This window comes from Nyctereutes procyonoides, unplaced genomic scaffold (genome assembly GCF_905146905.1).
Source record: "Nyctereutes procyonoides isolate TBG_1078 unplaced genomic scaffold, NYPRO_anot_genome, whole genome shotgun sequence".
Lineage (NCBI taxonomy): Eukaryota > Metazoa > Chordata > Mammalia > Carnivora > Canidae > Nyctereutes > Nyctereutes procyonoides.
Window position 1 is genome coordinate 36,996,354 of NW_026575020.1, and position 235,840 is coordinate 37,232,193.

At 49.0% G+C, this 235,840-nt stretch overlaps 7 protein-coding genes, 1 long non-coding RNA gene, 1 other non-coding gene and 3 pseudogenes across 20 annotated transcripts; 5 read left to right on the forward strand and 7 right to left on the reverse strand.

Moving 5' to 3' along the window:
* The first annotated feature begins 673 nt into the window (after positions 1–673).
* On the forward strand, positions 674–23,542 carry DYNC2I2 (dynein 2 intermediate chain 2). Its single transcript, XM_055323981.1, has 9 exons — positions 674–859; positions 13,385–13,633; positions 19,925–20,034; positions 20,539–20,696; positions 21,290–21,399; positions 21,913–22,080; positions 22,305–22,537; positions 22,769–22,926; positions 23,178–23,542. The coding sequence occupies exons 1-9, from the start codon at positions 674–676 to the stop codon at positions 23,414–23,416; spliced, it is 1,611 nt and encodes a 536-aa protein (XP_055179956.1). The 3' UTR covers positions 23,417–23,542.
* On the reverse strand, positions 23,539–85,706 carry SPTAN1 (spectrin alpha, non-erythrocytic 1). Of its 4 annotated transcripts, XM_055323935.1 has the most exons (56): positions 85,593–85,706; positions 74,543–74,782; positions 73,121–73,246; positions 68,789–68,929; positions 68,309–68,455; positions 66,539–66,672; positions 66,224–66,368; positions 65,992–66,146; positions 65,216–65,351; positions 64,077–64,178; positions 62,856–62,993; positions 62,313–62,423; positions 61,348–61,425; positions 61,053–61,208; positions 60,610–60,814; positions 59,915–60,096; positions 59,332–59,575; positions 59,018–59,140; positions 58,231–58,448; positions 57,295–57,387; positions 56,616–56,750; positions 55,373–55,521; positions 54,258–54,317; positions 52,959–53,157; positions 51,685–51,789; positions 51,249–51,272; positions 50,478–50,513; positions 48,763–48,810; positions 47,708–47,799; positions 47,278–47,422; positions 46,992–47,173; positions 44,952–45,051; positions 44,580–44,777; positions 44,337–44,483; positions 42,919–43,022; positions 42,663–42,825; positions 40,512–40,643; positions 39,965–40,102; positions 38,897–39,001; positions 36,319–36,527; positions 35,385–35,505; positions 35,070–35,191; positions 34,566–34,698; positions 32,919–33,017; positions 31,245–31,404; positions 30,549–30,625; positions 29,759–29,968; positions 29,089–29,385; positions 28,574–28,686; positions 28,193–28,210; positions 25,696–25,750; positions 25,100–25,296; positions 24,906–24,959; positions 24,669–24,815; positions 24,435–24,582; positions 23,539–23,995 (listed from the first exon to the last, which is right to left on the reverse strand). In XM_055323935.1, the coding sequence occupies exons 2-56, from the start codon at positions 74,777–74,779 to the stop codon at positions 23,870–23,872; spliced, it is 7,419 nt and encodes a 2,472-aa protein (XP_055179910.1). In that variant the 5' UTR covers positions 74,780–74,782; positions 85,593–85,706; the 3' UTR covers positions 23,539–23,869. The 4 variants fall into 4 exon arrangements, with proteins under 4 accessions (XP_055179910.1, XP_055179941.1, XP_055179930.1 ...); XM_055323966.1 differs by lacking the exon at positions 54,258–54,317; XM_055323955.1 differs by lacking the exon at positions 48,763–48,810.
* A 7,964-nt stretch (positions 85,707–93,670) lies between these two features.
* Positions 93,671–129,217, reverse strand: GLE1 (GLE1 RNA export mediator). The gene is made up of 16 exons (XM_055334697.1): positions 129,060–129,217; positions 123,538–123,759; positions 119,095–119,205; positions 115,523–115,671; positions 115,225–115,285; positions 114,723–114,977; positions 107,156–107,387; positions 106,378–106,490; positions 106,144–106,213; positions 102,127–102,269; positions 101,843–102,033; positions 99,440–99,569; positions 97,757–97,861; positions 96,491–96,573; positions 95,741–95,804; positions 93,671–94,876 (listed from the first exon to the last, which is right to left on the reverse strand). Exons 1-16 carry the CDS (start codon positions 129,156–129,158, stop codon positions 94,808–94,810), a joined length of 2,097 nt encoding a protein of 698 aa, XP_055190672.1. The 5' UTR covers positions 129,159–129,217; the 3' UTR covers positions 93,671–94,807.
* On the forward strand, positions 100,208–100,286 carry LOC129518631 (U4 spliceosomal RNA; annotated as a pseudogene).
* Positions 104,245–106,122, forward strand: LOC129515691 (60S ribosomal protein L23a-like; annotated as a pseudogene).
* A 1,384-nt stretch (positions 129,218–130,601) lies between the features above and the next one.
* Positions 130,602–167,366, reverse strand: ODF2 (outer dense fiber of sperm tails 2). Of its 6 annotated transcripts, XM_055323399.1 has the most exons (22): positions 167,203–167,286; positions 165,869–166,103; positions 164,468–164,558; positions 163,433–163,549; positions 163,027–163,152; positions 155,854–156,024; positions 154,760–154,920; positions 153,816–153,945; positions 153,061–153,192; positions 147,917–147,988; positions 145,723–145,794; positions 145,483–145,599; positions 144,676–144,861; positions 144,092–144,201; positions 142,445–142,580; positions 137,588–137,698; positions 137,378–137,482; positions 136,075–136,233; positions 134,671–134,771; positions 132,514–132,676; positions 131,953–132,078; positions 130,602–131,511 (listed from the first exon to the last, which is right to left on the reverse strand). In XM_055323399.1, exons 2-22 carry the CDS (start codon positions 165,898–165,900, stop codon positions 131,323–131,325), a joined length of 2,607 nt encoding a protein of 868 aa, XP_055179374.1. In that variant the 5' UTR covers positions 165,901–166,103; positions 167,203–167,286; the 3' UTR covers positions 130,602–131,322. The 6 variants fall into 6 exon arrangements, with proteins under 6 accessions (XP_055179374.1, XP_055179365.1, XP_055179354.1 ...); XM_055323390.1 differs by lacking the exon at positions 165,869–166,103 and having other exon boundaries at positions 163,084–163,152; positions 167,203–167,366; XM_055323379.1 differs by lacking the exon at positions 165,869–166,103 and having other exon boundaries at positions 155,875–156,024; positions 167,203–167,366.
* Positions 151,842–151,961, reverse strand: LOC129518517 (U2 spliceosomal RNA; annotated as a pseudogene).
* A 4,945-nt stretch (positions 167,367–172,311) lies between the features above and the next one.
* On the forward strand, positions 172,312–173,089 carry LOC129513616 (midkine-like). Its single transcript, XM_055331798.1, has one exon. It carries the CDS (start codon positions 172,346–172,348, stop codon positions 172,772–172,774), a length of 429 nt encoding a protein of 142 aa, XP_055187773.1. The 5' UTR covers positions 172,312–172,345; the 3' UTR covers positions 172,775–173,089.
* Positions 173,090–181,770: 8,681 nt separating this feature from the next.
* Positions 181,771–199,223, reverse strand: CERCAM (cerebral endothelial cell adhesion molecule). 4 transcript variants are annotated; one of them, XM_055327620.1, is made up of 15 exons: positions 198,644–198,791; positions 192,798–193,721; positions 191,678–191,771; positions 191,271–191,381; positions 190,995–191,112; positions 190,302–190,436; positions 189,994–190,198; positions 188,000–188,119; positions 187,613–187,689; positions 187,402–187,508; positions 186,382–186,514; positions 183,634–183,761; positions 183,247–183,450; positions 182,595–182,847; positions 181,771–182,309 (listed from the first exon to the last, which is right to left on the reverse strand). In XM_055327620.1, exons 1-14 carry the CDS (start codon positions 198,657–198,659, stop codon positions 182,595–182,597), a joined length of 2,625 nt encoding a protein of 874 aa, XP_055183595.1. In that variant the 5' UTR covers positions 198,660–198,791; the 3' UTR covers positions 181,771–182,309. The 4 variants fall into 4 exon arrangements, 3 of the variants coding, with proteins under 3 accessions (XP_055183595.1, XP_055183586.1, XP_055183607.1); XM_055327611.1 differs by lacking the exon at positions 198,644–198,791 and adding an exon at positions 193,873–194,027; XM_055327632.1 differs by lacking the exons at positions 191,678–191,771; positions 198,644–198,791 and having other exon boundaries at positions 192,798–193,487.
* Positions 199,224–201,721: 2,498 nt separating this feature from the next.
* LOC129518554 (small nucleolar RNA U3) lies at positions 201,722–201,932 on the reverse strand. The gene has a single exon (XR_008666215.1). It is a non-coding gene; the product is annotated as a small nucleolar RNA U3 (small nucleolar RNA).
* Positions 201,933–213,797: 11,865 nt separating this feature from the next.
* On the reverse strand, positions 213,798–229,952 carry URM1 (ubiquitin related modifier 1). The gene is made up of 5 exons (XM_055333856.1): positions 229,898–229,952; positions 225,697–225,767; positions 216,557–216,638; positions 215,199–215,247; positions 213,798–214,869 (listed from the first exon to the last, which is right to left on the reverse strand). Exons 1-5 carry the CDS (start codon positions 229,930–229,932, stop codon positions 214,801–214,803), a joined length of 306 nt encoding a protein of 101 aa, XP_055189831.1. The 5' UTR covers positions 229,933–229,952; the 3' UTR covers positions 213,798–214,800.
* Positions 229,953–229,984: 32 nt separating this feature from the next.
* On the forward strand, positions 229,985–232,964 carry LOC129511842 (uncharacterized). The gene is made up of 2 exons (XR_008664923.1): positions 229,985–230,118; positions 230,607–232,964. It is a non-coding gene; the product is annotated as an uncharacterized LOC129511842 (long non-coding RNA).
* The last annotated feature ends 2,876 nt before the right edge of the window (positions 232,965–235,840 follow it).

A 235,840-nucleotide genomic window follows, 5' to 3' on the forward strand; every position in this document is an offset into this window, starting at 1 on the left:
TTTAATAAGTTCAATATATACATGTCTCTGGGCTCTGCCTGACACGCGATAGGCAATAGCTGGTAGTTATTTAGGCCTTTAGTTTCGATCTAACAAGCAGTTTTCTCCATTTGACTTCATTTGGGCCTTCCAATTATCCAACCAAACTCTACCTCCGCATATGGATATTTTAAGTCAGCATTCTATAGAGGCGGAGACTGAGAATCAGAGGGCGAGCCCTTGGACTAGAGGTGGCTGCAGCTGGGGCCGGCTCTCTAGAGAGCACCCAACTTCTCAGCGGGCTCTGCAACCCCCCAGACCCCACAACTCGTCAGCCCGCCGCGGTCCTAGCCTCGCGTCCTGGCAGTCTCTCCTCCTCGTCTCTGCGTCTGGTCGCTCATCGCCATCTTTGAGCCTGGCACGGGGCCGCACTTCCGCACTACGCTCCCCAAACCAGGGGTAGCCGCGCATGCCCAAGCATGCCCCTACTGGGATGAAGTATCCAAAACTGGCCATGCTTGTCTCATCCTGGCCAAGAATAATAATTTATCTCGTTCTCCAAAGTCTTGGAGGAGGTGATCTGACCAATTCAAAAATGGTGCGGAGAGCTTCACCTCCCCTTTCTTCCGCTCCGGAGGCGCAGGGACGAAGGTCACGTCGCAATGCGCAGGCGCGGTAGGGCGGAGCTATCTCCATGGCAACCCGCGGTCAGCCCAGGCAGCTTTACCCCGCGGGAAGCGCGGGAGCCGAGGCGCTGGCTACAGGCGGGGCTGCGAGCGCCGAGGGGCCCGGGCGGTCAGGGCCGCTGCAGGACGAGACCCTGGGCGTGGCGTCTGTGCCCTCGCAGTGGAGGGGCGTCCAGGGCATCCGCCGGGAGACGGTGAGGGCCCGGACCCGGCTCGGGGCGTCGCGGGCGGGAGGGCGAGGGTCCGCTCGCGGTCTCCGGGCGGCCAAGTGCTGGCGAGCCACCAGGTTATTTCTGTACTTTCACCCACAGAGGCTAACCCTTGCGGTATCCTCGTGCCAGTTGCCCCAGACTCTGAACAATCACAAAAGCAGTTTTTCTTCAAGACTTCTGAAGACCTCATGTTTCGAAGGATTTAGTGTGAACAGCAATGTTTAGGCATTTCCAACTGACTTTACTTAAGAAAAAGACCAGATTGCATTTCGAGGTCGAGATAATCCGGTTTTCTAGCAGCTTAATCAAAAGCACGCATGCCGGGGTGTTTTGAGGAGGTGAGGGGCAGAGCTCCTGGGCACAGGTCTTCTCCGGAGGGGTCTTCGTGCCGACTTTTTTTTTTAAGATTTTATTTATTCATGAGACACACGCAGAGGGAGAAGCAGGCTCCATGCAGGGAGCCCACCGTGGGACTCGATCCGGGCTCTCCAGGATCACACCCTGGGCTGAAGGCGCCGCTAAACCTCTGAGCCACCCAGGGATCCCCATTTTTTTTAGACTTTTTTTTTTTTTAAAGATTTTATTTATTTATTCACGAGAGACACAGAGAGAGAAAGAGAGAAGCAGAGACAGGCAGAGGGAGAAGCAGTTTGTGCAGACTTTGAGGGCCTCCTGTGTGCCAAGGGCTTTTTTGGCACTGGGACCCCCTTCCTGGAGCTGACATGGGGCCATTTGCAGGGTACAGCCAATAGGCAACTTATGTAATAAGTAAATTATGCTGTGTGCTCCCTAGGAGGTGAATAGTGCCATGGACAAAAGCAAAAGAAGGGTGAGGGATTGAAAGGCTGAATTGGAGAGTGAAGGGGTGGGTGAGCCTCACTGAGAAGGTGACATTTAAGGAGTGAGTTAGTCAACAAGATACCTAAGGTAGAGCGGCCAGGCAGGGCAAACTGCAAGTGCAAAGGCCCTGGGGTTGGAGCCGATCTTGCGTGTTTGAGAGGGCAGAGGGACTGGAGAAGAATGAAGAAAGGGGAAGTGGTCCCCACTGAGGTCAGAGAAGATAAACAGAGGCAGGTCAAGTAGGGCCTTGCAGATCATTGTAAGGATGTTGACTTTTCCTCAGTGAAAATGGGTGCATTGTAGGGTACGGCATATTTACCAGTAGAGAACTCTTAGCTTGCCACCTGAGTGGCCAAGGAGAGCTGAGATACTCACCAACACTTGTTAACTGTCCATGAAATCTTACTTGAAGACAGATTTCTTGCCTTGGGCCAACAGTCTGCATGCAGGATTTGATCTGGCTTCAGAGTATTCCCTACTTAACTGTGCTGCCTAGAAACGGTTCTAGTGCAAAGCCAAATGGGTATTTTAATAAAATCTGTCCATCCTTATCACAGGTAGATGTATACTTCACATTTACTGGCTTTTAAGAATACTTGAAATAGGGCAGCCCGGGTGGCTCAGCGGTTTAGTGCCGCCTTCGGCCCAGGGCCTGATCCTGGGGGCCTTGGATCGGGTCGCAAGTCGGGCTCTCTGCCTTTGTCTCTGCCTCTCTCGCTCTCTCGCTGTGTCTTTCATGAATAAGTGAATAAAATCTTAAAAAAAAAAAAAAAAAAAAAAGGATACTTGAAGTAGCTCGTTTGCTGAAGACCCAGATTCTAGAATACTTTAGGTTGGAAACCCTGATTCAGGCTAACTTTTTTTCTTAGAATGAAATGCAGGCAGGTTCATTTTCTTGTGACTATAGTTTTAGCCTGTAGAGTTCTAAGAAGGAATTCGAACTCTTGAGTTGTAAGAGCTTTTATCTGTGAGGGTTGTTTCCTTGGACTGGCATCTCCGGTCCTATTAGAGATTTTTGATTAAGTTGTAAGAATGTTGCAAGGGTTGGGAGAAGAAGGTAAATTACTTTTTTTCCAAATTAACTTTTATCTCTTTATAGAAGTTAATGTGTTCAAAATTTAGAAAAAAACCGGATATGCAGAATAAAGAAAAATCATCCCATTCCCCATTCAGTTTATACTTGTTCCAACTGTGTTGTCTGTTTTGCCCCATTAAAAAAACAAACAAACCTTCCATGTTAAAATTTTTTTTTGGTGGGGGAATGCCTGGATGGCTCAGTGGTTGAGCATCTGCCTTTGGCCCAGGGCATGATCCTGAGGTCCCGGGATCGAGTCCCACATCGGGCTCCCTGCATGGAGGAGCCTGCTTCTCTCTCAGCCTGTGTCTCTGCCCCCCCCCCCCGTCTTTCATGAATAAATAAAATATTTTAAAAATAATTTCATTTTATTTAGTCTCTTGATGGGTTGTTAGGCAATTTCAAATTTTTCTTTGTTTTTTTAAGATCATACTTATTTACTTTTTAAAAAGATTTTATTTATTTATTAATGAGAGACACAGAGAGAGGCAGAGACATAGGGAGAGGGAGAAAGGCACCCCAGAGAAAGGCACCTCAGGTACCCCAGAGAAAGCCCAGTGTCTGGGATCAGGATTCTGATCCTAGGAATCCCTGGGACCTGGGATCATGCCCGGAGCCAAAGGGAGACTAAACCACTGAGCCACCCAGGTGTCCCTCATACTTATTTATTTGAGAGAGCACGAACAGGGGAGAGGGGCAGAGAGAGAGAAGGAGCAGTAGACTCCCCACTGAGCAGGGAGCCAGATGAAGGGCTTGGTCTCACGACCCCTGGACCATGACCTGAGCCGAAGGCAGACAACTAACCGAGCCAGGCGACCCTCGAATTTTCCTTTTATCAATAAACCCCATGATGAATGTTTTAGCTAATTTTTATTGAAAACAACTCTGTAAGCTAATTTTAAAATACAGTTCCTTAATTTTCTTTTTTTTTTTAATTTTTTTTTTTAATTTATTTATGATAGTCACACACAGAGAGAGAGAGGCAGAGACATAGGCAGAGGGAGAAGCAGGCCCCATGCACCGGGAGCCTGACGTGGGATTCGATCCTGGGTCTCCAGGATCACGCCCTGGGCCAAAGGCAGGCGCCAAACCACTGTGCCACCCAGGGATCCCAGTTCCTTAATTTTCTTAAAAGTCTTTTTGGAAAAGTTGACCATTGGTCTCTGTGTGGCCCATGTAGTGGTGCAATATTCGAATGTGCTTCCATGTTTCAGTGATGGGTTTTTTCTATTTTAATTTTTTTTTGAAATATTTTAATTATTTAGTCTACAGAGAGAGGGTGAAGGGGAGAGGGAGAAGGAGAGAGAATCTCTAGCAGACTCCTCACTGATCATGGGGTTGTCCTCATGACCCCGAGATCAATGACCTGAGTGGAAACCAAGAATCAGACACACCTAACCAACTGAGCCATCCAGGCACTCCTTCTTTTAAAAATTTTTTAAAAAGATTTTATTTTTTAAGTAATCTCTACACCTGATGTGGGGCTCGAACTTACAAGCCAGTTACCCCTTTTCTTTCTTTCTTTTTCTTTCTTTCTTTCTTTCTTTCTTTCTTTCTTTCTTTCTTTCTTTCTTTCTTTCTTTCTTTCTTTCAAATTTTCCCCTTTTCTTTTTAAATATTAATCATCTTTGGCCTGACTTGACTTTTCTTGTCATATTCTAATCTGTTCACAGAGGGATAGTGTCCTGGACTTGGTTTGAGCCTGGAATGCACACAGTCTTTAGGGCTTTGGGCCAGTCAGGTGATCTCTTCTTCTGTAAAGTGGGTCCTTGTGAGAGTACTTGATGAGGGGTTAAATGAGATCATGGGTGAGAAAGCAGTTTGAAAGCCTGGGGTTGCTCAGGTGGATGGTATAGGAGTGTCAGGCACCAGTCCAGCTGCCTGAGATGTAGGGTATGTAATTATCTCCTTGTTCATCCCACTGTTTCTCAAACTTGGCTGACACTGGAATGTCCTGGAGACTCTTGAAAAATATGGATGTTTGGGTCCTACCTTCAGTGATTCTGGCTTAATTGGTATATGGTGTAACTTAGGAATCTGATTTTATTAAAAGATTCTCAGGTCATTTTAATGGGTAGCAAAATTTGAGACCGCCAATTAAATGCATCTTTCTTTCCAAGAGCATTACTTTTCTGAAGCCTGATTCTGATCCTAGGAAAATGTGGGTGTGTTTTTTTACTAAAAAAAATTGTGGTGAGGTGCTTGGCTGGCTCAGCTGGTAAAGCACATGACTCTTGATCTCAGGGTTGTGAGTTCGAGCTCCATGCTGGGCATAGAGATTACTTAAAAATAAGTAAAATTGTGATAAGGTTCATATAATAGAAATTTTACTATTTTATTTTTTTTAAATATTTTACTTATTTATTCATGAGAGAGAGAGAGAGAGGCAGAGACACAGGCAGAGGGAGAAGCAGGCTCCATTCAGGGAGCCTGATGTGGGACTTGATCCCTGGTCTCCAGGATCATGCCCTGGGCTGAAGTTGGCACTAAACCGCTGAGCCACCTGGGCTGCCCGAAATTTTACTGTCATCTATCTATCTATCTATTTAATTAATTCATCCATTAATGAAAGATAGACACAGGCAGAGGGAGAAGCAGGCACCATGCAGGGAGCCTGACATGGGACTCGATCTTGGGTCTCCAGGATCATGCTCTGGGCCAAAGGCAGGCGCTAAACCACTGAGCCACCCAGGCTGCCCAAATTTTACTATTTAAAAAAAAAGATTTTATTTATTGGGGAGAGAGAGCGTGTGCATGCATGCACTTGCACGCTTGAGAGCAGAGTCTGAGCAGGAGGAGGGGCAGAGGGAGAAGGAAGTTCCCCACTGAGCAGGGAGCCCAATGCAGGGCTGGATCCCAGGACCCTGGGATCACACCCTGAGCCAAAGGCAGACGCTTAACTCACTGAGCCACTCAGGTGCCCCAGAAATTTTACTGTTTTTACGTATACAATTGTCAAGTACATTCAATGTTCAATGATCACCACCTATCTAGTTCCAGAACTTTTCCATCCATGGAATGCATTTTGGACATTTAGATCTTGTCTTCCGTGGACTGTGAGCTCCCAGAGGGTAGGAGAGTGGGTCTTGTGTACTTTTGCACCTCCCAAAGGCACCTGGGAAATACTGGATTGAATAATTTTCCTGTGTGCTGTCTTGTAGGATACATCTCTCCTCTCCTGCTTTGAATTAAATTAGCTGCCTACCTGCGGGCTCTTCTTCCCAGATGGGCTACTGCTTTCTCATCTTGGTGGCTTCCATAGCGTATGTCACCCCCTGCTGGAGGGTGTTTGTTTTAACCTGGAGTCTGGCCTCTTATAGATTTTCAAGGAGAATTAAATCTGTGGCTCTCTACCTTTGAGTTTGCTAGAGTGTAGATTTTTTTTCCCCCAAGGAGCACGAGAAAAGAGTAAGAGGTTAAGATGACACCAAGATAGTCTGCAGTAATTGCAGCTCCAAGGTGGTCTAGCACATCGGCAGCTCCCAGCTTCTATGGAAATGTCTGCTCTTTCCCTCCTCACATGGCTGGCTCCTGGCTCCACATCAGCCTTTGAATAGCTGTTTTCTGCCCTGATATTCTCAAGAGGCAAGTTCACCTGGACAGGAGGTTGTGCCTTGATGTTGGTTCCAGGCTCAGTTATTCTACACTCACGGAGGCATCCTGGGACAGTTGTCCATACTGCACTACGAAACTCCCTCAGCTCAACTTTGCATTCCTGCCTCACCTTGTCTGCTCATTTGCCATGAATTGTGCCTCACACTCGGGTCCAGTTGAGGTGGTGCTCACATGTGGGCTTTATAGTGTGTGCATGGAGAGCTGCTGACCTAGGCCAGAATCTTCTCTGCTCCTGTCACACCCGCCTTCTCCTTGGGTGTGCAGGACCTGATGGGGAAGGAGGTGGAAGGAAGGAGGCCTTGGGGCTAACAGCAACCTGAAGAAAAGGGAGACTCTGGGGAGGACTAGTGGAAGTGGGCCTGCTGGAAGTGGCAAGGTGACAGCGACAAGCCATTCCCAACACAAGAACCCAGCAGCACCCCTGAGGTGGGCTTGACAGCATTCCTTAGCCTCTGGGGATGAGCCATGTACTACCCCACCCCAAGTGAAGCCCCAGCCCCCAGAGTAGTGGAGATAGAAAGGGGGGTAGATGTGAGCATGGTCTGTACTGGGTGAGGGTGAAGGGTGATGGATCTTGGGCTGTGGCCCTGGGAAGCATATAAACGGGTGAGGCCAACATGTGGGGGCTGAGTAACAGTACCCTCCCCCCCCCCCCCCCCCCCCCCCCCCCCGCCGCCGCCACAGCATCAGCATTACCTGGCGGCTTGTTAGCACAGCACTCTCAGCCCCACTCCAGGAGGCTTGTGTTTTAGCAGGCTTCCAGGTGATTTTGGGGCCTGCTCATTGAGAGTGCAGATCTAGAATGATCTTGAGGTCTTTTCCACTCTGGAGTCAGATGTGCTGGCTGAGGCTAGTTGGGAGGATGAAATGAGAAGTGGTGTGCTTCTGGTATTTGGTGGCGGTGGTTACTTCCCAGGGGAGTAGCAGGGGCCTCGACCTTCAAACATGTATTTTCTCTGTGGTGATGTATTTCCTCAATTAGAAGACACACCCCGATCCTCAGCCATTTTAACAGATCGTAAGAATTGATGTGTTTCATAAATGACTTGTTTATTTTATTTTATGTTATTTATTTTTTAAAAAGATTTATTTATTTATGATATATATATAGGGGGGGGGGCAGAGACACAGGAGGAGGGAGAAGCAGGCTCCATGCCGGGAGCCCGATGTGGGACTCGATCCCAGGACTCCAGGATCGCACCTTGGGCCAATGGCAGGCGCCAAACCGCTGAGCCACCCAGGGATCCCCATGACTTCTATATTTAATATAGTTTCTCCCCTGAAGAGCTACTATAAAATAGTTGGAATTTTTTTTTTTTAAGATTTCATTTATTTATTCATGAGAGAAACAGAGAGGCAGAGACACAGGCAGAGGGAGAAGCAGGCTCCCTGTAGGGAGCCCGATGTGGGACTTGATCCCAGGACCCTGGGATCATGATCTGAGCCAAAAACAGGCGCCCAGCCTCTAAGCTCTAAGGCATACCAGTTAGAATGTTTTATAATCAATATGTCCTAGAGTCGAGAATATGTATATGTTTTATCCTTTTTCTTGAGAGGGTGGGGGGAGGGGTAGAGGAAGAGAGAAAATCTTTTTTTTTTTTTTTTTTTTTTTGGAAGAGAGAAAATCTTAAGCAGCCTCCACATCCATCTTAGAACTCGCCGGGTGGGGTAGGGGGACAGCTTGATCTCACAACCCTGAGATCATGACCTCAGCCGAAATCAAGAGTCAGACACTTAATCAACTGAGCCACCCAGGCGCCCCATATCTATTTATCTCTACACCCTACGTGGGGCTCGAACTCATGACCTGGAAATCAGGAGTTGGCATGTTCTATTGACTGAACCAGCCAGGGTCCCCTAGATGTTTTTATTTTTATTTTTATTTTTTTTAAAGATTTAAATTTTTTTTATTTTTAATTTATTTATTTATGATAGTCACACAGAGAGAGAGAGAGAGGCAGAGACACAGGCAGAGGGAGAAGCAGGCTCCATGCACCGGGAGCCCGATATGGGATTCGATCCCGGGTCTCCAGGATCGCGCCCTGAGCCAAAAGCAGGCGCCAAACCGCTGCGCCACCCAGGGATCCCTAAAAGATTTTACTTATTCATTCATGAGTGACACTGAGAGAGGCAGAAACACAGGCAGAGGAAGAAGCAGGCTCCCTGGGGAGCCCGATGTGGGACTCAGTCCCAGGACCCTGGTATCATGACCTGAGCCAAAGGCAGATGCTCAACCGCTAAGCCACCCAGGTGTCCTGAATGTATGGTTTTTTTTTTCTTTTTTTTTTGAATGTATGTTTTTAATAAGAAAGTGACTGTTCTACTCATGACTTTGAAGTTGTCCTGCTCCAGTTGGTATCCCCTGGAAGGGTTTCTCTGGCTGGCCGGTTTCTGAATAACCAAGTTGCCAGTGGCACTGGTCAGTCTTTGACCTCAAAGGCAGAGCCCAGTGTTCTGTCGGTGGGTGGTGGCTGGTCTCTAGGCCCAGTGGGGCCATTTCCTCTGTCAATGATGAGTGTTCTGAAACTGATCAGCCAGTCCTAGATGCCAGCCAGAGACCCCCTATTTCAGAAGTGAGGCCTTGATGGGTGGTGGTCTGGGGGTCAGGGAGCCTTCCCGGAGGTCAGTGTTGGACTCTGGTGGCAGATGACAGCAGTCAGCCACACCAGGCACTTCTCTTCAGGAGGCAGGGGAGTCTCCTGGGCCTCTACATGGCAGTGCAGGTGGTCCTGAGGAATCAGGCTTTGGGGGCCCACTTCCTCTCAGCTCTGCTCTTGCCATCCCTGCCCTGAGGCCCCTCTCTGCTTGTCTCCTGGTCACACTGTGGCACTGGCTGAATGTTGGGGCCCAAGTTTCCAGGTTGCAGTTCCAAGCCTGTGCTGTCTAACTCGTAAAATCTTTGTCTCTGTTGTAAGGTTCCCAGAGAGACCTAGGTTAGGTCTCCTTCCCATCCAGTGGGCATGATGTTGGGGCATGTTTTTTGTGGCTTGGGTAGGAGTCCTGACATTCTAGGTGTCTTCAGACTCTCTTGGGGGCAGAAGAGCTGGGCTCCCACCCTGGGCTCTGCTCTCTGAGTCTCATTGCCTCCCTCTCTGAGGGGGGCTTCAGACTCCAAAGCATGGAGGAGCCTGGTCATCCTGGTTTGAGAATTGTTTCCCTGAGCCACGCCTCCCAGTGTGATTAAAGTCTGCCCCCCACCCCCCAATAAAGTCTGGCCGCAGTCCCTTTTTCCCTGCAGTACCTCTGCCTGGGAGATGTGAGAGGCAGGCTACAGCCCAGCATCCCTGACACTCTCCTTCCTGGCCTTGCCGAGGCCTAGGAAGCAAGGATTCCCCCTTGGCCACAGCTCCTTTTCTGACATCTCAGATGGGAGTGTTGGTCCAGTCACACACTGCCTGGAATGAGAGGTACCATTGTATACAGGGTGGCCTTGGGCAAGCCCTTACCTTCTGGAGGCCTTGGAGCTCCATCCCCAGATAGTCTGGGCTAGATCAGGGTCAGGCCAGATACTTGGGTCTTTTTTTTTTTTTAATATTTTATTTATTTATTCACGAGAGACACCGAGAGGCAGAGACACAGGCAGAGGGTAGGATAAAGAGGCTCCATGCAGAGAGCCCGATGTGGGACTCCCAGGAATCCTGGATCCTGCCCTGAGCCCAAGGCAGATGCTCAACCGCTGAGCCACCCAGGCGTCCCGAGATACTTGGATCTTGAACCATAGGAACCTGCTTCTGTGTCCCAGAACTAAAAGAGTAATGGTGGTTTCCTTCTAGTTCACAGAAAAAAAACATTGCTGGTGCAGTATCATTGATTTTGAGTTTTCATTTTCTACCTAATTTTCTCTAGTGTTTTGACATTTGTTACTTGCCTGAGTAAGCAAGCAGCAAAGAAGTATTAGTAGAGATAGCGGGGAACCTGAGTGGCTCAGTCGGTTGAGCATCTATCTGCCTTTGGCTTGGGTCATGATCCCAGGGTCCTGGGATTGAGCCCCGTGTGAGGCTCTCTGCTCAGCGGAGAGTCTGTTTCTCCCTCTCCTGTCTGCCCCACCCCACCCCCTTTGTGCTCTCTTACTCTCTGTAAAATAAATAAAATCTTAAAAAAAAAAATACTAGTAGAGATAGCTGGAGAGGTGACAGCTCGCTGTCTCTTGTGGACATTTTTGCTTTACATTAGGACACTGGGTAACATTCTTTTAGAAACGTTTTTTCCGAGTTCATCTGACATGATTAGTGGCCAGGACGTGGGGCTATTTGGGTGTGAACACTGTGACCCAGAGACAGTTTGGTGTTGAGGGGGGTCAGAGGACCTGGATCCAAGCCCTATTTATGTGTTTATGCCATGTGAACTTGGACAAGTTACTTCTGTGTCTCAGTTGTCATGCAAAATAGAATTTCCTTCATGGGTGATTGTGAGCATGAATAAGATAGGTGAGAACTCTGGGGATGGTGCCTGAGTGAGTGCTTAGTGACCAACCATCTTACCATTCTCGTGGCTTCTGGTACTTTGATTTTCACCCAGTCTCTTAGAATTTTGGCTCAGCCTGTATACTTTTTTTTTTTTAAGATAGATAGATAGATAGATAGATAGATAGATAGATAGATAGATTTATTTATTTATTTATTTATTTATTTATTTATTTATTTATTTATTTATTTATTTATGAGAGAGAAAGAGAGAGAGAGAGAGAGAGAGAGAGAGAGAGAGAGGCAGAGACACAGGCAGAGGGAGAAGCAGGCTCCATGCAGGGAGCCCGACGCAGGACTCGATCCTGGGTCTCCAGGACCACACCCCGGGCCAAAGGCAGGCGCCAAACCGCTGAACCACCCAGGGATCCCCTCAGTCTGTATACTTTCTGATCCCCATGCCCATCCATGAACTCCTCAATGTGCACACTCCACTGGTACTGCGGGGTTCCTCCAGTGCTGTGGCTTCAGGTCACGTCTCTGTTGGATGCTCTCCAGAGCCTCATGCCTTGTGACCAGTCTCGGGATCCTCGACGCCTCCACTGCTTTTATGTTCTCTTCTTCCAGAATCTGCCATCACATCCCACTGTGGTCACACCTGCCCTCCGCTCCTCACTCTGCCTGAGCCGCCCAAGAGGCATGGCCCTGCTTTCAGTCACTCTGTGGCTCACACCTAGAGGTGTGGCTCTCAGACACGTCCTGGCCTTGCCTTTGCTCACATGCCGCCCTCCTCACCCAGTGCGGCCGGGCACGCTGCCTGCTCCAGTTTGAGTGTGGGGCCTTTTCTACTGTAAGGTTTTGCTCTGGGCTCCCCACCCTCAGCCCCTGTCCCTGTCCTGCAGCTCTCCACTTGTCCTTCACACCTCAGTTCAAGTGCCACTTCCCCAGAGGCCTCACCAGCTGGTCCCTTCTCTCCCACACCTTCACTGCACTTAGCGCTGTAGGTAGTTGATGGGTTTTTCTTGTTTCCATATCCTAGGCCCCTGTGGAAGCTCCTTGGGCACAGGAATCTTGCATGTTTTTGCTTTCTGCTGTATCAATAGTACCCAGACAGTGCCTTGCAAGTGGATACTCAGTAAATAATTTGTGTGTGTGTGTGTGTGTGTGTGTGTAGCATAGTGGAGAAATATATATATAGTATATATTTATAACATATAGTGTATATAGTATATGTATATTTAAAACATATATATAGTATATATATGTAGTATGTATATATTTATAACATTAATAGTATATATATAACATATAGTATTATGGTTTTAATGAAATGAGCTTGTGCCAAATACCACACAAAGTGCAGGGGATATAAAGAGAGATCAGACCAGGTTCTGAAGCTGGAGCAGCTCAGTTTAATGGGAGGTAGATAAGCAAAGAGAATTTTGTGGAATGTGAAGGGGAGCGTGGGGACAGATGTTTCATGTTCTAGCAAGACCTGCTCTCATGTGGGTTCAGCTCCCTTCCTTCAGGCTTACTAGCGCTGGCCTAGTGCCCAGCACTGCCCAAGATGGGGGCACAAGGGTCTGGGCCTCATCATTGCCCTGTGTGTTCAGGTGCCTGGTGAGGGGCCACATGAGCAGAGCCACTTGTAAGACAGAGATGTGTGGTAGAGGGCCCCTGTTTGGTAAATGATGGGTCGTGTCCGTAAGAGAGAGGCTGATCTGTTGTCTGTCCCTGTGCCCGGCTAAACAGGGGCAAGGGATTGGAGGCAGATGGCCGGGTGGAGAAAAGAGGCAGCTGGGGAGAAGCCTGCCTTCTATCTATTAGCTCATTACAGACATACTCGCTTCTTTTTTTTTTAATTTTTTAAATTTATTTATGATAGAGAGAGAGAGAGATAGAGAGAGAGAGAGAGAGAGGCAGAGACACAGGCAGAGGGAGAAGCAGGCTCCATGCACCGGGAGCCCAACGTGGGATTCGATCCCGGGTCTCCAGGATCGCGCCCTGGGCCAAAGGCAGGCGCCAAACCACTGCGCCACCCAGGGATCCCGACATACTCGCTTCTTTTGATCATGGGGAGGGGGGGAATCTTGGACAGTGCCTGCCAAGGGAGGGAGATGCCATGGGGTAATTGTGCTGGTCGCCAGGTTTGAGGTGCTTCCATGTGCTGGTTGAGATGACCACTGCTGGCTCTAATGTTACCTGATTCTTATTATTGTCAGTATCTTCAAAAGGGTGCTCTTAAAAAAAAAAAAAAAAAAAAAAAAAAAAAGGGACACTTCTGCATCCTCTCCAAATAGTGACATAGTGTTACCAAAAGTCCTGAGTCAGGCTCTTACTGGGTCATGTTGGTTGACCCTGGACCACTCACTGTGACTCAGGGCGCATAGGAGGTCCTCTCCACCCACAGCACACAGATCGGGCTCATCCTTTGGAAGATGGGCCAATTACAAGAGGAAGGGGGCAGGCAGGGTGACCAGAGGCCCAGGGGCCTGAAGGTAAGTGGCCGCATGGGAGGCAAGTGGGAGGGCGGGTGAGGCTGGGTAGTAACTGCTGGGTTGTGATCTTCTGCAGAAAAGTTGTCAGACGGCGAGCATTGCCACCGCGGAGGCGGCTGCCCAGACCTGGAAGCATGTGGATGCCGAGGTGCAGACGGAGGCTCCTGTGCCGGTCGGTGTGCTGCCCGCATCCCAGTACGACGGCCCCCGGCTTGCAGCCTTTCTTCGGAGGGTGGAGGCCATGGTTATTCGAGAGCTGAACAAGAACTGGCAGAGCCACGCTTTTGACGGCTTCGAGGTGAATTGGACTGAGCAGCAGCCGACGGTAGGGAATCAGCCAGTGCAGCCTGGAATAGCCCCTCACCTCTGCTGCTGCTCAATCCTCAGCCCTGTGTTAAAGTCCTTTTTTTAACCGCCCAGATATTGATAATAGCAATAATAGTAACAGCGTTTACTGAGCTCTTATATTTTGCCAGGTGTATAGTTTTTTTTTGTTGTTGTTGTTGTTTTAAAGATTTTATTTATTTCTTTGAGAGAGAATGAGAGAGATCACAGAGGAAAAGTGAGAAGCAGACTCGCCACTAAGGGGAGGGCCTGATGTGGTGTTCATTCCCAGGACTTTGAGATCATGACCTGACCCAAAGGCAGACACTCAAACCACTGAGCCACCCAGATGCCCCAGCCAGGTGTATAGTTTTATAAGAGTAAGTCATTGAGGGGCACCTGGGTGGCTCAGTCGGTTAAGTGGCTGCCTTTGGCTCAGGTCATGATCCCAGGGTCCTGAGATCAAGCCCTGCATTGGGGTCTCTGCTCATTGGAGAGCCTATGGCTCCCCCAGGTTATGTGCATGCACTCTTTCTCTCTTGTTCTCTCTCTCTTTTTTTTTTTTTTTTAAGATTTTTATTTATTCATTCATGAGAGTGACAGAGAGAGAGAGGCAGAGACATAGGCAGAGGGAGAAGCAGGATCCACGCAGGAAGCCCCACGCGGAACTCGATCCCAGGACCCCGGGATCATGACCTGAGCTGAAGGCAGACGCTCAACTGCTGAGTCACCTGGGCATCCCCCACTCTCTCTGTTTTTTAAGATTTTATTTATTTACTTGACACAGAGAGATCGAGAGAGAGAGAGAGAGAGAGAGAGAAACACAGAGAAACACAAGCAGGGGGAGCTGCAGGCTCTCCGCTGAGCAGGGAGCCCAATGCAGGGCTCAATCCCAGGACCCTGGGGTCATGATCTGAGTCAAAGGCAGATGTTTAACTGACTGAGCCACCCAGGTGTCCCATCACTCTCTCTCTCTCTCTCTCTGTCTCAAATAAATAAATAAAATCTTAAAAAAAAAAAAAAAGGGTACGTCATCGAGGCTTCCCTGCTGTCAAGAAGTAGGTACATGGTTACATTGGTCCACAGCTGGGAGGTACTGGTAGGTACAGGTGGAAGACTGAGCTGAAGTGACTTTTCCAGGATCACACAGAGCTAGTGAGCAGTAGAGGCAAGATTTGAAACCAGGAAGTCTGTGGACTGAATTTTTTTTTTTTTTTTGGACCGAAGTTTCTCACCACTACTTGGCTGTGCCTCCCCATGCAGCGTACAGTGAGTGCTCTCTGTGTCATCTCATTCACTCCTCAGCCCTGGGATGATCTCTATTTTATGTCAGGCCCAGAGAGGCTTAGTGACTTGTCTGTGGTCACACAGCTATCATGGGGCAAGCTGGGATGTGAGCCCTGGTCGGTATCACTACTTTGCTCCAGTGACTTCAGCGTCTCCAAGGCTCCGTTCAGAGCTGTCACCCTGTCTACTCAGGTGTCCAGCCTCACCGACAGCCCAGGCTTTGAGATAAGGGAGCCTCTGAATGATTGGGGGGCTCTTGGCCCTGGCTTCTCAGCCCATGGGCCTCAGCCTCTCCTGTGGACAGGCTGCTTGCTCAGTGCTACATGCCTTTGACCAACCCCAGAGCCTTAGTGTTCTGGGCCAAACTTTTTTATACAATGCTTTCTTCCTCGGGAAACAGAGATGAGTAACTATGTATTCAGAGGTCATAAGCCCTGCTCTAGCCCCTCCTCCTCCTCTGCCTTCTTCCCACCAAGTCATAGGAAGGCATGGGAGAGTCGATTTGTTTGAGGGAAATCCTCAACATCATTCTGGAAAGCAGTTGCTGAGGTCACACCCCATTGGGCCATCCCTGAATCTTTGTAAAGCTGAGCACAGGAAGGGCTCAGTGACCAGGTAAGATCTCAGCACGTCCTTCATCCTTCGCTCCTTGCCCTCACTGATGCCCCACACCCCCCATTTTACAGTTGAATTTAGAGAGGTTAAGTTTCTGCTCTTTATTTGTAGCACTTCCCTCGTTTCTATGGATTAATTTGGTCCAAGACTGTATTACTTTCTCCCCCTTTACAAAATATCTGTTTTCTGACTACAGAAGCAACATGTGTTCATTATAACAAACCCAGGTGTTACAGAGACACAGAGCATATACTGTGTGGACAGAGGGAGGGAACACGGTGTTCCCAGGCCTCAGCTGTTTCCTGTAGTACACGCTACACTAACACAGCATCCCATCATTACTAGTGTTTGTCATTGAGAACATTTCTTTGTTTTTTTTTTAAGATTTTATTTATTCATGAGAGACACACAGAGAGAGGCAGAGATACAGGCAGGGGGAGAAGCAGGCCTCCCGTAGGGAGCCTGATGTGGGACTCCATCCCGGAACTCCAGGATCATGCCCTGAACCAGAGGCAAGGTACTCAACCGCTGAGCCACCCAGGCGTCCCAAGAACATTTCTTTTTTTAAGATTTTATTTATTATTTATTTGACAGGGAAAGAGAGAAAGAGAAGGGGTAGGGGGAGAGGGAGAAGCAGGCTCCCCATTGAGTAGGGAGCCCGACTTGGGGCTGATCACAAGCCATCATGACCTGAGCTGAAGGCAGACTCTTAACCATCTGAGCCACTCAGGTGCCCCAAGCACATTTTAAACAAAAAATGGAAAGCACTATACGTTTTCTTTATGAGTTTTCTTACTTGCCAGAGCTTTCCATGTTAGTTCCTGTGCAGTGGCTGTGCTGTGTCCCACCGCAGACATGCCATCCTTCATCTCAGTCCCCTGTGGGACTCAGCGAGGTATCCTGCAGAAACAGGCGGACTGGTGGGCCATAGGGCAGCACCCTCTGAGTGGCAGCATGGTAGCTGCCTCACAGCCGTGCGTCTGAGCGGGTTTTGGAATGCCAGGCAGACCAGAGCCTACAAGTTGGCTATTGTATTAACAACGTCAGCGAATCTTTCTCTCTCGTTGCTTCTTTTGCATCAGTGTTGTATTGATTTCCTCAAAGCAGGGTTATTATTTTGGCCGTTGGGGGTTTTTCTGTGTCTACTTCTGCTGTCACAGTGTTGGTCTTGTCATTTCATGACTGTCCTTGGCACCACTGCAGTGGCTGCGGAAGGGCCAGCATGCTGCTCTCATAGAGAAACCATGATTTCAGATTTCTCAAAACAATGTGACAACCTTGGAGGGACACTTAGAAATCGAAGATGAGGGAGTGATCACCCCAGGGGCTACCACCAGGACTTCTGACCTCCTGGCTCTGCTGGTTCCTTCCTCTTGTTTTGCACACGTGTGGACAGCCGTGTGTCATGGTGACTGATCTTGGGGTCTTTTCTGGTTGGAAGCAAAGCCCATTCTGTGTTGTCAGGTAGCTCCAGAGACTTCACACTTGTCTGTCTGTTTGTTTGTTTATTTATTTATTTATTTATTTATTTATTTTAAAGATTTTATTTTTATTTATTCATGAGAGATGCAGAGAGACACAGGCAGAGGGAGAAGCAGGCTCCGTGCAGGGAGCCCGACGTGGGACTCGATCCTGGGTCTCCAGGATCACACCCTGGGCTGCAGGCGGCGCTAAACTGCTGTGCCACCAGGGCTGCCCACGCTTGTCTTTTTAAAATACCGCCTCCTGTTTCATCCGCACACTTTATTTTTTTGAGCCAAGTTTATCAAGGTGTGTTCTCTATGCGGGTCAGCTCACCGTTAGTGCTGTTCTGAGTCTTGGCAAACACACGGCCACCGTGTTGAAGGTGCGGAGCGTCCCCATCTTCTACCTGCAGTCCCATCTTCAGATTTTCAGTTGTTCTGGTTGTTGCACTTATAAGTAGTGTTATGACAAGCACTTTATTGGAACCAGAACCCAGATCAGGAAACCAAAAGTAGGGGATCTCTGGGTGGCTCAGTGGTTTAGCACCTGCCTTCGGCCCAGGGCATGATCCCTGCTAAGGAGTCTCGGAATGGAGTCCCACGATTGAGTCCCACGTCGGGCTCCCCGCGTGGAGCATGCTCCTTCCTCTCTCTCTGCCTGTGTCTCTGCCCCTATCTCTCTCTGTCTCTCTCATGAATAAATAAATAAAATCTTTAAAAAAAAAAAAAAAAGGAAACCAAAAGTAGTGAGACCTCAGAGGTTTTCTTGAGTTCTTTCCACTTCCTACCCCACCATACAGCTTTTCTTTTCTTTCTCTTTTCCTTTCCTTTTTTTTTAAATTTTTATTTATTTATGATAGTCACACACACACACACACACACACACACACAGAGGCAGAGACACAGGCAGAGGGAAAAGCAGGCTCCATGCACCGGGAGCCTGACGTGGGATTCGATCCAGGGTCTCCAGGATCGTGCCCTGGGCCAAAGGCAGGCACTAAACCACTGCACCACCCAGGGTTCCCTCCTTTCCTTTTCTTTTAAGTTTTTTTAAGTAATCTCTACACTAGCATGGGGCTCAAACTCATGAGCCTGAAATCAAGAGTTGCATGCTCTGCTGTCTGAGCCAGCCAGGCGCCCCTGTACGGCTTGGTTTTAAATAACAGATTTATCGAGAGATCATTCACATCCCATATAATTCACCCATTTAAAGTGTACAGTTTGGGGTGCCTGGGTGGCTTGGTTAAGCATCTGCCTTTGGCTCGGACCATGATCTTGGGGTCCTGGGATTGAGCCCTGCATTGGGCTCCCTGCTCAGCAGGGAGTCTGCTTCTCTCTTTCCCTCTGCCCTGCCTCCTTCCGCATGTGCATGTGTGCTCCCTCTCTCTTTCTCTCATATATAAATTAAAAATCTTAAAAAAATAAAGTGTACAGTTCAATAAGTGTTTATGTTTCTAGAGTTGTACGACACTGGCACAATTTTAGAACATTTTCATTTACCCCCCAAAAGACAGCCCATATCCACTAGCAGTCACTTCTCATTTCCCTCCAAATCCCTGGGTGTCCCTCCTCTCTCTGTCTATAGATTGTCTAATGTGGATGTTTCACATAAATGGAGTTGTATACGAAGCAGTCTTGGTGACTGGCTTTTTCACTTGGCAGAATGTTTGGCGAGGCTGGTTGTGTCCTGGCTCTTTCCTTCATGTAGCTCAGTAGTCCTTCCCCCACTGAGAGATGCATCGCATTGGTCAGCTGGTGGACATTCTGGCTGGTAGGAATAACACTGTGAACATTTGTGTACAAGTTTCTGTGTGAACAGTGTTTTCAGTTCTCTTGGCTGTGTACATTGGAGCGGAATTGCCGGGTCATATTAGAGATCTGTATTTCAGCTTTTGAAGAAACACCAGATTGTTTTCCCACGGTGGTCGTGCCATTCTGTCTTCTTGCTAGCAGTGAGTGACAGTTCCCACCATACAGCGTTTTACACTTTTTAGGTTCTTTCTATTCGATACTTACTTTATATGGGGTCATGAGGTCAAGGAGCAGTCAGCTTTTCACACGGGTTTTGATCTGTGCTGCAAATCCTGTCCCAGAAACCTTGGGCTGACCGCTCATGGTGGCCAGCATTGCCAGCCTGCTCTGGGCTGTGAAAGAAGATGCTAGACCTTTGCGTATAAAGGCCTGTGGCACCGAGTATAGTCACTTTGTTGTGAAGCCATCACTACCATCCAGTTCCAGAAGCTAAAGCTTTTATTGTTGTTTTGAATGGCGCGGAGAGGCAGAGGGAGGGGGAGAATCTTAAGCAGGGGTCATCCTTGAGTGCAGACCCCAACATGGCGCTCAGTCTCATAACCCTGAGATCATGTCCAAAGCTGAAAACGAGCCAGACCCTTAACCCACCATGCCACCCACGTGCCTCAGAAGCCAAAGCTTTTGAAATGGTGGTCTGTAGAACAGGGTCTAACTCTGATCCACAACCTGGCATCTACCCTGGTTTATAAGATCCTTTCTTCTGGGTTTTTCGAAGTATCCTGTGAGGAGTGGTGTTCGTTTTTTATTGTTTTTTTTTTTTAAGTTTTTTTTAGTATTTTTTTTAAGATTGTATTTATTTATTCATGAGAGAGACACACACACACACACAGAGGGAGAGGCAGAGGGAGAAGCAGCCTCCATGCAGGGAGCCTGATGTGGGACCCCATCCCGGGTCTCCAGGACCACACCCTGGGCTGAAGGTGGCACTAAATTGCTGTGCCACTGGGGCTGCCCGAGGAATGGTGTTTGGATGAAGCCTCCACATTTCCCTCCAGGACTGGGCAGCAGACTTTGATGGCTGGGAGGTCCAAGCCTCTGTGTATTTTTTAGGTGCCTACAAGGTAACCTGTTGGTTGGCTCTGGGTTCAGGGTTGGGGATGGTCTGTCTCTTGCAGGTGACCTGTCTGCACACCCTGGGCTACCCTCCAGCCCAAGGGCAAGGTCTGCATGTGACCAGTGTCTCTTGGAACACCACGGGGTCTGTGGTGGCCTGTGCCTATGGCCGGTGAGTGGCAGCAGGGGAGGCTGCAGGGCAGTGGAAGGTCTGGAGACTGGTCTAAGCCTCTTTCCCTGTCTTTTTGGTGAAGGGTTGACCTGGAGCTTGGCCTTTCCTCAAGGCTGCCTGGGCACCAGGTTGGCTGGAAAGAGCCGAGGAGGGAGGGGCTTAGCACCCAGGAGTCCCGGTGCCCACCTGCCAGCACAGGGCAGTGAGCCCTGGGCCTGCCTCCTTTTCTGTATGAGCTCTTTCCTGATGTGCCAGGGCTCCCCAAGCCTGCCGTTGTGTAGACCCATCCTTGGTTCCCTGGAACCCTTTTCTTGAGGTCATAGCCTTGAAGTGCCACGGAGATTCCTGTGCCACTTCAGTACCTGGTACATTCTGGGTGTGGCAGGGACACAGAGGCTGATTTGTTTGGGGTGGGCTGGGGGAATGGTGGGTCAGGCGATAGGAGTAAGGGGGGGATGAGTCCTGGCCTCGAGGCAGAGCCAGCTCGGGCTCATTCCTATGCAGGTTGGATGATGGGGACTGGAGCACCCTGAAGTCCTTCGTGTGTGCCTGGAACCTGGACAGGCGAGGCCTGAACCCCCAGCAGCCATCGGCAGTGGTGGAGGTGCCCAGCGCCGTCATGTGCCTGGCCTTCCACCCCACGCAGCCGTCCCATGTTGCAGGTGAGCCTTGAGCCTGCCTCACTCTGCTTCCTTCTGTGTAGAGGGTGGCCAGAGGTGAGCTCTCCACTGCGCCCTGAGCTCCCAGGGACGGCTAGAGCGAGTCCGCGGGGGAGAGAGAGTGTGGAGAGAGTGTAGGTGGCCCTGATCCCTGGGCTCAGGTGAGGATGCTGAGCGGGCTGTGCCAGGTATGGCACTCGGAGGAGGAGCAGGAGGCGGGGAGGCTGCAGAACTGGCAGAGGGTTGTTGTGGAGTCTTGTTGGGGTGTGGGCTGTGTAAGGGTATAGCCCAGTCAGGACCAGAGGCAGGGTGACGTGGGCACCCTCGGGGAGCGTCAGTGGTGATTGGGGCCACACATGTTGGGAAGAGGGGGTTGTCTTGGAGGGAGGAGCTGGGTACCGGGCCGAGATCAGCCTGGCAGCAGGAGAGGCTTCCTGGGACGTGTGAGGCTTGCAGGGGGCTGGGGTGTGAGGCTGAGGCTGAGGGCCAAACCAACTTTCCTCAAGGTGGTTTTGGGGAAGTGGTTCCACATCTTGGCTCCGCAAGTGGGAAGAGAAGCCGGGGTGCAGGGTGTGAGTCAGCTCTTGGTCCCACAGGTGGGCTGTACAGTGGCGAGGTGCTGGTGTGGGACATGAGCCATCCTGAGGACCCGCTGCTCTGGCGAACGGGCCTGACAGACGACACACACACGGACCCCGTGTACCAGGTCAGAGCCGTGGGCTGCTGCTGGGGGGTTGGAGGAGGCCCCATCCCTTTCCCCCTGAGCTGTGATGTGCTGTCACAGGCCTGCTTCTCGAGGCCAAGTAGGAGCGAGGGCGCCCGCCTGGCACAGCTGCGGCCGAAGGTCACCGGGGAGTTGGCGGCTGGACAACTGCTTTCAGTATTCTCAGAGGCCCCAGGGCATGAGTCACATTCCGCCCCCTCTCTTGGCCCACCCCCAGGGCCCTGCGCCGCTCCGGCATGCCCCCCTCACCCCAAGCTGCCACAAGAGGCACCCTGCTGTCCTGGCCTGCCCGGGCTCAGGGAGGGACCTCTGCAGCCTGGGGACCGCCGCCTGCCCCGGAGTGTGAGGTGGCTCCAGGCCTACCCCAGAATCCTCCTTGTTTTCCTAGAAGGGGCAGGTGGGGCGGAGGGGCACCGTTGGGTCTGTTGGGAGGTGGGGGCAGGCTGGGAACAAGCAGCTTTTCCCCGACCTTGGACCTGCATCCTGTCACCCCAGGTGGTTTGGCTTCCGGAGCCCCGGCACAGCCACCGCTTCCAGGTGTTGAGCGCGGCCACGGACGGGAAGGTGCTGCTCTGGCAGGGGGTCGGGGCCGGCCAGCTGCAGCTCACGGACGGCTTTGCACTGGTGGTGCAGCAGCTCCCGAGGAACACCAAGCTGAGGAAGGTATGTGAGGCCCCAGCTACCGCCCCCAGAGGGCCTCGCCCCATGAGCAAGCCTCCGGTGGGAGGGGGCTGGAGGGGGCAGGCAGCTCCAGCACCGGTGCTACCGGTCAGTCGAGAACTTACTTCTTGACCTCCTTGGGCCATGGCGCCCATTCAAGTGATGGGCTCTTTGGGACTCTGGGCCTGGATTCCCTTGGCTCTGCCCTGCCGTCCATCTCTCCACAGCCTCCCCGGGGAGAGACCGAGGTGGGCGCCACAGCGGTGGCCTTCTCCAGCTTTGACCCCAGCCTTTTCGTTCTGGGCACGGAAGGCGGCTTCCCACTCAAGTGCTCCCTGGTGGCGGAAGAGGCCGCCCTCACGCAGAGGCCTAGCTCCGTGCCCCTGCGGGCGCCGGCACAACTGATCTTCTCTCCCCACGGGGGTCCCATCTACTCTGTGAGCTGTTCCCCCTTCCACAGGTAGAGGAGGCCACCGGGCACCAGGAGGGCGAGGGGGTCCCACAGAATTGCTGAAAGGGCCTGCAGTCTGTCTTGGGCCCAGCTTTTCCCCATTTGAGCTCTTGTGCCCAGAGGGCATTGGGCCCTCATTCCCTAAAGGGGTCCCTGGTTTGGGGGTCCAGGGAGGCCCAGTGGACCAAGACACCCAGCACTCACCCCCTTGCCTGGCTCTCTGCCTTGCATCCTGTCTAGGAACCTTTTCCTGAGCGCAGGGACGGACGGCCACATCCACCTGTACTCCATGTTGCAGGCCCAGCCCCTGGCATCCCTGCAGCTGTCCCACAAATACCTGTTTGCTGTGCGCTGGTCCCCAGTGCGCCCTTTGGTGTTTGCAGCTGCTTCTGGGGAAGGTAGGAAAGAGGATACCAGACTCTGATCCACTTAAGTGCCATGGGCCCTGCACATATCTGGAATTCTGAGCCGGGAGAGACGCACGGGGCCGGGAGGACTCCCTCGTCTAGGGAAGGGTTGCTGAACCAGGCACTAGCCTTACTTTGTGCTGTGGCCCATAGTTTCTCTTCCCAGGTGCACAGGGAACTTAGAAGAGGGGCAGAGGCTATTGGTTGGGGCCTCTTGGCCCATGAGTCTCTCTCATCTGCAGGTGATGTGCAGCTGTTTGATCTCCAAAAAAGCTCCCAGAAACCCACAGTTTCAATCAAGCAAACCCAGGATGAAAGCCCTGTCTACTGTCTGGAATTTAATCACCAGCAGACTCAGCTTCTGGCTGCTGGCGACGCCAAGGGCACAGTAAAGGTATGGCAGCTGAGCACCGAGTTCACAGAACAAGGACCCCGGGAGACCGAGGACTTGGAGCAGCTGGCAGCTGAGGTGGCCACCTAAGTGACAGCAGGGCTCCGTGGGTGGGGGTGTGGAATGCCCCCAAATATGGGGGCAGGTGGGGTGAGGCCACACCTGTGCTGAGCTGTGGATTTCTCGTAGAAGCTCAATGAAGACAACATGAACATATGGGGGAAGAGTCCTTTATTTGTCTTTTACGTGAAAACAAAATGGAGGGGGGAGAACAAGAAGGGAAATAGCCAGCTGTTTAGATTTCTCGAGTCGGAATGGGGCAGCTGGCTTCACAACAGGAATCTGGGTCCCCACAGCCACAGGGCAAGTGCCACTGGACCAGAAGTGGCTTAGTGAAGCACCATTTCTACTAAGTCTTATCCCAAGCTAAGCAGACATAAGCTTACAGTGGGAGGTGACACTGGAATACTTAAGCACAGAGAGGAGGTGACATGCAGCAAGGTGACAGCGGGGCAGGCAGCGCAGGCCAGGCTAGGAGCAGGATCAGTTCACAAAGAGCGAGCGGGTGAACTCCACGTAGTCGAAGGCAGTGGGGAGTTCGCGGCCCTTGCCATCCACGTAGGGCTTCATGTGGGAGACGCAGTAGTCGGCTTGTTCTCGAGTCAGGTTCTGGTAGGGAAGAGGCTGCGGTCAGCCCAGCCCCACTGCCCTGGGGTGTTGGGGGACATGGGGAACACCTGAGCTCAGAGGCTGCAGCTGGTTCTATGAGCTTGGATGGACAGGTCTGAGTTTCAGTAGTAAATAGGAATAAGATGCCCCCAACACAGAAGTCAAAAGGGAGGTGCAGTTAATTTAGATTCTGGTCTGGCCCTGGGGCAAACTCAGGTTTTACTAAAGATTTTATTCATGAGAGACAGAGAGAGAGAGGCAGAGGGAGAAGCAGGCTCCGTGGAGGGAGCCTGATGCGGGACTTGATCCTGGGACTCTAGGATCTCACCCTGGGCCAAAGGCAGGCGCTAAACCGCTGAGCCACCCGGGGATCCCAGGTTTTACTTTTCAAAGGAAACCTCCAGCCCCATCCCCAGGGCAGAGATGTGGAGCCCCAGACCTGATACAGCTCCTCCTTGGTCACGTAGGGCTTTCCCTCGGAGCTCAGGGCCCGGAAGGCGCTCTCAATCTCCTCACTGGATTTAACGTTCTCCGTTTCACGGCTGATCATGAAGGCCATGTACTCTTGCAGGGAGACGTGGCCATCCCTGGAGAGGGGCATGCGCAGTGAGCCAGGAGAATGCGGGAGGAGCTGGAGGCAGAGCCACTTCTACTACCCTCCCCTCTGGCTCACCTGTTTGGATCCACGGTGTCTAGGATTGCCTCGAACTCGGGGTCAGGCTCCCCTTCCTCCACCATGGGCAGGTCATAACCCAGGGAGCGCAGGCAGGACTTGAACTCCTGGTGGTTCAGCCGGCCTGACTTGTCCTTGTCGAAGTGTCTGCCACACAAATGGAGGGCTGCTCAGCAGGGGCCCCGGGGCTGAGCCTGCTGAGTCCCCTGCCTTTTGGCCTGGGGAGGCCATACTCACTTAAACATCATGCTGAATTCTTTGAGGGCCTCCTCCGTCACTCCTGTTGTGTTCCTAAAAGAACAGGCAGGAGTCAACAGGTGGCTCATTCTGTTCCATCCCAAGTAAGTGACTGCCAGACCCCGGGGGGATCCGGGGTCAGGCAGCTGAGACCACCTCCTCCATAGCCCGTGTTGCTCGAGTGGGGCAGGTACCTGGCCTGGATCTGCTGCTCCAGGTTGTGCTGCATGCGCATGCCCAGCTGGTCGAGCTGGTCCCACTGCTGGGCCAGGCCCACGGTGCTGTGCTCTGTATACTTGTTATCCAGGATCAGGGCCTCCTCCATGGCAGCCCCCAGGTCCTCAATCTTCTTGAGCTGACTTCTCATGGCTCGAATCTCCTGGTGCTTGCGCTACAGATGGGGAGGCAAGGATGTAGGAGACAGGGGCTCTTACCTCGGACAGCAGGCCCCAGAGCCTGTTTGAGAGGCCCTCCCGGCCTATGGGGCTGTGTGGGATGGCGTGAGGTCAAATCCAACAGCCTCCATCACAAACCAGGGGCAGACTGCCAGGAAAACTTACACTAAACCAAAGGATCCTCTGTTTGCAAGTAAGACTGGGTGGCAATTGTCTGAGACAAAAAACCTTCTTTAAGATGATGGGGTCCTGTGCTGCTTTATGCTAAGGAGAAAAGGATACCTACCCAGCCTACTTCCTGCCTATCCTTAAACCAGTTAAACCAGGCAGGCCTGCTGAGGATGCTAGGATGGAGGGCTTCAGCACACCCGGCAGAGAGCCATAGGGGCACTTACTTTGGTAGCCTCAAGCTGGGATTCCAGGGTCCCGGATTCTTCCACCATGCAGGACCTAAACACAAGAGGACAGTGAGGCAAGAGGGCCTCGTCATGAGCTCAAATTAACCATCCCCAGATAACCGTGACTTTTTATTTTTTAATTTACTAGGAAGCTATCTTTTCCGAAGTAGCCCTGGGAGCAAGGGAGGGCAGGTAGTATTTCTCCTGCTCCATAGACAGGACACTACTGCCCCAGGTGGTGTGCCACCTATCTGAAGGCCCAACTGGGGGGCCAGGGCCAAGTCCCACACAGCCTCTCCCGGGCTAGGATCCTTTCTCATGTGACTCCTTAGGCCCAAGCTACGCCCTGAAAGGTGCCTGAGGAACTGAGGTTCCTCCATGGGCCTGACAACATGCCCGCCTCCTGCAGCCACTGGGGAGAAAGCTGCTCTGTACAACTCTGCCACCTGGACACCTTAGGGAGGAGAGGCTGACAAATGCAGAGCCACCCCCCAGAAAATCCCTGGAGTCTCCTGCATGTTCCTGAGGAGGGAAGTCACATTCTAGGGTGGGACAGCCGTGGAGGAGACGCAGTCAGATGACCCCTCAGACAAAAAGCCGGGATGCTAAGAGATTATGACCAGATTTGGGTTTTGAAAGTGTTTCTACTGCCCAAAGGGAGGTGACTGCAGTTAGGCCCCAGTTTCAGGCTCCATGAGACAGTCAGGCCCAAAGCTCCCAGGGCCAAGTTCTGAAGAGCAGGGATGCCCCAGGGAGCCATCTTCCCAACGTTACAGTGTGACGCCACAGAAGGCCACCAGTGAACGAAGACAACAAACGAGTTGGGGTTACGTGCAGGGATGAGTCACACTGTGCGCATGTCTTGGGATTTTGGCCCAGCCTCCCCTGCACCCACATGGGCCCCTGCCTACCCCTGCAGCACCCTGCGAGCCAGGGCTAGCTATGAAATGTCCCCAAGTCAAAGTGCTCAAGCAAGGCAAGGCACCAGCTTCCTCCTACCCCAGCAGATCAGACTCACAGTCACGCCATGTCCCCCCGGGAAAAGCCACACCCCTAGGACCCGGGGGCAGGAGGCTGGGTGCTGGTGCAGTGGGAGGAGGACACACCCCTCCTTCCCAAGCGGCCGAGGGCGGTGGGTTAGTCAGAAAGCGGAGCCGCCTGGGGAAGTCAAGAGTGCATTGGTAAAACCACAGTGAGATAAGAGAGAAATAAGAGGAGAAAAACCTTCCAGACAGATCATCCCCAACTTCATACTGATAGACACGAATGACCCGACGATACGCTATGCTAGTCAAAGAAAAGAAACCAAATGAATACACCGAAGGCACGGGCAGGCAAGAGCAGACCGAGACAGACACGCGCCACAAGGCCCAAGCTGGCAGTGCACAGGCGGGGCAACCTGGCGCCCAGGCAGAGGGACCTGGTGGGGCTGGGCTGCCGGCCGCAGGGACGACAGGGGGCCTCGGGGCAGCTCACACTGGGACCAAGCAAGACGGGACGGGGCTAGGGAGGAGCCATGTGGGAAGGGGAGCATGGCACCCACGGAGACAAGACCAGATGGGCAGACACAGCCATGGGGCTGGGGAGGGGAGCGGAGGCCAGGTGGCTAATGAACTCAAGCTAGAAACTGCAACCCCCCTCAATCCCACCCCCTCTGCCTTCAGCACAGGTGGTGGCGGCAGCAGGCACCTGCTTCTCCCAGTACCGCACTCAAACACCCCAGCTACTGTCTGCAGAACCCCGGGAGCACTGGTCTAAGCCACTGGGGTCGCCCTTTCCCAACCATGGCTTTACATGGGCCTGGCAGAGGCCAAAGACTCTAGGAGAGGCCGCTCCCAGGACTGGACTGGGCCGCCCTGCTTCTCCTGGGCGCCTCCAAAGCCTCATCTCTCCATCACTCAAGACCCCAGGCAGTGCTGCCTTCTATTAGGGCAAATGATGCTCTTCCCCTTCCCCTGGGAACACTGGGGTGTGGGGCCCTGGGGGAAGGCTCGTGCACAGCTGGAGACTCACTGCACCAGCTGAATCTCCTCCTTCATGACCATGACCTCCTAGGAGCTAAGTATGGTCCCACTGGACACACGGGGGAAAGAGGCAGAAGAGAAGTCCAGAGAAATCCCAACGGCTGAACAAGCATGGGGATTCTCAGAGGCTTTGGACTCCAGCCCTGGCCCTCTGGCTTGGTCACAGTCCCTACCTGAGAAAACCCATTGAATCTGAATAGGCAGGTGGGAGTGGCTCCCCTCCCCAGACCATAGGCTGTCAAGGACTGTGTGCTGTGTGCTGTGGGGCAAGGCACGCACTCCTCATAGGGGGGGACAGGGACGGAGGTGGGGCAAGAGAAGGACAGGGGAGGTGTGCAGCCCGTCTGGGGCAGGAAGGCCCATCCTGGGATCCTCTGCAAGCCAGACCATAGGGGGGACCGAGGGCAGGGGACAAGCACACGAGACACCACCACACCACGAGCCCGGAGAAACAAGAAGACAATATTAACCCATCGAGGAGATATGTTCTGTGCAGATGGGATCCAAGCAGCCGCAAGACAAGGTGGTGTCCAGACAGCAGCAGTCAGGAGGTGGGGGACAGAGAGACACGAGAAAAAAGGAAAACAAAACAAAGAAATCAGTACCCACGCTGAATCCAACTCTGTTCCGTGTGTCACCGAGATGCTGAACACGGACCGCCGGCCATGCCCAGTCCCCACCCAATCCAGGACACCTAGCACCCTCCACCTTCGGGAAAAGTACTTTTGAGAACTATGCCCACCCTCCAGGGCAACCCAGACCAGGGTGCGCCCTAACCCTTCTTTCCCTCTTGCAAATGTGCCCGCCAGTTTCCTGCAGGGCGCCCCACCCCCTGGAGCCACAGCAGACACCTGGTTTCCTGTATCCACTGGTGGAAGGCGTTAGCGTGCTGGGCGAACTCCTGGCGTAGCTTGTCATTCTCCTCCTGTCGCCGCTGCTCCTTTTGCAGCTCCAGCTCCCGCTCCTAGGACCCAGAGGAGGCAAGGCTGTGTCACTAGGACCTGTCCTTCCCAGATGGACGTGGGAGGGGGACGGTCTACCGTCCGGATGATGGACCAGTGGCCCTATGATGTCAGTTTCTGGAAGCTAAGCGTGACCAGAAACCACCGCTTTGTGGGGCAGGGAGGACCGGGTGTTGATGTCAACCCAGAGGAGGAGCCTGAGAGACCCTCAGGGAGCTCAGAACCCTCTGTTTCCCAGCTGCTCACAACCGGCTCCCCGAGAACGCTGGTGAGAGGTGATAGGAAGTGAGTGATAGATAGTTCTGTGTAGGCTACCAGCCGGCACCCACTGTCACTTCTAGAAGAGACACTGGACCCCCTGCAGCCCTGTTGGCCCCGAGCTCCCAACGGACAGCCCCGGGCACCTTGATGATCTTCTGTAGGTTCCTCCACGTCTCCTCCAGCGCCTCCATGGTGAACCAGGTGTAGGGGTTAGAGGCCACACGGAAGCTCTTGATCTGGCGGTCCAGCTCAGCCAGCTGGCTGAAGTCGGCCTGGGCAGAGCTGAGGGATGAGCGGAAGGCGTCGTGGGCCTCACGCAGAGCTCTGATCTCCTCCAGGGAGTTGCAACGCACAGGATCGGTCAGATCCTCTTCAGCGTTTTCAAACCAGCTGTTGAAGGCCGATGCCTTTTTGGCGAAGGTCAGGAAGAGGTCTTCCACCTGAAAGCAGAGCAGCCTGAGTTAGGGCAGCCGCCAGTGCTGGAGGCCCGGGGGTGGGGGTGGACAAAGGATGGGAAAGGCAGGGGTAGTTTCTGGGGCATCTGGGTCAAGACAGGGTGCTCCCAATTCCACTTCTCAAAAGGCCTTTCTTCCCTCGCGACCCTTTCTTTCCCCTTGCTATAGATGAGCTCATCTGTCCTGGGTGCTTCGGAATGGCAGCCTCTCGGAGGAAAGGGGCCCTCTGCTGCTTGGTTCAGGCTGACCCCTGCCCCGTGCAGAACCTCCCTGCAGTTGGCCAGGGCGCACAGACAGGAGTTGGGTTTGCTGGCCCTGCACAGCGGGCTGGGTGAGCTCTTACAGGGCCCACCCTTACCTTGCGGAAGTGACTCTGTGCCTCCAGCAGCTTCTTCTTGCGGGTGGCCGAGTTGGCCAGAAGCTGGCTCCATCTCTTCATGAGAGAGGCGTGCCGGGCTTCAATGGCCTTTGACTGAATGTGCTTGGCGGCCAGCAGCTGATCTTTGAGGGCAGTGATGTTGGCAATGCCCTCCTGCTGGAAGGCTTGTAGACCAGCGTCAAAAGTTTCCTGGAACAAAGAGCAGTACACTCATCTGTAGGGTCTCCAGGGAAGGTAGAACTCACCCTTTCTGGGAGCCACAGCTTGATGGCACCAGAGTCTGTTCAGCCAGCTGCCGAAGCCAGACAGCCCAGAGTCCCTTCTCCTGACATCCTCCCGCCCCCTGCCCACCACAGACTGAGGTACGGGGCTCCCTACACATGCACACTCTCCCCACTGCCTCTCCCTAGAATGAGCTCCTGCCTCCCACCCCCTGACCACCTGCAGTTAGCCCTTCACGATCTAGCTTAGATGCATCTTCTCTGGAAAGACCTTCCCCATCAACCACTGCTTGCTGGAATCCAAGTCAGACAGCTCTGGGTGTTAAGTCCACAGCACATTCTGCTGCACTCCACCCTCTGAGCACCTATCAGGATGTAGCACTGGAAGGCTAAGCACAGGCTTAGTCTGGAAGCTGAGGACCAGAACTATCTTTCTCACTGCTGAGTCCTTAGGGCCTTTCTTAATGAAAGATGCCAACCACCGTTCATCTACCAGGAGGTGCTATTTGCATACATTGCAGTCAATCAACAAAGAGACCACAACTGACCTGTTTGGTGAGGAGAGTCTGCACGGAGGACAGGTCTCGGCCATAATCGTCTGTCTTCAGGCTGTTTTCCTTCTCACCTAGGAAACCATGCAGGGGAAGCAAATCAGCCTTCTTGACACAGTGACGTGAATTAAGAAGATAAAAATCGAGGCATGCTATCACCTGGTTGATGTTTACATCCCGGGATTCCTAAGAGTGGGCTCTGACCCTCCCCCCCCCAGCTGGCTCCTTCCTCCCTGCAGCCCAGGCCCCGCTTCCAGCTCATCCTAGACATGCTTCAACTACCACTTATGTAACCGCAATCACCAGGGTCACAGGGTGCTGAAATCAGAGTCCGGCTCCACTCCCCCTTGAGAGCTGGATTGTACCCTGGACCTGGGCTTTTGGGCAGCGGCACCACTGGGGGTCTGCTGCTGTGCCATTTTGTTTGTGCTATGATGCTTATTGCTTCTCCCAGGTATTAATGGTTTTTGTTTTGTTGACACTGGTGCTAGCCCAGTGCCGAGCACAATGGGGGCCCCTGTTCTCGGTCACGGGGACATGGCTTCTTGTTCTGATATGCCCGCATTAGATCCGTCTCTTCTCTGGAGAAGAAAACCAACTGCTTAGGAAACAGACGAGCTATGGCTGTGGAACAGTCTTCCTGGCCTGGGGAGGCAGAGAGACTGGGGCCAGGCCAGGTGGGGCAGCACTCACCGATCCAGGATTCCACTACATCAGCCTTCCAGTTGAACTGAAGGAAGGCCGAGTTCTCCTCAAGCTTGGCCTTCCTCTGGGCAGCAGCTTTCTCCAAGTCTGACACTTTGCCATTCAAGCCCTTCATCTTTGAAGAGATGTTCTCCTCGTGGTGATTGTTCTAGGCCACAAAGAGAAGGCACACTCTGGTCAGCCCGATCTCCTGCCATACTAGCTAATCCAAGGCCTGCCTGCCTGGGAAGGTTCTCCAGTGCTAAAAGGCGGGCCCTGCACCCCCCACCCGCTGCCAGGGGGGTGGAGAACAGGGAGTAAAAGCCTTGAAAGGATGAATGCCAACAATTTCACTGACGGGAATGGATCCTAAGGAAGTAACAAGGAACGAGCTGGAATATCATGATGTGCTCATTAATACGTCTGATTGCAAAAAAAAAAAAAAAAAAAAAAAGAAAACACATAGCTAAGACTTAATAAATAAAATGCTACGCAAACAATGGCTCCTACATGTAAGCAATAAAAACAGTTCAGAAAAAGTGGACCTGAAAATTCTTAAGCCCCAAACACTTGGATTTTGTCTCAACATAACTGTATTTGAAAATACACACGAGTCAGCTTAGAATTCAGAGAGAAACTCGAGGAAACAGACTGTTCCTGAAGGTAAAGCACTGAGCTCTCTGCTGGAAGGTGCAGAATATTCACAGACTGGTCACCGCACACGTGGAAAAGACAGAGACCGCGAGGCAGGGCTGTGTGTGCGTAGCGGTCATACACAGGCCTCATCTCTACCTGTATGAGGTCTGGACTGGAAATTAGCTTCATGTTATCTTAACTGCCCATAAGGGCAAGGGGAAAAGCTCTCTAGTGAACATGAACTGGAACATACCTGTTATGACCAACTCTCTGATCTTGAAGCCATGCTTATTAGAGCAAATCCTGTGACGAGAATCTTATCTACTAGTTATGTTTGCAACAGAAAATTATAGTGGTTAAAAGTTGCTTGTTCTGCGGTACTGAATATTTGTCACTGCACCTAAGTGATCAGCGGTGACTAACTTGGGGCCAAGGGCAGCACCATGTTTAGTCTGGAATGCCAACGTGCCAGTGACTTGACTTCATTGCTGGGGAGAAAGCCCCAAGACCCCTCCCCATCTGCTTTCTTGGTCAGGGGCCGTTTGAACAAAACGAACCTTGTGATATTGTGACATTCATTTCCAAAACATCCTGGACAGCAGCCAGGCTTTGTTGAGCAATGTTGCGGAACGGAATCTATCCTGTGTAGGGGTGGCTCTACATGCAGAGTAGGGAAGGTTAGGCATGAAAGCCTTACTAGGGATCAATCCTTCTGGTGGTATTTTAAATTTTTCCTGTATTTTCAACTACTGTTGAGAGCTTATACTACCTGAGGAAGAAACTAAAGACAACAGTTTTGTGGGGTTTCGCTGAAGAACAAGCTGGGATGCTTCCCTGCTTAAGGCAGAAAATTTAAGTGCTGCAAAGTAACCTTGTTGACTGGCGTTGGAAAGGGGGAGGCATCCAATTAATCACAATCTTTCTCTTCTTCAGAAATCTGGGAGTGGAACTGCTCCTGGTCTCCATGCAAATCTCTCTTGGGTGACTATTCCAGGAAGATGAATGCCAGCATGGGATGGGAGCACCCTACCAGCAGGCCAGGCTTACCTTCTTGATGAGGTCTTGTCCATTACTGCAGACGTCGTTCACACGATCCTTGTGCACAGTGAAGTCTGTCTCAAAAGCTTCATGTTTCTTCAGTAAGCCCTGGAGTGGAAGCAGAGAGGCCAGCAGCTGAGAGCCTGCATGTGCTGGCCAGTCAGGCAGCAGGGACAGAGGGCATTTAGGCTGTAAGGTGCCAGCCTTCAGACGCGCCCCAGTCTAGCCAGGGGCTATGACCATAGGGGCCAAAGTAGGTAAGTTATGACAAAGGTGGTAAAACCTGGATGCAGCAAGAGTAACTGACAGGGGCCTGAGCTTGAGAAGGGCCGTCCACCAGGAAGAAGTTCTGAAGGCGCTAAGCTCTCACTAATCAACCACTACAGTGCCCTGCTTCCCCTCTCTAGGAGACCATACAGAAAACACCAAGCAAGCTTAAGACAAAGCCTAACAGGTTTCCCCTGAGTACAGCTTCCAGGGGACCTTCCTAGTGGTCCTCTCCTCAGTACAGGAAGGCCCAGAAATGCTTCCATGTGGGCTTCCCAGGAAAGGGATCATGCAGAGGAGGGGAAATCTCTCCATCTAAGCCACATGAAGCACTTCAACCAGCCAAACAGGACACCCACTCCGAGAACATGGCTCAGAGGCTACCCAGACTCTTGGGAATGGAGACTCTGCCTCCACAGCTGTTGGCCTAGATTTGGGAATATTCGACCACAAGGTGTGGCTCTTCCCAGCAAAAGGGGAGGCTGTTCATCCAGCTGGTGGCCCCTGGCTGCTTGCAATCACTCCAACAGAATGCAGTGCGGACCATGTGGTGTGAATCTGAGGATAGGCCTCGAAGCTGCTGCTTCTGCCATTTTGAATGCTGCCTATGGAAGATGGGCAAGGCTGCTGGAGGCAGGAGGAGGGGAATAGAGTTGTGCTGTGACATCAGTGTGGTTCTCTTGGTCTGCTACTCTGCCTTGGCTCAGCAGGGCAAGTGGCCCTGCTCAAAAGCAGCACAGCCTCGAGGAACAAGACACCTGCTACCGGAAGGGTCGTCAAGTAACCACAACTACCCTGTGTACTTAGGGCACGAACTGAGGTGTGTCCCCCAAAATGACATCCTAACCCCTGCCACCTAACAAATGTGGAAGACGCAGATATAATCAACTTAAGATGTTCAGATGAGGTCACTGGGGTGGGATCTAATCCAGGATGATATGTATCTTTCTAAGAGGGAACTCTGGACACAGACTCGCCCAGAGAAAAAGTCGCAGGCAGACACACCCAGAGGGAAGAGCCGTGAAGAGCAGAGGCAGAGACCACAATGATGCCGCCACAAGCCAAGGAATGCCAGGGAGAAGCTGGATGAGTCAGGAATGAGCCTTCCCTAGAAGTTTCAGAGAGCGAGGCCCTGCCTGTACCTTGATTACAGACTTGCAGCCTCCAGAACCAAAGGGCAGTAATCCCTGTTGTGGTACCTCCCACCCCCTACCCCGAGTCGAGGGTGCATGGTGGCAGCAGCCCCTGGGCCCCAGGGCTGCCGGCTGCACCATGTTTGGCCAGAGGGGCACTGTCTCTAGTGTGAGATCTGGAAGACTGTGACCAACCAGGGAGACTGAGGCTGCCAGCCGGTAAACAAAGCAGCGGGGCTGTGCCAGTTTCTCTGACCTGGATAGCGGCAAGCGTGTCTCCATAATCCTCACTGGCTACCAGGGTCATCTTCTCATTAATCCAGGCTTCTTCTTCTTCCACATTGGCTACAAACTGCTGATACTCCAAGGACTCCTCTAGCCGCTGACCCCTAATTACAGGAGACAAGAAAAAAACCAAAAGACAATTAATATTGTCAAACTTTAATTCCGATAGCTAACAGTGCTTAAAAATACTCCTGACAAGTATGGAAGTGATTGGTTCCATTGAGACTTCTCTGTAATATGAAGCAGAGACAGTGTTGTTCACACATGAAATTCCAGAACCATCTTCTGGGTTCAGATCCACATAACCGGACCAGCCTAGCATGGGCCTGTCAGGGTGGCTTTGAAGCAAGCCAACTGTGGTCCCTGCACACCCAGAAAAAGGGCCCAGGAGGTGACAGGAGGGCCTGGAAGCTGAGCCTGGCCACTCGTGCTACATCCATAAGCAGGACAAGTGCTCCCTCCCCTGGCCAGTCACCGAGCTGCCGCCAGCTGCTTCAGCTCCTTCCAGTGCTCCACGAACTGGGCCAGACGCTGCTGAATCTCCTCCTTGCCAATGGTATTGTCATCAGAGAGCTTCTTCCCAGTGTCCAGGACACCCTGACAGGCAAGAAGGATTAGATTAACAGCTATCACCTGCTTCTAGATATGTCCAGGAAAAGGCCTCAGCACGGAACCCACAACGTCTTCTGGGTTTAGAACGAGGGGTCATAGACACTGCAACTCACTGGAATGAATGAGAGCAAAGGGTTTCTCTGCCCACTGCCCTCTCAGCTGGGAGAGACCCCCTCACCTGGATCGCTGGCTCATGGGCAGCCAGTTCCGCCTCCAGCCGCTTGTGTTTCTTCCTCAGGTTCTGAACTCCTGTAAGGTCTCGGCCATAGTCCTCTGAGCTCACCAGCAACTTTTTCTCCCTGGACAACACAGACAGACACCCTGCACCCCTGTGCTTTTGACTGGACAGGTTTGGTCAAGAGTTGCGATGTCTCCAGACCCCAAGACATCCTGCACCTACATCTACCAATCACTCCAAAAAAATCCTTGTCAGTCTTCTGGAAAAGAAAAGCCTTTATTTCCCAAATGAGGAGCATCCACGGATGTATCGAAGAACACCTACCGGTCAGGGTATGCTGAAAAACAAGGAGGCGCTAGTGGTGTTGACCTACCAACCCTACTTTACCAAACGTGCAGGCATCACACGTAAAAACACATAAAGATACAGAGAGAATTTTTTACGGAAGTGAGGAATAAGAGACAGGACTTTGTCCTTAAAAATGGGGTGTTTACAAAATGCTATGACAACTCTGACTGCAATGGAAGGGACGAAAAACAACTCTTCTTCCCTTGAGGACTGATCCTGCCTAGGACACCAGGCTATCTTTTCCAGATGGGCACTCGCTTATCTCCCTGGGGATCCCAAGGCAGGGTCTAGACAAAGTCTAGCTCCATTGTCGTGTACTGCTACCATGTGGAGGCCATCGATGGCCCTATCACTGCAGACTCAGGCATCAGAGGAAGCCAACGTGTCCCATGGTGAGCATGTGGCAGAGCAGGGACCCAGCCCAGCAGGTTCTGCTACACTTCCCGGTCTTGGAAAGAGCGAAACCTCACGGCCAAGCAGCCAGGGGCTCTGGACTCCCACTCAGCCTGTGGCTGCCAGTGCCTGCCATCAGAGGTTCAACAGGCATCCCAGAGGACCCAGAATGCAGAGTCCCAAGGATACATACTTGATCCAGGACTCCTCATCATCCATGTCCCGGAAGAACTGGTGTAGGCGATGGGATTCATTCAGCCTGGCTCGCCGGGAGGCCGCCATGTTCTTGATCTTCTGGAAACGACCATTGATGGTGTCCCGCTTATCCTTCACTTGGGAGGTGTCGAAGGCACTGCTGGTCATCAGGCTGTCTGCTTGGCTATTCAGGTCCTTCAGGCGATCCTGGGGCAGCAGGGGACACAACAGGAGGGATGAGAAACCTGGGTCTTCCTTGGGTATCTGCTTGCAAATAAGAACTTTGAATTCTTCACTGACAGGTTGAATCTGCAAAGTGCTGATGTTCTCTCAAAGTATAATATGTGGATCCCTGGGGTTCTGAGAGATCAAAATTATTTTTGTCATGACACATAGATCTTGTCTGCCTTTTTCATTGTGTGGACATCTGCCCATGGTACAACAACATCTATGGTGGGGGTGCTGATGCCACAGCTCAAGACAGTGGCCCATCATGCCAGCAGGAATCTGATTAATTCACTGGCACCCACCCTCTGTAAAAATGCTCTTTCGCTTAAGGACATCCTTATAAAAGCAGAAGTGTTAATTTTATTGAATATCCATCCTAAAGTACATGTTGACGTTAATACCCTGTGTGGCAAAATGGGAGATGCACAAAGCACTTCTGCTGCATACTCAAGTTCAGGGACAGTCCTGAGAAGCCTGTGTCATGAGCTGAACTCACTGCTTTTTCACAGGCTGTCCTCACTGAGAGAATAATGAGAAGACAAACTATGGTCATTCAAACTCCAATGTCTGACAATGACTTGCTCAGAATGAATAAAGTGAACCTGTCGCTTTCAGGAAGACAGTCTGTTGCTATTTTTTTTTTTAATTTTTATTTATTTATGATAGTCACAGAGAGAGAGAGAGAGGCAGAGACACAGGCAGAGGGAGAAGCAGGCTCCATGCACCGGGAGCCCGATGTGGAATTCGATCCCGGGTCTCCAGGATCGCGCCCTGGGCCAAACGCAGGCGCCAAACCGCTGCGCCACCCAGGGATCCCCAGTCTGTTGCTATTGGTAAAACATGAACTTTCAAGCAAAAAAAAAAAAAAAAATCAGATTTCTGGAAGGAACTGCGTTCTCCATGAGGGTGACAGCTGCTCAGCTCAGTTTATGAAGATTTTCCTGTTGAGACTGGCTGTGATGTTGGAGCTCACACGTAACAAAGGGTGCTAATGTTTAGAAGTCCCACATAATTCAATGTTTTCCAAATGATTTTGTAACATCATGCGTGGGGGAAAAAAAAAAATCCATGTCTAAGATGGACCAGTAGATTTTAATATTAAATGGTAAGAAAACTGGTAGAGTCTCAGAGTCCACTTTGCAACTAACCTTTAAGCAACTACCATGCATTGAGTCTGGTGTCAGAGTATCCACGATTATCTGAATGAAAATACTGCTCCCTTCTTTAACTCCCTGTGGGAGGCTGGGTTTTCATCACATCTGACACACTCCCACAGCCCAAATTCCGAAGAAGCTATGAGAATCCAGCTGTATTTTTAATTTTTTTTTAATTTATTTATTTATGACAGTCACAGAGAGAGAAGGAGAGAGAGGCAGAGACACAGGTAGATGGAGAAGCAGGCTCCATGCACCGGGAGCCCGACGTGGGATTCGATCCCGGGTCTCCAGGATCGCGCCCTGGGCCAAAGGCAGGCGCCAAACCGCTGCGCCACCCAGGGATCCCCCAGCTGTATTTTATTAAGCTAGAAGTTAAAGAAATTTGCAAAATACAGCCAATGCCACTCTTCTTACTATGTATTGTTTTGGTTTTGAAAAAATACAGCTATTGTTCATAAAAAGTGCTTTTGTTCATTTATAATGGGCTATTACTTTCAGTAAATATAATTTTTCAGTTTTATTCTTAATTTTTCATTTGAAATAATTACAGACTCACAAGAAGTTGTAAAAATAGTCCAGCTCCTGTGTGCCCTTCATCCAGCCTCTCCCCACCATAGCAGCTTGTATAGCACACCAGCAAGACCAGGACATGGCCACTAGTGCATCTACAGACCTCACACAGATTTCACCAAATTCATGCACATCCCCATCCAGGTCTGCGTGGGTGTATGTAGTTCCACACAATTTTCCCCTACGTGTGGTTCACATAACCCAAATCAAGACACATTGTTCTGCGAGTACAAAGGGACTTGTCTATCCCTTCCTGGCTGCACCATGCCCCACCACCCAGCCCTGTGCCTGACTCCTGGCTACCACTGTTCTGTTCTCCATGTCTATCATTTTGTCATTTTGAGAATGACAAAAAGTCTTTGAGATTGTCTTTTAAAAATTTAACTTTTAAAATGTGATTTTTTAATAATGGTAAATACTGATAGATGAAACCCACATAAACAAACTCCCTCAGGGACCTTCAATAATAGCACAGGTTATAAAATGGCCCCGAGGCCACTATGTTTGAGAACGTGGCTGGAAGGGTGGGACACCACGCTCCTTCCCCAAATGCAGCAGGTTCCCTTGAGGAGTCAGGCACAGTTGTGTTCCAAGCAGGGCCTGGCCACCCCCTCTGATCACCTCATGGGCAGATATGTCTGCCTCTAGCAGTTGATGTTTCTTCAGCAAGTTGTTCACAGAAGCCAGGTCTTTGCCATAGTCCTCAGATGCCAGAAGGGCCTCCACCTGGCAGTGAAACAGAAAAGGGAGAAGGTCATCATGTGGAGCATAGAGTATATGATGCACATTTGGTATTCTGGAAAATCCAGGAGGCCTGGTTGTTGGGCCGGGTCTTTGGCTAGCTGCAAACTTGTCAATCGCAGTGACTCAGCCTGGATCAGCCCACGTGGCCTGAGCTCTCCTCCTTTCCTGTCAATCACATGCAGACTTAAAACAACTCAAGGCAAGTCCTAGCACCTTCACGGAGGTACAAACTGCACAGCAATCTGGCTCCGAGGAACCCCCAAGAACTGGCAGCAGGGGCAAAAATTAACACAAAGATGTTCAGTGCAGATGTGCCATGAAAAAGCTGGGATGGGAACACCTGAATGTCCAACAACATGGGAATGGTTAAATCATGGCATGACTACGATGAACTTACGCAGCTATTCAAAGGTTTAGGAAGAATTAGGATAATACGCCCAATACAGACTAATGAAAAATTACATTCTGAGCTCAGCTCTAAAAATACGGCTACATTACTGTTGATGGAAATATGTGTAGGCTGGAGAGAAATATTAATAGTAGTCTCTAAAAATTTGTTTCTTTATGCTTTCTGGACTCCTGAATTTTCTACTAAATATATTAAATCTGGTTTCCTGACTTAACTGCTGTTTTGGTTTCTATCTGGGAATAGACTCATTAAAGCTACCTGCCACACAGACCCTATCATCATTTCCTATTTGCTTTCCCCATGGAGAGGAGGAAGCTACACTCTAATCCCCATCTGTATCCTCTCTTCTCAAAACATCCATTCCCTCTACAGATAGACCTCTTACAGCATTAGACTCCTCTGCGGAAAGGAAGATTTCTGTGAAAAGGGGCATCAGGGGTGCCCTGATTTTTTTCATGGTTTGGGGCTTGCTGACTGTCCTGTTATCCCGAAGGACCAGAAATCCTCTGATGGTGGGAAGGAAAATCTGCCATTACCTCAGAAAGCCAGAAGTCAAAGTCCTTGATTCCAGTGTTGAAGTTCTGCTGCTTGTTGGCTTCTTTTAGTTTCTGGCTCTTTTCGGCTGACTTTTGCACCAGGAACTGCCACTGGTCAGCTAAGGCAGCCAGCCGGGCCTGGGGAAGAGAAGAGGGTGATCAGACATGGTGAAATCCATGAAGAGCCCCTTCTCCTAAAGCCAGATGATTCATGGTGAGAGAGCAAAAAGCCTCATGGGAATGGTTCTCACCAATACTCCCCATCTGTAATGTAGGCAGAAGTCTCCTAATCTGCTTACGTTTTTTAAAGGTTTTATTCATTAACTTGACAGAGAGTAAGAAAGCACAAGCAGGGGAAAGGGCAGAGAAAGAGGGAGAAGCAGACTCCCCACTGAGCAGGGAGCCCGATGCGGAGCTCAATCCTGGGCCCCCAGGATCATGACCTGAGCTGAAGGCAAACACTTATTAACCCACTGACCACCCAGACGTCCCAATCTGCTTACGTCCTTACGGCCGTATGTCAAAGTCGTCATCACATTGACCATACCTTGACAGCATCCTCACTGCCAGCACAGGCCCCACGCTCGATGAGGGAGTTGCCCGTGTCGATGACCCCGCGGATCCGGTCAGCATTGGCATGCAGTTCCGCCTCAAAGGCCTGGTGCTTCTGGTGTTTGCTCTAAAATTCCAGAAAGATGACCTTTCAAAACCAGGTCCTGTGAGGTTTCCCCTTTTAGGAATGAGGGACTCTCAGAAGGAAGGGTAAGTGATAGGAAACTCAAAGAACAGGGACAAGTGTCAACACTGCTCATAGAAGAAAGTCACCGAGTTTATGACGTATTTTAGGGATTGGTCCGCTGGGAGAATGAAGATGGACTGGCTCAAGAGCAGGTGAACGGAGTCAATTCTTCAATCGGCAGGACTAGCTACTTGGGAGTGGAGCCCAAGAATTATGTACTTTTTACCATTCTACAGTAAATGCCAGCAGCCAAGTGCAGTATTTAACCTACTGGGACATCAATTTCTATCCACGACCTTCTCCCCCATGGACAGATGATCTAACAGATACGACCCATCTGGCTCACTCATCATATGAGGCCTAGATCACTGCAGCTGCAAGCTGACCCTCTGTGGCAGGAGGAGACTTTACGGCTATTGCAGACCTTGGCTTAGGCCACCTTCTCACTTAGAATCGGTCATTAATCAAAACTCATGGATACTGTCAAAATCCAAGCTTGACTGCAGGTAGGAAATTATTTTTGCTAGGAAAAGACAGGCCTGCGAAATTGACAGGCTCCTGACACTAGGGCTGAAGGGGATTTTAAGAAACCACAAAGAAACAGGAGATACAGGAAATGCTACAAGACATGGTGCAAGGACACAGCTATGGCATAATTCTGGGTGAGAAAGGCAGGGTCTTGGGGGAAAGTATTATTTGGTGGAGAAAGGACTAAAAGGAAAAAAAAAAAAGAAAAACCAGTATGGTTGGGGAAGGATTCTGCATCAAATGTTTCATTTCAGGGGCAGCAGCTGTCAAAGGATGGAGCCGCTCGGCTTGAGGAGCGTGATGCTCACATCGAGAGTCCTCCTTCTGGGCTCCCCCACTGGAGCCCAAGACAGGTCTCAAATACCCAAGTATCCTGAGCTAAGTCCAATTCCCCTCTTCTGTTTCTTGCTCTGATCACTCTTTGGTTCAAACCCCACTTATTCTGTTTCTTTATTTCTTCCATCTGTGAGCTACATTCTTCCTGAGAAGTCCCCTTGACTTCCCCTGGAGTAATGACGTCCTTTTTCCTTAACCCTGGTTCCCATCAGATTTGGAACAGATCGTCTGCTTCTCTGAGGCAACTTAACTGTCCCTCTCCAGGGACCATCATCTCTGGATTGGGCACTCTGGGTGCATCATAAAACTCTCACCCCACACTAGACCCCTCCGTCCTCAGCCACCAGAAACTGTGAGCGGAAGTCCACACAGAAAAAGCCGACTGTTTCCATTTTTTAAAAGAAGCGCCTCTGGAAAGACAGCAATTAACTACAGCCCCCAAATCAAACATGGTACAGAACTTGCCTAAGTGACACATGGGGAAAGGGGAAGGGGTGCAGGGCTGCAGGATAATTACAACAGAGAAAGCCAAACCCCACAGGGACACTTGAATGGAGTGTGATGGGTCATTAGAAATGAGAAGCGTGGATGAGGAGACATGAGCTGACCGCATGTGGCCACAACAAGATCTATGCAGAAGAACACAAACACTGGAGTGCATTTAACTAAAACTCTAAAAAAATTAGAAACTTACCAGCAGCTTGGAAAGCTACAAAAATAAATTAAAATAACAAGAGTTCAGTACACTGAGGTGAATGCACATATCAGCTATTAAACAGCAGCTCACTCTTCCCCTGGGAAGCTCAGCATATGGGGAAGCTAGCCCCCTCAGTCTAGAGGGGGCTCTAGACTTTTCAGGGCAGACATGGCTTCCATGCAGACCAGTGAGAAAAGTACTTTCTCATGTCTGATCATTTAGTGGTACTTTTCCTCAAGCTCAGCTTCTTATAATAATTTTCACCGGCTTCAGCATGAACACAAGGAAATGGTTTTCTACTAGGTAGAGCCCACTTTAAAGATGCCTTCTTTACCGAATCCTACCCCATAACCGAGGCCGCCTCAGAGATGAGCAGCCAGCCACTCAGTTCAGCTCACCTGGATGTTGGTGGGGTCTTTGTACGACTCATCACTCGCAGTCTGTAATTTCTCACTGATCCAAGCCTCGATCTCATCCACGTCCCGGCTGAACTGCTGGAGGGTTTGTGATTCTCCCAGCTTCGATCTCTTCTCGATCATCTGAGCTTTTAGGCGTCGCCACCTGAGAAAGTGCAGCCAAGCCTGAACGTGACCCTCCCTGAGAACAAGACGGGCTGGGCTCCCACTTGGGGCCATGAGCACATGCAGCACCCACCTGTCCAAAACCTCATTGCGCCGACTGCAGATGTCACCCTTGGCATAGTGGCCGGCAGCAATAAGTTGGTCAGCAAAGGACTGCAAGGCGGCAATCTTCTCCTCCTGTTGGCAAACAGAGGCGAGGGGCCAAGGTGGGCAGGTCAGCCCAGCCTTGCCCGGACCACAGGTCTTGTGAAGAGAGTGGTTATTCTGGGTGCCTGGGACCTAGCAGGTGGTGGGATCAGAATACACTGACACTTTAGAAGGGGGAGAGCAGAAGGCCAGAAGAAAGCTTGATTTCGACCACTGAGAGTAGAGTTTAACTCAAGAAGACTACAGGTCACACTGGGGACAGGGGCAATGACACCAGGAGTTATCATACACAAAATCAAGCTGAATGGGAAAAAGGGGTTAGATTTTCTCTTTTCTTTTTTTAAAGATTTCATTTATTTATTCATGAAACACACACACAGAGAGGCAGAAACACAGGCAGAGGGAGAAGCAGGCTTCATGCAGGGAGCACAATGTGGGACTCGATCTCCGAACTCCAGGATCACCCCCTGAGCCAAAGGCAGACACTCAACCACTGAGCCACCCAGGTGTCCCGAAGATTAGATTTTCAACAAAATGGGTTATAAATCAAAAAGGTTCCCATATTCCTAAGTTGTTAGTGTTGATGCATTTTTTTTTTTTTTTAAGATTCTATTTATTCATGAGAGACACAGAGAAAGAGGCAGAGATACAGGCAGAGGGAGAAGTAGGCTCCATGCAGGGAGCCTGATGTGGGACTCAATCCCTGGACTCTAGGATCATGCCTTGGGCTGAAGGCAGGCGCTAAACTGCTGAGCCGCCCAGGGATCCTTGCACTGTCTTTTCTTATCAACATGTTTACGTTCTTGCTTTGACCATAATTTTTTGCCATGTGGCATCCCCATTATTAAAACTCAGAAGTATCAGAACCTAGAATATTTATTTATTTATTTATTTATTTTTTAATTTTTTTTTTATTTAGTTATGATAGTCACAGAGAGAGAGAGAGAGGCAGAGACACAGGCAGAGGGAGAAGCAGGCTCCATGCACCGGGAGCCCGACGTGGGATTCGATCCTGGGTCTCCCGGATCGCGCCCTGGGCCAAAGGCAGGCGCCAAACCGCTGCGCCACCCAGGGATCCCAGAACCTAGAATATTTAAAAGGCGTTCATATCCATATCATTTTCCCTAGTCCGCACAGGTACTTGATATGGGGGTGAAGGTGGCCGTTCTTCCTTTGCATGGTCAATGTCAAGTATTTTCATTTTAGGGAGCAGCAAAAGCTCCCTGAGTGAAGTCAGTGACTAGTCTTTCTATCTCAGAAATGAGAATAAAAGAGAAGAGGCCAGAGAGTGTACCACCCATCTGGACCAATGCACATGGAGGCCTGATGGCAAAAGGGCCTTACCTGGACATTGATCGCTTTGTCAAAATCCTCGTGTTTTTTGATCAGAGCCTCCACGCTGTCCAGTGAGTCTCCTTTGTCCTCAGTATTCAGAAAGGCCTCCCGGGCGGCCATCCAGTTCTCAGCTTGTTCACAGTCCCGATGAAACAGCTAGAGAGAGGGAGGCAGGTGGGAATATGGGGCCACTGGCCATGACACGCATCAGAAAGCCTGTGGCAAACGGGAAACGACATCCTCCACACATACCTGCAGTTCAAGGCACTGATCCAACATCATCCTACGCTGGGCCCAGGCCTTCTCCAGACCCGCACGCTCCCGATCTAGAATATCTAGTTTCTCTTTGACCTCTGGGCTGGCGTAGTGCCCATGAGCCAGCAGCTGCTGCCCAAACTGCTCAAAGGCCTGGAAAGTGCCAGCCCTGGCATCGATTTCTGTCCGGTGCTCCTGCCAAGAGGAGGGAAGGGGTTAGGTAACTGGCACTAAATGCCCACTGTCATGTCAACCACTGACTTGCAGCGAAGGGTGGTGCTGGCCGCAGTGGGCTGGTGATGGGGGATGAGGTCTTCCCAGCACAGCAGTGCAACTCCCCTTCTGCTGCTCAGCGGGCAGTCTACCCACCTGGTGCCGTTCCAGCAAAGCTTCTGCTCCGGTGACATCCTTGGCTAACTCGTCTGAGGACACCAACCCTCGTATTCCATTGATCCAAGACATGAGGTCCCTGGCAACCAGACCCACAAAGGAATAGTTATTACATTTCCTGGCAAGTAGGCTTTCTGTCCAGGAAAAGAGAACTGCACACTTCTGGTCTCAAAAGATGATTTGGAGTCAGCTAGCTAATCTACAGAGTTAATTAGTTAATCCATTAACTAGTTAATCTACTAAATGGTTAGCTAGTTATAATCTACATCCCTGGGCAAAATATTTTAAAGTGTCTTGTTCATCTTAAATGTTTCTTTTTTTTTTTTTAAAGATTTTATTTATTTATTCATGACAGACACACAGAGAGGGAGAGAGAGAGAGGCAGAGACACAGGCAGAGGGAGAAGTAGGCTCCATGCAGGGAGCCTGATGCGGGACTCGATCCTGGGTTTCCAGGATCCGGCCCTGGGCTGAAGGCGGCGGGACCTGGGCTGCCCGCGTCTTGTTCATCTTATTGAGAGGTTAAGAAAATTAAAAACAACAAAAACCAAACATTCCTCAGAAGACAACGAACTAGGTTTGTAACTAAGGTCTTCTGACCCTACAGAACAGTAGGTTCTAACACAAACAACCGTGGTTAAGTTTTCCAGAACTTCAGATGAAATCACTCTTCCCTGTGCCTGCAGCTGTCCCAGGCCTCTGTATGCGCTGACCCCAGCTTCTTACTGACGTCTGCACATAAGGGTATAAAAATCAGTGTGTAAGGTCGCAGGCCCTATGCTGCTTTTGATAAAATATACCCGGAACAGGCAAATCCAGAGACAGAAGGCAGACTTGATGAGGAGAGGGGAATGGGCAGTGACTTCACATGGGTTGCAGGGTGTTTTTCTGTGGTGGTGAAGTTACACAACTACCACCTTTCTGTAATCAACACTGCAAACGTTCTAATTACAGATGAATTACATACTTTAAATTATGTAACGATTATGTTATTTGACCTTCACCTCAAAAAACGAAAACAAAAACAAAAGAACAAAACCCTACTAGAGGCCTGGGAAGGTGAAGCACATCACTTGCCTAGTCTTATCCCACAGGAAATGCCCTCTCCCCTCCGCGCGTGCTCTCTCTCTCTCTCTCTCTCTCTCTCTCTCTCTCTCTCACACACACACACACACACACACACACACACACACACACACACACACGGATCCTTTGTTAGCACAAAAGTGTGCTGCAAAGAAACACTGTCCTGAATGGGTGCCCTGGGTACCAAGTTCTAAATCACCCACTAGTGAAGTGCTATGCAGCCTTAAAAAAAAGACTGAGGTCCCAGGTCATGGGACATTCCGCCAGAAACCTGGCCTGGACTGTTGAAAACTGTCAATGCTGTAAAAGACAATACACAGAGGATGGAGTGGTACTGTTCTATATATTAAGGAGACAACATTACTTCTACAATAGGAATTCTTAATTGGATCCTGGACCAAAAACCTGGGCTACTGAACACAATCTTAAGACAATTGGAAGAAACTCAATGGGGGCTGGATATAATACTGTTGCATTGGTCTTGGATGTGAGGGTGGAGGACAGAAATGCCTGGCACAAGGAGGCACAGGCCCAAGTATTTAGGTAGAGGACCAACTATCTGCAACAGACAGGTGGGTTAGCAACAAAGAAGTGTATCCTTGGAGGTAAAGCCAACTGGTGACTGTGGGTGAAGGTTGTCACTATATTCATTGTTTCATCCTTTCTATTTTTCTACAGCAGTGAAATGTCTCTAACTACAGTAAGTTTGTGAAAGAGACTAAAATATAGCTCTAGTGAGTGAGAGATATGCCTAAGGAAGAAACTGAATGCCATCTGGCAGGAAACGGGGGAGATGATGGACACATGCACGCCCATCCATGGACAGGGAAGAGCAGATTTATTTTTGACTAGCTGACATTTGGTAGCTGGGGATTTCACAGTGGCCATCGGTAATGGATGTGAACGATCATGCAAAGGCTTCTGGGTTTCATACCGGAAATCACTAAGGAAGCGTTGCAGGTCGTGGGAATCACCCAGCTTGGCCTTGCGCTGGTCTGCGCGCTTCCCCAGGCTGCTCCACGCCTGGTCCAACTCCGTGCACTTTTCCTGCAGGTCCTCGGCCGACTCCGGGTGGGACTGGATCAGGCGCTCGGCTGTTTCCCCCAGGGAGTTGACCTACAGGAGCAAGGCGGCAAGACAGCGAGTAAGGGAGCTGTGCTCTGCCAAGTGAAGATTCTCTGCCCCAGGGCCAAAACGCCAATGGCACTATCACCTCTCACCTTATCACCAAGAGCCGCGAGGTCCCTCTCAAAGCCCTCGTGCTTGCGCTGCAGAGCTTGTACACTGGCCAGATCGTGGCCATAGTTGTCTGTGTTTAGGGCCTGATTCTTCTCCTCAATCCACTCTTTGGTTTCATCGGCATCTCTGAAGGGAGACACATAGGCGGTTAGCGACTGCTGAGCACAGCTACCCTGAACATAGGGTAAGCACAACAAATATATTTAGCTGGCACTTGTACGTTTGTCAGTGGCTACTACTAGAAGATCCAACAAGTAAAAGAACACACATTCACTCACTCTTTACTGAGCAATCTAAGTCTACCCCATGACAGATATGGTCCCGGCTGCCAGAGCACAAATATCAACCAGATCTGAGCAAATTTAGGGACCGCCAAGGTCACCCCCTCTCCAGCCCCGTGCTCCTCCTTACCTGTGGAATCTCTGTACTTCATGGGCGCTGCCCAAGAGCTGGCTCCGCTCCTCAGCCAGCTGCTGCAGGGACCGCCAACGCTCGTTCAGCTCCTGCAGGAGGACAGCAGTCAGCTGAGCCGCATCCCTCTTCCACCACACCCATGCCAGACTCCCAACAAGGGGCAAAGGACCAAAGGGCTGGTGCTCAGCTTGCAAGGAAAGGCTGGAGAGCACAATTTCCTGTCTCCAGCCTGTCCAGCTGAACAAATTAGTACAAATTAGAAACTACAGCAGAGGTCCAGAAGATAAGAACCTCGCCAAAGTTAGCCACATCTGATGGTGTGAACGCTCCATGAATAGCTACCTGGAATCAACTCGGATGCTGCAGACACATGCAACCGACCTATCCTCACTCTCAACTCCTAGCTTGGTGCCCTCCACAGGGCAACTGCTTCGTAAATAACTACTATGTGGAGGCGTCTGACTTTGGCTCAGGTCCAGATCTCAGGGTCCTGGGACTGGCCAGGGTCGGACTCTCTGCTCAGTAGGGAGTCTGACTTTCCTTCTTCCTCTCTCTCTCTCCCATGCTGGGTCTCTCAAATAAATGGATAAAAATCTTAAACCAAACCAAAACAAAATAACTACCAGGTGGAAAAATCCCAGAGTCTACTACCCCAGAGCCCTGAGTCCAGCTGCACCCAAGACCATGGTAGGCCAAGCAGGGCCTGGTGCTCAAGGAGACAAAATGCCATGGGGACCAGAAAGGAGCCAAACCTCTCCTGTAAGGAGGCAAGAGAGGCATTCCCTGTCTTCTGGACCCTACACTTCGTGCAGCTCCCGATCCCACTAGAACTAAAGGAAAGGCTAACTTTACTGCTAAGACTTGCTGAGTTCCTGACCAGGAAAGCCAACCTCACCACCCTCCTACAAGAGTAGAGCTGACATTTTCCCCAGGATACCATTGGCCCCAGGAGAGTGACAAGTGCAACAGCTCATGTGACTACTCAGGACAAGAGCTCGGCTATAGAGTCAGGAGAAGGAAAACCGTGAGGGAAACTGGCCACAGTTTCTTACCTTGATGGAATTAAAGGTGGCCACGGTATGAACCATCAGACGAGCAGACTATGTAGGGGAGGGAAGCAGAAGAGCAACACTAATCAAGTGTCTGCCAATTAAAAGACAATTCTGAGAAGCAAGTGCCATTCATTTGGTCCCAATTGTCAACCAAAATTATCTTAGAGGGACACTGTCAAAATTCTGAGCAGAGCCACGAATAAAGGATCAACCACCAGGGGAAAGGCAAGAAACACCCAAGTGTACAATTTAATTAAGTTCACTCGGTGAAGAGTCAAGAGAGTAGTGACAACCACAATTAAAACAGGAGGCTGTGGGGAGCACCCGGCTGGTTTCATTGGTGAAGCACATGACTCTTGATCTCAGGGTTATACGTTCGAGCCCCACGTTGGGTGTAGAGATTGCTTAAAAATAAAATCTTAAACCCCACCACCCCAAACCCAGCTGGCTGGACACTAAATATTAGTGTCTTCTTCCTATTCATACTATAGAACAGTCCAGAAAATACTCAATTTAACAAATGCTGGCAGCTGAGACTGTTTGAATAAAAATACCAGGAACTTATCTCTTTTTTAGCTACCAGCCTGCTCTTCTCTTTAACAGTGTCCCCCTTGTACTAAGGGCAACAGCCTCACCAGATGAGGGGGAAAATAAACCGACACAAAGACCAGTGAATTAGCTTTCTTCTCATCAATGTGCAAATCAGACATCTCTTGGGATTGCAGAGCCTGCTCAGTTTTATCCAAAAGAAACCCCACATTGCAATACCTGTAAATCTTCAAATATGTTAGAAAAAAGCAGGGGTCCTGCTGAGATGCAGGGAAATCAGGCTCATCAGATGCTCCTGTGACACGCCCAAGTGACATTTTCAACTGGTATGGGTGCGTACAGGGTTCAAAAACCAAACCCAATCTATATACTTATTAATTTCGTGACACTGGCATTTATGAAGCCATTTGAAATACACTTCTAAAAAGACATTTGTTACCAGAAAAACTCCACCAGGAGGTTAGAGAGGTAAGGATGTTGCCCACTCAAGCCACCAATGATCATAAGTTGCCATTTAAGACCAATTAAGATTGAGAAGAAGGGAGAAAGCTGAATCAAGGGGAAAAGGCATGCTCCCCCCAATGAGAAGCCTCTTTAATGAGCAGAATAATGAGGGCCAAGGAGGGGTGAGGCCAGAAGCAAAAGACTCTAGTCAAGCACCCTCCCTGTGTCTGTTTGGAATAGTGTCTGCTGTAGTAGGTACATCTCTTTTCGTTCCTCTTTCTATATCTCTCTGCATGATCTGGTATCTTTGAGGAAACATTTCTTAGGCCACTGGGGAAGTGTCTAGGCAGAGGTCATTTTCTTCCTGTTCTATCCTCTGGGACTGCAATTCCATGGGTGGACCACACCTAACTACACAGGGCCACCTGTGCAAGGTTTATTCTGGCAGTGACGTGGGTATCAAATGCCATCTAATCAAACTCATTCTCAGCATTTGCATGTGAACACCTTACTTCTCTATATTAAGGATCATATTTTAACATGTGACAGAGTCAAAGAATGTAATGCCAGGGTCAAAGAAAGAAACCAGCCCAAACAACTCCAGAAATGACCAAAGACTCCCAACAAGCCTCAACAGTCAGAACAGACACATCAGAAAAACACATGAAATATTTCTATTCCTGAAAACCTTTGGAAACAGTAATTGGCAAAGGAGTTCCTACCTTCCAAGGGGATGCAGTCTTGGAATCCGCTTCATCCTATTCAAAGGAAGAGGCAGAGATTAGGGAGCTGTGCAGTTCAAAACAACACAGCCCCCGCCCCACCCTCTCCTGTCCGAGGCTGCGTCCCCAGAGCCATCCATCAGAGTGGCATCCCCTCTGGAATCCATATCTGCTGGCTCAGAGCACACCACAAGGCCACCTGAGGGAAATGAAGCCAACGATCAGGACAGGAAAACTCTAGTTTATGGAGTGGACAAAAAATGAAGAGAATGAAGAAATTTGGTAAGAAAATCACCAATTTTTGTCTCTGTTCTACTCATAGGATTCTTGGAAAAGGATAATAAAACAAACAGCTGTGGAGGGCAGCTCCAGTGGCGCAGTGGTTTAGCGCCGCCTGCAGCCCAGGGCGTGATCCTGGAGACCCTTGATCGAGTCCCACGTCAAGCTCTCTGTATGATGCCTGCTTCTCCCTCTGTCTGTGTCTCTGCCTCTCTCTCTCTGAATAAATAAATAAAATTAAAAAAAAAAAAAACAGCTGTGGAAAAAGTTCTAGAAAACTGAAGAGATGACACCTTTTTTTTTAAAAAAATCTTTTGGAGAATGGAAAATAGAAACCAATTTCTGCTAATTCTTTTCCACAGATTTTTTTTTTTTTTTTTTTAATAACAAAAGGCATCTCAAGGTTTGGGAAGATAAATCCCTAATAGGCTCGTGACTTATATTTTTCCCAACACCTACTTCTCCTCACATTCAAGTTCCGCACAGACTTACCCTGGGCATCATGCCATACACCTCCTACGAGGAGAGAGGGAACAAGTTTCATTATTAGAGGAAACACACACCACTCAGTGACACTCATTAGTGTCAAACCCAGAGACAGAATTACAAAAAGAGAGACCACGGGCCAGGAGAACTTTTCAAGAGTCTAACAGACCAAGTGTTTATATGAAAAACCTTTTATTTATTTAAGAAATGGGTGAGTTTACTATTAAGGGCCATATAAACAGTAACTAACTTTCACAATATTAAATGGACATATGGAGAAGACAGGAGCTTCTTTTGGAGATGGAAGGGACTTGACCACACCCAGCCCCCACCCCCAACCCCATGCTACAGGACATGGCATATTGGGCTAGCAAGAACACAGGAAGGAACCAAGTTCCTTTCTGCCAGTCACATAGCTTCAGTGTAAAATCCAGATACTTGCCTGCTGCTGTACTGCCTGCACCTCCTCAGCCATCAGACCTTCAGACTCCAGGTCTTCAGCCACCTTGTTAATGTCTTTCAGCCGTGACTCATTGGCCTTCAGATCCTTTAAAGCAAAGCCCATAATAACTAAGACTCCAAGAATAATTCAAAGAAGGTGGGCAACATATGGTTTGAACCAATAAATCCTGTACAACAGGTATCCTATGAACTAGTTTATCTATTCCTCAGCAGTCACCTAAATCAAGAACTCCTGACTGTCACTATCAAGGAAGTAAAAAAATAACAGGGCATTGGAGTCAGTGTGTCCCAAACTTGCTTAATTAACGACAGTTCATAAACCATTACTCTGTTGGCATGAAAATTTGCTTTCATCTTTCTTTGGAGAAATGTTTTTAAAATTCTGAAATTCTAATGCCAGCCCCTGTGGAAGAAATAGCCCATCACCCATATTAACTGTTATAAACCTCTTAAAAGTAGAAATGATAAACAAGATGTGGTTTATGCATGCAATGGAATTCTATTCGGCCATATAAACGTCATGGAGTCCTGAAAACCACCAGGGTAAGAATGAACTGGGAAGAATGTTATGTTCCATGAAAGCAGTCAGTGGTAAAAAGTTACATTAATATAGGATTCCGTTTATATGAAATGTCCAGAATACATCAGTCCGGGACAAAAGCAGATCTCATGCTGCAAAGGGCCTGGAGAAGGACTAGCAGGTATGCAGCTTCCTTGTGACATCGGAAATATATCAGAACCAGACAGAGATGCGCAGCACCATGCTGTGCTGAATGCTTCCAAACCACACACATTTTAAAACGGTTAACTGTGGGTGCCTGGGTGGCTTAGTCAGTTAAGCGTCTGCCTTCAGCTCAGGTCATGATTGGGATTGAGCCCCACATCAGGCTCCCTGCTCAGCGGGGAGCCTGCTTCTCCTCTCCTTCTGCCTGCCGCTCCCCACTTGTGCTCTCTATCAAATAAATCTTTAAAAAAAATTAAAATGGCGGTGTATGCCAACTTTACCCCAATTAAAAAAATACCTTTACCTATTTCTGTATTTTAAGTTCAAAAAAGTTCTTCCAACAAGTAGATAAAACGGCATCTATTTCCTTGGAGCCAAACTGATCAAAGTTCCAATTCAAGTCATTGAGAAATGGCCACCCAGCGGATGGAACACAATCTGTATCATATTTGTTCTAGTAAAGCACAGTCACAAGTCCAGAGAACCAAGTCTTTGGATGATTTTCCAGCTCAAACCAAGACCTCCCGTACCTTCTGGAAGTCATCGAACTTCTTCTGCAGCACTTCGACCTGCTCCAGGTCAGCGCCCACCTCCTCGCTGGTCAGAGCTGCCTCCTTCTCGTTGATCCACTGCTGCAGCTCGTTCGCCTCACGGAACAACATGAACCGCTTACAGCTCTTCTCCAACATGCCCTTGCGCTTCTCGCCCAGCTCCAGCAGAGAGTGATACCTGAAGTCATTGAAGAGGGTGACAAGAGGGGGCAGGCAGGCAGTTAGCTTCCTACAGGTGCTAACCTAAGGGCAAACCACTGGTGTCTCTGAGATGTGGATCCCATGAATGTGTAATGACGGTGCCCAGGTGACAAAGTGTCAGAACACAGATGAAGATGAAGCTCCTACAGGCCAGCACTACAGCCCCGAGGATAAGTACACGCTTACTGTTCACCACTAGGTGGCTCAGACAGCCAGGCACACTCATCCCCGGGCCAGTTTTGCTCTGAGAACATCACAACCACAAATGACTGGAACCAAGCGTCTAGCATGGGGGTTCATGCGAGCACAGCTGAGAGACGAAATGAGTGTGCTGGGTACAAGGCATACAGAATTCCTCCTCCGCTCTCATAACTCTCTGAGCCGACCTGGGCGGTGGGGGAAGGCATACCCAACTATACAATAGCCTCGTCCAGGACATTAGCCTCCCTGAACGGTAGGTAAGTGATTTATTTCTCAGAGAGTTTTGGCAACTTCAGAAGGAAAATCAGGTCGAGTAAGAGTATCTGCACCACTTCATTAGTTGGAAGGTTTCTCAAGAATAATCAAAGAATTTTCGTGCTCTCAGGAACTAAAACGCAGAATGCTGAACTACTTACTATCTTTGGAGATGTGAACATGACAAACTCAGTAAAACTAAGTTAAAGGTTAAAGAAAATCCATCACCATCAAATCTAAGCTTCTCAGAATGAAATAAAGACAGCAACAAGGTATCAAGACTCAAAGCATTTGAAAGGGAGGAATTTCGTCTCCTTCCTACCAAGGAACGCCAGGGACCTGGCCATCAGTTGGGGACTAAGAGTGGCTGGCCCACCACCAAAGCCAACAGGAGGGGAACCAACAACATTCTGAACACACAGCTGTGCATGGAAGAGATAAGTGGCCATTGACTGACACAGCAACACCGACACCTCTTCCCTGGTGAGGAAAGCCAGCTGCACAGCAGCACAGTCCCCGCCCCCTCCCCCACCTTGTCTTTCAGGATGAATAAGTGCTCTCAAGAGAAGTGGCAGAGGGAGAACCGACATGGGCACTTGGCAAGGCTGCCCGCCTACTCACAGTTCCTCCACCTGTTTCATACGCAGAGACACACTGCCGGCCTCCTTAGTTATGCGCGTCCTGCACGGGGGGGCACAGCAAAAAGCATGCACAAATTAGTGGGATTAATCCATAGGAAAGAAGAGTGCAGCTCCGAGGCCACCAGGAGGCTGGATGCTTCAAGTGGGGGCAACTGAGGAGTCCTTGAAAAGCTCTCAGAAGCAGGCCGGGCCATGAAGGAAATCAGTAAAGAAACAGCCAGGAAAGTAAGTTAGAGTAGTTAGTTCACTTTTGTTTTCCTGAAAAGTCTGCCAGGCTTAAGGCAGGCAATTTTCCTTGTACAGGTGACTCTGGTAACTTTGCAGAGCAAGGCCAGGGAAGGAAAGGCCTGCCCTGAGAGCTAGTATGCCCTTCCAGCCACATACTGGGCCACCTGCTTTGCTCCCCCATTTACGAGCCAGGCACAAAGCACTCTCCTGTCTCAGCAGTAACACAAAAGATTTGTAAGTGGACAAATAACTGATCTTTTCAGGGATCTCCAGGGTCAGAAAAGTTCCATTACATTAAGGTCTAGTGAGAACATATCTTTTGAGTGTTTTTTCAAGTGTCTAAAACTTTTGAGCTCATTAGCAGAGCAAGACATCCTACAGGAGGGACATAGGTCAATACAGGAGCTTAGCTAGGTAGGGGACAGAGGACAAAGCCATTTCATAAAAAATAACCTCCATCTCAGAGCAGAAAGCAGGAGAGAGCCACTCTCCCAATAGTCCTCTAAAAAGGGCAGAGCTGTAGGGGTGTGGAACCTCTAAAAGTCAATCCCAGAGCATCTCCCCAACTGAAGGACAATGGTTCAGAGAGTGATGTCTAGAAAATGCTGAAGAAAAGAAACTCACTTTAGTAGAAGAAACAAAATAAGGAAAATAAAGGTATTAATCCAGAGTTTTAGGTCCAAATGAAACACCATGGGTTAAAAAGGACTTGGGGAAAGTGTCTGGAAGAGAGTGTTCTGAGTTCACACGGGCATCAGAACAGTCGCTCTGAAGCCTCTGGACACTGCCTAAAGCTTGGCCTACGTGGGATGTGAAGTAAGCCCCAAGAGACACCTGGACCTTTGTGGTCACCAGTATGGCCCTTACTGGTGGTCAATCTGCTCCTGCCGCACAGCTATGCTGCCCTGCTCCTCCAGAAGGTTCTCTCGGGAAGCAGACTGGGCAGGGTCCAGCTTCTTCACATACGCGGCTGGCACGAAACCCTGACGGTCGTTCACTTCCACCTTCCACCAGTCCTGAGAAGACAAAGGGACAACTGAAACACGAGTTCCCTAGAAAGAGAGAAACCAAGGAGGCCTGTGCGTGTGCACACATACATGAGAGCTTTGGCCCTGTTAGGAGAATCTCATGACAGCGTCAAGGTCACTTTGCTCAAGGACTGAAGTGTCAGTCCTCTGTCACCTGCCAAGTAGAGAGCGTGTCACAAGGATGCCATAACGACACCCAACATGAAGGGCATTCCCTCTCTTCAGCAGACACCCCAGAACTGCACTAATAGTGTGGCCATATGCCTCAGGTGGCTATGTAAATTTAAATAAGTTAGAATAAAATTAAATTTAAAAATTCAGTTAACCAGTCACATTTCTAGTGCTTAATAATTACTTGTGGTAACAGCTACTGCAGAGCCAGCACACACATAAAATGTCCACTATCACAGCAAGTTCCATGGGACAATGCCGTTGAGTAAACCAGAAATAAACTGGAAGGTGGTTTAGAGACAACGGAAAATACAAATCACAGGTTTATTCTCAAATGTTAATGATCAGGGTAAACTGTGGGGTATAGAGTATAGCAATAACTGTTTTTAAAAAGGCTGTGAACATCTCTCCAGCTTGAACAAGTATCTTTTGCAATCTCTCAGATAACGTGTGGAATACCATCCACCTCACCTCAAAGCCTGTCAAACCAGCATATATATGTCAAGGAAAGGTGGCTGATGAACCAGGAAGCATTTAACTTCCAGAGCCTACGGGATGACACCGCAGCTATCTTCAACTAGATTAAGAACCAACAGCTTTAAGTTCCAGAAAAGCAGACCCTGGCTCTAGAGAGAAAGAACTCCACCTACAGGTGTATAATCATGAAAAAAAGTGACCCTTTAGAGTATGTGCCACCACACCACCTTTGGGCGTTCGGGAAGACATACTGATTGCCTTCTCCATCACCCACAAAATGAACCTATATCAAGAGGGAGACTGCCTGGGCAACTCAAGTCTCCCCTCAAATTCTAACCCAGGCTCATTTCAGACACAATGGCCCACAGGCACACAACTGAACAAAACTGGTAGTGCTGACGGAAAGAGACACGTGACTGCTTCAGATGCCTTACCTTGTTGGTGCTGTTGAGTAAAGTGAGAATGTCCCCTTTCTTCATGGTAACCTCTCGAGGGCTCTTCTCCTGATAGTCGTAGAGAGCCAAGACCAGCTCCTTCCCAGTCTCGTCATCCATGGGGGCCACTTGTTGCTAAAAATCCCAAGGAAGGGCAAACACAGTTAAAGGATGTCCATGGTGTGTCCCCTGACACAGGACAGACTCCAATTTCAACAGCTGTACCAAATTTACCAAACACACGTTTATGAGAGTCCATCTCTGAAGCAACCAATAAAATTGATTCCCAAACTTTAGCTGTTCAGTCTTTTAAAAAAATCTCATTTTGAGTGGTTTATACATCTTGGTGTTACAAGACTTTTTCTTTTTTTAAAGATTTTATTTATTTATTTATGAGAGATACAGAGAAAGAGACAGAGGCAGAGACACAGGCAGAGGAAGAAGCAGGCTCCATCCAGGGAGCCTCATGTGGGACTCAATCCCAGGACTCCAGGATCACTCCCTGGACCAAAGGCAGGCGCTAAACCACTGAGCCACCCAGGGATCCCCATGGCGTCACAAGACTTTGTAATGAGGCCATCAGAATATTGCCAATGGCCGTCACACCTGCCAGAAGTGCCTGAGCCTGGCAGCTTCCCCCACCCCTGCTGTGGAACTGCTCAACTAAAGCCCAGCTCACCCGGCAGGACTGAGCCTGGTCCCGCAGGGCCTGGATGCTGCTGCCGTAGGCGCTGAGATCTGACATCAAAGCTTCATGTTTCTTCAGTAGAGCCTAAAACCAAAAATCACACACTCTGACAATGGCACAAGGAGCAAGGGCGCCCCAGCCACGACGCCTCACTGACCTGCCACCCTCCTAAGATGTGGTTTAGTTACACGCTGATTTTCTCAGCTCCCGTTCCACACACACACACACACACACACACACACACACACACACTCTCTCTCTCTCTCTCTCTCTCTCTCTCTAATACTTATTATAATATCTTTTCTCCCTGCTCTCTGTGCCTCTGCTGGAAACAGGAAAGGAGACAGCACAGTATCACACACACAGCGAATCCACCACCCATCAGAAATAAACATCACCAGCAAACAAAAGCGTGTGGTGGACACTGCCCTCCGTGTGGAAGCTTCCTCCACCCTGGCACATGCAGGGCTTCAGCATTAACTACTGCCACCGCTGCCCAGGCTTTTCAGTTCTCCCCTCCTCCATCTCTTGGAGAGTCCTAGAAGCTGCATGTCAACACTCAAGTACTCTACTTTCTGTGAAGACTGGTAAGCTAAGAGATCCAAGAGCTATGTGTTGACCTTTATTGAATAAAACAGAAGAGCTTCATTCAAAAACACTAATTACTAGGGGGGAAAAGAAAAGGTGATCACGTACACAGGCGCACATACGCATGTGGAGAGAACAGGTGGACAAGAATGGCAAAATGCTCACGGTGGAAGGCAGTGACAGCTAGTATCCTCTCTCCTTCTGGCATGACTGCATTTCCACAGCAGGAAGTAAACACCGGGTTCTACAATGCCTTCATCAAACCGACAGTGCAGAGGCTGCACCTCCCACACCCAGGGCTCCAGTGAGAGCCCTGGCAGACTCCCCACGCTCGCTCACCTCAGCGGAGTCCTCGTCCTTTCCGTAGTCAGTGCTGCCCACAATGGGCTCCTTCTCCCGCATCCAGGACTCTGCCTCGTTGGCATCAGCAAAGTACTGCTGGGCCTGCAAGGAGTCTTCCAGGTCCTGCCGCCGCTGGGAGGCCTTGGACTTGAGGGACTCCCACTTCTGGTTCAGTTCGCTGAGCTTAGCCTTCACATCCTCAGCGGCAAAATGGCCTGGAAGGCGGGTGAGGGAAGGGAGGACAATGTTTAAGGGGGCTGCCTGTCTCCAGACAAAAAGGTCTTCCGTGTGTCCACGGCACCTGTGCTACACCACCGTGGCAAGCCAGGCCCCTTCACGATCCTGTTTTAGGAGGAGCTTGTCCCAGCCTTTTAAGTGATTTGCTCAATTTTTGTCTCCTCAAGCCAAGATCTCTACCCAGACTCTACAAAGCAGGTAATTCCAACCAGTACCAGGGACTGAACCATCAAGACATAATAAAAGCTTAACAGTGCCATCCCCAGTCCTCAGTCACTGGGACATGCACCAGGCTGTTCCACACTGTCCTACTTGCTCTCACTTGGCCCTCACAACTATGTTAGAAGTAGGTGTTATTACCCACATCTCACAGGTAAGACACTCAGATCGAGAGAGCAGGGTTAGTCAAGGTTATAAAGTAAAAAAAAGAGAACAGGGAAAACACTCAACCCCACAGCCCAATCTGACTTAAGTCCACACACTTTACCAAAGAAAGGACACAGGAAGAGTGATAGCACAGAGCCACTGCCCGATGACAATCGCTCACCTTCCTCCACCATGGCATTCCCCTTCTGTGTAACCGCTTTGATGCGGGGTTCATGCCCAGCAATTTCTGCTTGTAGGGCTTGGTGTTTCTTCAGCAGATTTTGGACTCCAATCAAATCTTTGCCTGAAAGCAGAAACCACTCCCTGGTCATCCAAGCCATCAAGAGAGAAAGTCAACCCTGTCATTCTTAAGATTCTACTAGGGTTCAAGTTTAAGTTAAACTTGACCTTGCTTGTTCTGATATGCACCTCTTTTATGGTAAAGGGTAGAGCCCATTCTCAGATGTGATTCTTATCTGATGAAAATAGACTAACCTCTGTTGGTGGACGCAGCGATGGGCTCTTTCTCCCTAATCCATGTCTCCTCATCCTCAACATCACGGAAGAGCTGCTGCAAGCGTAGAGAATCAGCCAGCTTCTGCTTTCGGGCAATCATGGGTTCCTTGAGAGCCTCATAGCGTGCCACAAGGGCTTCCTGCTTCTTCTTGATGTTTTCAGCATCAAAGTGACCAGCATCCTGGAACTGGCGGGCCTGAATGGTGATGCCATCGATTCGATCCTGGGAACAGGAAAAGAGAGTCTTGAAAAGCATGGACCAGCCTTGGCAACAAGGTTCTGGACTGATCTTACTTCAAGGGTGGTTTGATCATATACAAAGAAAAAGTAACACAGTTGTTTTCCCAGCCCAAAGAATATTTTTTCTTGCCATCTCTTTCTCTCATTTTGGGCTTCCAGAAAGCTCTGAGGAAAGAGTTTAATTGGAGAAGAATAGGGAACACACAGGACTACCTAAGAAAATCAACATCTTTTATCCCTCCAAAAATGAGGGATTACTTGCCACTCTTCACTTCTGTTTCCATACCACAAGCCTGACAACAGCCCCCAAGTCACACTCTACCTGGTGAGCAGCCACATCGGCCTCTAGCAGGGCATGCTTCTTCTGGAGGTTCTGGACATTGGTAAGATCTTTGCCATAATCGTCTGAAGCCAAGTGACCTTCCACTTCATACAGCCATAGCTCAATATCCTCAACATTGCGGTTGAACTGCTGCTGCTGGTTCGCCTCACGAAGCTTTATCCCTGGTCAAAGGAGCAGGTCTGATTTTCTATTTGTTAACACTATCCTTCTGCCAAGATTACTCACTAAATAATGGCATCTTACTGAAGGACCATGAATCAGGATTGTATTCCTGCTTCACCTCTATCACAAAAGTAAAGAACACAAGATGCTGACTTGAAAGTTCTACAAGAAGCATTCTAACTCACAGGAGAGGAACACCTAATAATTACTGAATGCCCTCAGCTCTCAACTGAGCTTTTTCAGTGTTGAGGCCCAGTTCAGTCATGGCTGGCTAACTGAATCTCTCCCTTCTCACTCAGGCTCCCCCAGTAACCAGCAATGTCAACCACATTTGCCATATTAGCAAAAGCATGGAGAATGTGAGGCAAGTAACTCCTACATGGGAGATGAGCCTGCTCACCCAAGGTCTCCTGGTACACCTTACCTAGGTGGTGTATGTCCCTACACTTAACTGGGAAGGGACATGGAGTCCCCTAGCATTTCTCTCACGGTCCAGAGATACCTTCTCTTACCCTTCAGTTCAGTGGCTTCAAGCAATTTCTTCCACAAACTGATGACCTCGTTCATACGAGCTGCTACCTCATCTTTGGCATAGTGGTTGACATCAATCAGCTTTTGCCCTGCTTTCTCCAGGGCGTCAATGCGGCTCTGGTTGGCCGAGAGCTCAGCCTCAAAAGCCTGATGCTTCTGTACTTTTCCTTGTAGGTTGGATGGGTCCTGTCAATAAAAGGAAGAAGGGAGTTCTACCTCGAACCTCAGTATGTCAAACTACTCTGTGTTATCTTCTTACTTCTCTTTATTGGCGGGGGGGTGGGGGGGTGGGGGTGGAAAACAGCCTACACTAAATAGTGTGATTTTGGAATTTCCTATTTCTTTCTTTAGCTACAATTTATCTGTGAGAACTGCCTTTAGCTTCCTAGCCAAACGCTACATGGCAATGTTGGCAGAACGTTACTTTATAAGCTTCATCTGTGGCAGTTTTCATCTTCTCATTGACCCAGCTCTTGAGCTCATCAGAGTCACGGAAAAATTGCTGCAGGTGGAAAGAGTCTGCCAGTTGGGCGCGACGACACATGGCTCTTTCATGAAGGGCGTTGCGGCGGCTCAGGAGCTGAAAGACAAGGAGCCACGTGAATCTCTGGCTCCTACTCCCCAGAGATTTCTGAATCAAGAGGCTACATGGCAACATGCATCCCAGAAGGGAGAGCTGGGGACAGACGGGCAGGAGCATGGAGAACCTGGAAACGTACCGCATCTCGGCGGGTAGCCACGTCTTCCATGGCGTAGTGGTTGTTCTGAATCAGCTTGGTTGCAAATTCATCCAGTGCCTACGAGGGAAAGAGGGAAGATTAAGGGTTTCTCCTTGGTAAGCATGTGGCTGCACAGCTTGGCCTCCAGAGCAAAGTAACTGAACAGGTCACGAAACACTCAGAACCATAACACAGTTTTCCCCTTAATTTTTGAGTTTTTGCTTGACATTATTAGTCAGATACAACACTATCATGCTAGCTCCCTTCAAGACTGTAGATGATTTCATGACACACCTGATATGATCAGACAGGGGTCAAAACAGGTTAGCAGCCTTTCAGTTCCTGCCTCTAAGAACTCTTTTCAAAGGGAAAAATACCTCTTCCATGAGCTCCAACTACTTTAACTTTTCAATTTTATTTTTTGAAGATTTTAAGTAATCTCCACATCCAAAGTGGGGCTTGAAATTACAACCCCAAGATCAAGAGTCACACGGTCCACTAACTAAGCAAACCAGGTGTCCTGAATTCTTTAACTACTTTTTAAAAATTTTTTTTTAAATTTTTATTTATTTATGATAGAGAGAGAGAGAGAGGCAGAGACATAGGCAGAGGGAGAAGCAGGCTCCATGCACCGGGAGCCCGACGTGGGATTCGATCCCGGGTCTCCAGGATCGCACCCTGGGCCAAAGGCAGGCGCTAAACCGCTGCGCCACCCAGGGATCCCTCTTTAACTACTTTTAGTGAAAGGTAAATATCGTCACGGAGGTTGACGTCAGGAAAAGATCTCATCCTGTAAACTGGGGCAGGCTTCCTACTAGGCCATGCTCCCCCACCACCATGAGATCTGAAGCCCCCACGGAAGTGCCTCTCATGCAGATCCTGTCACATCTGCTCAGAAACCCTTCAGAAGAACAGACTCTGGGCTGAGTCCAAGGATCACCCAAAGGTACAAGAAGGGGTCTTACTGTAATTTTTTCCTCCTGGGCGCTGAGGGATTTCTCAAAGTCCTCGTGCTTCTTGAGGAGCGCCTCCACGCTATCCAGAGAGTCTCCCAAGTCCTCATTCAGCAGGAAAGCCTTGAAAAAGAAAGCAAAAGCACTCAGAGAGACACCCTAGTCCTTTCATCTCTTAAGGCTTTCGGCAAGCAAAGCTTATGCTGGCCAAAGTGTGACAAGAAGAAAGGAGCCTCATGTCCTTTTAGATTCACTTACAACTAATCTAACAATAGCATGAAGTGTTAAGTTCCAGACCCAAAACCAAACCAAACTCCAAAAACTCCTCTTTGGTAAAAAGTTATTCCACACCAACACACTCATCTCTAAACCGGGGGCCTGTCTTGTGGGTCTTGCAACCCCAGCAGCAGGAGGAAGGCCGACAGAACTGCCAGGAGCTGCCCCGGCTCTTCACCCGATACACAGCTGCAATGCTAATAATTTCCTGCCTGAAATAAGCAAGCCACCTGAGCAGATGAAAGAGCAAGGAAGATGCGGCGGGTGGGTAAACGATACCTCCTGCTTGCTCATCCAGTTGTCCACCTGCTCCGTGTCGCGGTAGAAGAGCTGCAGGTCCATGCACTGCTCATACTGCTGCCGGCGCAGCTCCCACAGCTCCAGCAGGGCGGCCCTCTCCTCAGCCAGGATGCTCAGCTTGGAGGAGGGGGAGACCGAAAGACGTGAGGGGAGGGAGGGCAGATCTGACACTCACCCTCAGGCAAACAGAAAGGCTGCCCTGGAATTTCTAATCCTCATGCTAATCTTTGGGCTTGTTTTCTGGTTTTCTAAAGGGGACAAATTACAGTCACTTGTGTCAGCCAACTCATGGGAAACCACACAAATCCTGAGCAGCTGGTATGTTTATGCTACGTAGGAGAGGGAACCCTAGTTAACCTGGAATTAATTTACTGCCACGTTATCAAATGATGTTAGGTCAAAATGCTAAGTAAACTTTAGGTAGAAGAAAAAGTACCTCTTTCTTTTTTTTAATTTTTTTTTTTAGAGAAGTCTTTTTTTTATTATTATTATTTTTAATTTATGATAGTCAGAGAGAGAGAGAGAGAGAGAGGCAGAGACATAGGCAGAGGGAGATGCAGGCTCCATGCACCGGGAGCCCGACGTGGGATTCGATCCTGGGTCTCCAGGATCATGCCCTGGGCCGAAGGCAGGCGCCAAACCGCTGCGTCACCCAGGGATCCTGAAAAAGTACCTCTTTCTAAAAGGTGAGGAGCAAAAATGGAGTTAAGGAGTCTCAGCTGAGACTGAGATACGTCAACTCAGTGGATGTTCCATAAAATACATAACTTTTTAGGTTCCACAGTTGACAATAAAGTACGTCCTTGAAAAGTAGTCAACATGATGCTAAAACATCATTCTCTAACATTACTCAGGTTATCTTCATACTCAGATACTGTGGAACCTGTACACACTTATATACATCATCTGAAAGCCATTTCCTCTTGGCTTCACCTATAATGCAGGGCTCAACTCCCCGTGAAGTCCTAAGCAGGAAAGGTCACAAACGTCCCAAATGAATGGAACTTTTTTCTCTGATTAATCACCATACTACACACAGTCTTCTTTTTCAGTCTCTCAAGAAGCCGCCCCCCCCCCCCCCATCTTCCCGGCACAAGCTCTGTGTAAGCCGTTCGCACACCAGAGTGAAAACAGCCTGGACACTTGAGGATGGATACCAGCTTTCAGAGACTTTCAGTTGAAGAACCTCTCCCCTCTTACCTTCTCCCTCACTTCATCTGAGGCATAATGCCCAGCAGCAAGCAGGGCCTGTCCAGACTCATCTGCAGATTTAAAGCTGTCCTCGTGAGCATCAATCTCACCCTACAGGGAAAAAAGGCACAATTTAAGCCCAGCAACTTACATAGACTTAATGTGTTTTTGTGTGGAACTGTACTGATTATAAAGATCCTGGGGAGAATCTTTCCACCTTTATAAAAGATCATGTGTAAGATAAGACGTTCCCCTTTAGTTTTTCTTCAGTCTTTCAACAAAGCCAGAACGCCTTTTTTACAAATATATTACTCAACTTTTGTTTAGATGCATTCCCAAGCACATTATACTTTGAAACAATTATAAGTAGCATTTTTTAAAAATTATGTTTTTGTTACTAGTGTATTTGACATTCTATATTGACTTTTTCACAACTTCCACATTAAAACCTCTCAGACTTATAGCAATAATGATTTCTAAAATCCTGCTTCGTGGTGTTTTCCAAAATTACTTAGTCATAAAAAAAAAATCCCTTTGAAAGGGATTAAAGGGGAAAGGAGAGAAAATGAGTGGCAAATACCAGAGAGGGTGACAGAACATGAGAGACTCCTAATTCTGGGAAACGAACAAGGGGAGGTAGGCGGGGGGATGGGGTGACTGGATAATGGGCACTGGGGGGGCACTTGCTGGGATGAGCACTGGGTGTTATACTATATGTTGGCAAATTGAACTCCAATAAAAAACATACCAAAAAAGAAAAAGCTCATAAAACCAGTTTTCTGTGGGACATGGTACGGAAAAAACCCAGAATAAGGAATTTAATTACAATAAATATGACATTCAGCATTTCAACAAAGTTATTATTTAAGACAGTACATGACTGATGCGCAGAACAGCAGGGCTTCTCTCTTGCCAGGGCGTGGCCCTTCACTTGTATGGACCACTGTCTCCTGACACTTATCCAGCTTCACCACCTACGAGAAGCAGGCAGAACCAGTCTCCAAAGGCAAAGCCAACAACAATCCTGTGGTAAGAGCCACCTGTGAATAATGTTTCAGCTACTCTGGCCATAAGGAAGAGAACTCCCCAAATGTGTTACAAGTTACTGCCTTTCCTTCGGGAAGACGGGAAGACGTTGGAAACGCTACCTTGTGTTCTTGATGCCTGTCTAGCAAGGCTTCGGCGCCGGCCACATCATTGGCAAGCTCATCTGCATTGATAAGGGCTTTCATCTCAGTTACCCAGCTGGTAAGGTCACGGAAGTCAGCAAGGAAGCGTTGAAGCCTGGGGAAAACCAAGATAAGTCATCAGATGTTGCCAGTGGAAAGCCCAGGATGAAAAATGCCTTCCTAAAGCTCCAAATTCTGTCCTCAGACCATGCCAATTCTATCCTGGGACACAGAGGCTTCTTCAGTTTGATTGTAAAGGAAAGCAGAAGGCTGCAATCAATCCTTTAAAATCTAGGTTGTGTCCATCACCATAATTCTCCAATCTGATCCCTTCTCTCCAACCTCCTGTTCATTCCCCAGTTCTAGCTCCGGTTAGTAATTAGCATTCTTTCATTTCCCAGTCCTTGATTTACTCAATTTTAATAGTATATTCATTGTGCTCTGATTGCTAAGGAGATTTCCACTTCTACTGGCCCTAATGCACCAATACAGGATGGAGGAATATTCATAAAGTCATAAATACTATGTGTACACACACACACACACACACACACACACACTATAGACTGACCAATCTCCAAACAAATATAACATTGGTAGAAAAAGTCACCTGCATTTTCTTTCTTAGTACAGGAACCTGGCAGGTGTACAGCAGTGCTCTCAGTATGTAGAAGTGACCCCTAGGCCCGCCTTCCCTCTTCTCTAAGAGAGGTGCAACACCACCAGTTGCTGAGCTCCAGGAGATTATTCCCCACCTGTAGGAGTCATTGAGGCGGGCATGTCTCTCAGCTGCCAGAGTCCGGATCTGCTCCCAGTTGGCAATCAGCTCCTCTCGCTTCACTTGAATCTGTGCAGCACTCAGAGGGTGGGACTGCTGCAGGCGGTCGGCCTCGGCACACAGGGCTTTGACCTGGAAATGCACTCCATCAGACTGTGCTCATGCCCCTTGCTAACTTACTTATGGCACTGGCTGCTTTCAAAACCCACCTTGTCCTCCAAAGCAGCAAGATCTCTCTCCAAGCCTTCGTGCTTCCGCAGCAGAGCCTGAACACTTGCCAGGTCTCGGCCAAAATCGTCAGAGGCCATTAATTGCTCCTTTTCTTTAATCCAGCTGATGGTTTCATCCACATCCCTGTGGAATGGGAGGCACCAGTGCAGCCACTTATGGCAACTGTCTGTAGCTGGGGAGGCTGCACCGGGCCAGGCCCCTGGGAGCTCCAGTACCTCCTTGGCATGTGCCATATACTTAACCAGGTCCCTAAGGTATGTGCCCACACCTAGCAGCCCTCTTTGGCTTGGTACCTGTTAAAGCGCTGAACCTCAGCAGCTCCGAAGAGCTTCCCCTGTCTCTGAAGGGCCAGTCCCTTCAGCCGCTGCCAGGCCGCATTTACTTCATCTTGCTTGGTCTTGATGGTCTCCTCCTCGGGGTGCTGCTCCTACATGAGGGAGAGTGGAGACTGGCCTGGATCCTGAGCCCCCGGCTCCTCCAAGTCCCCACTTCAGTAAACCTTTATCTTTCTGAAGAAATACTGGTTTTATGTGTGAAATGAAGCAAAGCTTGTTCAAATCTAGCTTCTGGGGTACCTGGGTGATTCAGTCAGTTAAGTGTCTGACTCCTGATTTTGGCTCAGGTCATGATCTGGGGTTCATGAGAGTGAACCTGCTTAAGATTCTCTCCCCGCTTGCTCTCACTTCCTCTAAAACAAATAAATAAAACTGGCTTCCATTTCCTCTTAATAAAAAGAGGAGACACATTATCTATCCCTTGGAATAGATGGTGAGGTCATAAAGCAGTGATGGGTATCAATACCAAAAACCTTTGTGCAGGCAGCCCCAGTGGCTCAGCGGTTTAGTGCCGCCTATAGCCCAGAGCCTGATCCTGGAGACCCAGGATCAAATCCCATGTCAGACTCCCTGCATGGAGCCTGCTTCTTCCTCTGTCTCTGCCCCCCGCCCCCTCCTCTGTGTATTCTCATGAATAAATGAATAAAATCTTTAAAGAAAAAAAAAAAAAAAACCTTTGTGCTAACACGTCAGCTGCAACTGTGTGGTAGTCTCACAAATGCACCCATGTCTGTCCCAAGCACTGGAAAATCCATTATTTCCAACATTCATGAGCCTATCAAGCCATTCCTGCCTATATACTTCATCTTAAAGTCTGCTCCTGACTTCAGACTGGAGGTAGGTCTTTAAAAGCCTCTTACCCCACCAGCCACGTTTTGGTTTTAATAAAAATAACATGTAAGTAATAAATGAAGCATTTGAGGGTTCTGGGATCCATCTCTGAGATCTTAGGCTTGGCCTGACTGCTTTTCTCAGCACAACCTCAGGATGCCCCAAGATTCTGGGGCAGGGTGAGGGGGCAGAGCACATCTCTCACTGTGGAAGGGTGAGGTGTTTCTGAGGAATGTTGGCTCTTCTTTCATCACTGGCCAGAAAGGGAACAAGTACCAGCCCTGAAGCAGATCCATAAATTTAAGATTTATTTCCCCCAAATCAAATTTCTCTGAAAGCAAAAATGCTAGTGCCTACTGCTTGACACCTCCAGAACCTCTGATCCCTACAGAGGAAGCTAAGGATAAAGAAGCAGAGTATGGAAGCAAGCATGAAGGCAATGGCAAAAGGGTGCACTTGCCCCTCTTAATGGCTTGGAGCCGCCAGTGGAGAGCCCATTCATTACAAGGTTCCCCAGACACCCAAGAGAGCAGTCAGGCGTCAGTGGGTGCCTGCCAACTGTAAGCAGCACTCAGCACCACACCCTCATCTGAGAACCCCTGACACCTGCCTGTAGCAACCCAATAAAAGCATCGCCAAGCCCTACCCGAAAGTGCATGGAGGAAGCAGATGAAATGAACTCTGCCCTTCCTGCCTGTGGCCACAGGTTAGCAAGCAGTTTCTACTTTAAGAGTTACCAGCATGGCTGCCTTACTCAGATCTAAAAAAAACTCTTAGACAGGCTTACCAAACCTTGCTCACTCAGAAATTAGGTAACGTAATCAAAATCTTCTTCTGAAAACACCAGAAAGTTAATACTATGATCTGGGAAGAAGTACACAGCACATTGCTACGTACCTGAATGAGCTTGGCAGCAAACTGATTAACTTCGTTAACTCTTTCTTCATGGGCAGCCATATCTGTTTGAAACTCTTCAAATTTCTTCTGTAAAACCTCTACATGCTCCAGGTCTTGGCCCAGCTCCTCAGAAGTCACAATTGCTTCCTATTTGGGGACCATTACAGAGCCAGAGTCACCAACAAAACAACGGCTCCCAGAAACTCAGCATGAACAAGACCCACCGGGATGTGCCTCGTTAGCTTTAGTGGATGCAACTTCCTGTGTCATCTGACCTTAGCTCCCCTCCTTGTTAAAAGGCTGAGCTCATGGGATTTTGGTGTGAAGACTCTGGGCTTCAGAATTATAGAAGAGCACACCCCGGAGAGCAGATGGAGCTAGAGCAATTCCACTATGTGCCTTCTGCAGCTCACACTGGCTCAAGGCTGGGCCTCGGTCTCACTAAGGTTTACTCCGCAAACCTTCCCCCTGGAAAGATACCTTGTCGTTGATCCAGTCCATCACATCCTCACACTCTCGCAAATACTGCACCAGCTTCTGGGCCTGAAGCAGTTTGACTCCCTTCTCTCGCATCTTCTCCAAAAGCAGCTCCCACTGGCGGTGCAGCTCCATTAAACGGGTCTGCAGATTAAAAATCAGCCCCCGAGATCACAACCATTTCTATGGGATCTGGCTCCTCCACAGACTTCCCACAAGTCAGAAACCCCACAAATCAGAGCTCAGAACAAGCCTTTTTAAAGATAATCCCCCTTTCCCCAAAGATGTGCCCCAAACTGGGAGGAAACCAGAAGTCTGAGAATAGGAAACAGCATACACCTCACAGTAGTTTGGTAGGTCTTAAAGAACAAAATTACTGACCTCTGGCAGGTGGATTTTTTTCCCCAGTCTACTTCAGGGGACTTAAGATCAACTATTACCAATATTACATTATTTATAATTAATGTTCTTAGTAACTGAATCATTGAGTGGGATTCCTGGGTGGAAAGACAAGAGGAACTGACATGGAAACTGAGCAGAAATTACTGAAGGGGGGCAGCCCAGGTGGCTTGGTGGTTTAGTGCCGCCTTCAGCCCAGGGTGTGATCCTGGAGACCTGGGATCGAGTCCCATGTCGGGCTCCCTGCATGGAGCCTGTTTCTACCTCTGCCTGTGTCTCTGCCTCTCTCTCTGTGTCTCTCATGAATAAATAAATATAATCCTTTAAAAAAAAAAAAAGGAAATTACTGAAGGGTATGTTCTGAATTTGTGGAGGGAAACAACAAAACAAGAGATCCTACAGGCATCGTGAATGCTAAGAAATAATGATGAGGGCCAAGTCAATAGGAACACCTTTGTATATAAGTAGAAGAGATGGGGTCCTGAAACATATCAGCGATCAGAAAGGATTCTTGGCAGAAAAGGTTCTGGAACTTCTATGAAAAGGCAGTTTGGGGGGAAAAAAAAAAGGTACTTTGTGGTCCAACACATCTCAGGTTGGATTTATTTCAAACTTCATCCAAGTGGCAGCCCCAGACCCAAACACACTTCCCAGCATCTTTGGGTTCCCATGGCACAGTCCTAGTAAAGACATGTAAACAACTGGAGGGAACCAATCATCAATTCAAGCTTCCGTAATGCTTTCTGGTATCTAACCCAATCTCAATGTGTTGACTATACCTACCGAAGATACTGGGAGTTTCTGTGTTAACACTGGGAGACAGAAGTAAAACCCACAACAAGGCTGAAGCACTCACAGAAGAGATCCACCCATGGTTGAGATGCCCCTCCCAGCCAGCTAAAAACTTGAAAGCCATGGGACAGCCAACATGGGTGGATCCTCTTAGAAACAAGGGTGTATGTTCTACTTGAAAGGAGAAAACAGCAGGGGGAAATAAATGCTCACACAATTCACTTCCACCACTGAAGGCTGCAAAAGCAGCCTGTCAATGGGAAGGAAGTGAAAGGCATTCCAAGGCAGGGGGGGAAGGAAGAGGCAAGCACCAGCAACTCAATACTCCACCTACTCGGATGTGGGACCCAATGTGGGTGGCGGTGACTATGGGGCGCCACGCCGTCCGGTACGGTGTGAAAGTCTAAACCAGCAACAGACAGGTTATCCATGAAATAGAAGCAATCTTCACCTTCCACCCTCCGCCCCCACATTAACCTACCTGTCAAATGCAGTTACTGAGTTATGGGGCCAGATCAAGCACCAGGATCACCATGGGAGCATGACAGTAAAGGTTAAATGAAAGTCCCATGCTAAAATTAAAAAGACCACCAAAGGCTGACCAAAAACCTCACGCTTGAGTCCACTTTCAGTCTCCCACAAAGTTCATTTTCACACCCTCAGGTAAAGGACTAGGGCAAGGCCCACTCCAGTCCTGAGACAACCCTCCCATTTCTGGTGCATCTGATCTCATAAACACAGCAGATTAGAGAGTCCAGTTTCCCAAGTGTAGTGCTGTTAGAGAGCATGAGGGAGCAAGCAGGCAGGTGCACTTGGGAAACGCACTGAAAGCTAACAGGGTGGAGATGAAATCCTGGCTCTGACTCAGGTAGATTTCTCAATAGGGGCATGAGCAAACAGCAGGAGCTTTCAGAGAAGCAGCTGGCAAAGAAAGTAAGGAAAGCCAACAGGAATGAAGTATAGCTTGGAAAAATAAAGTAATTGTAGACAAAGAAAGGCATGGACTGGAATTCCAATTGTCATCTACTAGCTGTGGAATTTGGATAAGTTACTCAAACTCCTCTGAGCTTCAATTTTTTCCCTTCCAATCCGATTAGGGGTACCTAGCAAGCTTCCAGTGAAGATCAGACAATACCTTATATCAAAGTGGCAAAGGGTTTGTACATAAATAGCTATTCAACAAACAGTGGCCAACAAGTACTTTTAAAAGTTGCTTTAATAAGATCTTCAGGAGGAGGGTCGTTACTAACAGTTGAATGAAGTAAGTATTGGGTCTCCACCTCTTCAGATTAATCACTAAAGTCAAATGCATCATGTATTTCTCATGTTCCCCACCTGTAGCCTGGTTATACTACGATGGAGAAGCACCAGGCACTCTGGGAAAACAACTTCTATCAAACGAATACTAAGGCATGCTGCTTTCATTTAAGACTATATATAAAATAGGGAGAAATGAGCAGAGAGATATTTATATTTAATCAAAGAGACACATTACATATTTAATTGCAGAGACACGTTACATTACCCAAATGGGTTGACTATAATTAAATAGCTGGTTATGTGGCATTTGAAATTTACTCTTCTTTCCTACCCACAATCATTACTAGTAATAGTTAATTATTAATAATAAGCTTAGGACTGATTGCAAGTCTTCAATATGAGACTGCGGAGTATCTTAGTACAAAAGAGAGACAACAAGTATTTATCGTTGAAAAACACCAGACCAGATCCTACAGGAATGAAAGCCCCACAAGGATGTCAGGGAACAGCAGGGGATGGGAGGGACATTTCTAGCTAGGGCTTATGAATCTAGTTCATCTCTAACTCTCCACAATTGCCTTGACTGGTAAGGGACTGAAAAGGCCAGTCCCTCAAGGGAACGTGACCTTAGATGACAAAGAACAAGATACGTAGATAGGTATAAGGTAAATCAAAAATAGGTAAGAGCATCCGGTTGTGAGAAACTAAGTGTGCATACTTCATCCTGAAGAGGTTTGCTTTCCCTTGATACTTTGGTACTGGAAATGTTATCAGTGAACTGGCACCAAACAAGCCCAATCAAAGACTGTGAGGACAAGGACGCCTGGGTGCTCAGTGGTTGGACATCTGCCTTCAGCTCAGGGCATGGCCCCGGGTTCTGGGGATCAAGTCCCACATTGGACTCCCTGTGAGGAGCCTGCTTCTTGCTCTGCCTATATCTCTGCCTCTCTCTGTGTCTCTCATGAATAAATAAATCTTAAAAAAAAAAAAAAAGAAACTGAGGACGCCTGTTTCAAAGTTGGCTTTATCAATCACTACAGCTGTGCCATAAGTCACTGCTCACAGCTGGACTTTTTTTTTTTTAAAGATTTTATTTATTTATTCGTGAGAGACAGAGAGAGAGAGAGGCAGAGACATAAGCAGGCTCCATGCAGGGAGCCCGATACGGGACTCGATCCCGGGACTCCAGGATCACGTACTGGGCTGAAGGTAGACACTCAACCACTGAGCCACCCAGGCGTCCCTTACACCTGGACCCTTAACTGGCATGGGAACTGGACCTCAGCAAACCACCTCCTAGGGCAAGCCACTGAGATCCCAGACCTTGAATTTTCAACAGAGAATTTTATGGTATGTGTGATTAATCCTACTGATCTTTCTGTCCTGATTCCCAAACTCAGCAGTTTCACTAATATGCTCTCCCCTCTACTATTTATGTAATCTTTAAAGTATAATCAAATTCTAATTTGTTCTACAAAAAGAGTATTCACTTCCCCACTGAGTAGACACATACTAGCTTATATTCATATTGAATCATCATATTACAAAGGCAAGATGTGGGTAACCCCTTTAGGAGACTTCACAAATTCTTTTAAAATGCTAAAGAAGTGGAGTGCCTCGATGGCTCAGCTGGTTAAGCATCTGACTAGTAATTTCATCTCAGGTCATGATCTCATGGTTTGTGGGATCCATGCTCGGCAGACAGCCTGCTTGAGGTTCTCTCCCCACCCCCCTCTAAAATAAGTAAAAATCTAAAAAAAAAAAGAGGCTAGAAAAGTCTTTTTTTAGAAACCCTAACTGGCATTTAATCCACATTGGTTGGCCACCAACCAGATGGCCACCCATACCAGATGGCCTCCCATACCAGGCATTACTCCTACTCACCCTTATGGTTTCAGACGCAAAATGCCCTTCTGAGATCATCAAGTTTCCAGTTTCATCCAGTTTAACAATGGCTCCTGAGTTGGCCTGCACTTCAGCTTCGAAGGCCTGATGCTTCTGAAGCTTGCCCTGTTGGTGGACCATGAAGTGAGCCACAGCTGCAACCACACAGAATTCACCATTCAGATCCCCCAGGTCCCTTTATTCTCCCCTCTTGAATTCGCTCCCTCTAATTAGGGACTTTCAGCATCCCTCCTATCCCCCAACCTGCTTAATTATTTAATTACTCTGACCTCATCTATACCAGTTTTTTTTTTTAAGATTTTATTTATTTATTCATGAGAGACACACAGAGAGAGAGAGAGAGGCAAAGACACAGGTAGAGGGAGAAGCACATGCAGGGAGCCCGACGTGGGACTCGATCCCGGGACTCCAGGATCAGGCCCTGGGCTGAAGGTGGCGCTAAACCGCTGAGCCACCTGGGCTGCCCTATACGAACTTTCTGGAAGTGCAGCCACAGAGGACCAACAATTTTGCATTGTCTTACTTTACTGTCTGTCAAGAAATTAGCCTTTATGTGGACATCCAATCCTCTCTAGAAATACAGAGTCACAGCAACAATTTTCTTAGCATGTACAATTTGGGTAAAAATCTATCCACATCCATTCATTATATGACACTTTTTTCTCTTCCTGGACTCTGGTATAGTAAGAACCATGAGTCCACCTGCAAAAAAAAAAAAGTGTTTCACTAAAATCAATAAGATGGGATGCCTGGGTGGCTCAGCGGTTGAGCACCGCCTTCAGCCCAGGGCCTGATCCTGGAGACCCGGGATCGAGTCCCACGTCGGGCTCCCTGCATGGAGCCTGCTTCTCCCTCTGTGTCTCTGCCTCTCTCTGTGTCTCTCATGAATAAATAAATAAAATCTTAAAAAAAAAAAAATCCATAAGAAAAGCTTTGTCCTAAAAAAAAAAAAAAAAACAGCTTTACTGAGGCATAATTTATACCACAAAATTAACTTCAGTTACAATACGATTTTTATAGACTTGCTGACTTACCAATGAGTTGCTTAAAGAGACACCTAAATATAAATTCCCACCAGCAACACTGTCAGCATGCCTTTCTCCAAGAGCTCAGCCCAGACCTTCCCTGAATCATGCTGAAGGACCACGAATGGTTGCAAGCCAGTGGTTTGAAAACCATCAGCTTGAAGCATCCAAAAAAGATAAATACCTGCAAGATTTTACATACACCCTTAGTATGTATAAAACACACACCAAGGGCTTTTCAGAATAGTGAGTTAGTCCTGCTACTTACGTCTGATCTACATTCTTCTTGCTCAAGACATAATTAAATAACTGTGTAATTTGGGGGCAAAAACATTTGAACTTGTTCTGGTAGAAATCTCAGGGAGATGAGACACACCTGCAAGTTGGTGGGGTCTTTATAATTCTCATCTGACGCGATCTGAAGTTTCTCCTGAATCCATTTCTCCAGCTCCTCAGCATCTCTCTGGAAAAACTGGAATCGATAGGAATCTTCAAGCTTCTGGCGCCTAAGGGTTGAGAGCTCCTTGAAGCGGTGGTATCTGTCTAGGACCTGCTGCCGCCTCTCCTGGATGTCCTCTGCTGTTTCCAGCACTTTGACCCCACTTGGGTCCATTTTCTGAAAAGACAGAATGCCCTAAAATAAGCACCGTAAGACCAAAGTGGATTTCATGGAATCAGCCTCTATGAAGGAAAGAATTACCAGATAGCCCTGGCAGACAAATCAAAGGAGAAGGTAGTCCATTCTGAGGCTAGAACAATGAGCCTAGATTCTATTCCTCTGTGAAAAATAGCCATCCACTCCCTGTAACACCTGCCTACATGGGTCCCTCAGAGGATGCCTAACCAACACCTCAGCCACATTCAGCAGAAAAATATAACCAGGAAAACTAGAGTTTACAATTCTACAAGGGCTTTGAGGAGTCAAAGGAAATGCCAAATTGGTACTCAAATGACTGAAAAATCCATTCAAAAGTCCTTTCACCTGGTCTCTGCATTCCATTGCATGGAAATTAGAATTTCCTCTTATTTACATCAGTTTTTTTTTTTATCTTTCTAGATCTCAAGCCCATTATTCAATGAAAAAAAAAGCAAATGATTACAAAATAACAGAGTCCTTAACGTGAATAACCAATAGAATTTACCTAGTCAGAGCCCCTGATTTCTCAGTTACTGGGAAATGTCAATCCTACAAGTATTCCTCAGGCTACTAGAGTGCCTGCGCAAAGAACAGGCTGCGTTTCCCGTGAATGTGCACTAAAGAACAATCACAGTGCAACTTAAAAAGTGTGATGAGGGCAGCCCGGGTGGCTCAGCGGTTTAGCGCCGCCTTCAGCCCAGGGTGTGATCCTGGAGACCCGGGATGGAGTCCCACATCGGGCTCCCTGCATGGAGCCTGCTTCTCCCTCTGTGTCTCTGCCTCTCTCTCTCTCATGAATAAATAAAATCTTTAAAAAAAATAAAGACTCCAAGCTATTTACCCAGGCGTCTTTTGTATAGAATGCTCCGCCCTTCTTCTGCCTAGATAACTATTTATATCTCAATACCCAGCTGAAAGGAGTAAGCTGTACCATCCTGCCTCCTCCCCAAGCCATACTCAATGCTCCTTCCTTCCCTCCTCAGATATAATCACACTTTTCTGCAGATTTACAAAGCACTTGTATATATTTCCCACAGTATAATTAGACTGAGCAACCTAATCTTTGTATCTCCAATTTCTGGCATACATGGACCATTAAGAAATGTGCAAAAAAAAAAAAATGTGTATTGATCAGTGACCGAGTATAAGCTGAGTGCTGTATAGCTGCTATGCAGAAGATCTGAATTCATTTGTAAAGTAAAAGGGGTGGACAGAGCTCCATTATCCACCCAAGGTATATTTTACATATTGTCATTTTGGAATTCCACCCAGGTAAAAGCCAGATTCGTGACAAGAACTGCAAATGGAGAATGAAGCTCTACAACTAGGTGTCAACCTACTGAACAAATGGGAATTACTAATTAATCCTGGACTGAACACATGGCAGTGCATTTTGAGAAATGAGTTGGCCTTTTCACTCCAATAAGGTAGGCCCTTGGTGAAACAGAGCTCAAGAAGACAGTTCTGTTATCAATAGATAACTGTGTCTGAAAAAAAGTATTTTCTATCCTTAAAACCAAAAACTGAGGGTAACCTTAAAAAATTAAATGTCTGGGGGCACCTGGGTGGCTCAGCCAATTAAGCATCTGATGCTTGGTTTTGGCTCAGGTCATGATCTCAGGGTCATATGGACTCCCAGTCGGTCCCTGAGCTCAGCATGGAGTCTACTTGAGATTCTCCCTCTCTCTCCACAACCCTATCCTTCCCCCTGTCCTCTCAAATAAATAAATCTTTTTTGGGTTGTTTTAGATTTTTAAAGATTAATTTTTTTTTAAGATTACTTTTTTTAAAAACGTAAGCAACTATTCACAATGTAGTGGAGTTTCTGTAATAATACTTTATCACAACAGGGCAGTTCCGGTTCACACTGCTACCTAAGAATCTCGGCCTCTTTGGGTGAAGGCTGATTTCTGGCAGGGATTTTGACAAGAATCACTACCACCGCCAGCCATATCTACTAGAATGTAAACGTGACTTCACTCACTAGCCTGCATTGTCTGCTCCAGCCTTATCTCCTATCCAACTTCAACCCCAACCCTGGCAGCAACGATTTCCCAGCTCAGAAAGTCCCCTTTGGCAAGAATATTCTCTTCCCCTCCCAGCTCCACCACTGAATACCATATAAACCCCTCCAAGTCTAAAGCAACTGCCTTGTCCTCTCTGCAGTTCTAACTCAGAAGTCTTCACTCCCTCCATGCTCCTCTTTAGAACACTGTCACATTCTGCCAGGTTTTCTCCCTGCCATTTAAAAAATTCTTTTGGGGATCCCTGGGTGGCGCAGCGGTTTGGCGCCTGCCTTTGGCCCAGGGTGCGATTCGGGAGACCCGGAATCGAATCCCACGTCGGGCTCCCAGTGCATGGAGCCTGCTTCTCCCTCTGCCTGTGTCTCTGCCTCTCTCTCTCTCTATGACTATCGTAAATAAAAAAAAAAATTTAAAAAAAATAAAAAATAAAAAATTCTTTTGTGGGCAGCCCCGGTGGCTCAGCGGTTTAGTGCCGCCTTCAGCCCAGGGCGTGATCCTGGAGACCTGGGATCGAGTCCCAGATCAGGCTCCCTGCATGGAGCCTGCTTCTCCCTCTGCTTGTGTCTCTACCTCTCTCTCTCCTCTCTGTGCTTCTCATGAATGAATAAAATCTTTTTTTTTTAAATTTTTTTATTTATTTATGATAGTCACACACAGAGAGAGAGAGAGAGAGAGAGAGAGAGAGAGAGAGAGGGCAGAGACACAGGCAGAGGGAGAAGCAGGCTCCACGCACCGGGAGCCCGACGTGGGATTCGATCCCGGGTCTCCAGGATCGCGCCCTGGGCCAAAGGCAGGCGCCAAACCGCTGCGCCACCCAGGGATCCCTGAATAAAATCTTTAAAAAAAAAAGTTCTTTTGTAAATTTAGAGTTCCTAAGGGCCTATATAAAAAAGACCTTATCTTCCTCTTCCTCTCTGACCACAGAACTCTGCACAGTTAGAGTCAATTACATTCTGAACTTGGAAACAGAGAAACTGCTGTCAGTTCGTTATTAAGTAGGCAGGAGACACAAGGCCATCTAATAACCACGTCACAGAGCCTACCTGGGGCAAGCTGGGATCCTCTGGTTCTTAAACTAGTGTGCCAGAACCAAAGATTCTGGACATGATAGCAGCTAGCATATTCTTTTTTTTTTTTTTTTTTTTTAAGATTTTATTTATTTGTTCATGAGACACACAGGGAGAGGGAGAAGCAGGCTCCATGCAGGGAGCCCGACATGGGACTCCATCCCAGATCTCCAGGATCAGGCCCCGGGTTAAAGGCAGTACTAAACCACTGAGCCACCCGGGCTGCCCTGGCATATTCTTTATTAAAGGCTGTTTGCTTATTCATTATCTCTTATCTTTTCCATCACCACTTTGAAGGGAAGAAAGGGGGAGATGGATATATTAATTATTCAAAAATTAAAAATTGGGCACCTGGCTGGCTCAGTCAGTGGAGCATGTCACTCTCAGCGTCATGAATTTGAGTCCCACACTAGCTGTAGAAATTAAAGAAAACTTAAAAAAAATGTTTTTTAGTTGATAAATAAAAATTGATTTTGTTTTTGTAAGACTGAGTCTTCTTCAGTTAGTGAACAATCAGGGTTAAGAAATTACATACTTCCTTTGTTCTTATCCCTTGGGAAACCATTTAAGATGGAAAAACACCAGGAAATTGTGTCTAATTTGCTCCCTGACAAAATTTTCTTGCAAAGAAATTTGCCAAAGAAGATGCAGTTACATAGGAAACCACCACAGAGCATAGGAGTTTCTTCTACAGGATGCCTAAGTCTTTATATTAAATGCTTAGAGTGTCTGCCTCTTCATACACAGGATTCATTGCATTTCTAAAATCCTTTAGCTGCCACGGAGATTTCTAAGAAATCACATTGGGGAGCAGGCCCTTTATGACGAAGCCAAGAATCCCCAACATAATGTGGCAAGGGCACCACCTCGCCAAGTCCCCCTGCTCAGGTCCTGCTTGTGGATTTGACCCTACCAATCCAGGGAGACAGTCCAGCGAGGCCCTGCTGAAATTAACCAACCTAAAAGGCCCTCTTTGTCACCCCAGTGAAGTAGAACAAGTCAATTCTATACCAAGTGCTTTGGTCAGGCAATAATGGACTTTTCTTTCCTGCAGATCAGCTGACGTCAGTAGGTGGGAGCTCTGCCAAGCCGCCACTGGCTGTCCCTGGGGAGCTGGGCATCTGAAAATCATCAAAGCTCTCCCACTGCTGTGGGCATTCAGGATCCTCATTAGCATGGTTACAGGAGGCTAAGATGATGAGTTAATAATAAGAGTTCCCCACCCCTAAACCTGAGAGGGAGCTGTCTCTAAGTTTATCTGTAGAGGCTCCAGTTTCTTTGCTCCTAAGTGGGTCACCTCCATTGATTATGTTAAAAATAGGAAAACTGTCCATAGGACCAAGAACTACTGCCAGTGAAAGATTTGACAGCCTCTCACCCAAAAGTATGTGAGGCAGTTAGTGGAATTTCTTGGACTCTGCCTGTGTGTGCAACATTTCCCCTGCCCGGGCTGAGGCTGCAGGCTCCAAGAACTCCACCCGTGCCCTGAAATATGCAGCTGATAGGGCAGACTCCACAGAGAATGTTCCAGGCTGTTCCTAGCCTTAATGGGATTAATGCCTTTTGAGAGCTAGAAAGGAAGACTTTGGGAAATGTACCACTAAAAATCAATCTCCAACCATGCTAGCCTATCTATTATTTCACTAACTGCCTAAAAACTCACAAAGGAACCAACAACTTCCTAGGACTGTTTATTTCCAAGTAGCCCATCAACTCTGATTTTGCCAATCAGGTCTCTGTGCAGAATAAAGGAAGGGAAATGAACAGCTAAATATATTCTCTGTATGTTTAAGGATAGCTTCCCATTGAAGATAACAAAGAAAAAGGTCGTATTTTTGCAAATATTTTTCAAGAAGACTAAAGATGCAGGCTATTTATAAATGCTGCAATGCAGCAGCCAAAATGTTAGCCACATCATTCAGCAAGTAACATAAATTGATCTCAGGGGATAAAACAGGAATTACAACTATGTCCTCTATTGTAATAAACAAAAAGAACTTGTCAGCGTTCTTACAATACTGCCAGATCTCTGGGAAGAAAGAGGGGAGGGGGTCTAAAAATATGAATCTTGGATAGAAAGTTCTAGTTTAATCCAAAGACATATCTGAGGGCAGCCCGGTGGCTCAGTGGTTTAGTGCTGCCTGCAGCCCAGGGTGCGATCCTGGAGACCCGCATCGGGCTCCTTGCATGGAGCCTGCTTCTCCCTTTGCCTGTGTCTCTGCTTCTCTCTCTCCTTGTATTCTCATGAATAAGTAAATAAAATCTTAAAAAAAAAAAAAAAACTTTAAAAAAAGACATCTGATAATGACTCCTCATACATGACACAAATTCACACATATTATCAACTGAAAATGGATTCCTACAGAAAAGCCTAGACACTGATTAATAACCATCTTCTTGCAAATGCCAAGAGACAGCTGTCTGAGGCAGTTCTTGGTATTAAGGGAATTTTTAAATGCCTTGGCCTCACCTACAGAAGCTATCTGCCCTGCTGTGCAAGAGGTCTCTGAAGGCCAAGGGCGGGAGAGGCAGGAGGTAAGGACTCTGCTATTAGGCAACAGAAAACACTGCAGATAGAAACCATTCTCAGACCAAAGGTCAGATGCTTCCAACACTGTGAACCTGGCACCTGCAGTGAGTTGTTTAGGGCCCCCTCGTGCAGATCTTGGGAGAGTGGAGGAATTCAACACAATTTCCCTGTGGAACCCCACAAGAGAACCCATTTGTAGTGAGGATGAAAGGAGTCACTGAGACAAAGCACTGCTTCTGCCACAGAATGTGCTGGATGCAAGAGGCATCTGGAAAACTACACAATGAACTCCAATTTCACCAGATACACTCTTTTGTGAGAAAAGGGATTGGGGGGGGGGAATAAGGGGATGAACAGATCATTTGGCTCTATGGAAAAATTCATACATATCACTCAAAGCAAAAAGTCAGAAAAAACATTCGTCAGACTTACTCTGGTTGCTTAGAGCTCAAAGGTACAGAACTGCCAACGCAGGTTTTTTCCCCTGGCTCAGAAAGCCAACCTATTACTAAATTTGACATGTGCAAAGCAGGAGAACTACATGTACAGATGTGGAAGGGCTTCTCTGGAGAACAAACCACCAAAGAATGGTTTAGCACCCATTAACATTTTATTTTTAATTTTTTGATTTTTTAATTTTTATTTTTTAAATTTATGATAGTCAGAGAGAGAGAGAGAGAGAGAGAGAGAGAGAGAGAGAGAGGCAGAGACACAGGCAGAGGGAGAAGCAGGCTCCATGCACCGGGAGCCCGACGTGGGATTCGATCCCGGGTCTCCAGGATTGGGCCCTGGGCCAAAGGCAGGCGCCAAACCGCTGCGCCACCCAGGGATCCCCCATTAACATTTTATACCAACTGATTCTTAGATCAAGCAAATGAACTCCAAACCAGCTTAGCTGCAGATTTTAGTGGCAGACCTGACGGTTAAGTAGAGAGGTAAATAATACATAAGAGTTTTAACCATGAATAAAAACAAGTATTTTTGCTTATGTGGATCTGCATGTTAGCCTTCAGACTGATTAATTCATTTCAACTCATAAGCACGTTTCTGCAGAGGTGAGCAGGGACTTAGCTTTCAGAAAGCAAAAGATTCATACTGCATTGCATCAAAATCCAGAAATGCAAAGCAATGTTGAGAAAACTTACTTCTGAATGCTTCCCAAATACTATGTTGCTGCTACTTACCTCTTAACCTGTAAAATTCAGATGAAAGGTATTTAAGTGCAAAATATTGTTACTGACATTCAAAACAGGAAAAGGTTATAACATGGCCCATTTTTATAAACCTTGTTTCAACAATTCACCACTCTGATTTATAAAAGGGCTTGCCTTGGATTTATCACCCATAATCGCTAGAAATTTGCAAAGTTTATATTTCTCCTTACAGGACATCAAGACATTAATTTTAAGGATTTTTCTTTTTGAAAAAGTTCCAGTTTGGCAAACATTCAAAAACCGTATACAAATAAAACATACATAGTGAGCTTTTGTTTCATCAAAGAAAATGCAAGCTCCATTTCATTACAAGGATTGTGGCAGAAGAAAATCAATCAATGGAAATAGGAAACAAACCCAAGTTTATGGTATTTGTCAAATTTAAAAATACTATTTTTATGACACATTTTCAGATTATTTTTTCCAAATAGCTAAGATAATCTGTTTAGTCCCTTGGTTCTTAAGAACCAAGAAACCATCAATAAAAAAAAGTCAGCAAACACTACATGCAAACACCAGTAGGGTAAGAAGAAATTAATACATTCATGCCTGAAAGAGAGGAAGTAAAAAACAGGAGGCTTTGGAAATTTTAGAATAAATTTACTAAGACTTCTGTTCATGTAACACCAAAAAGCAATAGAAAAAAAAAAAAACCCAGCCCTAGCCAATTGGCTTAAAAGAAAAAGTCATGCAGGCAGGGTTTTTCCCCCCCTCTTTGGATCATTCCACCTCTCTGCCAGAAATGTGTCTTCACTGCAAGCCAGGCAAAACCAAAAGGCAACCCCGTTTCCTGCATGCTGGTCAAATACCTGGACTCTGCGTTTACGAAACGATGACAACATGATGGAAGAATGTGGAGTCTAAAGAGGGAGGGGGAAGAGCAAGATAACAAGCTTCTAAGGGCAAACTGAACAAAATAATTTCAAAATGAAGAAAACAGACCATTAGGAATATGTGAATACAAGTAAAAACCAAATTCTCGGTGTTCTTCTGGAAACTTCCTTGTTCTGTAGAGCTTCTGAATCCCACCAGGGATTTAAAACGTGGAAAGAGAACCAAAGTTCTCTCGTCCCTCAGCAGTTCCTATTCATCTAGATGTGCTGCCTTGGCCAAGTTATACCCTCTTTGGATCTCAGTTTCCCCACTTTTCAAATAAAGAACACTAAATATGCTTTCTAACACTAGACATGCCTTCCCCAGATCCACAGTCCAATAAATTGAGACTCCCAGGACTAGTGGATTCCTAAATCCCCTTCCATTCAGTAATAAAATAGCATGATCCCATGGGACGGGGCGGGGGGGGGGGGGGGGGGGGGGAGGGCTCAGTGGTTTGGCGCCGCCTTCAGCCTAGGGTGTGGTCCTGGAGTCCCGGGATCGGGGGCCCAGGGATCAGGTCCCATGTTGGGCTACCTGCGTGGAGCCTGCTTCTCCCTCTGCCTATGCGTGTGTCTCTCTCTCTCTCTCTCTCATGAATGAATAAAATCTTAAAAAAATAGCATGCTCCCATGACATCATAAGAAACAATAAAGAACTCAAGCCATAAAGATCTGACTTCAGCCTCATTTACTGGTACACTTCCTGTTCAAAACTCATACAAGAGGGATATGCAAAAAAGGTGGAAGGGAGGTAACAAGCAAAGCTGCTCTGGGGGCTGGACTGGTCCGTGGCCCCAAGTGGTGGGCTCTGTGCTCCTGCCTGCATTCCCTCGTCCTCGGGCATTCCCAGAGTCAGCACTTGCCATTAGGGCGGTGCATTCTTCTACCTACTCTGACCACAGCTGCAGCAGCCCAGACCGCATAGCTAGCGGAGTCCTTGCATAGCCCACGGAGGATTGATTACGAGGCCGGCCTCATGCCCACTATCCTTTGTGCGAGTTCAGCAACAACAGGACCGTGAACTACTCCTGCCCTATGCTGCTCAGGATCTGTAGTCGGCACCCCTCCCTTTGGGATGAACGCAGGTAAGGAAAAAAATAGAGCAAATTCTAACCCAGGGAACCAAAAGATATATATTTAAAAACCAGCTCTTGCCACCTTAAACCTGTTCATCAGATTATTTGACAAGCCTGTGACATATCCGATTTCTCCATTGCTAGATCGCTATAAAACCCACTGCCAAGACCAAAAGCATCCGAGGATGTTACTCAGCTGATGGATTATTCTAAGAACTGCTTCACACCTGTCCAGCATCAGGCAAATCCTCCTTCCCAGGCTCCTCTCTCCGCAGAGGTCCCTAGATAACAGCTAACACACTTTGAGGTTCCCTTTGGAGTAATTACTGGCCCAGATACTAAAAAAGGCTTATTGTTAATCTCCTCTAAAAAAGGCCTTACTGCAACACTTTTTACCCCCCTCTGCCACATTTTTAAACTTTGACTTCAATTTGACCTTTGAAAAATCTAAGACATTAGCTGCAATAAAAGGGACAAGACTAGTTTAGGAGGTGGAACCTTGGCTCAACAGCTTCATACAGCTGAGTGTTCCCACTGCTATTCTTAAGATTTTCTGTTTCCTGGCTGCAAGACACCCCCACCCTTCCATCTTTGATACATTCTTTTTCACTTAGGTCCAATTGCTATGACTCCGCAATTTCGCCACACATTATTAAAATACTTCAGGTGGTCTCGCTTCTATTCTTCCCTAACAGCCATGATGGTTAAGTTTTTATAAAATACCATGATGAAGACAGAACAAAGGGCCTACGTATTTTAGAATCTGTTACATAAAGGAGATTCGACAAGGTGTTGTGTCAATTCAATCGTCTCAATCCAGTTTTCTGGGCTACTGAGGATCCCTGGGTGGCGCAGCGGTTTGGCGCCTGCCTTTGGCCCAGGGCGCGATCCTGGAGACCCGGGATCGAGTCCCATATCGGGCTCCCGGTGCATGGAGCCTGCTTCTCCCTCTGCCTGTGTCTCTGCCTCTCTCTCTCTCTCTGTGACTATCATAAATAAATAAATTAAAAAAAAAAAAAAAAAAAAAAAAAAACAAAATAAAACGTATGCAACCCTTAACCTCAACAAGCCCCTTAAATAAAATAAATAAAATATTTGGTCCCAATCCATCAAAGAGACTCCTGACGGCAATTTTCTGTAGGAAGCATCTTACCAAATTCGCAGGGCTAGCTTTCAAACAAAAGGCTGCTCTATCATCCAACAGCGGCGTGGCTGTAGAATTTTTGACGAATAATATAATGTCCTCGAATCGAAAAGCCCCCGTCTCGGTGGGGTTGGGGTGGGGGTGGGGGTGGGGGGATAACTCGTAAGCTATCAAGTTATTGATTTGAGTCTCCTACAAAGCAAGCGCCGCATCTGTTATTTACAAGCAAATCACAACTGAGTAGGAAAGAAATGTTTATTACGAGGAAGGAAAAGGGCATGGCCAGTATCGGATCCTTCTGCGTCTAGACAGAAGAGCAAGAATCGCCACACAGGATGAAATTAAGGTCAAAGAGCCCTCTCCTCTCTGCCCTCGGCTCTTCCTCCCTCGAGGGCTGGGCCGGCACTGCCGGGGGACCGGGACGGGGACGAGGAGCTGCGGAAGCCGCTGCCCCCCGAGGCGAGGCGCCGGGGGCGCTGGGGGAGCGCCCTGCAGGGAGGGGGTGGGTACGATCCGGTCGGGGGCCCCCGCCCCACCTGCCGCAGCCGGGCTCGGGGGTGGGGGGCAGGACGCACCCCGCGGCCTCGCCCCCCCCCCCTCCAACCAGTCAATGACATTCCAGCGGCCGGCGCCGGCCGGGCGGGCCGGGCGGCCCCCCCACCGCCCACGCTCCACGGGCTGGTCGCCGCCGGCCGGCTGGGTCCGCGCCCGTGGGAGGAGCGGCGAGGCCGGCCGGGCTCACCTGTCCGCGCGCCGGCCCCGCCCCGCCCCGCCCCGCGGGCTGCGCGGCTCCCCGCCCAGGGGTCGACGGCCCTCGGGCCCCGCTCCCTCCCCGAGCTCCCCTGCTCCCCCTTCTCACCGGCTCCGTGGGGTGAGGGCAGTGGGTGCTCCGGGCTTGGGGGGGGGGTTGCTGAGGACCGACGCGCCTCCGCGGCCTCTCGCCTCGCCGTTCGCTCCGCAGCGGGTAGTGGCGGCGACGCGCGCGCCTCGCTTCTTTTATAGGCGGTCGGGCGCGAGCGCGGGGGAAGTGCCGGGGCGCGGCGCGGGGGGCGGGGGCGAGCGCCGGCCGAGCTAAGGGGGCGGAGCTCCCGCCGCCTCGCTTCCCGATCGCGCGACGGAGAGGACCGAGCGCTCCCGGAAGGAGCCGAAGCGCGGTTGCGGGGGAAGAGCCGAGTCCGCGGAGCGCGGCGGGAGGATGGGAAAAAAGGGCGCGCGCCGCGGGTAGGGGGGCGATGGTGCAGTAGAGTCACTGCCTCCGCCCGGGTGGGCCGAGCTGCGGCAGCCGCCCCGCCCTCCCCGCACCTCGGATCCTCCAATCCCGCCCCTCCCCGCCCTGCGGAGAATCTTCTGCACCCCACCCCGCCCCTCCGCCCCTGGGAGCCCTTCCAGGACTGCAGCGAAGGGCGGGGCTGGGGCGGACGCCGCAGTCTGGCTGGGGATGCTGCGCACCCAGAGCGGTGAGAACGCCCAGTCCTAAAGGGTGAGGTCACCCCCAGGCTTTTCATCCTCCTGCCCTCTTTCCCTAAGAGATGGCTGGGGCCGGGACCCAAGTCAGCCTACTCTGCTGGGGGCTGGGGTCTAGAAACCCAGGATGATTTGGGGGTCCAGGTTTGAGGTGGTAGTAACAAAAGGCCAAATCCAATCCCCTCAAAATAAAGACTAATTTGGAGTTGAAATCTATCGTTTGGGATTTGGAGAGTTAATTATTTCTTATATTCTTACAGCGAAAGCTTTCTGACAGGGTTGCCGGTGAAATAGGATGCATTAGTCGTATTTTATAAACAAGACATTAAAGTTCTTCAGGCCGCAATTAATTGAACTTTCCTTGTGTACCACGCGCTGTGCTAAGCATTTCATGTGTGACCTTTTTTCTTTTTTTAATCTGTGCAATAATTTTACGAGGTAGGTATTATTTCTCCATTGTACAAATGAGCACTCTAACATGGAAGCTGGGTCTCTTGCCCTAGGTCAGGCAGCTAGCAAAAAGAAAAGCTAGGATTTGGATCCAGCCAGAACCTTATCTTAAACAGTATGCTCTGCTGCCTTCTCCTAGGAAGGGAGACACTGCAATGGTGGACTCTGGGATGCTGGGGAAAGAAAAAAAAGAGAATTTCTGGAGTTTCTGTACCTTACAGTCTTAGCAGTTTCAGGGCCTGGCTCTAAACTCTGCAGTGTAGCCCAAAGCCCTCTGTCGGGAAGCCCTTTCCCCACCCCCGCTCCTGCGACAGCTGGGCCGCAGCCATTGGGAGTAACACCCAGATCATTCCTGTGCAGTCAGGCAGACCAGGAACTCTGCAGCTCTGAAGGCCTCGGCCTCCTGGTTACCAAGCAGCCCTGGGTACAGTGCACCAGAACTTGGGCCAAGGCCCAGCCCTGGCTTCCTGGTCCTCTGCAGTTTGGCTTCTTCCCCTGTGCCTGGGATCCACAATCTGGTTCCTAAACTGCCCTGGCTGTAGCTCTGATAAGAAAAATTATCTTATTCCCTCAACCCATCAGAGTGCAGAGAAGAGGAGTGGCCACACCCCAGCTTTGCAGAATCTAGAGGAAAAACGAAGGCATTTCCTACAATCTTCTGTAACTGGGTAACTCCTCCCTGGGATGTGCGTTTCTGGAACAGCTGATGATATCGACAGCCTCTTCTGCACCAGGGAGCAGCAAAATGTTTAATCATATATTCAGCTCTGGATACAAAATGGCTTACACAATCATAGGTCTCCAAAATTTCTAAGATCTGCTCCAGCAGGAAATGGGTCTCAAGGGCCTGGGCAGGGACTGTAAAAAGGGAAGATTTTTCTTTTAAATCACTACTACAGCCTCCTGGTGAAATGGGGGTTTTGTTGCTTTTACCAGATGCAAAACAGATTTGGAGCTTTGGTATTGGTACAGAAACTAAAATCTTATTCGTTGATCCTTTGTCTGATCTGAGACATGGCCAAAACCCATTATCTCTCGCCCTCTACGCTTCCCACTCACTCACCCACCCATTCTGCACTTGGCACTGGAAATGAGAGGTTGAAAAAGCCCTTCTTCGTGTGTTCTGTCGTGTGCCTACCTCACCTCCCACCAGTTTCAGTGTATGCCTAACGCTCTGCTAGGTGTAGGGAGCAATGACGAAGCAGATAATGGCCCTCTTTGTTTTGGGAGAGAAACTCAGTCAGGAAAAAAAAAAAAAAAAAAAAAAGCACAGGACAGTGTTGCAATGAACGCCCAGTTCCCCATGTCTTCCTGAACAGCAGGGGGTGGGACTGAATTCCAAGGTTTTTTCTATTCTCTGGTTCTCTGAAGGTTTGATATGCACCCTAAACTTAGGCATACTTTTTCAAGTTCAAGAGGTCAACTGATGGAAATACACCAAACTGTAATGATGTTTTCACTTGTTCCAGCCATGGAAAATTACTTGCCAGCTCTCCCTGGAGAATCTCCCTCTCCTTCTTCCCTTCTCCCTTTCTCCCTCTTGCTCCACGTGCACAGCAGTTAACAAGCACCAAGCTCTTCCACTGTTTTTCTCCCCATAAAGGACTTGATTGAGAAGTTACTCTGGCAAGGGGACTGTACTTCTTCCCAGATGACCTTTTGCAGTGTCAGAGCTGGCAAGGAACACAGTAACTGGATGAACCCCAAGGACGTTATGCTAAGTGAAATAAACTAGACACAAAAGCACAAATATTGCACCATTCCACTTACCTGACATCTCCAGAAGAGTCGAATTTATAGAGACAAAGTAGAGCAGGGCTTGGCAGGGGGGCTGGGGTGAGAGGAGGATGGGCAATGAGAATTTAATGGGGACAGGGTTTCAGCTTTGCAAGAGGAAAAAAAGTTCTGGACAATGGATGGTGGTGATGGCTGTACAACGTGAATGTACTTAATGCCGTAGAACCGTATACTTAAAAATGACTGAAATGGTAACATTTGAGTGATGTGTATTTTACCACAATTAATAAACAAAGCATGGGTACCTGGCTGGCTCAGTTGGTGGAGCAGGCATCATGAGTTTGAGCTACCCGTTGAGTGTAGAGATTACTTGAAAATAATTAAATAAATAGGGAACCTGGTTGAGCATCTGCCTTTGGCACAGGTCATGCATGTCTGGGATGGAGTACTGCATTGGGCTCCCTGCAGGGAGCCTGCTTCTCCCTCTGCCTAGGTCTCTGCCTCTCTCTGTGTGTCTCTCATGAATAAATAAATAAAATCTTAATAAATAATAAAGAAACATTTCCTCCCATTAAAAAAAAAAAAAAGAATGCTGAGGCACCTGGGTGACTCAGTCGGTTAAGCAGCCAACTTTTGATTTCTCTTTAGTTCATGATCTCTCACTGTGTCAGGCTCCTGTGCTGGTCTCAGAGCCTGCTTGGAATTCTCTCTCCCTCTGCCTCTCCTTCATTACTCTCTCTTAAAAAAATAAAATAAATAAAATAAAATAAAGGAATGCTAATAAGTGTAAAAAAAAACCTCAACAACTAGCCACCAAGTGAAAAATGGTTATGATTCATAAGTTCAACAGACCATATCAGGGATATAGTTCACAATGATGGACTTGAGAAGTATTGGGGATGTTACCGAGTAACAGCAGGTTACAGAACAACATAAACAAAGACTCGGGTACCAAGTCTATCTCCTTTAATAACTATGTTTGTGGGGATCCCTGGGTGGCTCAGTGGTTTGGCACTTGCTTTCAGGTCAGGGTGTGATCCTGGGGTCCCAGGATCAAGTCCCACATTGGGCTCCCTGCACAGAGCCTGCTTCTCCCTCTGCCTGTGTTTCTGCCTCTGTGTGTGTGTGTGTGTGTGTGTATGTCTCTCATGAATAAATAAAATATTTTTTTTAAAAAAGAGCTATGTTTGTGTAAGAGTGTATATAATTGAAGAAATGTTCATACTGGGTTTAGAATGAAGGGATTTTTTGGACATTTTACTCTCATTTTAAAAAAAATATCTGGGGATCCCTGGGTGGCGCAGCGGTTTAGCGCCTGCCTTTAGCCCAGGGCATGATCCTGGAGACCCGGGATCGAATCCCACGTCGGGCTCCCGGTGCATGGAGCCTGCTTCTTCCTCTGCCTATGTCTCTGCCTCTCTCTCTCTCTCTCGTGACTATCATAAATAAATAAAAATTTAAAAAAAATCTCTGAATAGCTTTAAGTATCTGGATCAAATACTATTTCCTTTTTTAAAAATAGTTGTTTGTTTGTTTATTTATTTATTTATTTATTTATTTATTTATTTCACACCCCAACTCTTTCTTAGGATCCTGCAGAAAAAACTCTCAGGGAAAGGCTGACCTACATGAAATGGATCTATCTTCTAAGCTCCCATAACTTTTAGCTCAAACCATGGAGCACTCCCAGTATGTAAATTACACTCTCCATGGATTAAAATTCTATCTACTTACCTATTTATTTCACTTTAAGTAGGAAGCATTCTGCAAAACCCATTTAGTCAACTTTCCCTCTTTATAGCTGATGGCTCAAGGTAACAGGGAGAAGGAGAAGCAGGCTCCATGCAGGGAGCTGGGCGTGGACTCAATCCCCGGTCTGGTCTCCAGGATCATGCCCTGGACCGAAGGTGGTGCTAAACCACTGAGCCACCCAGGCTGCCCTGTTAACTAGAATTTAAATAAAAGTTCAAAAACAAAACAAACAAACAAAAAAGAATAAGAATATTCATTTAAGGGATCCCTGGGTGGCGCAGCGGTTTAGCGCCTGCCTTTGGCCCAGGGCGCGATCCTGGAGACCCGGGATCGAATCCCACGTCAGGCTCCTGGTGCATGGAGCCTGCTTCTCCCTCTGCCTATGTCTCTGCCTCTCTCTCTCTCTCTCTCTCTGTGTGTGTGTGACTATCATAAAAAAAAAAAATTAATTCTAATGCTCCCATTAAAAAAAAAAGAATATTCATTTAAAAAAAAAGAATATTCATTTTTATGACCACAGTACAATGATAAAAGTCAGGAAGTTAATCTTGAGGAATACTATTACCTTTTTTTAAAGATTTTATTTATTTATTTGACAGAGAGAGAAAGAGAGAGAGCACAAGCAGGGGAGCGACAGGCAGAGAGAGAGGGAGAAGCAGGCTCCCCATACAGCAGAGCCTGATGCAGGGCTCGATCCCAAGACCCTGGTATCATGCATGACCTGAGCCAAAGGCAGAAGCTTAACCAACTGAGCTACCCAGGCACCCCTATTATCTAACTTACAAACCTTATTCGAGTTTTAGCAGTTGTCAGGATGCGTGGGTGGGTGGGGCTTGAACTCACAACCCTGAGACCAAGTCACATGCTCTACTGACTGAGCCAGTAGGGTGCCCCTAAATTTCTCTCTCTTTTAAAGATTTTATTTGAGAGAGAGTGACTGGGATGCCTGAGTGGCTCAGTAGTTGAGTGTCTGCCTTCTGCTCAGGGCGTGGTCCCTTTCTTGGAGCCTGGTTCTTCTCCCACAGCCTATGTCTCTGCCTCTATCTCTGCCTCTCTCTGTCTCTCATGAATAAATAAATAAAATCTTAAAAAAAAAAGTGAGCAAGAGAAACTGCACAAGCAGGGGGAGGGGCAGAGAGAGAGGGGGAGAAGCAGACTTCCCCACTGAGCAGGGAGCCCAATACAACAGGACAAAACATGACAGGACATGACTCGGGCACAATCCCAGGACCCCAAGATCATGACCAGAGCCGAAGACAGATGCTTAACTCACTGAGCCACCCAAGTACCCCCTAAATTTTCTTTATAATGGATGTTATTGTAAATTCAACACTATTCTTATCTGCTTTCTAGAGGAACACAGGAAGTCTAGTGTCAGGAATTCATGTGGTGGTACAGCACAAGGGGAAGTGAGAGGCCAGGCCTGATAAGGAACCTGTATGGAGCTCTGTGGCTCGTCTGTCCTGGCAATGATAGAAGACATCCAAACTTAGTTAGGTCATTGCTTTCATCACAGGAAGCTTGAGGAGTAGGGGAAGGAATGCTCCAAAAACAACTGAATTCTTCTACCCAAGGGATATGTAGGGTTTCTCTCCTGCTGGAATTTTCAACTCATCATCAAACTTGCTTTCATTACTTTCAAATGATGTAGGACAATGATATAACAAAAATATGTGCACTCAGCCTGAGAAATGAGGTCAAGCTTGAAAGGAAGCAAGCAGGCAAGTGAATACTTGAATTTAAAAACTGGATGCAGGGATCCCTGGGTGGCTCAGTGGTTTGGCGCCTGTGTTTGGCCCAGGGCGCGATCCTGGAGTCCCAGGATCGAGTCCCGCGTCGGGCTCCCGGCATGGAGCCTGCTTCTCCCTCTGCCTGCGTCTCTGCCTCTCTATGTCTATCAAGAATAAATATTAAAAAAATAAAAACTGGATGCAAAACAAAACAAAACTGGATGCAGACCTTAGTATTACACTTTAAGGAATCTGATGCTGCTAGCCATCAGGGGTGCATCTATCTATCAGCCAACAATCATTAACTCTCAAGGCAACACTATCAGTATCAAAAACCTGGTTTCCCTAGTGCTCTCCTTTCTTGGTTTACCATTGGAGAACCTATTAGTAATTCTAGGCATCGAGTGACATGTGCAAGACTGTGAAACATGTCCAGGGAAAGAACACTGAACTATCAGGAGAGCTGTTTTTTATAGAGTGGTTCAAAGTCGAACAGATCTCAGGGATCAGTTTGTCCAATGATTTTTCGCATTTCATTTTTGGAAGGACTTTCTTTTTTTTTCCTTTTTTTTTTAAAGATTTATTTTTATTTATTTATTTATTTATGATAGACATAGAGAGAGAGAGAGGCAGAGACACAGGCAGAGGGAGAAGCAGGCTCCATGCCGGGAGCCTGATGCAGGACTCGATCCCGGGATTCCAGGATCACGCCCTGGGCCAAAGGCAGGCAAGAAACCTCTGAGCCACCCAGGGATCCCCTTGGAGGGGCTTTCTCATAAGTAACCTAACATAGAACCACTATCTAAACGGCAGATAAGGCAAAAGACTCTTTGGGATCCCAGGGTTCCCTTAGTGCCCCAAATAAAGCTCTGCAAATGTAAGCTACAAACTCCAGTAGGCCCTGTGCACCTCAGGTGATCACAGATTTTCATAGTTCCATTCCAGCAGATGGCAGCAGTATCATGAGGAAAGGGATGCCTTTTTTTTTTTTTTAAGATTTATTTATTTATGATAAACAGAGAGAGAGAGAGAGAGAGAGAGAGAGAGAGAGAGAGAGAGAGACAGGAGGAGGGAGAAGCAGGCTCCATGCCAGGAGCCTGACGCAGAACTCGATCCAGGGACTCCAGGATCATGCCCTGGACCAAAGGCAGGCGTTAAACTGCTGAGCCACCCAGGGATCCCCGGAAGGGATGCCTTTTGAAAATCTGCACAAAGCCTCCATCTGTCAACCCTGACTATGGGGCTGGGCACCAAACACTCAGCATCCTCAAGTCAGGACTTCCCAACCTGTTCCTGGTCATAATACATAGAAAATGATGGCATGTGCAAAGCACAGGCAAGAGAGGAAGTGCAAATGGCAACCGGTCTTGAAGGATATGGCCTCTGCAGGTCCTCGGGCTAAAGGGATCTATGCTGACACATCTGCTGGGAAGCTCTGCCCTAAGGCATTGCTACAAAGCACCTGAGGCTCAGAAGAGGTGAATAAGCTACCCAAGGCCACAAAACCTAAGTGTGAATTCACAAGTCTACTGACACCTTCCCCAGAGTTCATTCTGTTGCATCCATATGAAAAGACTTCAGTCCTTTTCCATTGCTGCTAGATAAAACAAGGTCAGTTACTGGTACATAATTCCAGAAAAGGAATGACAGAAAAACAAGTTTTCCCAAGGCGAAGGTCAAGAAGACAAAAAAGGGAGAAATACATACTATTCTAGAGCTAGGTTTGTACACAATTGTAACCCCAGTGATGTACACAGCTCACAGTATAGGAAATTGGTTACATCAGCCAACTAGATACCAGCAATGAGTTTTTAAAAATCAAGCTTTATTATTTGTTTTTTTTTTTTTGGCACCAGAGTCAACAATTCATAGAATGTGTCACTTCAAAACACTCAATAGTACCGGGGAATACCCTTGCCCGCCCCGCCCAAAACAACCCCACAGACGACATGTAGTACAGAGTAGATCCATGGCTGTTGCCTATGGTACAAAAGACAATGAGCCTTTCCAAAAACAAATCTCAATTCTTAACTGAACAGCCAGGCTCTGAATTTCTATAGTGGCTTTAGTGAGGCCAATCTATCATCACTCTTTACTCAGGTCATGTCAACAATTTTAAAGCAGTTCCCAATTCCTCCCAAACACCTTTAACCCCTGAATCATTGCATATAGATTCTTGACTCATGTGTAATGTTGCAAGCCCGTTCCAGCCCATCTTCATTCAAATTAAAGAATAAACAACCCCCCCACCCCGCCCCACACCTGTCCTGGTTCATGCATCCCTAGTCATCCAGGGACCAAATCCCAAATTAATAGGACCAACAGTGCTTCCTGTTCAACGTAACATGTATTAACAGTCCCAGTCCCAGATGCTAAACTATCTCTGATGCAATTTGGGACTTAATACATGTCTATATGAGGCATTTCCTCTGAATTTATCATTACTTCACAAGCTGAGAAAGGCAAAACCACCATAACCCAGACTTGCGTGTAAGGATTTGAGCCTCAACTATTAACACTTGTACTCTGAACAGGGGGCAGCATGGGCTGAGGGAGAGGATGGAGTACAAGTGGTGGGCTCACTTCAGCTCAGAGGGAAATGGTTAAGGTACTATGTACTTTCTGAAAGACACTAGACACAAAGGAAATGAATGATGAGACCAAGCACTAAATCACTCTTCTCACCACATTTGCAGAAATGAGAAGAGCCAATGCCATTTACTCTGCCATGCAGAACCCCTTAAGGAGTATCTGGCCTTCAAAGAGACCCCCTGGATTCTGGGACTCCCGAAATGTGTCCTCTCCTAGTTGCAAGGTACAAACATATAAAAGCATATACTGGTGCATTTCTAAATCTGACTTCTCCCAAACACAGCTGTTTTCAGTTGCTTTATTCCTGTCCCTCTGAAACAGCACGGTGATGGTGGGCCATGGAGTGCCATCAGGAACGCCAAAAGGAGGAAGTCAGAAAGCCCTTGGGGACAGGAATCTCCTGGTGCTGCAAACATTTCTAGTCAGGGAAAAATGGAGAAAACAAGAATGATTTTCTGGTAATGCCCCTTCCAGCATTTAACATTTGGAAGAAGCTTTGAGGGACAGCAAGCTGAAGTCATAGGAACCGTGGCTACCATTGGGAAGAGTGGAACCAACCGCAATGCAGGACACTTCTGCCTGCATGTGAACTGCAGTGGTGGACAGAGGCGATGCTGCCTGTGATGTGGGTCCCCTGCCCCATCTCCCACAGCCCGGTCCCATCCTTCACGGCTGCCTTCTGCCCACTTGGGCTCCTGGAAAGTGGAAGTTAGTGGGCTGTCCCAGCAGACCCAGCAGACTTCTAGGCTGCTGGTCAACCTCACCTCCCTATAGAGGTTTCCAGCACTGGGAAATAGGGAAGGAGTCTGGCTGTAAGTGGAGTCTGTTCTCATGGAAAAATGGGAGCAAATGTCCCAGTTCCCCTGAGTGGAGACCTAAGAAAGCAGCTCCACCAGCAAGCAAGACACGTATTAGTGACACCAGAGCCATTAAGTATATTTTATTCACCCCTAGGACAGCTTCCCCTCCGGCAGCATAGACAGCGGTGTGCATGAGGATGAAATGCCACCCCTGACAGCAAAGGGAAAACACAGGCAAAAAAAGTAGGGTTGAAAAAAGTCAAGATAGGGGCACCTGGCTGGCTCAGTTGCAAGAGCAGGTGACTCTTGATCTCAGGGATGGGAGTTTGAGCCCCACATCAGGTAGAGATGACTTAAATAAATCAAATTACAAACTCAAGAGGAAGAGACACAACCTGAGCCCAGAAGTCCACGACTTGTCAGACACAGGCACCCTCGAGGTAAACCACAACTCAGCACGTGCTGGTCTAAGGACATCTTACCTCTAAGAACTGCTTGAGGCGTATGAAGGAACCCATTTGTCCTGAGCTTGTGATGGCTTCAATCCTGCAGGGAGAGGAAGAAGACACACAAATCACAACTGTGATTCCTACCTCCCTCCTGGAGAGGAGTTCGGGACGCTGCTGATCCAGAGGAAGGGATAGGTGGAATGACTCGCAGAGATGACTTCTGGGCTCAGGATGCGGTCATTCGTCCAAATGATCTCAGCTGCCTACTCAAACCAGGAGATAAAGGAGAACAGAGGACATTCCTTTCCAAGGTCTTTGCGAGCAGGCAGGATGGGTGCTGCTAAAACCTCTCCCTCGGCTGAAATGCCAGTGTGCTGAAAGGAATGAGAAGGGCACCTAAAGGCGAACACCATGGCAGGGTCAAGCCAACTGGTTTGTTTGTAAATCAGTTTCTCCAACTGATTTATTAAGGGAGTTTTAACTCCTCGGTTAATTCATGACTGCATGTGGTCACCATTCCAGATCAGCTGAGGGAGTTTGGAAAATAGTTAAATGTCAGGTATCTGAATCCAGGATCTTCCTAATTTAGCTTTTTCATTTAGCTAATAGTATTTAAGACACTCTCACTACAATTCTAAAATCAAAGAGAAGGATGAGAGATGTCACACTTGATATAGATGCATTTAGCTGAGTCAAACCCAGCATGTAACTGCACCCAAGGGCATCTGACACTGTGTGTTTCACCCACTGAATCCCATGCTGTCTATTCAATAAGCCACATACCTGGGGAAGTAGTCTTCTTTGATGAGAAGGATCATCTTCCAGAACTGTACCTGGTACTGCTTCATGAGGGCATTCCCACACACCTACAGGGAAGGACAGGCGTGGTCAGAGCAGAGGATGCACATTTATACTCATGCCAGAAATCTGTAAAGCACATCGGCTCTTTGTTTTTCACTCCTACCAAGAATTTCAGCCACAATTCCACTTAGCTAGCTAAGCAAAGGAATAAATGGAAAGATCCAACTTTTTTCTGAAGCATTTCTCTATATATGACAATATCTCCATTAAATCAGACCACCAAGAAACCAAGTATTTTAGCAAACTAGAAAATATGAATCAAACTTTATTATTATTCTTTGATTCTACTGAATGGAAACTTTTCTAAAGTAATGGTGTTCCTCCCAACCGTAGTAAGCAGAGCATATAGAACATCACCATGTTCTCAATTTTATTCATGATCTCTGCTCACATCATGTGACTTCAGGAACTCTAAGATGAATGGAAATGTTTGGCAGTCTAGGCTCAATGGCCCACATCCATTACGGTATGTGCACCAGGGCTTTAATTTTTAAGAAATGTCTCCTTTCCACAGAAACCCTTATCGTCACCCCTATAGTGGTGGCCCCTCATAGGCAGTCAGAACTATAAGGAATCTTCTGGATAAGGGAGAAACCTGACCCAAGCTGGCTGATCATATTTGCTCTGCCAGGTATGAGGGATCACAAAGATGGGACGGTAGTCCCACTACACTGGGCAACCACACTGAGGCAGAGGGCTATAGCCCAGGATGGCTATCTGCTCCACTGTGCACAGAGAACCAGAGAAAGCTGGCCTATGGAGCCAGAATGAGGCAGCCCTGCAGGAAGGGCACAGGAAGGACTATGTGGCCCCAGAGAGACTCTTGGTGCCTGGTAACATTCTAGTTCCTGATTCCAGGCCCACATGAGAGTCAACTACACATCCTGCCTTTGGTTCTGGGAGTCACTTCTCTATCCCTAAAACAAACGTCCCTTTTTGCTTGTGCTGGAATGTACGGTTTTTTTCTTTGTTACAATGAGAAGACAAGCACACAGAGAAGGAAAGCACAGTGGGAAGAAAAACCAAAAGCTAGGTGTGTCTTTAGCATTTAGGAAAAAAAAAAATGTGTGACACTGAATCCTAATGCTGTTCACCATTAGCCTGTCTCTATATTGCTTCCTGATTCAGGTCACACCATGGCCAAAGGCTGCTTCAACCACTGTCTCGTGTGATAACTGCATTACTTACCTCCAAGAAGTCAAAGAGGAGGGTGGCTGTCACATCTGACAGGGGCTCCATGTTTAAGATTTGTGCCAACCAGCGCCAACCATGACTTAAGCCATGAGGATGAATCTGGGAGGGGAGACACTTGGTCATGATTTGATCTCATTGGATCTAGGGATCTAAACCCCCAAAGTTAATCTCCAGCCATTACTAAGTGACATGAACTCCTAGATCATCGAAATCAAGCACATACCACAGGAGAGAAAGAGAAACATCACAAGATGAACAAATCCTGTCTTCAAATGTCCCAACACGATGGAACCCACACATTCTTTGTAGGAACCCCTAGTCGACATCTGGCAATTTCGGTTTCAGGGATTCTATCAGTTACCCATATAGACATTTTATTTATTATTCTAGGTACTTTAGCATAGAACCTGGAACACAGCAGGTACACGATAAAAATTTGGATTCAATCAACTTACAATCCCTTCTCTTTAGGTCTCCTCTTTAGGTTAATTTCTCCATGTCTCCAATCTGTATCCTTTGTGAAAAGCACTGGGCTGGTGGCTTTGTTACTGACTGTGTGTCACCATAGCTTACTGAGACTCCATCTGCTCATCTGTGACAGGAGGCACCAACCAGGTCTAAAATGACACTGAGTTGGGGCACCTGGCTGGCTCAATCAATGGAGCATGAAACTCTTGATCTCAGGGTCATGAGCCCCATTCTGGGCCCAGAACTTAAATAATAATAATAATAATAATAATAATAATAATAAATACTGTATCATTTAGATCACTCTTCTAATAGAATCTTCTACTTTTAATGACTGGTTCTCAACAGACTGTCATCTGGTAAACCCTCTTACAAACACACTTCTTTTTTTTTTTTAAGATTTTACTTATTTGAGAGAGAGAGCATGAGCAGGGAGGGAGAGGTAGAGGGAGCAGCAGACTCCCCACTGAGCAGGGAGCCCAATGTGGGGCTCGATCCCAAGACCCTAGGATCATGACCTGAGATGAAGGAGACGCTTAACCCACTGAGCCCCCAGGTGCCCCAAACCCACTTCTTTAAAGACTCAACTGAGGGGACCTGGGTGGCTCAGTGGTTGAGTGTCTACTTTTGGCTCAGGTTGTGATCCCGGGGTCCTGGGATCGAGTCTAGCATCAGGCTCCCCATGGGGAGCCTGCTTCTCTTTCTGCCTATGTCTCTGCCTCTCTCTCTGTGTCTCTAGTGAATAAATAAATACAATCTTTTTAAAAAGTAAAAATTTTTTAAAATAATAATATAATTTTTAAAAAAGATTGTATTTATTTATTTACGAGAGAGAGAGAAGGGCAAAGACATAGACAGAGGGAGAAGCAGGCTCCATGCAGGAAGCCCGATGTGAGACTTGATCCCAGGGCTTTGGGATCACACCCTGAGCCAAAGGCAGACGCTCAACCACTGAGCCACCCAGGCATCCCCCCAAAATAATAATAATAAAGGCTCAACTGGGTCAATCCCTGAACAAATAGCTCTGCTGGTCCAAAAGTTTCCTAATACTCAACATCAACTACTCTAAAGCACACCTACAAAACAGTAATACACACTAAGTTTTCATGTAATGACTGCCCTGGCAGCAAGAAGGGCAATAGTTCTCGTGGACAGGATACACAAATATGGTCCGACCTCTCACTATTGATAGCAGGTCTTTTCTACTACCTCTTGTCGGCTTCCATATGGCCATCGGAGCTGGATAATGGCAGCATAGAGTCGGATCATCCCAGACATGCGTTTTAGAAAGTTGTCCTGCTGTTCCACTTTGGAGTCCTTCACTTGGTAGCCAAGCATCCTGTGTGGGAAGAAAAATTCAATGTGACAAGGCCAAAGTGAGCATAAGAAATCACTGACTTTTTATGGCTAAAAGGAACAATCTAGTACTATCACATTTAGCATTATTATTATTTTTATAAAGTAGGCTCCATGCCCAATATGGGGCTTGAACTCATCACACCTCATGATTGAGAGTTGCATAATCTACCGACTGAGCCAACCACACGTCTCTATTTTTTCTTTTTAAAGTAAGCTCTAGGGATCCCTGGGTGGCTCAGCGGTTTGGCACCTGCCTTCGGTTCAGGGCATGATCCTGGAGACCCGAGATCAGGTCCCACATCAGGCTCCCTGCGTGGAGCCTGCTTCTCCCTCTGCCTGTGTCTCTGCCTCTCTCTCTGTGTGTGTGTCTCTCATTAATAAATGAATAAAATCTTTAAAAAATAAAATAAAATAAAAATACAGTAGGCTCTAGGGACACGTGGGTGGCTCAGTGGTTGAGCGTCTGCCTTCTGGCTCAGGTCGTGATCCTGGAGTCCTGGGATCGAGTCCCACATTGGGCTCCCTGTGTGGAGCCTGCTTCTCCCTCTGCCTGTCTCTGCCTCTCTCTGTGTGGGTCTCTCATGAATAAATAAATAAAATCTTAAAAAAAAAAAAAGTAGCTTTACGCAGTGGCAGTATCATAGCCAATGAGGTTTATCCAAGGTGCGATTATTGCTAATTGAAAAAAAAAAAAAGTAAGCTCTAGGCCCAATGTAGGGCTCAAACTCACAACCCAAGATCAAGAGTCACATGCTCTATCGACTGAGCCAGCCAAGTGCCCCTTTTTAGCATTATTCTTACTACATGATTACATATCATTATCTCTGCACAATAGTTTATTTACAAAGTACACAAATCAACTATCACATCTGTGCATCACGTAGGCTCTGCAAGGTAAACTCATAGGACATTTATTTATTTATTTATTATTTTTTTCATAGGACTTTTTATTTTTATTTATTTATTTATTTATTTATTTTAATGATAGTCACACACAGAGAGAGAGAGGCAGAGACATAGGCAGAAGGAGAAGCAGGCTCCATGCACCGGGAGCCCAACGTGGGATTCGATCCTGGGTCTCCAGGATCACGCCCTGGGCCAAAGGCAGGCGCCAAACCGCTGCGCCACCCAGGGATCCCTCATAGGACTTTTTAAAAAAGATTTTGTTTATTTACTCAAGAGAGAAAGAAAAAAAATGAGCAGTGGGAGGGGCAGAAGGAAAGAGGGAAGCAGATTCCCTGCTGAGCAGGAAGCCTGATGAAGGATTTGATCCCAGGACCCGGAGATCATGACCTGAGCTGAAGGCAGATGTTTAACCAACTGAGCCACTGAGGCACCCATCAAAAGGATTTTTTTCTTAAATATTTTATTTTTTTTTTAAATTTTTTTTTAAATTTTTATTTATTTATGATAGGCACACAGTGAGAGAGAGAGAGGCAGAGACATAGGCAGAGGGTGAAGCAGGCTCCATGCACCGGGAGCCCGACGTGGGATTCGATCCTGGGTCTCCAGGATCGCGCCCTGGGCCAAAGGCAGGCGCTAAACCGCTGCGCCACCCAGGGATCCCAAATATTTTATTTTTAAGCAATCTCTGTACCAATATGGGGCTCAAGCTCCCAACCTCAAAATCAAGAGTCGTACACTCTACTGATGGAGCTAGCCAGGCACCCCAAACTTACAGGACTGATGGATATCATTACCTGCATTGGCAAACAAGGAAAATGATGCTCAAAGAGCTTAAGTGATTGACCCATTTTGCAAATCATTAAATGATGAAGCAGGGCAAAATCCTAAAACTCCTGGATTCTAAATCCAGTATTTTTTTCCCTAAATGATATTGATTATTGCACCTGAATCCACAAATTCCCAAAGCAGCGAGTTTGCATGAAAGACATTAGATTCTCTGACAGAACATTCCAGGTACATAATGAGGAGCTATGAAAGGAGAGAGAATGAACCCCAGTTCTCCTCCCCCCCTTAAGATTATTTATTTATTTATTTTAGAGAGAGAAACAGAGAGAGAATAATGTTCAAGTAAGAGGGAGGGGAGAGGGAGAGAACCTCAAGCAGACTCGGTGCCCAGTGTAGAGCCCAACGCAGGGCTCAATCCCACAACTGTGAGTTCATGACCTGAGGCAAAACCAAAAATCAGATGCTTAACCAACTGTACCACCCAGATGCCCCCAAACCCCAGTTCTATTTGTAATTCATCCAGCTCCTGAGGAGAGTGAGTGAGGAGAAAAATGACCTCACCTTTGATAGTCTTCCAATGCCATTCCCTCCTTGAAAGCTGGGTAGAAGGGAACGGAGTAGGGACACTTCCTGTGGAGGTGAGCAAGGATGAGGTCACCCACTCTGGGATGCAGCTCCCAGATTCCGGATGCCACAACCGCTATGGGGAATGCTGCTTCATGGTGAGAGGCCACCTCCTCCTCTCCTTGTTTCTGGGGGGCAGAAACATCACCATTTTAGTTACTATGGAGAGGAGCTTAAAGGCTGCATACCAGCCTCTCCCCATACCTGAAAACGTTTCTCACCACAAATTTCTCTGCCAGCTTGTACTGGACAAAGTCCAGGCCCTGTGGGTTCAGGGTGACTGACACAGAATGCCCACCACATTGAACGGGTTTTCCAGAGAGCAGGCTGTGGATCTTGTCAAAGATCTCCTTCAGCTTTGAGCCTGGGTATGACAGAGATAAAGTCAGTTAAAACACTCAACTGCAGACCACTCTGTTTCTCATCACTGCAATAAAGCCTCTTCAAAAAACCTATGGTGCAAAAAACAACAACAACAACAACAACAACAAAACACAAACCTATGGTGCTATGCAGCACCCACAAGGTCAGAACCTAAAGAAAAATACCATTGTGGAAAATTCTATGACACACCAATAAAATGCATGTAGCCTATGGTGCAGGAGTACATAAGACGTGGTACTATTTCAAAAGAATTCCTTGTTTGGGAATGAATAAACTGACACACCAAACAAGAGGGGAACAGTATGGAGGCAAGTGTATGGCTACAGATGCCATGGGCTGTGGCTGATATCTCTAATAGGAATCATTTCCATCTATGGGAAAAACCTCCCAGAGGTTTCTTCCCAGCTTTCAGTAACTTCCCCTTCTCTGGGACCTGCCTCTCCCCATCCTCAGACACACAGAAGAGGGCTCCTGGTGACTCTATTTGTATTCCAGATCCTGTGTGCCCCAGTCTTGCACTGGCAACAGTTTGATGAAGAGTGACCAGCTGAGCCAATCAGCCACCTGACTGAGTCACCTCCTGTAAGTGGCTGGCCTGGCAACACACGTGCTCATAAACACTAGGGTCCTGCACCTGCCAGGTGAACCAAAGAACAGTAGTCTACCTAATAAGATCAGAGATGTGTAGAGGCAAGATGAGAGAAAAGGATCCTAAGGTTTTTAGCTCGTTCTACTCTCATTCTTGCCAGCGGGTTCTGAAAAACATCCCTTTAGATTTAGAATAAATGTCTTCTTTTTTTTTTTTAAGCCTAAGTGGATCTAAATTGGTCTCCATTACTCAAACCTTACTGAGATACCAAAATAGTAGCTCCCACTCCTGCTACATCACATTTCAGTACTACTTTAACTGATGGTTTCAAATTCCCTATCAGCTTCTTTCTCTGTGCCTTTCTGGTTAGAAAAGTCAGCTCCCAACCCTCTGCCTGGCACGGCCTCCCACATCCCATATGCCACACCAGCACCAGAGAGATTTAGATTCTGCTCCAAATCTAACCACTCATGGATGTCTGCTTTTCAAGAGGCAAGAATTATACCATCTCTTTCTCTGTACTCAGTATGTACTGAGCACTGACTCTCGAGCGTGTCTGCATCTGGTTCTTCAAAGACTTAACAGTGATGGTGTAGACAAAGGGAATAAGGTCAGGAAATATGCAGAAAAGTGAAGAAGAGCAAAACTAGAGCCTGATCAGATGCGAAGAATGAAACAGAGAAAGCAGTCGAGGGGAGGAATCCCAACTTCCAGCAAAGGTGCCTGAGCCAACAGTTGTTCTACTGGTTTCTGAGAGCAAAACAGAGGGAAAAGCAGGCATAAAGACGACAAGGAGCTCCGATCTGCATTCCTTCAACACGAGGTAGGAGAGAGATGCCAGGCAAAGGTGCCCCCAGGCAGCCCAAGCGAGGGGCCCTGAAACTCAGAGGAAGAATGCTCCAGAGAGAGACAGGACAGCCAAGGGCACAGAGGCAGCATCTGAAAGTCTGGGGCTAGGTGACCTGGGAATAGATGGTGAAAGCAGACTCCTGGGCAACACCAGGAGTGTTAGGGTGGGGGAGGGGGACCCAGGAACCCACAAAGGAGAATGGAGGGGGTGGGTATCAGGAAAACCTGGAAATTCATGTTGCCATGGAAGCCAAAGGAGAGTTCATCAAGAAAGGAATAATCACCAGCGCCAAAGGGAAATGTGAGGAAGGCTAGAAGAGGCAGATAGAACCAAAGAAAATGTATTTTAGGATGTAACTCAAGCATGTTTAAAGGGAAAGAAGCCTGTAAAAGGGAGTCAATTTGCAGAGACCAGGTGATAAGCGCTGAGGCAAGTCTTTTTTTTTTTTTTTTTTTTTATGATAGTCACACACAGAGAGAGAGAGAGAGGCAGAGACGTAGGCAGAGGGAGAAACAGGCTCCATGCACCGGGAGCCCAACATGGGACTCGATCCCGGGTCTCCAGGATCACGCCCTGGGCCAAAGGCAGGCGCTAAACCGCTGCGCCACCCAGGGATCCCCTGAGGCAAGTCTTGAAGGGGAAAGGAGGGTGGACAACAAAGGCAGAGGGAGAAGGGGAAGTGTGCCAAGGCCACCTCCTCCCTCCACACACAGAAGAAGAGGTACCACTGTGTATGGCTGGAAGGGGCTGGCACCTAAGGATCCCACCCCCGGCATCTAGATGTTCCCCACAAAAGAGGAAACAAATAAGTAAGGCTGTCTGTGGTCAGCTGAGGGGTCAGGACTGGGGACAAGCTGGAGGAGAGCAGTGAAGGAATGGCATGGCTGTCAGGTCAACCTCACCCCCACTGTCATTGCTAGCAAAGGAAATGGCACTTTCAAGTCTAAAAGTCTAAAAAGTCAAGTTGCTAAGTATTTATTTATCTATACCTTGCCCTGCTCTAGGGAGAACTTCAGGCAGCAGAATGATATGTAAGTTCTGTCATAGGACCTCTCATGGGCAAGAACTACAACTTGTCTACACTTTCTAGGCAACAAGTGAATCAGGGGAACAGAGACCCATGCTAAGTCTGAGCAGCTTTTCAGATGTTCGTGCTCGCCAGCCACTGGGCAGCACGGCTTGGAACCTGGAGCTCTATAAAAATGAACCACTGTTTCTGAAGGAGAGAAAGAAGGGTCTTTCTTCTGTCTGGGTCTCACTCTCTAAAGCTCAGTCTCTGGAGAGAAAAGGAAGATGTTCTAAAGTATTAAAGCAGCGATACCTGGGTGGCTCAGCGGTTGAGTGCCTGCCTTCGGCCCAGGACGTGATCCTGGAGTCCCGGGATCGAGTCCCACATCGGGCTCCCTGCATGGAGCCTGCTTCTCTCTCTGCCTATGTCTCTGCCTCTCTCTCTGTATCTCTCATAAATAAATAAATAAATAAAATCTTAAAAAAAAAATAGAAATCCCTTTCACAATGATGGCGCCGAAGGCAAAGAAGGAAGCCCCTGCCCCTCCCAAAGCCGAAGCCAAAGCAAAGGCTTTGAAAGCTAAGAAAGCGGTGCTGATAGGCGTGCACAGTCACAAAAAAAAGAAGATCCCTAGGTCACCTACATTCTGACGACCCAAGACTCTGCGTCTCCAAAGGCAGCCCAAATATCCTCAAAAGAGTGCCCCCAGGAGAAACAAGCTTATCACTATGCCATCATCAAGTTCCCCAACTACTGAGTCAGCCATGAAGAAAATAGAAGACAACAACACACTTGTGTTCATTGTGGATGTCAAGGCCAATAAGCACCAGATCGAACAGGCTGTGAAGGAGCTCTATGACATTGATGTGGCCAAGGTCAACACCTTGATCAGGCCTAATGGAGAAAAGAAAGCATATGTTCGACTGGCTCCTGACTATGATGCTTTGGATGTTGCCAACAAAATTGGGATCATCTAAACTGAGTCCAGCCAGCTATAAATCTAAAGTTTTTCACCATAAAAAAAAAAATAAACAAGTAAAGTAATAAGGTAGATTTTGAGCTCGGACAACCTAATGGTACAGGATAAAAGCAAAAAGTGTGTGTCACATCCCAGGTTCCCTGAGTGATGTTTTCAGCAGTGATTTTCAACATCAGGTAGGAGCCTTCCTAAAGGCTAATATGACTGCTAATATGCAGCTTATTTATAAAAGTGAGTCAACAAACACATAAGGATTACCTGTGATGAAGAAGAAACAAAAAGTAAGACATAATTTATACTTGCCTGATCCATTGTCACTTGTCTGAACTGACTCTATCTACAGGAACCCTACAGACAGGTGGATTTGGAGCCTTAAAAAAATAACAAAATGAAGCGAAGGGTCATGTTCTTAACTCCTCTGACCAACCTGCAATGGTGGAGATCTGGCTCACTGGGATGGTGGCAGCCTTCTGGAGGTCCATCTTTATCTTTTTGGCCTGCCAGGAGAGAACAGTGGGAGGGCAGGCAGTGTTTGGAAGAGCCAAGTAGGTGCCAGTAGGATTAGGGAATGGGACACACTATTGATGTTCCTTTGGGACAGGAGGCTGTTCAGAGCACTACCAGGCCCAGAGTGTTGCCAATGACCTACAGCGCCCCCTACCTGACTATCTTTGCTGTTGGTCAGTTCCTCAAAGGCCAGCACACACTGATTGGAAGCTTCCTGTAGCTGCTGGTACCACTGCATTGTACTGTCTTGTACCTTCACCTGGAGGTCTGAGGAAGAAAAGAGAGGCTTTTGTAAAAGCTAGTATTCAAGTAACACTTTCTAAAACTTTATTTATATCTCTTTTTTAAAAGATTTTATTTATTTATTCATGAGAGACACACGGGGGGGGGGGGGCAGAGGGAGAAGCAGGCTCCATGCAGGGAGCCCGATGTGGGACTTGATCCCGGTTCTCCAGGATCATGCTCCAGGCTGAAGGTGGCACCAAACCGCTGAGCCACTGGGGCTGCCCTATTTACTTATTTATTTAAATAATCTCTACCCCCCAAAATGGGCTCAAATCCATGACCTGAAGATCAAGAGCTGCATGCTCTTCCACTCTTCTGACTGAGCCAGCCTGGTGCTCCTTCACTGAACACTTAACACCAACCAGGCACTGTTCTCAACACTGATACATATTTAGATTTTTTTAAAAATTTATTTATGATAGTCACAGAGAGAGAGAGAGAGGCAGAGACATAGGCAGGGGGATAAGCAGGCTCCATGCACCGGGAGCCCGATATGGGATTTGATCCCGGGTCTCCAGGATCGCGCCCTGGGCCAAAGGCAGGCGCCAAACCGCTGCGCCACCCAGGGATCCCGTCTGATACATATTTAAACAAATTGTTTCCTTTCACCTTCTGGGTCAAAGGATGGTATCCCCACCAACATCTACCTTCATTCTGTTTCCCTCCTGGGCCCTGGTTGGGAGCTGGGGTCTCTCTGGGGGCCTCTGGCCCCTGCTGCATCTTTGACTCTTGCTGCTTTTCTTGGGCCGCCTCCTCATCTTGCCTCCTCTTGTCTTCACAGGTCCTGGAGATCTCCTGCTGCAAGCTTGTAAGGAGGTCCCGCATTTCCTGCAGGGCTCTCTCCGCCACAGCCTGGTCCTCTGCTGTGGGAAAGCCGTTCTGTGAGGGTGACAGAGGCAGAGCTTAGTGCCTCTTCTCCAGACACCCGTGAAGCCAAATCACAGCTCATATAAGTCAGCGATAAGTCTAGATAAAAATGATACTGTGTTTTAACCTGCATTCTGTATGTTAATAATGATTTTTTTTAAGATTTTATTTATTTATTCGCAAGAGATACAGAGAGGCAGAGACACAGGCAGAGGGAGAAGCAGGCTCCATGCAGGGAGCCCAATGTGGCACTTGATCCCAGGACTCCAGGATCATGCCATGAGCCCAAAGCAGATGCTCAATCACTGAGCCACCCAGGAGTCCTTGTTAATAATGATTTTAAACTTAGTTTCAAATTTACAAGACAATTATACTTCTCCCTTTACAGCTGCCTGTCCTGTCCTTTGCTCAACTTTCTGTTAGTGGGATGGAGATAGAGTGATTTATTTATCCTTTTTCCCATAGATCGTAAAAGCTCTCTCTGCACCAAGGACATTAAATTTTGGTCTGCTGTATATGTTACAAATATGTTTCCTAAGTTATAATGTGTCTTTAAGTTTTATGTACTTACATCTATTAAACCTTCCCATTTTGACTTCTGCCTTCATTGTTATGCTGACACAGGGCCTCCACACCTTAACATAATTCAAATATTTGCCTACATTTGTTTTCACTAAACACGATTTATTTCTGTTTGTCTCTTCATTTTTATACATCCAAGATTATGGAATTTGATGAAAGAATGCTACAAATTTAATCTTCACTTTTATGGTTCTAATTAATATTTTTAAGATTGTATTTATTTGACAGAGAGAGAGAGGGAGAGTGTACACACTGAAGCAGGGGGAGTGAAAAGCAGAGGGAGAGGGAGAAGCACGCTCCCCGCTGAGCAGAGAGCCGGATGTGGAGCTTGATCCCAGGACCTTAGGATCATGACCTGAGCCGAAGACAGACGCCCGAGCAACTGAACCACCCATATGCCCCTAATTCATCTTTTCTCCACTGATCTGACACTTTTTTTTTTAAGATTTTATTTATTTGAGAGAAACAGAGCACTCATGAGCACCGTGGGGGGCAAGGGGAAAAGCAGACTCCCCACTGAGCAGGGAGACTGATATGGGACTCAATCCCTGGACCCTGAGATCTGAGATCATGACCAGAGCCAAAAGCAGATGCTTCACTGACTGAGCCACCCAGTCCCTAAAATGATACCTTTATAATACATTAAATTGTCTACAAAAAACATGTCCCTTTCTGGGCTGGTCATTGTATTCCACTGATCTTGCTGCCTGTACCTAATAAGCAGAAATCACTTTAACTGTAGTGTTAGAAAATGTTTTTATGTTCGATCATACCAGTCCCATCACGAGATTTCTTTGTGAAAAGTCCAACTTTTTTTTTTTTTTTAAGATTTATTCATGAGAGACAGAGAGAGAGAGAGACAGAGACACAGGCAGGGGGAGAAGCAGGCTCCATGCAGGAGCCCAATGTGGGACTTGATCCTAGGACCCCAGGATCACACCCTGAGCTGAAAGCTGACGCTCAAACTGCTGAGCCACCCAGGTATCCCTGACAGCTTACTTTAATGAAGCTTCAGAAACACAGTAAATCCTTCCACTTATTCTAGTCTTTTTTTATAAATTCAATAAAATTTTACACTTTTTAAAATGTCAATCACTTCTATTTCATGCTAGTTTATTTCTAAGCATTTTATAGTCCACCATATTTTTAACTTTTTTTGTCAGAATACTTTAAATTTTTGCACTTAAAGAGCACCTGGGTGGCTCATTGGTTGAACGTCTACCTTTGGCTCAGGTCAGGATCCCAGGGTCCCAAGATAGAGTCTCACATTGGGCTTCCCGCAGGGAGCCTACTTCTCCATCTGTTTCTGCCTCTCTCTACTGGGTCTCTTGTGAATAAAAAAATAAAATCTTAAAAAAAAAAAACTTTGTCATATCACCTAATCTCATTTAAGAAAACCTAATAGTTCCCAGCTTTTCACTCTTGGCTTTCTAGGTAGACAATCATATTGTCATCAGATGACATTTCCTCATTTAAAGATTTCTACTGTAATTTGTTTTGTTACCTTGTATTCGCTAAAACTTCTGTTAACTTTAAACAACAGGAACAATGTAGTATCTTTCTTTCCTTACTTTAACAACATATCTAAAATGTAGTCTTTTTTATTTTTTAAGATTTTATTTATTCATGAGAGACACAGAGAGAGAGACAGAGAGACAGAGACATAGGCAGAGGGAGAAGCAGGCTCCATATAGGGAGCCCGATGTGGGACTCAATCCTGGAACTCCGGGATTACGCCCTGAGCCAAAGGCAGATGCTCACCTGCTGAGCCACCCAGGCATCCCTAAAATGTAGTCTGAAATGGATAAGTACTTTGTCATGTTCATGAGCAACACATTTATATTTTTAATTTACTGTAAGTTTTTTTTTAATCTGGAAAGGATGTTGAATTTCAGCATATACTTTTACAGCATCTGATGAGATAAACACATAACTTGGCTCCATTAATCTATAAAGTGAAATGAATTTCATGAAAAGATTTCATAACAACTGAACCACCTGTTCAATATCCTTTCAATAGTACCTCTTTGGTTATACCACATTACTCTTTGAGGCACTGATAAATTTCATTTACTTATCTTTTATTTAGAACTGCTTTTTTTTTTTTTAAGATTTTATTTATTCATGAGAGACACAGAGAGAAAGAGAGGCAGAGACACAGGCAGAAGGAGAAGCAGGCTCCATGCGGGGAGCCTGACGTGGGACTCGATCCCTGGTCTCCAGGATCACGCCCTGGGCCGAAGGCAGGCACTGAACCACTGAGCCTCCCAGAACTGCTCTTAAATGAGAATGTATATAAGCCAGAGTGATGTGCCCATTTCTTTTAGCGTGCTGTTTTGCTAGAATATGATTACCAGGGGCGCCTGGGTAGTGTAATTGGTTAAGCATCCACCTCTTCGTTTAAGCTCAGGTCGTGGACTTGGGGTCGTAAGACTGAGTCCTGTGTCAGGCTGCATGATCAGCAGAGTCTGTTTGAGTTTTTCTCTCCTTCTCTCTCTGCCCCTCCTGTTCATGCTCTCTAAAATAAATAAATCTTAAAAAAACAAACAAACAAACAAAAGAATCTACCAGGATTATAAAATGAATCAAGGAGCTTTGTATCATTATGTATATTCTGTCCTATAAATTTGTAGTTTTGCCTGTTAAATCAATGAGTCTTCTTGTTGGTTTGTGGATTTTATTATTTTAAAAGATTTTATTTTTAAGTAATCTCTACCCCCACCATGGGGCTCAAACTCACAACCCTGACATCAAGAGTAGCACACTCCACCACTGACTCAGTCAGCTATTACCACGAGGCCTCCCATTTTATCTTATTTTTAAAGATTTTATTTATTTATTTACAATAGACATAGAGAGAGAGGCATAGACACAGGCAGAGGGAGAAGCAGGCTCCATGCAGGGAGCCTGACACGGGACTCGATCCCGGGACTTCAGGATCGCGCCTTGGGCCAAAGGCAGGCGCTAAACCGCTGAGCCACCCAGGGATCCCCCGAGGCCTCCCATTTTTTTAAATTTTTTTTTAAATTTTTTATTTATTTATGATAGTCACACAGTGAGAGAGAGAGAGGCAGAGACACAGGCAGAGGGAGAAGCAGGCTCCATGCACTGGGAGCCCGACGTGGGATTTGATCCCGGGTCTCCAGGATCGCGCCCTGGGCCAAAGGCAAGCGCCAAACCGCTGCGCCACTCAGGGATCCGAGGCCTCCCATTTTAAACCATCTTGTCCAAGGTAGGAAGGGAACAACAACAAAATTCTTCAGGAAATTCACAATAAATTCCCCTTTTGTATATTAAAATGTTTTATAAAGCTATAGCAATTAAAAAGGAATTACTCTGGTAGGAGAATAAAAATTTATATCCTGGAAACAGAAAGGAATATTGAGAAAGAGTTTGTAGGGATGCCTGGGTGGCTTGCAGTTGAGCATTTGCCTTCAGCTCAGGGTGTGATCCTGGAGTTCTGGGATGGAGTCCCACATCAGGCTCCCTGTATGGAGCCTGCTTCTCCCTCTGCCTGTGTCTCTGCCTCTCTCTTTCTGTGTCTCTCATGAATAAATAAATAAAATCTTAAAAAAAAAAAAAAAAAAAGAGCTCCTAGAATCTACTGACTCTACTGAGCCTGCCAGGTGTCTCCCTAGTTGACATTTTTATGAATTGTACGTTCTCACCCTCAGTTCATATTTCTATTCAAGTTGTTTTAAAAAGGGGGATCCCTGGGTGGCGCAGTGGTTTGGCGCCTGCCTTTGGCCCAGGGCGCGATCCTGGAGACCCGGGATCGAATCCCACGTCAGGCTCCTGGTGCATGGAGCCTGCTTCTCCCTCTGCCTATGTCTCTGCCTCTCTCTCTCTCTCTGTATGACTATCATAAATAAATAATAAAAAAAAGTTGTTTTAAAAAACCAGTTAATACATGTTCTAAATATTAAGAACCTTTTTAAAAATTATTTTTAAGGTTTTTTTTTAAAGATTTTATTTATTCATGAGAGACACAGAGAAAGAGGCAGAGACATAGGCAGAGGGAGAAGCAGACTCCATGCAGGGAGCCAAATGTGGGACTTGATCCCAGATCCCGGGATCATGCCCTGAGCTAAAGGCAGACACTCAACCACTGAGCCACCCAGTGGCTAAATATTAAGAACTTCAAGCATTTCTCATATTTGAAGCAGAAGTTTATTTTTTTTAAGATTTTTTATTTATTCATTTGAGACATAGAGAGAGAGAGAGAGAGAGCATGAGCACGGGGGAGAGGGAGAAGCAAACTTCCTGCTGAGCTGGGAGCCCAATACGGGGCTCAATCCCAGGACCCTGAGATCATGACCTGATCCGAAGGCAGATGCTTAACCATCTGAGCCACCAGGTGCCCCAAAAGTTTATTTTTATAGCTGATCATTCCCTTTGAATTTACTTTATAGCTTTTGTTTACCTTTCCTTTTATAAAATCTCAAACCTACACAGAATTAGAACAGCATAATGAACCTTTAGGCAACCATTCTCCAGCTTGAGCAAGAATCAACACATGGCAGTCTTGTTTTATCTCTCCTTCCAGCTGCATGCCCTCCCCCAATGGTTTTACAATAGATCTTAGATATATTACTTCATCTGGAAGATACTTTAGTATGGATCTCTAAAGATAAAACTCTTTGCTAACATAACCAGAATACTCATATCACACCTAAAAAACTGATAATTTAATATGACCAAATATCCAGTCAGTGCTCAAATTTTTTTTTTTTTTAAATTTTTATTTATTTATGATAGTCACAGAGAGAGAGAGAGGCGCAGAGACACAGGCAGAGGGAGAAGCAGGCTCCATGCACCGGGAGCCCGACGTGGGACTCGATCCTCGGTCTCCAGGATCGCGCCCTGGGCCAAAGGCAGGCGCCAAACCGCTGCGCCACCCAGGGATCCCTCAAATTTTTTTTAAGATTAATTTGAGAGCAGCCCCGGTGGCTTAGTGGTTTAGTGCTGCCTTCAGCCCGGGGCATGATCCTGGGGACCCAGGGATCCCTGGGTGGAGCCTGCTTCTCCCTCTGCCTGTGTCTCTGCCTCTCTCTCTCTCTCTGTGTGTCTCTCATGAATAAATTAAATCTTAAAAAAAAAAAATTTATTTCAAAGAGAAAGAGAACACTTGCACAATCAGCTAGAGGGGCAGAGAGACAAGCAGACTCGCCACTGAGCACATATCCCTGAGATAATGACCTGAGCTGAAGTCAGACACCTAAGCGACTAAGTCACCCAGGCGCTCTTGTCTAAAACTTTTTTAACAGCTGGAACGTTAACATCTATACAAGGCTCAACCTTTTGGTTTATGTCTTGTAATTAAGTCTTTTAATCTCAAGATTCTACATCCTTTATGTTTTTTTCCTTGCCATTAATTATCAAAGAGTCTGGATCATTTGTTCTATAAAATTTCCTATGTTCTGAAAAGCTCCAGAATGCAATTGCTAACCCTAACCCTGTGGTATATTCTACTGGGTTTCTTTATTACCTGTATTTTCTGTGAACTGTGGAAGGGCAGTACCTTCTAACAGAACTTTCTGTAGTGCTAGAAATGTTCCACATTTATGATCTGCAATATAGTAGCCATTATCCATATGTAGTTGTTGAGGATTGATTTAAAATATGGCTTCTGTGACTGAAGAACTGAATTTTAATTTGAAAATTTTTTAGGGACACCTGGGTGGTTCAGCAGTTGCGCATCTGCCTTCAGCACAGGGAGTGATCCTGATCTGGGGATTGAGTTCCACATCAGGCTCCCTGTGAGAAGCCTGCTTCTCCCTCTGCCTGTGTCTGCCTCTTTCTCTGTGTCTCTCATGAATAAATAAATAAAAATCTTTTTAAAAATTAAAAATTAAAATTAAAAAAAATTTTTAATTAGGGGTACTTGGTTGGCTCAGTCTGTAGAGCATGACTCTTGATCTCAGGGTCATGAGTTTAAGCCCCATGTTGGGCATGGGGCCTACTGAACTGGTACAAGTTTGGGGTAAGAATCAAGACCTAAAAGGGGACACCTGGATGGTTCAGTTGGCTAAGCATCTGCCTTTGGCTCAAATCATCTCAGGGTCCTGGGATTGAGCCCTGCATCGGGCTCACTGCTCTGCAGGGAGTGTATTTCTCTCTCTCCCTCTGCCCCTGCCCCCTGCTCGTCTGCCTGCTCTATCAAATGAATGAATAAAATCTTTAAAAATAAAATAAAAAGAACCTTAAAATTTTTTTGAGCAAGCAATTCTGTTTTTAGGAGTTTTTCTCAAAGAAATACAAGTAAGACATATATAAAATGGTATCACTACAGCATTATGCATGGTAGTGAAAATACAGAAACTTTAATATTCAATGGTAGGCATGTTTTTTTTCTGATCGATTTTGGTATGATTATATGTGGGAGGTATCCTATTCTGACAAGTTCATCAAATACTTACTAAATATCTACTATGTGTCATGGCAATACTGCTCTAATTAAAAACATCAAAATATTTTTAATGGTTATACTAATTATGTGTTCAAAATATAACATTAACAGAAAAAAGCAACGTGCATTCCTGTGAGGTTTTAACTTTTACCATAGCATAGCAGGAGTTCAATAAAATATTACTCAATTTCACAATCAGAATAAACAATTATTTGTTTAACCTAAGACTGGAAACTCGATATGTAGGAGTCCAACTTGGGGTGAGGATAACTGCCCCCCACCACTCCTTATCAGGGAAGAAAGATGAAATGCTAACGAATGATTATCTCTTTGAGGTCCCTCCAAAGACTCCTCACCTCAGAAGTGGCCCGAATGATTCCCGAGACAAGGCTGCACAGCTGGTTGCCTCGGGTCCGGAAGGCAGACAGGTCAAACTTCAGCGTGTCTCTGTGCTGCTCAGAGGCGTCCAGCTGTTGGTTGAGGTGCAGCACCTCCTCCTGCAGGGCATAGAGGCTCCGCAGGCGGATCTGGCCTTCTTCCTTCCGCAGCCGCTCCTGCTCCACCTGCTTCAGGCGCTGTTGCTCGGCCTCCCGCAGCTTCAGGTTGAGAATCTGCAGGAAGGGCTGTCCAGTTACCTTTCTCTGAGGCACCTCTCGGCCTTCTCTTTCTGTCTCCCCTGAGCCCTACATGGGCTACATATTTTTACAGATGGATCCCGAGCAGAAAGAGGGCAGCCCAAGGTGAGTCACACAGAGGTGAGATTTGGGCCAGGTCCTCCACACCCGTCTGCCAAAACCCCACTTTGGGAGGGTTAAAACTAGCATGGAAAGGCCCACATGGATTCTCCCAGGCTCTGACCTTTGCTCTGTGACGATGCTCAGCTTTTAGCTTCTCTTGGTGCCCCAGGGCCTCCCTGGAGCTGCACGAAAAATGGCAGGGAAGAGCAGTCAGGCATGCCCCATAAAATTGTCTTACCCTCCCTCTCCTAAAAGCCTCCCTCTCTTTGCGAAACATGGGTCGACTTTCCAGGGGTGGTCATTTTTCTAGGTTATAAGTTTCACTGGCTATTTTATTTTGAGATTTAAGGCCTCAGAAGAAGTCCAACCCTTTTTCCTTCGGGTCTAATGCAGCCAAGCACACTGATGATCCCACTCACCTCTTCTCCATCACTTCCCTTAAGTCCTGGAATTCTTTATGCTGTTTCAGTTCCTTCCGTTCATCGAAGCGCTTCAGTTGTTCAGATGCCATCTCGGAGAGGGCTCGCACCTTCCTCTCCTGCTCCTCTTGCCACTGCCTCAGGCCCTCCTGAAAAGGATCAATACCTGCTCTCTGGAGCTCCATTAGCACCTTGCTCACTTACCTGTGGAGAATAACCTCCTGGCAGCCTTTAGCTCCAGAGATACCCAAAGGCATGTAACCACCAGCTTACTTCTCAGAAACTATGCTCGAGCTGCACCTCCCCTTTGGGTAGATGTTTAAACTCGGCTGTTTCAGGAAGCTCTTCCAATTTGCCCCATTTGGTTCATGTCATTCTAATGTCAGCTGAGAACAGGTATTTACCAACATGGTGTCAAACAGCCCTGTGCTTTTAGGCCTCCATCCTGTGCATTCTAATGAGGGTTTCTGACTAACCAACAGAAATCCTCACTCTAACTCCATAAACATGCTATGCACATTCCCACGTTACTCTTTTCTATACCTTATCATTTCTGCCTACATCTCCTCCCCACCTCAGCTTAGTCTCCTTCCTATATTCCAAAAGGTATCAGGTTTTCCATTTATTATTCATGAGAGTATTCTCATATGGTTTTTAAGGGCGATGTGACATTTTAACTACCAAAATTTATTTATTATTATTATTATTTTAACTACCAAAATTTAAAGTATACACATCCTTTGACACTAGTTTAATTTTAGGAATTTATCCTGAGGAAATATTTGCATGGGTGTGCAAAGATATATGTATAAGGATGCTCACAGCAGGCCTCTTGATGATGGCAATAAATTTAAAACAATTTCAATTAACTGGAGATTGACTAAACATATTACAGTGAGTCAGACTCAAGAATACCTTGCAACCTTTAAACAGGATGAGATGCTATATATACTGGCATGAAGATATGGCAAAATATATTGTTAAGACATTACATTATTCTATTTTAGGGCTTCCAGTACAAGAAGGCAAAGTGAACACAAGCATATATAACCTCTCCTCCGAGCCTCTGTTTAAATAAGACTTGGGAAGGAAAAAAAGACTCAACCACAGAGAGTCCCTGGGATCATCAGCAAGGAAAAAACTTATAATATGCTTCTGGAAGATAGAAAGTTTCTGTAGAGGAATGTGGACTGACAGAGCAGAACTAAGAAAATGTGATGATGCATGAATGCATGCACGCACACACACACACAAGCAGACTAACCCTCTCAGGGAGAAAGCCAACAACCTACTAGAACCTCAAAGAGGCCCGGGACTGGGAAATGTCACATCTGAAATCAGGTGAGGTTCATGGGGCTGAAAACAGAAACATCAGCTGAATGTTTGTGGACAAAATAGTCAACTCTTACTCCCACCCCCAAATCATGAGATCAGAACAGCCAACAGCCAGGGACGTGTGCTGTAATGATTTTTTAAAAAACATCTTTTCATATGCTTCATTGTCTGTATTGGTAAAGTACCTTTATCTTTTGCCCATTTCATATTTGATTTTTCTTTTCACTGTTGTATACTGGGTAATGATTTGAAAAGAGATCTGCACATTCTCTGACACCTTCCTATCTTCTCCACTTCACCTTGAGTAGGACTTTATGACTGTGTTGACCAAGAGAATGTGGGAAAGAGAAATTATGTTACGTGACTTCCAAGAGTAGGTTACAAAAGGCCACACTGGTTGGCCATTATTTCTTAAGATGCTTGCTCTTGGAATCTAACCTCCAAGCTACAAGGAAGCCCCACCATGTAGAGAGGGTAGATGTTCCAACCAGCAGCTAACTTCAATTGCTACCTAGGTGACCAAGGAAGCCTTTGAAAGAACTCCAGCCCCTTCGCCACAACTGCACAGCCCCCAAGTGAGAACCACCTAGCTGAGCACATCGACCTCCAGAAACATGAAAGACAGTAATGAAATGCTAGTAGCGGCTGTAAGCAACAAGTTTGGGGGTGATTTGTTACACAGGTCATATATACTCCCAGGCAAAAAAGAGTTTTTCCCTGCAAGAAAATGAATAAACTGTCCAGAAACAACCCTGGATAAGCTAGCATGGAGTCTGGTATTTCAGAACAATACCCTAGGAATTCTGACACTCAGGCAGTCCAAAAGCATTAGTAATCTTGTTCCTGACTATGCACCTTGAAGCTTTGGTCCAACCACTGACAAATAAAGGCCATTAGCTATTTGAGGAAACGCTATACCCTAAGAAAATCAAAGTGAACAAGTGGAAAATAATGAATCTAGAGGAGGCAGATATTTCAAGGAACATGATTAAATCTGAAAACAAAGAAAACAAACAAAACAAAACTCCAGGATATGAGAATAAAATGCTCTGAAAAAGAAACAAGTGGAGAATAAAAGCTTGTGAAAACTAGACATATTTTTAAAGTAAATATATACATACTTTTTCTTTTCTTTCTTTTTTTTTTTTAATACATAGTTTTTCAAATAACAATGGAGGGGGATGCCAGTAGAAGCTCCATCATTTGAAACACTGCTAGCGGGCAGCCCCGGTGGTGCAGTGGTTTAGCAACACCTGCAGCCCGGGGTGTGATCCTGGAGACCCGGGATCAAGTCCCACGTCGGGCTCCCTGCATGGAGCCCGCTTCTCCCTCTGCCTGTGTCTCTGCCTCTCTCTCTCTCTCTCTCTCTGAATGAATAAATAAATAAATCTTTAAAAAAAAAACAAAACACTGCTAGCCTTTAGTAAATAGGCAATAATGATGGCAATATATTTAAAACAGGCCTCCATCCTGTGCACTCTAATGAGGGTTAATTTATATAACAAAATTACATTGGTTTGTTGTTAAATTTATGAATTAGATGCTCTGATTTCTGTTGTATTAAATGTGCTTTCTCAAAAGACCTAGGAATTAAAATCCTTCTAATCTTTTTCAGAAAAGCATGAAAAAATCATAAAGTCAAATATATTATTAAATCTATTCTTTCTTGGGATCCCTGGGTGGTGCAGCGGTTTGGCGCCTGCCTTCGGCCCAGGGTGTGATCCTGGAGACCCAGGGTCGGGTCCCACACCAGGTTCCCTGCATGGAGCCTGTTTCTCCCTCTGCCTGCCTCTCTCTCTCTCTCTCTCTCTCTCTCTCTCAGAGCCTGTTTCTCCCTCTGCCTGTGTCTCTGCCTCTCTCTCTCATGCTCTCATGAATAAATAAGTAAAATCTTAAAAAAAAAAAAGAGGCTATTAAGCTCCATCTTCTCAGTATAAGCTTATTTGACAACCCCAGATCATCTTTAAATTCTGGAAAAGTAAACGGAAGCCAGGAAAGCCTGGGTAATTTTATCAAAATCATATGTAAAATAGAAAAGCTAGGATTTGAACCCAGATCTCCCTTCAGAGAGCTCACTTGTGACTGCTACATTACACTATCTCCCCAAATAAATCAGGAGCTACTAGCATGAGGCACACAATGATTAGTGTGAGGTGGGCATCCTTAATGCCCGCAAAACTGCATTTAAATATGGCTCCCTCGGTCAAGCCTGCCTTACTACTTCATGGGTCACTTACTGTTCCTCTCATCCTGTGTACCAGCTCATACATTCGGATGCAGCCTTCCACCTTGATCCCCCGGGAGGACTGAAGTACCATAGGTTCTGTATACTGAAACTTATGTTTGCCCTATATAGACAAAAAAAAAAAAAAGGAAAAATTAAGCATTCATAATGGTAAACTTGGTGCTATCCCTTTCAGATGAAAACTACATCCCTACTTATAGACAATAATTATAAGAACAACAATTTAGATTAGAACCAGTGTGCTTTTCATGATGTTGATCTTGTTCTAATTGTTTTCCTTAGTAAAAGAAATAATTAGTAAGTTATATTTATACAACAATATACAAACCAATAAATGGTTTGTTGCTTTGGACAGTTTTTTTGTTTTGCTTTGTGTTTTGGTTTTGTTTTGATTTACCCAGCAAAATTTCCCCCTTTCTTCTGGTAAGTGTCCAGTTGTGCTAAGGTGGTTTGGATGGTGCAATCCCAGTCCAAATCCCCAATTCTTCTACCCTCCTCCATCATGGGTAACATGTGACCAGTCTACCAATCAAAGTACTCTATCCAAAAAAAACAAAAAACAAAGTACTCTATCCTCCTGTGCCCCAGCATCTACTTCAAGAATGAGGCTTATGATCCAAGGCAGGCCAGACTCCGTCTCTGAACTTTTCTGATGGAGTTATCTAGAAAGGTTTAATACTTCTAGGGATGCTAATCTAAGAAGATGTGTGTCTAGGGTTACTAATGGCCATCATGCCACAAGAAGTCATGTGAAAAATGAAACCAAAAAGAGATAAACAGAATTGAGAGGAGAGGCAAAGCCCTGTATTTGGGTCACTAGATCAAGTCAGAAATAATGTAAAGCAGAGACAAGGATCCCTGGGTGGCGCAGCAGTTTGGCGCCTGCCTTTGGCCCAGGGCGCAATCCTGGAGACCCGGGATCGAATCCCACGTCAGGCTCCCGGTGCATGGAGTCTGCTTCTCCCTCTGCCTGTGTCTCTGCCTCTCTCTATCTGTGTGACTGTCATAAATAAATAAAAATTAAAAAAAAAAAAAAAAGCAGAGACAAAAAGCAGATTGCTTGGATTAAACCAATTATGAATGCACTCACAGACTTCATGGTTATATGAGCTAATTATTCCTTTTTCTCCTCTTGTTTTGCTTAAGCTAGTTTACTATTATTTTTTAAAGACTTTATCTATTTACTTGACAGAGTGAGACAGCATAAGCAAGGGGGGAGCAGCAGAGGGAGAGGGAGAAGCAGGCTCCTTGCTGAACAGGGAACCCAACACAGAGCTCAATCCCAGCACCCTGGGATCAAGACCTGAGCCAAAAGCAGATACTTAACCAACTGAGCCACTCAGCACTCCTGCTTAAGCTAGTTTAAACTGGGTTACTTGGGCAGCACCAGTGGCGCAGCGGTTTAGCGCTGCCTGCAGCCTGGGGTGTGATCCTGGAGACCTGGGATCGAGTTCCGCATCGGGCTTCCTGCATGGAGCCTACTTCTCCCTCTGCCTGTGTCTCTGCCTCTCTCTTTGCTCTCTCTGAATGAATGAATAAATAAATCTTAAATAAACAAACAAACAAACAAACTGGGTTACTAAAGGGAAGCCTGGGTGGCTCAGGGTTGAATGTCTGCCTTTGACAACGGGAGTGATCCCAGGGTCCCAGGATCAAGTCCCACATCGGGCTTCTGGCATGGGGCCTGCTTCTCCCTCTGCCTGTGTCTCTGCCGCCCCCCAGCCTCTCTCTGTATCCCTCATAAATAAATAAAAAATCTTTAACAAAAAACTGGGTTACTAAAACAATAATTAAAAAATTAGGGATCCCTGGGTGGCGCAGCGGTTTGGCGCCTGCCTTTGGCCCAGGGCGCGATCCTGGAGACCCGGGATTGAATCCCACGTCGGGCTCCCGGTGCATGGAGCCTGCTTCTCCCTCTGCCTGTGTCTTTGCCCCTCTTTCTCTCTCTCTGTGACTCTCATAAAAAAAAAAAAAAAAAAAAAAAAATTAACTAGGTTTCTGCAAAACACCAAAAATTCCTAAATGACACAATAATCTATTATATGAATCCATCCAAAACTTTATTTAAACTTCAAGAATGGGTGTGCCTGGGTTAGCTCAGCCAGTTAACTGTTCGACACTTGATTTTAACTCAGATCATGATCTAAGGGTCCTGGGAAGGAGCCAAATGTCAGCTCCACGTTCAATGGTGAGGCTGTTTGAGGCGTCTCTCTCTCTCTCTCTCCCTCTCCCTCTGCCTCTCCACCCGCCTCATGTTCTCTTTCTCTCTCTCTCAAATAAATCAATCTTTATTTTTTTTTTTTAAATTTTCATTTATTTATGATAGTCACAGAGAGAGAGAGAGAGAGAGGCAGAGACACAGGCAGAGGGAGAAGCAGGCTCCATGCACCGGGAGCCCGATGTGGGATTCGATCCCGGGTCTCCAGGATCGCGCCCTGGGCCAAAGGCAGGCGCCAAACCGCTGCGCCACCCAGGGATCCCATAAATCAATCTTTAAATAATAAAAATAAATAAATAGGGGCTCCTAAGTGGCTCAGTCAGTTAAGAAGTCTGGAGAGGACCTCAGCAGTTTGGCACAGTACCAAATTTCCATATGAAGAAGTTGAGGCCTAAGGAGAGGAAGAGGCCTGCCCATAGGCAGGCCACAATATTGGCAGGATCAGAACCGAGAAGCACTTTTTTAGAAAAAAAACCAAATTTTTCTTATTTTAAAATAATCCAAAAAAAAATAAAAAATAAAATAAAATAATCCTAATTCTGGGATGCCTGGGTGGCTCAGTGGTTGAGCATCTGCCTTTGGCTCAGGGTGTGATCCTGGAGTGGTTGGATCGAGTCCCACACTGGGCTCCCTGCATGGAGCCTGCTTCTCCTTCTGCCTGTTGTCTCTGCCTCTCTCTCTCTCTCTGTCAGTCATAAATAAATAAATAAAATCTTTAAAAAAATAATAAAATAAAATAACCCTAATTCACAGGAAGTCACAAATACAACATGTACAGGGAAGTTTGTGCACTCTTCACCTAGTCTCCCCAATATTAAAATTCAGGAATACAGTAAATTATTATAAGAACAGAGGCACCTGGGTAGCTCAGTCATTAGGTGTCTGCCTTCAGCTCAGGTCATGATCCTAGGGTCCTGAGATCAAGCCCGGCATCAGGCTCCCTGCTCATCAGGGAGTCTGATTCTCCCTTCTCTCCTCCCGCCCACCTCATGTTTTCTCTCTCTCAAATAAATAAACAAACAAAAATGTTTTTAAAAATATATTAAGTACGGTAAACTGACGTTGCTACAAGCCACAGAACTACTTCAGATTTCACCAGTTGTACGAGAACCCATTTGTGTATGTGTATCATTCTATGCAAGTTTATTTCATGTGTAGATTTCTGTGACTACCAGCACAATCAAGGTACAGAACTGTCCCATCACCATAAAGCTTCCTAAACCCCACCTATCTTTTTTTTTTTTTTTTTTATGATAGTCACAGAGAGAGAGAGGCAGACACAGGCAGAGGGAGAAGCAGGCTCCATGCATCGGGAGCCCGATGTGGGACTCGATCCCGGGTCTCCAGGATCGTGCCCTGGGTCAAAGGCAGGCGCTAAACCGCTGCGCCACCCAGGGATCCTCAACCCCACCTATCTTCATGTCTCTAATCTGTTCTCTTTAACACTCTTATTTTAAGAATGTTAAATAGATGGAATCATACAGTATATTCCTATATATTTGTAAATACACAAACTACTTCTGGAAGTATACCCTCTTCCCCACCCCAGAAAAAGAGAAAGAAAAGAACAGAACACCACTAGTAACAATTTAACTGTTTTCATGTGGGAGAAAAAAAGGCAGGCACAAAATAGTCAAAAAGAGGGTAAAAACACTTTTTTTTTTAAAACAAATTACAGTTTTTGTTTTACAAATTACAGAACCATGATAAGGTACATACATCTTGAGATCAGGTATGAAATTTACTGTAAGCCTCCAGCAGCCAATACAAAAAGGGAAACCTCGTGAGTTAAACTCCTGCAATGTCCATGAGAAAAAAAAAAAACCCAACTGCTCACGAAATTAATAATTATTTTTGCTACTAAGAACAGAGGGGAATCTTTCTCTCCACTCTTCGTAAAGAGAACACTGCATGAAAAAAAGAGAGAGAGAGAATGAGAATGCTGCATGATGTAGTGAATGGCGTCCCCACAACAGCTATAAGAAAGAGCCACCACTACCTTCCCCAGGGTAAGGTCACTGTCATCTGACAATGTTGAACACTTCAACTTTTTTTTTAAGATTTTAAAGTAATCACTATGCTCAACATGGGGCTCAAGCTCATGGTCCTGAGAGCAAGAGTTGCATGTTCCACAGCATGAGCCTGCCAGGGGCCCTTTAAACACTTCAACTTTTCAGCCACTACTGACTCCTGTCTTAAGCTGATCACAAACCTTACCTCTGCTCCATCTGGTGTTACTGAGGAGGTTGGTGAGAAGGTGGGAGTTCTGACAGGAGATTTGGGACCAGATGAAGGTTGGCCAAGGGTTAAGGTGGATCTAGAGGATGCTGCGGTCTCAGAGGAAAGTGGGTTCTCTTGCGTGTGGCGTAAGACATGGTCTACCACCCATCCAGAGTAGGAAGACAGCTTGGGAAGAGACATACATTCTTCCAAAACATCCTAGAGAGAAGAGGGTGAAGTTGAACTTACACATCAATTGATCTAAGCAATCAAAAATAATTTTGTCCTTACAATCCACTACCTGCCTTACTGGTAATCTAAGAAGCCCTGAATAAATACATACATACATACCAAAGACCCAATCTAATTGTACTAACAATCATAGATGAAGAAAAAGCGGTTTCTTGATAATGACCCTGACTACTATCCTTTTAGAGCATCAGACTAAATAACTCTAACCACAGAAAAAGGAACAACGCACAAAGATGGTCATTAAAGCATATTTGAAAGCAATCTAAAACATCAGAACAGAAAAGGACACAGGAAATTTTGACATAAGCTACAGCATACACAATCAGGGGGACGTTAGTTGATTAAAACTACTGAATGTGAGGGCACCTGGGTGGCTTACTCATTAAACATCTGATCCTTGATCTCAGCTCAGATCTTGATCTCAGCCCCATGTTTAAAAAAAAAATTGGGGGAATCCCTGGGTGGCTCAGAGGTTTAGTGCCTGCCTTTGGCAGGGGGCATGATCCTGGAGTCCCGGGATCAAGTCCCATGTCGGGCTCCCTGCATGGAGCCTGCTTCTCCCTCTCTGCCTGTGTCTCTGCCTCTCTCTCTCTCTCTCTATCATGAATAAATAAAAATTAAAAAAAAAAGTGGGGATCCCTGGTGGCTCAGTGGTTTGGTGCCTGCCTTCGGCCCAGGGTGTGACCCTGGAGTCCCGGGATCAAGTCCCGCATCGGGCTCCCGGCATGGAGCCTGCTTCTCCCTCTGCCTGTGTCTCTGCCTCTCATGGATAAATAAATAAAATCTTTAAAAAAAAAAAAAAAGTACGGAGTGTGAATTCTATGTAATACCATACTTCAGATTCAATTTTTCTCAGTTTTATTGAAAAACAGTCGACATACATCACTGTAAAAGTTTAAAGTGACAGCATGAAAAAAAATAATAATAAAGTGATAGCATGATGGGTTGATTTACATATATATGTATATATTTTTAAAGATTTTATTTATTTATTCATGAGAGACACAGAGAGAGAGGCAGAGACATAGAGGGAGAATCAGGCTCCTCGCGGGGGAGCCCCAAGTGGGACTCGATCCCCGGACCGGGAATCACTACCTGAGCCGAAGGCAGACACCCAACCACCGAGCCACCCAGTTGTCCCACAAATGGGATTTATAATAGAAAGACTACAAAACAAGTTCTAAGCACTCTTTAATATGTGTGTGGACAACTTATTCAACTCTACCAGTTAATGATTATCTCTGTGTAAATGCCATACAGCGCTTCAAACCAGAGAAGCTTATAACATTTCATCGCAAAGTACACAGCAATTCTGGCTGAGAACTTTAATAAATACCAGGAAAATATTACCAGGAAATACGGAAAAATGGTACAATACTGATTAAGAGCACTATTAAAAGTTAATAGTGAGGGCAGCCCCGGGGGCGCAGCAGTTCAGTGCCGCCTGCAGCCTAGGGCGTGATCCTGGAGACCCAGGATCGAGTCCCACGTCAGGCTCTCTGCATGGTGCCTGCTTCTCCCTCTGCCTGTGTCTCTGCCTCTCGCTTTCTGTCTGTCTCTATGAATGAATGAATGAATGAATAAATAAATAAATAAATAAATAAACAAGTAAATATTAATAGTGATTAAAAGCACTGAATTTGGAACCAGCCTTTCTTAGCTTAAGTTCCATCCTGACGTTCCACTTACCTATATAACCATGAGCAAGTTTACCTAACTTCATCACTGCCTAAACTTCATCATTTCTTTTATTTTTTAAAGATTTTATTTATTGGGGCACCTGGGTGGCTCAGGCAGTTGAGCGTCTGCCTTTGGCTCAGGTCATGATCTCAGGGTAGTAGGACCAAGCCCCACATTGGGCTCCCTGTTCCACTGGGAGTCTGCTTCTCCCCTTCCCTTTGCCTCTGCCTGCCAGTCCCCATGCTTGTGTGCTCTCTCTGTCAAATGAATTTATTTTTTTATTTATTTACTTTTTTGTCAAATGAATTTTAAAAAAAATTTGGGGAAAAAAGATTTTATTTATTTATTTATTTATTTATTTATTTATTTATTTATTTATTTATTTATGAGAGAGAGAGAGAGAGAGAGAGAGAGAGAGAGAGAGATAGCAAGAGAGAACATAAGCAGAGGAGAGAGGGAGAAGCAGGCTCCCCACCGAGCAGGGACCCCAACGAGGGGCTTACTCCCAGGACTCTGAGACCATGACCTGAAGCCAAAGGCAGACACTTAACCGACTGAGCCACCCAGGTGCCCTGCTTCATCACTTCTAAAAAGGAATAATAAAGGATCCACCTTGAAACAGTTGAGGAGGATTAAACGATAATAGATATAAAGGGCTTAAAAATCCTAGCACATAATAACTACTCAAAAATTGCAAGTTATGGGGCAGCCTGGGTGGCTCAGCGGTTTAGCGCCGCCTTCGGCCCAGGGCATGATCCTGGAGACCCTGAATTGAGTCCCACGTCGAGCTCCTTAAGTGGAGCCTGCTTCTGCCTGTGCCTGTGCCTGTGCCTCTGCCTCTCTCTCTCTCTCTGTCTCTCATGAATAAATAAATAAAATCTTTTTTTAAAAAATTGCAAGTTATTATTTTACCTAGATCAGTGCTTCTACAGCAGGATCAATTTTACCCCCTGGGGGAAAGCTGGCAATGTCTGGAGACATTTTTCATTGTCACAACTGGGAGGATGCTATTGGCACCTAGTCAGTGGAGGTCAGGGATGCTGCTAAACATCCTCCAATGCAATACAGCAATAGCAGCCCCTCACAAAAAAGAATTCTTCGACTCACCCCAAAATGTCAATAGTGCTGCAGCGAGAGATACTGATCTAGATCGTAGGTACACATTCCATGTGCAATTAACAGATATTCAAACCAAATCTGGACACAGAAACATACAGGCTGTAATGCATACTTTATAAATGAGACTCATTTTCAAGACACAATAGAAATAACGTTGAGACAACACCCTTTTTGTCATTCCTTACACCAAAATATACTCCAGGGCCAAACTTTCAAATGTTAAAAATAAAACCATACATCCAAAAAAACACCATAAACAGAAAAAATTTCAACTGACAAACCAGAAAAAATATATGTAATACGTATCACAGATAAAAAGCTATTGTTATCCCTAATACATAGAGAACTTGTAAAATTTGGGGGGAAGAAAAACTTCAAGAGAAAAATGAACAGGGCAGCCCTGGTGGCACAGCGGTTTGGTGCTGCCTGCAGCCTGGGGTGTGATCCTGGAGACCGGGGATCAAGTCCCATGTCGGGCTCCCTGCATGGAGCCTGCTTCTCCCTCTCCCTGTGTCTCTCCCTCTCTCTCTCTCTATCTATGAATAAATAAATAAAATCTTAAAAAAAGAAAAATGAACAAAAGACAAAAACTGTCAATTCACAAATATATAAAATTGGCTCCCGAATACATGAGAAAAACATTCAATCTGAATAAAAAGAAAGGCATTGTAAAACCACCCTGAGATCTCATTCTCAGCTATTAGAGAAGCAAAAATTAAAAGCATTAAAATACATTCTGTTGACAAGGCTGCGGGCAAGAAGGCACTACCAGCATTGATTGGAAGCCAATCTGATGCATCTGTTATGTGGGGAGTCATCTATGTTTACCTGTTGACCCAATAATTTCAATTCTCAGTTTATCCTGAAGACATACTTCCCACACAATGAAAACACACACACAAGGTTACAAGTAACGGATTAAAATTCACTGAATAAAGCAGTAACTTAGGAGTACATCATGATATAAAATATTCGTTAAACATGGGAGAAAAGAAAGCCCTTCCTCACAGCAAACTAGCAGAACTTTGCCAACTAGCAAATGCAGAAGGAATGGTAGATATTGGGCAGCCCGGGTGGCTCAGAAGTTTAGCGCCACCTTCAGCCCAGGGCGTGAGCATGGAGACCCTGGATCGAGTCCCGCTTCGGGCTCCCTGCATGGAGCCTGCTTCTCCCTCTGCCTGTGTCTCTGCATCTCTCTCTCTCTCTCTGCTCTCTCTCTGTGTCTCTCATGAATAAATAAATAGAATCTTAAAAAAAAAAAAAAGGAATGGTAGATATTAAAGAAACATTTATGGGGCCCCTGGGTGGCTCAGTAGGTTAAGTGCCTGCCTTCTGCTTAGGTCATGATCTCAGGGTGCTGGGATGGAGTCCCACTTGCGGGCTCCTGGCTCAGCCGGGAGCCTGCTTTTCCCTCTCCCTCTGCCGCTGCTACTGCCTGCTGTATCTCAGATAAACAACAATAAAACCTTTAAAAGAAAGAGAGGCCATTCGGTTACCTCACAGGGGTAGGTGATTCAGGCAGAAATATTGAATGACAATGGTGGAGGTTTGACGAGGAAAAGGATATCAGTGTAATCTTGGATTACCTCCCCACAAGACGCTAATCAGTTACATAAAGAAAAATGATGCATTTTTAGCACAGCTATCTGGGAGGTAACAATGTGACCAAGTGATCAAGGTTAGCATTCCGGTGTGGGGACGGGTTGCAACATACGTGTGCTTCCTGATATGACTGAGAACAAAGCATCATTTCTGTGGTATTCCTGCCAAAAATGCATAGCGTGAGTCTACACCAGACAGACCCATGTTGGGATTCATCCCACGGAATACAAGGTGTGCATTCCCTAAAACGGTCAGAGATATAAGAGACGGGGAAATGCTTTAGAGGCGTTCCATGCGTCAGTCTACAGAGACAGGACAACATCCTATCTGTAACTGATTATCAGCAACTCCGGTACAGCAGCTATGCCTTTACCTTGCCGACAGCCCTGGGATCCAGGGCTTGTCTTTGCAAATCCGAGGTACAGTGACCACGCCCCCACTAAACTTCCCAAGTCTGCACAGCGTCATCTAAAATCTTGGTCCTTTCCACAGGTTAGGTCCCATTAATCGTTCATCGCTAAATCTGCATCTCCCAGCACAAAAGACGTGTGGTAAATAACTGACCCTGAGCGGGTTGTTTTGACAACGTAACGGAGGCGCCAAACTCTGGCTGAAGGGGGCACCACAGCCTTTAGGGAGGAGAGGACCTCAGAAATAAGGGGAGCTCCCTGGAAGGGTAGAATAGGCAGGAGAGGGCAGAAACCCTAGGACAGGAAGATGCACACACGGGAGTCAGGAAACAAATGCTGGTTGTTAAAAAGAATGCACGTGTTCCCAGCGCAGGACATGCCAGGGGCTAGGGAACCGCAGGGTCCCGTGGCCAGGAGCCAGAAGGGCACCGCCCACTCCGGGGGCCCCCCGCTCACCTCCCCCCGCAGCAGCCAATCGCGGTGGTAGCACAGGCGACCTTTGTCGGAACTGCGCAGCGCCTGCAGGGTCTCCCAGCAGCGACCCTCGGACGGCATGCCCCACCCTGAGGGAGCTCTTCAGAGTCTCCGCTTATGACAAAACAAGACCTCGAATCAGCCGCCCGGAAACGGGCCCTGCTTCCGCTTCCGGGGCGCGCACACAGCTACGCGGCTCAACCCCGCCCCTAACGGCTGCGTGGCCCGCCTCCGGCGCCGATCCCGGCTGCCTGCGCGGTTGCGCTTGCGCGCTGGGCGTAGTCCTCAAGGCTAGTTTTCTTGCTTGGAGCTGGGAACCGGATCTTCTGAAGGCTGGAGCGTCCAGATTGCAGAAAACCCAGTATGTTTTGACGAGGTTGTGGAAAAATTGGAACATTGCTAGTGGGTTCTAAAGTGGGGCAGCTCCTGTGGAAGACAGTCTGACAGTTCCTCAGCTTAGCGTTACCATTGATCGAGCACTAAATGTGTATATACCCTAGAGAAATGAAACATGCATCCACACAAAAACTCCTGGAATGTGCCTAGCAGGATTACTCATAGTAGCTAAAAAGTGGAAACACAAGTGTCCTAAATAAAATAGGGTGATGAATAAAATAGGGTGTATTCGGACAATGGAGTATCACTTGGCCATAAGATGAAGTGTGAATGCAGACTACAACATGGATGGATCTTGGAAAACATTGTTCTAAGTGAAAGCACTGGTAGGTGTGAGCTCATTTTTTGCTAAATGTCCAGAATCACAAACATATCCTTAAAAACTTTGTTAGTATAGGGGATCCCTGGGTGGCGCAGCGGTTTAGCGCCTGCCTTCAGCCCGAGGTGTGATCCTGGAGACCCGATATCGAGTCCCCACCTCGGGCTCCCTGCATGGAGCCTGCTTCTCCCTCTGCCTGTGTCTCTGCCTCTCTCTCTCTCTCTGTGTGACTATCATAAATAAATAAAAATTTTAAAAAAGTCTTTAAAAAAGAATTTTAAAAAATAATATCTTTTTAAAGATAAAAAACAACTAACATTTTAAAAATAGTAAATGTACACATCTTATCTTCCTCCATCCTATCCATCCCACCTGACACTGAGCAGTGTGTTTCCTCCAGGCATCTCACAAGATTATGATGTAAAAAAGGTGCATCACACCTTTTTCCTTCCTTGGAAGGAAAGAACTGACCTGGGCTAAAATGAAATGAGAAAGCTTGGTCCCAGGCACCAAGTACTTGTTTACTGGCTCTCCTGAAGCATTTTCTTTTTTATTTTTAATTTTTTTTTTTTTAATTTATGATAGTCACACAGAGAGAGAGAGGCAGAGACACAGGCAGACGGAGAAGCAGGCTCCATGCACCGGGAGCCCGACATGGGATTCGATCCCGGGTCCCCAGGATTGTGCCCCGGGCCAAAGGCAGGCGCCAAACCACTGGCCACCCAGGGATCCCTCCTGAAGCATTCTCTTTGATTATTTTTAGAAAAGGGAAGGGGTGGGTAAAGGAAATCATCCAATGGAGCCTTAAATATTGATTATAAAAGCTTTTTGTAAAATAGCACACAAATTTCCAGAATAAATGCATTCCATAGATACAAACCTGGCAAAGAGAAACAAAAATCATTGAGATTGGGGTTACACTTTTAAAAGGCCACTGGACATGAGCCCTGCAGTGTCTGTTGTGACACGCTGGGGGGAAAGTGGCCTCAAGGAAACTCGGACATGAGGTTTCCGCTGGGCGTGGAGGAGGGCCTTGGCGCAAACACCATACCCATGAAATAAAACAGCAAGTGAACATGCTCACAGCCCAGGAAGGGTGGTAAGGAGCTCTGATTATTAGCTCCTGCTGGTTCAGGTGAAAGAAAACCCGAGAGAGAGATTCCTCAAAAGGAGAGCTGGGAGGGAACTGGAAGAAAAAGTCCAAATCATTTTCTCAGGAAGGGAAGGAGCAAAGTCACGGTGAATTAAAATCTGGTACCCTAAGATTAGTAGATTTAAGGCATGTCAAGGTAATCAAAAATTTTCCATTAGGTAACTGTCAGAGAGGAGAAAACTAAATCATTCTGGTTTCGTTCCTCGCACCCTCCCTCCCCCCACTGTTTTAGGGACTTTGCTGGAGCCAGTAGCTCAGACAAGATCCTGCACACACTTCATCAGTGGAACAGAGGGAAACAACAGGCTTTCCAGCTGTGGCTCAGCCCCTCAGTTCCCATGGCATCAATCCAGGCTCTTGGACCAAGATCGGCTGCCTTAGGCAGGAGGAGACCGGGAGCGAATGGGAGAGCTGGTCAGATAGGTAGTGTAGGGACTGTCCCCGAACACATTGGCATAGGATGACTTGAGGAACTGGACATAGTTCTGCATGCTGCGATTGGTGCTCTCCGACTGTTCCAGGCGATCTTTGAGGTCTTGTAGCCGGCTTTGGTAGCGACGGTCAGCCTGAGAAGAACAAGAGTGTGGGCCAAGTGTGCAAAATGTCCAGAACAGACAGATCCCTACAGACTTGATCTGTGTTTGTTGGGGGCTGAGGCAAGAGAATGGGAGTGACTGCTTATGGGTATGAGATTTCCTTCTGAAAACATTCTAAACTTAGATTGTGATGATAGTGGCATACCTCCATGAATATACTAAAAACCATTGAATTGTACACTGTAAATGAGTGAATTTTACAATATGTAAATGATATCTTAATAAAGGGGTTAAGAAAAAAAGGGATCTGCCTGGAATATCCTGAAGGGATGGGGAAGTGATTTAAGAAAGATAAAACCATGTCATATTCATAAAAACCACCATGAAACACCTTGCCCTACAGGCCCTAGGAAGCTAAAATCTCAATCCACTCCCTTCTCTTCTACCCCCTACCCTCCAGCCTGAACTCACATCGTCCCGGCTCCGCCGCAGCTGGCTGAGTTCAGTTTTGGTCCTGCTCAACTGGGTCTCAAGGTCCAGAATTTTGTTCTGGGCAGCTCGCTCCTTGGACACTGCATGCTCCTTGGTTTGCTCCACCTGCCCAGAAGGCACACAGGTGGGGCTGGCTTACTTGACATGGGGAATACCTGGCAGAGAAGCCTGGGCCACTTCCACTCTGGTCTCACAGACAGGACTTGCACATCGCTGTGGATACCTCCCTGGAGCCTCAGGACAGGAACTAACTATGGGGATTTCTGGGATTCACTTTACCTGCCCTTTCTCCATACCCCATGAGTCATCACCTGAGCTGTGGTAAACCTGGCTGAGTCTCACACAGGCTGCAATTGAATAAGCCATCATGAATAAAGTGCCAAATCCTTTAGTATAATTGCTCATTTGATCCTTAGGACGAATTCATGAGGCAGGTGCCACTACTGTGTGCCCATTTTTTTAGATGGGGATATAGGCTCAGAGAGGTCAAATGATTTGCCCAAGGTCACAGAGCTCGTTAGTAATGGAATCAAGACTGACCTGCCTTCTAGCATCTTCAATGGCGCTCTCCAGCTGCCTGGCCAAAGTCCCACATTCTCGTGTTTTCTCCTCTAGCCGTAGCTGGGACTGGTGGATTGCCTCCTCCCTCTTGGCAATCACCTGTAGGAACTCGATATTCTGGGCACTGGTAGCCTCCAGTTTCCTAGGTGAAAACACTTAATCAGACCCTGCTCTTACCCCTGCCTGTCCTGTTCCACCCCACCAGGGGGCTGCCAGTCAGCCCTGGACCAGGGCTCTCATCACGCCAAGAGTCTCCAAGGAACCACATGAATAAGTCAAAGAAACCTGCTGATCAGCAAAATGGCAGGGAGCTGAGCAGCCAGAACAGCTGGTTAGAGGCCTGTGTGAAGAGTGGATGGGCAAACACAGGCCCAGCATGCCTGTTGGCACACGTAACATGGCACCTTGCAGCTGAGGAAGGTGGGTGCCACCATTATCCCCACTTTACAGATGAAGAAACTGAGGCACTAGGAGAAGTCATTGGCCCGAGCTCAGCACAGCTGGCGGTCTGTCACCAAAACCCATGCCCTCAGCTTCTGCTTGCAGTTGCCCCCCCCCAGCAAAGGGACTTCAGCTGGACCTCTCTACCACTGATGTGACCCACCCCAGGGCTGCTGTGAGCATTCCGATATGCACACACAGTCCCCAGTGAGCTTCTAGAACACATTCCAGTTGAAAGCTCTGTAAGTCCTGCTGAGTCTAGCTGCATTAATGGAGCCAAGGAGACCTGCTGGCCCAAGTTCCCATATACAGGCTTGCATGAGCCACCTGGGCAGTCACAGCATTCCAGGGCCCCAGGACTTTCATCTCTGAACTCGAGGCTCTACCCATCATTTTACAGATGCCAAAAGCTCCGGAGGAGGACAGTCAGGAGACTAGGTCACAGCTTTGCCAGTTACCAGCTGTGTCACCTTGAGCGAGTCACTTCACCTCTCCATGCTCAGTTTCCTCATATTTAAAATTGGGATAATACCTGGGTGGCGCAGCGGTTTAGTGCCTGCCTTTGGCCCAGGACGCGATCCTGGAGACCCGGGATCGAATCCCACGTCGGGCTTCCGGTGCATGGAGCCTGCTTCTCCCTCTGCCTGTATCTCTGCCTCTATCTCTCTCTCTCTGTGACTATCATACATAAATAAATATTAAAAAAAATAATAAAATAAAATTGGGATAATAGTAGGGGCGCCTGGCTGACTCAGTCAGTAGAGCATCTTGGGGTCATGAGTTCAAGCCCCACGTTCAACATGGAGCCTACTTAAAAATTGCAATAATAGCAACTAATATACACTATACAGTGCATTTTTCTTTTCTTTTTTTAAGATTTTATTTATTTATTCAAGAGAGAGAGAGAGAGAGGGCAGAGACACAGCCAGAGGGAGAAGCAGGCTCCATGCAGAGAACCCAACGTGGGACTTGATCCCGGGTCTCCAGGATCAGGCCCTGGGCTGAAGGCAGCACTAAACCGCTGAGCCAACTGGGCTGCCCCCAGTGCATTTTTCTATGCCAGATAACGTGTTAAGGCCTTTGAGGAAGGCCTCATGGAAGACTTACAATAACCTCACGAGCTAGATTGTTAACCCTACCTTGATCCTTTTCTCAAGATGAGTAAAACAGAGGTTCAAAAAGGTTCAAGGATTTGCTCAAGATCACAATACAGGTTAAGTGGCCAAGTGGGGACCCAAGGCCAGGACCCAAGCCCAGGGCTTCTGACTCCAAAAACTACTCTTGACCTGATTGCCTCCGATAATCCGTAGGTAACAGAAGCATCAGATCAGAAAGGTTCCTAGGGAAGGAGGATCAGAAATGAAGAGTGATTTGGGAGGCAGGGATGCCCCCTCACCACCACATCCTGATCCTGCTGGTTTGCTGGGTAAAGTGTGCCTTTCTGGTAGGTGGAGACTGTGGATTGTCTGAACTTGACCAAACTGTTCTGGAGCATCCCCCAGTCAAGAGACTGCCTTCCTCTCTCCCCCAATGCTTACCACTGCGATAGAAACAGCTTTTCCTCTGAGGTCTGCCCTGTACCTTCCAGGACCTTGAGTCCCTCAAACACTTCTGCACACTAAGCCCAGAGCAGCTAAGTGGCTGAAAGTCTCAGGTCCTAGGAAGAGGACAGAGATGGGACCAAGTGCCTCTAACCTCTCCAGTTCATCCACCTTCAGACTCAGCTGTTTATTTTCCTTCTGTGAAGCCTGATGTTTTTCTCTTGCCATCTCCAACTTGTCCCCCTGATGTTCGATCTAAAATGACAGGAACACAGACTGGTTTATGAAGGAACTTCCTGGTGCAGCCCTCCCTTCCCCTAGGACCTGTCATCCACACCCAGGAGAGGGGCATGCTGCCCTCAACAGGCATCCAAGTCTCAACGCACAACCTGGAGGAGAGAGGAGAGGAAGGACAGGTTAGGCCCAGCTCCTGTGAAGGCTTTCCCCACACGAAGAGAAGTCAGGTTTCATCCCAATGAACCACGGTGACGATTTCTTGATCAGGAGAGGCCACTCAATAGGATCCAGGGCAGACAGAAGACAGAAGCAGATGGCAGGCTTAACTGGCCCCACATGACCGGGCCACGCAGCTTTACCAACTACATTGTTGACACCGCTGATTTCATTCTCCCTTTGATGAGGGACAAGTGCAGGTGAGGCAACAGGAAACCTAGCAAGTCTTTCAGGCTGGCGAGTTTGAGAAGTTATCCAGAGAGCTGCCATATGCAGAAGTCTCAGATGGCAGCCTCAAAAGACCCTCAGAATGCTCAGGCTCAAGACAGGGCAGGCAACTTAAGACGACTGAGAACATGGGCTTGGAAAGCAGATGGAGCTAGCTGGGTTCCAAACCCTGTTCATTAAGTATCAGCTCTGTGACCTCAGGAAATTGTATCTCTATGCCTTGGGCTGCTTTTAGGAAAATGGAGAAAATAGTATCTATGCTTCACAAAGTTTCTGGGAGAATTACATGAGAGAATACTGGAGTACAAAGTCTGTGCTCACAAAAACCACAGCTACGTTTATTGTTACAAGGCAGTAGGTCAAGAGTGGAGAAGGGCCTAGCCCAAGGTCCCACTACAAAGGAGAGGCACAGACCAGAGGCAGGATTCCAGTAACCAAGAGGCAGTCTGCTTCTAGGGGGAAGGAGCCCTCTTTCAGGTCAGAACCTCAGGCCATAGATCTGGTAAGAGTAGGGAAAGGCAGCTCAAGCAAGAGAAAGTTGGGGAAAAGAACACCTCTGGCTGGGTGTCTCTGCTGGAGGCGTGGCCCAGCACAGCAGGAGAACCTTAAGAGCAGAGGCAGTTAGAGACTTGGAGCTTCCGGGGGCGGGGCAACACAGCAGAGTGACGACTCCTATAACTACAATCACTTTGTGCAAACACAAGGCATTTGGCACACCAGACTTTTATTTCACAGCACTGATGATAGCTCACTCCTTTCAGAAAGCGGCAGCCAAGAAAAAGGAAGTGGTCCTCCCTTGGGGGGTATGTGCAGCTCATCTTGGTAAGCGGGCCCCTGCTCGCACCAGTTCATGGGACCCTTTCTGCCAGTCCCTTACCCGGCTGCGCAGGTCTGAAATGATGGCTGTAAGGTCGATGTTCTTCCTCTCATAGCCCTGCAGCTGGTCTTGGCACTCTGCCAGCTTAGCCTCTGTGATCTTCAGGATGTCAGGCAGCTGCTGCAGGTCAGCCAGCTGGGACTGGAACTGCCTACGGGCCTGCAGTGGGAGAGAAAAGCCCACCCTTGGGAAGAGTCCCCCTGCTGGTGGGGCTAGCCAGAGTCCTTTGGAGTTAGGGCAGGGTCACCCTTGGTCCCCAAAAGAGGATCCTGTGAGAACACTGAGGGTGTCCAGCTATTCTCTGAGGGACACACTTGACCTTAACTTGCCCTCAAGCCTGCCACTCCTTTAATCATTTAAGAATAATGACTGTTGGGCAGCCCCAGTGGCGCAGGGGTTTAGCGCCGCCTGCAGCCCAGGGCACGATCCTGGAGACCCTGGATTGAGTCCCACGTCAGGCTCTCTGTATGATGCCTGCTTCTCCCTCTGCCTGTGTCTCTGCCTCTCTCTCTCTCTATGAATAAATAAATAAAATCTTAAAAAAAAAAAAGAATAATGACTGTTACATAGCAAACACCAGGACCCAGGCACTATGCTGAGGGCTCTCTCAATTAATTCATGCAACAACCTATAAAGTAGATGCTGTTGTCCCAATATAAGGACTCTAAGAATCATAAGAGCAAAGCCACTTCCCTAAGGTTGCTCAGCTAGAAACTGATAGAGCCAGGATTAAGGTCCAGTCTAACTCCAAAGCCGCTAGGAAGGCAATCTTAATGCTACAGGTCAGAGGAGAAGGTTAGAACTCTCTGACTTAGTCCATCCTGTATTAACAAGGAGGCTAGGGACCGGTTGGGGATGGGGGACTTGCCCAAGGCTATGCAACAGATTAGTGACTCAGCCTGGACTCAGCCCTTCTCCTAGGTTAATATTAAGATGAAATGATCCCTTTGGTCTAGAATAAGGCTGTCTGGGGTAAGAGGAAGGGGAGGGGAGGCACATCTTTGGGTTGACCCAGAATGAAATAGGCATGCCTAAGACCTGGCAGATTTGAACATTTGAATTCACTTGGATGCTTGAAGCAGGAGAGATTATTTTAAGGGAACTGAAGAAAGGAGAAAACCAGGAGGAAACAGAATAGAACAGCAGCTCAAGAGAGAGAAGGCACATACAGGGAAGCGTGGACCAGCCCAGCAATGAGAAAACTCGTTAATCTTTCTGGTCTAAATCAGGGAGGCTCACAGGCAACCAAGGGGGACAGACATGGGCCTGTGTGGGTGAAGAAAGAAAGCAAGGAGAGCAGTACCGCTTCGATCTCTTTGTTCATCTCGTCTTTAAGGATCTTGTTCTCTTTGTCACAGCGTTCTAGCTGGGCAGCCACTTCATCAGCCTCCAATCTGGTCTTCATCACCTAGGGGGCAGCAAAGCACTGAGCTGAGTTTCGGTGAAAAACACCTTTGATGGCCAGCTCACCCTGGGAGAGGCTTCATGATTAACATCCCGGTCCACCACTTACCTGACTCTTATAGTTGTCAATCATCCCTTCGTAGTTCTTAACTGATGCCTTCAGCTGCTGTACCTCAATGTGCGCCTGATTGAGCTTGTCCTCCATCGGGGCGAAGCTAGCCTGGAAGGGGTGGCTAGTGAGTAACCCCCAGGAAGGTTCCCAGGGCGGGCAGCCATCCTACTCTTACTCCCAGGGGCCAAAGGAAGCCCTGCTACTCAAACCCACACTAGCAGATTTCCTAAGGGAGGTACCAGGGCAACTAATGAATGGGGAGCTTAGAGCCACCAAACTCCCACACAGTTGAAGATGCACCTGTAACTTTTGACTCCCCCAAAACTTAACTACGAACAACTTACTGTTGACCAGAAGCCTTACCAACAACATATATAGTCAATAAACACATATTTTGTATGCTACATATGTATTATATACTGTAATCTTGCAATAAAGTAAGATAAAGCAAATAAAATGTTAGGATAATCATAAGAAAAATACATTTAGGGACACCTGGGTGGCTTGGTGGTTGAGCATCTGCCTTTGGCTCGGGTCATGATCCCTGGGTCCTGGGATTGAGTCCCACATCAGGCTCCCTTCAGGGAGCCTGCTTCTCACCCTGCCTGTGTCTCTGCCTTTCTCTGTGTGTCTCTCATGAATAAATAAAATCTTAAAAAAAGAAAAAAATACACTTACAATACTAAACTGTATTTATCAAAAAAAATTCCATATATAAGTGGACCCACACAGTTCAAACCTGTGTGTTCAAGGGTCAACTGTAGATGCAAATAAGCAATTCCTGTGTTTTCTTGTCCTTACTACAAAAGTAATACATAATCGTTAAAGAAAATGGAGGTTGAGCAGCCCCAGTGGCTTAGCGGTTTAGCACTGCCTTCAGCCCGGGGTGTGATCTGGAAGACCCAGGATTGAGTCCCACGTCAGGCTCCCTGCATGGAGCCTGCTTCTCCCTCTGCCTGTCTCTGCCTGCCTGTGTGTGTGTGTGTGTGTGTGTGTGTGTCGTGAATAAATAAATAAAATCTTAAAAAAAGAAAAAAAGAGGGGATCCCTGGGTGGCGCAGCGGTTTAGCGCCTGCCTTTGGCCCAGGGCGCGATCCTGGAGACCCAGGATCGAATCCCACGTCGGGCTCCCGGTGCATGGAGCCTGCTTCTCCCTCTGCCTGTGTCTCTGCCTCTCTCTCTCTCATTCTATGTGACTATCATAAATAAATAAATAAAACTTTCAAAAAATTAAAAAAAAAAAAAGAAAGCTGGAATAGCTTAAAAAAAAAAAGAAAGAAAAAGAAAAAAAGAAAATGGAGGTAAAGGGCCCCTGGGTGGCTCAGTCAGTTAAGTGTCTGACTCTAGGTTTCAGCTCAGGTCAAAATCTCACAGTTGTGAGATCAAGCCCTGAGTCGGGCTCTGTAGGGAGCCTGCTTGGGATTCTCTCCCTCTCCCTCTGTCCCTCCCCCTGGCTGTTCTAAAATAAATAAATAAATCTTTAAAAAACAGGGTGTGTGTCTGGGTAGCTCAGTCAGTTAAGCATCTGACTCTTGGTTTCAGCTCCGGTCATGGTCTCAGGTTCATGAGATGGAGCCCCATATGGGGCTCCCCATTCATCAGGGAGTCAGTCTGCTTCTCTCCCTCTCTCTCTGTCCCTCTCCCTGCTCCTGTTCACTCTCTCTCAAATCAATAAATCTTAAAAAAGAAAAAAAAAATGGAGGTAAGACCACAAACAACCAATCATGATGCATGATGCCTTGCTTTATCGCTGTCTGTAACTGAGAAGATACTTTATTATTTTTTTCAACAGGAATGAGATTATATTGTATTTACTGCTTTGAAACATGCTTTTTCATGTAACCATTATTGTGAACTACTTCTCAAGTCAACAAATGTTCTCCTACAACCTAAATGTTCACCTTTTGTAGAAGGGACAAAAGGAATCATAGTATCTCAATACAAAAAAACAATATGCAATCATTTGAAAGAGATAAAGCTATAAAACAAAAACCTGACCTAAAAAAAATAAAACCTGACTTAAAAAGATATCCATGAAAGATGGCTGAATGAGAAAAGCAAGCAAGCTGCAGAATAATGGGTGTGTATGTGTTTGAATATCTTTATTAGTATTGGGGGGGGGACTGGAAAAAATGTGTATCTACAGTAAACAAAGAACATCACTTCTGTATCAGATTTCTGTAATGCTTTCAACCTTTACTAGAGAACATCATCAACATTATAGATAATACATTTCTATAAACATCATTTTTTTTAAAATAATTTTTATTTTATTTAATTTATGATAGGCACACACAGAGAGAGAGGCAGAGACATAGGCAGAGGGAGAAGCAGGCTCCATGCACCAGGAGCCTGACGTGGGATTCGATCCGGCGTCTCCAGGATCGCGCCCTGAGCCAAAGGCAGGCGCTAAACCGCTGTGCCACCCAGGGATCCCTAAACATCATTTTTTTTAAGATTTTATTTATTTATTCATGAGAGACATAGAGAGAAAGAGAGAGAGAGAGAGAGGCAGACTCCATGCCAGGAGCCTGATGTGGGAGTCGATCCCGGGACTCCAGGGCCGCACCCTGGGCCAAAGGCAGGCGCTAAACGGCTGAGCCACCCAGGGATCCCCAAACATCATTTTTTAAAAACATTTTAATTATCTGTACACTCAACGAGGAGCTTGAATTCACAACCCCAAGAGTTTCATGCTCTCCTTTTTTTTTTAAATCTTTTTTTTTTAATTTATTTATGATAGTCACAGAGAGAGAGAGAGAGAGAGAGAGAGGCAGAGACATAGGCAGAGGGAGAAGCAGGCTCCATGCACCGGGAGCCCGACGTGGGATTCGATCCTGGGTCTCCAGGATCGCGCCCTGGGCCAAAGGCAGGCGCTAAACTGCTGCGCCACCCAGGGATCCCTCATGCTCTCCTGATTGAGCCAGCCAGCTGCCCCTACAAACATCATTTTGCATGGCTACACTATACGACCCTCCACAGACACAATTGCTGTAACTAATCCCCTAAACACCTGTTAGGCTTAGAGGCTGCCTTTACTTCCCAGCAACCCCACTAAAACAAAATGAGGTGGCACCCCTCCCACCAGAGTGGCTCCACTGAGAATGACAAATACCAAGTGTCCCCGAGGAGACAGGGAGCAACTGTTGCCTCTTGCACACACCTGATGAAAGTATAAATTTGTATAACTGCCCTATTTTATGGTAACCTCTACCAAAGCTGAACTTATACTCGCCATCCAATGACCAGGCAATTCTACCTCAAGGTATTTAACTTATAAAAATACCCCAAATAGGTGCACTCAAAGATGTACGAAGATGCTATACAACTCAAATGTCGATTGACAGGAGGGATAAATATAGTATGGTGTACTCCTACAACGGCTGACCAAACAGCCTGAAGAACGAGACCTGCTACACAGCATGGATCACTCACAGACATAACGCTGAATGAAAGCCAGGCATGAAAGTCAAAAACAGGCAAGCTAATCTGTGGTGACAGAAGTCAAGATAATAGTCACCTCTCCCATGGATATTTGTAAGCGGATGAGGTCACCAGGATGCTAGTAAGGTTTGGATCAGGGTGACTGATGGACAAAATGTGTTCACTTTATGAATATTCTAGAATGTGTATACCTTTCCCTATGTCATACTTCCCTTAAAAATCTATCTCAATTAACAGATAAATCAGTAAGCAAAGATAAACCTGGGGGCACCCGGCTGGCTCAGTTGGTAGAACATGTAACTCTTGATCTCAGGGTTGGGAGTTCAAGCCCCATGTTGGGTATAGAAATTACTTAAAAATAAAGTATTTTGGGATCCCTGGGTGGTGCAGCGGTTTGGCGCCTGCCTTTGGCCCAGGGCGCGATCCTGGAGACCCGGGATCGAATCCCACGTCGGGCTCCCGGTGCATGGAGCCTGCTTCTCCCTCTGCCTGTGTCTCTGCCTCTCTCTCTCTCTCTCTCTCTGTGACTATCATAAATAAATAAAAATTTAAAAAAAAATAAAGTATTTTAAAAAATAAACACATAAACCTAGATTTGACGGTCAAGTTCAATTAAAAAGGTCCAACCTGGCTCCTGAAACATGAACCCTGAATCCAGTGCCTCTCGTCCCTATTGTGCTAGGAGGGTACACATCAAGTAGTTAAGAGCTGGAGCTTCAGAATATGACTGGGCTATAAATCCTAACTAGCTCTAACACTTCCAGGGCAAAATCTTGGCGACAAACCTGACCCCCCTCTAAGCCTGTCTCCCCTTATTCTATAAAGTAGAGACAACCATTCCACTATTGGGAGGTTGGGAGGTGAGGGGAATGGATGTTTATGAAGGGGGCAGTAGCTTCTCAGGAGTCAGTGCCCACCCCCAGTTGAGTATGTTTCACCCACATGGGCTGAGTGTGCGTGTTAAGCATGTCACACACATTACCATGTTCTCACCAGAGTCTCCTTTCCTCCCGCTAAGAAAATCACAGTGACAAAGGATAAACCGTCTAGCCAGGGGTCTGTAGCTAGTGAAAGGTAGTCAGAACTTGAATCCAGGCCTTTCTTTTCAAGATTTTATTTATTTACTTGAGAGAGAGAAGCAGACTCCCCACTGAGTAGAGAGCCCAATGTGGAGCTCAATCCCAGGAACCCGAGATCATGACCTGAGCTGAAGACAGATGCCTAACCAGCTGAGCCACCCAGGTGCCCCAAATCCAGGCCTTTCTGACTCTAGTGCACACCATCCTAATCATGTCGCTGCCTCCAGGCCCTCTGAAGAGCCTTGAATCATCTGTGGGGACCCATCTGGAGTGCCCCACCAGGGATCCTGCTGCCCTCCATTCATGGTGTGGGCCCACTCTCATTACAGACCTTCAGCCTCTCGTTCTCTAGCTTGAATGCGGAATACTCGGCAGTCTGCCGGTGTAGTCTCTCCACCAGGCTGTCTCGGTCTTCCCGCATCTTCTCCTCCAATGTTTGTTGTTGGTTTACGAGATCTGTCACCCGGCTAGAAGGTCGCAGAGTGAAAGCAGACAAAGAGAAGCAATTACGTGGGTTCTGAGAAGCCCAGGTCTTTGTGTGGAGTGGGGCCAAGTGTTCCTCCCTAGTGCCCTGTCTGCTCCCCAGTCTCCACTCCCTTGCTCTGCCCTGGCATTGCTGCTGTGGCATTCCCACAAACCCCCTCTTCTAACAGCCTCTAGATTTGTCTCCCATACCACTCCCTCCAGAAAGAAGCCTTTTGTTTTCTGATCCTCCTACGAGGCCAAGACACTCCCTGAAGACAAGCACCAGAGACAGGGCCCCTTCCCAACTCTTCATGGCACCCCATGGATCTCTTAGCCCAGCAGGTCTTGAAGTTAGGACAGAACTCCCAGGCTGGGTGGTCAGGGACACCCCCAGACATTCCTCTCCCTTGTTCACATGTGTGAGCATTTACCTAGCACAGGACAGAAAAAATGCAGCGAATGTATACAGCACAGAGGGAAAGACGCTAAGTGTCCACCTGCCCTCACTCCCTTCCCTCCCTACCAGTCACTCAGCAGGGCTGTAATCCAGCAACTGAGACTGTGGCCTCACAGGAACATTTGGGCTCTCAGATGCTTGCTTTATCTTGACCACAGACCCAATACAGAAACTTTACACAGTGTGTGCTCTCAGGAATGATCAATTACAGTTCATTTCGCAAATATTTGCTAAGCACAGAGTAGTAGGCCCAAGCAAACACATCATGTTGTTCTACCCGGCAAACTCCTCCTCACCCTTAAAAACCCAGTTCAGATGTCCTTCCTTAGAGCATCCCTTCCCCAATTCCTCTTGTCTGTTCCATGTATCCTTCTGCCCTCATTATCTCCTACCAGACAGAGAACCCCAAGAGGATAGCTCCTGGGAGGGGGCCCAACACATAGCAGGTTCTCAGAATGTTTGCTAAATTAAGTAGAATACAGCAAAATCAAGAGACACTTTCTCAGCTAACTCCCCCATGATCAGTCCACAGCCCTGGGAGTCCAGATCTCTGTAGTCTGGGGTTCTCTCCTGGAGTCCAGGGCTAACTCCAAGAGGGTACGGGATGCATTTGTCTTGTCACTGCTGTGACCCTGAAGGCCAGCACACAGCCTGGTATAGAACAGATGCTCAATAAATATTTTTCAAATGAACGAATACAGGATTATAGATGACACTGAGAATATCTGGTCACTGGTAGCTAGTGACGAGAAAGGTTTGAGTTCCGTCCCCTACAACGAGGCCACTTTTGCCTCCTACTCTGACCTACCAACTGCTAAGCAAAACAGCTGCTTCACTGGGCAGACAATAGAGAATAGACATGGCATTTCCAGTGGCTCCTGGACCTCTGTGACCAGAGAAGCCCAGCCCCTCCACGTTGACGGCCAGGGCTGCCACACCTCAGCCCAACGCAGCCCCTGACGGGTGAGACTACACAGCAGCTTTGAGGGTGCTGGGATCCGCCTTGTATGCCCTTTTCCCTCAATAGCCCACGTGCCCTCTTCTAAACACACGTACTCATTCAGGACGATAATTTCCAACTCGAGGTCTCCCTTGTCTTTCACAACTTGATTGTAGCGGCTCCTCCATGATTCCAGAGTGGATAAAGCTTCAGCGACATATAGATCCTGGGAACATGGGACCACAGGACCCATCAGCCCCGTGATGGGTCAGCACTGAGGCCAAGGGAGCGGGGGGCTGGGCCCACCCGGATGACTCCTCACCCCCACAGTCCCTTTCCAGAGACACCAAGGGTGACTGAGCCCAGCTGTTAGCTTCTAGATTTCTAGCAATAACATGCACTTTACTTGGAAATCCTTCTTAACTATCATTCCCACACGATATTGACTAAAATGTCCCCTTCAGGGTCTCCAGCCATCCACCCACCCTGCTTTCATCCTTTTACCCATTTACTCACCCACTGCCGCCCCTCCCCCCAGGACATTCGCCCTTTCCACCATCACCAACCCTCCGATCATAGCCAGCTCACAGCCAGTGGCTACCGCCTAGCCAGCACTGCCTACCCAGCACTGATACCTCTACCCTCTTCGCCCTCCACCCCCATCCCAACCCCGTGGCCACCCTCAGGGAAGGCCCGCCACCTTGTCAGCAAGTTGCACATGCAGCTGCTCAGCATACTCCTCGCTCTTCTCAGCTCGTTCCTTCTGGGCTCGGATGGCCTTCTTTAAGGTTTCTTTGTCTCGGTCTCCCTTTTGCTTTAATTCCTTCAGCTGCTCCATGATGGCCTCCACTTCTGCCTTGTGCTGGTTCCCACTGCGCTCCAGGTTCTGGGAGGGGAGGGCCGGAAGCAGGGGATGGTGGGGAGAGAAGAGTGGAGGGGAGCGAGGGGAAAGAGGACCAGCAAAAAGAGAGGATGGTGGAGAAGGAAAGAGAAAATGGGTCACCAACTGTGTGGGGGCTTAGGGCTCTCCAAATGCAGGCCAGGGATAGGGGCTATTCCCAGTTCCCCATGGTACCTCTCCAGATCACTAAACCCATCGAGTCTTAATGCTAGGACAGGACTCTTCTGGAATCCTTCCTTCAACTTCCAACACTGTGGTCAGAAGAATCTCTCAGTCACTTGGCAGAGCCTGACCTCAGAGGGTCCCTGGCTCACACAGGCAAGCAGCATTTGAGACCATTCCCTCCCCAGGGGTAGGCCTGAGGGCCTAAGGGATTAAGTGATTGGCCCTGGGTCATGACACTGAACCCAGTCACTGCAGGGAAGGGTACCCAGGGCCTCTAGGGTCCACTGCTCTTGCCTCTGTCCCAGAATCTCTCTGAAGCAGGAGCGCATTGGCAGCAAGTACCCCATAAACCTTTGGGGCCAAGCCTTCCTGAGTGTGGCTCACGGCCCTGGGACTGCCATGCCCTGCCCTTCCTTCCCCACCAGTGGGGCCAGCAGGTACCTTGATCTGCATGCATAGGCGACTGTTCTCTGCCTCTTTGCACCGGAGCTGTGCCTGCAAATGCCCACGCATGGACTCCATGGATTTAGAAAGCTCGGATGCTGTCTTCGCTTGAGCCTTTGTGGAGAGATGGAGAAAGTGACAGAGCCAGCATTTGAACCCCTGTTTCCAATTCCAGTGCACACTCTATACACTAAGCTCTACTGGCTCATTAGGAAGAGTAACTGTCAGGGATGGTACCTTCTCACATTGTATTTCCTGGAGTAGCTCTTCTACCTCCTTGTCCTTGTCTTGCAGTAGTAACAGCAGGCGCTAGAGAGAACATACACTGTCATGAGGCCCAAGGGAAGGGCAAAGAAGCCAGGCCGGGGGTGGGGGTGGGGGGTTAGGGTGGGGACAGCAACTCCTATGGTGCCTGGCCACCAGGGCCCAAGGTCCCAAATACACTGGCCCATGCCACAAAGATCCTAGCAGGAAGCACTCAACATCTGTATTAAAATTTTTTTAAGACTTTTTTTTTAAGATTTTATTTATTTATTTATTCATGAGAGACAGAGAGAGAGAGAGAGAGAGGCAGAGACACAGGCAGAGGGAGAAGCAGGCCCCATGCAGGGAGCGTGATGTGGGACTTGATCCTGGGTCTCCAGGATCAGGCCCTGGGCTGAAGGAGGCGCTAAACCGCTGAGCCACCCGGGCTGCCCTTTTTTAAGACTTTATTTATTTATTCATGAGAGACAGAGAGAGAGAGAGAGAGAGAGGCAGAGACACAGGCAGAGGGAGAAGCAGGATCCATGCAGGGAGCCTGACATGGGACTCGATCCCAGGTCTCCAGGGTGTGAACTGAAGGCAGTGCTAAACCGCTGAGCCACCCGGGCTTCCCTGTATTAAATATTTAAGACGACAAGCAGGTATTGATTTTGCAATTTATTTATTTATTTATTTATTTTTAATTTTGTATTTATTTATGATAGTCACATAGAGAGAGAGAGAGAGAGAGAGAGAGAGAGACAGAGACAGAGACATAGGCAGAGGGAGAAGCAGGCTCCATGCACCGGGAGCCTGACGTGAGATTCGATCCTGGGTCTCCAGGATCGCGCCCTGGGCCAAAGGCAGGCGCTAAACCGCTGCGCCACCCAGGGTTCCCGGATTTTGCAATTTAAAATAATGTTAGGGACGCCTGGGTGGCTCAGTCCGTTAAGCGTTCAAGTCTCAATCTCAGCTCAAGTCTTGATCTCAACGTTGTGAGTTCAAGCCCCATGTTGGGCTCCGTGCTATGGAGCCTACTTAACAAATAATAATATTTAAAAATAAATAGATAGAGGCGCCCGGGTGGCTCAGGCAGTTAAACATCTGACTCTTGCTTTCAGCTCAGGTCATGATTTCAGGGTCATGAAAAGGAGACTGGAGTCAGGCTCCCCCCTCAGTGTGAAGTCTACTTCAAGATTCGCTCCCTCTGCCCCTCCCCCAACTCATGTGTGCCCCCTCTCCTCCGTCACAAATAAATAAATAAATCTCCTCCTCTCTCAAACAAATACATCTTAAAAATAAACGAATAAGTAAAATAATGTTAGCTGTGGAAAACAATGAAAAACAAAAAACATGCTAAAGAATCTCTATAATTAATTCCCCAGCCAAAGACAAATGGCTAATATGCATTAAAAAGTCTTATGCATTTTGTTCCATAACCTTCAATCCCACAACATTTACCATACTGTGCTTAAATCTTCTATATCTTTTGAAAGGGCAGCTTAAAGTTTTAACTTACTGATGTTCATAATTTGATTCCCAGCCTCTCAAACTGAGGAGATAGACTTAGGCATCATCCCCTTCACTGCCAAATCTCCCATCATGATGTTCTGAGAGGCATTAAGGACCAAGGGCCAAACCCTTGGAGACTCACGAGGGCATTCATACCTCAAATGCTCCAAAAGGCTTTGGAGTTAACTCAGTGAACTTTTTGTACAGGTCAGTCAGTCATTTCCCAATTTATCTGGCCTCAGATCACTGCTTGCTGTTAATGGCACCCATTAACATTGTGAGGAACTTAGGGTTCCATGGACCAGACTTTGGAGTATGCCGCCTTGGGAGTGATTTCTAGAAGTGGAACTGTTGAGTCAAAGTCCTTTTTCTAGAAGTGGAACTGTTGAGTCAAAGTCTTTTGAATCCATAATACAAATATGGTTAATTCAAGCAACAGACTCTGATGGTTAGTAAATCCAGCAGCAGCGGTTCTTATGTTGTGTTCAGTGTCGTAGTTCAAGCTAGACAAGCCCAGCGGAGCAGGCAGGATAGGGGACATCAGCCCATTTTACAGATCATGAAACTAAGGCGCAAAGAATTATCAGAGCCAGGCTCCAGCACTACTGCATTGGGCCAGCCCCTCTGCGCACTGTCGCCTATAAGCCACTAGAGCCGGCAGGGGGCGCTGTGTTACCGCTTTCTCTGAGTCCGCCTCCGCCAGCCGTTTTAGTAGAGCTCCTTGCTGCTCCATCAGCCTTTCGGAATCCTTCAAGGGAAGACAGACAGAGCCAAGTGGTTAAGCAATGAACCCAGATGTCTACATCCTCCGGATTCTCTTTCTTTTCCAAAATTTTTATTTCCAATTATAGGAGTCATAAATAAATTGCAATCTCATTATAAAATATTCAGTGAACCAGTAATGCTAAAGTTCCCTCATCCACCTCCAAACCCCACTTTACTGTTACTAGTTTGATTAGGGTCCTGCCCATCCTCTCTCTATGCATTTATATATAGATACACCTAGAGAAATAGCACCTTTTACGGGTCGGGGGGCGGGGAGGAGAAGGATCTATGGGTGATCTTACCAAAATGATAACATATTTCTGTGCTACTACTTGATTTTTTTTAAAAACAGCTCTATTGAGGGGCACCTAGCTGGCTCAGTGTGGGTGGAATGAGTGACTCTTGATCTTGGGGTTGTGAGTTTGAGCCCCACGTTGGGTGTAGATATGACTTAATTTTTTTTTTTTTAAATCTTAAAAACAAACAAACAGGCACGCCTGGGTGGCTCAGTCAGTTAAGCGTCTGCATTCAGCTCAGGTCATGATCTCAGGGTCCTGAGATGGAGACCCAAGGCAGGCTTCCTGCTCAGCGGGGAGTCTGCTTCTCCCTCTCCTTCTGCCTCTCCCCCCTGCTTATGTTCTCTCTCAAATAAATAAAATCTAAAAAACAAACAAACAAACAAATAAACAAGGGCCCCAGGTGGCTCAGTCAGTGAAGTGTCTGCCTTTGGTTCAGGTCATGATCTCTGGGTTCTGAGATAGAGCCCCACATAGGGCTCCCTTCTCAGTGGGAAATCTGTTTCTCCCTCTCCCTCATGTTCTATCTCTCTCCCAAATAAATAAATAAGAATCTTTATTTTTATTTTTTTTAAAGATTTTATTTTATTTATTCATAGAGACAGAGAGAGAGAGAGGCAGAGACACAGGCAGAGGGAGAAGCAGGCACCACACAGAGAGGCTGACGTGGGACTCGATCCCGGGTCTCCAGGATCACGCCCTGGGCCGCAGGCGGCGCTAAACTGCTGCACCACCACGGGGCTGCCCTAAATAAGAATCTTTAAAAAACAAACAGCTTTATTGAGATGAAAATTCGGATACTATGCACAACTCAATGGTTTTTGGCATATTACATTATTAATTTTTTAAATTGTGGTAAAACATTTATAACATAAACCTTGCCAGGGGTACCTGAAAGGCTGAGTCAGTTAAGTATCTGCCTTTGGCTCAGGTCATGATCCCAGGATCCTGGTATGGAGCCTTACATGGGGCTCCCTGCTTACCAGAGTCTGCCTCTCCCTCTGTCCTCCTCGCTGCCCCCCTGTGCTTGCATATTTTCTTTCTTTCTCTCTCTCTCTCTCCTTTTCTCAAATAAATAAATAAAATCATTTTTTAAAAAAAGCAGAACATAAGCCATTTGAACCATTTTTAAGTGTAAATCTCAGTGGCATATAGTACATTCACAATATTGTGCAACCATCACTACTCGCTCGTTCCAGAACATTTTCAATATCCCAAAGGAAAGCCTGTAACTGTTTAAGCAATCTCCATGTCCCCCTCCTCCAGCCACCAGTGATCCCTAAATGCCTTCTCTCTAACATGCCATTGCATTTTTAACCTCTCCCTATGCATAACCTCTGGGTGATGAGGCTATTCCCAGGTTGCACAACTGCAAACACTGTAGCAATGGACAGGCATGTACAGTGTCTCTTTAAGGTTGATACCAAGAGGAGGAATGCCTGGGTCAGGTTTGTGAGCTGAAATGACCTACAAAGTGCCTGCACAGATTTGCATTGCCACAGGCAGGACAGGAGGGCCCTGGGCAGCAGGCTAGTCTTTGCCAGCAGGACTCCTGCTGTTTTAGCTTGCATTTTTCTAATTATTCATATGTTTATCAGTCACTGAGTTCCCTCTTCCCCCAAATGTCTACTCATACCCATCTTCCCAGTAGGCCGTGTCTGTGAACCTTCTCAAGTCTTCTCTAGAGGGGGGCTTGCCCTCCCTTTTCTTCCCAGGCTCACAGGTTCCCTTCACAAGCCAGGACAGGACTGGGAGAGGAGACAAGCCAGCATCGTGGTTTCTCCAACAACAGGAAGAGGCACAGAACACAGGATGAAAGCTTAGGACTGATGCTGCTCTCACTGCCCTTTATGCCATGTCTTCTGAACTTCCAGGGAGACACCACACAAACAGTCTCACCAAATCCCCCATTCTAAGGAGCCATGCACCACACCCATTCTACAGAAGAGATGGAGGCTGGGAGAAGTGAGGTGAGCTGTGTGAGATCACCAACTAGAAATGGCAGAGGTGGGGCCTAAGCCAACTGACTCCACAGCCAGGGCAAACTCCCATCCACTGAGCCTCCCTAGCAAGCACCGAGATTGAGGGGAGGGGGCTCCCATCCCAAGTGACATGGGCAGGAAGAGACGAGAGTCTGGACTGAACAGGGAGCATCTGCTGTGGGTGGGAAGTCCAAACTGGCTGACCCTTCATCTCCAATGAGAGATTCTGGGATCCGAGGACAGTAGACGCTAAGAAGTCAGAAAGGAAAAAACAGGGTAGAAAAAGGTTTCCTGGGGGTCCCAGTCCCAGGACAAACAGCAACAGCACCTACCACTTACCAAGCACCTATCATGTGCCAGGCAGTGTGCCACTCCCTCATCTGTACTCACATGATGCCATATGGAACATGATATTCTCCTTTTACAGGTGGGAAAACTGAGGCCCAGAGAGGTTAAAATTGCCCACCCAAGAACGTTGAGCCAGACATTAAATAAAGATATTATTAATTTTAAGAGAATAATTTAGCTGTAACTAATAAAACTGAAAGAAATATACTCTAGGAACTCTCGGGTACACCAAGACACTGTACATGAATGCCCAAAATAACACCACTTATAACAGCAAATAGAGAATATTTCTCCAACTGAAGAAAGGATAAATTGCGGTATCATCTTAAAATACAACACAGCAGTGAAAATGAACTACCTTAGTCCTTGGGGATAAAAATGGATGAATCTCAAAAATACTGAGGGTACTGAGTGGGGGTGCCTGGGGGGCTCAGTGGGTTAAGTGTGCAACTCTTCATTTTGGCTCAGGGCATGATCACAGGGTCAAGAGATCGAGCCGAGTGTCGGGCTCCACACTCAGTGTGGAGTCCACTTGAGATTTTCACTCTCTCCTTCTCCTTCTGCCCCTCCCCTGCTCCCTCTCTCAAATAAATAAATAAATAAATAAATAAATAAATAAATAAATAAATAAATAAATAAATCGATCTTTTAAAAAATATTGAGGGCAAAAAGAAAACTCTGAAGAATACATGTGGAACAAAATTATTTATGTAAGATTTGATAGCAGGCTAAACAATACTGTTACTCAGGGATGTATATGTAAATAATAAAAATGATAAGATTGGAGATAAAGGATCCCTCTGATAAGCTTATCACCAAAGGAGACAACACAAGGAGGATTTAACTACATGGATAAGATTTTGTTAAAAAAAAAAAAAAAAAAAAAAGATTTTGTTAAGAAAGCCAGCCAGTGACCACACCACTTTATATTATTCTTATTTTTAAAATATTTTTTTGTTCACTTGAGAGACAGCAAGAGCACAAGCAGTGGGGGAAGGTCAGAGGGACAGGGAGAAGCAGACTCCCTGCTGAGTAGGGAGCCTGACACAGGGCTCAACCCCAGGGTCCTGAGACCATGACCTGAGCCGAAGGCAGACATTTAACTGAGTGGGGCACCCAGGTGCCCCACATCTTACTTATTTTAAATACTAATTTCTGGGGGGTCCATGGCTGGCTCAGTCAGTGGAACATGTGACTTAATCTCAGAGTTGTGAGTTCAAGCCCCAGACTGGGTATAGAGCCCACTTAAAAATTAATTAGTTAATTAATTATTAATAATTAAACTGATAAGAATAGATACTAGAGCTTAGCCAAAAGGCCAAGAAACAATTAAATTAAAATATTAAGTAATTTTTAAAAATCCAAACCAGAAGCTGATAATACTAAAAAAGTAAAATAAACTGGGGCACCTGGGTGGCTCAGTTGGTGAAGCCTCTGCCTTCAGCTTGGATCATGATCCTGGGATCAAGCCCTGTGTCAGGCTCCCTGGTCAGTGGGGAGTCTGTTTTTCTCTCTCCTTCTGCCCTGTACAATCTCTCTCTCAGTGTCTCTCTCTCTCTAATAAATAAATAAAATCTTAAAACAAAAACAAAACCGGGATGCCTGGGTGGCTCAGCTGTTGAGCATCTGCCTTTGGCTCACAGTGTGATCCGGGGTGTCATGGGATCGAGTTCCATATGGGGCTCCCTGCATGGAGCCTGCTTCTCCCTCTGCCTATGTGTCTGCCTCTCTTTCTTTATGTCTCTCATGAATAAACAAATAAAATATTTTTAAAAAATGGGGGATCCCAGGGTGACTCAGCGGTTTAGCGCCTGTCTTTGACCCAAGGCGCGATCCTGGAGTCCCGGGATCGAGTCCTGCGTCGGGCTCCCGGCATGGAGCCTGCTTCTCCCTCTGCTTGTGTCTCCTCTGATATATATATCTATCATGAATAAATAAAATCTTTAAAAAATAATAAAAAAACAAAAATAAAAACAAAAAACAAAAAACAACCAAACCATACTACAGTTCCTCTTTTGTTTGAACCCAACAGGGAGACAGCTGTTGATACCCAACAGTTTTTCCAGAATCATTTCCTAATATGGAATATTGTTAGGAACCATCTTTAAAGAACACCAAGTGCAACCCTACAGCTGGCGTTCCCTAGCCCCGAACCAAGGGCCCGGCGCCTCCCTGACACCTCAGCAACTCCTGATGCCATCAGCTCCAGCTTCAATGACCACAGCAGCACCCATGTGCCAGGTGTCCAGCACTTCCCGGGAAGACTGTGGCACATATTCCCATGGCCCCCGCAATGTAGGTGCGGAGTGCACTTTCTTATCACAGATGAGGTCCCGAGGTTCCAAGTGGACGGGCCTGTGGTGCTGCAGGGGTTCAGAGGGAGGGAGGGAGGGCAGGCAGCTGTGGCCAGGAGCTAGGAGCTCACTCACCTCTTTGCAGTGCTGTTCCCGCAGCAGGTCTCGGAGGGTGCGGTTGGTCTCTTCAAATGTGCTCAGCTTCTGCAGGAGAAGTTCCTTCTGCCTCGTCAAGGTGTTGATGTCCGTGCAGGTCATTTGTTTCTCCTGGAAGACAGCAAACAGTCTTACAAGATATAGGGGGAGAAGGGGAGAGACGGTGGGGGGGGTGGGGAGAGAAAGGAGGAGGCAGTGGAGGGAGGCCCCTGGGTGCCAGGAAGCCAGGGTAAGAAACCCTGGGCCGTGTTAACAGGGCCAGAGCAGTCGAGGGCAGGCTTCCTGGAGGAGGTAGGACCTGGAAGGATGGGGGCAGGAGCTGGGTGGGCTGAGAGCAGCAAGTGGGGGAAGGGCTGGGGAGCTCTGTGTGGGCAAGTACAGTGAGGCAGGCTTCCTGGAGGAAGTGGAGGAGGACAACACCTGGTGGCCAATACTCGCAGGAATCAAACTGTGCCTGACACTTGCAGGAATCAAGACTTATGCCTTGACTCACTGTGATCCCAGGAGACCCATGATGAGGTCTCCTCAGAGACCCTGGCCACCAGAGGTCATCCTCGAGGATCAGGCCCCAGAAGTGAGAGTGGGGGTGGGGGGCTGAGGAGTTCACCGTGCCCTCCCCTGGCCCAGAGATGTCATAAAGTCAGCCCGATGACTGCGTAAAGACCCCTCCCCAGCTTGCAACTTGCCCACCTCCGGGCCCAGTCCCAGGCTGGGTGGTTCTGCCCGCCACCTACCGTCTTCAGCTTCCCGATAGTATCCTTCAAAGCCATGACTTGCTTGGCAGCAGCAGCTCCATCCATTTCAGCCTCTACCAGCTTGGACATGAGGCACTCCTTCTCCTGCTGGAGGTGTTTCTTCTGAAGCCTGGGGCCAGAGAGAATAGTGCTCTGTGAGCTCTCCCAGGCCCCGGCCCACCCAGAGCTCTGAAGCTCGCCTCACAATGCCCTGCGAGGCTCATCTCCTGGTCAGGGAACAGTGGGGGAGGGGGAGGGACGGCTCCTAGAGGGCTACCTGGGCACCAGAGCAGGGCCTTCACCTCGGGTAACATTATGCCATCCGTGGCTTTGCTGGCCTCTTGGCCACTAGCATTACCCCTGTCCCTTGCCATCACCCCAGCCTCGTACCCACCACCTTCAGATCTGCTTTTGAGCCATCTCATCTGCTCTTCACACTGGAGCCCAATCTGGCCCCACCACTCTTGGCTTTGAAAACCCTTCCCCGGCTGCTCAATGCAAACTTCACAAAGTGACCTCTGAGAGTGGCCCTTGCCAGCTTCCACAGCCCCCCTGCCCTCTGCCCACCCCTCTCCTGGCACTGGCCTGCTTTCCATCCTTCAGTCGCAAACTGCTTCCCTGGGACCTTCACGGGAGATCCCTGAATGCCTCCTTCCCTGGGACTCCCAGCTATCTTCTGACCATCCTGCAGGGCTTTCCTTAAATGTCGCTTTTTCAAGAAAGGCTTCCCCACCCCCACTGTACCCTGTGGGGTCCTTGTCCCCTCCCCCCCAACACCCAGCGTAAATCACGAGCGCCAACAAGTAACTAGCTTGCGACCGTTGAACGGCTGCGAGTCTGGCCCACGCTGTGACCGGGGGACAGCGCCTGGGCCTGCCTCCATTTCCAGGGCCTGGGACAGGGGCAGGCCAGTGGGAACATCCTCTGGGGCAGGGCCACCTTACATGGTGAAGTCCTTCTCCTCCTTGATGCGCTCGATGTTGTGCCTTAGCACTGTGTTCTCATGCTCAGTCTCGGCCAGCTCGTGGGCCACCTCCTCCAGCTCTTCCTTTCGCTCCTCTAGGAATCTTTTGGCCATCTGGCGCTCACCCTTCTGCATCTTGACCTGTGCAGGAGCACGCAGGCAGGGGCCACTGAGGGGAGGCTCCTCCTCTGCCGCATTGCTAGGTGCATTGCTTTGGACCAGATAAGGGCACCTCTGATTGACCAGATACATAGGTATTTAGGTCCTGTTGGGCACAATCGGAGTTAATCATCACAGAGATGAGGGGCAGACACCATTCATCTCATTTCCTTGTTACTGAGAAAACCGAGTACTGAGAGCCTAAGTGACTTGCTGACTGGGGCTGGAGCCAGGATACAAACCATGTTTCGGCTGGCACACCACAGGAGAGGTGTCACAAAAAGGCCTGCGTTCTGCGGGCTTTGGAGAAAAGTGCTGTGGCCAGGCAGCCAGCCCTAGGTTCTCCAGGTGGGCCTGGTAGCCCCAAATGCAGGGTGAGGAATTAAAGAAACAGGCCACATTAGCAGTCAAGACCTGGATTTCGAGCCAGCTCTGCCACACTCCCGGCTGGGGGACACAGACTTCCAGGTTGTTTCTAATACCATTGTTAGATCCTGTCCAAAGACACAGCCCGCCAACTGAGGACAAACTTTCTCCACCTCTTTGGGACTTTGTTCTCCTTCTAAACTATTATGTCAAATGGGAAACAGAGGTCCCAGTGTCCCAGCCATTTCATCTCCAAAATGGGGACAATACCACCACCAGCTTCATTTATTGTTGTGACATGTCAGACCAGGGCATCCATACAGAGCACCAGGAGGGGTCAGGGCCAGGCCCGGGCTAGGTGCTCTCTGGAGAGGGAGCCCGGGTTGCCCGGGGTACCTCCTCAGAGGCATCTAAAGCCCCAGGAGGCTGCTGAGAAGGATGGGAGGACCCACAGGCGGCAGCCTGAAGGAAGCACTCCACCAGGAACCGAGCTAGGTGGTCCATCACATCCTCAGGGCACTAGCTATTCCAGCCCCCCACCTCCCTCACCTCAGACTTGAGACAACCAACCGCATTCATTAGACTGTCAATCTTCTTATCATAACGGTTCATTTTACAGTGACCCGAGTCGTCATCTTCCGTGGAGAGGTCACTTAACCGCATCACCGAGACCAGCTTTTCTGAAGATGGTGGCGTGATCTCCAGACAATGAGGTGGATTCTGATGCAGAGGAGGGAGAGACATGTGAACTCATAAGGCAAGGCCACAAGCTTTGGTTCCAGCATACCTGCTTGTCCGCTGGAAACAGGAAGAACTAAACCGCTGAGGGCGAACCACAGGGACCAAGGACGGACAACACATCGGGCCCTCTTAATGAAATATTACCTTCCCCATCTCAAGATTCTCTACCAAGAAATAAGCCTGTATTTCAGTGTCAATTTTAAAATAAAGGATAGGGGATCCCTGGGTGGCGCAGCAGTTTGGCGCCTGCCTTTGGCCCAGGGCACGGTCCTGGAGACCCGGGATCGAATCCCACGTCAGGCTCCCGGTGCATGAAGCCTGCTTCTCCCTCTGCCTCTCTCTCTCTCTCTCTGTGCAACTATCATAAATAAAAAGATAAAAATAATCTATTTTTTTAAAAAAATAATAAAAATAAAATAAAATAAAGGATAGAACAGACGGGCAAAAGTAGTAATAATACCCCAAGTCGGGGATCCCTGGGTGGCACAGCGGTTTGGCGCCTGCCTTTGACCCAGGGCACGATCCTGGAGACCCGGAATCGAATCCCACATCGGGTTCCGGTGCATGGAGCCTGCTTCTCCCTCTGCCTGTGTCTCTGCCTCTCTCTCTCTCTATCATAAATAAATAAAAAATAAAAAAAAAAATACCCCAAGTTGGCAAAGGTTTGGGCAATATATATTTTCCTATACCAAGGGTAGAAGGGAAATGTGTCAAAAGTCTTTGAAGTGAATATGAATGCGTGACAGTGGATAGTTGAAAGTAACACAAATCTGCTATAAAAGGTATTTTAGGGACAAGTGGGTAAATTTGAATATGGAGCAGATATATAATAATAAGAAAGTTTTTAGGACTAGTCACTGTTATTTTGGTCATGTAGAAAAATATTAGAAATGGGACGCCTGGGTGGCTCAGCAGTTGAGTGGTTGCCTTTGGCTCAGGCCATGATCCTGGGGTCCCAGGACTGAGTCCTGCATTGGACTCCCTGCGTGGAGCCTGCTTCTCCCTCTGCCTGTGTCTCTGCCTCTCTCTGTGTGTCTCTCATGAATAAATAAATAAAAAGTCTTAGGGGATCCCTGGGTGGCTCAGCGGTTTAGTGTCTGCCTTTGGCCCAGGGCGCGATCCTGGAGTCTCAGGATCGAGTCCCACGTCAGGCTCCCGGCATGGGCCTGCTTCTCCCTCCTCCTGTGTCTCTGCCTCTCTCTCTCTCTCTCTCTATGTCTATCATAAATAAATAAATAAATATTTTTTTAAAAAAATCTTAAAAAAAAGAAAAAAATTAGAAATGCATCCTGAATAATTTAGAGATCAAAGGGTATGAGGTCTGGAATATGTTTATTTAAATATATCAACATAAAAATACATTTTTTAAATAAAATGCATGTGCTCCAATGAAAAGTTTATGGAAAGCTGTATAACACTTTGCTTGTAAGATTCCAGATAGAAAGTTAATACAGCCTGGGAGCCAGGGTTTCCATGGGTTTTTGATATGTTGAACATGACTCAGTCTATTCTGTTGCATTAAGTAATTGCTATTTCTCACTTTCTGTACAGTTCTGTGCTCCTCTTAAGCTTAAAAGCCAACCTTCCAGTTTCCAGGGGAAGAAGAATAAAAGAAGTATTCAGTAAAAGAGTAACTCTCATGCCAAACAAGTAGGACATACAGGGTACGATTTTAAAACTGCATGTGCCCTTCGTCCTGGCAATTCTATTTCTACAGACTTATCAAGAATACCTTCGAATATGAATGAATATTTAAAAGCAAGGCAAGGATAGATACAGATGACAAGATAGTATTAGTTAAATACATCATAGTACAGGGTCATCTGGGTAGCTGTCAGTTAAGCGTCTACCTGGACTCAGGTCATGATCCCAGGGTCCTGAGATCAAGTCCCACATTGGACACCCTGTTCAGTGGGGAGTTTGCTTCTCCCTTTTCCTCTGCCTCTCTCCCCTGCTCATGCTTGCTCTCTCTCTCTCAAATAAATAAAATCTTAAAAATAAATAAATACATCACAGTACAAATACACAATGGAATACTGCCTTAAAAAAAATAACATGCAGTGTAAATATAGCCAAATATATTTTAAAAGAATATGATGAAAAATAAATAAATAAAATTTAAAAAGAATACAATAAGTAAAATACGATCCCATTGTTACAAAAATCAAAACAAGGAGTCTTTTCACAAGAAAAGATCAGGTAGGCTTCCACCTAGAAGTTCCAGAGCTCTTCTCAGAGTGATGGGATGACGGGTGTCTTTTACTTTCTTCCTTGTGGTTTGGATTCTCTAATTTTTCAACAGTGACTATACACTACTTTTTTAAGACAAAAAGTTTGCAATATTTAAAAGGATGATAATAGAACAAAATATAGTATGATGACAATATTTGAAAACCCAAAACTATGCATAGGAAAAAGTGTGACACTAAATATACCAAAATATTAGCAGTTTCAGGAGGGTGGTTCCCCTGGGGAGTGGCAATGATAGCCATCAGGGGAGCACCTGGGTGGCTCAGTGGTTGAGCACCTGCCTCCCCAGAGGGGAGCTTCTGGGGAAGCTGGTGATGACGGGGTTTCTTAAGCGAGGTAGTAGTTACACAGGTGTATTCAGTTTGTAAATATTCATCAATCAAGCAATACACTTCTTATGTGTGTACTTCCCTAGCTTTTCATAAAAAGCTTTTGAAACTTAATAGCAAAAAAAAAAAAAAGAAAGAAACTTAATAGCAGCCACATTAGAGTGGTAAGGTTACAGGTGATGGTCTACTTGTCTGTATTTTCAACTTTCCATAATAAAAATAGATCACTTTTATTTTTTTTAAAGATTTATTTATTTATTTATTTATTCATGAGAGACACACACACAGAGAGAGAGAGAGAGAGAGAGAGAGAGAGAGAGAGAGAGGCAGAGACACAGGCAGAGGGAGAAGTAGGCTCCACACGGGACTCGATCCCAGGTCTCCAGGATCAGGCTTTGGGCTGAAGGTGGCACTAAACCGCTGAGCCATCTGGGCTGCCCTAGATCACTTTTAATAATAGGGTAGAGAGGGGGATCCCTGGGTGGCTCAGCAGTTCAGTGCCTGCCTTTGGCCCAGGGCATGATCCTGGAGTCCCGGGATCGAGTCCCGCATCAGGCTCCTAGCATGGAGCCTGCTTCTCCCTCTGCCTGTGTCTCTGCCTCTCTCTATGTATATCATGAATAAATAAATAAAATCTTTATTTTTTTTTAAATCTTTAAAAAATATAATAATAATAATAGGGTAGAGAAAAATCCCAGACCTCTTTTCTCCCCACGATGATCAATCTTCTATACTAGAAGGGGTATTAAAAAATCAAACAAGGGATCCCTGGGTGGCGCAGCGGTTTGGCGCCTGCCTTTGGCCCAGGGCGCGATCCTGGAGACCCGGGATCGAATCCCATATCGGGCTCCTGGTGCATGGAGCCTGCTTCTCCCTCTCCCTGTGTCTCTGCCTCTCTCTCTCTCTCTCTCTCTCTCTCTCTCTCTCTCTGTGACTATCATAAATAAATATTTAAAAAAAAAAAAAATCAAACAAGAGTGATGCCCGAGTGGCTCGGAGGTTGGGCGGCTGCCTTTGGCTCAGGGCATGATCCCGGACTCCCGGGTTCGTGTCCCACATCAGGCTCACTGCATGGAGCCTGCTTCTCCTTCTGCCTGTGTCTCTGCCTCTCTCTTTCTGTGTCTCTCATGAACAAATAAATAAAAATCTTTAAAAAAAAATCAAACAAGAATCTCCACATGTACATAGCAGCTTCTGGGGTCCATGTCCAGCTCACTCAATATTTCCTCCTTGTAGGGTCTCTCTCCCTTGTCCAAAATGGAAAGGGCCAGGGTAGCCTTTTCCCAGAAACATAAAACACCACTGAGAAGAGGGAAAGGCACTGGCTTAAGAGGGCAGAATGAAATACAGCTGCTACTTGAGAAATAAGTCACTTCTCTGGGCTCCTCCATTTCTAGAATTCTGTGGCTCTAGGACTGAAAGTGGACATTGAGCTTTCCAAGGGGTACCACAGCTCCTAGCAACCTAGGTCAACAGGGACATCAATTTCCATAGTGGTATCTTCAATGTATACTTCAAAGCTACTAAGTCTTTTCTGTTTTTTTAAAAAGCATATTTTTTAAAGATTTTTTTAATGTAATCTCTACCACTAATGTGGAGCGTGAAGATCAAGAGTCACACACTCCACCAACTGAGCCAGCCAAGTGCCCCTCAAAATCATTTTTTTTTAATTTTTTATTTATTTATGATAGTCACAGAGAGAGAGAGAGAGAGGCAGAGGCACAGGCAGAAGGAGAAGCAGGCTCCATGCACCGGGAGCCCGATATGGGATTCGATCCCGGGTCTCCAGGATCGCGCCCTGGGCCAAAGGCAGGCGCTAAACCACTGCGCCACCCAGGGATCCCCTCAAAATCATTTTTAATTGTATGCTTGCTTTAATGAAATTCAAGCAGACCATAAAAAAATAAATCATTAAAGCCCCCTACACCCCAGAAGTAATCACTATTTATTACTTCTTGTACATCTTTCCAGAAAGTGTTATGCATAAACAAACACATGTATATACACATGGATACAGATGTCCTTTTTATTTCTTTTTTTTAAAGTAATTTCTATGCCCAGACTCATAATAACTCCAAGATTAAGAGTAGTATGCTCTTCAGACTATGCCAGCCAAATGCCCCACAGATGTTCTTTTTTGCACAAATAGGGCCAAACTCTACATGATGTGTGGCTCCGTGCTTCATTATCATATATAAATATCTACCTTTGGTTGTATGGATGTACATTGTATGGATGTATCATAATTCACCAGTACCCTCCTAATAAACATTTGGGTTTTTCCAGTTTTTCTCTCTTACAAATATCTTTATACATGATCCCTGTACTCTTCTGTGGTTTTTTTAAGGATAATTTCCTAAGTATAAAACTACAGAATCAGGGATCCCTGGGTGGCTCAGCAGTTTAGTAGTGTCTGCCTTTGGCCCAGGGCATGATCCTGGGGTCCTGGGATCAGGTGCTGCATTGAGCTCCCTGCATGGAGCCTGCTTCTCCCTCTGCCTGTGTCTCTGCCTTTCTCTCTCTCTCTCTGTGTCTCTCATGAATAAATAAATAAAAACTTAAAAACAAACAAACAAACAAAAAACACCCTACAGAATCAATTCCTAAACATAAAATGATAGCATCCCTGGGTGCCTGGCTGGTTCGGTCAGGGGAACATATAACTTTTGATCTCAGGGGTTGTGTGCTCAAGTCCCAAGTGGGGTACAGAGATGACTTGAACATTTAAAAATCTGAAAAAAAAAATTTAAAAACAACTATAGCATCAATGTTTAGATAAATGCTCTAGAGCCATTAAATGGTTTCACCATCCTCTCCAGTCTAATAAGGTTTGCTGATTTTTCATATGCTTGCCAACAGGAGATACCAATGAGCTTTCCAATTACATTCATTCAACAAAAATTAGGACTTGTGTTTGTTTTCAAAATATAGCTGTTTTTTGGGCAGCTCGGGTGGCTCAGCAGTTTAGCATCACCTTCGGCCCAGGATGTGATCCTGGGAACCCGGGATCAAGTCCCATGTCGCACTCCCTGCACAGAGCCTGCTTCTCCCTCTGCCTGTGTCTCTGCCTCTGCCTCTCTCTCTCTCTCTCTCTCTCTCTCTCTGTGTCTCTGTCTCTCGTGAATAAATAAAATCTTTAAAAAAATTAAATAAAAAATAAAAAATAAAATATAGCTATTTTTCATTTACATCTCAGTGATTATTAGGGAGGTACATGTGAAAAATGGAAGACAGCATTTTAATTCCAATCTTTTATGTGTATTTATATATATATGTACGTGTATACATATATGTGTGTGTGTGTGTGTGTGTACTGTGTCCGTACACACACACACACACACACACACACACACACACACTGGTCAGAACACTTTTCACTTATTCCCTAGAATACCCCGTACTCCCTTTGTCTCTTAGCTAAAACTGGTAAATCAGGGAGTCACACTCGTGAAGTAGAACTTCAGAGTAATTACTTTTATTTTTTATTTCTAATTTTAAAAGTAATCAACTATCGGCAAAAGACTGAATGTTTTGGAATGGACCAGGCATCATCATCTCAAAGCAGCCTCAGGTCCTTTTTACTTGTCCCGATAATGAGTTCTTTGTCTAAAATGCAGCCAAAACGTCTTGTCTCATCGCTAAGGTTTCTCATTGTAATTGACTAGAAGGTAAGCCTAAGGAAGGTACACCTGCCAGTCTGTAGCTGTCACCCCAGCGCCTGGCAGCATCTGGCACAAGTCTCTAGAAACATAAGCTACAAGAATTACTGCATGGATGGATGGATGGATGGATGGATGGATGGATGGATGGATGGACGGACAGACAAGCAAAACATGTTGAGGCATAGCTAAAAAAAAAAAAAAGGACAGTTATTCTCTTGGCACTTTGACAACTAATATGGAAGGCAAGAGATTAATTCCAAAAGTGGTTTTGATGACATCTGTGGAATACATGTGTGATCTCTTACAGGGACTACCTCAAAGGGGTGGTGTTTTCTTAGATATGCACCTGGTCTATATCTGTTTGGTTACGCTTCAGATACTATCACAGTTACATGGGAAAAGACATGTGGCTCTGCACATATAGATCAGAGGCCAAGGGTACATCCTCTAGAATGAGACCTCCCTCAGCCCTGACTCCAAATCTGCTACTTTCTCTAGGACTTCATCTCTCTGAACCTTGGTCTCCTCATCTGTCCATGAGGAGAGCAAGAACCACCACATCACAGTGTTATAAGGACTCAAAAACATTCGCGTACTTCCAGGGTTGAGCCAGACACTCAGTAAACAGGACCTAGTGGGACGTCTCTAAGAGCTACAGCCAACTCTGAGTCATACCGAGTTTGAGGCCTGCTAGAACCTGACCAGTCCGAGAAGAAAAGCCTGAACAAGAATGAGCCTACCTCCCACTTGCATCCCACATGCCGGGCGGATGATTTTCCAGGGGGCATCCAAGGTACCTTGGTTTTCACCCGGACACTCCGCCGCACATTCACGGTGTCCCCTTTCATTCCGCGCTTATGAGATTTCTGTGGAAAGGGACAAACCCAGGGTCACTTCCCCACACAGCTGGCCGTGGTCTCACTCCAGTGGCATCCACTTCCAACTCTGCAGGGGAGTCTCTTCTGACTAAGGCTACTGCTGCCATTTCTGGATGACAGTGCTGCCTGCCTTCCAACCAGGCAGCTGACCACTGAAAGCAAGTACATTTGTCTCCCAAACCTTTGGAGTTTGAAGCACGAGGAGGCCATGCTGGGCAGTGTCACCCTGCTCCACAGCCTTCACCTCGCCCGACCGGCATGCTCCTACCTGGCTGTTGGTTGCTGATGGTTTCGGGAGTTTTTTTATGTGGACGTGGACGGGAGTGTTTTCATCCACATGAACATGTAAGGGGGGAGTTGAAGAGCGGTCCTTCATGGTTCGCTTCTGGCAGGCAGGGAAGGATAACACAAAAAAGGTTGATCTGTGGATGAGTAAACTGGCATGAAGAACAGCGCTCACAGCCTCTGGGGGCCACTGAAAGCCTAGCCACCAAGCGAGCAGGACAGCTACCAACTATGGGCATGCAGGCAGGAATCAAGGCAGCAGTGCCATTCAGCAGATGCCCGTAGAGATCCCAGCCGAAGACTACCTGGAAGATCTAGGTCTGCTCGAGAGAGCGGTCTGCAAGACCTGCGGGTTCCACCAAAGAGCCTGAACCCAAGCCCCAGGGTCCTCAGAACTGACTCTCCTTCCCAGCCTGCTGGAAGGCATAGCTCCTCTGGAGATTTAGTGAGCACAGCTGGAAAGCAGAGGAATCCTTCTGCCCCAGAATCTGAGCTGGGCATGCAGATTAGCATAGGAGACACACAAAATGGTTAGAGTGCAGACTAAATCCCTGCACACTAACACACTAAATGGTTAGAGGCAGTAGGCAGGTAAAAGATGGGGAAAATGGACAGCTAAAGGAAGCACTGAGATAAGAAGGTTGTAGAGATTCAGAAGAGAGTACAAGCAGGGCAGAACCCCAGCTACACAGCCCTTGCCCACCATCTGCAACTATACCCTCCCCATTCTTTTACTTTTCTCTTATCGTCTTCTTTTTTTGGGAAAATGTGTTCTCAGGACTTCTGGAATTTGGAAGAATTAGGTTAAGACAACTTCCTCACACCCAGCAGCCGTACCGCAGGCAAAAAACAAAATAAAAACAAAAAAACCCAATCAGCAGGATATGCACGAAAGCACCTAGCAGAGCACTAGGCCACAGCGGTGCCAGCAGGGAAAGGCAGCCCCTGGAAAAGGTGTACAAAAGCATTTCTGGTGGGGCCACAGACCGGAGGGCTGCTCCGTGTGCACGTCACCTACCGTCACAGTCACACTGGGTGCGCCACAAGGTGTCCTCAAGACCTTTTTCTGCGTGAGACTTGTTACTCCGTTCTTCCCACACGATGGAAACCTGCACCCAGGCACAAGAACCAGATTATAAGCAGAAAACTAGGGCTCTTCTATTTCTTAGATCTCCCGAAATTACACACAAGTTCACGGCTAGGAGAACCAGTCTGGAATCACTCGGCTCCCTTTACTGGGCCACCGAACACACATGGTGTGCCCAGCAGGGGGATGGAAACAGGGGGTGATGGGCATTCGCAGAGCTGGCCTCTTAACCTCTGCCGTCACATCACACGTATTGTGACCTTTTGCTGAAAAGCCCAGCAGTCATCTGGTCTGTCAGGTGACAAAAAAGCAGGCAGCACGGGAGCAACAGGCAAGGTATTAGTTTGGCCAAGTGTGAAAGTGCCCAGGACTGCACCTGGCGCAGAGGTGGCCCTGGAGAAATGCTTTGTGACAGACATAAAAAGAGCAGCAGGCCCAGGAACAAAGTCCCTATGACTCAAATTCATAAAATTAATAGTCAAATCTTCAAGTCAGATGATGGAAAGTTACTATGTCCCCAAATATTCTACTTGCTACCCTTTAAAATCCTGGGAAGCAGGGTTATTTTTGTTTTGGAGAGGTTTTTTTTTTTTTTAAATACTATGTGTAATTCATCACATTCATACATAAATAGCCCCCATCACCAGATTTGCAAATACAGCAAAAGTTTAATCCCCAACGTTTGGCAGCAAAGCATCCAAGAATTCCATGATGGAAAGGGACTTGGAAAATTCTTTTGATCCATCCCGCTACCTCCAGACACCCTCCAAATAGGACTTCACCCTCCCCACAAATCCTTAGGGGAGAATAACGCAACCTAAAAATGCAACCTAAATAAAAATGCTCGAGCACTTTCGCATGCATCCTGCTGTAAGTGTATCACACCTTGATGAAAAAATGTATTTACTGCTCCCTACTCATCATTTTAGGTGAGGAATACCAAGTCTGAGCAGACAGGTTTTTTTGTTTTTGTTCCCTGGCCCCTCACTTAAAAGCCAACAGATCTGGGAAATCTGTCTCCCCTTGTGGGCTTGCCATCAAATCACCTGGACTGCACTAACACCTTGTTAACTGCCACCTCCACCTCCTACATTGGGGTTATTTATTTACACGTAGCTTCCTTTCAAAAAGGACCTGGGGAGGGAGGGCCGGGATTGCCAGTGAAAACTTTTTTCCTCCTTCCCTTTAAAAAATGACTTCAACGTTTTGATCCAGACCTTCAATACACAGAATGGGGAACCTGAAATGAGAAGCCTCCAGAGAGCCTGGCCTGGGGGTCCCTGGCCACCTTTCCCTGCCCTTCTGCAGAGGCGCCCCCCACATTGGCAGTACCTGGGGGAGCCGCCTGAGGATGAGGCAGACATGGCTAGGCATCAAAGCCGCAAAGGTGGGCAATTGGGTCAGCAGGCTCTGCTCAGGGGGACCCAGAGGGGCTTGTCAATGAGAATCTCAGGGGCCCGGCATCAAACGTCCTCTTTGAGGGGAGGAGGGTGGAAGCTTTGGGGGTGGCAGTTGGATGAAAACTTGGGAGGTGCTCCTCTACTGTCCAAGTCGCACAGCAACTGTCCTGCCAAAGTGGAGGGAGATAGGAGAGGCTGAGCGACATGCGGGCCGGCGGGTTGGTGGCCGGTGGGTGGGTGGGGAGCACAGAGGGAGCTCCCCTCCCCGGGGAGGGGCGGAGAGCGGAACTTAGGGGGCAAGGACCACCACGCCCAGGCCCCACCCAGGAGCGAAGGTGGGTGGGCCACCAGAGGGAAAACCTGAGTGCCGGCAGGCGTGCTTGGAGGGCGGGCACAGCTAGGCCCCCAAGCGGGCCCTAAAGGGCCGAACCCAGCGCAGGGAGCTGGAGGGATATTCGGGGCGGGGCCAGGGCCACAGTCTCCTAGGAGAGGGGCGTTCCCGGGAGAACAGAAGCCCGGAGGACCTGCAGTATTGGAAGGCGGGAGGGGCGGCGGCTGCAAGGGAAAGGGGCGCGCGGCCGCAACTCGGTACCCCCGACCGCCGCGGGAAATTCCTCCCAGGCGCAGCAGCCGGCGGCCACTGGGATTTAGCGTCCGAGTAGGAGCGGGTCAGAGGCGGGGTGGTGCGCGGGCGGGGGCACCCCCCTCGCCCCGGTGAGGCCCCCCGGACGGGTGATCCCGCTGCCGGGGTCCGCCGGCCGGCAGGGCCGCGGGGTGGGGCAGCGCCGCCTACGAGGCGCGGACAAGCAACTGCCCGGCCGAGGGCCGCCGCGAGGGAGACGCGGCCGGGGCGACGCCCACCGGCGGGCAGGGGCCGCGGGGCCAGTCTCCGTCGGGGGGAGGAGGGACGACCACCCACCAGCGGGCAGGAGGAAACCAGGTTCTGCCCATAGAGAGAAGGGTGAGGCCCTGCCGGGGGGCGGCAGGGCAGCGAGTCGAGTCCTGCCGGAGGCCAGGTCAGGGGGAGGGGCCGGCCCGCCCGTTAGCCGGAGGAGGAGAAGGCCCGCGCCGGGGGGCGGGGCAGGGGCCACATTCCGACGGGAACCGGACGAGCGCGCCCGGAGCTGGCGGCGGGGGCGGCGGGGGCGGCGGGGCGGGGGGCGGCGGGGGCCGGGGCGGGGGCCGTGCCGCCCGTGGGGACCGGGCCCGCCGGTGGCCGCAGAGCGCCCGGAGCGCCCGGGGTCCCGCCTGCCGGCGGCCTCTCACCAGGAGCGACACGGCTGCGCCCAGAAACGTCTCCTTATGAAGTCGTTGAAGTCGGAGGCCAGGGTCGTGCCATGGAGACGCCGCGGCGGATGCAGTCCGGCTCCCGCGGCGACTCCTCCCCGCTTCCGCCTCCTTTTCCGACACCCGGTCGGCAGCTCGCCCATTGGCCAGTTCAAACCCCCCCGGGAGCCTCTCGGGTTTCGCCATTTAGGCCCAGCCCCCGGCGTCACAGAGACGCCCCGCCCCGCCCGGAGCTCCGCCCACGCCCAGGCCACGCGTCCCGTCGCCGTGGAGACGCGCGACGCCACCGGAGGGCCTCGCCTCTGCTGGCCCCGCCGTTCCCGGCCCCGCTGACCCTGCGCCATTTTTACCCGAGCGTGGTTCTCCTCGAGTTCCCTAACTCGAAGGAGCGCTGAGACTCTATCCTGGGCCCACTGATGCGTGTTTGGAACCTGGGTTTCAGACGGGGGGACAAGGAACCCATTTGTGGCTGGAGCTACGCGCTGCTTCTGGAAATCCAGCCCTGTCAATACCTCACCCACACTCTCCCTCTCCCACAGCGCCTCCTCGGCCCGCCCCTCAGCGCCCTCCAGCACACCGGGTGCTGCTGTGTGTTACAGACCTACTTTGATGAGGTTCTCGCTGGGCCGCCATCTTCTCAACTATGCTTCTCTGTCGACCAATCAAGGGGGGCTGTCACGTGGCTGCTCCCCGCGCCGCCCTGGATTCCGGGCGCCTTTAACATCCTCAGGCCAACCGGGCCTCAATCCCTCGGCGTCCTCACGTCCATGACTTTCCCCTGCACCTCAGCCATGTACCCACAGGGCCACACAACTGGTCCACGTGAAATCTCAAATTCCAGCTTCCCACCCACTACCCCCTCCACATAGTACCTGCTTTTCTGGCTTCCCTTTCATCGGCTAAGGCTCACCACATCCATTCCCCCGTGTTAGAAGGCCTTCCCCGTCCGTTCATTTTCTCCCTGAGGTTCTGCAAGGATGATACCCACACATCATTGCCTCCACCTTCACCTGAGCCCTCACCACCACTTAGAATTGTTCCACTTGTCCCTAGATCCGTCTCCCCAAGTGGCTTTTCCAGACCTCTGCCTCTTACCATATTCCAACTCTCCTTTTTCATAGAGAAAAAAAAAAAGCCATCAAGTAGAATTCCCTCTACCTTCTCCCTAGTCACCCTCAGCTTTAACTTCTCCCATCCTTTAATTCTCCTCCCTTCAAAGGAAGGGATATCCTTCTTGCTGCTCAAGGTAATCTTCTTGCTGCCACACCCAGGTTAAATACCTGCGGAAACATGTCTTGCTACTCCCAGCACAGAACTGATCATTTCTCAGTGCTCCCACATCCATTGAACCCATATTAAGTTCCTACTATGTGCTAAGCCCAGTTCCAGAGGCACTAGACCAACACACACTACCTAGTCTCTGAGGAGCCCACCGCAAATCTCTCTGACCTGACCAGATAACATGGCCAAGGCTTTGCCCCACCCACCCACAAAGGATTTTGCCTATGTAGTTTTGTCCTCTCTTCACCATCTGAAGAGGGTCATTGCCTGCCAGTGCAGTTCTTTGGGGATTTTGTGATGGAGAATGTGTGAATGGACAGAATTGAGAGGTCAACACACACACACACATAGCGCTGGGTGACAGGAAGAAGCAGGAAAAGTTCTTCAGAAAATAGGAGAGGGTGAGGTGGCCGAAGGGACACTTGTAGTGTGTGGAAGATATGGGATGGAGAAGAGAAGGGGAATATTTAAAAGGATCGCAGTGGTCTGGGTATCTATCCCTTGAGAAATGCAAGAAAAGAACTTGAGTTATTCTGATATTATTTTGGATTGCTGGATGATATCTTCTGAATGCAAACCACTTTGAGCCTGGCTAGGATTGGCCACTTTTTTAAAAGAGCAATGCCCAGCACTGACAAGGACATTGGGGAAAAAGCAGTCTCATTGTTGCTGGTAGGATTAAAAACTGATGTAATCTGGGGTGCCTGGGTGTCTCAGCCAGTCAGGCATCTGTCTTGGGCTCAGGTCATGATCCCAGGATCTTGGGATCGAGCCCTACTTGTGGCTCCCTGCTCTGCAGAGAACTGCTCCCTCTCCCTCTTCAGCTCCCCCTGCTTATACTCTCTCTCTCAAATAAAATCTTTTTTAAAAAATTGATGTATGGGATGCCTGGGTGGCTCAGCAGTTAAGTATCTGCTTTCAGCCCAGGGCGTGATCCTGGAGTCCCAGGATTGAGTCCCACATTAGGCTCCCTGCATAGAGCCTGCTTCTCCCTCTGCCTGTGTCTCTGCCTCTCTCTGTGTGTCTCTCATGAATAAATAAATAAAATCTTAAAAAAATTTTACATAATCTTTTGACAGAACAACTGGACATTATATTTTGATAAACCTTTGGGACGCCTGGGTGGCTTAGCAGTGGAGCGTCTGCTCAGCTCAGGGTATGATCCTGGGATGTGGGATCGAGTCCCACATCAGCCTCATTGTGGGGAGCCTGCTTCTCCCTCTTCCTATGTCTCTGCCTCTCTCTGTCTCTCATGAATAAATAAAATCTTTAAAAAAAAGAATCTTAGAAAATAATAAAATGAAAAAACACATAAATAGAAAAGAAAATCTTAAAGACTAATAACTTCTTAGACCAGTTGTTTATATATATGTGGGTATGTGTATATATAATTTTTTAAAAGATTTTATTTTGAAGCAATCTCTACACTCAATGTGTAAGAGTAAAGCTCAAAATCACAATCCTCCCCCCAAAAAAAATAAAATAAAAAATTCACGACCCCAAGATCAAGAGTCATGTGCTGTACCAACTGAACCATCAGGCTCCCCTAGGAATGAATTTTAACATAAGAAAGTAGGCAAATATTTAGACATTAAAGAGGAATTTCCTTTCAGCCTTTTTTCCCCCTCAATTGTCTTTAGACTGACCCCTCCTTACCTTCTCAAGAGGTTGAGAAACTCAGGGAAAGGCGAAAGAGGTGTCCCTTGGGCTTGCTTGTAGCCCAGGCAAAAAAAAAAAAAGGGCTCCTCATGGCTCAGGAAGTCTTATTGGGGTTGGAGCAAGAGCCAATTAGTAATACACAATATGCATTTGTACAGTGCACACCCTGTGTATATTATTTCTCTCTAGAGGCTGGTGCAAGGATGAGTAGCACAGTGCAGTTACAAATAGAGTAGTCAGAAGAAAACAATCAGTGATTCCTTTGACATCAGTCTCAGCAACATTTTTCTCAATATGTCTCCCAAGCAGGGGAAACACAAGTAAAAATTAACTCTTGGAACTACTCCAAAATAAAAAAGCTTTTGCACAGTGGAAAAAGAGAGAGAGAGAGAAAGAGAGGGAAGACACCACCACCAACAAAAAAAAAAGACAAACTAGGGGATCCCTGGGTGGCTCAGAGGTTTTGCTCCTGCCCTCGGCCCAGGGCGTGATCCTGGAGTCCCAGGATTGAGTCCCACATCAGGCTCCCTGTGAGGAGCCTTGCTTCTCCCTCTGCCTATGTCTCTGCCTCTCTCTGTCTCTGTCTTTCATGAATAAATAAATAAATCTTAAAAAAAAAAGACAAACTCTGAATGGGAAAAGATATTTGCAAATGATATACCCAATGAGGGGTTAATATCCAAAAATATAAAGAACTCATACCATTCAACACCAAAAAATCAAAATAAGCGAATTAAAAGATAGGCAGAGGGTCTAAATAGACATTTTCCCAAAGAAGACATACATATGGCCCACAAACACGTGAAAAGATGCTCAACATCACTCATCATCAGGGAAATGTAAATTAAAATATCAGTGAGGGGTGCCTGGGTGGCTCATCGCTCGGCACCCAGTGCAGTCAGCTTGGGATTTTCTCCCTCTGCCCTTCCTACCACCACCCTACCTTGCCCACCTTGACTCACAATAAACAAACAAACAAAATCTCAAAACCTCAATGAGATGTCACATATGTCAGGATGTAGTTACCAAAAAGACAAGAAATAAGTGTTGGTGGGGATCCCTGGGTGGCGCAGCGGTTTGGTGCCTGCCTTTGGCCCAGGGCGCAATCCTGGAGACCCGGGATCGAATCCCACATCGGGCTCCCGGTGCATGGAGCCTGCTTCTCCCTCTGCCTGTGTCTCTGCCTCTCTCTCTCTCTCTCTCTCTCTCTCTCTCTCTCTGTGACTATCATAAATAAATAAATTTAAAAAAAATAAAAAAAAAAAGAAATAAGTGTTGGTGAGGGTGTGAGAAAAAAGGAACCTTCATACACTGTTGCTGGGAAAGTAAATTGTAAATTGGTGCAGCCACTATAGAAAACAGTATAGAGGTTCCTTAAAAAATTAAAAATAGGGCCCATGGTTGGCTCAATTGGTAAAGCATGCAGCTCTTAATCTCAGGGTTGTAATTTTAAGCCCTATATTGTAGGTAATTACTTAAAATATTTTGGGACACTTGGGTGGCTCAGTGATTGAGCATCTACCTTTTGCTCAGGTCATGATCCTGGAATCCCGAGATCAAGTCCCACATCAGGCTCCCTGCGTGGAGCCTGCTTCTCTCTCTGCCTGTGTCTCTGCCTCTCTCTCTGTCTCTTGAATAAATAAATAAAAATCTTAAAAAAAAAAAACAACAAAAAACCCTAATCTCTATACCTAACATGGGGCTTGAACATACAACCCCAAGATCAAGATTTGCATGCTCTACTGACAGAGCCAGCCAGGCATCCCGATAATGTGTAAGTATTTTTGCAAAGCAATATGTTTATTGTCAGAAAAAAATTAACAGATTACAAACTTGAAGATAATCATGAGGTATTGGCAGAAAAAACAGGTTGAGGTTGTAAACTGTAAAGTGTAAGGCTTGTGCAAGTGTTTGGGAGGCTGGGGAGAAATCTATCTAGAAATTCATAGGGAAGGGGTACCTGGGTGGCTCAGTGGTTGAGCATCTCAGGTCGTGATCCCACATCAGGTTCCCAGCAGGGAGCCTGCTTTTCCTTCTGCTTATGTCTCTGCCTCTCTCTGTGCTTCTCTCATGAATAAATGAATAAAATCTTAAAAAAAAAAAAAAAAAAAAGAAAGAAAGAAAGAAAGAAAGATCAGGTCCCGGCGCGGGAGGGAGCGCAGCACCACGGGCAGCGAGCGAGATGCAGCTCCGAGGCTTCCTCCTCCACGCCCTCCTCACCCTGCTGGCGCTCCCCGCCGCGGTGGCCAAAAGGAAAGACAAAGTGACAAAGGGCGGCCCGGGGAGCGAGTGCGCGGAGTGGACCTGGGAGCCCTGCACCCCCAGCAGCAAGGACTGCGGCGTGGGTTGCCGCGAGGGTACCTGCGGGGCCCAGACCCAGCGCATCCGGTGCCGGGTGCCTTGCAATTGGAAGGAGTTCAGAGCGGACTGCAAGTACGAGTTTGAGAACTGGGGGGCGTGTGACAGGGGCTCGGGCACCAAAGCGCGCCAAGGCACCCCCAAGAAGGCGCGGTACAATGCCCAGTGCCAGGAGACCATCCGCGTGACCAAGCCCTGCACCCCCAAGACCAAAGCCAAGGCCAAAGCCAAGAAAGGGAAGGGAAAGGACTAGCAGCCAGGTCTGGATGCCCAGGAGCCCGGGCCGGTGCCCTCCCTCCCGCAGGCCCAGGATCTAACTACCAGTGCCTTTTGTCTCCTCGTTAGCTTTATCAGTCATACCCTGCTTCTTCCCTTTCATTCCTCCACCAGCACCCCCAAGTGTCCCCGACGGGGAGGGACAGGGGATTGTGGACAGCTTGAGCCTCCTGCCCCAGAGGGATGTGATTCCCGGTACCCCCTTTTGTTCTTCCCCACAAAGATGCCATTACTAAGAAATAAATAAACCGTCGTTTTTTGTTTTTCCCAATAAAAGCTTTTCCTTTAATATAAAAAAGAAGAAAGATTAGATAGATGATAGATAGATAGATAGATAGATAGATAGATGATAGATAAATTCTTAGAGAAGGAGTGCTGGATGGCTCAGTCAGTTAAGTATCTGCCTTTGGCTCAGGTCACCATATCAGAATCCTAGGATCAAGTCCCATGTCCCTCAGGCTCCTTGCTCAGGACAGAGTCTGCTTCTCCTCCCCCTGTACCTCTCCCTCCTGCTTGTGCGCTCTCCCTCAAATAAACAAGTAAAATATTTTAAAAAATGAAATTCATAGGGGATCCCTGGGTGGCTCAGTCGTTTCGCGCCTGCCTTTGGCCCAGGGCCGATCCTGGAGTCCCGGGATCGAGTCCCACGATCGAGTCCCGTGTTGGGCTCCCTGCATGGAGCCTGCTTCTCCCTCTGCCTGTGTCTCTGCCTCTCTGTCTCTCTCTGTGTGACTATCATGAATAAATAAATAAAAATCTTTTTAAAATAAATAAATAAATAAATAAATCTTTACAAAAAAATGAAATTCGGGGATCCCTGGGTGGCGCAGCGGTTTAGCGCCTGCCTTTGGCCCAAGGCGTGATCCTGGAGACCCAGGATCGAATCCCACGTCGGGCTCCCGGTGCTTGGAGCCTGCTACTCCCTCTGCCTGTGTCTCTACCTCTCTCTCTCTCCCTCTCTCTGTGTGTGACTATCATAAATAAATAAAAATTTTAAAAAAATGAAATTCATAGAGAAAAGAATGCAAGTTTCTGGTAGAGCGTGTTTCTTAGGTCCCTCTTGTATATTCTCTGTGGTACTTTTGAAAAAAATTCTAATTGTGAACTGTATTTTCAAAAGGGGTATGTGATGCGTATCTGTTTGCTAAGGCTGCTATAACAAAATACAACAAACTGAGTGACCTGAACAACAGAAATGTACTGTCTGACAATTTTGAGGCGAGACATCTGAGATCTGTGAGTAAGGCACTGCTCCCTCTAAAGGCACTAGGGAAGGATCTGTCCTGAGCCTCTCTGCTGGCTTCTGGTAGGTTCCTCGGTAGTAGAACTCCCATCCAGATAGGACATTCTCCCTGTGTGCATGTCTGGAGCCAACTCCCCCCCACTTTTTTTTTCTGTTAATTTTTTTATTTATTTATGATAGTCACAGAGAGAGAAAGAGAGAGAGGCAGAGATATAGGCAGAGGGAGAAGCAGGCTCCATGCACCGGGAGTCCGATGTGGGATTCGATCCCGGGGTTCCAAGATCGCGTCCTGGGCCAAAGGCAGGTGCCAAACCGCTGCTCCACCCAGGGATCCCAACTTTCCCCTTTTTATAAGGACACCAGTTATACTGAATTAGAGGCCTACTCTACTCTGATATGACCTATCTTTACTACTTACAGGTATAATGACCCTATTTCCAAATAAGGTCATATTCTGGGGGGATAGGAGTTTGGACTTCAACATATGAACTTTTGGGGGACACAATTCAACCCATAACAGAGTGCTCATGTTCCGTTTAAAGATGTAATAAAAATAAATAAATAAATAAATAAATACGAATAAATAAATAAAATTTTTTTATTTTATTTTTATTTTCTTAAGGTTTATTTATTTATGATAGACAGAGAGAGAGGCCAGGAGGAGGGAGAAGCAGGCTCCATGCAGGGAGCCCAACATGGGACTTGATCCCGGGACTCCACACCCTGGGCTGAAGGCAGGCGCTAAACCGCTGAGCCACCCAGGGATCCCTAAAATATTTTTTAAAAAGTGTAATAAAATAGACATTAATGGAGCTACCACTCAGCCTAGAAATAAGAAATAAGGGGACACCTGACTGGCTCAGTCCGTAGAGTGTGTGACTCTTGATCTCAGGGTTGTGAGTTCGAGCCCCGTGTTGGATATAGAGATTACTTCAAAATAAAATGAAAAAACAAAATCTTTTAAAAAAGAAGAGATTGGGGGCACCTGGGTGGCTCAGTGGTTGAGCATCAGCCTTCCACTCAGGGCGTGATCCCAAAGTCTGGGGATCAAGTCCCGCATCAGGCTCCCCTCAGGGAGTCTGCTTCTCCCTCTGCCTGTGTCTCTGCCTCTCTCTATGTCTCTCATGAGTAAATAAATAAAATCTTTTTTAAAAAAAAAAGGAAAGATTAAAAAAAATTTTAGGGGCATCTAGCTGGCTCAATCAGTAGAGCTTGTGACTCTTGATCTCAGGGTTGTGAGTTTGAGCTCCATGTTGAGTGTAGAGATTACTTCAAAATAAAATAGAATCTTAAAAAAAAAAAAAGAAGATATTAAATTTTTTTCAGGGGTGCCCAGCTGGCTCAGTCAGTAGAGCATGTGACTGATTTTTGATATCAGGGTCATGAGTTCAAGGCCCACGTTGTGCGTGGAGCCTACTTAAACATTTTTTTTTTCTTGGGCAGCCCAGGTGGCTCAGCAGTTTAACACTGCCTTCAGCCCAGGGCGGGTGTGATCCTGGAGTCCCAGGTTAGAGTCACAGGTCGGGCTCCCTGCATGGAGCCTGCTTCTCTCTCTGCCTGTGTCTCTGCCTCTCTACCACTCTCTCTCTCTGTGTGTCATGAATAAATAAATAAAATCTAAAAAAAGAGTCTCTTTAAACAAATTTTTTTTCTTAAAACCAGAATACACTATCTCAAAATGTTAACACTGACAATTTTATTTTCCTCGTTCTGTTTTCCCAAATTTCAGCAATGAGTGTGGGATTCTGTTGTTAGAAAGAAGCACAGGTGGAGGAGGAGCTAGCCAGCAGTTCCAGCTCTGAGCCCCAATCTTGTGAGCAGCTAACAGCAGAGTGATGCCCCTCAGTACCCCTGCCCCACCCCCTGGCTCAGGCTCCAGCCTCTCCATTTGCCCAAGGGCCTGATTATCTGTTATTCCCATCCAGGAACACCTCCTCCAGGGCCCTGATGCAACTGCCCCAGCACTGCCCTGGGGAGAAGGAATCTGGGCTCCAGAGTGGGCCTGGCTTTTTCTTTCAAGTTGTGGATGGAACTGGGAAAGAGGGATCCCTGGGTGGTGCAGTGGTTTGGCGCCTGCCTTTGGCCCAGGGTGCGATCCTGGAGACCCGGGATCAAATCCCACGTCGGGCTCCCGGTGCATGGAGCCTGCTTCTCCCTCTGCCTGTGTCTCTGCCTCTCTCTCTCTCTCTCTCTCTCTGACTATCATAAATAAATAAAAATTTAAAAAAATATTAAAAAAAAAAAAAAGGAACTGGGAAAGAAAATTCTTCCAGGCCTTAGCAAGGCTTGGCTCCTCTTAGACCCTTTGTGCAGACCCTCCCTGGCCCTGGGCGTTTGAGACTGGACGGACTCTGCACTCACTGAGAGTCCTGACTCTGCAGCTGCCCAAACCAGTGGTTCCCAACATGGGGTCCCCGCATCTACAGCATCAGCACCACCAGGGAACTTGGTAGAGGTGCAAATCTTTAGACCTCACCCTGGACCTACTGAGCCAGAAACCCTGGGATGGGGCTCAGCAACCTGTGTTTTAGCAAGTTCTCCAGATGATTCAGACATACTTGAAAGTTTGGGACCATCCAAACTTTAGTCCCCAGGCCATCAGGGAGGGGCCTTGGAGGGCAAATCTAGTCATGCCTAGTTTTGCAGAGGAGAAAACAACTGAAGGATTTTACCGCAAGGAGAAGCACTTGGCTCACGTGGCAAAATTAAATGATAGAGGTGAAACTGGAAGTTAGATTATCTGTTTCCAGAGCCACGCACTCCCTTCTGACTCAAGCAGACCTCCCAAGTCCACCCTTATCCACTCTGTCACTGTCTGGAGGGTCGCTGTGATGCCAGCAACCATCAGCTCAGTGTTCCCTCTGTGCCAGGCAGCAAGCTCACCTGCAGGAGAGAGCTCAGTGAAGCCTAACAATGTCCAGTCAGCTTGGCATCAGTGCTAACCCCATTTTACAGAGCAGAAAACTGAGGCTAGAGAAGGCTCAGGACACTTGCCCAAGGTCATAGAAAGGACAGAGACAACTCAAACCAGCTTTCTCTGCCCGGGGTGGGGGGGTGTCCATGCTGGGGCTAGCAGAAGCACCGGGGTTTGCAGAGACTGCCACCATCCAGGGAGGTCTCTTCCTTAGCATCTACAAGTCAGCTGAGAAACCAGAAGGGAGACAGAAATCCTCCTTGAATAGGCAAAACAGTTGGGAAACAGCCAATGCCAAAAGCTACTGCCATTTACTCAGAGGAAAGCCCCTTGTCTCTTGGTTTGCAAACAAATGTACCAACCTTGGGGGGTGGGCAGAGCAAATTAGAAGCTGTCCACAAGAGGGAGGTGCAGGAGACACGGTTCCTGCCCACTGGCCCCCATCCTCACTCTCTTCCTTTCTCTGTTACCAGTGTGTCTCCCAAGCAGGGGAGGTGCCTCAGGCGAGGCTTCCCAACAGGGCACACAAAGAAACCCAGAGTATTTGCACAGCATCTGATTAACCGGGAGAGTATTGGGAGATACTTGGAAGACTTGATGAAAACTTTCTAACACCTGCTTCCTAATACATTAGGATTAGAAACCATAGTGTAACATATTAGGGAAGGTATTAAAGTTCAGATTTGTATAAAACCTCCAAATAAAACATTATACCCATTATAAAGCAGACACAAGAGGCCACATACTACATGAGTCCAACTGTTGGACAGTTTGAAGCAACACAGCCATGAGGACAGAAAACGGATCTGTGGTTTCCAGGGGCTGGTGTGGGGGAATTTGTGGAATATGTTCCATATTGTCATTGTTGCAGTGGTGACAGGGCTGTTTACATTTGTCAAAAATCATCAAAGTCCAGGCGCCTGGGTGGCTCAGAGATTGAGCGGCTGCCTTAGGCTCAGGGCATGATCCTGGGTGGGGAATGGAGTCCTGCATAGGGCTCCCTGCAGGGAGCTTGCTTCTTTCTCCCTCTGCCTGTATCTCTGCCTCTCTCCCTCTCTCTCTCTCTTTCTGTCTCTCTCTCTCTCTCTCTCTCTCTCTCTCTCTCTCGCTGTGTCTCTCATGAATAAATAAATAAGTCTTTAAAAAAGAATCATCAGGGATCCCTGGGTGGCGCAGTGGTTTAGCGCCTGCCTTTGGCCCAGGGCACGATCCTGGAGATCCGGGATCGAATCCCACGTCGGGCTCCCGGTGCATGGAGCCTGCTTCTCCCTCTGCCTATGTCTCTGCCTCTCTCTCTCTCTGTGTGTGTGTGACTATCATAAATAAATAAAAATTAAAAAATAAAATAAAAATAAATAAATAAATAAATAAATAAATAAATAAATAAAAAAGAATCATCAAAGCCAATTTCTCTGTGTGTTCAATTTAGTGGGAGTTTCCAGAGCTGGCAATTACTCTGAAATGACCTGGGGTGGTTTTGCTCAGAAAGTCAGGCCTCACCCACAACCTACTGAACCAGAACCCTGTTGGGGAGAAGCACGAGGGGGCAGTAAAGTGTATTTTAACAAGTTTGCCAGGTGAGGGAGGGGGTTTGCGGTGTGTGGTTTGGGGCCAGGGCTCTTGGGTCAGGACAAGATTCTCAGCCTCTGTCTTCAGCCCAGATCTGAACCCTGAATCCCAGGCTCATACATCCAACTACTACCTGACATCTGCACCTGGATCCTGTCCACCCGCCCCCAGCCAGCCCTCACCCCATAGTCTTCTCCATTCCTCCCGGGCCCCAAACTTCGACATCATCCTCATTTCCTCTCTTTCTTTTTCTTGTCTGTTGTTTACTTTTTATTTCACAGCTTAACACTTGTGTCCATCTGGACTGGGAAGGGGATAAGGAAAATGTGGAACCCAAAGATCTATTGTGAGAGAATGAAGACCACAGGACATTCATTGCAGGCAGATGGGGAGATAAAGCACAACCCAATTTATTAGCATGTCCGTGGACAGCACTGGACACTTTGCTGATCTTGCCATTCTTGGATCCAAAGCACTCCATGGCTTCTTTCACTTTGCCCAAGACCATGGGCTCACCCTCCAGCCACTTGGGCTTGGCAGCACAGATGAAAAACTGGGTACCATTTGTGTTGGGCTCAGCATGGGCCATGGATGAGGTGCCAGGACCTGTGTGCTTCAGGATAAAATTCTCATCATCGAATTTCTCCCTGTAGATGCTGCCAGTGCCATCATGGTGTGTGACATCACTGCCCTGGCACAGAAATTCCCAAATCCTTCTGGGGAGCAGGTGCCAAATCCTTCTGCCCCCAGTTCTCAGAGCATGCAAGTTTTCTGCTGTCTTGGAAAATCTGTATACAAACAGCTGGAAGGAGGTGTAGCCCAACAGCTCAAGAACGTGGTGGGGTTGGGGCGTCTGGTGGCTCAATCAGTTAAGTGTCTGCCTTGGCCTCAGGTCATGATCTCAGAGTTCTGGGGTAGAGCCCTGCATTGGGCTCCCTGCTCAGCAGGGAGTCTGCCTCTCCCTCTCCCTTTGCCCCTCTCCCTACTCATGCACGTGCTCTCTCTCAAATAAATACAATCTAAAAAATAAAATACAGTGGGGTTGACCATGGCTAGGCAGCACAAGAAAGCTCTGGCTGGTGGTGTCAGCATCTGCAAAACCTCCTATCCTGCTCTAGAAATTTTGCTGGCTCTCCTTCTCACTGCCTCACTGCTAGTGAACACCCTGGTAGGAGGCATCACTGTGTCACACCTGGATTATTACAATGGGCTCCTAACTTGTCTCCTTGTTTCTCCCCTAGGCCAACCTACAGTTTAGTCTCAGTACAGTAGCCAGGCTCATCATGTTAAAGTAAGTTCGACCATGTCATTTCTTGACCTCAAACCCTTTAGGGGCTCCCTGTTCCTGAGTAAAAGCCAGAATGACCTCTAAGGTCCTCCTTGCTCTGGCCCCAACCATGGCTCCATCACCTCCAGGCCCTCCAGGCCTTGCTCATTCTGCTCCAGTCACACTGGCCTCCTTGCCATCTTTTGAACCTGCCAGTCCTGCTCCTGCCTGAGGACTTTTGCTTTTCTGTTCCCTTGGTCTGGAATGTGCTTCCTTCAGATATCCCCACAGCTTGTCCCCTCACCTCTGAATCTTTGTTCAGATGTTAACTTCTCAGACCATACTTGATGTCTCCTCCCTTGTTTTACTCTACAGCACCTGCCACACTAATATTTACTCATTGGGGCAGCCCCGGGTGGCTCAGTGGTTTAGCGCCGTCTTCAGCCCAGGGTGTGATCCTGGAGACCTGGGATCGAGTCCCACGTCGGGCTCCCTGGATGGAGCCTGCTTCTCCCTCTGCCTGTGTTTCTGCCTCTGTCTCTCTCTCTCTCATGAATAAATAAATAAAATCTTTAAAAAATATTTACTCATATATTTATGTCTATTTCCTTCCTATAATGTCAACCACACCAGGTCAGGGATCTTTGGGGGCACTTTCATTCAGTACTGTATCCCTGATGCCTAAACCTGGCCCATAGGAGGGGCTCAATAAATGACTGTTTCAATGAACGAAGGTGACACCTGAAGCTTGGAGAGAAGGGACTTGCTCAAGGTCATAGCCATCTGGAATTAATGGCTTTCACTCTCTGAACTAACACAGCACCTCCCCCACCCCCACCCCCCTGCCCCCCAAAAGTTTTGACCCTTCTCACAGCCATGACATGTCCCGGGACCAAAGCCAGGACAACTGGACCTCATCCCCAGGACAGAACCAAGGGCTAGCCCAGCCTCAGGGGGTGCCTGTCCAACTCTGCCTGGGCTCAACCCTGTGATTATATAACCAAGTCAAGGGGCTGACATGGCAGAGTGGGCTCCTCTGAAGAAGGAAACCTAGACATGCCAGGGCCACAGTCTTGTGCTGGTGGAAGCCAAGGCAGCCACAGTCAAGGCGAGGAGCCAGCTCCCTACCCCTCCAGCTGCCTGAGTGCAAACACTGGAGACAATTGCTGGGCTCAGAAGCCTGACCCTATGGAGGGGTGATGGAGAGGAAGGCCAGCAGTTCCCAAGCAGGAGAGCAGAAGATGGTGCAGCTGCTGTAGGTAGTGCAGCAGCACTGGGGGCAGATTCCAAAGGCCCCAGGCTCACTTCCGCTCCCTTCTGCCTCGCGGGCCCCACACCAGGCAGAGGGTGCCCTGGCCCACAAAGACCATGTTCTGCTTTCTTTCGCCCTCTGGTGGCTACATGGGTTAGGGCCAGAGGGGAGCTTTGGATCTATATCCCCCCCTCCCCCCGCCAGGGATGGAGCAGAGCCAGAGGGAGGGAGGAGAGAAGGCAGAGGGAGAAGGGAGCAGAGACCTCGACACAGCCTGGAAGGGGAGAGAAAACTGAGGCCCACGGGGCTGGGGCCCTCACCTAGAGCTCATCCCGGGGCTAGGGGTGGAGGCTGTGCTGCACACAAGTGAAGATTCAAAGAGGAGGGGGCTTGGCAGCCCTGAGTCTGGGCTCACCCTGCCAGGCAAGGTGAGGCTGGTGATGCCTAGGACAGTCCCAAAGGGTGAGCATTCACTGTGGGCTGGACTCTGGGCCAGACTATACTATACCCATCCGGCCCATGACATGCTTCTCTCCCATGTCCACATCACCACCAAGCAGACTAAGACCCAGGGAAGGATGGGATCCACCCAAAGTCACCTAGCAAGGAGGTGGTGATGCCAGGTTGCCCGCCCCTCTCTGTCTTGCCAACTGGTCATCCATCCGTAGATCAGGAGCCCTCCTCCCAGACCTTGTGACACACACAGAGGCTCATCCGAGTTAAAAATATAAAGTGCAAATACCAGCTGGCTTTTATTGAGGGCCTATTTTGTGCTGGGCATTAGGTCTGCAAGGGTCCTCCTCCCACCTCCCTGCACATCTCACTGGCCAGGGGAGAGGATGGGCCCCAGCAGGTGAGACCCAGGTGTTGACTGGGGAGGGGCTGAGGTGGAGGTAGAAGGTGATGGAGAGGCCCCAGCAGTTGGGTCCATGGGGAGGACAGGGATCCAGGTGTCTATCCAGCTTGAAACTGAAGGCTGGGGAGCCCCCCCCTTTCCCTTGACCCCAGGCCCTGAGTTAGGCCGGGCAGGGTGAGAGGGCCTGAGAGCCCTGCCCTTTCTCTACATGACCTTCAGGGAGGGGAGCCATCTCTGAGTGGTTTCTCCCGATGTGAGATGGGGCCAGAGGGCAGAGTAGCTGTGCCTAAGGTGACAGTTGGGTCTCTATGGGGCCTGTGGCTCCTGGCGGCGGTTCCTAGCGCCATCTCCAACTCTGCTCCCTGGCCAGCTGCAGCCTGCTCCTGGACACTTCTCTGGAGTCACCTGGACCTGGTGGGACAGAAGAGGCAAGAGGACAGGAATAGAAAGTACTAGAGTTGGATATCCAGAGGCAGAGAGAGAAAAAGACACAGAGAAGGTCAGAGACAGAGATAGAGAGAGAGACAGAGAGAGAGAGAGAGAGAGCTTGAGGTAGAGACAATGCAGGGAGCCAGAGACAGGCAGAGCAGAGCCAGAGGGGGGAGGAGAGAAGGCAGGGGGAGAAGGGAACACAGAGACCCCGACACAGCCTGGAAGGGGAGAGAAAAACAAGGCACACGGGGCTTGTGCCCTCACCTAGAGCTCATCCCGGGGCTGAGGGTGGAGGCTGTGCCCAATGCTGCCAGCCAGGTCCAGGCGGGGGCCGCGCAGGGTCTTGTGAGAGCCACTCCAGCTGATGATGCGGCCGCTGTCGTCGTCCCAGGGCGAGGATGTCTCTGTGTCGCTGAGCCACTCAGCATCCCCTGCGTAGTGGGTGGGCGCCGCGAGCAAGGGCCGTGCGGAGAAGGCACGCAGGTCCCGAGGCCAGAAGTGTGCCTTGTACTGCTCACTGTGAGGCAGAAAGAAGGCTCAGGAGGGCTGAGGTGGGTCTCCTCCAGCCACACTGCACGCCTGCCTGGAGCTGGGCATCTCACCTGCCTGAAGCAGCTCCTTGCCTTCCCCATCAAGACCTCACAGCAAATGCAAGGAGCAGAGTTTCTACTCCTCTCATTTAACAGATGGAGAAACTGAGGCTCAGAACATGGAAGTGGCTTGATTAAGAACCACACGGACAGCACAGAATGGACACCTAGGTTGGTCTGACTCCGGGGCCAGGAGGGCTATGCCTCCATGACCTTGAGGAAGTGACTCAGCCTCCATCTCCCCAGCTGCTCAGCAAGGGGTCTTAATGCTTGAGACTGGGCTCCTGGGATGAGCTGACCCTGCCCGGCCCCCATCTGACACTCACTTGGGGTGCTGGTCAAACATGATGGGCAGGAACTCGTCCACAGGCAGCATTCGGTGCAGGGGCTGGGAGGCAAGCAACTTGCGAGCACCCGCCAGGCTCAAGACGTATGCCAGGGTCCAGTAGGAGTACCCAGCCACCACCAGGTGTGGCAGCCCCTCCACAGCTGCCTCCTCTTCAGGGTTCACCTGTTTGCGACCGAGGTAGCTACCGTGACACCAAGGGAAACCCAGAGTCACTGCAGGTCCCAGGGTGTCAGAGGACCCCTTCCCCAATCATATCCCACAGGCCAGGCTCAGGGGAAGGACTGGGCAGGGCCCCAGCAGGAGGCAGAGCCCCAGAGGCCTCCCCTCTCTTCCCCCCAACCCCCCAGAGCCGCAGGCTGCCTACATTAGGTCCCATGGCAGTTTCTCTGCCTCCACTTCCTCCATCAGCCGCTCCAGTCGCCCCCTGAAGTTGCTCTCAAAGCGCACGTCATCCTCAAACACCAAGATGCGGGCCAGGCGCCTGGCAACCACCTATGGTATGGGGACGGGGGTGTGTGTGGGGGGGACACAACACAGGGGGATGGCTCTTTATTTTTTTTTTAAGATTTTATTTATTTATTCACGAGAGACACACAGAGAGAGAGGCAGAGACACAGGCAGAGGGAGAAGCAGGCTCCATGTAGGGAGCCTGATGTGGGACTCAGTCCCCAGACTCTGGGATCACACCCTGAGCCAAAGGCAGATGCTCAACCACTGAGCCACCCGGGCATCCCGGATGGCTCTTTAGAACCAGGCTGTCCCCTTCCACCTGCTTGACACTGACAGACTCTCCTGGCCTCCATTACATGCCAAAGACAGCCCTGGCACGTCATGCAGCTGCTCTAAAGCCTGCTGGGGCTCCCACCACCTGGGGACTCAAATCCCAAAGTTTTGCTCTGGCATTCAAGGTCCTCCAGGTCCCCAGTCCAGCTCTCCAAGTAGACTAGTGATAGCAACTATAACCTCTGCTGCATTCACTGAGCGCTGCTATATCCCAGGGCCCTCGGGAGGCAGGACACACGATGGCCCTGTACTACAGTGAGGAGATGGAGACTCAGGGAGGTGCAACCACCTGTCCAAGGACACAGCCCTCAGTGGAACTGGGATCTGGACCTGCATCTGCTGGACTCCAGGCCTGGATCCTCACTTGCCCTTCTGAGCTTTCCTCAAGGAAGTGGGGCTGGTTAGGGGTGGGGGAAGACCCTTGCCCCTACGATCCCTAAGAAAAAGTATTTTTGTAACTCCTGGAGATGTGAAAAGAACATTAAGTCAGCTCAGTAGGACACCTGGGTAGCTCAGTTGGGTAAGCGTCTGCCTTCAGCTTGGGTCATGATCTCAGGGTCCTGGGATCAAGTCCCACATCGGGCTCCCTGCTCATAGGGGAGTCTGCTTCTTCCTCTCTTTCTCCCCCTCCCTTCTGCTCATGCTTTCTCTCTCTCCCTCTCTCAAATAAATAAATAAAAATCTTTTTAAAAAAAGGGGGGGGGGGATGCCTGGTAGCTCAGCAGTTTAACGCCTGCCTTTGGCCCAGGGCATGATCCCGGAGTCCTGGGATCAAGTCCCACGCCAGGCTCCCTGCATGGAGCCTGCTTCTCCCTCTGCCTATGTCTCTGCCTCTCTCTCTTTCTGTGTCTCTCATGCATAAATTCATAAAATCTTAAAGAAAAAAAAAAGAAATCAGCTCAGTAAACCGAAATGAAAGGCATCCTTCTATCTGTTCAAAGACAGTAGAAGATAAACAGCAATATAAGCTCACGTGCATATATTTTAGCTACAGTAGAACATAAAAACAAGGAGTGGGTCTGGGTGCTGCCTCCTGGAGGGGCGCCTGCCCCTTGGAGGGCCAGTCCCCTGATCCCTCCAGTAGGGTCCAGGCAGTGACATCTCACAGGTACTCACAACCCCCCAACCCTGAGCTAAGGCTTCTGGGCCAAGCCCCAGGCCTCTTCTTCCCACCCCAGAACACACATCTCCTGTCTGCCCCAGGGCCTTTGCCCCACTGTTTTACGCTGCCCAGAGGCTCTACTTAAGTGTCCCTGATGGTGAGGCCCAGCCTAACCCCACCCCAGGCCAGGAATCCAGGCTAATCCACACTCTAGGATAGCCTGAACATTTCTCCTCTATGGGCAAGCTTGGTTCTTCCCTGGTTTTTGTGACCTGCTCTTTTGGGTCCCTGAGCCCCAAAAGAGCCAGAGAGGTCTTTTTATTGTTCACCTCTAGTCTCAGAGCAGATCTCCTAGAGTACAGGATGAGATCTGTAGAGACTACAAAATGAATATGGTATAGGGTTGAACACATAGGAAGTTTAAAGCTGCTGGCGCTGGTGGCGCAGCAGTTTGGCACCGCCTGCAGCCTGGGGTGTGATCCTGGAGACCCGGGATCAAGTCCCATATCGGGCTCCCTGCATGGAGCCTGCTTCTCCCTCTGTCTGTGTCTCTGCCTCTATCTCTCTGTGTCTATGAATAAATAAATAAATAAATAAATAAATAAATAAATAAATAAATAATCTTTTTTTTTTTTAAAAAAAAGAAAAGCTCACATTTAAAAAAAAATAAAGCTGCTGGCTGGGATGCTCGGGTGGCTCAGATAATTAAGCGTCTGCCTTCGGCTTGGGTCACGATCCCAGAGTCTTGGGATCGAGCCCCACATCGGGCTCCCTGTTTAGTGGAGAGTCTCCTCCCTCCCTCTGCTCCTCCCCCTACTCATGCTCTCTCACTCACTCTCTCGCAGAAGTAAACACAATCTTTAATATATATATATATATATATATATATATATATATATATATAGCACTTGGGTGGCTCAGTGGTTGAGCATCTATCTGCCTTTGGCTCAGGTCATGATCCCGGGGTTCTGGGATCGAGTCCCACATTGGGCTCCCCACAGGGAGCCTGCTTCTCCCTCTGCCTATATCTTTGCTTCTCCCTCTGTGTCTCTCATGAATAAATAAAATCTTTTTTAAAAATTTTAAAAAGCTGCTAGCTAGGTCTTCATTAATATATTCATTTACCCATTGGCTCCCTTGGGCACTGAGCACAGAGCAGTGAATGGGGTGGCCTCTGCTCTCCCTCTGGTAGGGGGGTTCTGGGGGCCAAAGGGGCGAGGTCCTCACCTCTTCCCAGATGGAGTAGTGGCTGAGGAAGCAGCCCACCTCGCCCTTGGTCAGTGTGCGGCCTGAGTAGGGGTCCTGGTAGCCAGGGAGGAGGTCTACACCGAGGCTCCTCATGAGGCTGCTGTTGAGTGTCCTGAAGGAAACAGGTATCATGGGGCTAGGGGTGACTGCCAGCGACCCACCCAGGGGCTCCAGGCCTATGCCTGTTGGGGGCAGTCACACTGGAGTATAGTTGGAAGGTGTGAGCTTTGTTATGGTTTCATGTGGCCTGAAGACACTGGGGACAACTGGGGGAACCAGAGCCACCGGAGGCAGGGGTGGACGCCCAGGGAGAGAATAGAAGCATGGGGACATGGGCAGCCGTCTGAGGGGCATGATCCCCAGAAAGAATGTGGGGGACATGGCACGTGCTTCCAAGAAAAGGATGGACATCCTGCCATCAACAGGGCTGAGGTCGCAAGCGACCAACAGCCATGGGCAAGTGTAGCCCTGTGACTTCTGGCTCCCCAGGTTTACCTGACTGCCATCCCCACCCATCCGGGACCTAAGTCCAAGACAGAGAAGAGTAAGCCCAATAAAAATAAAGAAATAAAGACACCTAACCTCTGGAATGCTTACTATGTGTCAGGCCCTGGCTAAATCCTCATGGAGCCCTTCTAAGTCCTAAGAGGAAGGCACAAGTATCTGCCACTCGCACAGCAGGGCTGGGAGGTGGCAGTGACTCATCAGAGGTCACCCAGCTGGTAAGTGGCAGAGCTGGAATGCAAGCCTCAGGGCTTCAGATGCCAGTGGCCTTAACCACTGTGCTCTCCTCCCTCTGGTAGGCCAATGAGGGGCCATCCTGTCCTGTTTCAATCTGCCCTGGGACTCTCTAAGACAGAATTACCCAGGCCCTGTTTGAGCACCTCCTGGGAGCACCAAACTCACTCAACTCCTTTGTCTGCTTTCCCCATTCCTAGGGGGCTCCAGTGGACCATGTGCTCCCCCAGCTGCCCAGGGCCCCGCCCCAGGGAGCCTCACCGGCCATCCACAGCATCCACCACCCGCCCAGACACCTCCATCTCCCAGAGTGAGCTTAGCATGCGCTCACGGCGGTCGGGCCGGCGGGCCAGGCTGATGACGAACACCTGGGGGAGGAGGCAGGGAAGGTAGGTGCAGGAGGAGTGGGCATCTTAGGAGGGGAGAGCCCACCTACCTCCTGACCCCAAACATGTGAGCTGAGGGAACCTACCTCATCAAACCCCATCTTGCTGGGTCTCTTTGGGGGCCGGGACACATGAGCTGAGGCCCACATTGGGGGCCCATCCACTGCAGAGGGAAGTGCCCACCAGTCAGGAATCCCTACTGGCTCTCGTCAGCAGTGACCCTAGAGTCCTAGCATCCCCCTCCAAAACCCAGAAGGAAGGGGCCCTCAGAGATCACAGAATCCACCTGCCTCTATTGCAGAGATGGGGACACTGAGGCTCAGTGGGGGGAAAGGACTTGCCCAGAGTCAGGAAATCAGTTAGAGGTGAGGCTGGGACCCCAAGCCCACAGCCTAGTCAGGTCCGGGGCCTGGGAGAAGGGGTGCAGGGGACAGCTGGGAACAGTGGCAGCAGGCTAGCACCCTGGACCTCACCTAGCGCTTCCAAGATCAGGTGGATGAAGTTGACCTTCTCGTCCTCCAGCCCCTGGTGGGGTTTCACAGGCACATTCATGTACCCGTAACGGTGCTCATTGCACACATGGATCGTAACCCCTGTGGAGAGAGGCCCAGGGAGTGCTGGAATAAGGGGCAGGGCTCTTGGAACCCAAGGCAGGTGTCCTCTCTGGGACTCAGCGTTCCATCTATGGGGTTGGACAGAGAACGGGCTCGATTCAAACAATATCTAAGGGGCCTTTCTGCCGAGATGGTTTATTCATTCAACAGATGTGCCTAGAGCACCAACTGGGTGCTGGAGGAGGGTGGTGAGTAAGACAGAGCCCCGTCCCTGGAGGATCATGGGAAGGGAGGAACAAGCAAACTCCCACCTGCCATTCCTGCCCCCCCTCCTGTCTGAACCCAGCACCATCACCCACTGTGAGCAACCCCACACCCTCTCCCACCTCTCTGCACTGCCCTCCACCCACCAGCCACAGTGGCCTTTTCTATTTCTTCAATATTTGTCCCCTTTATTGTCATTAGTTCTCTCCCCTTTATCTCCTATATACTGTGAACTCTCGAGCAATAGGCATGCAGTATCTACTTAAAAGTCAAGCCCATGCCCAGCATGGAGCACAGGGCCTGATCCAGAGCAGGGCCTCAGTAGCTGGGTGCTTGGAAGCCTGAAAGATGGAGTCGAAACTCCACTGACAAAATTCCTTCAAATTGCTGGCCAGTTTCCAGAGGCTGACACCTGAAGTAGTGGTAGCAATGAAAAAAACAAAACAAAACAAAACAAAAAACAAGGGAACAGTTCTCATGGACTCTCCATGGGTTTGTTTCCCATTCACTCACCTTTTACACTTGATACGATTTTTTTTTTTGTCTTGCACATCTGCGGCAGACTTCACCAATACCTCTTGCACAAAAAAGCTAATTACAACACTTTCCCCTCTGGCCACTGTAGGCATTCTGCTTGCTCAGGTGTGACACTTCTGAAATACATCGTTACTTCTCATTCTCCCTGAATTTGCCTGTTCAGTCCTCCCAAGATCCTCTTCCCAACACTGAGGGTCTCTATCTCACTCTTATCTCTATTCCTCAGGACTTGGATTTAGCCAGCCCCGCCCAGCCCAACCCAAACACTTTCTAGTAATTTTCTTTCTTTCTTTCTTTCTTTCTTTCTTTCTTTCTTTCTTTCTTTCTTTCTTTCTTTCTTTCTTTCTTTTTTTAGTAATTTTCATCTTAAAAATAACACCAACACGAGAGTGTTCTTTTCAGTGTGCAAAGCCAATTGCTCTGATGGCTAGCCCAATGTTCTCAGGCTAAAGACCAGAAGCTTGCTGGCCAGCTCCACACAGGCTGGCTCCTGCCTACCTGCCTCAGTCTGTGCCACACCTCGCTTCCCTCACTTACTGTGTCCCTATCACTTGCCTTCTTATGTTCCCTGAGACCACAGGGCCTTTGTACCTGCTGGTCCTGTTGCCTAAAATGCTCTTTCTTGCTCTTGTTAGTGCTTTCCCATACTTCAGGTCTCAGCCTCAAAGTTCACACCATCCAAGAAGCCTTCCCTGACAGATCTACTCTGGTCTAAGCTCCCTTAGCATCTGGAATGAAGAAGCATTTCTTCCTATCATGGTTGTGATTGGACACTGATTTGTGTGATCCTTGTACTGACGGGACTGGAAGTTCCAGGAAGGCAGAAACCACCTGAGTTTACTCACCACTATCTTCTCAGTGCCTGACACACGGTAGATGTTCCATAAATATTTGCCAAATACATTAAGGAATACATTAAAGTGCCATGATGGAGAGCCAGAAGAAGGGCATTTAGCTTTCCGGGGTAGTAGGCTCAAGAAAAGCTATGACCCAGACAAACAAGAGTTTCACAGGATGGACTGGAAACTGAGGAAGGGTATGCAAAGCAGAGGGAACAGCATGTGCAAAGACCTAGAAACCCTCAGGAATGCTCACGGAGAGCTTGTCCTCACCAACAGCCTGGCAGGCATAAGCGAAGACGATGATATCATCGAAGGGCCAGCTGTAGTTGGGATGCGGGGGGTAGAAGGCAAGCTGGGCTGCCCCTTCAGTCCGCAGGGATACCAAGAAGGTGGAATGGACCATGGGGACTTGGAAGCAGCCCCGGCGCTGGCGATTCTTGGTGGGGAAGTAGTCGGCGGTGCGGCGGTAGTAACCCTGGGGAAAGGGGTTGCTCTGAACTATGATGGCGCCCCTCTGTCCCCAGAACACTGCTCCCCTGCCATAACCCGCACCCCAAGGTTTCCATCCTCAGCCTTACCTGGGGGGTTATCCCACACCAGAAATTGGAGTAGTAAGTCTGAGAGTCCAGCATTGGGGCCACCACAGGCAGCCCCTGCTCTATCAGAAGCCTCAGTGTCTGGTTGTTGGTCAGAATGTTGTCTGTATCTGCAAACTTTTGGGAAGGGGTTGTCACAGATGCCAGCCTTGTCTGGGCTGTACCCCCAAGAAGTCACTGAGTGGGATCCCTCTAGATGGTCAGAGATCCCACATGTATCCTGGGATCCAATGGGGTTCTGTTAGAAAGTTCTAACCCATAAACCAGTAGGTCTGTTTCTGGACCAAGGATCTAGTCTGGAGCACTGGACCTGCAATCAGGACCAGAGATTAGACTCAAGTTGCTGATCTAAGAGCTTGATTCTAGATCTGACTTAGGGAGTAAAGCCAAAGACCTACTCTGAGTTCTAGTCTGGGGAACCAAGCTCAGTTTATACTCTGGGCTCTAGCCCAGGAACTTAGGCTCAGTATTCAACCTGCAATCTGTCTCAGGGATCCAGGCTTCATAGCTAATCTGAGCTCAAGCATAGGGATCTAAGCTCAATATCAGTCTGGATTCTGACCCAGTTTGCTAGCTGAAGAGTCTAGCCTACAGGCAGTTAAGTCACACTGAGATTTCTGTCAGGGACAGATACCACCACCTATGAGAAACCTCATCCTAGCCAGGCTTTCTTACCAGGATATAATCAGCCCCCCAGTCCCTGGCAAAGGTCAGGGCTTCCTGTTTCAACTCCATCAGAAACTGGTGCCTTTCTTTGGTCCAATGCTTGGGACCCTCTTCATCTGGGTAGGACCTGAGAGGGTAAAGAGATGAGAAGTTCCCAGGGGGCAGGTGCATGTGGTTCCCCCCCCCCCCTCTGCAGGGCAGCAGACAGAGCCCTGGGCTGGAGGTGGTGGTTCAGGGCTGCAGCTGTTGCCCACTTTCCCAAAAACCTTTCCCCTCAATCTCCACCTGGGCTCCCCCTCGGGCCTCCAGACCACAGTTGCATAGTCATCACCCACAGCAGCTAGCCACTCCTGCAGCATCTCCGTGGTGTTGTCTGTGTTGTGGTCTGTGGCACACCTGGGGACATGGGAGGAAGAAGGGTGAGGGGGAGGTGCACAGCCACAAAAGGGCCAAACCCCAAGGTGGCCTTGACCCCTGGAGCACCAGCCCCTGTGAGGCTGGACATTTGGGTGCTGCAGGGGAGGGAGGTGTGCTACAGAGTTAGGCAAGCACCGGGGTCCCAGTCACAAGTCCCGTCCATCTCTAGGCTTCACTTTCTCCCTCCGTAAGTATAAGGTGGGCTGAGACAGCAGAACATGAATGCACGTGAAAGACAAAGTCCCTCAGCTTTGAGGAACACACCAGCCACGCACCCTGGACACCTTCCTTCCTTGCCAGGACACCACAGGTCAGTCCCTTCCCCTCTCCGAGTCAGGACTGGACCGAAGAGATGCTGTTTGCCTCTGCCTGAAAGTTGTAATAAGGACCAAACCCTACTCGAAACATCCCTGAGAAGTGCTGATGGGCCTGAGCTCTGCTGCCACAGAGCAGACCTGCTCCTCTGCAGAAGGGGCTCCCAAGACAGAGGGCGGGTGCAGAGGGCTTAGCCAAGATCCCAAGTTCTAGGTGATACTGCCCCTTTAAGCCAATTCCCCAGAAGTGAAGACTAACTACGTGTCAAGTCTTGTAGGGGTGGGAACTAACTAACTCTCAAACTGTGGTAATTGTGGGCAGCCTCCCCAGGCCATGGCTCAGGCCTCGGCTCAGGCCACGGCTCCACCCCCGGCCCAACTTTGGTGTGTTGTGCGGGTTAGTTTGTCAATCCTCTCAATTTATCCCCAGCCTCAGCTTGGGACTCCTCCCTCTTCTGGCTTCCACAGACCAGGGCCTCTGATCCCAGTGGACCCTGTGGGGACACCCAGCAGGGAGGTTCTAGGGGAGGGGCTCTGCCCTTGGCTGGCAGGACCCAGACCTTCCACAGGGAGGCTGGAAACAGCCCAGAGAAGGAAGAGCAGGTCTGACCCCCTCTGCAGAGAAGCATGGAGCCAGACAGCACACTCACCTGCTCCCGGGAACCCCCAGTTCTGCTGATCTCTGCCTCGTGGGGACCCAGGGCACGGCAGCTGCTCCTGCCTGCTGCCCTCCAGCTAGGTCAAGGCAACCACAGGGCCCACGGGGGAAGGAGGGGGTCTTCGGCTTGGGCTCTGAGGCTGGGGCAAGAGGACCCAACTTAAAGCCAGAGGAGGTCCCCAGAGAAGGAGTAAGAGCCGGGGTGAGTGTTCCGGCGTCAACCTAAGGCCTCAGAGGTCACCCTGCTGGGCCAAGGGGATAAAGGGTCCCGTGCAGGGGCTCAGGGCCCTACAGGGCCTGTCTGCCAGGGGAGGGGCCCGTCTGGGTGGTGTCTGGACTGAGCGGATGGGGCCCTCGGGAGTGGAGTTCTCTGTGGGGCCGGGGGTACACGCCCAGAGGGTGCCAATGCGCGGTCTCTCTCACCAGAGGGCCAGCCTGGCCCGGGGGTAGTCCAGCCGCTCCAGCGCGCCCAGGTAGTGGGGCAGCGAGTGCTCGGCATTGCGGGCCAGGATGGTAAGGACCACGGCGGGCAGCGGCGGCTCCACGGCGCCCGCAGCCAGGAGCCACGGCCCCAGCAGGAGCAGCAGCCGGAGCAGCCGGGCGGCGGGGGCGACAGGCATGGCGGGCGCTCGGGCGGCGGCCGCGGCTGCCCCCGGGGCTCGGGCCCGGCGGAGGGGAGTGGGTGGTGCGGCCCGGCCGGGGCGGGGCCTGGGGCCGGGGCGGGGCCGAGGCGGCGGGAGACGGCAGGGGCGGCGCCCCCCCGGAGACCGGGGACCCTCCCCTCCTGTGCCCCCCCCCACCCGCTCCGCGCGGATTCCCAAGTGTCCGCTCGGCAGAGGGCGGCGGGGGCCGGGGCCCGGAGACCCTCCCGACGCGTGACCCCGGGGCAGTCCCCTCCCGGCTGGGCGCGGGCGGCGGGGAGGGGGGACAGGAGGGTCGGTCGGGGAGACGGCATCCGAGCCGCCACGGCGGCTGAGGACGCTCCACTCTGAAGCCCGGCGCATTCATCCCCCGGAACCGGCTCCACGGAGCGTCCGATGCCCTCGAGTCCGGACCGCCCGGCCAGCCTCCGACCCTCGGGGGGAGCCGCAGCCCCGCGGGGCGGGACTGACCCGCCGCAGCCCTTGCGGGGGGCTCCCGGCTCCCGCCCCGCCTCCGCCCCGGGGCGCCCTCTGGCGGACCCACGCGAAACTTCGCAGACCTGCGCGGCGACGCCCGGCGGGGGGGCGGGGCGGGAGTCCCGGGGTCCCCCCGACCTGAGTGCTGCATCCCGCGGCGCCTCGAGCTGGGCGTCCTCCGCGCGTCGACGTCGTCGCCTCTGCCGCCAGCGCCCGCGCGGCTCCGGCCCTTTAAGAGAGCAAATCCAACCTCAGGCTGAGTGCAGACCCAGGGGGCACCACAGGGCTCGCAGCATGAGCCAGCCCGGTCCAAAGCCGGAGGTATGGCCTCCCACGCGGCCCCTGCTGAAATGTGAAAGGCACGGAAGGGAGGGGCCTACAGGCGGGCTCCAGCTCCGGATCTGCTGTGATCACAGGCCACTTTCCCTGAGCCTCTGATCCTCGTCTGGGTGGGTTTGCAGGGATGCCTTGAGAGAATGAACACTCTTGAAGCTTCTCTCTGCATGGAGCCTGATCCTGGGAAGAGTTGCTGGGGCTGGAAGATAGGAATGCAGAGGAAGCCAGTCTCCCCTTCCATTCACCCACCCACCGGGAGGCCTACTTTCCTATGGCAGCTTTGGATCTCCCTTCAGGCTCTTCCCAGGGTCAGAGAAGAAGACCTGTGCCCACTATCTCTGCTGGGAGGGGAGGGGTGGGGAACCAGCAAGGAATGGACTTGCCTGGTGACGCCACAGCCTGTAGGGGCATCAAACCCAGGAATCCTGGTCTTCAGCGAGGCTCCCAAGCTTCCACTGGGCCCCAGTCAAAGCTTCTAGGTGGCTAGTGGCCCTGCAGTGAAAGGCCTGAGGCCCAGTAGAAGAGTCCCTTCCCTGGCATGGTAGCCTCTGCCCAGAAGGCACTCGCAGCCCCAGAATGGGGATTCCCTTTCTAAAGTGAAGCAGTGTGCCCCACCTTACCCATCCCAGAGTCATCCCAGCGCCAAATTTTGGTGCTTCCAAATTTTTCTCTGGCCTCAAGTCCTCATCCTCCTCCTTCTCCTTCCCTGAATGCCTCTCACTGTCCCCCTCCTCCTTCCCCATGCCATCCAGTGATCAATCCATCCTGTCACTGCCTCCCTTGCCTGTGGGTTCTCCCATCATCCCTGCCTGGGAAAACCCTATAACCATCTTGGTTTTTGGCACAGTGGGGCTACTGCAGACTCAGAACTTCCACTCTCAGCTGGACTCTGACCAGGCCCCACGGTCCAGTTTTCCTATGCCCCTGCCCCCTCTCCTCTGTGGCATTTCATAGCTTCTGAAGCTCCCATGCTACTTTTTGGAGAAAAGAGAAGCCCTCACCTCGGACCTCTCATTTCCAGCCTACAAACCTCCATCCCTGGCCCCCCAAGTCTGCCCCAGTTCTCCTGCCTGGTACAGTGGAAGAGGCACCACCCTTCCTCACGGTTGAATGGTCCCTAAGCTCCAAATGCCATCCCTTTGCCCTTCCTGGACCATCAGAAGCCCCCTCTCCTCTGGGTGCTCCTTTTAACCTTCCTTTTTTTTTTTTTTTAAGATTTTATTTATTTATTCATGAGAGACACAGAGAGGTAGAGACACAGGCAGAGGGAGAAGCAGGCTCCATGCAGGATCATGCCCTGGGCTGAATGCGGTGCTAAACTGCTGAGCCACCCGGGCTGCACAATTTTTGACCTTCCAAAGGACTTAAATCTTCCCCAGCTTAAAATACGAAAACACCAAGCTGCCTGCTGGCCCCCCAGCCACAGCCTTATCTGTCTCTCCCTCCAAACATCTGGAATGGGGATGTGTGCTTTGCTTTATTGAGACCTTCCTTCATCTCCCTTCATGGCTTGACACACACCAAGGCTGCTGTAACCAGACTGCTCCTGCCAACACCAGGATCCTCCTGGTCACCCCCTTCAGTGGACATTGCCTCCTCATCCAAGAGGGCTCGCTTTCAGCGGCAGAGCACATGGGCCACTCTCTTTCTAGAAAACTGACATGTGTCTCCACTGCCCATTTGGACGCAGATTCCAACAGTTTTTTTTTTTTTTAAGTAAACTCTCCACCCAGCGGGGGGTCAGCCTCATCACCCTCAGATCAGGAGTCACATGCTCTACTGACTGAGCCAGCCAGGCACCCGAAAATTCCACCTGTTCAAAACAGAACCCCAACCTTTCCCCCAGACATGCTCCCCGTCTGGTGGCCTCCCCAATCTAACAAACGGCACCTTGGCCACCTGGCCCCTTGAGCTAGACAGCTGGGGGTCACTGAGGACATGTCCCTCTTTCAACCCACTGCATCACCTTATCCTGGCAGGCCCACCTCCTCCGCATCTCTGGCACATGGACACCTCTTTGCTTCTGCACTGCTACTTGCCTGGCTCAGGGCACCAGCTTTGCTCACCGGGCCCACAGGGTCTCCCAGAGACCTGCTCCCCACGATTTCTCCCTGGAAACCATTCTGCACTCAGCCACCCTTTCTAAACGCCTGGGGTCAATATCCTTCAGGGACTGCCTGCTGCTGTCACCCACCGTAGGGTTCAAACCCCTTCAGGAGCACCGAGGCCCTGCATGGTCTCCATGATGTTTCTCCAATGCCTCTGACTCCCCACCAACCCCAACCAATCTGATGCTCAAGCCGATTTGGGCGAGGTACAGTTTCCTGAACACTCTGTGCTTTAGGACTGTCCCATATCCTCGCCCCCACCACCCCTGTTTCTTCTCTCTGCCTGAACTGGTCTTTCTGGCCAACTCCCACAGGCCCTCCAGTCTCAGTCTAAACTTCCTTCTTCTGGAAATCCTTCTGCATGTCATGTCTGGGGGACATACCCTTGACGTGGCGTCCTATATAATCCCAGTCATTCAGCAAGTATTTATTGAGCACATGCTCACTAAATGTGCAGCTGGAAGGTGCACAAGACAGTATCTGCTTCTAGGGTGCTCACATCCCGGTGAGGGGACACATACTGATAAATTAATAAATAGCTTCAAAGAAGGGTAAATGCTATGAATGGCATAAAACCAGTTAATAAGAACAGAGAGTAGCTGAGAGTGTGAGGCAACGTTGAGTAGAAGAGTCAGTGAAGGGATCCCTGGGTGGCTCAGCAATTTGGCGCCTGCCTTTGGCCCAGAGCACAATCCTGGAGTCCCAGGATTGAGTCCCATATCAGGCTCCCTGCATGGAGCCTGCTTCTCCCTCTGCCTGTGTCTCTGCCTCTCTCTCTCTCTCTGTGTGTCTATCATGAATAAATAAATAAATAAATCTTAAGAAAAAAAAAAAAAAAAAGAAGAGTCAGGGAAGCTATTTCAGGGCACAAGGGGAGCCAGCCAAGAGTAGTACTGGGGGAAGAATGTTCCACTGGAGGGACCAGGTCAGGCGAAGGTCTCGCGGTGGGTGAGGGATGGAACAGGCAGGGAGGCCAGTGGTTAGAGCCCAGGGAGCTAGGGGAGTGTGGGAAGAAGTGAGGATCACCTAGGGCCCTGAGGCTGCGACAGGATTTTGGATGTTTTTTAAATGCAATAGGAACACACTATAGGGGGTAAGCAGAGAAGTCAAGTGATTTGTCCTAAAAGGATTGCTCTGGCTGCCACATGGAGGGTGGACTGTGGGGGCAAGGATGGAAACAGGAGAGCCCCTTCAGGCTTGTGGGATTACATGTGGGAGACAGAGCAAGGAATAGAAGTGATGGGCTTTGCAGCTAGACTGCCTGGTGGGCTAGTTACTGAGTGGGAAAGATCTGGGAAGAAGCTGGTGGAATGTGACTCAGGGTTTGTCTGGACCTTATTCTGAGCTGCCTTTTAGACTCCCAGGTGGGGGGACACCTGGGTGGCTTAGCGGTTAAGTGCCTGCCTTCACTCGGGGCGTGATCCTGGAGTTCCAGGATTGAGTCCCACATTGGGCTCCCTGCATGGAGCCTGCTCCTTTCTCTGTGTCTCTCATGAATAAATAAATGAAATCTTAAAAAAAAAAAAAAAGACTCCCAGGTGGGAAGATCACATGCCACAGCTGCCTGGCTGTAAGCTCTGAGGCAGGGACCCATCCATCTCATTTACCATTTTATCCCCAGCCCTAGAGCAGGGCCAGCAGGACATAGGGTGGGCTCTCAATAGAAGTATGGGGGGTGGGAGATAACTATGGTGAACTGATCATACACCTGTACTGCCACTTCCACTCATTTTTTGCTCCAAAATACAAAAATAGGACATCCTCTACAAAGGTAATATTGGGCCAAATTCACAGAAACACTAAAGCAGTGGTTGTCAGAGTATGGTCCCTGGACCAGCCAGCATCAGCCTCACCTGGAAATTGTTAGAAATGCAAATTCCTAGGCCCCTCCCCACACCTACTGAATCAGAAACTGGAGTGGAGGTTAAACCAAGAAGGCTTCTAGGTGATTTTGATGTAGGCTGAAGTTTGAAGCAGCTGTTCTAAGGGGCCTATGGCTTCATTCTCCACGTAATATAGATTATACGCCTGGAAAAAAATGATGGTCTGGGCCCATCTGGCTGAATAGGTCCAAACCACCCTGAACCAACATCTAACTAGGCTCTGGGTCATCCTCACCCCACCCAAAACAGCATCTTCACTCTTGTCCCTCAGCCACTGTGGTTCTAGCCAGAGCCAGGTGGTGGCGCCAGCGCCTCAACCTTTGGTCTGGCATTGGGACCCAGAGACCCCGGAAGAATTGTCCCCCTCCCCTGCACCTTCTTCCCCGCTGGGAGCCTCTGCTCTGAGGCCTGCTCACTGGCAAAGTCTTTGAGGGATGGCTTTCAATAGGGAGAGAAGCACTGAGGCTGGCACACCCCAGGGAGGGGCCAACCCCCTCTCCCTGGGGGTTAGGAAGGTGGGCTAGAGAAGCCCCCTTGGTCAGAAAGAAATTAGGGGTGTCTGGACTGTGGGGCTTGGGGGTCAGAAGCCCAGGCAGGCGGCTCTGGCCACTGGACTCTGGTTATACCCGTATTAACCCTCTGTCTACCCTACCCAACCTCATGTGAGGTCTCAGGTACTGCTTCCCTGCCAATGGGTGGGGGCAGCCTAGAGGTACCCTGGGGCCCAGACAGAGCCCCAAGGTTGGGGGTCCTCACAGCCTGGCAGCCAAGCAAGCTAGGAACAGGGGCGCACAGCGGAGAGAATGCATGGATGGAGCTCTTACCAGCTGCCAGCTTCATGACTCCTGGGTTGGGGGCTCTCTGGGCCCCTGTCCTGCTTTGTGGTCAAGGGAGCCCAGCATCTTGGCCAGAGGAAGAGCCCATGCCCTGCTCCTGGTCCTGGGTGCAGCTCGGCAGATAGGAGTCCAGGAGACCCGCCTGGGTTCCTTCCTAGCTCAGATTCCAAGCCCGGTTCCAAGAAGACCCAGGACTGAGTGCAAGCTTGACCCCCATCGGCTCCCCTGCTCCTCATCTTTCCTCTTTGTGGGGAGACTGAGACCCCTTGCCCAGCTGGAATCACTCTGCCCATTCTGCTTAGACCTAGCATACCTTGGCTTTGGCTCTAGGAATCTGCCCACACCCCCTCGCCTCCAGGGGTCCCACCCAACGCCCACACTGTCTCCAGAGGACCACCCTCTCCCTCTTGGCCATGCCCTCGTCTCCCAGGACCCCAGATGTAGAGCTACCCTCCTCTGAGGCTCTGCCTCAGTCCTCAGGAAGCTGGGGCCAGGCCAGCTGTTTTCCCCAGGCAGCCAGCTGTTTTGCCCATCAGGAAGAAGTCCTGGCTCCTCTGCTAAAATCCTTGCTGTGGCTGTGGCTGCAGCGTGGCAGCCCTGCTGGGCCTGGGCCTGGGAGCTGTTAACTCCTCTGGGCCCAGCTCCTCCCTACATCATGCCCTTGCCTGGCCCCTGGGAGTAGCCTATTGAGAGACTTCCAGAGACCCCAAGAAGACCAGGCATTGCTCTCCCCAACCCCCTCAACAATTGCTAACCTGACACCCCCTCCCCTCAACAGAGCCTAGTCCTCAGGTGACCCCAGGTGAGAGGGGTTCAAAGGGACAAATGAGAGCCCCCTTCAGAATAATAGTAGTAGTAGCTATCAAGAACATCCTGCTGAGTGCCAGGCATTGTGCTAAGTGCTTTAAATGTGGTATCTGATTTAATTTTGCAACTGTGCCCATGAAGTAGGGAAGATTTTCATTTCATAGATGAGGAAACAGAGGCATGGCAAGTCTAAGTTGCTTGCTCAAGCCCGCACAGAACTGGGCTGCCTGCCTGCCTGCCGTTCCTTGGCAAGCCCTGGTGGTTCCCCGATTCCGAGTTGGTGGTAGTGGTGCTATTTCAGTTTCCCCCAGCTCCTTGCTCCCCACCCCCACTTTCTTTTCCTGGTCTGAGCATCGGCAGTAGGGCCATCTGTGAAATGGAATAACTGGACGCCCGGGTGGCTCAGCGGCTGAGCGTCTGCCTTCAGTCTGGGACATGATCCTGGGATCCTGGGATCAGGTCCCACATCAGGCTCCCTGCAGGGAGTCTGCTTCTCTCTCTGCCTATGTCTCTGTCTCTCTCTGTGTCTCTCATGAATAAATAAATAAAATATTAAAAAAAAAAAAGAAATGGGATAACTGATGGGTGGAGTTAATACCACCAGCTCCCGGAGCAGTGCCAAGCTCTGTGTTCTGTACCTTCCAAGTATTCATTAGCAGATCATTCCTCTCGGTGGCTGTGGGTCAACCTGGGCTAAAATCCCGGCTTTGCTGTTTCCAGCAGCCTGGCTTCGGGCAAGTGACTTGACATCCTAGTCTCCATGTCCAAAGCTGGGGAATGGGTGTCAGAACAATATTCTGCATCCTTGATTTTGTTGTAAAAAGGATGAGATCATGCAGGTGAGGTGGCTGGCCCAGTACCCAACACGGAGAATTTGGGTGGAATGTTACCCCTTACTAACAGACTACTAACCTCATTCTGGAAGGGTCTGAGTGGCCCATCCAGCACCATGCACCCCCACACCCAGCACGGAGCTGGCACACAGGAGGGCTCTGTTGCTACTTGTGAATCAATGAACTCTGGTTTGTGGAACTTCCATGGGGACGGCAAGCCGAAAGAGGGATACAACATGCCCAAGATCACAATGACTAGGGTAGAGCTGTGGGGATCCCAAGGCATCCAGCTCTTAACTCCTGCACCCCTGTGGCCTTCCCTCCTGAGGCAGGAACCTGGTCTGGTGGGAAGGGGAGGAGGGACAAGGAATAGGGACGATCCCAGAGCTGAGACGGCCCAGAAGGTGACTGGGCCACGGCTGGGTGGGATCTCAGGGTCTGGGAACGACCCCTCAGGATGCAGTGACCCGTGCTCTCCCCTTTTGTCCTCTCCCCCCTGCCCACCATGGGTCAGCTCCCTGGTCCCAGCCTAGACATCTGGAACTGGGGCAGACAAAGGACTTCGAAGAGGGACAATAGCCTTCTGTCCATTTTCAGAAGCTGGGCCGGGCCTGGCCAGGGCTGGGGGCCGGAGCCCCGGCGAGGCGGTGCCAGGCCCCCCGCGGGCAGCGGACAATGTTGGCAGTGATGGAGAGGAGGCATTTCAAAGCGTTTTGTTCCCGCTGACCCCCTCCCCTCCACATCTCGCCCGGCTCGGGGTGAGGCCCCAGCCCCACCCCCAGCCACCCAGGCCCCTGCTCCTGGCGGCTTGGGGACCGGCCACATTCTTGACCTCAGGGGAAAAGTTTAGACTCTTTGCGGGCTGGGCAACAATAACGGTGTCACAGAACTGATTTAGGAGCGGCACTTACCATCACAAAGCAGCAGACAAAGAGCCAGGGCTGAGAACGCGCCGGGCTTCTGAGCCTACTCTTCCAAGCAGGGCCACCACTTCTCTCCCTGGCTCTTCCTGGGAGGGACTGGGTGCCAGGGCCTGACCCTGCACTCCCCAGAGGAGGGCCAGAGCTGGGGAGAGGGGGCAAAGGAGAAGTGATGGGGATACCACTGTGGAGGAGGTGGGGGCTGCTGAGAGCCACTTTCTGCTTAGCCACCAATTTGCCATGTGACCCTGAGCAAATCTTTCTTCACTCTGAGCCTCAGTTTCCATGTCTTATTACAATAAGGAGGCTAACCCTAAAGGCCCAAAGCATGAGGCTCTGAGCTTGCAAACAGAGGGATTTCCATAATGATGATGATGACAATATAGTGATAGTGAGAAGTATTTACTCCTTTAATTCTGGGCACTTCGCAGGTGCCAGGTACTGTAATCACTAACCTCTTTCTGGCCTTCGTCTTTTTTTTTTTTTTTTTTTTTTAAGTAACAGAGACCACTCAGCGCCATCCTCTCCCTCTTGCTCTCCCAAAGGAAGAGAAGGACAATTATCTATGACAAATGGCAGTTGCAGAAGCAACACCACGAGCTGGCATCACACCCAGGAGGGAATACTGCGCCTTCCTCATGGTTTCTGAGGCTCTAGATGTTCAGAGAAACTTCACCAGTAACAAACTATAGAAATGATCCCTGAAAATACAGTCTTGTCATTCCCTTTGATCACTTTGATCATATCACTCTCAGCAACCTCACAAAACAGGTATATCATGAACTCCAGTTGACAGTTGATAACTGAGGCTCAGAGAAGGTAAGTCACTTGTCCAGGGCCACACAGCTTGGAGTCTGTGGAGCTGAGACAAGACAGGACTGGCTCACTTCTGATTACACTGCAGTGAGAAGGAGAGAGGCAAAGAGGCAGCTGGACCCTGGGGAGTTCTGGGTGGGAGGGCTTCTCCTCCTGGCCAGAAGGCTATGAATAAATAAATGTCTGATTACCCCCAGGGGGAATTCTACCCTTGGAGCAGGTGCTTTTAAAAAACGAGATTGATTCTTGTCTGTGAACAGAGGTTGGCCTGGGCAGACACCCAGATGCAGGGGATTGGACAAAATGACCTCTAGTGGAGACCTCTGAGGAATTAGAAGCAGGATAGAACATTTAAGGGAGCCAGGCAATGGGTTCTAATCCCCGCTCTGATTTTTCCTGATAGTATGTCCATGATGGACAAGTTACTGCAATACTCTGTGCCTCAGTTTTCCAACCTGTAAAACCGAACTCACCTTGTAGGAATGTGGTGACCATTCTGTAAGCTACACAGAAGGCCTTAGAACGGCACCTGGCTCAGTGAGGGCTGCCCATTGCTATCAGCAAGATCCTTGCAGCCACGTCCAATGGCGAGGACATCTCTAGGTCAGCCTTCCTTTCCAGGAAATGGTTGTATTTTGATTACAGTATAAGGGATTATGGTCAGACACTGAGAGCAAAGGGGGCCCTGTTCTCTGGGACCTGTAAGGCAAAGACCAACCGTGGCTTCTCAGGGGCAGTCAGGGGCTGCCCAGCCCTGGGCATGGTACCCCGCCCTGGGAGAGGACAGGAAAGGAAGGCGGCCCTGTGGGGTGCTGTTCAGAGTCTGTCCCTCTCCACTACTTAACTCCAGAGGCACCAAAGTATATGTGGAATGCAAAGGAGAGGTGGTCAAGCGTGTGGCACCCATAATGTCAACAGGTACTGCTCTCAGCCTGGTAAGGGAGCCCGATGGGTCTGAGTCCCAGCTCTGCCAACTTGCTGTGTCACGCAGGAAGAGTTGCTGCCCCTTTCTGAGTTCATTCCAAGAGTCTTTTAGGATCTAAAGTGTCCAAAGGAGACTATCACAGGAGCCTCTGTGATTCCACAAGTCTAATAAAAAAATTGGTTTGGAGCCCAAGAGACTTGCTCCCCAGACTCCAGCCCGTCCTGTCTCCCTTCAACCTCAGACTTCACCTCCAGCTTCTCTAACCATCCTTCCCCTTGGCTCCTTTCACCCAAGTACCAGCGACACATGTACCACAGACGGAGAGTGAGAAAGCATAGTGGAAAATGTCATAGATTCCTGGGGGCTGAGGGGTGATACCAGCCTCCCCGTCCCTCACCATCTGGCTGTGGGGCCAGAGGAGAACTCACCTGGGCAGAGCATCTTGGGGTCCCCTCAGCCCTGGGAGGCAGATGGCACTGCTGGGACTGTCTCTGGCACACGGTAACTTCTTACGCAGTTCCTGCTGCTGGAAGGGCTGGTCAAGCAGGCCCTCAGGTGCCAGACCTTCCTTCCCAGGCACAGATTTTCCTGGCATCTGCCTGGCAGGAAGGGCACCAGCTAGGGGGTTGGGCAGCGGGGCCAGAAAAGATTTGGGTGAAGGTATGTCCTAGAGGGCTTGTCCACAGCCCCTAAACCCACTTACTTTCTGGATGCTGGGTGCCAGGGAGCCAGGAAGCCAGGGTCCCTCAGGAGCCAGGAGAGGCAAAGATGAGCCCAGGCCCCTGCCCATCCTGCCCCCCCACCCCCACCCCCAAACAGGCCAGCCTGGCCCAGGCTGAGGTGTTTGCTTTTCCTGTCTCTACACTGACTCCATTCAGAGAGAACTTTCTCCACCCCCGGCCACTGGCCAGCAAGCCAGGGCACCAGGGAGAGAGATCACCGCCCCCACCCTCCCTCCTTTGCAACCCCCAAATGCCATCTTCATTTCAGGGAAATGGCATCTTCCAGGACTTTCTAGTTTTCAAAGGGGAGTGCTGGTGAAGTAGGGGTGGCAGGGGAGAAGGGGCCCCCAAAGGAGAAGAGGGGAAGAGGGAAACCATATGGAGGAGTGTGTGGCGGGAAAAGAGGGACATGAAATGAGGCCGGGAAAGAGAAGAGGAGCAGAGGACCATGGAAGGGGACTGGCAGAGCAAAGGGCTCCTCAGGGAGGAGGCCCCAGGCAGAGGTGGGGTGGGGAGGGGCACAGTATGGGGAGCCACAGGCAGAGACTGGCCCCGGAAGGCAGGGAGAGCCTTTGCAGGCTGAGCCAGGGCCTCATGCCTGGCTCTCTGCCACCAAAGTGGACAGGGCCTGAGGCAGATCCTGAAGCTGGGAGCTCCTGACTCCCACCTGAAATCCCTGTGACAGGAGCCCAGGCAAGGCTGTGACCTGGTCTGGGGCCAGGGAAAGGAGGAGGGTGAAAAGTTTCCCCAAGTCAGAAGGCCAGGGGGGAGGCATCTCAGGGGGTCCTGCTCTTTGCTCTCTCTGACTGTCACATTGGTACATAAAGAGGGTAAAAAGGTCAGCTGTGGCCTTTCAGGTCTGTGGGAAAAACTCTGCCCACTTCCCTAATGCATATTTATTGGTGTGAGCGGCTGGGGTGGGAGGAAGCCCCCACCCCACCAGCCTCCCAGCCAGGCCAGGTTAGCACTAAGAACGGCTCCGTGTGTCACCGAAATCCTACTCTTTGTCTCCAGATTGGCTCCAGAGTCCTCCCCCTTCCCTCCTCCCTTTGGCTCCCCCCACCCTCCTTTGGGGTTGCCAAGCAACTGTGGAAGGGTAGCTGAGATATTTTCTTTATTACAAGCAAAAGCAAGACAGCATCATGGCCCCAGGAGGGGAGCAGGGTGGGGGCTGGGGAGAGGGCGTCCCGTGCTCTGGGGGGAACCTTACTACCTTGGTGTGCTTTGGGTTTGGACAGCGGGGAGACTCAGAGCCCTAGGGAAGGTAGAGGATGGAAGGGAGTGGTGGGGTAGGCAGGCACAAAGACACTGATCGGGTCTACATCATGCTGAAAGAAGCATTGCCAAGGGGCAACCCCCTGCGAGCTCCTCACCTATCACCCACCAGCTCTACATTCAGGCCAAATCACTTCCCTCCTCTGGGTCTAGTTTTCCTCCTCGACAAAACGGGGATAATAATGTGTACTGTTATCTCATTTAATGCTCATGTCAACCCCAAGAGACATTTATTTTTCCCATTTTACTGGTTAGGAAACTGCTCAGAGACAGCAAGTGACTTGCCAAGCAAGCAGGTAAATGACAGGGGAAACAGTTCAGCCCAAACTCCTTTGTTATTTGTTTAATTTTTTTAAAGTAAGCTCTATGCCCAGTGTGGGGCTCAAACTCACGACCTCAAGATCGAGTTGTATGATCTACCGACTGAGCCAGTCAGGCACCCCCCTGGCCAACTCTTTTTATAAAAAACATTTCTATTTGTATGTGACACTGTGGCATTAGTTTCAGGTGTACAACATAGTGATTCAACATCTCTATAGTTATACTATGCCCACCACAAACGCAGCTACCACCTGCCACCATCCAACGCTATACAATATCATAGACTGTATTCCCTATGCTGCCTTTTATTCCTTCAACTTACTCATTTGTAACTGGAAGCTCTACCTCCCACACTCCTTCACCCATTTTGCCCATCCCCCACATGCCTCCCCTCTACCCAACTCTTTATTTTTATCTATTTATTTATTTTTAAGATTTATTCACTTTTATTTTGGAAAGAGAGCACAGATGCAAGTGCGGGGAGGGACAACAGAAGAAGGAGAGAGAATTTCAAGCAGACTCCCTACTGAGTGTGAAGCCCCACACAGGGTTCTACCTCATGATCCATGAGATCATGATCTGAGCCGAAACCAAGAGTCAGACACTCAACCGACTGAGCCACCCAGGCGCCCCTACCCAGCTCTTTACTGAGGTGTAATTCACACACCATGGGATCATCCATTTAAAATGTACAATTTAATGGTTTTTAGTATGTTCACAGAGTTGCACAACCATCACCATAATCAATTTTGAACATTTTCATCATCTCCAAAAGAATCCCTCTGCCCATTAGCCTTCACTTCCCATTCCTTCCCAACTCCCCTTCCCTTCCATCCTGGGCAACCACTAATCTGCTTTTTATATCTATAGATTTGCCTAATCTGGATATTTCTATAAGTGGAATCAGACAATATGTCTCAGGTGAACTCTTTACTTCCAATGAATGGCTCCAAGCTCACTGGGTGCTGGGGTGACAGAGAATCAGGTATCATGGTGGCATGGTTAACAATGTGGGCTTTGCTGTTAGACAGACTGAAGTCTAAAACCTGGCTCTGCCACTCAGTAGCTCTGTACCTGGGGGAAGTGGCTTCCTCTCTCTGGGCTTCAGGTTCCTGATCTGTAAAATGGGGTGAGGGATGGCATTTCTCACAATGCTGTAGGGATCACGAAAAGTGCTCAGCCCAATGCCAGTACTAACTAGTTGTTGGTAGTTGTTGACTAGATTACATTGATCCATGCATCCATCTATTTATACCTTTACCTGGGGCATTTACTAAAGTTTAGCACCTTCTAAGACTCAGGCATTGTTTTAGGTGCCGGGGATTTAGCAATGAGCAGGACATGATCCTTACCCACATTGAGCTCACATTCTAGTGGACAAGTAAGACAGCCAGTGAAGGGTGCAGCCTCGGTGGCCCAGGGGTTTGGCGCTGCCTGCAATCTGGGGTGTGATCCTGGAGACCCGAGATCAAGTCCCACATCGGGATCCCTGCATGAAGCCTGCTTCTCCCTCTGCCTGTGTCTCTGCCTCTCTCTCTCTGTGTCTATGAATAAATAAATAAAATTAAAAAAAAAAAAAGACAGCCGGTGAAGGAGAGGCTTTCAGAGTGATGGTTGTGATGAAGACAAGAGCACAGGGGATGGGATGAAGCACCCCAGGTGGGTGGAGGTGGCTTTTTTTTTGGAAAGCTTCCCTGCCCTGTCATCTCCTGGACAGGAATCTTTTTTTTTTTTTTTTTTTCAGTGCAGGCACTATGCCCAATGTGGGGCCTGAACTCATGACCCCGGGATCAAAAGTTGCATGCTCTACCAACTGAGCCAACCAGGAACATCATTTTTTCTAAACTGAAACATCCTGTGCAGGGTACAAGCATTCTTAGGGTCCCTCTGGGTGGGGGAGATGGCCTGGCTTTGTTATCTTCTGAGAGTGGGGACAGGTCAGGTTGTCAATTCATTTACGAAGGCAAGCCACTTGATCATCACCACTAAGAACCCCAGCTGCTCTTCCAGAACTGTACAGGCAGGGCCTGGCGAACAGGGGACAGGACTCCAGGTTTGGAAATATCCTGCACAGAGGTACAACCTGACTGACCTGTCACCAGGCTGCTCCTTAGGCACTTGCCTGCCCTGCTCCAGGTCTGGGGCCTGCTTCTGAACTACAGAGTCCAGGCTGCAGCATGAAGCCTCTTAAAGCCTCCTTCGCCGAGGCCCACCCACAGCAATATGTCCTGTTCTGCATCTAGAACCTCAGCTCATTGGCTCCATTCATGTATCCAGGTGATCTTTTCATATAACTTTCTTTTTTTAAAATTATTATTACTTTCATCCAAATGTCCCAACATCTGTTTTATTATCTGTCCATCCACCTATTTAATTATTACTCTAATAAAGCATCCACTCAGTCATTCATTCAACAGTTTACTGAGCAGGTCATTTGTGCTGGGCACAGTGTTTGGTAAAATGACAGTCTTGGGGACATAGTGCATGCTTAATCGACAGTGTGGTGCTCGCTTCGGCAGCACATATACTAAAAATCGACAGTGTGGACAACTTTGGACAGGAGGGACAACCTCCTTCCTGAGTGATGGTCTAATAAGGGAAAAGGTAGAGCCGAGGTTAGGACACCTGAATGCAAGCATTCAGGGCTGAGCCTGAACATGTATCCTTGTTGTGTTTGTCTGTGTTAGAAGGCGATGATAAAATCTTACTGCAAGCAAATGCAAGGTGTGTGTTTGGACCCTTCCAACACCAGAGCCATCTGTAGGGAGGCAGGACAGGTATAATGGCCCCATTTCACAGAGGCAATAACTAGTTCAGTTCAGTCTATTGGAAATCACTTGCTCAAGGTAATGCTGCCTCTACCAGAAGATTCCTCAGGTCCTGTTGGAATGAATCGCTTGGTCTTCTATAATCCCCAATAATTCTGCTATTATTTCAGCTAAAGAGTTTTTCTGTGGCTCTGCTCCTTTCTTGGGGTCTGGCTGGCTATTTGTGTGTCTGTCTACTTGTCTACTGGATGGATACTTCTGGAGAGGCAACAGCAGATGGCTCATCTTTTTCTTTGCCCTTTCCCCAGCCTCCAGCACACAGGGTACACCTCAGATACTCATAAATGTTATTCATTGCCAGGGGACCCGCCTGAGGTCACCTGCCTGTAAGAGCAGGTTTGAGACCCTGCTCTGCCATCTACTAATCCCAGGCCACCACCAGCTGTCACCTGCAGTAGTAGCTCAATGGATCTCCTGTCATCCAGCTAGTCCCATCCCCTGCCCCACCCCCATTCTCTACACAACAGCCCCAGCAAACCTTTAAAAATGTAAATCTGAACTTGTCAGACCTACCAGGACCCCCACTGTGTTAAGGATAGAATCACAAATCCTCCCAATGTCCTACAGGGCCCAGTGGGGTCAATCCCAGTGCTTTATCTGGCACTTCCTCTTCCTCTCCAAGCTCCAGCCACACCAAATCTCTTCCCTTCCCACTCTCCCAGTTCTTTCTTGCCTGTTAGCTTTGGGGTATGCCATTCCCTCTGCCTGGAACAGTGCCTGCCTCAGTGACTGTCCGCCTTCACCTCATGCCCTATTCCCTTAGGACTGGGGTCTCCTTCCCCGCTGGTCTGCCTTTGGGGACACTGCCCACTGCTGAAACCCTGACCAGCACACAGTAGGCATTCCAGAAATATCTTTTTAATGACTTGTGTGATAAGACCCTGCTTAGGTCTCAGTTTCCCAGAGGATGAGGATGAGGCCAATTGACCCTTCTCTGCCCAGGACTAATGGCTTTAAATAGCTCTGACATACTCTGGAGGTGGAAAATGTAGATTAGATTGTAGAATGTGGTTTTAGGCCCCGGGAGTTCTGCACGGGTGCAGAGACCACTCTGGCCAGCTTCATCAAGGTTGTGTTCCTGCCAGGCTGGACTGGGGCTGGGACCGGGTTTATTTTTTTAAACATTTTAATTAATTAATTAATTAATTAATTAATTAATTAATTAATTAATGATAGTCACAGAGAGAGAGAGAGGGGGGCAGAGACATAGGCAGAGGGAGAAGCAGGCTCCATGCACCGGGAGCCCGATGTGGGATTCGATCCCGGGTCTCCAGGATCGCGACCTGGGCCAAAGGCAGGCGCCAAACCACTGCGCCACCCAGGGATCCCTGGGACCGGGTTTATAAGAAGACACAGGTGTTTCTGGGTCTCACCACTCTGTATGTGCATTTTCACAAGTCCTCTCAGTATCTCTGCTGAATAAAGGATGGAAACCACTGTGCAGTGAGTTCCACAGCCCTGGGTCCCAGCTCTGGCTCCATTGCCTGCCAGCTAGCAGCTAGGGACTTCACTGCCACCACTCAGTTTCTTCATCTGTAAAGTGGGGCTGCTACTAGTACTGACTTCTCAGGGTCGTTGTGAGCAGTCCACAGGCTACCTTAAAAATGTTTAGTGCTTGGCACATCAAGCATTTATTGCAGCCATTATTATTAGCAGATGGTTCATTCCCAGGAGTTGGGACCTTGTTAGTTAGCAGTGCTCCTTCTCTATGAAACCTGGACTTCAGGTACTACTTCCCAGAAGCCATATTTTTTCAACTTTTTGTAAGAAACTCCAAGAAGTTTATGTGGTTCATGTTTAAGCCACTGGTGGATGTTAGCGGACATTCAATGATGGGTGGTGGTGGTAGGGCACTGTCCTAGGCTTCAGAGGCAGGAAGATTAGTAGGATCCACTTCTTGTCTGGTAACAACAGACAAGCTGATAATTACAATCCAGTGGGGGCATGTGTTGAGATGGCCCACAAACTGTGAGGAGAGGATAGGATTTCAGGGTGGGGGGCAGCGGTCCTTTGAGTGGAGAGCCCCAGAGTGGATGGAAGAGGGGAGGATGTATGGGTGGAATGGCCACATACTCCCCCACCAGGGTGTGAAATTCACTGGGAAAGACAGGTTGAGCTCTACGGGTGATAAACTGGTATATAATCCCCCAGCTGATAGAGAACCTCCCCTGAGCCAGACCTGGCTGGGCTGGAGGTAGGGGGCACATCAGCCCTCCTGAACCAGTGGGCTGTCCAGTGGAAGAGACAAGACAAGCATTAATAGCATCCACGCCCCTCTCACCCTCCCTCTGCTCCCCCCTCCTACAGCCTCCCTTGCCAGAGTTGAGGTATCCAGGAACCTGCAGGAGGTACCCTGGGAATCAAGCCCCTGTCCTAGGTCTGGGGAGAGAGCAGTCTCCAGATCTCTAGTGGGGGTGTGGTCTCTGAAGATGGCATCTTCAGCCTTGGGGGTTGGGACTGCGTGCCCTCCTCCTTTATCCTTTAGCAGAGTCTTTTAAGGGGGTGACCCTCTGACCTCCAGACTGTTCCCCCTCACCCTCCAGCCAGAAGTCCCTGGGCAGCAGCTTAAGGAAGGAGGGCTCCGCAGGCCTCAGGTGGAGCTGCAGATAGAAGGCCATCGTTGGGCCTGAAAAGACTCTGGGGTCCCCTGGGCACTTCTGGGGAGCTCGATCAAGGCCAGGGTGCCTGAGTCAGGTCCATGGGAGTGCAGCGCCGAGAGGCGGGTGCCTGGCTGGCCCAGGACAAGGGAGGGGGCGAAGGGCGAAGGGTTCAGCCGACGGAGCAGGCGGGGCATGGGGAGTCTAGGGCTCCGGATGGGGGTGGGAGGGTGAGGGGTCCGGCCGATGCAGGGGAGGGGGCGCCCCTGGGGAGGGGCACGCTATGTCTTTAAGAGCTGCCTGAGCGCAGGTTGCAGCTGCCTGGCCGGCCCGAGAGACAGCGGAGATTCATTACCCGCCGACACAATGACCATTGATGGCCCCGTGGCGTTATTCAAATCCAGTACCAATTGCAGCCGAGCCCCTTTCTCCGCGCCAGGCCCGTATTGTTGGAGCGGCCCACTAAAAGCCCGCCCCGGCCCCGAGCCGCCAGAGGCGCCCGCTCGGGTTCAGCCCTGCGCCTCGCCAGCCTGCCGGCTCCCAGCCCGGCTCCCAGCCCGGCTCCCCGGGCGCTGCAGGTGACCCGGCGGCGCATTCCAGCGCTCCCCGCCGTCCCGGCCACCGCCGCCACAGCCACCGCCACCGCCACCGCCGGCGCCCCGCTCGCGACTCAGCCACAGGGAAGCGGAGAGCGCCGGAGCCGGTGCGTGCGCGGGGCCGGGCGGGGGCGGGGACCTCACGAGGCCAGCAGCCCGCACCCCGGGCTGGGAAACGCGACCCGGCCTCCGGCCCCTGCTTTCCGGATTCCCGGCGAGCCCGGGGAGCCCAGGCTGGGGGCGGGGAGAGGGGAGTTGGGGTTCCCCGGGCCTGACAGGGGAGATTCCCCCGACTCAGGGCGGCGCAGAGACCCAACGCGGGCTACTCTAGGGACCCCGGGCCGCGATCGAAGGAGACGCACGCCAGGGGCGATGGGGATCCCCACGCAGGGTCGGGATCCGCGTGCTTGCTCGTCCACCTTACCGCGGGATGGGCCGCGACCGCGGAGTGTCTGCGAGGTAGTGGGACGCGCAGCTCCGGAGATCTCCTGGTCCGGCGCTTTTAAGGAGCCAAGCGGAACCCCGCACGCAGGAGACTGGGGCCCCGAACTCGGGGGCTTTGCCACTGATTGTCCAAACGCAATTCTTGTACGAGTCTGCGGCCAACCGAGAATTGTGGCTGGACATCTGTGGCTGAGCTCCGGGCGCAACAGGGGCGGAAGCCGCAGGGACAGAGCTCGGCGCAAGCGAGACCCCTCGGGGAGGCGGCTGGTTAGCCCCAGCGCCAGGATCGCTGCCCCAGCCGGGCGCGCAAAGGAGGGACGCCGGTCCCTGCCACCAGCGCCGCCATCCTCATCCTCGTCGTCGTCGTCCTCCTTCTCCTCCTCCTCTGCGGGTGACCAGTCCTGGCTGGCGGGGGGCCTCCAGTCGATCGCGTCGTTTTCCCTTTTTCAAATTTCGGCCGGGAACGAAGCTGGCACGCCGCGGCTGGGCACGATTGTGGTCCGGGGAGCCCGCCCTCGGCCCGAGCCTCAGCAAGTCAGGGGCGAAAGAAGATGCCGGCGGAATGGGCTCGCTAATTCGTTTTGAATTGGTTTTAACCTAGCCCCCCACCAATACCCCCCCCAAACAAAAAAGCCTAAACTGACCCTTAAATCCCAAATAAACCGACCCCTCCCGGCAGCCCCATCCAGGCGGACCGATGGGCTAAGCCTCCTCCAGCGGCTCCAGGAGTCAGGAATCGGAGAAGCGTCGGGAATTATGCGCTCCAGCCGGGCAATTGCCTCGGCTTTGGAAACAACTTGGACAAACGAATCCTTTTCATTAAAGACAAATCTTCGGAGATAGTGGGGTTTACTTATTCGTTTATTTCCTCCAAATCGAGGGTTCAGGAGTTGCGGGGGGGGGGCAGTTGGGCGTTGTTGAGGCTGAGCCCAAGTCACCTGTTCCTGACCCTTGTCCCACTGGGGACTAAAAATGACCTGAAATGTTGCCAAGCAGGGTTTGGGCCAGTTTCAGCATCCCTCTCCCCAGATAACCCAGTTTTCTTGGTGTAGCCTCCTGCCCTACCTCTCCGCATTAATTGGGGGTGCCCTGGCAGAAGGGATATCCCACATGTACTCTCCCTCTTCCCACTGCAGGCGGGAAAGGAATCCTATCATCCAGTTTCCAGGACCTGGAATCCCAGGTGGGACAATGGGCCACTCCAGTGGAGCTGGAGGCAGGGAGGGACCTCCAGGTTACATTAATCAGTGAGATCATAGGGGGCCATTTCAAATCCCTTGCTCTGTTCCCTAACATGGAGACCATGACCTCAGTACTGAGCACGGGCTGGTCATAAGCCTTTCTATACAGCACTTGGACCCCAACACTGGTCTTAATTTGCACTCAGACCAGCTCCTACCCAGAACCCCAACATGGCTCGCCCCTACCTGCACATACCCAGAAAGTCTCTACCCACACAATGCTGGAGAAAAGCTCAGAAGCCAGAGGTCATGTGTCCTCTAGGCCTTCAGACTGATGTGCACACACATCCCCTTTACCCCCAACACTGCTGAGACAACTATTTGGCAATTTCATCTCCATAGGAGAGAGATTCCACCTTAAATTACTGACATTTAATGAAAAGCAATGTTTGGGGTGGGATAATGTTAATGCCCTAATTTTTTTTTTTTTTTTTGAGGTTTCCCTCCAGCAACGCTTTTTCTCCAGGTCACAGGAAAGGAGGTTTAAGCAGTCTTCTATGCCATCCCTATTCTGGTTTCTGGGGCTGCTGGCTGCAGCTGGTAGGACAAAGCCTGGCCTTGGACAGACAAGTAGAGAAGTGTCCTGGGACCCAGATTGGTCAGCACGGACTGGCTCTGCCATCCCCTTCTCCAGATGGCCCTATTAGACCATCTCTCCCAGACAGTTTCTGTGGTCTGGTTTTTAACCCCTGCCCTCTTTTTGGGTGAAGGGCAGCTCTGGAAGCCCTAGGCTGAGGGCAGAGAGGTTGGATCGGGAACCTTGGCTCAGGGGATGTGGGGTGCCACTGGTTTCTAAGGATGAAGCTCCAGGCAAAGCTAGTAAACAACCTAGTCTTTTATTTGCCCAAGGCCAGCTGTTGCAGGCACTGAGGCCCCAGGACTTCCAGAAGGGATGGAGGGAGGAGGGGCAGACCATCCTGCCTACCAGGTGCTGTCTGCCCCTATTCTGCTTCCTGAAGGAGGTGGAAAGGAGATAAAGTCTACGTTTGTGCCATCAAATATAATGCTTCCTTCAGATACTATAAATATTTAGTTGCTGTTGAGGAGGAAACTGAGGCACTCTGACCGCCCCCACCCCCAGCCTCTTATGTGCCAGTCTGAGGTTTTTGCCTGTTCCTCTCTCTCCAGAATGAGCTGCGGGCAGCCTTTTGCTGGGGGAGGGTCTTAGGAGCCCATCTGGTGGCCTGTGGGGGGGGGGGCAGGCCAGCCAGGGTCAAGGGCTGGGGATGGGGGAGCAGGAGGAGGGGTATGGTTGGAAGAGCAGCTGCTGGGAGGGGGGAGTTAACACTGAATAGGGGACCCCAGCTGGGGTTCCATAATGATATCAGTGGGGGACAGCCAGAGCCCTCTGCTGTCTAGATGGGGAAACTGAGGCAGAGAATCCTCTTATCCTTGAGAAGGGAGGGGCCTTGCCCATCAGCTATTCCAGTTCATTCATCTTCCCCAAGAAGACACCACAGCCCAGGAGCTGGCGTGCCTTGTCAGTGGTCAGTGTGCAGCCTGACACACAAGGAGTGGAAGGCAGCTGGGTCACCTGGCCATGGGGTCCCCTCCTGTTGTAACAAACCAGAGGGGTACCCTCCCCCACCTCAGCTGCTGGGGAGGGAGGCAGGGCTGAGCCTGTCCGCCTCTACTCACGTGCCTGAGAAAGGCTCATTTTTAGCACCTGGCCTCTTTTCCCTGCCTGGAGGGAGCTCAGGGGACAGAGCAGGGAAGAAAGCAGCCAAGGGGGACAGGGAGACCTGGAAGCAGGGCCCCAGGGGATGTCTGATTGTGCTCGTCCTCCCACCCCAAGGGAGCCCGAGCACCAAGTGGGGCCCTCAGCCGCCATGCAGTGTGGATATGAAGAGGATGCTGTCCTGGTCCTGCAGCTGGTAGTCCAGCTCGCCCTGGTCCAGGAGAGAAAGGAGGAGATTGTCAGTGGTTTCTCCTCAGCTGTCGGGAGGGGAAGAGGGGGCCTGGCTGCTTTGGAATAGAAGGAAAAAAATCTACCAGAAACATGGGTGCCCTACACACAAACCTGTAAATCTTCAGGATGGAGGAGAGTGAACCACTTCCTCCAGCTACCCGTTCCTCTCTGGGGTAGAAAACTTGAGTGGCCTCAGTTTGGAGGCCAAGCAGGACAGAGGACTAGCCAGCCACCCCCACTGGGCCTGACGAAAGACCCAAGGCTGTTCTGGGGAAGCAGTGAGGGGAGGGACATCCCTGAGGTACTGACCAGCAGTTCCCAGTCGGCATCGTTAACCAGCACCAGAATTCCTGGTCGCCTGTGGGAAAGAGGGTGTAAGGAGCAGGGCATGAAGGGCAGGAGGTGGCAGGGATAGAAAGGCTAAGACACTTAGGCTGGGGAACAGTGTGGTGGGAGCTGTTCCTACTGAGATTCTGATTAAAGATCATCCAGAAGTGGAGGGGACACTAAGTTTAAAGGAACCCAGGCCAGACAGTCGTAGCCTTTAGGATGATAAGGAAAACAGGTGCAAATTCCAGCACCAACCCCCCAGACCTCGGGCAACTCATTTTGTTTCTCTGAGCATCAGTTTTCTCTCTGAAAATGGCACAAATTACACAGCCTTCATCCCAGGTCTGTGCCAGTATGAGACAGGATGATGTGTATCAGGTACCTGCCTGCCTGCATCTATCCTGGTAAGCACTGGTAGCAACACATTTTCCCAGAGGGCTCACCACACTCTCCTAGGCTTTCCATAGGCTCGTCCTGGACAGGCTATCTTGGCTCTTTGGAATCAGGGAAAGCTGCCAGTGGCCTCAAGCACCCACATGCCCAAGAGCAGCTCTGCCTAGTGGTAAGGCAAGGGAGGTTGACATTTGGATGGGTATCTGTCTGGTCCCTGCTGGCAGTAGCCCAAAGAGCACTACTGTTCATGGGGATGGCCTCCATGACCTGAGCCAGGGGTTGGATGGCAGCCTTAGCTCCCAGGGTCTGTTGGTGACCTCTGCGTCAAGGGGGTGATAACTGGGTCCCACAGTGCCTTGTCCACCTCTTTTACACATTAGGTTGGCCTTCTTGTAGAAGCAGAGTGACTTCTCGGGCCATGGAATGTGGCTCTTTTCCCAGGAGGCCAGACTAGGTCTGGGACAGGCACAAAAGCTTTGGGCCAGGGGTAGAGCTAGCTTTGGAGTGAGCACAAATATGCACGTGTGTGTGCATGATGTGTGTGTGTACCTGTGTGTGTATACACATGCGCACAGTGACTCCCCAGAATTCTAGACTTGTGCACTCCAACACGGTATCTATGAGCCATATTCACATTTCCAGAGCTCAACAGACTCATATGTTTAGCAGCTACTATATTAGCACAGATACACATTTCCATCATCATAGAAAGTTCTACGGGACAAGAGAAGTCCCATATTGTTGAGGGATGAAAGGGACCATAGGCAGCATCTTTTTCTCAGTGCTTCCTGTGTGGAGAGAGTAGCTGGAGCCCAGAGACGGAGGAAGGATAAAGGGGCGAACAGGACCCTGAGAAGGCTGTGAGTGAACCCAAGGATAGGGGCTCAAACCTCCTCCCCACCCCACCCCCTGCCCGCCTCAGGGAAGGGAAGAAAGGGACTCACACGCTGTCTCCCTGGATGAACAATTCTGGCCGCTCTTTTAGCAAATTCTTCTTGATCCAGACAAGGAGACTCCGGATGTCCCCTGGAGAGGAAGGCACAGAACAAGCTGCCGTCAGACCCCAATGATGCCTGGCCCCCAGAGCCTTGCCTGGATCAGAAGGAAGGGAACATGGGGCACAGGCGGCCTCTTTCAGACCAGGCTGTCGTCGCCTCTGGACTTGCAGTTTCCCAAAGTGAGGAAGTGGGTTAGGGAGCCGGCACCTTTCCAGAGAGGCCCTCGGAGAAAGTGGCACTGCTCAAGGCTTATAGAGGCAATGGGCCTCCACACAGACTGCAGAAGGAACCCACATATGTGGGAGGGTGGGAGACAGATCCCCACCACAGGCTCTGGGAGACAGTCTGAAGCTAAAACAGACAGGCTTCTGAAGGACCCTGAAGGACCCCCGCCACCCTTCTCTCTTGAGCCCATCCCAGATGATGGGGAGGACTCAGCTTTGCTCTCAAAGGGGTCTGCATATATTTCCCTTTGTGAGGGAAGAAAAACAATTGCTGAGCTGATAACATCAGTTAATTTCCTCTGGCAGAGGGAGAGAAGGATCCTTCACCAGTCAGAGCTGCTGACAGATTGCTGCCCCACAACCCCCACCTTCACAGAGCCCCCCAGGCCGGGAACAGCCACCCTAAAGAAGCAAGAGGTTCAGGATCAAAAGGGCCTCTCCTGCTCAAGCTTAGACACTGGGATCTGCCACTCCGTGGTTCTTGGACAGCCACTGAGCTCTGTGCAGACCACATGGAGGCTGAGCCACCTGTCCCTGGGTCACCTCTCCTTTCTTAGGATCAGGGTCCCAGGCCACAGCATACTGAAACCTGGCTCTAGAAACTCCTCAAAGCCTATGGCTCCCAACCATCCACTCCTCCAACAGACTGTCTCCCAAGGCGGCAGGAGTTCCTACTCTCCCTGAGGCCACTTGAGGACAGAAGGCCCAGGGGAGTCAGTAGGAGCTTGGGGCTGGCTACCTCTATCCTGACTTCATCTCTCAGAGGGGTCCGCTGTCCTGGGCCCACACCTGAGACAAGGCTCAGGGGCAAAGCTGAAGAAAGGCCCAGGCAGTGCTTTGGTTTCTCTGTGCAGTGACAGCCTTGGCATATAAGTAAGGGAAAGGCTGCTTGGACAAGCAGCTCCGCTCTGCCCCAGTCTCGGTCCAGCAGTGTACCTCAATCACAGAACCAGCTTTGGGCAGGGTTTGGAGGCATTCTCCCTGACCTGTATGCCACCCTCCTGAAAGGCAGGCAGGCTGCACCCGGGATGGACTCGCTCACTATGCTCCATGCCAACTTTGCCTTTCAACTGGAATTCCTGCTTTTAAACAAAGCAGATCGGATCTGCAGATCATGGCTCCTGGAGTAGGCAGGGGATGGGTGTTGCCTCCAACTAGCAGCAGTCCGTTTGGACTTCTGGCTGGGTTCCTCCCTTAGGCCTGGTTTCAGAGGTTCCCCCTTGGCCTCCATCTTGGCACTGTCTGGTGGGCCGCCAGCCCATATATCTTGTGGCCGCTCGATACAGCCGCTGCGGTCTGACACATCCATCAGCCAGCCGTGGCAGGCGGGGTTGTGCCTGTGTGTGTGTAGGAGCTGAGAGGCACTGGGCAGTGCCTGGCCAAGGGCCACCAGCTGCACCTCCACAACCCTGGCTGGCCTGTACAGAACCAGGACCCAGTTGGGTTAATGGTCCGGGGTCTCTCCAAAAGGAGGAGTCTTCTGTTCCACTTTGGATAGGCTGGGGGGTGGGGGGAGGGCTACTGGTCATGTCAGGGTCATCCAAGTGATGGCACCATCATGGAGTCCCAGGGGGGTGGACTAGGGGGTGAGCCTGCTGTTGGTCCAGGCTCATTTATCATGATGCTCCTCTTGGCTGAGGTCACTCCCTCCCTCCTCTGTGCCCCCCAGGCCTGCCCACATTCTTGATAGCCTGTTTCCATGGTGAGGTCGCCGTATTGTTCCCCCATGCCTGGATTTGGGGGTGGGGAGAGGTGGAACTTGCTGCTCCCTTCTCAGGGAGGCCTGCAAGGGCCACTCGGCCTGGCCTGAAACACACCCCCAGGGACATCTTGCTAGGCTTGCTGGGGCCCAGACAATATGCAAATAGCCTCCAAGCCAGATGGTCGGCTTCCAAACACGCCCAGGGGAGGAGAAGGGTTAAGCAGAGTCAGGGACTGGTGGCTCTGGGGAATCACCCGTCCACCTTCCCTCTCTATGTCCTCCTGCCTTCCCACTTTCACTGAGGGTGGTTTCCCTCCTGGGATCCCATGCAGTCATTCACAAGACAAATATTTATTGAGCAACTACTACGTGCCAGGTGCTAGGAAGACGGTGGACACAGAGCCTACCCTCATGGAGTTAATAGGCCAGCAGGGGGGATGGCTGCTATTTATTTCATTAGTTGTGATACATGCTATCTCCTTCGTGCAGGGGCAGGAAAATTTTTCTGAAGATGTTCACGTTGATGTCAAGGCCTGAGGTATGAATAGGGCAGAATGGGGAAGCATCCTAGGCAGAAGGAACATACACGAAGGCCTGAGGCAGGATGGAATTGGCAGGTTCAAGGTAAAAGAACAGAGAAGCCAAGAAGATTAGCAAAAGAGGAGGCCAGAGCAGTTGCCAAGGGGCCAGATCATGCAGGGCATGCTGGGGCCTTGAGATGGGTCTGTTCTGGAAGAGGCCTCTCCTTCCTCATGAACCCCAAGTGTGCTCCATGGGTACAGAACCCACACTGCCTTGGCCAGTGCTCCATGTTTCTCTGGCCACGCACGTTACCAAGAGCCAGCTCAAATACACGGCATGACCAGTATGCACTGGAGTGTGTTCTGAGGACCTGCTGCCGGGCACAGCACACAGCACAGAACCTTCCACCAGAACCCGCCTGAGATGTTTGCTGTAGATGTGGACAACTTCAGAAGGGACAAGAGGCTGAGAACAGAGATAGTCCTGGTTCTGAGTTTGAGCCATTACTTTCTGTTCCTATTACCCTGGCTATGGGATTCTCTAAGCCTCAAACATCTTTCTGTGGCAAGTGGGAATGGTAAGAACACTTCACAGGGTTGTTGCAAGGATCAAATACCATAATCCATATGAAGCTCCTGGCACATTTGTGCTGTAATTGTTCTGTGACCCACAGGAAAAACCTGCACCCTTTGCTCTGTCCCAATGTCCCGAGCTTCTACATGCTCTGCTCAGGCCCCTGGCACCCTGGCATGTGCTTGGACAGCCTGGCAGGTGGAGTACAGTCAAGTACTCATCAGATAGCGCTGGGACTGGCTGCGGCTTTCTGTGGGATTCATTCCCTTGCCATCAAACATGAGAGACAATGAGGGAATGTGGGGAGGAGGGCCTTGGGAATGGCGAGGCGGCCCTACACACTGGCCTTCCCTCCATTTTATTATTTTTAAAAATAGTTGTTGTTGTTGTTTTTAAAGTAAACTCTATATCCAATGTGGAGCTTGAACTCACAAACCAAGATCAAGAGTTGCCTGCTCCACGGATAGAAGCAGTCAGTTGCCCCATTTCCCCCATTTTAGATGTTCAGACCCCCAATGTGTTCTCGGGACAAGGCAGGCAGGAAGGAATCACAGTCTGAGGCTGTGGAGGCCAGAATGCCAGCGCTAGATGAGCATCCAATACAAGGTCTCCAGAGGGAAACCTGGGGAAGAGCAGTAGTGGGAGCCACTGCTCTATGGCAGGGTGGTTAAGAGTTGGAGGTTCTAGAGAGAGACCCTGGACTGCTGCTAGATGCCCTGGGTAGGAAGTCACCTGGCTTCTTAGTGTCAGTGTCAGCCTCTGACAAATGAGGACAGCAATCTAAACCCCAAAGCACTGCCATGAGGGTTCAAGCATAAAGTAGCAGCAGGCCCTGTGGAGTGTCCAACACAGAGAACAATGTCCATTTGCCCACAGGGACTCAGGGCTCCTTATCCTCTGGCTGCCAGATCCCTCTCTTGCAGGCTGCTGGCAAAGGGGCATCATGTACAGCACTCAATGATGAGCACCTACAAAAGCTCCCACTAGGACTGCTTGCCCTGGTGGACTGCCCTTGTCTGGGGACACTAACCAACCCACTTGGCAGGGCCACTGGTGTCCATCCTAGCTTCTTGGGCTGAAAGAGCAACAATCATGAGGTCTTATCTGATAATGAACCGCCAAATGCAACAGACCCACATCCAGCCTCTCTTTGATCACATCTAGGGAGAACTTTTCTCCTAACTAGTAATCTGTCTTCCTGACACCCTCCCCCATGAGCCTGGTTGGTCCATGGGGACCACACGAACAAAAGTGGCCCTTCTTCCCCACGCCACTAGGATCAGGGAGGGCTGGATCCCCTAAGTCTTCTCCTCCATGAGGTTAAACCGCTCCAGTTCCCACCAAGTCCACCAGGCTCCAGGCTCTTCTGGGAGCCCACCCCAGGCCTTAGTTGAAAAGGGAGAAGAAAGAGCAGGGATGGGGGAGTAAAGTAGAAGAGAGGGTAGAGGGAACATCAGAGGGTCTATTTACAAGTGAATGGGGGTAAGAATGGAGCAGTTTGTGGGCTAAACTGGCCTCAGAAGAAGGTTTACAGATGTGCAGGGGACGCTCCTCATTGTTTAATTAAGCAGAAAGTGGATCTTTTCAAAAGCAATTTTGCACAGGGACTGGGAGGGACTGGGGGAGAGGAGGGCGGTGGGGAGGGGATCAGCAAACAGGCCCCAGAGCAGAGAAAGGAACAGCTGGCCTCAGAGAGGCTGTGAAATGCATGCTAAGCAGTTTAAAGCGCCGGGAGCTCCCTCCAGCTCCCTGGCCGGCCACCCTGTAATACAAAGGCAGGGCAGAGGAAGGGCAGGGAAAGGTGAGGCCTAGTGTCTCCTCCTAGGGACCAGGGCAGGTAAAGCCCTGCCTTTGTATTATGGGGACGGGACAGTCGGTCTTCCCTGACATTTTAAGTTTGCTCCAGGGGACTAACCAACCAAGGGCTGGGAGCCTTGCATTGAAGAGACCCTTGATGCATAAAAGCCAGCCCCCAGTGACAATATCTGAAACTGATGGCTTCTACCAACCTCTGCCAATCAAGGAGATGGCCTGTTCCATGGAATTGGCTGTTAGAATATTCCCTTCTATAAGCATACCTTCTGGCCAACACATCCTGATGTCTAGAATTGTGTGCTTAACTCTTCCAAACTGCGGATATCCAATGGATAACCAGCTCCGTAAACACTAAATCTAGCCCAATCTCCCATTTCACAGATGGGAAAAGAAAGGCCCACAGAAGTTAAGTGATCTGCAAACTCACACTGCCAGGGCTCCTCTTACAGGCTCACCCCATTTGGCCTTGCCCATCTTCTTTTCCCAAGTTGGCTGGTTTGGAAGCTCTCCCCTGGCCCAGGACCCAGGGCCTTGGAGTCCCCTTGTTTGTGAGACTTGTCACAATCCAAAATCTTATGGTTGCCATTTTCTCCACTGGAGTCTCCAGGACCTGCTTGGCCAAGTGGCAACCCCTGGGCTGGGAAGGCTGCCAGTTGACAGAGCTGGGCACAGGCTGGGGGGAAGAGTGAGACTCTGCCGGCAGCACCCGCTGGGCTCCTGTGTGCCAGGGTAATGTCTGGCAGCTGCCAGCCGGCTCTGAGGCTGCGGTGAGACCTATGCCTCTGGGCGCAGCAGGGCAAAAATAGGAACCAGGAGTGAAGATCTACAGCCAAGGGCACAAAGACTAGGTCAAGGGGCCATTTCAGCTTCTCTCGCCTGTTTGCTTTTCTGTCATCCCAGAGAGGGTAGGGTAGGACCCAACTTACCTGCTAAGCAGTGAATGGAGGCTGAGAGATTGAACACCTGGGTCTTAGCCCCACTCCCTATTTATCTAACTCTGGACAGGTCAACATCTCTCTCTCTCTCGCTCTCTCTGACGTTTGGTTTCCTTGGTCATATATAATATATACTGGGGTCATTACAAAAATCAAAATAAGTAGCTGTTAAAAGCATGAGCAAATGGGATGCCTGCGTGGCTCAGTGGTTGGGCACCTGCCTTCCACTCAAGTCATGATCCTGGAATCGGGGGGTCCCGCATTGGGCTGTGTCTCTGCCTCTCTCTCATGAATAAATAAAAAATCTTAAAAAAAAAGCATTAGCAGACAAACAAATGAATAAATGAACGAATAAGTGAATTAAAGTGTAAAACCCAGAAAAAACACTGCAGGTGTGAGAGTCATGTGGGTGACTCAGGGAATTTGTGGCACCATGCAAGGATTTTGGAGACCATGGAATCTGGTTCTAAATCCCAGCTCTGCCATTTATTTTATTTTATTTTATTTTATTTTATTTTATTTTATTTTATTTACTCATGATAGACATAGAGAGAGACAGAGAGAGGCAGAGACACAGGCAGAGGGAGAAGCAGGCTCCATGGAGGGAGCCCGACGCAGGACTCAATCCCAGGTCTCCAGGATCATGCCCTGGGCTGAAGGCGGGCACTAAACCGTTGAGCCACCCAGGGATCCCCAGTTCTGCCTTTTTTTTTTAAATTTTTATTTATGATAGTCACAGAGAGAGAGAGAGAGGCAGAGACACAGGCAGAGGGAGAAGCAGGCTCCATGCACCGGGAGCCCGATGTGGGATTCGATCCCGGGTCTCCAGGATCGCGCTCTGGGCCAAAGGCAGGCGCCAAACCGCTGCGCCACCCAGGGATCCCCCCAGTTCTGCCATTTAAATAACCATATGGTGTGGACTGAAACCCTTGACACCTCTGAGTTTGGGTTTCCAGTTTTTAAAAAGGGAACAATATTGGGAGTCACCACCTAAGAATCTGTGACAATTATTTGTATGACCAACCAGGGTTGTGCCTACCATGCTCAACTCAGCCTGTGGCTCTCATCACACCGGATTTTCTTCAGTTCCTGGACTTAAGTGAGGCTTTTTTTTTTTTTAATGTTTATTTATTTATGATAGTCACATAGAATGAGAGAGAGAGAGAGGCAGAGACACAGGCAGAGGGAGAAGCAGGCTCCACGCACCGGGAGCCCGACGTGGGATTCGATTCCGGGTCTCCAGGATCGCGCCCTGGGCCAAAGGCAGGCGCTAAACCGCTGCGCCACCCAGGGATCCCTTAAGTGAGGCTTTTGACCAAGATGCCCTCCCAAGAGCTAGTTCCTCTGCCTGAACTGGACCCCTGCACCTGTGCTCTCCTTCCCAAGTTACAAGGCTAGCTGCTGCTGCTGCTTTTTTTTTTTTTTTTTTTTTTACCCTTCAGGCCTTCACCTCAAACTTAGCTCTGTAGAGGCCTTCCCTCACCATCTGCTCTCCTTCAAAGCACCTGTTTGCTCTCCTTATGCTAATGCCCACCACCTGTACGGTTTGCATTAGGTTCTTTCCTGGTTTACAACCTGCCTCTGCTTCTGATACGCTACATGTCGGGCAAGAACCACATGCTTTGCTCACCACCGAATACCCAGCTACTAGTACAGTGCCTGATATAAATGAGGCACTCAGAACAAGATATGCCAGCCACAAGCACAAAGTACTTACTTCCAGCTCTGGCACATGGTAACTCCTCAGCCAAGGGACAAATGAAGGGGACTGAAATCACTAAACCTGGGGACTTCTGTGCCATGCTAATGCAGGTGAAATGAATCATAACTCGTGAGACTTTACTAACTTCCTGGCCAGGTCTTTAAGGCTGAGTCTTTGAGAGGCTTCTGAGAGCCCCTTGTTCCCTCCCAAGGCTGTGTGGCCATCTGTCAAACTAAGAAACAGTCACCTTTATTTTCATGGGTCTTCCCTCACCAGGGACACTCTGTTCCCCAGTCCTCATGCCCACTCCAAGTTCAAGGATGGCAGTGTCCTGTACTTTGGTAAGTGTCCCCCAGCCTCTGAAGGTGGCACATAGATCGACCCTGTGCCACTGCTCTCCAACCCAAAGGAGGGTCAGGGACAGCCTTGGCAGACAGTGAACTTGGGCAACTGTTTGATTCCTAGCAAATGTGTGCACACTTCCAAAAAAACCTGTCAGACCTCATGACCATTTCTCAACTGCCTGCTTCCCTAAACCTCATTCTCCTGCCTCCTCATACGATTGATTTCCCTCACCTCAAGAACTATCTCAGCCCTAGGTGGAGATGGGCTTACATGTCTGTTCTGCCCTTGGGAGGATCCATTGCTAGAGCTGCAGAACAGCTCTAGGGTTGTGATGCCCAGGCCTCTGCCTCTAGGCTATGGAGGATATTTACCCAGCTGGGCTCCTGCAGGCTACCTCTTCAACAACCCCCTCCTCATGTGAAGGCAGGGCCTGGCTCATATTTGCGTGTCTCTCCAGTGCCTGGTACACAGTCTGACACACAAGAGATGCTCAGTATATACTAGTGAAAGGAAAACGAACCAGTGCTTGAATGGACAAATGGAAAAAAAACCCCACTGTCTCCACCTTGGTCAAGTTCCCCCATCCCACCTCCTTTCTGGCTGGATACTTTTCACCTCACCTAATCCTCTCACAGTGTTAGCCCATCCACACTGTTCCATTCTCGATGAAACCAAACCCCTTCATGAGGACACCTCTCTGCTATCGGAGAACAATGGAGATGCATGCTATAGCTTTTAGCACATAGGGATTTATGCTTTACCTCACATGTAAGAATGCTAAAGCTCAGAGAGGTGAGACCCCTGGCCTGAGGTTCTTTTTTCTTTTAAGATTTTATTTATTCATTTGACAGAGACAGAGCACAAGCAGGGGGAACAGCAGAGGGAGAGGGAGAACCACTGAGCAAGGAGCCTGACTCAGGGCTTGATCCCAAGACCCTGGGATCATGACCTGAGCCGAAGGGAGATGCTTAACAATTGAACCACCCAGGCGCCCCTGACTTGAGGTTCTAAGGAGATCCAAACTCAAGTCTGTCTGAATACAGAACCTGCATCTGTAAGGACTAAATTATGCTACCTCCCTCTTGCACAGCTGGCTCATCTCAGGGGAGGGGAAGGGAGAAGGGTACTCTGGTGATGTCTCTTCCTTACTCTCCTCCCTACTACTGGCCAGGGAAATCCTACCCATTCTTGGACAGGACTGAGTGAACCCTTAGACTCCTCTTCCATGGCCCCCCCCCCAGAGAGGGGCTCAGAAAACTCATACTCACAGGGCTCCTCCTGTCCAGGTAAGGTGACCTGATGTTTCTTTACGCCATCAAACAGGAGCTCTGCACCGCCTCTGCAAAGGAGGGCCAGAGAAAGATAGCCAGGTGAGCTCCTGCAAAAATCTAGCCAAGACTGAAAACTGAGGAGGGAGTTAATATTAGAAGCCCAAGAGAAGCACAGACCAAGGCTCAGGGACATCAGTGGGGTACCAGTGTGTGACTGATTCTCAAATGTGACTTCCTGACATGGTCAACGAGGATGTAAATAATTTCCACCAATCAAGCGCCCAAATTTGCAGGCTCTCATATTTACTCCTCTGCTTTCTCAAGAGGCAGCTCAGCATATGGGTGCAGAGCACAAGCTTTAGAGCTGATGCCCCATGATGGAAACCACATTTCACCTCTGCCTGATGCCCAGACCATTGGCACGTGACTTCATGTTCTCAAGCCTCAATTTTTCCATCAACAGAAGTGTTGACAAGCCACCATCAGACAGAGACCCTGCATTGTTGAGGGGTTTCCTCTGGCCAGGGGATGGTCTGAAAAGCCCCCTGCTTGTGCCACACATTGCTGGCCTGGTAGGCACACCACAGTGTTAGAGGCTGAGATCCACTGGGCTTAGCAATAACTTTGTCATTTACAAAAACATTCTTCAGCTCATTTCACCCACAGGGCATCCCAGGTAAGGAGGAAGGGAGGCAAACGTTATTAGTTCCACCTGATGGAGAAGCAGGCTGAGGCCTGGAGAGGTTGAGTGACTTGTCCAAGGTCACACAGGCAGTGGCTGAAGTAGGATCTAAATTCCAGTTGGTTTCTGCTCAGCCCCAGCAGCCTTGGCAGAAAGAAAGCAAGGCTCCCCAAGGTCAGAAAGCCCCTTGAGGGCAGATCATGGTTCATTTCTGTGTGCCAGCACCTGGCCAAGGGAAAGCTGGGACAGCAGAGCTGCTTGGAGCCACGTCCAGAAGCTGGGGCTTATGATGCAGACACCAGGGCTCTTTCAATGCCTCACAATGCTTCTTCCTCTGGGTCTCCTGATTCCCATCTCAGACTTCACGTGGATCTTAACTGAGAAGGCCTTAACAGACTTTTGATGGATGTGACTCTTCCCACCCCACCACCCTTTCCCAATTTCAGAGAACAGAGATGTCCTGAGACAGTCCACTGGGAGGCAAAGGCAAGGCAAGCATTGTCATGGGGGAAACATGGGGCGACTGTCATCCAAACAAGGTCACGCTTTGTTGATGCAGAAATGTGGAGGGGGAGAAGAGGCCCATCTGTGGCCGCGCGCACGGCCATTTCAGCTGCAAGCCTGCACAGAGCCTCCATTTATCCCCTTCCAAGAGCTTCGTTCTCTCCTGGGTGGGGGCTGGCACATGCAGCAGCTGGGGTGGGGGAGGGTGACAGGCAAGGGGGCTCAGGAGTTGGGGGTCAGAGAAGAGGGGTGGGAATTGGAGGCCCTGGGACCCAGGCAAACACCCAAGAACAGCCAAACCTGGTGGTGCCAGGCTCAGAGGCCAAGGCTGTTTTTTCCTTTGGAAGCGGATCAAGAGAGAAGCAGTCTGGCTCAGAGTGACCTCTCACCACTGGGTTCACTGGCCCCCAAGAGAGGGGTTGGCACTTCTACTGCCAGCACATCTGGAGGGGAGGAAGGTGAATGCCCAGCCTCTGGAGAGATTCAGGGAGGTGGGCAAGTGGCCTGTGTTGGCCCAGAAGAGAACCAAAGCCAAACTTTCTTATGTCCTGCAGGGTTTGCTGTTCAAACTCAGTTAAGGAGTCACATCTGAAGATACTTCATCTTCCCTTCACCCCCTAATTCCCGATAGGAATGTTTGTTGGTACCAGTGGTTGCTACAGATGCTCCCCAAACCACCTGCACTGTTTCCAGCTTATCTCCATCTGTTTGTCTCATACAATTTTTGTTTTATTTCCCTTTTACCTGCTAGAGTATAAGCTCTGCCTAAAACACAGTCTGGCACATAGTAGGCACTCAAGGAATATTTGCCAAATGAATGAAAATGCCCATTTCTCCTTCTTCTCTGAACTCAATGGCACTACCTCCCTTTGCCAACACCTTCTAGACTCAGAAGAAGGGAAAGGGGTGAGGGAGAAGGAATCTCACACCTGGACCGCAGGGACATACAACACATCTCTACTGCGTACTCTGAATCTTGTATGATCTGAGAAAATTAGCTGCTAAGGACGGTTCTGGAGGCAAGACAAAGGATGGCAGAACTGGTTTCTGACAAGAGAGTAGAAGATGTGAGAGGTCTTCTAGAGTTTATCAAAGCTGGTGGGACTCACAGGACCACATCTGCTCCAGGGAAAGAGGCAAAAATCCTACCTGGACTCTTTAAGGACCAGAGTGGCACTCAGGAACAAAAGGGAGAGAATGATGGGTAAGGAGGTTTCTTTGCAAATTTGCTCAGGTTCACAATGAGGGGTGAAGGAGGTCCACTAAGAAATGTAGGTAACGAAAGACAGGCCAGGGGTCAAAACATGCACTGAGACAAAGAGAGAAGGAATCTGGGTTTGGCATCATCTTAGACATTCTTGCTTCCTGAAAAGCCACTATTCTCGTTGGATACTGTGGTGGTTAGAGGAGGTATTAGGAGATGGGGAGATGGGACAGGAATGTTGTGGGGCTCAGTCTTGCTCTGGGGGGCAAAGGAGGCTGAAGCTAGAGATGTTTAGACTAGAAAAGGGGTAATTAAGCTAGTCTGTAAGCTCTGGAAAGCAGGGGCCATATTTTCCTCATATGACTTCCCTACTGCTGCCAGCATAGTACTCGGCAGAGACATTTCTGATGAACAAATACCATGTTTGACTCAGTGAGAATGAAAGGTAAGCTGACTGCAGATAAACCTGTACATCAGCAGCCTGCAGCTTCTCCCTTTTCAGCTCTGCTGAAGCCAGTCAAAGCAGCAGGAATTGGCCTAGAACCTTTAAGCTACAGGGGGTGGGGTAGGGTGGGTGTATAGCTGAGCCAAGGGTCCGTGAAGCAAAATAGTCAGGAGGCCAGACCAGTATTGTTCTAATTGGACCCATGGGGCCAGACAATATTGTAAATTAAAATGCAGTTAACATTCATGAGACTACCCCCTTCTTCTAAGGGACAGAAACACTGAACACTGGAGGACATGGACAGAGTTCTATTTATCTTTGTATCCTCAGTGCCTGGCTCACTGCCTGGCACATGATAGGCACTCAATAAATGGCTACTGAATGGACTAGCCAATGAAGGGAAAACATGAAAGAAACTGAGGGCATCCAATGGAAGGAAAGGCATTTATGGGTAGAGGTTTTAGATGATTATTTCAGACCTTCCCTTTCATATAAGCCTTGGCTTGTTCATCTTCACACACACATCTAGTCCTGGCTCTTCCCATGTGACTGGAAATCATACCACCCATTCTTGGTCTCAGTTCCTTTGCCTTCTTTCCAGGCTCTGGAGTTTCTCTCATCTCTGAAATTACATGACAAATCTGTTTGTAGGGGATGGATAGGAGCTTGAGGAGGCTTCCTCCCTGATCTAGGTTTCTTCAGCTACTGGTGTGTGTGGCCCAATCCTGCTCCCCTTGTCTTGTGCATGCTGTACTGGCAACTTAGCCTCCTCCATTGTGCTTTTTATTTATCCCCGTTACCTCCACCTGACTCAAGACTTGCAGAAGGCAATCAGCAAGTTTACTGAAGGTCCTCAAAGGGCTTCAGGTCTGTTTTAACACCCCCACGTCTTGAAAAGAGAAGGAGTCCCGTCTTGGCTACACATCCCATGAGAAACAAGGCTCCAGGGACTGTATAAGCGGAAACTGCTGCCCGAAGGAAGAAATCTAGGGGTGAAGGATGGTCCTTCTCGGGTTCTAGAAGCTCAGATGCCAGACACACGGCCCTGTCCAAAACGAGATTAGCAAGGAAGGTAAGGAAGTCGCCAGCTAACCGTCACGGCTTTTGGATCCAGCAGGGTACAGGGCGCTGAGGAGTGCCCAGAGAGCACTCCACGCCCGGGCTTGCGCCTCTATTCCCGGACATACGGTCTTGTCGCCGGGAGACCGAACCTCTCACACACTCCGAGGCGGGTGGCGCAGCTCTGGGAAGGCGCTTGTGGGCCTCGGCGACTCGGCCGTGACAGGGCCTAGAGCAGAGGGAGGGGAGCTCCGGGCCCGACGACTTCAATCCATCCCCACGGCGCCCCAGCTCTGTGACTCACCCGAACTCCACCTCCACTGACAAGGGCGCCGCCATGTTGAGGTAGCCGAACTCACAGGAAATTCCCCTCAACTTCCGGCGCTTCCGCCCCACTTCCGGTTGCCGCGGACGGAAGAGGCGGTGCCTAGGGAGCCATCCCTCCTCAGCTATTGGAGGAAGGCCGGGAGCGAGGACCCGAGGGCAGGTCACGGCGCTGTTGGAGGCTCTAGGCTTGGTCTTCGGGTGCGTTTTAGGGACGGGGCTCAGGGGGCGGGGGAGGTGGGGCAGCGGCTCTTGGGAGCTACGGCGCGAGCGCGGGAGGCGGGAGGGCATCCTTGCGCAGTACCTGTGAACCACGTTATTGGTTATCTTGGAAAAAGTTACAAATGTCTTCGTAAGCCCGCACACCATTTGGGTGAGCCCGTCGGTTCGTCTTGGCTTGATTTGAGTTATAAGTGACTGCAAATCTATTTCCAGCCCAGCAGTCGCTCCTGAGCTATTTTTTTTTTAATTTTTTAGATTTATTTATGATAGTCACACACAGAGAGAGAGAGAGAGAGGCGAGACACAGGCAGAGGGAGAAGCAGGCTCCATGCAGGGAGCCCGATGTGGGACTCGATCCCGCGTCTCCAGGATCGTGCCCTGGGCCAAAGGCAGGCCCGCTCCTGAGCTATTGAGCCCCTATCCAGCGGCCCCTTTGGTTATTGATTTGGGTTTTACTCTTTAAACAGATAATTTATCGCACGATCTCTGTGCACCGGGCATCTTGGTCAGTGCTTCACGTGCAAATACAAAATCTGAAACCGAAAGAAGTGATCTGAAGTTACAGGAGCTTCGAAAACAAACTGGGCTGTACCCTAGCTGTGCTCTCAAGCCTGAGTACAGGAGGTGGATGTGATGGGGAGAGAAATCTCCGGGAGCATTCCAGTGAGGAGAACAGAAGATGCAGAGCCTCTGGGTGGGAGACTCTGCGGGAGCACCCCAGGAGAAGAAGGTGGAAGTTGGGGAACAGAGGGCCTGATAAAAATGAGGGTAGAAAGGGGGCGGGGGCCAAATCATACCTTGGGAGCTGGGTAAGAACTTCAGTCTGTCCTAAGGGTAGGGGGAGACTTTTGCAAGGTTTGCAGAGGGGGGACATTTCAACTGTTTTAAAATAACCTTCCAGGCATCTGGGTGGCTCAGTGGTTGAGCATCTGCCTTTGGCTCAGTTTGTAATCCCCAGGTCCTGGGATCAAGTCCTGAATCAGGCTCCCTGCAAGAGCCTGCTTCTCCCTCTGTCTACATCTCTGCCTTTTTCTGTGTCTCTCATGAATAAATAAATCTTTATAAATAAATAAATAAATAAATAAATAAATAAATAAATCCTTACTGGGGCATCTGGGTGGCTCAGTTGGTTGAGCAACAGGTTAATTTTGGCCCAAGTTGTGATGTCAGGGTCCTGAGATCAGGCTCCAAGCTCAGTGGGTGTCTGCTTGAGATTCTCTCTCCCTCTCCCTGTGCCCTCTCCTCCATTCTTGCACGAACACTCATAAATAAATCTAAAAAAAAAAAAAAAACCAAAACCAAAAAACCCCTAAAAAGGTAAAGTATCCTTACTTGCTGCAGTGTGAATGATTTGAAGGGGATCAAGGAAGAAAATGGGAGACCACTGGAGCCTGTTACAAAAGCTCCAGAGAAATGGAGTAAAGCAGATGTCCCAGACTTTCTTTTTCTTTCTTTCTTTTTTTTTTTTTTTTAAGATTTTATATATTCATGAAAGACCAAGGCAGAGAGAGAAACAGGCTCCGCACAGGAAGCCCGATGCTGGACTCGATCCCAGGTCTCCAGGATCACACCCTGGGCCAAAGGCGGCGCTAAACCGCTGAGCCACTCAGGCTGCCCTCCCAGACTGTCTAAACCACACTTCCAAATTGAACTCAGCATTGGTAGGCGTATGGTGGGGTAGCCTGATAGTTGGTGGTGGAATGCCAGAATGATTAAGAGCTAGTTCAGGGTGCCTGCTTGGCATAGTAGGTTAGGCTCTTGATTTTTTGGCTTGGGCCATGACCTCAGGGTTCTGAGAATGAATTCTGGGTCAGGCTCTGCACTCAGTGAAGAGTCTTCTTGAGACTCTCCCTTTTCCTCTGCCCCTTCCCCAGCTCATTTTCTTTCTCTCTCTTTCTAAAACAAGTAAAATCTAAAAGAAGGAAAAGAAAGAAAAAGAGCCAGGAATTCAACTGCCATCTTTATATCCAGGTCCCACCACTTCCTACTTGTTTATTTTAATATAGTTTTCTTTTTAAAATCTTATTTATTTTTTAAAATTTTATTTATTCATGAGAGACAGAGAGAAAGAGACAGAGGCAGAGACAGGCAGAGGGAGAAGCAGGCTCCATGCTGGGAAAGCAATGTGGGATTTGGTCCTGGGACTCCAGGATCACACCCTGAGCCAAAAGCAGTTCAACTGCTGAGCCACCCAGGTGTCCCCTAGCTGTTTTCTTTAAGTAAGTCCCTTAAGTTACATGTTTGTGCCTCAGTTTCGTCTGTAAAATGGGGATAACAACAACAAACCCCTAACTCATAGGGTTGTAGCCAGAACTGAATGAGTTCTTGGCACAGTGCCTCCTTCCCTAAAATGGGCCCTCTCCTGTGTTTCCCGTTTCAAGGATACCATTGCCATCCACTGAAATACTCAAGCAAGAAGTTGGACATTGTTCTTCATTCTGTCCCATATTCAAATAGTCACTGATTTGGATTCATCTCTCATTTAAGCTAATTTTGCAACCCTCAAAATCTTCCACCACCACCACTACTCTCTGGTCCCCGTACCTGCTTCCTCTCTGCTTGCCTGCCCCCTACATCTCTCACTCTGGCCTTGGCTTCATTGTGCAGTCTGTCTCTGGATAGCCCTGAGCCATTTCAATGTATTAGGCACTGTTCCAGGACCCTGGCAAAGTGAAGACAAATGAGACACAGCCCTGGTCATCACAGAACACAAAGGAATCCTGGGGCAAATGGAAAGGCCCCACATTTACCCTGCTGTGTGGGTTGGTCACTTCCCCTCTCTGGAATTCAGTTTCCCCCATCAATAAAGAATGTTGGGGACCAAATGATCTATGGTCCTTCCAGCAATATTCTAAAATTCTGCTAGACCCAGCTACTCCAGGGCAGAAATCTTGCCTGATTCATCTTTGATCCTTGGCTTGTAGTAAAGGAGTTTTATTTGCTAAATGCTTACTGAATGAGTGAGTGAATGAGTGAACACACATCACTCCCCGGCTCAAAGTCATTCACTGGCTTCTCTTTGCCAACAAGATAAGGGCTTTCCCAGAAAGTATTCAGAGCCCCTGAGCATCTGATCTCGACTGGCCTCTATGAATTGAATATCCTCTCACCTGGGGAACTGCCCCCTCCTGGGGCTGGAACCTGAGAGCAAGGGAGCATGGTTTCCTCCAGCTGACATTTAATGAGCATCTATTAAGTGCCAGCCCAGTGCTGGTGCTGGGAACAAAACAGCAAACAAAACCAACAGGTCCCTGCCTTTCTTCTGATACTGTTGGAGAAGACACAGATGTAAAAATGGACCACACAGTGTGATCAGTAATATAAAGGAGGAACATGGGGCCCTGTGGGGGCTGGAGGAGCCCCCTAATCCAGCCCTGGGATTAGGGAAGGCTTCCCAGAAGTCACACCTCAGCCCAAATCCAAAGGAACTGTGGGAGGGAGAGGGCACCTAGGCAGCCGGGAAGAGGCATCTTCCCACATCTCAACAGGCAGGAGTTCTTGTCTTCTTGCATAGTCTCAAAGACTGGGAGCTTGCTTCTGGGTAAATCAGCCCATTCTGTGAATGCCTGGGTCTCAGAACGTCCTTCCTTCTGACCCCAAGCCTACCCCCCACTCAACCTCTTAATTAGTAATAATATTAGTGTAACATATTCAAAGTGTATTTATGGAACGCCCACCTTACACCTGACAGGTGCTTAACATGCACTATCTGATTGCTCACAGGGACTACTGTTATCCCCACCGTCCAAATGAGAAAACTGAGGCTCAGAACCAGTGGTTTGCTCATGTCCCCTAAGTGTTGGGCCTCAACCTCAGGTAGTACCTTCAGCATCACTGACCCTGGTGGCCTCCCATTGGATCAGGCTCACCCAAACACCTTCCCCTGGGATCCACGCAGAAGAGGGGCTTGGGCCCCATCCCCAGTCCCCTCAAGCAGGCCGGCCAGCCCAGGCGTCGGCCTCCAGCCCCTCAGAAGCAACTAGGGAAACAATGGCAGGGTCGGCGGGGGAGGCGAGGGCGCGGGTGCCCCCCTGCCTGCCGCCCTTTGTCTTCCCGCCTGCTCCCCTCGTGCGCCCCGGGAGGCTGGGAGGCGCCTCGCGCAGGCTTCCTCCTCCCATTCTTGTGCTAATTGGGTGTCAAGCTGAGATCAGTGAGAAAGAAATCCGCCCCGGCTCGGGTTAAACTGCCGCCAAAGACGAGGGCTGAGCCCAGAATATCATTAGGCTGGGAGGAAGCAGGGCCCCCCTCCTCGGGGGGAGGGGCCGTCCACGCATTCAGGCCCCTTTGAAAGTCACTTGGTCACCCCCTCCCTTGCTGCTGCTGCTTCAATGGGCCTCTCGGAGGTATTTAACCTTCTTCCCAGGGATTGAAAGTGATACGCCAAGCACCGGCCTGGTCAGCCACTTGCCTGTCCTGAGGGCGGTAGGACCTCCGGGGATGCTCAAGGCAGGCTCCTTCCATTCCAGCCTTCCCCCGGCACTGTTGCAGATGGGAACACTGAGGCTCTGGGAAGGGGGTTTGCATACCAGCCCTGCCATTCACAGGCTCTGTGGTCCTCCACAAGACTGCTTCCCTGAGCCTCAGATTTCTCATCTGTGGCGATGAGTGGAGATGAAAATAGTAGCAGCTTTGCGTTATGGATTTAATGAACCCAAGTTCTTGGGTTCATTCAGCAAAGCACGTTGCAAAGCTGCAAAGCACCTGGCACATAGGAGGGGCTCCATCCGCGGTGGCCATTAGCAAGTCTAAGGAAGTGGATCTGACCCGATGCTGGGACCTCCTAGCATAGCTCCTGGTCTCTGGAAGTGTGCAAGTACAAGTGCTCTCAAAGGACTAATTTTTCATCTGGCTTCAGCTCTTCTCCATCCCCAACCTGCACTCCCTGCAGCCTCACTGCTTGCTGTAATCTGTCCCACTCACCCTGTATTTCCAGGCCTTTACATTTTTCTGCTAATCTTGTCCCTCCAATTCTTGGATAACTCTTTGTTGAAAAGCCTCTCTGACCAGGAAACATGACCACCAGGGCACTGGGTTAGTAGCTGCAGCTAACCACACACTCTCTGCTTCTTTACTCACTAGCTTCCAGTCCCCTGTCTCCAGATGGTGGCTCCCGAGATCTGTCTTGCTCACTAAGCACCACCTCTGCCCCCTGCCCCCAGCCCCATGTAGGCCTTTAGAATCAGCTCCATAGATGAACTTGACACAGTACTTTGTAAACTGTGAAACACCATATAAACGTCAGGAATGTCCAATAAACAACAGCTAACGTTAACCTCACAAGCACATATTGAGCATCTACTCCATAATGACTCACACAGCGGTGCTTGAGGATGACCAGAGGCAGATGCTAGAGCTCCCAAGGCCCTTCAGGGGTAGGGGGAACAGTGTGGAAGTGGTCAACTCAGGCCTAGTCTGGGGTCTTGACACCTGAATATATATATATATATTTTTTTTTAATCTTGTAACTGCTACATACTGAGCAGATAGCAGCACCAGACTGCGTGTTTAGAGATCTCCAGGCACAATGCATGTTCACAGCTATCCGAGATCTCCATTTACAGAAGAAACTGAGGCTTAGCCTGGTGAATGGACTTGAATACATCTGTTCAAGCTGGAGCTTTTAACTGCCACGGTATACTGCCTTTTGGTAGTTGTGTTGAACCTCAAGGAAGGATGCCCCTCCGCCCAAGGCAGGGGTGGG

Excerpts from the sequence above, each read along its gene's own strand:
- DYNC2I2 (XM_055323981.1), top strand. The coding sequence starts at position 674 with ATGGCAACCCGCGGTCAGCCCAGGCAGCTTTACCCCGCGGGAAGCGCG. Across the intron at positions 20,035-20,538 it reads GTGGCCTGTGCCTATGGCCG|GTTGGATGATGGGGACTGGA; the intron begins GTGAGTGGCAGC and ends ATTCCTATGCAG. Across the intron at positions 22,927-23,177 it reads TGCAGCTGCTTCTGGGGAAG|GTGATGTGCAGCTGTTTGAT; the intron begins GTAGGAAAGAGG and ends TCTCATCTGCAG.
- SPTAN1 (XM_055323935.1), bottom strand. The coding sequence starts at position 74,779 with ATGGACCCAAGTGGGGTCAAAGTGCTGGAAACAGCAGAGGACATCCAG. Across the intron at positions 62,994-64,076 it reads CAGATGAAGTGAGGGAGAAG|CTGAGCATCCTGGCTGAGGA; the intron begins GTAAGAGGGGAG and ends CCCTCCTCCAAG. Across the intron at positions 31,405-32,918 it reads GACAAGACCTCATCAAGAAG|AACAATCACCACGAGGAGAA; the intron begins GTAAGCCTGGCC and ends TTTGTGGCCTAG.
- GLE1 (XM_055334697.1), bottom strand. The coding sequence starts at position 129,158 with ATGCCGTCCGAGGGTCGCTGCTGGGAGACCCTGCAGGCGCTGCGCAGT. Across the intron at positions 114,978-115,224 it reads AGCATCGTCACAGAGCAAAG|ATTCTCAACCTGAAGCTGCG; the intron begins GTCAGAGCCTGG and ends CCCTTCCTGCAG. Across the intron at positions 97,862-99,439 it reads CATATGGAAGCCGACAAGAG|ATTCATCCTCATGGCTTAAG; the intron begins GTAGTAGAAAAG and ends CTCCCCTCCCAG.
- ODF2 (XM_055323372.1), bottom strand. The coding sequence starts at position 167,366 with ATGGGCGAGCTGCCGACCGGGTGTCGGAAAAGGAGGCGGAAGCGGGGA. Across the intron at positions 163,153-163,432 it reads CATCAGCAACCAACAGCCAG|AAATCTCATAAGCGCGGAAT; the intron begins GTAGGAGCATGC and ends CCCTTTCCACAG. Across the intron at positions 137,699-142,444 it reads TAGAGAACGAGAGGCTGAAG|GCTAGCTTCGCCCCGATGGA; the intron begins GTCTGTAATGAG and ends CACCCCTTCCAG.
- LOC129513616 (XM_055331798.1), top strand. The coding sequence starts at position 172,346 with ATGCAGCTCCGAGGCTTCCTCCTCCACGCCCTCCTCACCCTGCTGGCG.
- CERCAM (XM_055327620.1), bottom strand. Across the intron at positions 191,382-191,677 it reads AAGGAAGGAAGGTGTCCAGG|GTGTGCCACAGACCACAACA; the intron begins GTGCGTGGCTGG and ends CCATGTCCCCAG. Across the intron at positions 182,848-183,246 it reads ATGTTTGACCAGCACCCCAA|TGAGCAGTACAAGGCACACT; the intron begins GTGAGTGTCAGA and ends TCTGCCTCACAG.
- URM1 (XM_055333856.1), bottom strand. The coding sequence starts at position 229,932 with ATGGCGGCGCCCTTGTCAGTGGAGGTGGAGTTCGG. Across the intron at positions 216,639-225,696 it reads ACCTGGACAGGAGGAGCCCT|GGGACATCCGGAGTCTCCTT; the intron begins GTGAGTATGAGT and ends CTTCCTCTCCAG. Across the intron at positions 214,870-215,198 it reads ATGCCGACTGGGAACTGCTG|GGCGAGCTGGACTACCAGCT; the intron begins GTCAGTACCTCA and ends CTCCTGGACCAG.